The sequence below is a fragment of the Acomys russatus genome, chromosome 7 (genome assembly GCF_903995435.1).
Source record: "Acomys russatus chromosome 7, mAcoRus1.1, whole genome shotgun sequence".
Lineage (NCBI taxonomy): Eukaryota > Metazoa > Chordata > Mammalia > Rodentia > Muridae > Acomys > Acomys russatus.
Window position 1 is genome coordinate 39,881,858 of NC_067143.1, and position 288,358 is coordinate 40,170,215.

Sequence of the window (288,358 nt, forward strand, 5' to 3'; positions counted from 1 at the left end):
GGAGCAGTCACCTGTAGCGTTGCCTCAACTAGGTGCATAACAACAACACCAAAACAAAACAAAACAAAACAAAACTCATTTAAATTCAACTTCCTTAGAGGCTATGCTATGGATTTTTCTTCCTTATCTCATTGAGTTCATAATGGAAAAGATTATTTTATAACCTCCATTTTCTGAGTTGTAAAAACTTAGAAAATTCGTACTGTATCAGACATTCAGAGACTTTTAGAATTTTTTCCCTTAAGAACCTACCATTGTGAGTGAGTGATAGCAATATTCAAGGAACAGTGTTGTAACTTGAAAACAAGGTGCACATCAAAGGACGGCACCTAAATAATTGCCATACCTCAGTTGTGAGATGTACGATTTTGAAACTCAAAAGGAGGAAGGTTTATCACAAGATGAAATGTATTTGGAAAGCTTCACTAAAATGAGGGATCATGAGGGAGTTTTGAAATAAGCAACTACAATAACAATATTTTTTGAAGTAAGGAATCATATAGGACAGATAACATGTGATGTTGGCAGGAGGAACTCTCAGGAATATTGATGTGGAGGGTCAAATTATCAAGGCAATTTTCAGTAGCTACTTAGAGCATGAATGACTAAAAATCATGAAAGGACTCATAATGGGCTAGTAACTTCTAGCATAATGATGGTAAGAGGAATAATTTGTGTCCACCCTATTTTTCCATCCATGAGCATCTTGGCATGGGTTCATTATAGCAGAATTAGTTGGTATTTGCATAGGAAATATGAATCACATCATAAAGCAGAATTAATATGCAAGAATGGCCTGGAAGCATAGAAACACTAAGGAAATATGAATTTTTTTTTTTTTTTTTGCTCTAAGTTTCCTTTTTTGGCTTTTAGAGGGGTAACAAACTAGCAACATGCTGAATCATGTAAGAAAAGAGAATAAAATGGATGTAGAAAGTAGGGAAATTTTGATTTTTTTAAGTATCTGAGTGAGAGATGGGGCCAAAGTGCTTGTAAGTTAATAGATTTTTTTTAAACTTAATCTGTTACTCCAAATTACAAGGAGGTTTAGGGAAATTTAATACTTGGGCCAAAGTCATATAGTTATTCAATTATCAAGATTTACTTACAAATAAGTGTCATTAACTTCTAAGTCCCTGCTTTCTTATCAAATAAAATTTGTAAAGTAAATAAACAAAAATAATTTATTATGATAAGACAATCATAGGAAATTAAATAAATAATATACTCTGTTAATTATTAATATTTTAGTTTGTATTGTCTTATAGCATATAATCCTGACATTAATTGACTTAAAATAACTTTTAGTTATCTTTCTCTTTCATGATATTAGATTCACTGGAAGCAGTTATGTGGCTTTTTTGCTATATTGGATCATATGTTGGATAGTCATGTGGTCATCTATCTGGAAGATCTTTGGGTCTATACCATTCAAAAATGTTTTCTCACATGACTATAATTGAGTCTACCTACTGCTGACATCTCAGAAAGAGCTGCTGAACAAAATAAACTGCTTTTCTTCTATTGACCACGTCATGTGACTTGGGATTCCAACAATCTAGTAGCTGGATTCCAAGACAGAAACTTCAAATGGAATTGGAACAAACTTTCTTAGCAATTAAGACAAGGTAGATCAACATTTCTAGAAAATTTCATCCTTAGGAGTAGGGTACAGGAGTAGGAGTAGGTTAATTTACTCTATTGTTGATGGATTTAATTTATGTTTTGGTTGTGGTTGGAAGATAACCTGAAATGGTTTGGCGGAAACACACTTGATATTTCTAACACTACTGAGTGGTCATTTATTTATTACTTTACCAAAACGCCTGATATTGGATAATTCTAAAGAACAAAACTCTAGTTGGACTTTAGTTATAGAGGCAAGAAAGTAGGATAGTTTGGTGACAGCCTCTGTTCAGTTTGGGAAGAACTCCTTATTACATTATGTCTCGGTAAAGGCACCATATCACAAGTTATAGTAAGCATGCTACAGGGCTCTCATATAAAGCCATCAATGTCAACACAAGTCCCCATATAAGATCATAACTCTTTTGCTCTCCTCTATCCCTAATCAATTCCCAATGACTCCATCTTCAAATACCACAAGAGTTAAGTATTTAAATTTCTAACCCATCAACTTTTGGGGGTACATATTTAAGGCATATCAAGGCTCCTTTAGAACTATGTACTTCTTAGTCAGCATCATGTATATATTCTGTGACTCACAATACAATGTTTATCATGTGAGAAAAAGCTACATTTTCCACAGCACTATACTTATTCCTTGTGCTCAGAAAATGTTGATGTGGCCATAAGTTGCACTTATCCAGAAGGTTGTAAAATAAATGGTGCTCATAAGAGGTCTCCCAAATTCCTATGTGGCATCATAATTAAAACAAGACATGATAAAATCAGCTGACAAGAATCATTTTTATTTTAAAACCATTACTGTGCAGTAATTTCAAGTAATAATGTTTTAGTTAATTCCCCTCTAAAGAAACCTGCATCCTACAGAGGGTGAAAAGTTCTATCTCACATTGACCTGTCTCAGGGATGAGTGCAGTTGCTGAAGAAGCAAGTTCACACTATTAATTAGTTATTCATTATTGCATGATTGCAAAGAAGCCTTATGACCCGTCCAGACTTAAAATGGGCACAATCATCAGTATTTCCATCTTTTCAGAATAGGAAACATTTTTAGTCTAAAGTACATGATTTCTGGACTGTAATCCAGGATGCAGCTTTTCTGTTATAATCTTTTTGAAAGACACGTTAAAAAAAATAGCCTAAAATGTTTATTTTCCTCTATATTGACAATCATGTGGTATTTATTACAAAATTTACATTTTTCTTCTTTTATGTGATTATACATTTATTTATATCAAAAAATAAAGTCAGAAAAGCTTAAACTTACTGTAGAAAAGGAGAAAATTTTCAAACAGGAAATTTCATTTTCAGCGAAGTAAAGTAAATGTTAATATTTCATCATTACTGAGATAATAGTTGTAATTGTGTAGATTCTTAGCATGGGAATAGAAGCACAATAGAAGTATATCCGAAACTCTAAAGAAAAGAGATTGTTTCATAAGCCTAAGGGCTTGTACTGCAATGAGAAAAGACAAAGCTGCTAGTGGTTGTATTTCAGTAGCAAATACCACCATAAAGAACACTGGAAATGTGGCCATCTATTCTGCAGTGTCTTCAGACTCTCAAAACAATACAACCCTGCTCAAACTTTCTAAAATTAGAAAGATGAAAATGATTATTTGTGATACACAAATAGATATTTATATGCAATATTGATTACATGAACCTAGTTTTATTTATTTGACAAAGACCAGTAATTGATCTCCTTCTTCATTCCAGTAAAGTTATTTTTAAGCCACTAATGCAGCAGTTTTATTGTCTCATACTCTATTTTAAATGTTTTGTTCCATTCTTTCTCAATATGTTTGTTTTCTTGGCTTTGGTGACATCTCTGAGCCCTGATTGTTTTCTTCCACTTAGGCCATTATATGAAGCTTTGAAGTGCTGCACTTGATTCCTGGTTTCATTTGTTCACAGTGCCAGTCTTTTTCTTGTTGTTTGACTATATCGAAGCTCAATAATGTAAGCCAAAGGACACCTCAATGCTATTTACCCACTGTTTCTCTTCTGTGAGGCCCTTGATATTTTTCCTCCCTGATAAATTGCAATATTCCATTAATATCCAGATACAGTATTGCTTTATTTAATATGGCAATTTTTTGTTCTTTGCTAGGCTATATTACCTTATATAATTTTTCATTGCATTCCTTTAGTTGTTTGAAGATGCCAAAAATAAACACCACTACAATTGTCCTTGAATAATCAATGGCATTCTGTTTCGTGATGTATGTTGGGGCGTGACAAGTCTACATTCTCTCTGCAATGTTGTGGTAGGGGATGCTAGACTCTTAAGGGCTTCTATATGCCAGCTCATTCCCAAATAATCGAGACTGAGACTTCTTGGATTTATAAAAGCTTTAATGCACAATAATTGGGCAGGTATCAACCCTCTAAGCTTTTTCATTATTTCCCATGTTACTTGCCTTAATCATTTCTGTCTGGGCTGCTTCTGCTCTATGAGGACAGCCCTCATGGCCACATGTTCATGGTCCATACTGCCCCATGATGACGTTCTTCTTTCTGGTTTTCTCTCCTGCTACATCTTCTGCTTCCTCTCTCTCCTCACTCTGTCTCATCATCTCTTTCAGACCTCAAGCCCAGGATCCTAAACTCCACTTACCTCTCTTCTGCCCAGCACAGGCTTCAGAAATGTTATTAGTCAGTCAGCTTTCAATTATTTAGAGCAAGCTTTACAAACAAAGGCAGGTGTATATAAAAATGTGCTCATTTGAGCAGCAGCCAGATCTTGGGGACAAGTAATTAACATTAGAATACATAGCATCCAGACAATATGTAGCACACACCTGTAATCCCAGCACTCAGGGAGTTAGAGACAGGCAGATCTCCATGAGTTCAAGGCCAGCCTAGTCTACAAAGTGAGTCCAGAAAAGCAAAAGCTACACAGAGAAACCATCTTATAAAACAAACAAACAAATAAATAAATAACTTTTAGAATACATAGCACCCACCAACCTCTAACTGCAAATTTAAGTATTCCTCACAATCATATCTCCTTATCTGAAGAGGATGTTATGTTCCATGTAGGATTGTTTTAATCATGAACATTAAAATATATATTTGGATTAGGATAATTCCTGGCACTAAATACTCAATATAGTCTATCTACTTATATTGTATAGATTAAGCTGAATAGGAAAAGAAGTAGATAACAAAAAAGCATAGTGTTCTGGGGGAAAATGAAGCCAAGGAAATAAAACCTTAACTAGAGTCAATAGAAATTTTGCTAAGACAAAGGAATGTGAGAATTGTGAAAAGGGGCCTGTAATGGGAAACTGGAATTCTGTTTATAGACTGTGGTCTGCTCTATGAGGTGCTGGAGAGTCCTGCAGCCTGGTGAACATATCCAAGTTATGAACACACCAAGTGAGGTAGGTAGAGAAAATGGATTGCAAGTAAATATAATGAAAACTGATGTTAATAAGAAATTATTAAATAGGATGATATAGAGTTGTTGCAGTCAGACTTTAGACAGTTGTCATGGACATTTCAGACATCAAATAAGCCTAAGAGATTCTTCAAAATGTGCTCAGAAATTACCAATGCGTTGGGTAAGTGTAGTGGGTTAATGTAAGATGAAATGTAGGTTGTACACAAGAATTGAGGAGTAGTTAAGTGGAAAGTTACATAGTTTCTGACTCAACATTTTGCTTTTATGAAAAGAAAAGCCTCGTAGAGAAAGCACTTTCTACTCTAGAACAGGGTATGGAAAACACAGCTCTGAAGTCTTCGCTATGGCCATGTTTGTCACTGAAGCTTTACAATTGAAACACATCTAGAATTACTCATTAGTATTATATCTATGCCTTCCTATGTACTTCATTGGCAAGGTGATTAATTGCAACAGACACTGCATGACCTACAGAGGATAAGGTATAAACTGTGTGGCCCTCTTCAGAGAACACTTGTTTTCCATGCCTTCTAGCTTAGAGTGTTTTTCTAATGTATTCTCCCATTCAGTCAATGCCAAGAACCAGATATCTGTTTGATGTTAGGAGAGACTATAGGGTGAATATTACTTACCATGGATAATGGGTTCAAGGAAGAAAGAACATCGAGTATAAGAAAGCAGGGAAAATAAAACTGGCCAAGAAATAAAAGTTTACCAAAAGGTACTGAAGGGAGGAAGCTTATCTTGGGGAAATAATTTATAAACATTCCAAAAGAGAGTCAACAGGCTTTATGGCTTCAAGCTACATGAGCAAGCCCTTCATGTCAGATTCTGTCATAGCACATGTACCTGAAGCCTCAGATAATGACAGAGATGTGAAAACGCACTATTCTGCTTGACAGCAATGACGAATCTCTAATTAGAAAGGGAAGTTCCAGGTCCTCAAGGAGCAGACAGGGGTTATTCAACCAGAAAGGCCTTGACAACTTCTAGACTGTGTCACAAGGATTAGTACAGCACAAACCAAAATGAGTATGTATGGAAACACATTGAATATGAACAGGCTTCAACTTCCTTTCCCAGTACAATATTCTCCGTAGATAAATGGAATACACATTTATCTCTTTACATTAATGCAAAGACTAACACACACACACACACACACACACACACACACACACACACACACACACTTTATTTTAATGTGTATTTTTGAGAGTAGAATATTTTATTGGACATTTTAAACATAGAATCTTATATTACACATTGCTACTTAAAATTACTTAGAAACTATATACATATATATACATACATGTCTCTACCATTTAAGGTATGAAGTAAGTAATTTTGAGATGGTTACAAGGTTATGAGGCCTGGCTGCTCTTCCAGAGAACCTGAGTTCAATTCCCAGCAACCACATGGTGGCTCACAACTGTTCCAGGTGGGGCAACCCAGTTCCCTCTTCTGGAGGCCTCATGCACAGGATAAATACATGGCAAGTACATACATTCAGGCAAATGTATACCCTAACACACAATTTTAGAAATTATTAATATATATATATATAATATTCATTTCTTCACAATAAATGGTTCCCATAGCCTGCTTACAACTTTTTTTTTGCTGATGACATTCAAAGGATATAGACTTCTTGTGAATTACACTGTCAAAACTAAGCACTATATTTATTATCTTTACTACACACATATTTTCTTATTTACCACAGTTCAGATATCTGTCACTATATTTTAATCATACTTACTAATGTGCTAAAATAAAATCCAAAGTCAGTCAATTGAATTATGACCTGAAATAACAACCCATCAAATTTTTATATGAACAACCTAGAATGTTTCAAGAAAAAAATTCAAACATAGACGTAAAAATCCTTCAAGTGCCTTATAACGATGCATAATGATGCCTACTTAATTTTTTCTTGGGGTATAGAGAATTCTAGAAGAGAAAACAGCATTACAATGTGAAGACACATGATTAGAAGAGTTAAAATAAAATGATGCTGAAGGGACCCAAAGATCACACAAAGAATACAAATTTCTCCTTTTAAGAACAAGTTGGTGATCACCACCCAACAGGAGAAACGGTATTTCATTTGCCTCACTCTTAGCATAATGATACAATGAAGTGCATGAGAAGATGAAAGGTCACTTTTCAAGCGTCACTATGTTTCGACAGTTATTCAGACTAGGTGTAGACTGAGGTGCATGCTGAGAAAACAATTTTCTACATATCTTATTCATTCGTTTCTTTATTTTAAGATGCTGCTGTGTGCAAATCAGCATAGTATGTTCTCATAAGCAAAGACACAGTGCTCAGGATATTCCTCAGGGTTAGAGACATATAATAGAGGCACCAAGAACTGGAGAAGAAAGCAACAGCAGAGACAACGTAGGGACACCGGTAATAAAGAGGTATCAGTATTGCCCAGTGGGAAAGTCTTCTCCAGGGAAAGAATGTGGGCATTTGGTTACTAGCTTCATAACAATGAAAAATGTAAAATCAATAAAAGTGGTGTTTAATGGAGATGTAGGCCAGCATTAGAGTGCTTGCCTATTCTGTATGAGGATCTAGATCTGACCTCTAAGACTCAAACGAAAGAGACAATATTCACAATAAAAATTTAAAAATAGTCAATTAAGAAATTAAGATAAATAATTTATAATAATTAATTGGTAATTATAAGACTGTCAAGAAGTTAACTCAAAGAAATAGAAGCAGTAAGGATCTCAGTATATTACAGAATACTTCAGTGAAGAAGAGGAATTAGCTTAGGTAATGTTTTAATTTTTTGAAGGTTGAGATTGCTGTCTTTATTTCATTCAGAAAGGAACCTGATGCTGACCTCAGAGCCTCTTCCAACACAGTCAGTCTGTTAGTTAATAACCACTGGGGATATTAAAAAGAAACAACACTGAGTTTCACTAGAGCTTATACAGCACCAAGGGCAAGAATTTTTCAAACATCAGCCTGAATACACCAGAAACCTTTTAAGACAACCATATGTTTAAAATTAACTTGATTCACAAACATTTTTTGATAATTTTGTCAAACTTGTTAAAAGAACAATCACATTGCTAAGGCCATCCAGTCAGTAAAAAGAAAAAATAACTATTATTTTGTTTAAAAGAATGATTTTTGAATTTAAAAGATGTAGGATGTTTGAATGCTATATTCAGTAATATGTTTGTAGCTTCTTGTATCTGGCTATTGTTTGCAGTCTTCTGGGAACGAACATCAAGCAAAACCCTTCCCACATATAAGAAACCAGTTCTTAGTGTGTAATCTGCCAGGTGCTGAGAAAAATGCTAGTTCAAAGCACCAGCTGCAGTGCCCAGGGAACTGTCCTGTCTGTGGGGCTGGGGATCATATGGCAGCAAATTCTAAAGGTAGAAGCATTGAGATGTCCAGGTCACACACTTAAGAGGCACACCCATTGCTGGTTACCAGCCAGAGTCCATGCACTTGTTGAATTTCCTGGTTGAACTTTAATTCCAAACATCAAACTTAGAGGAAAACAAGCCACAGTTTCAGAGGAGCTTGGCAGGCACATGGCATGGAAACAAATGCTGTAGAGGAACAAGAAACACTCCAGGGATCCAGTTGTCACATAGTAATAATATAGGGAGGACAGGAAATTAAAAAATAATAATTTAAAGTTAATAATGTTAATAAGAATGTGAAGGACAGAAACACCCATGCACACTGTAGTGGAAGTGGACATTACTATAGTCACTGTGGAGACAGTACTGGGATTCGTCAAAGCCTTGGAAGATATGATTACCAGTTGATCCAGAAATCTCACTTCAGTCTAACTGACCATCACTAGTGAATAAAGAAAATGTGCTGTAGGAGACCCAATGTAATATTAACAACATGGCTGAAATGAGAAGACATGGTGCTAAGAAAAATAATCCGGACACGAAAGGACAAAGACTTCATGATCCCACCTTTGTGCTTTAATTGTTGTTTGGTTTAGTTTGGTTTGGTTATTGTTTTGCTTTGTTTTGTTTTGAGGTTTCAGTTTGGGCTTTTGTTTTTGTTTGAGGTCGTTTTGTTTTTTGATCTAAACTATCTCAAGCTGACCACTGACTCAGCATATAGCCACGCCTAGCTTTGAACTACTAAGGATTCTTATGTCCCTACATTGTCTCCATGCAACCACTGAGTTCTGCATTGTATCCTAAGACTGTAGTAACAAAGCTCTGTAGATTGAGTGTCTTTGTTTGTTTGATTGTTTGTTTGTTTTGACGATGGTTGGGCATGATAAAGTCAAATAATAAGCCTCCAATATCATCTAAGAAAATATTTTTTGTATTTAATTTATTTGAGACAGGGTCTCACTATGACTCAAATCATTGTCTTAAATTCCTGGGCTAGAGTGGCCTCCTGCCTCCTCTACCCAAATAGCTGAGACTGCAAGGCATATATCACATTTGGCTTTATAAATTTACTTTCTGTTGCATTTCTGTAAATTACAATCACATGGAAATAGACTTGATAAATATACTTCTTTAAAGTTTCTATTCAAAAAAAGATCAAAAATAAAAATATGACAGTATCAGGGTTTTTCATTTTATGTTTTAGTGAAGATGGGCTCTTTTCTCACACAATAAGTCTTGATTAGTTTGCCCTCCTCTGTTCCTCCCAGCTCGTCTTCACTTCTGCTCCAGATTCACTCCCTTTTTGTCTCTCATTAGAAAAGAGCAGGCATCTAAGAGGTAACAGCAAAACATAACAAAATAAAATAAAGTAAAATAACATAAGATGAAGAAAAATTACCATATTGAAGTTGGACACAGCAACCTAGCAGTAGAAAAAGAGTTCCAAGAGCAGGCAAATGAGTCAGAAACACACTCATTTTCAAGTCGGGAGTCCATAAAAACACTAAGCTTACACCTATAATATATATGCAGAAGACCTGTTACTGACTCATGTAGACCCTGTGCTTGCTGCTTCAGTCTTTGTGAGCTCATACACACCTTGCTTAGTTGATTCTGGTGGTCTTGTTATCCTGGTATCCTCCATTTCCTCTGCTTTTTACAATCTTTCTGCCTCATCTTCCTTGGGATTCTCTGAGCTCTAAGGGGAGGGATTTTTACGGAGACCCCCCATTTAGACTCCTTCTTTGAATAACAATCTAGTTGTGGGCCTCTGCATCTGTTTCCATATGCTGCTGGAGGAAACCTCTCTAATGATGACTGGATAGGGAACTAATCTAGACAGTGTAGCACAGTATCATTAGAAGATATTTTACTGATACTATTTTCTAGACCAGTAGTGATTGGTTTACCCTTGGTCTCAAAGCTATCTAGTCTCTGGTTGTTGGTTACCAATATAGTGTTAGGTATTAACCCCTCTTGTGGAATGGGTCTTATGTTGGGCAGCTACTCCCACAAGTTCTGTGCCACCAGTCTCCTAGCATAATTTGCAGGCAATGAAGGTTGTAGGTAAAATGTTTTGTGACTGGGCTGGTGTTCACATTTCTCTTTAAGCAGCCTGCAGAATACCTTCTCACATCAAAAAGACTAGAATATAAGGGTGAAAACTCCATGTAGGCACCAGCTCAACTTTTCTGTGTTCAAAGATATATCTGTGTGTTGTCCTTGGAAATCTAGGCCTGCAGTTGGGGTTCAGGGAGCAATCTTTTAAGTTAAAACATCCTATGTTGTTTGAGAATTCCTGTGAAACCCTTTGGTCCAACAACTCAATTGAATGCAATCCTGTCCCACCACTGGAAGCCTTGCATGGTGACAAGAGATGGCCAATTGAGCTTCTGTATCCCTAGTTACTAGGAGTGCTCCTTAGGAAAACCTTCAAACATTCTAGGAAGATTCCAATGCGCTAGGATTCCACACCACCACCAAAGCTTTCTAATTCCGCCATATCCTTCCCTCAATGTCATACCCTCTACCTGATCACCACACCTTCATCCACACCTGCACCCAGTCTGCCTGTGAAATCTATTCTATTTCCCCCTTTCAGGAAGATCTATGTGTCACCTCAGACATCTCCTTTTTTTAACCTAACGTCTTAGTCTATGAATTATAGCTTGGTTATCATTTACTCAAAGGCTAATATCCACCTAGAAGTGAATACATAACCACTTTTTTTCTCGTGTCTGTGTTACCTCACTCATGATTTTTTTTCTAGTACCATACATTTGCCTACAAATTTCATGAAGTTGTTTTTATTTTTATATAGCTGAGTAATAATCAATCATGTAAATGTACCACATTTTCTTTAACTATTCTTCTGTTGAGGGACATCTAGGTTGTTTCCAGTTCTGGTTATTATGATTAAAACCAAAATCAACATGGCTGAGTAAATGTCTTTGTGGTAGGATGGAACACTCTTTGTGTACATGCCTAAGAGTGGTAGAGTTGGATCTTGAGGTAGATCAATCCCCAACTTTCTGAGGAACCACTATACTGATGTCTATGGTAGTTGTACAGTTTTGCACTCCTGCCAGCAATGGAGGAATGTTCCCCTAGCTCCATGTCTTCCCAGCATGCACTGTCACTTGCTTTCTTGATATTATCCATTCTGACAGGTATAAGATGGAATCCTTCAGTAGTTTTGATTTGCATTTCTCCAATGGGTAAGGATCGTGTACGTTTCACTAAGTGTTTCTCAGCTACCTGAGAAAAAGTTCTGCAAGCAACCTACCTAGTTTTCTGGCAGGCATGGCCTGTAGGTTAGCAAGGTGTGCCTGTTGGAGTTGGGATCTAGGATAAAGCTACAGAGTTGGGGAAATGAAGTTAAGAGAAGATGGATTATATGAGATATAGGAGATGTGGGCATGGGGGAAATAAGACTTCATCTGGTTTTCTGTTGAGGTCCTGGAGATAAGACTTGGGGCCTGGATTTGGAGGGGTGGTGGGAGGAATGAGGGTCTTTAGATAGTTTCTCTATCTAGTTTCTTTCCCTGTTCTGCTTAGATAGCATATTCCCAATGACTGCCTGCTTGTGTTGGAGGCTAGGATAATGGGATAATGGATATTTTAATTACAACATTCCTCTCTTCCCTCAAAAATATCCCATATACTCCTCTGCTCTCTTTGAAAAACATATATATATATATGCCCAAATAGAAAACTGTTGAGTCAATATAATGTTATTTGTATATTTGTTTTCTGGAGTAACCATTTGACAATGGAAACCTATTGTTGCTTTATAGTATTAGGGGCCAGAAGGTCCAATTTCTCCATTATCTACTCAAACATTTCCAACTGAATGAAGGCTGTTTCACCTTATTTTGTCTAGTCACAATAGTACTAACCCTTATCCTTTATTTCCAAAAGATTTCTCTCCTGTTGTGTACTCAAATTTTTTGGGTTCTCAGATGTTTAACAAACTGTCAAACAATTCAAAATTTCCATCTCGGCATATATAATTCCTTTTATCTAAACATGTGTATTTAAAAAAATCTTGGTCATCAAATCCATTGAAACCTATCCCTAATTTTAAAAAAAACCCAATTTCATCTTTTTAGAACCACATAATAAATTTAATATTTCAAACCTATTCTTTGAAAACACTGCACGTATAATAGATTTATACTCAAATTATATCCATTCAACCTTTGCTTTTGAATCTTCACCTGTCAGGCATTCAGAGAAGAAATAAGATGTCTTAGCTTATAGTGTGCCTACATTAAGGACCAGTGCAAAGTAGGAAGTAAAAAAAAATAATACTACCATAAATGTCTCAATATAACATATTATCACAAAGAAAGTAAGTCACCATGCTCCCATTGAAGATTTTATACAGTTATTTTGCCTTAAGTATCATGCATTTACTTATCAGTTAAATATACTACAATAATTACTTGCTATGCTAATTTTAATTAGTCATCTTTGCATATTTAAATCATATATTTTTGTCAAGTAGTAAAGTAAAGAAAAATAGTGTATTTTCCTTGTTGTAAGCATGAAAACATGTGCTCAAATTCTTATGTGAAAATCCATAAGGTCATGTTCTTTGCCAGAGTTCACATTTATAAGCATTGCTAATATTTTCTAAGCTGTGTCAACTTTACTACAATCTAAATGAATTTTGAATACATAATTCTTTGGGAATTTTACTTCAAACAGTACAGCTCATTTGCATATCTTTTGAGAAGTCATTTAACCTGATTTGTAAATATTTATTCACAGTATCAGCGACAAAAAACAGTTGATAAGCCTTCTAATTAATAGTTTCATTTTTATGTTGGTTTTATATTTTCATATACATAAACCAGACTTGCCATATGTCCTCTTGTTTTTTCCAGGTTTTCCTTTTATTAACATTTAGTTTTATTGTAGTACGTGTGAATTCATAATGCAATATTACTATGGTATTGTTATTAACATTTGTAGCTTATATTTGTCTTCTTTTTGTTTTTTTCTAAAACACAACTTTACTTTTAGAGCATTTTTCTATACAAAACAAAACTGAAATAAACAGCATATACAGACTTCCCATAAACCCATGACTTCTAGATCATTACAAATCGAATCAACTTGACCATGAAGATTAACAATTAAAAGTGTATCCCTTTTTAACTTAATACCTATATACATTGTTTTTAACCATAACATTCATGGTCTTCAAAGGCTAATGTCTAGGTCATAATGCAAAGTTCATGTAGTTTTTTATGTAAGAATCCACCAAATGCTAAGAATTATATTTTTCAAAGACTCTTCTGAGACTCAAGATAAAATTCTAACTTCGTAGATGTGCTGTGTTGGCACAGAACTTCAATCCCATCACTCGGGAAGCACAGGCAGGCAGATTTCTGTGAGTTTGAAGCCAGCCTGGTATACAAAACTAGTTTCAGAATAGGCAGGGCTACACAGAAAAACCTTGTCTAAAAACCTACCAAATTTTTTTAACTTTGATCCTCCAAAAAAGGAAACAAATAAAAATAGTTAAACAACTCCAATACACAGTGGTATGAAATAAATGTTCCCATTTCAAAGGGGAGTAATGAGGGATAGAAGGGACAGATGAGGCTAAAGCAAGACTGAATCCCAGCAGGAAAAACACGAAACCCTGTAGCTAGTCTGGCCTCTGCAGAGAGTTGGCATTATCCTTTGGACTCAAATAACCTTGTTGACTCTTGCAGTTCTGATGCCTGTAGTACATGTAGGCCCTCTCTCAAGCTGGTTCCACTCCTTGCCTACAGCCTTCCTCTACAGATATCTCAAAGTCCTGGCATTACATCTGAATAGCATTCCAATGAAATATAGACCTCACCTTCACAGCTTCACACAATGGCTTCTTAGAATATTCTTTCAAAGGTTACAATCATGTCATATATTGCTTGTCTTTGCCATCTTCCTAGAACCTAGGTAGAAACCTCCATGACCTTATAACTCTTACATTTTGCATGCATGTGAAAATAGCATTATGCCAACACTCCTTCCAACTTGATAATTCAGTCACCACTTGCCACTATAGTGATCTTCATGTCCTTGGCAGTTGGCAGACTAAACCTAGAAATAATTCCTCAAGATGTTGTTTTCCAAAAAGAAACTCCTTCAGTGGCACTTTCAGTTCAGCTCTCATGTTTTTAATAAATTTGTACAAGTTGAAACTGTTAAAGGGTGGGATTTAACTGTCAATATACTGTTTATGGTCCCAGTAGAAAGAGTGAGGTTTCTATTTAATGCCTCTAATCTCATTAGCAGTTCTTTCCCTTATACTTACCCTTTATTCAGTTTTAAAGTTACATGTCTGTCCCTGACAAACTACATAGTCTGTGTAACACACACACACACACACACACACACACACACACACATACACACACATGCACACACACTTCCTCTCACTGTAAATATGTCTCAGAGCAATGAGCCTTAACCATAAGAATTTTTCTGTTTTCTTATTGCTCAACAAACTGACAGAGAAAAACACATAAAGAACAATTTATGTTGCTTTGCAGTTTGAGAGAATAATGTTCATCTTAGCCTGGAGGTAATAAAGTTAGGAACATGAGATGATGACTCACATTGTATTCCCAGTCCAATGACAGAGAGAGACAGAGAGAGAGAGAGAGAGAGAGAGAGAGAGAGAGAGAGAGAGAGAGAGAGAGAGAGAGAGAGAGAGAGAGAGAGAGAGAATGGTCATTTGGCATCTTCCTCTCTTTTATTCTTTCTGGACTACAATCCATGTGATGGTGCTCCCTCCATTGTTCAGGTGGGTTGTATTTTCTGCTCAGTTAAAGCCCGCCAGCAATGCCCTCACAGACATGCACTGAAAGATGTCCCCTTGGTTATCCTCAGATCAGTCAAGTGGACCAAGTATATTGACCATTAAAGGACCTATCTGTAAAATTGTTGAAGATTTGGGAGCTTTACCATAGAATCAGAAGTTTGAGTCTTAGCTGATTTGCTATTTCCAAATAATATGGACTCATGTAACATAAAATTCCTGTTGGATACTGGATTTTAGACAAATAGTACAGGACAAACATACTAAAATGCACAGAACCAAGAAAAAAATTAGTAACTAAGAGGACTGTGGAGGAACGCCTTGAGTGGATGTAGCAGTTGTCAATAAAGTGCTGTTTGGCCAATCAGCTGGGCAGACGGACAGGAAGTGGAAGGCGGAGCTTCCTGGAAGGGGTTGAAAGCCTGGTAGATGGGCAGTTGAGAGTTGGACAAGAAGCTATCCCAGGAGGCATCATATTGGCAAGGGGTGTGTGTGTGTGTGTGTGTGTGTGTGTGTGTGTGTGTGTGTGTGTGTGTGTGTGTGTGTGTGTGTGTTGAGGCCATAGGATTAGAATAGTTTAGATTCTGCCCAGCATAGTGGTTGCAGCTTTAAAATACACTATATTCTCACTGTGTTGGTTATTTTTGCCCTACGCCATACTGAAAAGTTATTTGCAACAGAGGACCTAATGAAGGATGTTTAAATCTCACTCAGAGGTGAAATAAAATAGACACCAGTAATGGTTGGAGAGAGGGATAGGAGAAGAAGCACAGAGAGAAATGAGGGTAGAGATCAGACCTGGGGAGACTGCGGGTGGGAGGACAGAGGACCTGCAGACAAAACAAAATCTGTGAGTGGGACATCTCTGTGACAAGCTGGAGACCTAAGACAGGGTAGATTTCTGGAAGGATATGAGTAGGACCCTAGCTGAGACTCCTAGTAGCAGGGGCCATGAAGACTGAAGAGGGCACCCTCTAACTAGACAGGAATCCCAATGGAGGGAGGGGAACACCAAACCACCCACAAAATCTTCCACCCCAAATTTACCCTGCCTACAAGATGTGCATGGATAAAGATTGAACAAATAGAGCAGCAGAGATTGAGGGAATGTCCAACCAATGCCTTGCCCTGCCCAAGAACCACCTCAAAGAAGAGAGACAACTACTGACACTATTAAAGGATATTCTACTATACTTGCAGACAGGAACTTAGCAGAGTTGTTCTCTGAAAGGTTCCACCGAACAGTGGATCTAAACAGATGCTGAGACTCACAACATTGGGCGATGTGTAGGGAATCTTGTGGAAAAGTGGGGAGGGGGATGAGAAAAGGAACTGGAGGAGACAGAAGCTCCACAAGAAGACCAGCAAGGCCAACTAACCAGTGTCCAAAGTTCTTGTGGAGGCTGAAGTAGCAACCAAGGGCAACGTATGGACTCCATCTTAGAACTCTACACAAATGTAGCCAGTGGGCAACTCAGGCATCATGTGGGTCCTCTAGTAAAAGGAGCAGGAGCTCTCTCTGTCATGGACTCTGTTGCCTGCTTTTTGATCACTACCCCTGGTGGGTAGGGGTGGCTTCCCTTTTCTGAGGAGTAGGGGAGGGGGAAAGAGAGAGGGAGGATGGAATGGGAAGGAGAGGAGAGAGGGGGGCTGAATAAATAAATAAATTTAAAACATTCCTGTCTGGCAGCTTATCTATTTCAGTATTGTTGAAAGTATTAATGGCAGTCAATTGTAGGTATATCTATTAATAATTATTCAAACAATTAGAAAATAAAAAATGAGTCACACATAAAGAAGGGTTATTAGGGCATCCAGCTCTGAAACTTACACATAATGTAAATATCTCAGCACTAATTGTCTCAAGAAAATATGCTATAAAATGAAGATATTAAAATCTTACCAGGAAAAGCTATATAACTTGATATATATTCATTAAAATTATATTTTAAGCCATTTGTGTCAGAAATAGGAAATTCAGTGATTATAAAATTGCTGGGTGTGGTGGTACGTGCCTTTAATCCCAGCACTCAGGAGGCAGAGGCAGGCGGATCTCTGTGAGTTTGAAGGCAGCCTGGTCTACACAAAGTGAGTCCACAGCAGCCAAAGCTACACAGAGAAACCCTGTCTTGCAAAACCAAAACCAAAACCAAAAAAAAAAAAACATCTTTTCTTAGCTAATTATATAATCCTTAGTAAAGTAAGAGTTTCAGCATCTGTTTTTAAGCATTTTATTAATAATTAAATTCATGTGTATTTTAGTTAATTCATGAATAATTTCATTTCAGTCTCCAAAAAGAGATTATAAGCTAATTAGAGAGAATTGGGCAAATATAGTGACATCTGGAGAAGCAATTTTGTGCTTCAGAATGAAAAAAAAAAATCATCTTTGTAGTTGTAATAAGCTAAATCTGAATTCAGGATGATTAACTAATTATACAAATTTTGCAATTGATTCAATCATTCTAACTCTCAATTTTCTTCAATTTAAAAGTAAGATAATAATTATTATCTTTATAGGTTGTGTTATGAACTGTGAGTGATACTTTCAAAGTTCTCTATTTATAACAAAAGATCTTTAATGGATACTCTTCCGTGAATTCTTTAATTTAAAACTTTGTCTAAGCCCTTTCCAAACAGACAGGTTCTTTTCAGAAAAATATGTGAGTGGCTTTAGGAAATTGGTTCATATCTTACATTTTTAAATCAAATTTCCCTGGATAATCTATGACTTAATCTTCTATATTTAAATATACCTTATATATCATTCCTGAAAAATACAATAAAAGAAGATTGCCAAACTAAAAAATTACATTGATATTATTGAAATTTGAAATATTTCATGAAATAATGTTGCATAGAATTAGTGACAAATTTATGTCATACTTTACTGTTGCCTAAGCTCTTTTATGGAAAGCTTCTCAAGCAGATAAGGGTATATTAATAACATATTACACATTTTTAAAAATTGACACAAATCATGTTATGAAAAACCAGGAAGATGAAACGCATTTCAGAGAAGTTAATCATTGGTTTAGCTTTCCCAAAATTGAACAGTTTGTCAGAAAGAAAGGGTCATATATAAACATAGGCAATTCATAGGCTTAAAGGTTCGAGCTGCAAAAGCTAGGAGGTCCAGTAATTCTAATTTCTTATGGACTGCTTTTCTAGAATCACCAATTGTGACAAAGAGCTGTCAGTGGGTTGCAATAGAGATTCAGTATTTCGTAATATTTGAAGGCTGAAAGTGACAATGAGTATTGATGAAAGTAACAGGAGAAAAGAAACCAAGGGATCGAAGAAAAGGAGGAAGAAAACTTAAAACAGAAAGAAAGGAAGAGGGAAGGGAGCAGAAAGGGGGTGAGAGGATGGAAAGAAGGACAGTACAGACTGGAAAAGAGGAAAGGGTAGGTCAGGAAAGACAGCTGCATCCTCTGTCATCTGACTCTTAGATTCAGAGATTTTATTACTGTGTACTGGAAAAGCAATTCGTTGAGTGGTAGTATGTTGGAGTAGAAACCTATGTTTGCTGCCCGGCGGTGGTGGTGCATGCCTTTAATCTCAGCACTTAGGAGGCAGAGGTGGGCAGATCTCTGTGAGTTTGAAACCAGCCGAATCTATAGAGTGAGTTCCAGGATAGCCAAGGCTAGACAGAGAAACACTGTCTCAAAAACAAAACAAAGCAAAACACAGAGGAGGAGGAGGAAGCACAGGGAGAGAGAGAGAGAGAGAGAGAGAGAGAGAGAGAGAGAGAGAGAGGAGGGAGAGAGCAGAGGTGGCGCGGGAGGAGAGAGAGAGAGAGAGAGAGACAGGACAGAGAGAGAGAGAGAGAGAGAGAGAGAGAGACAGAGAGAGACAGAGAGAGACAGAGAGAGAGAGACAGAGAGAGACAGAGAGACAGAGACAGAGAGAGACAAAGACAGAGAGACAGAGACAGAGACAGAGACAGAGGCAGAGACAGAGACAGAGACAGAGACAGAGACAGAGACAGAGACAGAGACAGATTAATAGGAGGCCCAGCATAGGAAGACTGCAAACCTCTTTGAAGGAAGAAACCTGTTTCTAGTTCAGCCGTCCTCTCTATGAAAACACCTCTATGGATGTTAGTGTTACCATGCAAACTGGTAAATTATAATATTGAGTATGTTGATTAAGTTTTCTAAGTTTCCTTCAGCTAAAGTTTACTTCACATAAAGATTGATAAAATAAGAAATTGATAAAACCTCAATTTATTAACTAGTCCTTACATTTTTAAAAATAACTCATTCAACATATTTTAGTGATACAATTTGTATAACAGAACAAAATAAAACTTCAAATCAACATGGCATTTTCCATGGGTGAAACAATTCCCTTTCTAGGAACTGATGGTCTTCAATGTATCTTCATAGCCAGGAGTCCCAGCTGCAATCTTCAAGCCTGTTGTAGAGTCGACCAAGATTATCTCAGGTCTTAGGCTGACAGTGTAGATGTGTTGCATTTTGGTCATACACTAATTTTTGAAATGATCTCTCTGTTTCTCTCTCATAATCTCTATTATACACTTTATGTAATATTATCCTAATATTTTTATGTGCATATAGTTCTTCATTTTATCTTGATGACCATTTTTTCAGGAACTTTTAATAATGCACCACTGTAGAGTTTCTAGAAGATACTGTCAGTGGTATAATTGTCGTTAATTTCCTCAACCGGAGTTTAGGAGTGCCTCCTCACCTGTGCTTGTGTGGTTTAGCGTTAGCACTCATTCTGAGCCATTCCTTGGATTGTCCTAAATTATTTTCTCTGATTTATATTAAGATTTCATGTTAAGACTCAACTTTCTTCCAGGAACCATGTAGGGTGATGATTGAATGTTGAAAACAGAGTATTTGAGCCTCTTTTGAAAGGACATGATATGGTTGTAGGGAGAAAGTCATAAAACAATAAATAAAAAATGAAAGTTAGGATGAGAGGTGTAGTCTGTTCTGTTAACAGGTATAAGGAAAGGCTTCAGAAAAAATCTTAGACCTGGTTCTTAAGTAAAAACAAATATGATGAACTGTATAAGCTATATTAATCATCTTAGTTTGTGGTACATGGCATAAATCAAGAGTCAAAAAATGCAAGTAAACATAGGCAGATTTCAGTGGGTAGACAGATAAGAAGAGACCCAGACGATACTGAAAACTGGTTAGTATAAAGGAAATAATTTGCAAATTCTATAGTTTAGAACTTGGTCAAAAAAAAAAAAAAAGTAGCACTGATTTAGCTTCTCTGAAAACCATCCTCCACATGGAGTTTTCTTTATCCACTGTTACTCCTATTCATATAAGTTTCTCTCCACTATAAGTTTTTAGCAAGCAGATAAAATGCTTTCTAATGGCTTCATTTTCTGGAATCTATATAATTTACAATTTCCAAACAATGTTTACTAAATATTAAACAATGGACTGTTAATCCAACATACTGCTGGCACTCTGAATCGTATTCTAATCTATGGGCTGAACTTGGAGGTCTTTATTACTATGAAAATACTAAAAGAAACAAAATACTCTCTAGCTGAGTTTCTTTTCCCTGAGTGTCCCATATGCTTCCATATCATTTCATCATTCTTGTGCACAGGTTATGGATATCTATGACAGAGTAGACAGCAGTAGAAACAGGGAGTTGGGAGAAAGGAAATTATAAACGAGGTTATTTTCATAATTCATACATACTTACATACTTACATAGTATCTGAACTGGGCTAGGGATAGTGGCATGAAATACAGAATGTGGAAGAAGAGGAGATGGGGAAAGGCAAAGGGAGAAAAGAAGAGAAAAATAAAAGATGGGAGCTAAGTCTGGGGTTACTGACCCAAATACCACCTACTTGAGCAGTTGAGTAAGGATCACAATCCAAGATCCCCCTGCGTTAGAGAGTGAGCAAGACTTGGTTAATATAAAAGATTGTCTCAAAACAGAAAGTAAAAAAGAGGGCCAGGGTATGGTTCATTGCTAGAATGTTTGCCTAGTAGGTGTCAGGTTCTGATATCAATTCCTAGAATTGGAAAAAAAATGAAGGAGAGATGGTATCAAGAGTAATGGAGGGTAGAAAGAAGGAAGAATGGGGAGAAAGGAAAGTGGTGGTAGAAAGGGACAAGAAAGACATCATTATAATTTACGGAAATAATGCATTCTTCTGTAAGTGATGTATAGGAGAGACAGAGAGACTGCCAGCTGTACTTACACTAATAACTTGATTGCATCATTGAGAGTCAGCGTTAAGTCTTCTCCATTGGTTAACATAACTTCATATTTTACTTCATCTATAAACATTGTGCAATTAGGCACAGGCTAAATGTCTGTAGGATTTTAGCCTTTCTTTGACTCGTCCTGATGAACTTCTATTTCAATTCTGCTTTCTTGTCTTCAAATTGTTTTTCTCAGAGGCTCTTAATTAGAATTGTTTTTCTTTTATTCCATTTTTTTAAAGCTAACTGTTCAGTTAATCTATAGTAAACCATATTCAGTGTTCAGCAAATGATTGCAAAAGCATCTTTGCTAATGCTGTGGCTGTGAATTAGGTCATCCTAATACTTGGATAGTATTTTGCAATAACTCATCTCAAACACTCAAAGTGTCATTTTGTCAAATGAAACAGCTGTTATTAAGCCTAGAATATTTGGAGTAGTGCCCTCCGCCAGAAGTCATCTTCCTTTCAGATATCTATGTGATCCCTCCTTTCTGCCCTCTGAACTACCTGCCTTGCTCCTGACCACCCTGTGCAAATTGCCAAAAAGCCTTGCCAACCCTCCTGCCCCTCACACCCTGCTCTGCATTTCTCTATGGCATTTATTGCTGTCTGTTATACAATGTGTCTGCTTGTGTATGATCAGTATATTCCATAAAGGTGCAAGCCGCTTTATCTTTTTAAATGGACTTTATCTTTGTTACTGTGTGCCTCCAGAACCCATGACAATGGAAGGTACAGCATGCCAGCTAAGGAGCTACTTAGTGAGAGGATGAATGAGCAATTTTACTCTCAAGTATGTAATAAAGAACTCTATGTCTTTTAAACTAAACTGTAGTGAAATTATTATGCTCAATATATTTTGAGTAACAACAATATGCTTTAAGGAATATTATAATAATTATTGTCACAATCATTACTTTTGGTTCTATTGTTATAAGCAAAGGATTTGGCATATAGGCTTTTTCTAGTTCTCAATGTTAACAATGAGTTTCCCGGACAGTTACATATATTGATCATGATTAGCTAGTTAACAGGTAGAGGAATACGTTCTGACAAAAAAAATAATAGCAACAACAATAATAATAATAGCATTAGAATAATGTCAGATACTCTTGGAGTTGCACTCAATTTGCCATGTTGCTTTCTTTAATCCTTTATAAAATAAAGCATTCTTTTATTCTTATGAATATGTGAAGATTATCATTATAAATTGTATACCAGCAATGTATAATCCTTTTCAAAAATGCCATAAGGGAAATTATAGACTAAAAAAATTATAAGGATGGTGGTGTGAGCTTCCTAGAGTTACTGTGTTAAGGATGGACGGAGGGAAGAAAGGATAAGGAAATGAAACGACAGGGAGAGAGAGGATCAAAAATAGAGAGATATTTTCTTTAACCTTATAAGCCATATTAGTTCCTCACTTGTCTCTCAGTGCCATAAGATCACTGAAAGTGAGTCTTCTCCACTTAGTCCACTGAATCACACATGAACCACCCCTAGGTCTTTGTTTAAATTTTCCCTTTGCTATGAGGATGTCAGTCATTGGATTGGTGCTCATCCTAGTCCCTAACTGATCTCTTAGGATTTAGGTCTTCTTCTGCTGAGGAAGAGAATGGTGCCTGTAACAGACAGAGAACTGCATGGTGGGACTGCTGATAATGTTTTAATAGAACGAGCCCATTGTCAATTCAGAAGCTCCTCATGTATCATCTGCCTTGAGTAGCATTCTGCTAGCTCTACTCACTTACCTGTGATATCCCAGAGAACCAGACCACACTAATGCATGAGAGTCGGTTTACAATTTTTCAGACCTAGCTGCTAAATACAATTATTTTAAAATTAATGTTTTCACAAATTTTTCATTGATTAAATTTAACATAGAGGACATAAATTCACAAGCCTTATTTTGTCATTCCCTGCTCACTATGTTATTTTTTCTTGTTATTTGAAAAACAAGGAAGAAACAAAATAAAGCATATTTATGAAATTCCCTAAATCCAAGCGTACTGACATCACTTTAGCATCTTGAAATAGAACACAGCAGAAGTATTTATAACACACATCAGCTACCATTAAAAAAACAGGCAAATTTTTGCCTACAGGAAACCAGCTGTTAAATAAGTACCAGAGAGCAGTGTTTACCTCCTGAACTTCATTTAGGCCTCATATTATTTCTTAAGGGCAGGTTTCCACAGTGAGCCCATTATTCCTTTGTCTAATTTTATTTTGTTCCTTGAAGGTCTGGTACTGTGACTGTGTAGTTATTTATTTAAATTTTAATTATTTTTATTTTTTGAGATTATGATGTAATTATTCCGTTTCCATCTTCTCTTTTCTCCCTCTAAGCCCTCTCATATGCCCCTCATGCACTCTTTCAAATTCATGGACACTTTTTTCATTGTTAGTGTGTGTGTGTGTGTGTGTGTGTGTGTGTGTGTGTGTGTGTGTGTGTCTGCTGTCTGGATGTATGTATGATAACACCTCCTTAGTCTGCGTATTACTGGTATGTGTGCTTTTAGGACTGGACACTAGGTATTGGATAGTCAGTTGGTGCGCTCTTCCCTGTGGCAGGCTATTTCTTCCATACTCAGCATTTCTGAGTTACCTGTAATTCTTTGTGTATAGTCAAGGCCTCCTGGGCTTCCCCCCACTCGCCTTAGTGTGTCTATTATAGATGTCCTTGTCTAGCTCATGGTGCTGGTTAGACTTCATGCATGTAGATGCTGACATTACTAGAAGACACAATCTCACTGCAAACCGCCAGATCCTTTGACTCTTAATATTTTTCAACCACTGCAGTGTTTCCTGAGCTTTAGTGGCGGAGTTTTAATAGATGCTTCCATTGGGACTGGGTGCCACAAATCAACATCATCTTGTTGTTGTTCTGGTTTTCTGCCTGCTGCAAAAAGTTTTCCTTGATGAGGGTGAAGTCTACATTCATTGATAATTACTAAACTTTATTAGAGTGAATGTACTTATCAGTCTGTATGCTTATTATCTTATTGACATATGCTTTGTATGGTATCTATTTTTATAGTTTAGCATACAAGATAATGAGTTTCATCATTGTTTGTGTAGTTTGTTTTCACGTATTCTCCTCCCTTTCTTCCTTCCCCCATAACCTCCTTGCAATTGTTCCCCTTTTTCCCCATCCTCCATTTAACTTTGTTTTCTTATTACATATTTATCATTACCCAATTTATGTATCTTAATACCTCTTTGACCTGTATCTCCTTTACAGTTTTGTGGCCTAAAATTATACACATAGGCACACACACACACACACACACACACACACACACACACAAACACACAGACATAGACAAACACTGTCATATATCTGCAAATATATTTTATTTTTTAAATATATTATATTAATTTATTCATATTACATCTCAATTGTTATCCCATCCCTTGTATCCTCCCATTCCTCCCTCCCTCCCATTTTCCCCTTACTCCCCTCCCCTATGACTGTGATTGACGGGGAACCTCCTCATAGGCTATCAAGTCTCTTCTTGGTAGCCTGCTATCCTTCCTCTGAGTGCCACCAGGCGTCCCCATCCAGGGGACATGGTCAAATATGGGGCACCAGAGTTCATGTGAAAGTCAGTGCAAATATATTTTAAATCTAGGTTTTCGATAATAGAAAAAATGTACAGGTGCAATCAGAAATATCAAGTATTTTCCAAAAACTTCAGAATTCTCTGACCCTGCAGAACTGAAAAACAGATCGGTGACTCCAAAATTTCTTCCACTGCTCCTCAGGTTCAGACATAAGAAACTCAACAATTATTCTCAGTTGATGAGAGAAGCCTTGAAGGTGATGTTATCTCTCTCATGCACTTCCCAGCCTGAGCCATTCTTGGGATCCCCAGTGTCCAGACTTCCTGCTTTCCACAACTCCATTTCTAGGCCTTCTTTTACTCAGGGGCTGTGGCAAGTCAAATTTAGACTTCTCAGCAGTGGATGTTCTCCAATTCCAGGCCCCCAGGATAGTTCAATTTCTAACAATAGATTTCTCAAGATGGCACCTTACAGCTGAACCCACCCATCCACCCACCACCATCAATGCAAGAATGTCACTTCTATGGCAAGTTAAGGACAACAGTACTAATTACAGTGAAGGGGAAAAGTTAAAGAATAATCACAGGCACAGTTTCATATTATCTTCTGACTTGTTTGCTTGAATTTGGCTGAACACTGACATATAATCCCAGGGCAAACTATTTTTGCGGCTCTTGCACTATTTACAGTAGTTAAAAAAAAACCATCACTCTATCAGGTTCATGAAATTAGTAAATAGAGAGATTCCTTCTATATACCTAGTGAGAGGCTCCTGGAATGTAGCAATTTAATTCTAAGCTGAGAGGTTGACAGTCAAAGAAAGGAATGTAATATAGTATATGCCATCAATCTTTGTATACATAATGTCTGAGATAATTCTTTGGAAACAGTTATATAAAGAGCTGTATGGGGTGAATGTGGGTTCAGTATAGACATTAAAATAATAAATTCCTTCTCAAAATAGTACCCTGACTTGATCTAAAGTACAATGAAAACTATTTGTTGCTATGGCATAGAAGTAGTAGTCATTATTGATGGTTTCCAAGCTACCGAGAATTATCAACATTTGTGCAGTATCACTTGTAGTATACAATTTTTTCCAATTTCACATTCAGTTATGAAAGATTCAGTCTTATAATGGATAGTGCAATTGAGAGAGAAGGGCGAAGTCTTGAAAAAAGACATAATGAGATATGGCAATTAACCACAAACTAATGAACTAGGCTTCACCGGGTATCCAAACTCTCCATAGTTTTGGTTTTCCTATCTCATATAACTGAGCATAAGTATAAAACTTATTAGGTTGTAGAGCTGTCAGTAATCTTTAAGGAAGGTTTCTTAATGATTTTAAAAATTATTATACAAAGTTATGCAAGGCCGTTTTACATAGCAAATACATAGCACAGAGTATACTTTGAATGTGTTTCCCAGCCTCTTTCTTCTTCTCTCTCCCACTTGGTTCCCTAGAGAGTTTCACTTCTACCTTCAAGTCATCTACACATAGATGATTTTATGTATCGATAAACTTAAGGCCTTTCAAATGACAGAAAACATGATATTTCCATTCTGTGATTGACTTGATTTGCTTACTATTATATTCTTACACAGGGGAAGCTTTGTCAGTTAGTAATGTCCACTCATTCCTAGACAAAGTGGGTCATTGTAAAAAAGGAACAACTTGAGAAAAAATGAAAAAAAAGTTTAAATTTAGAGAAAGAAGAGTTGTCTCTTATGGTGATATTCAGGCTGCAAGATTGTTTTCTTCTAGGAGCTGGAGAGATGACTCAGTCATGGGGACCAGGTTTGATCCCCAGCACAGACTGTCTGTAACTCCCATTCCAGCGCATTAGACACTCTCTCCTGGCCTCCCCAGACACTAGGCACAAAAATGGTGCTCAGACAGGCATAGAGGCAAAAGGGCCATATTTATTACATGAGGTGAACAGTCATAGGGGAGGGGAATAATGGGAAAATGGGGGGGGAGGGAAGAAAGGGAGGATACAAGGGATGGGATAAACATTGAGATGTAACAAGAATAAATTAATAAAAAATTTTTTAAAAAGGGGGGGGGGTCAAGGTGCATGACTAGTTTGGACTTGCTCCCAGGAAAAAGAATAAATAGAACTTACATTGAGACCTTGAACCCTTTCTGAAACAGAAGATATCACACATTTCCATTTCAGAACTTAAAACTCTACTTTCTTTTTGGCTTTCCCATATCATTCCCAGGCCATGTAAAGTAGAATTTTCTTGAATTTAGAGAGAGTAAGATCATCCATTTGTTCCTTAAGTCTCTTTGCTTCCAGTCCTATATTAGACAATTGAGATCATATATACCCTGCTCTCATTGCCTAATCCCCCATGAAAGGCTCCTCTTAATCCCATGGGGCAAGAATAAGACCAATACCACAATTTTGAGCCAAAATTGAAGAAAGCTTTACTTAAATACTGGCCAGGATAATATACTCTGGCTAGGTCCATGCTGGGATCGCAGATGTGTCACATTTTGCAGAGCCTTATAAAAGCAAACCCATACATGTTTCCCACTAGGTCCAATTAGAGAGAATATATATCCTGACATCCTTCCAGCCTGAGCACCTCTTGCCTACATCCAATCAGGGGCAAGCATACATCCTGATGTATTTTCTGCCTATGTACCTCTCACCTACATGTAATCAAGCATATGTGGTACAGTTGGGTCAAATAAACTTAAGGGAGAAAAAACATAGACTTTGTTATCTTATATGAATAATAATAACCTTCAGCTTCTCAAGAAGGAGCTTAGAGGTTAGATGCATTTTTGTTTTATGGATCTCTTAAGCACTGTAGTTAAAATGCAAACCAACACGTTGGCTCTCACACTCCCAGCACAGAGATGGAGCTTCCATTCAGCATCTTTAGTGGATACTGAGAAAGAGTTTGACAGTCCAAAATCCCACTACAATCTTTATGTGCCAGTCAGTCTAGTCAGACTGAGATATTTAAGAGAGATAGAAAGAAGGGAAAGAGGGGGGAGTTCCTTGTAACCTTTAAATTATGTCAGGACCTGGCAATTGCTTATGTGGACTTGACAGAAAGAAGACAAAAGATCAGAGAACGTGATAAGTGTTTGTTGGATGTGATTTATTTCTTAGTAACATGCCAGTGATGTGGCAGAAATTGAAAATAAGAAGTCTTCCAGGAGAGAAGGGCTTTTTTTTTTTTAAGATCTGTTTAATTGACCTGGCTTACATTTCTTCTTCCCCAGAGAAGCAGTTGTCAGCTAAGAGCTTTCAGCACAGCCCTGGCTGTGATTATTATTCAAGTTCATGCTGCAAAGTCATCTTCACTTAAGAATGTTACCATTCACGACCAAAAACATTCATGGGCAAGACTTTCCTAGACTCACATATCTTGGGATTTAGTCTCAGAATTAAGAAGCAAATGTAGCTGGCAATTATTTGGGATGTTATTTTCAGAAATAAATTTCCTCCTTTAGTCATATTTGGCTTAGGGATCTTTTCCAATTTAATCTTTGTTAATGTCCTGAAAAGCTGTTATGTCAAATGTTCAGGCATAAGCAAGTCATTATTCCATAGTGAACTATAGAGAGCTCCAGGTTGTCATGGTAACGTGGCGGCACATATGAAGTCAGTATTGTGGACATCACATTTCCATTAAAATATCATGTACATTTGCGTGAATCTTGCCCAGACCATTTTTGCTGGGTTTGCTCTCCTCTGCCACATACCACAGCCATGCCAAGTGATTTCATAGTCTGAGCAGAGTTTGTCAGAGTTCACTGCATCTATTAGTGTGATCCATCACAGGTGGAAGTGGAACTGCATTCAAAGGGTAGTTAACCTTGCCAATTACTTTCAAACTGAACTTTCCCACATCTTCTCATAATTGATTTTATTTATTTTCTTTATCTTTATAATTTCCTATCTTAGTATATTCCTTAAAATATCTCCCCCTAGATTTCTGATGTTTCATTGCTCTTGAAGATTCTGGGTTTTGCGAACTAGGAACATTTCCTGGAGAGTGCTTGCTGCACACACGTGAGGGCCTGAGCTTATATAAACATTACCCACATTAAAGTCATGTATGATGATGTACACCTGTAATCTAAGTCCTGAGGTGGAAGACATAGGTCCTCATTTCCATCCTGTCCAGCCAATCAGCCATATCCAGGTTTGATGACAGATCCTGTCTCAAAACGTTCACTGGACGATGAAGATGCTCACTTCCGACTTCTATTCACACTTCCACACAGACATTCACACACAATAACATGTATACACAAGACAAAGGGCTTTTTTCTCACTTCTTATTCTCAGGATAGCCTTTGTTCCTTTTAACTTAACACTATGATTATTTTAATTGATCTATTTGATTTTTTTTTTGAATCAGTTTATAAAAATATATGTAACTAAGCTTGGCAGCACAGACTGGCACACCTAGCTCTCATAAGGCAGAGTCATAAATTTAGAGAATTGCCAAAATAAAGACGTGGATATGTAGCAGGACTTTCAATATTTTCCATTATGAATTTACCATGCAATTGAATGAATACTGGATTTTAGGTACTCAGGGGCAATAATTCATTGGTTAAAATGTATATGTCAGTTCTGATTGGCTATCTTGTTCTTGATCAAATGACGTGAGGTATCTGTACAAATATTTGTAACATTTGTTATTTGTTGATTCTTCCATATTAGTAAATTTTGTGAGCTTATTTTTGTTTCCATATCATTATATGGATATTCTTACATTGATGTAAAAACTTAAATAAGTAAATCAATCATTAGGAACTCTCAGCTTTTAACATGTAAGTTATAATGCTATGAAATGTGGCAAAATACATAGGAGTTTTTGATGACTAAAAAACATACAAGCATATTATGATCAAGCACACACATATGTACATGCACATAATATTCCCTCCCACAGAGAGAGAGAGAGAGGGGAAGAGAGAGAGAGAAAGAGAATCAACCACTAATTTGGAGTTATATTTGCAGAATCATATAAAGATTCTATATAGTGCCTCATTGTATGTCTACATATGGTTCTGATGCTCACCTTTAGTCGTGGTGTGTCTTTTCCATCACATATTACATCTGAACATCTATAGGATGCATGTCTTTCTAAAGTCCATCCAAGTACACTTCTTTTGTGAAATACTGTATACAAGTAATAGAAAATACAATGATAAAAACATTAAATGTAATATTTATACAAGTCTGGAAGTAAATTCCAACAAAAATAGTAGACAATGGAATTAAATACGTCTTTGGAAAAGTCTCAAGTTACTCCAACAAAAAGTTAGTTGGACTGGAAATCATAGTAGTTTCCTACTATAGTCCAAATACTATATATTAAATGTTTATGTATACTTCTTTAAATATATATTAAAGATGATTTTAACATACTAAATGTCTACATGAAAATGATATAAACTATTCTGTAACATTTTCCTTCATTTTAGTTGATCCTAAATTTTACTTTTTTTTTTTTCATTAAATTGGAATGGCAAGAAAAACAAGTTAAAATCCTAAATAAATAAAACCCTGATTATATATTGATAGATGCTGTTATTCATATATACATAGATTTGATTTCAATCTCTTTATAAAATCAGATTGTTGGCATATATTCTTGTGGGCTGTGTACAGTTTACCCTTGCAAATACGAATGTTGATTTCTCTACCCCACTCTCTGGATCAATCCAGACATTGCATTGTGCATCTCTGGTTTCAAGTTTGTGTAAACATCTCACCATTTGTTCTCTGTGTTCTCAACAAAGACAAACTAGCCAATGCTGAACAAAAACAGAGAATAGGGCGGGACATCCTGGTCAAGTGAGGGGAAGAGAAAGAGAAAGAAGGAGAGGATTAAGCCAGGAGGAGAGACAGAGAAACATCAAGTGAAATAAACTGGGCCTAGGAGATGACTTAAAAGCAAGTATAATGTGGGAAATTTGAATGGGAAGAAACTATACTAGCATGGAGGTTTAGGATGGGGTAATTATTATGCAGCATTGTGCAATAGGTTAATTAAATAGATCCTGGTCCATCCGTGTGGTTATTTGGGTATAAAGCTGTTCAAGGAGTAACTGCTGTCATTGCTAAAATAGTAATTCAACATTCAGTATTAATAATCTTTTAACATCAGTTCATTCTTAAAAGCAATTTTGTAGAATTTTTATGTGATTTTAATTGAATGCCAATGTATACTATGTATTTCTTTCTTTCTTTTTTTTTTTTTTTTTTTTTTTTTTTTTTCTGTTTCAAAGAGCTTTATTTTTACTTGGTCCAAGATTGAGAGGGGCTGCAGGATAGTTACAGAACTGCTTGGTGGCTTGAGAGGTTCATTCCGGTGGAGGCCTTAAGGCTGGCTGGTGCAAAGCAGAGGAGGGAGCTCCTTGGAAGCCTATGAAGCCTCCTAGTCATGCTTGAGAGTGAGTCAATCAAAGAAATACTCCCCCAGAGATGCCTGTGACATGCCAGTCTGTGCTGGCTGTGTCCTGGCCAGCCTACAGATGTTGGTCAGATGGTTGCCAGTCTTCTTGATGAGCTTCACCTCCTCATCCAGGAAGTGGTTTTCCAAGAAATCACAGAGATTGGGTCTAAGTGAGGAGAACCCAGGGACTGAAGATCCAAAAGGGCCTGGCTCTAGTTCTTCTCCAGAGCCAAGGCAGCCTCTATGGCCTCATGGGTTTTACTCCACTCATCTTGAGGTGGCATCTGCACATCATGGAATAGTGTGCAACCTCACCATCATTGTGCACCTTAAGGAGACACTCAGCGCCCTTGTGCTTCTTCCTTGGCCAATTTGCAGAAAAAGTAGCCTACACCCTCCCAATTTGCATAGCATCCCAGAGAGAGTGAGTGTAGGAGGCCCACAGGTGCAAGTTGACCAGGGGGTTAGTAGAGCTTACGCTTTGATGGAATAATTCTGACTAGCCTGGGAGATCATGGCTAATAGGCAGTGTGGAGCAAACCACAGTAGAGGCAGTGCTGGCTGGTCCGAGGAGATGGTCCTGGAGGAAAGGCTGTGACTGGAGAGGCTGTAAGGCGGCTGGAATCTAATAAAGAGGGAGTCCCCTGATCTGTTCAGTCCAAACACTGTTGAAGAAAGATACAGAACCATGTGACTTCCAAGTCACTGCCTATGTATTTCTTTTATTTTTAAGAATTTATTTATATATTATAATTCACTTTACATCCTGGTCATAGCCCCTTCACCCCTCTCCTCCCAGTCCCACCCTTCCTTCCTCTCCTCTTCTCCCCTCCCCTATCCTTCATAAAAAGGGAGCGCCGCCCCCCCTTCCTATCCACTCCTGCTCATCAAGTCACATCAGGACTGTGCCTGTCCTCTTCCCCTGTGGCCTGGCAAGGCAGTTCAACCAGGGGGAGGTGATCAAAAGCATATCAGAGACAGCCTCCACTCCCCTTAATAGAGGACCCACATGAAGCCTGAGCTGCCCATTGGCTACAACTGTGTATTGGTCTAAGTCCAGTGAATGTATGGTGTTTCAGTTTAATCCAACCCCTCTGGGCCCTGGCTAGATGGCTATGTTAGTCTTGTGGAGCTTGTGTTACCTCCAGGTCCTTTCATCCTTCCACCCCCGACACACACACACACACACACACACACACACACACACACACACACACACACACATACACACACACACTTTTCCATAAGACTCCCTATTCATCTCTCAATGTTTGGCTATGACTCTCAGCATTGATTTCAGTCCATTGCTAGGTGGAGCCTCTCAGAAGACAACTCTACTAGGCTCCTGTCTGCAAGCATAGCAGAGAATCCTTAATAGTCTCAGCGGTTGGCTCTCTCCCACTGGATGGGTCTTGGGTCTGGCCAGGAATTGGTTGGACATTTTCTCAGTCTCTGTTCTGTATTTATTCCTGAAACACTTGTAGGCAGAGTAAATTTTGGTTTGAAGTTTTTATGGGTGGGTTAGTGTTCCCCTCCCTCTACGAGGAGTCTTGTCTAGTTAAAGGGTGTCCTCTTCAGTCTCTATGGCCTCTGCTATGAGGAGTCTCTGCCAGAGTCCCCCTCATATTCTCCCAGGACACTATACTGAATTATGTCTCCAACTTATCACAGAGATGTCCCCACACACAGTTTCTCTTTTCTCTACAAGCAGGCCTTCTGCCCTCCAACCCCCACTCTCCCCAGGTCAGATTTCTGAAGTCATATCTCTCTGTGCTCATCTCCTACCATTTTTGCCCTTTTCAATCTCTACCTGTGTCTACCTTATTTCACTTTGTGAGTGATATTTGTGCGTCCTGCCTTGGATCCTCCTCCTTACTTATCTTCTTTGGGTCTGTGCCTTGCAGTATGTTTATCCTGTACTCTATGGCTAAAATCCAATTGAGTACATACCATATGAGTCTTTCTATGTCTGAGTTATCTTGTTCAGGATAATCTTTTCTAGTACTATCCATTTGCCTGCAAATTTCATGATTTCTTATTTTTAATGGCTGAGTAGTATTCCATTGCATTGATGTACCACCATTTCTTTTATCTGTTCTTCCATTGAGGGATATCTAGGTTGTTTCAAGATTCTGGCTATTGTAAATAAGGCTGCTTTGAACATAATTAAGCAAGTGTCTTTTTTGTATGGTGGGGTATCTTTTGGGTATATACCCAGGAGTAGTATAGCTGGTTTTAAGGTAGAGCTATTCCTAATTATTTCAGAAAGTGCCAGATTGATTTCCAAAGTAGTTGTACAGGTCTACACTCCAAAGAGCATTGGAAAATTGTTCCCCCTTTCTCCACATTCTTGCCAGCATGTGCTGTCACTTGAGTTTTTGATTTTAGCCATTCTGAGATGTATAAGATGGAATCTCAAATTCATTTTGATTTGCACTTCCCTGATAACTAAGGAGTCCTTCTCAGTCTTTGAGATTCCACTGTTGAGAATTATTTGTTTAGCTCTGTGCCCCATTTTTTAATTGGGTTATTTTATATGTTTGGTTTAGTGATTTGAGTTCTTTATATATTTTGAATATTAGCCCTTTGTCAGATATAGGATTGGTGAAGATCTTTTCCCAGTCAATGACTACAGTTTAATTCTATTGACAGTGTTCTTTGCCTTAAAGAAGCTTTTCAGTTTCAAGAGGTCCTCTTTATTAATCGTTGATCTTAGAGTCTGAGCTGTTGGTATCCTGTTCAGGAAGTTGTCTTCTGTTCCAATGAGATTTAGTGTATCTGATGTTATTTTGAAGTATTTGTTCCACTTGGACTTTAGTTTTGTGCAGTGTGATACTTATGGATATATTTTCATTTTCCTACATTTAGACATCCATTTAGACCAGTACCATTTGTTGAAGATGCTCTTTTTTTTCATTGTATGGTCTTGTCTTTGTCAAAAATCAGTAATCCAGAGGTGTGTGGATCTGTTTCTGGGTCTTTGATTTAATTCCATTAATAAACCAGTCTATTTCTATGCCAGTACCATTATATATATGGAGATTCTTTCAGAAGTTCTTTTATTGTATAAGCTTGCTTTTCTGGGTTTTTTGGTTTTTCCATATGAAGTTGAGAATTGTTCTTTCAAGATCTGTAAAGAATTGTGTTGGCATTTTGATAGGAATTTTATTCACTCTGTAGATTACTTTTGGTAAGATGGCTCTTTTTACTATGTTATCCTACCAAACTTCAAGCATGGAATATCTCTCTGTCTTCTGATATCTTCATTTTCTTTCTTAAGAGACTTAAAGTTGTTGTCATACAGCTCTTTGACTTGCTTGATTAGAGTTACACCAAGATACTTTATACTATTTTGGCTCTTGTGAAGAGTGCAGTTTTTCTTATTTTTTTCTCAGTCCATTTGTCATTTGTATACAGGAAGGCTTCTTATTGTTTTTTAATTTTTTAGTTTTAATATTTATTAAATATTTGACATATATTTATATTATTATACATAAATACAATAAACTACCTACAGCAATAATAACTGAAAACAATCAGGAATTTTAAATACACACACACACACACACACACACACACACACACACACACACACACACATATATATATATATAGTTTTGGCTATTTGTATTTGGCAGGCCTTGAAGAAAACTTCTTTCCTATCTTGGTGAGTCTAAAATTCTAAATGTAAATCACTATCATCTCTCATCATTATCAACTTACAACACCTATCTAACCTATTAAACTAATCTTGTATCCAGCCACTATGCTTAAGCTGCTCATTAGCTGTAGTAGTTTTCTGGTGGAATTTTTGGGGTCATTTATGTATACTATCATATCGTGTGAATTGCAATATTTGACTCCTTCCTTTCCACCTTGTATCCCCTTGATCTCCTTTAGTTTGAGAAGTATTGGTATCTTGTAGAATGTTGTCCTAACTCCATCTGGCACTGGGCTTTTTGATTAGGAGAATTTTGATGGCTGCTTCTATATCCTTCGGGGTTATCGGAGTGTTTAAACATTTTACCTCATCTTGACTCAACTTTGGTAAATGGTAACTATTAAGAAATATATCTATTTAATTTAGAATTTCCAATTGTGTGAAATACAGGCTTTTGAAGGAAGACCTAATAATTTTTGGGATTTCCTCATTTATTATGTCCCCCTTTTTATTTCTGATTGTGTTTATTTGGATATTAACCCTCTGCCTTTTGGTTAGTTTGACTAAGGATTTGTCTATCTTGTTGATTTTCTCAAAGAACCAGCCCTTGGTTTTGTTGATTCTTTATATTGTTCTCTTTGTTTCTAATTAACTGGTTTCAGTTCTAAGATTGATGCTTTCCTGTTGTCTATTCCTCTTTTGTGTGTTTGCTTCTTATTGTTCTACAGTTTTCAGGTATGTTATTAAGCTGATAGCATGGGATCTCTCCAATTTTTTCTAAGCACTTAGTGCTATGAATTTTCCTCTTAGTGGGGCTTTCATTATGTTCTACAGGTCTGCGTATGTTGTGCCTTCATTTTCATTGAAATCTAGAAAGTCTTTAATTTCTTTATTTTAATCCTGAATTGTTCAGTTTTCATGGGTTTGTAGGCATTCTATAGTTTCTGTTGTTGTTGAGTTCCAGCTTTAATCCATGGTGGCCTGATATGATACAAAGAATGATTTCATTCTCCTTGTATCTGTTAAGGATTGCTTTGTGACTGCGACTATGATCTATTATTGAGAAGGTTCCATGGTGTGCTGAGAAGAAGGTATATTCTTTAGTGTTTTGGTTAAATTTTCTGTAGATATCTGTTAGGTCCATTGGGTTTATGATGTCTGTTAGTTCCCTTGTTTGTCTGTATAGTTTCTTTCTTGATGATCCTCCCATTGGTGAGAGTAGGGTGGGATTTGAGGTGCAGTTTTAGCTTAACAAATGTGCGTGTCCTTGTATTTGTAGCAAAGATATTCAGAATTGAGATGTCCTCTTGGTGGATTTTTTTCCTTTGATGAGTATGATATGTCCTTTCCCATCTCATAATTAATTTTGGTTGAAAGTCTATTTTATTAGGTATTTGAATTGTTACTTCAGCTTGCTTCTTGTGTCTGTTTGCTTGGAATAGCTTTTCCAGCCCTTTACTCTCAGATAATGTCTATTTTTGTTACTGAGGTGTTTTCCTTGTATGCAGCAGAATGATGGTTTCTGTTTTCACATCCACTCTTTTAGTTTCTGTCTTTTTATTGGGGAACTGAATTCCTTGATGTAGGGAAATATTAATGACCAATAATTGTTGATTCCTTTAATTTGAATGATAGTGGTGGTGGTGGTGGTGGTGGTGTGTGTGTGTGTGTGTGTGTGTGTGTGTGTGTGTTTGTGTGTGTGTGTTCCTTCTTTTAGTTTTGCTTGTGTGAATTTATTCCCTGTTTTTTCTTGGGTGTCATTAACCTTGTGTTGGAGTTTTCCTTCTAGTATCCTCTTTAGGGATGAATTTGTAGAAAAATATTGTTTAAATTTTGTTGTTGTAGTGGTGGTCATTGTTGTTATGGAATATCTTGTTTTCTCTATTTATGGTGATTAAAATTTTTGCTGGATATAGTAGTCTGGGTTGGCATCTGTGATCTCTCAGGGTCTGTATGATATCTACCTAGGCCTTCTGGCTTTTATTCTCTCTGTTTATAAGTCTGTTGTAATTCTAGTAGGTCTACCTCTATTTGTTCCTTGTCCCTTGTGCCTTTTAATGTTCTTTCCTTTTCTTCCCCCCCTTTTTTTTATTAATTTATTCTTGTTACATCTCAATGTTTATCCCATCCCTTGTATCCTCCCATTCCTTCCCCCCCCCCCATTTTCCCATTATTCCCCTCCCCTATGACTGTTCCTGAGGGGGATTATGTCCCCCTATATATTCTCATACGGTATCAAGTCTCTTCTTGGCTACTTGCTGTCCTTCCTGAGTGCCACCAGGTCTCCCCCTCCAGGGGACATGGTCAAATGTGAGGCACCAGAGTATGTGAGAAAGTCGTATCATACTCTCCACTCAACTGTGGAGAATATTCTGACCATTGGCTAGATCTGGGAAGGGGTTTAAAGTTTACCTCCTGTGTTGTCCTTGGCTGGTGCCTTAGTTTGAGCGGGACCCCTGGGCCCAAATCTGCCTATCATATTGTTCTACTTGTAGATTTCTAGGACCCTCTGGATCCTTTTATTTTGCTGTTCTCCCATGCGTCTCTCATTTAGAGTCCCTGGCAAGAGGATTTTCTTTTTTGTTCCAATCTAGTTGGTGCTCTGTAAGCTCCTTATATTTTTATAGGCATCTATTTTTTAGGTTAGGGAAATTTTCTTCTATACTTTTGTTGAAAATATTTTCTAGGCCTTTGATCTGGGAATCTTCTCCTTCTATTTCTATTAGTCTTAGGTTTGGTCTTCTCATAGTGTTCCAAATTTCCTGAACATATTGTGTTAGAAACTTTTTAGATTTAGCATTTGACTGATGTGTCAATGTCTTCTATCATATCTTCTCTGCCTGAGATTCTCTTTTCCATCTCTTGTATTCTTTTGGTGATACTTGTGACTCTAGTGCCTGTTTTTTCCCCCCAGGTTTTCTATATCCAGGATTCCCTCAATTTTTTTTATTGCTTCTGATTCCATTTTCAGATGTTGAACAGTTTTATTCATTTCCTTCTCCAGTTTCTTTGTATTTTCCCTGTATTTCTTTAATGAGTTTATTCATTTATTTCTTTTACCTGTTCAATTGTATTTTCCTGTATTTTTGAGAGATTTGTTAATATCCTTTTTTAAAATCATCTATCATCTTCATAAGATTAGATTTAAGGGACGTTTCTTGCTCTTCAGCTGGTTTAGGATATCCAGGGCTTGTTGTAGTAGGATAGCTGGGTTCTAGTAGTGCCACATTGACTTGGGTTTTGTTGAGTACATTTTGCTGGCCTTTATTCATCTTGTTGTCCCTGATGTTCACAGTAGGCCTATAGGATTTCAGAGAAAGCTTGTAGGTCCTGATGACTGTAGGCCTCTGATGATCCCTGCTGCCTACCAGCTTCTGATTGTCCCTGACCATTGCTTGTTTCTGGGACTTCAGGTAGAGCTGGGGCCTGTCCGATGGTGTGAGCATGTGGAAGGCTGAGACAGGCTTCACTGCTGCTTGGTTTGCCAAGAGGAAAGCAGCAAGATGGTTCTATATATGTTTAATATATTTTTGAATATAATTTAACATTACAGTCTTTGTATTCTCTCTCTCTCTCTCTCTCTCTCTCTCTCTCTCTCTCTCTCTCTCTCTCAGATCTGTAATTGGTTCTCCCCTTCTAGGTGGGTTCAATATAAAGTGAGCATTAGGTGTGCATAGCAAGCACTTTTGTCTGCTGAGCATCTTGCCAGCCCAGTTATCCTTCACATGAGAATATTGACTTGTTTTAAAATAAAGAGTCAATATATCTAGGTGTTTTATTCCTAGTTTCTTTGTAATGGTTCTACAGTTAGATCTAGGAGAGAACCAAGCTTTCTTACTATTAATGATACTCTGCTATGGTTTCAGACAGGAACCTACTATAACTGTCTTCTGAAAAGCTTCATTCAACTGCAGATGAAAACAGACACAGAAACCTATGGTCAAACAATTGGCCTAGCTCAGAGACGTCTGTGGATGAGGGGAAGGAAGGTTATATGGAACCAGAGGAGTCAAGTATGCCACAAGAAGACCTGCAGAGTAAACTAACCTGGGCTCATGGGAGCTCACCAAAGAGCAAGCATGAACTATACCCAGATCTCCTAAACATATGTAGTAGATGTGATAAAGGTCATTATGAGGGTACCCTACAATGGGAGTAGGGGCTGTCTTAGACACTGTTGCCTACTACTGAATCCCTTCCCCCTAGCTGGGTTCCCTTGTCAAGACCCTGTGGGAGAGGATGTTCTTAGTCTTGCTGAGATTCGAGGTATCTCAGTGTGTGGGAAGGATTGTAGGCATTATCCCAGGTGAAGGCACTTGGAAACACCATGGATACCCAATTAAGATAGACTGAGTGGAGCCATCCTGGCTCTGAAATTCAGGAAATGAAGCAGGGGAGGAGACTCTGGCTGGGCTATTGTTTCTCTAATCGAACATCAATGGGAGGAGGGATCCTGAGAGGAGACCTCTATTGTGGGCTAGAGAGAGATGCAGGCAGAGAGGAGAGGAGAGGCTGCAGGTTTGGAGCAGGTGTGCCAGTGGATGGGGAGATGACCAGCGTACAGACCAGCCACGAATGTATAGTAACACCCTGTCTCAAACAAACAAAAGATCCAAAAGAATGCTTTCCTACTTAACAACAAAAATAAAATGGCTTTCTTTTTTCTTTTTCTTTGAGAGAGAAAGAGAGAGGGGGGGAGGGAGGGAGGGAGAGTCTTACTGAGTATAGATATCTGGGCTGACATCTGTGGTCTTTTAGAGTCTGCAATATCTACCCAAGCTCTTCTGGCTTTGAGAGTCTATTGTGAATTCTCTTGTAATTCTGATAAGTCTGCCTTTATATGTTACTTCACCTTTCTCTCTTGCCACTTTTAATATCTGTCTTTGTTCTATATATTTGGTGTTTTGATTATTATATGGTGAGAAGATTCTTATTTCTGGTCCAATCTAGTTGTTGTTCTATGAGCTTCTTGTATGTTTGTATGCATGTATCTCATTAGGTCAGAGAAGTTTTCTTCTATGGTTTTGTTGAAAATGTTTTCTGGGCCTTGGAGCTGGGAGTCTTCTTGTTCTCCTGTTACTATTGTTCTTAGGTTAGGTCTTCTCATAGTGTCCCAGATTTCTTGGATGTTTTGTATCAAGACCTTTTTAGACTTAACGTTTCCTTCATTAATATATATATTTCTTGAATTATACCTAACACATCTGAGATCCTATCTTCCATCCTTGAATTCTGTTGGTGATGCTTGTGTCTGTGGTTCCTGTTCTCTTCCCTGGGATTTCCATCTCCAGGATTGCTTCAGATTGTATTTTCTTTATTGCTTTTAATTCCATCTTTAGGTCTTGAGCAGTTATATTCATTTCTTTTTCTCCTTCTGATTGCATTTTTCTACATTTCTTTAAGGGAATTATCCAATTCCTTCATCTACTTGAATGTATTTTCCTGTATGTCTTTGAGGGATTTATTTTCTTCCTGAAGACATCTATCATTTCATAACCTCAGATTTATGCTTGTTTTCTTGTATTTCAGATGTTATATCTTCAGGCTTTGCTGTCGTGGAATAGCTGGTTTCTAATAGTGTCATAATGCCCTGGGTTTTGTTGCTTTTGTTCTTATGCTGACCTTTAGCCCTCTGGTTGTCTCTGGTGTTACCAGGCCTGGTGGTTCCTCTGTTGACCTTGTCCCATATGAGTCTTTGCTGACTCTGCTGGCTCTCTGCTTTCTGTGTCCCAGCTGGATCAGGCAGAAGGAGTCAGCAGCAGAGAGGGCTCTAAGCTGAATGTTGTTCAGGCCAGACACAGGCCTCCTGGGGATGGAGGACAATAGATGTTGAGAAACTCCCCCCATCCCCCACCCCCACAGACACACACACACAGACACATATACACACATAGCTCACCTCTACTGGCTCCTCTCTCCCTCTGATGTCTGTGTTAGATGGAGTCAGCAGTCCATGTATTTCTTAGAAGCAATAATAATAAGTGAAAATGGTCTTGGTATATTTAGTGGTAGACTGATTAAGCAAGGTCTTGGATCCAGTTTTCATCATTGCAGGGAAGGAAGGAGGGAGGAATGGAGGGGATGAAGGAGCAAAGGTGGAAGGACAGAAGAAAGAAAGGAAGAAAGAAAAGATGAAGAAGGGAAGGAAAGAAGAAAAGGAAGAAAGGAAACACAAGTATAAATATATGAGCCATAGGTTAGAAAGATAAGACATGGAGGTACTAAAAACGATCACTTTTGCAATCTTTTTTAAATGATTATTAAATCTTAAGGATGGGGAACTTTTTGAATTTAGTTGATACATTTAAATGAAATGTATAAAATTTAATAACTGAGAATATCCATGAGTTTTTAGTAAAAGAAAGGTATTGAGAAGGGGTAGGAATATCATATATGAAAGAGAGTCTACAACTTTAATAATTTTTGAAAATACATATGCTTTAGTAATGAATAGGAAATCAGCAGACACAGAACTGGCTTAGGAAATTACTAGCACATATGCACATAAAAATAATGCTGTATGCCAAAATTTCAAATTATTGCAAAAAGAGATGGGTTTTGTTTTTAATTTTATTTACAGCATTTTTTATATAATATATTTTTATCATATGGTCATCACAAAACAGATTCCTTGTCTTTGGTTTCAATAGTACTAAAAGTAGAGATACATAGCCACTGGAAAAATCGATGAAACCTGTTCAATGCCTGATGAAAAGTAAGCTGTTTCTCCTCAAATATTACTGTAGAGATTGTTTTTTCATGTTAACATCAAAGAACCAGTTGTAAGGACAGGTGGAAAGAGAGAAAGAATTTTGTTGAAAATGATTCCTTTAGTCCACTTCTTCTTACAATATTTACTTTAGAGTACTTTCAGTTAAAAACACTGCATTTTGACTTTACTTTGAAAAGTATATACATTCCATATATAGCTAGTTATATCTTTTGATAACCTTCCAAAGCCCTGAAAGTTAGCATTTTGAAATGTAAACCTTTTTTTAAATGTAGTTTATATTTCCTGGTTTCTTTAGAGAATAGGTCCTTAAGTTAAGACAGCTTGTTCTACGTTGCAAAACTACCTCCAATTTAAAAAAATATGAAAACTTTGTTTTTCATCTCAATAAAGCCAATTATGGAAAAAGAGTGATCATCCCAATTATCAGATGAACTCAGAAGGCCACTGTCATGTCTTCTAGTTTTAGGACTAATTCCTATTTATCTTGAAAACATATGTATATAATGGGTAATAACTATTTAGTTATGCCAAATGAGAGAATTTTTATTTTCTATCTTCACAATCTCCTACAGATGTGTCCAATTTGTAGGCCTGTATGCTTCCAGGGATAGTTATCAATGCATTCCAATGTACTTGTTTGATTGCAAGATCAAGCTGTGATGTATAAGGTTGGACAGCTCTGTTTGAAGGATTTCCTGCCTTACATATTATCTTCTATATTGATTTCTGTTGATTGCAAAACTTAGATTGCAAAAGTTAGATTATTTTATATTCAGTATTTCCCAGCTATTACTGATGTAATTATCCTTTTAGAAATAGTCTAGTTCATGCATTTATTCTCTTACTCAGTTTGAAAATGTAGGTGTATACCACTGTGTTGGGTAGACCACTGCGGAATAGAAGTCACAGGCTGATGACATGCTTTGCTTTCAGGTTAATGGGTAATAGTCTAATCAACTGAGATGAAAACAAGCAAGATGAATTTTAAATTAAATTAAAAAGATTCTAATGTTGGTGATATAGGACATTATTTTGTACATTCTATGCTGACTGATTCAATAGTGAAATCAGTAAAATAAATATGTAAGTCTTGATAATTTCACTACATTAGTGATGAAGATTCAGCAGTAAATACTTGATAGAAATATTGTACTCCAAGCTGAAAGTCCTCTCTGTTGGCATAATTGTTACTGTTTGGTCATTATGGGACTCCTTTCAGGCTACTCCAAGCAAGTTTGATGACACAATTGGATTTTCTGCATTTCTAATGAAGATAAAATTGAATCAAATGAACTCAAGGGAAATACCTTTGAGTGGTTTCTAAATACTCTAGGTTTGCTCTTGTAGCAGAGAGAACACATATAGATATAAATAGGGGATTGTGCTTTCTCTTTAACCTAGTTGGTAATTCAAATGGTGTACCAGTGGGAACGGGCATACCTTAAAGAAAGAATAGTTAAGACATCACGGGCTAACAAATAAAAATGTCCAAAGCTAGAAGCTGTTTACATTGGTGAATAAAACACAAGCCTAGCCATAGAACATGGGGAAATCAATCTACTACTCCCCCGGAAAATCATATCTACAGCCTCAATTTTCAGAGTGCATATGCTATGCACACTACCAGAGAAAAGGACACACAAATTTTACCTACCTATAAACCCTATGACCTACAGTAACGACTGATCTGGCATGACACACCAACTGGTGAGATAGTGGCATGAATGTCAAGAAAGTAACCAACCACTTTTTTTTTTATTATAGTTAAGGCCTACTTCACAAGATGAAACTCATATCTGGCACCTTTATGGAACTGAGAATTTGTGACTATACAGACCCTAGGTCCTAGACAAATACTTATTACTATTATTCTGATAAATAGGCATAGTAAGAAACCCAGTTCTAATGGGGTTGAAGAGATGGCTTACCCGTTAAAAGACTTTATTCTAACAGAGAACCCAGGTCTGGTTACCAGCACCTATATAGTGGCTCACAATCATTTGTAACTCTAGTTTCATGGGATATGAACACCTTTTCTAACTTCAGGGGGCATCAAATATGCATGTGGTACATATACATACATACATACATACATACATACATACATACATACATACAATCAAAACATTCATACACATAAAATAAATATCAATTTTTTAAAATTTATACTTACTATCTCAGCATTACAGCCATAAAATAGTGCATCTCCTAGTTTTCATCATAAAAGCTTCTTTTTGCAGCAGATGGTTTAACACAGAGAATCACAGTAGGCCAAGATGCTAAGAGACTGAAGAATGCTCAGACCTAAAGGGGGCATCTAATTCAGTCCCCCTCCTCCCACAGCCCAAGGATCATTGTGGAAGATGAAACAGAAAGATTGCAAAAGGCAGAGGCAATGAACAAATGCAAAGAAACGGCTTTCTGAACACAAACAACAGGGTAGCTTTATATACAAACTCACAGTAATTGTGACAGTATTCATGAGCCTGTAACAGCTTAGGTCTGATGGAATTCACCGTGGAGAATGAGAAGGGGCATAAAATAATAGCCTTAGCTGAGAAGCTATTGGCAACCAAAGCTGCCTGGAAAAGAAAAGCCAATTTTCTTTAAGGGTGTGACCTATGATAAGTAGACTCACAATCCAAAGGATGGCCACACAGCCATTGGATGATTACACATCTACACAAATTAGAGTTGTTGTGTTTAAAATTACAAACAAGGGCACACAGTTGGCTGGGCAGGAAACAAGGTGACGTCTAGGGGTTTAGGGACAGGAAACTGTGATAAAAATCCTTTGTAGAAAATCCTCAATGAGCTAATACAAATGACCTGTGGATGTCTGAATGTGAAACAATAAGGTCGTCATCAAGGACATTGAAAATTATAAAGTTAAGCTGCAGAACAACCCACAGGAAACTGGTAATGGTTTCTGCAAATGTTAAATCAAAATGAAATGCTAATGACCACTGATTGACACCAGGTAGGATGGTGAATGAGGACAAGTCAGGCATGATGAATATGCTGGAGACTCAGCAGGCAGTGCCGGAAGTGTTGCCAGCATCTTAGTGTGGCCCTCACCCGGACATCACAGGAAGAGCTCGTCTTTTAATCAAAATCAAGAATGTGAAACCCAACATCACGTCTCAGATCCTGCATTTAAAATTTGCCTGCTTCCTCTCAGTTTCAGTTTTTTTTTTTTCTCGTGCTTAAAATGAAACTATAGCATTTTCTTCAAATACACATACTATGGTCAGTGTTTCATGAACTCTGGGCTGTAACTTGTTCATTATAAAATTATGAACAGCTAGCATCTGTATTTTTATTATGTTTGCCTGGGTGTGTATATATGTTCCAGAGCACATCTGTGCATGTCAGAGAACCTCGTACAGGAGTCAATTCTCTCCTTCCATCATACGGGTCCCAGAGATCGAGCTCAGGTTTTCAGTCTCAGTGGCAAACACCTTTAACAGCTAGGCCATCTCAGTGACCCATTATCCAGTATTTTTATAAGAATGATGTGGAAGAAAAATGTAGACAATACCACACATGAAAGAATGGTAATTGTCATATAAAGTAGCTTGTGCCAATGATAGCGTATGAGTGTGTTTTTGTATGAGCAAAGCACAAGCGACCACATAAAATACATTTGCTATGGATTATATTAAAATATGTAAGTGCAGCATTGTTTAATAATACATGCAAGTGTTTCACATGTGTCTATCACAAAGGAAAAGAACAATACTCATCTCCGACTCAAGGCAAGACGGTATGAAGGAAGAGCAGATTAATGCTGAGAAGAACACGAAGTCTGAGGGAGTGTACAAATCATTAACTTGTAAAAAAGTCAAAGGTGACTCACAAAGCATAGATTTAGTACAGTGTTATTTACATTTGTATAAATAATAATACCACGTTAGTATTATTCATAGCAATATAGTAGTATTCCTTTATAATGCTTTGTTATTAATGCATATCACAAAACTAATCCTAAAAAGAAGTACAGAAAATAATTTCTTAGTAGAAATTGCAATCAAAAATTAAAAAGTAGCTTTAGTTCTTTCCCACCTCTGCAGAAGGTAAAATAAATACATTTACATATTATTATCCTTATTTTTTCCTAATTAAAATATTACTAACAGGGATGAGAGTTTCCTCCATAAAAAGTAATTTAGATACATTTATATTTAGTACGGTCATCTTTTTTCTAATTGGAAGACTGCTAACAGTGTTGGAGCACATGAAAATTCAAGGAGACCATTTCCCCTTTTGCGTAGGAAAAGGCTCTTTGATTTAGCTGACAGGGTAAGTCTGAGGATGCGCTTTATGGCTTCCCCGGCTGCTGTCTGCAGCTTGCAACCACAGCAGTGACTTCCAACCTGCAGTTCAAAGTGACAAATTCCATTCCACCCACTTTCACATCAAACATCAGATTTTAGTGAAGAGTCTTAAAGCTTTTCAAATAACTGTCCCAAGTATCTAGTGGGGATGCATAGAAAAAGAAAGAAGGGTAGATCTGGGCAGGTAGACAAAAAAATCTAATGTCTCCTCCTCTTAATCCTGAGAGGAAAGGCCTACTTTTTATACTTTACATCAGTATAGACTGTGTGGCTTATAAACAATAGAAGTTTATTCTTCACTGTTCCTGGAACAGTGCTGGCAAGAGAGTAAGAACTGCCTCGGAATGCCAGCACCTAATGTCTCTTTGTGTTCTCAAATGTCCTGAACACATAGCTAGCTTCTAAGCCTTTTCTTATGAGAACATCAATCCCTCTCATGGAGGCCCAAACCTTACTGTTTAATTACCACTACAGCTCTCTACTTCCAAATGCCATCAGATTGGGATTAGAGTTTCAGTATTTCAATTTGGGGGTAAATATAAACTTTCAGTATATTTTTCCATTTTCCTTATTTTCTCTGTAATGTTTCATCTTTCCTACAGAAGTTAAACATACTAATTCTTCCTCCATTTTTCAATTTCTAAGATTTTTTGTCTCCATAATAATATTGTTGCTCTGCAGTGGAAGCCATGCCTCTGTCTTCAAGTGTATCTAGTATGGAAGAAATCTAATAAGAGTGTGCCACAGGTTCTTCATCCTACAGATGAAGGTGTGTGGAGAAATACTGAACAGCTTCTGTACATACTCTACACTATAGTTCTCATGATCCTAAACCATAGCTGTGCATTAGAATCACGTGGGGAAATTTGCATACTGTATAAAGCCATCTCAGTTATTAGTTGACCCAGAAATATGCTCATGGGTCCTCTGTAATGTTTGTTTGTTTGTTTGTTTGTTTTGTTTTGTTTTAAGTTGGTCAACTGATCCATGTCTGTGGTCAAATCTGGCAACCACGATCATAGACAACATGCTTTCTTGTCATGTAAAATGCATGTTAATCATTGAAAACCATATTCTTTTTTCTCATCAATTTATTTATGTATTCACTTTACATCTCATCCCAATTGGCAACTTTCTTCCTCATCTCCTGGCTCCATCTTCCCATCCTCTCCCCCACCCAACCACCTACACACCTTTCTCTTCTTTTCTGAATAGGGGAGCTGCCCACTTTCCTCTAGCCAACCCACCCTAACACATCAAGTCACATCTGCTTCCACTGAGGCCAGGCAAGACAACCCAGCAAAGGGAAAGTGATCCAAAAGGAGGCAACTGTATCAATGTCAGAGACATCTGACACCCTAACGGCTAGGGGAATGTCATGAGGACCAATCTGCTCATCAGCTACATATGTGTAGGGGCCTAGGTCCAGTCCATGCATTCTCTTTGGTTAGGGTGAAGATCTTATTTTTGTGCTACTCTAACAAATACCTGAATGGTCCTATCTAGGGACCACATTTCAAATAAAACAAGATCTTAGAGTATTGAACATTAATTTGATCGGCAGATCGTCTAATCTATTGTCCTATGCAAAGGAGTACTGTCTAGTCAAGCCAAATCCAGAGGACACTATTGTCACATGAGCATATATTGAAAGAGAAAGAACGTATGTGTTAGGAGATTTACTTCTTCTCATTAATACAAAATATAAGCAGCTAAATGAATAGTATCCACTGATTCACTGTGGTTCTTTGACATTGTTGTTTTGCACATTTTCTATGAAGACAAACGAGATGACATTAAAAGATTTCTGAACTAAGAAACTAAAAATACAGGTTCTGATCATAGATCTTGAATCATCCCAGACTATGCTTTCTAGTATTTCCCTCATTTGACATCATCAGGAATTACAGGAAGGACTCAAAACTCATTCTAACATGTCTTAAAGATGATTAAGAGACACCTGACAACACAGGATAAAAATCACATGTAAAGGTAAAAAGACAGGAGAACTGAGGTACTGTAAGTCTGGCCACTAATTGAGTATGATCAATTTTTAAAAATTTATTTATTTTTATTCTGTGTGAATTGGTGTTTTGACTGTATGAATGTCTGTCTATGGGTGCTGCGAATTGAACCTGGGTTCTCTGGAAGAGCAATCAGTGTTCTTAACTGCTGAGCTATCTCTCCAGCCCAATTGTGATCAATTTTAGTGGACACTTAGGCAAAGACTGAGGGATGACACTGTAGGATGGAGACCATAAACATTAATAATGATTAACATATATTACATAATTTGCTCCATTGTATTATTTAGTCATCATGCCAATTCCTAAACATACAGGTACTGATATGAGTTGTGAATGAGCTAGTTCAGAAACGATGAGGAGATGAAAGGGTAGCAGTGTGACCCAGTTCCCAGACTTATTATATAATAGAGGCAGGCCTCCATCTTTGTGCAGAATCTTTTGTCGTCTCCAGGACACAAGCCTGAGTAAAGAGTCAAAGACAGCTTTAAGAAAAATGATACCAGGAACACAAAGAATATCAAGCATGGCAGAATTGAACGTCTGGCACAGCCTAGTACTCTCGGTCTGAATCACTGTAACTTCATAGACTTGCCAAAATCATTTGCAAACTGGGAGTGTGTCGCTGTTACATTTAACAACACTTCAGAAGTAGTAAACTTGGGCTTTTACCAAATTAGCCTTCAAGTGACGTGCAGGTAATATGAAAATCATATGGTAAGTGTTTGATAGATCTTATCATGAAGACCAGAGACTGTGATGTTAATCTATAAATTTTAACTCAGAAGACTGGTTTTATAAAGCTCTTGAAAAAGTAGAGATGTAGTGTTGGCAAAATCTAAACCCAGTGTTTATCATGACAGTGGAATACTAAAAAGAAACTTTAGGTGATAAAAAACCTTTAAAAATGTTTTACTATACAAGTCTGTGCCTTGATTAAACTGTTTCAAGTTGAAGAGACATAGTGATAACATAGCTGCAGATTTACTGTGAAATTAATTTCTCTATTATTGCCCATTTTTCCCCAATTCCTAGGGCTTAAACACAGACCTTACACAGACCACACCTCTGAATTATATCCCCAGCCTCAAGTCTTTCTATTATGACTATTTGAAGTTGTTAAAACCTTAATATAAACAATTTATTAAAAATCACAGACCTCATTTCTTAAATCATGTGTTCAACATATATTAATCTGCAGCAACTTAGAAATATTTCCAGGTTTTCTTTCTTTATGTTTGTTTGAGTGAGCTATTCCTATTTTGCCCAAATTAGCCTTTAATTCCCACAATTAAGAAAAAAGACCTTGAATTGTTTGAATTATAGACATTTACTATTTCATTTTTCCCAGAAATATTACTTTAATGTTTCTGAAATTATATTTGCCAAGGTTTCTTACTCAAGTAAAAAAAATGAAATATTTCACAAATTAAAATGTGAAAAAGTAATTTTTAGTAGTTTCACATAGGTATTGACTAATTTAGAATCAGAATATGATCTTTCAAAGGTTTCTACTGGACAGAAGCAGTCTCATTTCCATAACCATCATCTAAGCAGGGATGCATTTGCAGAAGTAAATGCCTTTCATCTGATGAGATGACCTTTTGCTGAAAAATCATTAGAAGTAGCACTTCTTCTTTGGTGACTGTCAAGCTATACACAGAGAGGAATGGAACAAAACTAAAGCTTGTTTTAGCTGCATTCTATCTCAGTTACAGATCAAAAGAGCAAGAGCAAAGCTTGTCAGCCAATTTAACTATAAAAATACAGAGACTTTGCCAACTAAATCTCCTTCCTCAACAGATACTGCACATTTAAACTGTGAAATGCTTCAGTTTTCAGATGCATTCAGTAGGTAAGTGCTCTGGATATTTTTTTATACAACTTGACACAAACTTAAGTCAGCAAAATCTTTCTGAACTCACAATGACCAAAAACTAACTCAAAAATCAAACAATGCCAGGTAATTTCTGGCAGTGCTCAGCTTTGGCACAACAGTAGTTTTCTGTAATGGTTCTTCTACGCTGTGTATGCCTAGATGGTTCATGGTACCATCTGCTAATTCCTAAAACATCTCCGATCACATTTTCCACTGTTGTATGTCATAAGTTACAGTGATTTTACTGCACTGGCACTTTTGTGCTCTCATAGAAACAAAAGTGTTTATTACAGAACATAAAGACATTCAATGTATTACTGATTTCCAACCATTTTTTCTCATCATCTATCAAGTTATTATATATTTAAATTATACTTTTTGATTTTTAAAAAGATTTCTTTTTACTTGTGTGGATATGTGTGTTATGCAAATGTATGTCACTTGTGTCCAAGTACCAGCAAAGGTCAGAATAGGACCCACTGGAGCTGCAGGTACAGGTAGCTATGAGACAAAATCAAATGAATTTTTAAAACTCAAAATTCAGAGACCCACAGAATATGGCATTTAAAGATGTTTTTATTACTCTAAAGATTCTTTGACAACAAGACAAGTTAATGCCTGACAACACCCAGCCGACCTCAAAGAAGACGATGAGCATCAAAGAACATCCTTATGGAGCTGGCTTCAAATGTGGCAAACAAGGCACTAGACAAAATGTCCTCATTTCTGCCACAGACAGAATTCTGCCTAAAAACAGGCGAGCTTTGATGCAGGCAGAGTCTACTGCTGAACTCTGCTGAACTCTGCCAAGACAGGGTAAACAAGCCCTCGATAGTTCCTGCCTTGCGAATAAACCTGGTAGAGAAATTGGGCTACAAGACCAAAGAAGAGGCTCCAACATTATAGAGAGTGTTGAGTGACTGTTCAGGCAGTAAACTGTCTCAGTAATTTTTTCATTTCGGAAACTGCCAGTCTGCACTCAGACATTTAAGTTTTATTCCTTCTCAAGTCTCTTACGGGGGGTTGAAGACCAGATAAGCTTGTGTTACAATCAAATTTAGTTGGTTAGGGGGTAAGATCTTTTTATATCAAGATAAAGAACTTACGTTAATAGAGATGAGATATGATAGATATTGAGTTCCATTCAGAAATTTAGACCCAACAAGACAGGAAAGATGTTTATTTCAAATTTGACAAACACAAATAGCCAAATCCTTACGAATGTAACATTCATATAACTCATGATTATCTCATGGTTCTCCCTGCTGTATGTAGTTTGTTTTATTCATGTGTAATAAAATAAGTGTCTATGTTTAATAAATAAATAAATAAAATATTTTTTTGATTTCTATTGAGTGTTTAAGAGAATTAATTACTCTTAAGAAGGACCCAGTTCAGCTCTCAGCGCCCACAGGGCCACCCAAAGCCACCAGTAATTCCAGTTACAGAGAAGTCAGGGTCTCTTTTAGTACTCATTCAAAATCCTCTATGCATATGGTTCAGATAAACTCACATAGCCACACACACACACTCATAAATAAGTGGATAAATTCATCTTCAAACATTGCTATTGATTTACTGACTTTAGTTTCATTAAAAATAAAGAGAGCAGGGGGTGCTATGGGACAGTCCAAAGGTAGAATAGGAAAAGGAGAAATGTAATTATATCTCAAAAACAATGTATTAAAAAGGAAAACTATTAAATGAATTTTGACTTGAGTTTTGGAATTTCCAACAATTTTGGAAAAGACCTCAAACATATTTCTGCCATTTTATACTCCATGTATATTTATGCAAAGTGTTGTACTTTAAAATTTCAGTAGAGACCCAGTCTTCCCTTCAGCTATGATGGCTTTATCCTAGGGTTAGATGGCAACAGCATCACTCCAGGTACTGAGGAAAGATGGAAAGAATGAACAGAGTGCAAGCAAAGCTGTCCTGTGACACTTTATCACAGGCTACATGGAAAGATTTTTCACTCGCAGCCATGGCCAACTCTAAGGCAAGTATGGGATAGGCTTTCTATTCTGCACAGTTCCTGCCTGCCTAAGTATTTTATTGCCTTGTGAGAGAAGAATACATCTTGGCTCACATTGACAGTCACTGTTGGAGTATTAATTAATAAGCCAACAATAAATCACTAGCCTAACTCCTGACTTTAAATATGGTAAGTTATAAATAATTTTTTCAAAATAAATTAGTTCAGAGGCATGCCTCTGGGTATTTAAATGATTGAACAATCTTATAGGACTCTGGGCTACAAGCCACATAAATATTAAATGATATCTTTTGAAAATAATTATTTCTATTTTAGAGCTAGTTTTGAATAATCTTTGGTCAATAGTTAGAAAGCATAATCAATTTCCTGTTGTGCATAAACTCAGTGTGTTACAAAGACATTATGTCTGCAGAAGAAAGATAGCTATTCACACATCTTTTTACAGACAGGAAACATATCAAATATATAAAGGGTAGTTTAAATACTGCTGATGCAGTGAAATTTTGTCAGTTATCAAGTAGTCCAAATCTCCTCCTCCTCCTTCTCCTCCTCCTCCTCCTCCTCCTCCTCTTCTTCTTTTTCTTCTTCTTCTTCTTCTTCTTCTTCTTCTTCTTCTTCTTCTTCTATATTTTGGATTGGAATATAAGGTTTGAAACAAATACCTTTGCTATTGCAGGAATTAAAATATATTTTACATAAGCGTAATAAGAAACTAAATATTAATTTCTATTTTCTAAAAAAGCTTATGATAAATCTTTAACTAAAGCAAAGGATGTGCACTCAGCCTCCAGTTGGGAAAAGGTACTGATACTGAAAGCCACACATAAAGTTTAGATGAGTGGTTACTTTTTTTTGCCTTTTTATTTTTTTTTAAATTTTTTTTAATTAATTTATTTTTGTTACATCTCAATGGTTATCCCATCCCTTGTATTCTCCCATTCTTCTCTCCCTCCCATTTTCCCCTTATTCCCCTCCCCTATGACTGTTCCTGACTGGGACAGAGGGGAGGACATCCTATTGGAACTCTAGATGAGAGAAGCATGGGAGAATAGCAAAGTAGAAGGATCCAGAGGGTCCTAGAAACCTACAAGTAGAACATTATGATAGACAGATTTTGGCCCAGGGGTCCCGCTCAAACTAAGGCACCAGCCAAGGACAATACAGGCGGTAAACTTTAAACCCTGACCCAGATCTAGCCAATGGTCAGAACATTCTCCACAGTTGAGTGGAGAGTGGGATATGACTTTCTCACATACTCTGATGCCTCACATTTGACCATGTCCCCTGGAGGGGGAGACCCGGTGGCACTCAGAGGAAGGACAGCAGGTTACCAAGTAGAGATTTGATACCCTATAAGCATATACAGGGGGAGGTAATCTCCCTCATGAGTGGTTACTTTTTAAAAGACTCTAGTAATTGGTAGTAGGATATTGTTATAATTAAAGTCCTAAGCTGTGAGCTGGAAGCAAGAACCTTGAAAAAAGGGTGGGAAAACTTGAAGGAAATGCTTATTGTACTAGTCAGAAGAACCCAATTGATTCCCAGCATGATTGTAAAAAGCAGGACATCACAGTACTGGCCACACAGAGACAGGTAGATCTCTGGGCCTCACTTTTTATATTCCCTTACCCTCTACTGTTCTTTCCTCGCCCTCTATTATAGACCTATTTCTATTTTTGTGTATGTATGTATGTGTGTGTGTGTGTGTGTGTGTGTGTGTGTGTGTGTGTGAGAGAGAGAGAGAGAGAGAGAGAGAGAGAGAGAGAGAGAGAGAGAGAGAGAGAAACAAAATTATATGTTTAAACTACAATCATCCATATGAAAGTATGATATTTCTCTTTCTGGGTCTAGCTTTATTTTCTCAACATAATGATCTCTAATTCCATCCATCTTTCCACAAGTGTCAAAATTTCACTGTTCTCTAGAAGTGAAATATGTTCCATTATGGATACATGCCATACTTTTTTTTTTTAACCTATCTGTCTTGCTTTGTTGATGAACAGAAAGCCACTAAAGGTAGGTCTACTTTCCTCAAAAACTTTGTCTGAGAATAGCCTCTTAATATTTTTAAACTTAATACATTTTTTAAAGATTTATTTATACAGTGTTCTGCCCGAATGCATTTCTGCCCACCACAAGAAGGCAGCAGAGCTCATTACAGATGGTTGTGAGCTCCCATGTGGTTGCTGGGAATAGAACTTGAGACATTTGGAAGAGCAGGTGGTGCTCTTAACCTCTGGGCCATCTCTCCACCCCACCCCCCAAGAGCCTCTTATTAATTTGGGCATTTTAGTTTATCGGTTTCTTCCTAGTACTCCAGTATTCACACGTGTCTGTTATGGCTGCTGTTCACCTTAAGCAGTATCAGGATATATTTAGGCTTCCTGGCTTGTGGTTTTCTTCCATTTTGCAGGAAACCCCAGTTAGCTCAATTTTTAAAAATAGCGCCTCCTCAACATGGCTACCATGTACAGTCCTCATACAGAGTGATGAAATGGGATTCTTCTCCAATCAATACCCATCCCAAGGAAGAACCTGTCATATCTCACTAAAACACGCATGTGAATTTGAGACTTGTGAGGGCTCTAAGCTTGTCCTGGGGGTGAGACTGACAGAATCTTGTCACTTCAGCAGCCCAGATTAGCTTTTGCATGAGGCTCCTGTTTCTAGTTTGACCTAGAAGCCATGTGGGTAAAGCTGTCTTAGCCTTGTGTCTTTCTTTTTGTCTCCCATCACTTTTTCAGGTGGTTAGGGATGCCTTTGTAACTCTCTGAAGCTCTCTCTTTCCTTATTTTTTTTTTCTTTCGAGGATTTAGTCTTTTTTATTTTTTTTTTTAGTCCTCTTTAGCCTGTCACAGGGAGAGTCTTGTCAATCATCTTGCCTTGAAATCCTTTCTTACTTTTGAAGCCAAGTACTACTTTATTGAATTACATTCCTAGTCCTCAAATGCTTCCAATTTCTCAGGATATTAAAGGAGAAATAGATGAACTTTTAAAACTATTGCTTTACCAACACAGTTTAAGATAATTTATAGCATGTCAACATATTCTCCCAGTGTGGAGGATATGAGGTAGGATGTCTAGTGGACAAAAGTTGTTTTAAATAAAATGAGGCCTTCCAATTAAAGTAAAATTCAGGATTATACAATACATTATTAAATTCTCAGAATGACTCATAATATTGTTTTATCAATGCTTCAAATAAAAGATCCTATTAGTATCTCTGTAGTTTGACTTTGGGAATTTAAATTGCTAAGTGATAGAACTCATCTCTAGGTACCTGATATAAATATCTAGCTAGGACAAATCCTGGTGGCACACAGCACCTTAGATATTGAGATAGCAGAAACATGAGTCCTAGGTCAATAGGGGCTATATAGTGAGATCTAGTCTAGCATTTATCAAACAAAACTGTAAGAACAAGGAGGGAGAGAGGGAGAAAGGAGAAGAGAGGGAAGGGAAGGAAATTGTGGGTAGGGGCACAATAGAGGAAGGGAAGAAATACACTACGAATGTAACTTAGTTGCAAATATAAGTAATGCAAACACCCAAAGAATATGAACAATTCCTCATATGGAAAAACTGAGAGCTATAAAGATATCATTCCCAGGATACAAAACCACCTTGAAGCAGGAATGGACCTATGCTCACACTAGATTTCAGAAATATAATATACTAAGCATTTCTATCCAGCTTGTTTTACACTCATAGATGGGAGTGACTATTATGACCCTGCTTTGGCTTACTTCATTTCATTTACATTTACAGGGGCAGATATACCTCATCCTTTTAATTGAAAATTTTTCATGAGATTCCCCACATCTGAAGAGTCAGATATGCACATGAACTAGATTTATATAATGAAATCACGAGCTTCAAGTTTGAGATCAGACCCATGACTTGTTACAGTCTAGAGAGGGATGGGGAACATGAGGCTGGATAATGAGAGAGAAGATGCAAATAGCTGGGAAGACTTTGATGTTCTTCCCATTGGAGAATGACACATAATCACTCCGCTCTTCACGGGCAGAATATGGGCCAGCAGAACACAGTGCAAATGATGGCTGTGCTACTGAGGTCTCAAGCCTTAGGAATCTGCTGGCTTCTACGCCGTGTCTTATGAAACACTCCCTGTTTCTTGAAGCTCTGAGTCACCTTGTAAAAATTCAGGCTTCCATCTTCTCAGATGGGAAGAAAATGAGGGAGGAAAAAGAGAGGGAGAGAGTGGACAAGAAGAAATCAAAAGAGAGGAATAAAAGAGAACAAGGGATAAGAAAAAAGATAACATTCAGTCCACAACACCAGGCTCCCAGAGAGCAAGTACACAAATAAGTTACCCTGTTGTTCTTTGCACCTAACTCCTAATTAAGGAAACTGAGAAATTAAAACAAAGGAAAAACATCAGATGGTTGTTACAATCTCTAAGCACTGAGATGTAGAGCATTGTTTTACAGTAATATATAAATAAATTCAATAGACAGTACAAAGGGGGCATTTGTCTGTCATTCTGCAAAACAACCTTTTTCGTTTAAAGCAAATGAATCTTCTAAATTAGTTAAGTTAACTTTTAACTTCGGAATTTTATGGGCATACAGAAGTTGAGAGTGAATGGTAAACAGACTTATTCAATTTTCAGAAGCAAAATTTCACACCTATATGTTTGTTTCATTAGATGCTTTACATGGATAATCATTAAGGTAATCCAAGCAGTGATTTGAAGTGTTGATGAATACTTTCAGAAATTTGATAGGAACAACGCAAAATTAAAGCTAATGCATAGGAGATTCTTTTTCAAGGCCTTAAAGGTAAGATGAACCAATATGGAACTGGAACTTACTTCACATGGGCCTAGAGAAGAAAACCAATTACCAATATTTCCCAGCTATAAACCCTGTGACCTATAACCATGAACTGCTTGCAAAATATGCCAGAATAATAATGTCACAAATCTTATGGAATTAACCAACCACATTTTTTTCATGTGATAAAAATGTAATTTTCTTACTCAGAAATTATTCTAGGTTCTAATTTGGATCAACCACATTTTTTAATTCCATGAGATGCTAAGATCTGACTAGATAATTTATGAGCTTAAGGGAAAAAATCGTATATATTTCTGGTAAGGGAACATAGAAATAAAATGACTCCTAAGGAATACTACTGTTTCAGTCTTCATCAGAGAAGATTCTTCTTGCAATAGATGGAAAATAACGCAGAGACCCACAACTGACAATATGCAGAAAATGATAGTCTTATTCTTTGGAGGACTCAGTCCTAAATGGGATCTTTTCGTGAAAGTTTTTCCCCTAAGGCTCAGGGAACTAGGTGGAAAAGGAGGCAGAAAGACTGTAAAAGCCAGAGGTGATAGATGACTCAAAGGAAACAGCATCTTCCAGACAGAAGAGAAATCATGTGCATATGAACTCACTTATTTCTAAACAGAATGTTTTCAACAAAACCCTTCCCTCAAGGCTCAGGGATCTAGGCAGAAGAGGAAGCAGAAAGACTGCAAGAACCAGACATGAAGGATGTCTCCAAGGAAACAGTATCTTCCAAACACAACAGAATTCATGCTTACATGAACTCATAGAAACTATAGCAGGACTTACAAGTCCTGCACTGGCTCAAACCAGACAGTTCCAGCACTGAGATGGGGAATGAACACAGGCTTGATCAAGAAGCTATGTGCCACCTATGGCAACTAAAAGTAAAGTCCCTCTAATGAAGTTGCTCTGCATGTATTACGTTCTTTAGGACAGGCCTCGTGTCCATTTGTGAGCATTTCTTTCATTTTGTTTTGTTTGGACTTTTTTTTTTTTTTTTTTTTTTTTTTTTAGTCGTACTGGTCTATGAATCTTTATTTTGATTTCTGCTTGGTTTTTTTTTTTTACTGTATATGTGTATCCTGTGTTTGTTTGTTTATTGTTTTGTTTTTATTTTTGATATTTGTTTTAAAGAGAGATAAATAAATGTTTAGTAGATAGAGAGGAAAGGAGCATCTGTGAGAAACTGAGAGAGGGGAATCAAGCACATATAGTATATGAAAAATTGTTTTCAATAAAAAAGTAACATAAGAAAGCATCTGTACTGGTTAACTTTTTGTCAGCTTGACATGAGATACAATCATTAGAAGAGGAAGCCTCAATTTAGTAAATGTTTTTGTTAGATCCAAACTTTTCTTAATTAGTGATTTAAGGAGGAGGGCCCAGCCCGTTGTGGGTGGTGTCAACCCTGGGTTGGTGGTCCTGGGTCCTATAAGAAAGCAAGCTGAGGAAGCCATGGGGAGCAAGCCAGTAAGCAGCACTCCACCAAGGCCTCTGAATCAGCTCCTTCCTTCTGGTTCCTGCCCTGCTTGAGTTCCTACCTGACTTCCTTTGATAATGAGCTGTAACAGGGACATGTAAGCTGAATAAACTCTTCTCAAGTTGCTTTGCTCATGGTATTTCATCACAGCAATAAAAGCTTAACAGAGTCTCTCAATTAAAAAAAAAAAAGATGCAGATGAAGTAATGTTATAAATGCTGAAGAAAACAGATACATGTGTTTAAAAAAAAAACTACTTCCGGATTCATGAAAACCACAGGGAGAAAACAAATGTGACAGACTTGGGAGCATGTTTTTGCAGGCTTTGGGGAACTGAGAGTGGGTTGTTTTTGAGTTTGTGGTGTTTAGCTGGAAGACAGACTGATTCCATGCCAAGCTACATGGTAAACTTGTAAATAAAGCCAGCAAAGGGGCTGGAGGAATAGAACAAAAGCATGCCAAGTGTTGCTCCAGCTAGACTCTGGTTTTAAGTAGGATGAGAAAAGTAAAACAGATGTTGTCAAAGCACACGGTTTGTTCAGAGACTCACGCACAAGGAGATTGTTTTAGTAGAGATTTAGGACAGAGGGAGTGATAAAAACCATACATGCAACAGGTTCTTCAGGTCACATGTACTCAGGTCTGAAAGCCAGTTTTAGGATCATGAAGCAAGTCTAGCAGAGAAAAGAACAAATTTGTACAGACTCAGCTCCAGGATGGAGAGTCACAATTAAAATACTTGAGTAAGTGTGTGTATGTGACACTCTTGTCAACTTCTCTATAATGTAGATAAACATCAGGTGGGTAACAGGACTATATCTTAAAATAATTCAATTTAACCTTTGAAGGTATTAGTAGTAGTTTGGTTCTAGAAAGGTATTAAGCATTTCTTGTTGCTGTGATAAATTACCTGACAAAAGAAACTTAGAAAACTTAGAGTGTTGTCTGACTTACAGGAAAAATGTACAGTCTATCATGTCTGGAAAGGCATGTGCTAAGAGTTGCTCTCCCTGTGCTCCTGAGAATATGATGTATGTAGTCACAGTCCAACCAGTCTGGAAGCACACAGAAAAGGAAGTTACTGCTCAACGTGAGGGACTCAGGCTATTGTACAAATGTAACGCCATCTTGTGGGTAGGCCAGAGTTTCTTCTGTCTTTCAGGGTTTTGTAAACAAATTCCTGGAAAAGCCATAGCCCTAGGGCAACCAGTCAGGGATGGCTAGGACACCTGGACTGAGAACGATAAGGTTGCTTAGCTACCAGTTTGCAAAGCCCCTACCTCCTGACCAGAGTCACATAGCCTCAGAGACACCTACTAGTTTGGGCCAGTTTGAACCAGTTTGGAGAGCCCCTAGCCCAAGAGCAGAGCCCTAACCAATCCCAGATGTACTTGTACCCCTGTTCCCAATCTGTGCCAATAGAAGTAAAGATTACTTAACCCACTTTGAAACTTCCCTTTGTTACCGATACAAAAGACTGCATGCTCAAATTGTCTTTCACTATCTTGCTTTGTATAGGTGAGGGCCTCAGTGCACTGGATCTCTGTAGAATAAAGCTCTTTGCCTCTCTCATCTAGAGTCCCAATAGGATGTCCTCCCCTCTGTCCCAGTTTCCTGGTAAGTGACGCCTTTCGTGGGACATGCCCCTTGGGCTAGTATGCAGATATAAGTGAGTATATACCATTTGAGTCTTTCTGCTTCTGGGTTAACTCACTCATTATGATCATTTCTAGCTCGAGTGGAGAGTGGGGTATGACTTTCACACGAACTCTGGTGCCTCATATTTGCCCATGTCCCCTGGAGGGGGAGACCTGGTGGCACTTTGAGGAAGGATAACAGGCTACCAAGAAGAGACTTGATACCCTATGAGCATATACAGGTGGAGGAAATCCCCCTCAGGAACAGTCATAGGGGAGGGGAGTAAGGGGAAAATGGGAGGGAGGGAAGAATGGGAGGATACAAGAGATGGGATAACCATTGAGATGTAACAAGAATAAATTAATAAAAAAATTTTTTAAAAAAAAAAAAAAGCTCTTTGCTTTTGTATACAACTTCAGATCCCTGGTGGTTTGGGGGGGGGTCTCGTGATCTGAGTATAACAAGCTGACTAACTCTTTTTTCTTCTTCATTCAGTTCAGGACCTCAGCCAGAGAGATGGTGCCACCCACTTTCAGGGTGTCTGCTCCCCACAGTTAATTCTTTCTGGAAACAGCCCCTCCGATTTGCCAGATGTGTGTCTCCTAGTTTATTCAAAATTCAGTCAAGCCTACAATGAGATTATCTATTACAAGTCCATCTCTTGCCAACTTGGCATAAAACTATCATGTTCGAGCCATGTAAGTTAGAATAGAGGGGTAGCTTTGCTTTACTTTTTCTTAAACATCTTAAAATGCAAAATTGAAGCATTTTGTTATAACCTGGAAGATGGAGTGTATCTGTTTTACTATAACTTCTTATACATAGGAGGTTTACAAACAGTATATAACTGTGTGTGCAAACAGAGGACACGAGGATATTCTTTTTTATAGACATGAATTGCTACTATAACTAAAAGTCCCTATTACACTTCTTTTAGAGTCTCACTACATAGTTCCTGCTAGCCCAGACTCACTATGTAGACCATGCTGGCCTCAGACTCACCAGGATCCACCTGTTTCTGCCTCTCAGATGCTGGGGCTAAAAGGATGTACCACCATTCCCTTACCTATTGTGGATATTGACCTTACAAATTTTAATAACTAAGGTAAAATACAAATTAATGAAAGCAACTGGTCAAACTATTTGACTATCACATTTGTTGAGCATTATAAAAATAAAATCGGTTTCAGTTTTGACTAAGGACATTGAGTGAAATTTTACCTCCAACATGTGATATGCTGTCACTATAATTTTAAACACAGTCAAAAAATTAAACTATGAAGAGCCACATCACTCTTGTTGGAACTGGATTTGCCATGTTTTGGGAGTTTTTCATCAAGTATATCATGTTAGTATATAGTACTGAGATTATTTTTGTACATAATGTGCATACTTCTATTTATATAGTTGCAATATGTAACTCTGGGGCTAAGAATGTAACTGATTGGTAGATCAATTGCCTAGCGTGTAATATGCACTGTGTTCTATCTCCAATTAAATTTCCCCCCTCTCTCTCCATGAAATAAACAATTTGCATCAGATTATCATTATTTGAATTTTGGCTTCATAATTTTTCAATTCAGCAATTGGCACAACCTATCCAAGTCTTAATTATTTGAGCTAATAAAATCTGGATGTCAATACATAATCCTTATTAGCCACACTACCTGGTTATATTCATTGCCATCATCTTAGTAGTAAATATTAGGAAAAGAGAGTAACTACTGTGTTAGGGACCTATTGCTGTAACAGGGCAAGTAACACTGGAAGTCATATTACTAGTATAGATAGGAAGATAGGAACAAGTATTGCCTTTCTCTAAGGTATGAGGTATTTTTGTTTTGTTTGTTTGTTTGTTTGTTTGTTTGAGAAAGGGTTTCCCTGTGTAGCCTTGGCTGTCCTGGTCTCATTTGTCAACCAGGTTAACCTGGAACTCACAAAGGTCTCCCTGCCTCTGTCACCCAGATTAATGGCATTATGGGTGTGCACCACCACACCCAGCATGAATGAGGTATTTTTTTTTTAAAGGCAAGTTGTCTAGCTAATTTAATCTTTGCTGAAATCCTGTAGGTTCTTTAGGGAAGTAAAATATGATTTGGAAAAAGTGGCATGTGGACAACCTATTACCATGGAACTACAGAGGTAGGAAAAGTCCACATCAAAATAGACTTCTGAGGATACTGACTTCACTGAATTCGTAAGAGAAATTTGACAAGGGATTAAATGGAGGAGTAATGAAGTCAGAAAGATAAGCCAAAAGCAGGCTGAATGGAAGTTCATGGAAGTTTCCCAGATAGGAGAAGCCTGGGATGAAGCTAAGAGAGATTTTAATTAAGTTTTTCTATTTTTAGAAAGTTACCTTTCTCCACAACTAAAATAAATGTTCTTTTGCTTTATTTTGCCATTTTAATACTGTTTAAGAAAAATTTATAATAAACTGCATCATAGCATGCCTATAGTTAATATTTTTACATTGCTACCATCTTTGTTAATAACTTCTAAATTGTACAATTTACCATCCTAAACAGCCTGCAATAGCACTTTAAAAAATTGGAGGTAAACCTTGTATTCTACTTGAATTCTATGGGGGCAATACCTCACATTAAAGTTGAAATATATATAATGTGTGTGAAGAATAATCTTACATTCGAACTCTATACCAATGTATCAAAATTAAACTTATTTTGCATCAATATACAAAATTCTATACCGATGAATTGAAAAAATAACCTTGTGAACAATAATTTAGTCCTTAAATTGAGGAGTAGACTCAATAGTCTACTTTTTGTCCTATCAACCCTATATATTTCTGTATTCCCCCTTCTTTCTTTTCAACCCCTATCTCCAATTCTAAGAAAGAAAGATAAAGGAAAAGAGAGACTTCCCTGAGTCCAATCTTGTTTTCTCCCTGAAGAAGACCAATAAGAACTTATGACCAACTCCCAATGATAATAAACATCTATAGCCCTAGAAAGCAGCCATAACACTACCCAAACCCCGTTAAGGGAAATGGGGTGTCATTCTCTTAAGGTTCCTTCTGATTGATATGGGGCAAATAATACCTTAGTAGGGGCCCAAATACAATTGTGGAAAATGATTAAGTAAGCTAGGAATAGCATTTTTGGTTCCATTTCTAAATGTTGAAAAAATTCCAGGCTTAATAGAGTCCTGTGTGTGAAAGTCTGAAATGCTGGACCAATTAGGATTGGAAGCTTTCTTTGAATCTCTCCTGGGAGCTGTCCTGTCCTGATGAGGAACAGTAATTTTTACAAGTTAATTGTTAGTTAATCAAAACATGGTCATGTCAATTACTAGTCTTTTTTATCACAAGAATATACATCCTAGGTGAAACAGATTGATCGTATTCTATAGAAAGATAAGGTAAAATAGATAACGCCTTCAAAAACCTCCTACATAATATGGTATTTAAAGATATTTTTATTGTTTTAAGGATTCTTTGACAATAAGACAGGTTAACTCCTCGTAACCTACCTTAAAGAAGATTATAAACATCAAAGAACCTTCTTATGGAGATGTCTTCAAATGTGACAAACGAGCCACTGGGCAAAATGTCCTTGTTTCAGTCACAAACAGAATTCTGCCTAAAAATGGGCAAACTTGGATGTAGGCAGAGTCAATGGCCAAACTCTGCCAAGACAGGGGAAACAAGTCCTCAATAGTTCCTGCCTCACAAATATGCCTGTCAGATATACTGATCCAACATTACAGAGAGTTTTGGGTGACTGTACAGGTAGCAAATTGCCACTGTAATTCTTTTTCTTTAGAAGTTGCACTTCCTGTTTACTCAGGTAATTAATTTTATTCCTTCTCAAGTCTCTGATGAGGTTGAAGACCAGATAGTTTAGTTCTACAATTAAGCTTAGTTGTTTAGGGGTTAAGATATATTTAGGACTAGATAGATAGATGTTTTAAGCTGATAAAGATAAGATATGGTAGATATTGATTTACATTCAGAAATTTAGCCTCACCAAGGCAGGAAAGATGTTTTCTTCAAGGTTTCCAAATTCAAATAGACAAAATACTATGAGTGTAACATATATATAGTTCCTGATTGTTTTGTGGTTCTTCTTGCTGTAGGTAGTTTATTTGTATACACGTGAGAAAGCTCAATGGGTAAAGGTGCTTGCCAAACTGAGTTCCATATCCAGGACCTAAATTGTAGAAGCACATATCTGAATCCTATAAGCTGTTCTTTGTTCTCCACATGCCCACACACAAAATAAGTAAATACAATACAATTTTAAGAAACAATTTAATTTAAGAAATAAATTATAATAATTTAAGAAAATTGTGTATTTATATTAATTTGATGAAAATATAAGAACAGATTTTTAAAATTTATTCCAAATGTATTTGTTGACATAGAAGCAGCCTGCTCCCAGGTTGCTTAGCAACCTCTGATGTCATCACCTGCCACCTCCATCAGGGGCACAGGATAAAAAGGACAAACCTGTCCCCTTCTTAGTGTCTCCCTCTTTCTTCCTCTTACTCTCTTGTTCTGAGTTTTATTCTGTGTGTGTTTCTCTCTCTCTCTCTCTGTGTCCCTACTGGGGTGTTCCTCCCTTCATTTTCTTCCTATAAATTTTATACCATGTACATTATGAGGTGTATATTTAACACTAATAAGATAAGATAAGAAAGTCTTGTTATTAGTTCTATTTTAAGTCACAATTTGATTTACAAGACTACATTCCAAATTCACTATGTTCAAACTGGAAAAGAATGATAGCCCAGTCTTACTTAATGATTGAAGTCATCCTATATATAAACACTTATCTTGTAATCAGGCTTATAGCTAAATTATAGAAACTTGAGAATAAAACAGAAGTGGTAGAAAAGGCTATCAGGAAAAATCAGGACAGCCAAGCTTTCTAAACCTCAACATCAACCTAGCTCGAGCTCCAAAAAAATTCCAGGCAGCCCCAAGCAGTGAGAGTATACAAAGAAGGGGAATCTAGGAGATCTCAGACACTCCAAGATGATTTCTGTAGGAACCAGGCCCAACTGGGCTGCCTGCCTGTCTTGCCGTTTCATGTCCTGTTTCTAGCAGCTTCCATGTCTGTGTTTATCTTGGTTAGCTAGTCATGTTTACTGCTCTGAGAACGCGCCCCTTTCTTCCTTGAGACTTGTCCTCCTGTGTGCAATCACCTCTTGAGGGATTTCACCTGGGAGGAGGATTCCTGTTTTGCTGCCTCTAAGAAGGCTCTTTGGAACTCTGGGAGAGGGAAGAATAAACCGCTGCTGTGGCTGCTGCACTGCTGCTCTCTTAGCACAAAGGACCCGCTGTGTTATTGTGTGTGTGTGTGCACGTGTGTGTGCATGAGTTAAATCCACAGTCCCTCGACTCGGTACCGGAGTGGTGCTGGAGCCACAATTTCCATTTCGAACAAGATTCTGACTAGCTCAAGAAGTTCCATTGAGTCACAGAGATAAGGGCCTGGTAAGAGATCTTCAGAGAATCCAGATTTTGGCCACCACAATGGAATACAATAAAAGACACGGTCTAAGAGGGTTGAGGGTGGAATTTGGCTGTTATGAAGATGAACCACATTACATATGATGTTTGTGATAGGAAGAGATTGGGTGTAAGATGAAAGGCAGGGAAGGTGAAGGAGGAAATGAGGAGAAAGAGAAAGGCTGTGAATAATGAGACTATAAGTAGAGAGGAGAAATTCAAGAAAGTCTGTAGTCACTCAGCCGTCATCATTAATATAGAAAATACTGTCTCTAGTCTTTCAGAATGTATCAATGACATGTAAGATTTTAAGTCTGTAGTCATTTGGAATTCATTGCTAATATACAAGATATTATGTCTCCAGCTGAAAGAACTTCTATTTTCCTCAACTCAAAATTCCATCCACTGCTCAGCTCTCCACACTGATGGATAATAGTACCTAGACAATGCGAACACAGGCCACTCTTCTTCAGTACTCTCATCTCCCAATGGCAACATCTAAGGGGCACCTGGACACAAGCTTGCAGCCCAAACTTCTGCAGTCACCTTCTAGCCTTTGACCCTGACAGGTAAGGGAAGTAAGAATTCTGAGCCTACAGCCTACACCCTACACTTCCACAAATCCCATAGCCCCTGATACCTACAGATAAGCAGACCATCAACCCTTGACTCTCACTTCTACTCAACCAATGTCAACTGTGTAAGTCCAATGCCAGAAGTATTTGCACAACACAAAAAAAATCCAAGACACTATACTTTTCCAAAAATCAATCACATGATAATGGACTCCAACTAGAATTACTTGGAAGAATATTCAGATTCAAAAAAAAAAAAATCAAAGGAATGATTATAACTATGTTTAAACAACTTAAAAAAGACATGAATATACTACGGGAGACCAAAACCAAAGAGATGAAATAAGGAAGTCAACAGAAAATATAAAAAGAGGAATCAATAAAGAAATAGAATTATGAAAGAAAGGCCAAACTGAAATGATACTGAAAATTAAAAACTCGATAAACCAAATAGAAACTTTTAGTGGAGGCTTTTAGTGGAAATAGAGGCTTTTAGTGGAAAGGCTCACCAGTAGAATGTACTGTGTGAAAAATAGTATAAGGTAGGCTAAGGGAGAGGAAATGAAACACTCACTAGAGGCCGTGGCTCAATTCAGAAAAATCCCTAGATGGAACATATAATAGCTTTGTGATATCTAAATAGGTCATGTATATTAACCACCCCTGTATCCACCAACGTTCAGAGAACATCACTGGAGAGGAAGCAGAAGTAATTCAAGAGCTGTAGGGTAGACCAGAACACTGTAAAATACTGCCTTCTGGACATGATGTTACTATAGCTCACATGAATTCACAACATCTGTGGTTATCTGCATATGATCTGCACAATATCAAGCCAGCCAAGATGCCAGCCTACATGGGATAGGGGTTCTCCAGGCCTCACCCACTACTGCGGAGTTATTGGCAGCGGATGGTTGGTGAGGAAATGAGAATTCTTCCTGCTGAGGATGTAACTGCTGGTGGGTTTCATGCTCCAGTGGATGGCCCCACATGCATGCACATACGGGAAGCTTTAAACTAGAAACTCATTTGGGGTCATGTGGAGGAAATTCACCATGAAAATGCAAACAAGATCATATTTCATCATATATGTATGAAATTCTCACAACAAAAAATATCAAAAGGAAAGAATTTTATTTAAATTGCATCAAGATATCAAGACTACAGGTAGAAATCGGTGGCGCCTGCGCCACCGCGGTACCAAGTCAAGGGCGAGGGACTGGGGATTTAACACACAATAAGCAGAGAGTAGAGGCCTTTATTCAGCATCCAAAGGGCCTTTTTATAGGCAGCACAGCAGGAATGCCACTCGCAGGTGAAATCCCTCAAGAGGTGATTGCGCATAGGAGGAAAAGTCCCAAGGAAGGGAGGGGTGCGTTCTCAGAGCGGTAACCATGACTAGGTAACCAACATAAGCACAGACACGGAAGCTGCTAGAAACAGGACATGCAACAGCAAGACAGGCAGGCAGCCCAGCAGGGCCTGATTCCCACAGGTCTGGCTAAAAGTTTTCCCTCTTGCATCAGTTGAAGCTAGATTGTAAATTTTAGGCATAGCACATTAAAACTAACGTCAAAGAATTAGGAAACACTAGGCAAAACCAGGCCTAGGCTAACAAGAGGGCTCAGGGTGCAAGGAAGCTTGCTGTACAAGCATAAGGACATGAATTGAAATATCTAGGGTCCATGTGAAAACTCAGACACCTTTGTACCGATACATCCATAAATGATGGAGACATGAGGATCATTGAGGATCGTTGACTGCAAGGCTAGCTGAAATTTCTTTTAGAGATGATTTTGCTGGAAATGAGTAAGGAAGAGATTGGTAGTGTTGGATACCTAGCATCTTCCTCTGGTCCTTGTATGTATGCATGATCTCTCTCTCTCTCTCTCTCTCTCTCTCTCTCTCTCTCTCTCTCTCTCTCTCTCTCTCTCTCTTCTCTCTCTCTCTCTCTCTCTCTCTCTCTCTCACACACACACACACACACACACACACACACACACACACACACCTAAAAAAGAAAGAACAAGGCCTGTGAACGTATCTGCAACAAAAGCTATACTTCATAATATACTGAAAAGGTCTTAATCTTTAATGTAACACAGAAACATGCCGTAGTGGATGAGAATGCCTTATGAATCACTGGAGAAGTGCAAAAGTATTCAAACAGAAATGCAAGGCTTAAGATAAGGAATAGGGACAAATTAGAGTTAGCCTTTTAGTTATGAGGACTTTCTTCTCACTGACTTCCTAATACAGTCTGGAAACTGGAGAAGATACAGGTATCCTGAGGTAACATGAACGTGTGTGCTGGGGAAAGAATATACACAGCGGAGAGGCTAGACCAGAACAGATTGAATAGGAGTCAGGATGATTCAGATAGATTCATCAGTCTGTATACTGAACACTAGGCAAGTGTTTATGTGATATGTTACATATATGTTACAAGATAGTGTGTCTGTAGCTAAGAAAGTTTTATTTAAAGTATACCCAAAGTGGACCTTAGTTTATTGTAGGCAGCTGTAGAGACAAGACTCTAGCTCAAGTTAGGTCAAATAATCCACATTTGCTGTTATCTCTAAGGATATCTCTCAAATCTTAACAGCATAACCTAGCTCACTCACAATGGGTCTCAGAGAGATCTAATAGTTATCTAGTTATCTGAGCAGATTATTCCAAATAGTAGTTTGTGAACTGTGATCTTTCGAAATTATTTTAAAATTATAGTCCAAGTTAATCTTTCTTAAGATTTATTTATTTATTATTATCACATATACAGTAAGCTGTCTGCATGTACACCTGTATGTAAGTAAAGGGCAATTAGATCACATTACAGATGGTTGTAAGGCACCATGTGGTTGCTGGGATTTGAACTCATGACCTTTGGAAGAGCATACAGTGCTCTTAACCTTTGAGCCATTAGAACTTAGAGTTTGGTCAGGCATGGTGGTATACCCCTTTAATCCTAGCACTTGGAAGGCAGAGCCAGGCAGTTCCCTGGTTTCCTGTCTGGTCTGGTCTTCAGAGTGCATTCCAGTGCAGCTATGTCTACACATACACACAAACACACACACACACACAAACAGACACACATACACAGACACACAGACACACACACACACTCTTATGCACACACATGCACCTTTCTCTCAAACAACAACAAATAAACAAAAATTTCATTCAACTTTTCATGTAGCCTGATTTATGAACTATCGTGAGATTTCTTTCAACAAAACACAAATTCTTCTCAAAGCGAACAACTCTAGTTTATGCTTAAGGTGCTCAAAATACTTGATCAGGAAGAAAACTGTTTGGAAAAGAAAAAAGAGAGAGAAAGGAAGGAGAGGAAACCTTTATATGGAAAACTAAAGAATAAAATATGTAACACTGACACTTATTTGCAATAAAACGGTGAGATTTAAGCTGTGGCAAGAATTTACACTGTAATTTGTTGTCTATGTGTCAGATTGTACTCAAGATAAACAACTGTAAGTAGGGACTCCTCCATCTAGAAGGAAAGGAGGAGTGAAAAGAGGTGGATAAGAAGGAGAAAAGTTGTTATAAGTAACTAACCAAGGTCACCCGAGCAGCTACCTTTTAAGATTTGAATTGGTGTCAGTTTGACTCAAATCTTCTGTGGCTTTTGATATACGTTCTTACCTGAGATGCAATGTTTGGCATCTTAAAATCACTGTTGCCTAGAAAGGAAGTCTTGAATGTATGGGTGAACTTGAATGTATGGGTGAAGACTGTATACATTTAAAGTTTTCACCAAGAGTAAATCTGAGTTAGAAGTCTACATTTATAACAAAAGATGTAATTCTCTTGGAATCAACTATTCTTTGAGGTCAGTGAAATTTTGTCTGCTTATCCTTTTGATGAATATCAACTCTGGCATCCTTGCTGGAAGGATCCTTGTGTTGCACATAGAGAAAGCCAGCTGGATATAACTGAAGCAACGCAGGACAGCATCATATAAAGGAACAAGAAAATACCATGAGTTCAATAAAGAGAATGGGGTTGAGTCCTTGGAAGACTGAAGGTAGTTTCTGAGACTAGAAGTTGTGACAGTGTAGACAGAAAACTTCTTTTCCTCTATTTCCCAACCCACAATACCACATAAAAGTCTCTTGATTGTGTTTGTTTGTTTGTTTTTCCAAATAGCCAGAGAAGTGACTGCAGTAGGCTCAAGTCTGTGATGTACCTGCCTTTCTACCAATCAATGGCAAGTAAAGAAAGAAATGGTACAATGTAGTTAATAAAGTAAAATTTGGTCTGGATACAGAATAAATTTAAGGTCCTCTAGCTGTTACAGTTATATGATACACTCACATGTTCTTCTCATATCTTTTAGATAATGAACTAGTTCATGTTGTGTCACACGTTAATATTTCAGCTAAGGTCTTTTAATATGAAGGAAACTTAATTACAAATATTTATTCTGTGGAAAAGAAATCAACCAAACAAAGCTCAAAGCTTCAGACTTGCAGAGGAACCCATGCTGATCAGCTAAAAGTGTAGATATTGTGTAGGAATATCTTGTTAAAGTTGATTCTTAGGTCTGTATGAACTAAGGGAGTCTGCACAGTACCCACTATACTGACAATACCTGAAGCTAAAAGTGGCCTGAGATTTGAGGTTAACCTGTTCAGATATGGTCTCATCAACCCATGTGGCTTTGTTGAGATTTTTTTCTCCTGAATGTGAAATTGTCAGATTCATTATTGCTATTTGTAGCATTATGGGACCTCACAGTAGCATTCACAGCCAGTGTATTATGCATGGCACGTACTGGTATCTGCAATTCTTGCTTTTCCTATGTTTTTGGTTTTTTTTGTGCTTTCTCAGGGTATATAAAGAGCCACGAACAATGTGGTATTAAGTAACTTCAAAAGCCTGTTTACCAAGAGCTATTAAACACTGACATTTCTTCGCCAAGACCAATTTTTGTATATTGTGTCCAGCTTGATAAACATCTCTGATTTATTTACTAAGAAAAAAAGTTTCCTAGTGTGTCATTGAACAAACAAGAGCATTAGTCTTTCTGGAATCAGAATTTTTTAATTTATGTATTTCTTTTGGCCATGTGTTATCTTATTTTTTAAATGACTAGGGGTTGATATTCTCTCTCATGCCCTTTTGATAAACTTCTTCAAGAATGTTAAGTTTATGAACATTTCAGGATACAGACTGAAGTTAAAATCAAATAAAAGATTCAAATATCATATTTGTTGCTTCTAGTGATGTTCTGGCATTTAGAAGCTACTTTCAGGTTTTCACTTCCTTACATGTCAACTGCATAGCTGATTGTTGGGCATAGCATAATTGGACAAATGCTTCTTTCACCACGTCCTCATCTACGCATTCTCTTGTACCTACACTTTCATTTTGGATAACTTTTTTACTACTGCAAATGGAATGCTTTCTAACTCCCGTGTGTCTGTCTCAAGTATGTCTCATTATGATCACATTAAAAAATAAAAAAATACATTTTAAAATAGAAAAAAAAAGGCCTTGACAATAACATTATGAGACAGAGTCCCTTCAAAGATGCCACTGAGTTCATTTTCTGTTGATCATCTACTGCTGAACATTCGGACTATCCTTAAGAGTAGTTTGTTTCCCCTTGGAGAAAGGTAAATTTTCATTTTCATGGGCTTATCAATTAGAGATAGCTTCCATGTTAGGGATGAGGGCATGTAACTACTTCTTTCAGCTCTAAGAACCCATCTGGCATAGACCTGTATAGGCCCTGTGTATGCTGCCTCAATCTCTTTAAGTTCATAAGTGTCTGTTCGGTTGTGTTTAAAGGATCTTGTTTCCTTGGTGTCCTCCATCCCCTTTGGTTCTTACACAAATTTTTCCTCCTTTTTCTCAGGGCTCCCTGAGCCACGAGGGGAGACATTTAATTGAAACATTCCTTTGAAGTCCAAGTTTAGCAAATCTCCCATTCTCTGCATATTGTCTGACTTTGGCCACTGTATTTGTTCCCATCTGCTGCAGGGTGAAGCTTCTCTGATGATGGCTGCATAAGGCATCGGAAGTCATTTTATTGCTACAGTTCTTTAGTGGAACAGTAGTATTTGGTTATACCCTAGGTCTCTGAGTTACTTAGTCCAAAGCTCTAGGTCTAACTGGTCAGTGTCAGGTCTATTTCCCGTCTCACAGAGTCAGCTTTAAGTCAAGTTATTTATTGGCTCGTTACATTCACAAGCTTTCTGCCACCATTGTACTAGTGAATACTGAAGTCAGAACTCCTTGGTAGACTGAAGGGTTTGTAGCTGGGTTGGTGTTTACTTTTAATCTTTGCTGGCATGAAGAATACCTCATAGCATATATTTAGGTAGGCAAAATTTTGTTCAGTTCTTAGGAAATTTACAGAACTTATGAAGCTGTATATCTACATCTATCTATATAGCTATAGTTCATTTTGCTTTTAAAAATCTTATCATAAAACAATTTGAACTCTATTTTCTCCACATGATACCCTAATTTGGACAGAAATTTTACTCTACATTCTTAAATCTACTAACACATCAGTATGTAATCACCCAGAATATAAACAGCACTTTTTAATTTTAAGGTCTTTTAGGAGCTGGGTTTTTTTTTCTTCTTCCACTGACCATTTTGTTTATATTTGGAAAAATTTGAATCATAAACAAATTCTTGATTTCTAGAATATGTCGTTATAAATTCCTCCTGGGTTGTTGTTTAACAAAACTTTTCCTGGTGGAGACACAAACACACACATCTATTCACCCCAGCTAGGGAACCCACAATAGAACAAAGCACAACTTGGTGAGCTAATGAGTTCCATTGGGGTTACTTAGAGAAATATGGGTAAGAGGTTACTTATAGGATCAGAAATGACTCAAAGGCAGCTCCATCTCCAAAGACCACCCCACCATGTGTGACTGCTCACAAAGCTAGGAAGCCAGAGCACACTGAACAGCCTGCAGGCATCTTAACATAGTACACAGTGTCTTTTCCAGGTGGACCAGTCGGTCCAAACCTCTCCCAGTCAGCTTGGATGTTTAAGCTTCTTGTAGGCAGCTGGACTGGTATCAGGGTCTTTATTTATTTATTTATTTATTTATTTATTTATTTATTTATTTCAGTTTAGACTGTCTTTGCAGCTCAGCTTCCTTAGATGTGAAGGGATCTCTAAGCTTTTATTATTTAATTTGACAGGGAGGGAGCTAATGCAGCTGGTCATTTTGAGGGACATCCTGAAGCTATTTTGAGTTGTTTACCTTCCTCCTTAAGGAGCTTTCTGAGACTACAATGTGTCACTCTTGGAGGAAGCTTTTCCACACATGGCTAGAGCTTTGTGTTATTTTGGATATTTTAAATGAAAATTGAAACCAAGCTTCCCATGGTATATAGGAAGTTAAGATGATTCACAGTTGAAATTCTTTCGGTCATCATAGAAACATACAGAGTTGCAAATAATCTTTCAAAGACTATTAAATATACCCCCAAAGTTTCCAGTTGGATATCTTACTTATTCAGCACATTTTCAATCCTGAGTATATCCTCAACTTTTTGTTAGATGCTGTTCATACGTGGTATACATCTTAGGATAAAGCCCTCCTCTGCTGGTGCTTCTATACCTCCATTACTGTACACAGGACCAGTAATTGCTATGTTTAGTGGGAAGAAATGTCAGAATTATTTAGATAGATATGAGGGTTAAATTGCTACCAAAGTGATTTTAGGTGGAGATTTAGATTCAATGAAACATTATTCAGAATAACCAAGATTCATATTGGTGTGTTTGTGTGTGTGTGTGTTTGTTTGTGTGTGTGTGCGTGCGTGTGTGTGTGCCTGTGTTTTAAGTATAACTAATGGAAACTTAACCATTACAACAATAGGAGGTTTTTTTTTTCCATTTTGAAACCAGGATAAACATGGAGGACACTGTGCTGAATTTAAAAAGCACAGAAATACAAATATTCTCTTAATATACTCATTATGAGGCATCTAAAATACTTGTCTTCGTTAGAGTTTCTATTGACACACTGACATGCCGTGACTAAAGATCACGTTGTAGAGGAAAGAGTTCATTTGACTTCTGCTTCCACATCATTGTTCATCATTGAAGGCAGTCAGGACCAGAACTTAAGGCAGGAACCTGCAGGTTGGATCTGATGCAGAGGCCTTGGAGTGGCGCTGTTTAATGGATTACTCAGCTTGCTTTCTTACAGAACCCAGGACCAACAGCCCAAGGATTTAGATTGTCCACAATGGGGTGGGCCCCTCCCTCCCTAAGTAATCACCAATTAATGAAATGCTTTACAGTTGCATTCTCCGGGGTTATTTTCTCAATTGAGGTTTCTTCCTTTCAGATGACTCTAGCTTGTGTCAAGTTGACATAAAACTGACTAGCATAACAGTTAAATTTAGAGAATGATGATTGCCAGGAATGTAAAGTGTGAGGCGGGAAAAATTGTAATCTACTGATAAATTGGTATGAAGCTTCAGTTATGCAAAAGGAATAAGTCACAGAAATGCACTGCACAATGTAATGTTAAATATTACAGCATGGTCTTAAGTGTTTTTTAAAAAAAAAACAAAGTAAAAAGACAGGAGGAAACTTGGATATGATGGATAACTATACTTAATTTTAGTATTTTATGAGTTACACATGTGTGAAATTCACCAAATTGTATATATTAAACATATCTAGTTTGTTTGTTTGTTTATTGATTTTGTCTTTTTTTAAGACAGGGTTTCTCTGTGTTAGCCTTGGATATCCTGGACTCACATTGTAGAACAGGCTGGCCTTGAACTCTCAGAGAGCTGTCTGCCTCTGCCCCTCAGAGTGTTAGGATTACAGGCATGCACCGCCATGCCCGACAAATGTGTAGTTTTATGCATCAGCAATACACCAATAAGTGTGTTTAAAGACTGAAGTGTTGATTTATTCAAAGGAATATGATAGAATGTAACACCTACATTATATGAAACAAAAATTAACTTTAAGTTCCTCTGTTGAGCTCAGTGTTGGCTTTAGCAATGTAAACACTATAAAAATACTGATTATATTTGTAAAATCCAAACAGAGGAGACTGACAGTCTTGATGAGAAGTGTGTTGCTCTAACAGGTTTATGATTTAGAAAATTGTTCTGGTCTTTAGAACACTTGGGCTTGTTTGAAAACAACCATGAGCTTTGTGTGTGGACCACATGGAAAATCTGAAGTGTTTCTTCCCTTTATCTTTATTTCATTTAGATGAAAACAACTTGTGATTATATCTTATCATTGCCCCTGGAATATTTGTTATCAATTAGCTAGTCAGGAAAAGGCCAGCTTTCAATAACAGCTCTGGCTAATAAAATTTCTATCAGAAAAATGTTTTCCAATACTCTCCACAAATGGGTACAATCTATGAAAGTTGATCTTAACAGACTTGGTGGTGCATATGGTGCAGGCTTGTAGTCTCAGCCTTCTTGCAGCTGAGACAGAAGGATGAAGAATTTGAAATCAGCCTCCGTTCTCCCTCCATCTTAAAAGTCTATCTCATTAAAAACGGAAAGTAGGAAAGTGGCTGGCAGAGCAGAGGATGATGGTGAACGAAATGGTGGAGAAAGAACAGAAGATCAATGAAGGGATACCAGGTTTCAGCTAGACTGGATCTCACTCTGCATGATAATCACAGTTAGTAATATCACCTTGATGGCTTCAAATTGTTAAAAGAGCTAATCTGTGTGTATGTATGTGTATGTGTGTGTGTGCATTAGGGCCTCACATACATAGATAATTAACTTGACCCTTAAACTTTTACTCCCAGCCCCATGATAGATTTTTAATTTTCCTCCCCTCAAAAGTATGACAATTTAATGAGGTGATGGGTATGTTATTAAGCTTGATGCAATCTTGTTGAAAAACATCACAAGCATAGAATAAACATGAAGTTACTATTAAAAACTACAAGATAAGCAAAGGAATAACAGCAGCAGAGCTGTATACAGCATGACACAATTATTTACAGTTTTAAGTGGTATGGTATAACAAATATCAGAAAATGCTTACAACTGGTGAAGCCGTAGCAGAAGAGCTTTGATAAAATTAGGAAGATGTAGCCCGCAGTTTTCACAGACAGAGAGAAGCCCCCCTGTTAACTCTGGAAATGATAAAAGTTCAATCCTGGAATAGACTCTTACAAATTGGCAATTTCTGGATCCAAGCCAGTGTTTCTCAAGTAATATTCATATGATGAAAGCAAGCCGGGACACATTGCAGTTAAAATTGAAAAATAATCTTTTTAAGAAAAAAATTAAGTCTATTAAATTGGTAGAAAAATCTGTTGCCTTTTCATTTTCTTAGAACTTTTTAAAAATATTGGTGTTCTTTTGAAAATATAATCACTGTAGACAAAGGTGTCATCTAATTCATTACCAAATTATGTGCACTTGCTAGGCATTGCCTTGCAAAACATTGCCTTTCAGCAGGATGTACTATCACATTGTTGATACAAGATCTCAGGAGGCTTAAACAGGAAAATCATGCATGAATTTGAGGCTAGTTTGAGCTCCTGAATGAAGCCATTCTCTCTCTCTCCTGTGTGTGTGTATGTGTGTGTGTGTGTGTGTGTGTGTGTGTGTGTGTGTGTTCCCTGTTCTTTGATAGATGCACTGTATCTTTGGGTCACTATCATTATCTGTGAGATTTGTAAGAAGCTTTCTTGTCAATAACAAGGTTAGATTTTTTTAATATTCTGTGACCCTTGAGTGAGGAGTATACCTCCTATAGTAAGCTTGGGACAGAGAGAACTTTGGAAGCCCAGACTAATCTTTCTAGCCTAGACAGCCAAGAGTGGAATCACGTGCTACCCTTCCCATGACTTTTCATTGCACTAAGATATAATTTCTTCAAAACACTCCACAGATTCCAAGGCGACAAGCTCGAAGTTATTTCTTGATTAAAGCCTCTCAACATTCACATGATCTCCATTATGAAGGTTATGTATAGTTGTCCTGCCAACTACTCCAAGGTCATCTCCAACTTGTAAATTCTGGTAGTGTCTAGACAGTGATATCTCATAGACATTATTCATCATCGTGTAGAGTGACGTCAGAACAGTTCACTTGGGTACAGCTAGAGACACTGACATATTATGTTTTATCTTTCTTCCAGAGTTTAATGGCTGTGTGACTTTAGGCAGAGTATTGAATTGCATTGACTGTAAAATATCCCATCCCCCATCATCTCAGTAGCTTCTCTCTGTTTCTATTCTTTTGAGGCTGACTGATCAGTCTTACTGCTGATATATTGTCTTTTAAGATGTGGTACAAGAGATAACTTAGGTTCCATAGAAAATACTTCTAGAGGTCGTTTTGGAGCCTTGAAAAGGTCTTGCATACCTTCCTTTCATGTTTGTTTTACAACTGTTACTTATTTCCACAGTGTGTGGTTATTGGAGGATCCTGAAGTTGATTTCCAGCTCATGCAAAGCCAACATGATAAAGAAGGATTTTTCATTGCTCTCATACCAGACATTTGTTGCCCCTCATGTACATTATAAATGTTCTTGGAGATGGGCAAGCTAGGAGACCCAGACTGACTTCTGACAGTGTTTGATATTGCCCTTTTGTTCCTATGAAGACAACTTTCATTCCAGATGAAGGCAGTTTGTAATTAACTGTCCTAATGTCTTAGAGACACTATCTGCCAGGTTGGTAATCAAGATATGTTGTTTCCTTTGTGCTTCCATTATCTTCCATCCATGGAATTTTGTTCGAACAAAAAGTAATTAGATTTGTTAAGAATGATTTGTTCTTTACAAATGTACTCTGCTTATTGTGTCTGATTCCACTTTTTTTTTTAAAGGAAAAAAACACCACATGGCATCATCATTTAAAATAAAATGAAGAGAGCATACTAGCCACCTTTCCATAAAGTCCTCAGTGACACGGATCACACTTAGAGCTGATTATATCTTTTTCGAATAATGTACAATTTTCATTTTTAATTATTTCTTTTAGTTTATATTATAATATAATTATACATTTTCCTTCTCTTTTTAACTCCATAAATCCTCTCATATACCCTCTTTTACTCTTTTTCAAATTCATGGCCTCTTCTATGGCCTCCAACCTCTTCCATGTCCCCTTTCCCTTCCCAGCCAAGTACCGTAACTCAATCTCAAATTGATCTGTTTCACCTTCTTCTTTAGTCTTTCTGTCTGGTATGCTGTGGTCTAGAAACCTTCTGCCATTTTATAAAGTGGTCCTAGTGGCAATCTGCTATTCAGTTGTTTTAGGAGCTTGGCAAGTGAATCGATCTCTGAATCTCAGTTTTTCACTATTTGAAATGAGGTTAATAATTACTACTTTAAAAGCCCTGTGAACACCCACATACCCTCCAGTGGCTCCAGTTTCTGGCCAACAATTCTGCCTGGTTTCCTGGGGTCCATGCAAGCAACAGGGTCCCCAGAAAGGAGCCCAGTATAACCTTCATCAAAGAGGTTTCACCCAGAAACTGATAGAAACAGATACAGAGACCCACAGCCAGAAATTAGGCAGAGTTTAGAGGAATCCTGTGGAAGAGGAGGAGGAAGGATTTTAGGAGTCAGAGGGTCAAGGATACCACAAGAAAACCTACAGAATCAGCTAACCTGGGACTATAGCAGTTTAAGGACACCGAACCACCAACCAGGGAACATGGACTGACCTGGGCTCTCTGCACATATGTAACAGTTGTGCTGTTTGGTATTCATGTGGATCTCCTAACAGCTGGAGGAGAGGCTGTCTCTGACTCTGTTGCCTTCCTTTGAGACCCTTTCCCTTTATTGGGCTTCCTCATATAGCCTCAATAGAAGAAGATGAACCTAGTCTTACCACAGCTGATATGTCAAGGCTGGTTGATGTCTATGAGAGGCTCCCCTCTTCTGATGAGAAAGGGAGAAAGAGTGGATGGGTGGGGTAGGACATGGAGGACAGGAGGGAAAGGGAACTGGCATCAGGATGTTAATTAATTAATTAGTTAATTCATTAAAAAGCCCTGTGAACATTAGACATGCAGTTTCCTTAACTGCTATGTCATGGTACACAAAAGAAGAAACTTCTACCCTTTCTCTAAGACTTTCTTCTCAAAGAAATGGCCCCAGGTCATCAGTCATTCAATTTTGTCTTATCTCAGTGACTCCATTCTGGCCTGATCTTGAGACTATTTCAATCTCCAGAGTTGGCTAGTTGAATATTTATCTTTCTCTGTATGAGGAATCTTAGGGAAGCTAAGAAAAAAATTTCAGAGATGCTGATGATTAGAATTCCCATCAAATACATTAGCAAAATCTACTTTGAACTGAATGTTCACTTCCGACCTCTGTCATCTGTCCATGAGTTGGCTGGAAAGCAATACTTTTCACCGAGCTACTACTCACTCACAGGACTGGTCATATCTCTTCTACAGACATGCCCTTGTGAGACCTTTGACAGGTCATTTCTGAGTATGTTTGTTCTACATGACCGCATTTAGGTTAGATAGCCTATAAAACAGCATGATATTAAAGTTCCTTCAAATAAAGCATCATGAGGGTCAGGGAAATGTCAATGTGCATAACAATAGTTTTTGCAATATGCTATTTTTGCATCAATTTGAGCTCCCAGAATGAATATAGTCTAAAAAATTGAGTGCTTAGTATGAAAATAAATCTCTCTACATGAACTATAAAGACAGAAACAAAGTTTGACTTTGTTTATCTGAGAATGATTAAACATTTATACTTTGCTTCCTATTTGTTTTGATGTTATGACCTTTGAATTAAACTGTGATTTTTCTAAAAATCTCATTTTTCCTTAAAGTTGCATCATTGCTCTCCTTGAGAATAAAACCGTGCCCCAAGAAGCACCTCTACCAAATGAGAGGTAATATTTTCTGTGCAAATGATAGTGCCGAAGTTTTGAAAACTTCAAGTGAATGAAAATGGCTGTAATCAAATAGAATATAAAACTAGAAACATTTCAAGTGGCATAATCTCATTTATTTTTGCATATTTAATTGCAGAGACAGATAGACTTGAGGACTTCTTTTAGCAAAGTCAATCATATTTCTGCATAAAAATTTAGTTTTATATGTACTAAATTAAAGAACTAAATGTAAATGTTATTTTTAGTTCCTCAGATATGGAGATGATATATGCCATACCTAAACTTTAAGAACACATAGCTTGGGCTGAGCTCAGACTGTTTCTATATAACCATCCCGAGGCCTAGGCCTGAAAGCTCCTAGCCTCCATACAGTCTCCTCCATGCTTGAACCTTGACAGCTTCAGCTTCCAGCTTCCATCTGCTAACCTAGAACCTAGAATGTTTTCAGCCTCCAAGACTTATGGCTGACTAAGCTCATCCTTTTTAGTTCTTTCTGGACTCTAACTGGCTGGTTCAATTCAGTTGTTCTGGCTCAAAACTCCTTTCAAACTGGCTTCCCTCTGCTTCTCACTGAATTGCTCTGCTTGGAAAAATTGCCTCTGAACTTTACAGATTTCAACTGCACTCAGGCAATCAGTTGAACTGCACTGAACTAACTGCCTGTAGTCCCAAGTTCAACTGTACTGTCCCCAGGAACTCCCCTATTCATTCACCCCTCCCCCCACCCCCTGACTCATTCTGTCGAATCTTCCTGTGACTAGCTACTTTGGCTCTCCTTCAATTAGACATCATTGCTCGGGCTTAAAGGTGTGTACTAAAGGTATAGATGTATTCCAGCCAGAAGGAATAAAGGCTGTCTTTATTCTAACCAGAGGGATTAAGAGAGTGTATACCAGCCAGAGGGATTAAAGGTGTATACTAAGGGCATGTCCATATTCTACCTGGATCATACAGACTTAGGTCTATGGATGTGATCCTTTGCTAGAGTAGCCATGTTGCTGGCTTTAAATTCCTCTACAACTAAGATATATATATATATATATATATATATATATATATATATATATATATATATATATATGACTTGGTATATATTTATCATAATATAATATGTATGTTATATGCTTGACATATATAGACATACATATATCTACTGAGTTATAGTTGATGCAAAATAATAAATTATATTTGTCTTAAAATCTGATTTGATAAGCTTTGGTGTAAAAACACACCTGAAACTATTATCAAGTTAGGATCATGAATATACCCACCCTTATCAAAGGATTCTTTCATCTCTTTTAAAATCCCTCCTTGGCCCCTTGTTTTCTAATCCCATTCCATCTAGAGGACATTATTGACATACTTTCTGTACAGAGTTTTTATTTTGTAATAACTAAAGCAATAGAATGCATGCACACATTCTTTTTTGTCTAACGTTTTCACTGAGGACATTTTAAAATTCATGTGTGTGGGTGTCAAGAGTTTATTCCTTTATGTGACTAAATAATACCTTACTGTGTAAATGCACTACAGTTTCTTCAATACCAATTGTTTTTTCTTCAAGACCATGTGGAGTCTTTTAACTCTGATCTATTCTTATAGTGGGCAGTAGTCTTTCAATATAATTTTAATTTACTTTTTAATATTTTATGGTAATTTCCAATTTTTGCTTATTGTTCATCTTCTTCACTAAAACATTTGTGTCTTTGTGCATTATTTTTTCTTTATGACTAACTATTCCTCTCTCCCCCCCTTTTTTTTTGAGACAGTGTTTCTCTGTGTAGCCTTGACTGTCCTAGAACTCACTCTGTAGACCAGGCTGGCCTTAAACTCACAGAGATCTGACTGCCTCTGCCTCCCTGGAGTTCTGGGATTAAAAACTTAAAGGCATGTGCCATCATTGCCCAGCTAACTATTTCTTTTTGAGTGAGTGAGGGTTGTACACTGCATATTTTCTAGACGTCTATAACTTCTGCTTTTATTCCCTTAGTATATAGTTTGGAGAACTGAAGTTTTATGTTTTTTAAATTTAATAATAATTGTATAATCCTTATCATTTGTGCAAGCATACATGTGTTTGTATAAGCATGTATTCTGTATGCATGAACATGGATGTGCACATGCTGTGGCATGAACATGGAAGTCAGAAGATAACTTTAGGGAGTATGTTCTTCTCTTCCACTGTGCGTTCTAGGGGCTGATCCCAGGTCATCAGGCTTCCAAGGAAAGCCATTTCACCTTCTGAAACATTTCACTCGGTAAAGCGTACATTTTAATACATTTTAATGTATCATTTCTCCTTCTAGATCATGGCTTTGTTTTCATATTTAAAAGGTTTTTTGCTTGATCTAGAAGGTTATGGTTTCCCTCTATATTTAGCTGTAGAAGTTTTCTAGTTGAAGGTTTTACATTTAGTTCTGTGATCCGATTTTGATTTCTCATTCACATATTGTACAAGATAAGAACGGAAATATCATGTCTTCACTACAACTCTCTACATGTGTTAAAGTTAAACTTTAAAACTTTACTCTCTCTAGACTTTTCATTCTCCATTGTAACAGTTTGCATGTACATGTGGCTTTATTTCTGAAATGTGCTCCATTCTATTCCTTGTTTATCTCTACTGAGGCTCACATCTTTAATGTGGATGCTTTCTCAGCCTAGGCGTCATCACAAAGCAGTGACTTATCCAACTGCAGAATTCTTTCTACTTATTTTCCAATTTTCACAGATCCTTGTCCTTTATTATATCTTGTTAAATATCTTCAACATCATTTTTATTTATTTATTTATTTATTTATTTATTTATTTATTTATTCATTGTACATCTTGGTCAAAGCCCCTTCCCTCCTCTCCATCCATCCCCACCTTTCCTACCCTCCTACCCACCCAGCCCAACTCATCAAGTCACATCAAGACTGAGTTCATCCTCTTTGCCTGTGGCCTGCCAAGACAATTACATCAGGGGGAAGTGATTAAAAAGCAGGCAACAAAGTCAGAGTCAGAGACGGCCTGTGCTCCACTTACTAGTGGACGCACAGGAAGCCTGAGCTGACCCTTGCCTACATCAAGTCCATGCATTGTCCTTGGTTGGTGCTTCAGACTCCACGGGCCCCTCTGTGAATCATTTCAAAAGTTAATTCAAGAGGACTGTTACCTACATCCATAGTTTTAAAGTCATAAAACCATGGCTTTATCATGCTTTATCATATACCTGGTATCCATTAGAATTTGTACAAGGATTACCAACAGTGTGCCTGCTACATAGTGCTCCTATTGACTGTTCTTGTTCTTCTTCTTATTTTATTATTCTTGTTCTTGTTCTTCTTGTACTTGTTGGTCTTGTTCTTGTTCTTCTTGTTCTTGTTCTTCTTCTTCTTCTTGTTCTTGTTCTTGTTGGTCTTGTTCTTCTTCTTGTTCTTGTTCTTCTTCTTGTTCTTGTTCTTCTTCTTCTTCTTGTTCTTGTTCTTCTTCTTGTTCTTCTTGTTCTTCTTCTTGTTCTTCTTCTTCTTCTTCTTCTTCTTGTTCTTGTTCTTCTTGTTCTTCTTCTTCTTCTTCTTTTTCTCCTTTTTCTTCTTCCTCCTCCTCATATTCTTGTTCGTCTCCCCACGCCCCCATCCTCTTCCTCCTCTGGCTTGGTTTATTGTTGTTGTTTTATTTTGTCTTTTGAGACAGGGTTTCTCTGTATAGCCTTGGCTATCCTGGACTCACTCTGTAGACCACACTGGCCTTGAACTCACAGAGATCTGACTCCCTGAGTACTGAGATTACAGGTCTGCAACCCCATGCCCAGATGACCATGCTTTTTTGCATTTAGGAATCAGGAATCAGGATCTGCATGACACTTTCCAAGCATTATACCACCACTCAGTGACAAACTTCTTTAGCTGTCTTCACTGAGCCCATCTCTTCTTGATGGCTCATGGCCTTCATTCTATCCACACCAAAAAGTCTGCTCTTCAGAACCCTCTCCAACATTGCCCTCCATTCTAGAATAACCCTAGCCTAATTCCTCATCTGAAAAGCTCAATGGCTGAGTGTCTGCATCTTCATTAGGGTTCTTAGAGAAGCTTTTTCTAATCCAGGTATTCTCAGAAAAGTTATATCCTTCTGATATATGTCTTTGAAGAATTTTCTTAGTGTAATATCTATTTTTTGAATTTTATATTTATTTGTTTATTTGTCTTAAAAGGCATAACTTCTGTGGTTTTGTTTATTTTTAGCTTTCATAGACCATGAGAATCCCTGTACATTGTGTCTAGCAAAGAAGGCAGACATTAATGATTTCAAAACTATGAAGAGTTATGAAGGAGAAAAATGAAAGTGACAGGAGAGTTTTACAATAAGGAGCTTTAATCCCATGCGAACCTTCTGGAGAAGGCAGTATTTAATCTGGGACCTGGAAGACAATTAACAGTGTCAAAGAATGTTAAGTACTGGATGCTTAACCTGGAGAGAAGCCCAATGCAAGGTGGGGATAGAAGAAAGATACACCCTCGAACTGTTGACTCCAAATGAAATTATCATTATTTTTATTACATTGAGGTTCAGAGGTAATATGAGGAAATTAAGACAGTTATTAAAGCCAGGAGTAGTCATGTAATTAACAGAAAATCTTTCAAACATACAGAATTATCTGAAAGCCAAATGGCCTTCATTTTTCAAATCTAGTGAAATATACTTGAGCATTCCTTTAAAATGTCAGATTCTGTTTATAGTTATCTTAGCATACATCTCCTGAAAAGCATTACACTACTGCATGTATAGAAAACCATCCTTGGAACCTCATTTCTTTAAAACCAATATCCAGGATAATTGCCATTTTGTTAGATTCTAGTTTCTAAACTCATATCAAAACTTATGCCATCACTTCTCTACTTTCAATGTTTTCATCTTTTCTTTCCTTTTTTTAAAAAAAATTATTAATTTATTCTTGTTACATCTCAATGGTTATCCCATCCTTTGTATCGTCCCATTCTTCCTTCCTTCCCATTTTCCTCTTATTCTCTTCCCCTATGACTGTTCCTGAGGGGGATTTCCTCCCCCTGTATATGCTCATAGGGTATCAAGTCTCTTCTTGGTAGCCTGCTATCCTTCCTCTGAGTGCCACCAGGTCTCCCCCTCCAGGGGACATGGTCAAATGTGAGGCACCAGAGTTCGTGTGAAAGTCATACCTCACTCTCCACTCAACTGTGGAGAATGTTCTGTCCATTGGCTAGATCTGGGTAGGGGTTTAAAGTTTACTGCCTGTATTGTCCTTGGCTGGTGCCTTAGTTTGAGAGGGACCCCTGGCTAAGTCATCTTTTCTATATTATGTCCTTGGACAGAGTCAAAATACACATTGTACTTTAAGTGTCCCGGCCCTTTCCAGTTTCATTGTGCATCACATTTCCTCTTAGTATGCATGTTCTATAAACATTTGTTTTCTTTTGCAACCATCATAGTTACCTTCAGCTGTCAAGTTCACACAAACTTAAAATCACATGAGAAGAGCGACTTGTTTCCAGAAAATTGCCTATGGCACTTCTGTGTGTGGGGTGGCATTTTTCTCAATTGCTAATGAATATAGGAGAGGCCACACAGACCAGTGAGGGTAGTACCATCCCTAGACAGATGGGCCTGGCTATATAAGGAAGGTAGCTGAATGTGAGCCCATAAGTGAGCCAACAAGCAGCTTTTCTCCATGGTTTCTGCTTAGTTTTTAACTTGAGTCCTTGTTCCAGCTTTCTTCTTTGATGGTTTTCAACCTGCATGCCAAATAAACACTTTCCTTCCCTAAGTTGCATTTGCCAGTGTTTAATCAAAGCAACAGGTAAGCTAACTAAGAGGAAATTTGATTGAGCCATGACCTTTCTTTCCATACAGAATATTTGTGTGTATTATTTCCTTATCCTGGACATGCTTTGTGCCACCATTCTTCTGTGCCAGACTATTGTCCTTAAGGTTTTCATGTAAGCATTGATTCTTTATTAACAACCCATGTAGTAGTAGATTTGGGTACTTGACTATTTACAACATTGTCCACCCTGCATGGCAACACTGCCTATAAAAGTAATTCATTATTTAGAGTTAGTTATTAGAATGGCCAGTTGATTGTCTAGTAATTTAGGTAATCATATATATGGTGTCCATTTATGTCAGCTTTCATCTAGCATAGTGGCTAACACAAATCAGGTTATTTAATATATTTTAAGATAGGTAGTAATGTTTTGATCTACAAAACTTTTGAACCAGAAAATACCATTAAAAGCACCTCTCTAATCTGTGTCTGTGGTGGTGGGTGGGTAGGGGAAAAGGGAGGTTGTTGTTTTGTTTTTGACAGCATCTCATACATTCCAGGATGGCCTCGAGTTCACCGTGAACCCAAGGTTGGCCTTGAACTCCTGATCTTCCTGTACTTGCCTCCTGAATCTGAGTGCTGAGATATACATGAGCATTGGCATTTGTTGTTGGCTTGTTGTTGTTGTTGTTATTGCTGTTGTTGAGATAATGGTCTCAATCTATAGTCCAGACTGGCCTGGAACTCAACTTATAGAGCAGGCTGGCCTCAGACTTGTGGTAATCATCCTGCTCCTAGAGTACTGAGATTACATTTATAAACCATAATGTCTGTCTCTCATGTACACACAGAAGTTTAACAATGAAAAAAAAATTACATTTTCTGTCCAAAGTAAATAGAAAATGTAGTTACAGAACAAGAATTTGGTGAAATCCAAGCCTCCCAACTCCTAGTGTAGAGTTCAGTCTCATATATCAATACTGTCAACTACATGTCTGTTTTTATATTGAATTTCCAACTTGATGCAGAAAACCATTGTATAGTCAGTATTAGTGATATAGAAAGAAATTTAATTTAGTGATCAATAAAAAATGTAATGACAGATTTTTTTTTTGCTATGAATATTGTGACTATTATATTAATCCAATACTTTTACTGTGTATCCTGAGCTCATGTTCCTTTAGTGAAATGACTAATGAATATCAGCAATCAGAAAATTATCATGAAGAGAGCTATAATTTTTCTTGTTTAAATTAAGCTTGTGTGGGAAGGACAGTTGGAGTATTCATTAGTATGACCTTATAATATATGGAAGAATTTCATTTATTCTCTCTCTCTTCCTCTCTCCCCACTCCCTGTGTCTGTACACACACACACACACACACACACACACACACACACACACACACACACACACACACACGATACATCTATTCTGGGATAGTTATAGTCCAAGGATGACCTGGAGGGCCTGGTTATACTATCTTACCACCCAAATTCTGAGCATGCTATCATTTTGAAACCATTTGCTAGCTAACAAATATCCACTTTTGACAAAGACTTAATCTACTAATTTTAATGTTAAAATAAATGACTGAAATTCCTAGGGCAAATAAATGCAAATTAATTTAATTTTGAATTTAGATAGGATAGAATGAATAATACTCAATTGAAAACTCAATGAGAGGCTCTACAGCAATAAATATATAGCAATACAAGAGGAGGCAGAATTCAAATTAACTGAAAAAAAATAATGAATCTTACAACCATCATTACTTTATCATTGTTATCATGCAATTAATAAAAAATATATATAGATCGGAATACCAGAAAACCAGATAAATGCTAGAAATATAAAAATTTAGACACATCAGTAACCTACATTTAAATGGTAATATTAGAAGATTAATGTGGTTGTTTGTCTCTATTTTGTGATATAACCTTTGAAATATAGAGTAAGTTATTGTAACGGTAAAAATTTCCCATAAATACAGTTTTAATACATCAAAGTGATAGCTTGTCTCCTTATGTTGGAGATCATTATCCCTGTCTAAGACTTGGCTGTAAGTAGTCAGCCATTTGGGGATCTATTTTTCACTGTCTTCTCACTCTTTGCAAATGAGCAGCCCTTTCCTAACTTGATGCTCTGTCTCTTGTAACGACATTTTATTAAAAATTCTAAATAGCAGACAGCATAACCAAATACATCACATTTAAACTATTTCAAATATGCTTTCAGTATCACCAAATATCATTCTTTAGCTTACACCTAGAATGCTGAGTTATCAGTATAAGACATGCGGTACTCCTATGGACATACCTGAATCCTAGATTTACAGGCATGCACAGCCACGGTCAGGTTAATACCAAGCCTTTCTGCTGATCATTGTCTAAGTGCCCTATTTTTAGGATCAAATTTATATTATTTTCCAACTTTACACTCTTCCACTTTAATATCTCATGGGTTCTATTGCCTTTCTCATTCTTTTGCTTTCTTAAAGCCTCTTTTTTTCTTGTACCGTACCCCTGTTGTAATTCTCTTGTCTTTACTAATATATATTACTGCCTAGATATACATACTTTACAATTCAAAGCTGAGGTACTCATATAACGGAGAGAATATAGTATTTGTCTTTCAGAGCCCAGATAACTTCACTTAACATAATGTTGTCTAGTTCCATATATTTTTCTGCAAATTTCATGATGTTGCTTTTCTTTTTTTCAGAATAAAATCATTTTGTGTATATGTGCTGCATTTTTATTATCTATTGATGGACATCTAGGCTGATTTTAGGATCCTATATTTATAAGAATGTTAGGAGTATAAAGCCACAGGCTTAAATACAATACCTTGTGTAAAGCAGAATTGTATAAAGCAGTGTTTCTTTCTCTCACAAGAGAGAAAAGACGAACATATAGTTAGGGTAGGTATGACTCAATGACAACAAAACTTACACTTTTTAAATTTTTTGTTTATTTTAAATTTATTCACTTTATATCATGGTTGTAGCCACTGCCTCATCTCTTGATGGTCCCACCCTCCCTCTGGCTTCTCTATTCCCCACTCCCCTAGTCATCAGAAAGAAGGAGCCCTCCTCCCCTTACTATCTGACTCTGGGCTATCAAGTCTCATCTGAACTGCCTATACCTCCTCCTCTGTGGCCTGGCAAGGCTGCCCTGGAGAGAAGTGATCAATGAGTGGGCACCAGAGTCCAAGTCAGAGGCAGACCTTATTCTCCATATTATGGGGCTCACATGGAGACTGTACTGCCTATTGACTATGTCTGATTAAGAGGTCTAGGTCCTCTCCATGCACGGTTCTTGATTGGCACATCAGTCTCTTCAGGTCCCACAGGGCTGATACTTGGTGGCTCTGCTGTTCTCCTTGTGGAGCTGCTCTCCACTTCAGGTCCTTCTGTCTCCCAACTCTTCCGTAAGTCTCCCTGCAATTGTTTCACCATCTGCTTCAATCCTCTGCTGGGTGGAGTCTTTCACAGGATCTCAATCTCAATGGTAAGAGATTCCCTCTCTTCAAGCACTTCTGATATCTATTCTATTTGCCCTTGTCAATGAGAAGTAAGCATCCTCCCTAGGGTCCTTTTTATTATTTAGCTTCTTTAGGTCTCTGGATCGTGGTGTGCTTATCCTATATTATATGGTTGATATCCACTTATAAATTAGTATATACCATGCATGCCTTTCTGGGTCTAGATTACCTCACTCAAGATGATATAGTCTAATTTCATCCATTTGTCTGCAAATTTCAAGATTTCTTTGTTTTTAATAGCTGAGTTGTATTCCATTGTGTAAATATACCAAGGATTCTTTGTCCATTCCTCTTGAGTGTGTCTGCTTCTTTTTTTCCTAGGGCTTTCAGTGTGTTTCTTTAAGTTGCTTGTATGAGATGTCTCTAACTTCTTTATGAAGGCATTTAGTGTTATGACCTTTCCTCTTAGCATTGCTTTCATTGTGTACTATAGGTTTGGGTATGTTTGTGCCTTGATTTTCATTGAATTCTAGGAGGTCTTTAATTTCTTCCTTTATTTCTTCCCTGACGCAGTTGTTTTTGAGAAGAAGATTGTTCAGTTTCTATGTATATGTAGGTTTTTTTGTTATTTCTATTGTTAGTAAAGTTCAGCTTTAATCCATGATAGTCTGATGAGATACAAGGGATTATTTCAGTTTTCTTGTATCTGTTGAGGCTTGCTTTGTGACTGATTATGTGAGACTTTATGAGCAATTTTGGAGAAGGTTCTATGATGTGCTGAGAAGAAAGTATATTCTTTTGTGTTTGGGTAAAAAGTTTTATAGATATCTGTTAGGTTCATTTGATTCATGACAGCTGTTAGTTTCATTATTTCTCTGTTTAGTTTCTGACTCAATGATCTGTCCATTGGTGAGAGTGGTGTATTAGAGTCTCCCATTATTGATGTGTGGGGTTCAATGTGTAATTTAAGCTTTAGCGATGTTTTTTGTTTGTTTGTTTGTTTGTTTGTTTTACAAATGTGGGTATTGGGATCTTAGATATTCACAATTCAGATGTCGTCTTGTTGGAATTTTCCTTTGATGAGTATGACGTGTTCTTTCTGATCTCTTTTGATTAATTTTAGTTGAAAGTCTATTTTATTAGATATCAGAATGGCTGTTCCAGCTTGCATCTCGAGTTCCTTTACTTGGAAAACCTTTATCTAGGCCTTTACTCCCAGGTAATGTCTATCTTTGTGGCTGAGGTGTATTTCTTCTATGCAATAGAATATTGGATCTTGTTTAAGTATCCATTCTGTTAGTCTATGTCTTTTTTATTGGAGAGTTGAGTTCATTGATATTGAGAGATACTAATGACCAATGACTGTTATAAATCCTTTATTTTGGTGTTGGTTGTCAAACTGTGCTTATCTTCTTTTTGGTTCTAACTTTTGTCTAGAAAGTTCTAAGCTAAATTCTTTGACATACTCTGAGCAACTAAAGGGCAATTCAATGAGTGAGGAATTTGCATTTAGGAAACAACCTACCTTTTTTTTATGTACAAAGTCGGTGCACATTTGTTCACACACTTATTTTGCTCATTTATATGCACCAGGCTATCAGTAAAGAAGAAAAATAATTCTTTCTCTCAAAATATTTACACCTAGAAAATACATCAAGAAACACAGCATGCCTAACTGCTCAGAGACACAGCATCACAGCAGACATGGGCTCAAGAGCCTACTGAGTAGAGTCCCTGAAGGCTTTTATGAGGAAAGGATACTTATTCATAGTTTAAAAACTCAATAAACATCAACAAATCCATATATCATGAAGCAAGAATAGCATGTAGACATGGATAGAGATATGAGAAAAAGGGGTATGTTTGTAGGATAGAAGGAACTAAAGAAGCAGTATGGACAGACATACATATCATTGTGAAAGAATTATTGAAAGGTAATATTGGTAAGTTAGACTTTTTCTGGCTCTCATTTCTTTCACCCCAAACCGTTGTGAAGTTCTTCACTTCTATCTACAGCTATGAGCTAGACTCTGGAGGAAGGAGAAAAGAATATAATAAATAGACATAGCACTTTCCTTTGGAGAGTATATATCTTAGGAAATGGATATTAATGTATTGGAGTGGTATATGCATCAAGAAGTATACTAATATATGCCACCAGGCTATGTAAAGGCCCAAGGACATGAGGAGGCTTGGTGACTTGAAGGAGTGTCAGTTTTCCTTATAAATCCAATGGAAGCTATGATGCCAAGGCGGCTTCACATTCTGAGTTATTATTTGTTGTTGGAGGTAGCATCTCTATACAAATATAGACCATGTTGGCCTCAAACTTGTGATCTTCCTGCCTCAAGCTACTGATATGATAAGTACATATCAAAAACCTGGGCAAGTTTTGATATTTTATGTTTCTAAAAATCTTATCATTTAAGTGAGCTCTAATAATTTTGGCTTCATAATTTCTTTCTTTCTTTTTTTTTTTTTTTAAGATAGAGATTTTCTGTGTAGCCTTGGCTGTCCTGGACTCATTTTACTGTTGTTTTTGTTTTCTGTTTTTCCTGTGTCTGTCTTTTTAAACATTCTTTATTTTTAGTTTATTCACTTTACATACCCATTGTAGCCCCTCCCTCATCTCCTCTGGGTCCCACCCTCCTTCCTTCTTACCCCCTCCCCTAGTCCAAAGAAAGAGGGAGCCCTCCTCCCCTATCATCTGATCTCAGCCTATCAAATTTCATCTGGACTGCCTGCACCTGGACTAATCCTGTAGAACAGGCTGCTCTCGAACTCAGAGAGATCTGCCTGCCTCTGTCTCACAGTGTTGAGATTGCAGGTGTGTGCCACCATGCTGGCTTTGGGTTCACTTTCTAAAAAATATCATGAAAATATGACTCCAAAGCCATAATACTTTTTTTAGAAAGTGACACTTTGGAAGTAAAATGATACCATATAATCCTTCTTATCTTGTCAACAAGCCAAAGTTGTGTAAGTATGTGGAATTAGGATTAGGTATTCCAGAAGTGTGGAATTAAGTTATATGATTCTTTTGGCTTTTTGGGAAATTCCTATTTAGAACATAATAAATAAATAAATAAATAAATAAATAAATAAATAAATAAATAAATACAATTCTGCAAGCATTCTGGAATTATCCCGTGAATGGATGTGTTTAGGAAACACCACACACCATAGGGACAAATGTATCATAAACAATGGGCCCAGATGTCTTCTGAGAATATGTATTGCGTTGGCAATATGAAAGCCAGCTGGTACATCTTTATACATCTGGGACGATGGTGGAGGCTGCCAACCACAGTCATATTTGTGGTCTAAAGCAAAAGAGCCCAGAGCATGTGGACTCCTGGTTCAGTAATGATGAAATGATGTAGAGGAAGCAGCAGTATTATTTGCCTCTGGAAATCTACTACTTAGTGCTGTGACATCACGGAAATTTGTTACTTTCCATGTGCCTCAGTTTGCTCATGTGCTTAATGAAGGTGGAGGAAGTCCCTACCCGTTCCCTAGTGATTTTTTTTTTTTTTTTTTTTTTTTTTTGGTGAACTGTCATTAAATTCCCCTGTCCTATACCACTCCAATATGTTTAAACATTTTATAAATTATGATGTGGCTTATTATGTCCACATATATTTCCTTCTTTCCTTTACTTATTTTTGTTTTTGTGTAATTCTAGGAAGGCAGTTAAGATATTGAAAGTACCTTACAATTTAAAAAATGAAGGATGCTTAAAGTTGAAATGATAAAAGATCAGAAATCTATTGTAAAATGATAGAAAGAAAAAGAAAGCTTAGTTTCTACTAAAGTTGAAAATGGTAGCTATTTTGTATATGGTATGTTTGTTATTAAATTTTAAAAGTTGCTCTAATTGCAGAAATGTTTGTCTATTCTACACTGGTGTTATTCATTTACTTATTTTGTAACAACTCAATGGGTATATTATTGAGAAACAAATATGGATGTATCTTATATATACACAAATTGATGTTTATATATGAATTTTAAAACAATTATCTTTTTGTTAATCCTATTGGTCTATGAATTCCAGAAGTCTGGACAAGTCTTTTGTGAAAGGCAATTCTAAACGAAAATGTATTATTCAGTTTTAGTCACGAAATTTTGATTGACTAATTTTTTTTTTCCTGGAATTCTTAACTTGCCTTCACATTGGAAGACTTGTTTGCCAGCATAGCATCTGGTCCTCTAGGGCATGAGAACCTATCCAACATCTCTGCTTCCTTCAGGAGCTGCCCTAGCCATGTGAGTGCACAGGAGACATTCCTGAGAGACTGAGTCATATGGTGGTCTGCACTTGTTTTTGTATAGAAATGACAATGAGTCACTGTCTGGAACTCGTCCCCATTCTTCAAATGTGAAGCCTCTAGGGCACTTTTCACTGGATTTCTGATGGTTTTTCTTTGTTGCCAAGGGCCTTGGGGATAAGGTACAGTTTCCTTCCCCTTCATCCTGTTAGTGGCTCAAAGGTCATGGATTTTCTATCAGTTACATAATACCTGGGATGGACCTTTCCTTGAGTCCTCCTTTTTGTTTTCTGGAGAAACACAGAGACCATTTTCCTCTTGAGTTCTAATACTACTGTGTCTTGGCAATTAGACATTTGATAACAAAAGCAGTAAACTTGAGAGTTCTTGTTTACTCTGTCAATCATATTTCTAATATGTAATTTATGTTTCTACAAGAAATGCTATGTAGAAGTGCTGCACTTTTATCCCTTAAAGTGAACATTTTCAAAAATCAAAACCTAAGGCTGACATGCTCAGAACACACACACACACACACACACACACACACACACACACACACACACACGAAAGAAAGTGAAAAAGAAGAGAAAGGAAGAGAAAACTAATATTCATTACAATAGTAAACTGACTAATGGCCATTCTTAAAAAACTGTTATCAATCCTTGGAGCCTGTAAATGTTATTTTCTTAAAGAAATACTTTTGTAGGTATGATTAAATTAAGGATTTTGACATGACTTGAGTCCTAGACACAATTGCATTATGACTTTTTGGCAGAGAATAAAGGCAACTGAAAGAAAGGAGAGTAAAGGTGATCATGGGGGCAGACAAGGGCCAGGCACATACAAGTCAAAGGTTACTGTTGGCTACCAGAAGTGGGAGTGACAGGTAGCAAATTTTATCTGAGCATGTCAGCTGATGGTCCTGTTCTTGGTCTTGACTAGGTAATGCTGACTTCAGACCTCTGGCCTTCAGAAGTGTGAGGAAAAATAGTTTGTTTGACATGGAGCATTTAGCAGTGATTTGTAACAGCAGGAAGTGAATACAAGTGTTTACTTGTCACAGATGCCTCATTTAGCTTGTGCAATAGGTGACAACTACCTGGAGGTACATTTTCCTGTTCATCTTTGTGTGACCATTGCTTATCAAGATGAACAGAAACTTTTCTTACTTTACTAGAAAGTTGAGCTCGAGAAAATGGAGTTTAAGAAAGACACATGGCAGAATACAGTCTGAATATCAAGAGTCATTTGTTCATCGAATTGCATCATTTATTGAATAAACATTTCATAAGTCCATTTAGCATCTCAAGATCTGGGCAAAGACCTGTTTTAAAAACTGAACAAGACAGGATGTTTGTTTTTATGAAGCCTGGTTTATTAGGAGAGATAAACACACGCATGCATACAACTAACTATGTGGAAAATGCAGTAATGGTCTTGCACAGAAGGTGTTGTGAATATGCCAAAGGTCACACCTCTAGATGAGTCTGTGTGTTTCTGGAGAGAATGCTGTTTAGTGAATGTTTCCTGCCTCTCTGCCTAGACAGAAAGCAGTATTGTGTCACTGGATAAGTAAACTAAACAAATTTTGCCCATGCATTTCCCACTGACAGCATTACACAAGGGCTTCTGTCTTAATCAAGTAGGATATAATAAATCAGGAACATTTACAAGCCAGGTTTGCTCTGTTACACCTGTAACCTCAACACTCAGGAAGCTAAAGCAGGAAGATTGCAGCAAATTAGAGACCTGCAGGGCAACATACTAAGACAGTATTTAAAAAGTGAAAGCAGAAAAAAACCAAAAACCAAAAACCAAACACAACACATGTGTGCATGTGTGTGCATATGTGTGTATATTTCTGAATGTTTGTGAAGATGGCCATCTTGTGAGGTTGCCATCTTTCTTGATTCTTCTCTCCCACATTTATTTTCAAAGTTAAACTTTATTAAACACTTTTCACAAATGATCACGGCTTTTCGTGCAAGGAATGGTCAGAGAATTAGTAACAGTAATTCGGCACTTTCAAACTCCCTTCTTGGGTGAACTATCAGAATCAGAAAGATACTATAAAATCCAGTGGGTTCTATAATTGATGCCCTGAACAGTTCAGAATGAAGGCAGGCATTGTTAGGATTCTGCGACAGTCATTCTACCTGTGATGTCACTGCTTACCTGCCACGGGGGCATGGCCCTGCCCAGGGCCATATAAAAGAACAGACCGTCCACCACGTGGTGCTCTCTCTCTGTCTCTGACTCTCTCTCTGTCTCTGTCTGTCTGTCTGTCTCTCTCTCTCTCTGCCTCTCTACCTCTCCTTTCTCTCTGGGGTACCCCTACCCCCTTTCCTTCTCTCCCCATGCTCATCCAATAAACTCTGTATAACATAACATCTCCATGGTACCTTGTATTCTATTATCTGCTTTAATTCTTAATTTTTATATATAACAGACATTTCAGGTAAGCCTGTTGTTCTGAAACATTTTACAAGCCGCTCTTGACTTTCAGAGGATGTAGAAGAATTATCAACCTGAAAACACATGAACTTTTAGAAAAGGAACTGCTGCCCTTCAAGGAACATCATCTCAGTAATGTCCCCGAAAAACTCAGTAACTTAGCACACTAGCAAAAACAATTTTAGGGGGTCAGTTTCAAACAAGCATTTTATTTTAAAAAGAGTTAAATCTCTTAAGGATGGATGGTAAGGAGGATATGAAAATAAGTTTTGAGTTTCCCTATACCACAATACACCTCATGCAAAGGCAGCTAAAAATGTCAGCATCAGAGAAGCCTTTCCTTGGAGACAGCACAGATCGATCAAAGCAAGGAGAGTAAGGTGTCCTCAACCGCGACTCCCCCAAACCCCTCCATCAATCCAGCGTGGTAGACATTTTGTTAGTAACACGTGTTCCCCACCCTGCAAACAATGAGGTGTGTTCTGTGTGCTAACAACATTGCTTAAAATAAATAGGCAAAACAAAATGCTGCATTTTTGTAAAACTTGATAACAAAAATACTTCAAACTCGACAGTCAGTAGAAGCACAATTACCAAAAACTCAAGAGTTCTCCAGTGTTGTTCCCTTCCTTGCCAGTAGGGGAACCTCCTAGCTCTTTTTTTTTTTTTTTTTTTAATCTTTCTATTTTTTATTGGACACATACACACATGCAAGTCTTGCAAATATCAGATTACATGAGTGGCTTTTAAAACGAAAATGGTTTCACAGATTACTTTTCTATCAACAGAAGATAATGAACACCACAGGCAACTGGCACTTTATTTCATACATTATGCTCAGAAAAATATTTAGAGATACCCACTGTGAACTCTGTTCCTTGGTTCATACTACTAGAGTCAAAATTAAAAGCATGTACTGGATATATTTTCCTTAGAAATGTTAAGTCTGGCACTGTCTGTGTGGTCATGCATTGATCTTCGTACGCAACTGCAAATCAGCCAGTGCCAGCCACTGTTGTCAACATTTGCTCTTTCTTCCACATTAGAAATGACAGAATAGTTAGAGCAGGATCCCTGGGCCCAAATCTGCCTATCATAATGTTCTTCTTGTAGGTTTCTAGGACCCTCTGTATCCTTCTACTTTGCCATTCTCAAACTATGGCACCAGCCTCTTTTTCAGCCTTCGCCTGAGTTTTGAGGAACAACCTTAACAGATAACCTCTCAGATGCAGATCTTCTTTGAGGCTCAGCTTTCACTTGGGAGCCTTGTCCTCTCCTGCAGTCCCCACGGTGGCCTCTAGTTTGGACACACAACTCTACTTGGGGAAGCATTCTTGATTCACACACCCTTGACACAGGTTACACATTAATATGGGGTGACAGAAATGTGTATGGAGGTCATCTAGGGCTTGATATAGATTTATACCAATTTTTCAGACTGAAGGTTGAAATTATTATACAGTTTCTCAGGATAACTCAGATAAGGACATTGCATGAAGTAAGGCCAACGTGATTTTATTCAATTTTAGTTTCAACTATATTCCGTGGCCAGGGGGATAAAATGCATTTCATTTTAAAAGAAAAATCTTGGATTGTCACCAGATTAGGTTAACCATGTCAAATGATTTTCTGTCTCCTGTTAAGTACGTTAATAAAGTCATTGAATATCGATTACACTACGGACATCATTTCATGCGATTAAGTGTTTAATGAATTGACCATGCCCATCGCACGCCTCTCAGACTTCCGTAGACTTCTGGTACAAGTTTGAGAGGTTTGCTTTTGACCTAATTGACTTGGCCTTTAGGCAGCATAAAGCATGCTTTCCTTGAGGGAATTTCAGCTTCCCTAACACTCCTGAAAATGATATCCGTGTTAACTCTTTGCCTGTCTGGTTTTATGCACCAAGATCTAGAAAGTTTTATCTCAAGATAGGATGGGGTGTGACAGCTGATAGAGAAGAGAGTATCAGAGGTAGACTTGGGCTTCTGGCTCTGAGGTGCCATTTGTTTGTAGGTAGAGGCAACTCACAGAGGGCTGGCGGAATAGAGGACGCTAATACACAAAGGCTACTTCCGGCTCAACTTTCCTTACCAAGTTTCTTTCTTTCGGCTGAACTTTTTTTTTTTTTTTTTAGGTGGGGGTGGGTGGAGTGGGGGAGGTATAGCTACTCTAAAGGAAGTAGGTGTGTGTGTGCGCCGCGAAGCTGAGAGCGTCCCTACATTTCCGATTCCCACTCTCACATCTGGGGGAGGGGGTTGTCTGCAGCTGAGCAGGCCGGGCTGGAGGCTGCCGGGGACGCCTACACCTTCCCACCCGGGACATCCTGAGCCGCCGCTACAACAACAGGCTCGCGCGAGACAAAGAGGCGGGCGCTCGGGGCTAGGGGGCGCGGGGAGGCAAGGGTGCGGCGCTGGTGGGAACCGGGGCGGAGACCTGCCCGGCCTCCGGCCTCGGTCCAGCCTTTGACCCTAGATCCCCCGCCGCCCCCTGCAGGCGGCGCCCCGGGAACCGCTGCCCTGGCCTCAGCTCCCTCCTTTCGGCCCTAAGCACCGAGCGGAGCGCAGCAAACCCGCGCCGGCGGCATGGCGGTGTCCTGGAGGAGCTGGCTAGCCAACGAAGGGGTTAAACACCTCTGCCTGGTAGGATGGCGGGCCAAGCTGGCCTGGCGGTCTGTCTGTCCTGCATTGAGTTTGATTCATTCTCGGAATGTGCGCGGGTGGGATGAGACAAGTGGAGGTTTGGAGCTTTTGTTTCGGACTTTCTCACCTAAGCACAATTTTATGCATTACTGGAGATAACTTCTTCCTGTTCAAAGGGGAACTTTGCTACAATTTGCTGGCGAACCTATGGGAAAAAAGGGAGAAACTAACACAACTTTTCAAACACTCACCTCCTTTGCTCTTCCAGTTGCTTCTATTGGGCATCCCATGGTGATGCATCTAATTTCTTAGTCTCAGTTAGCACTGGGGTTGGGGAAGTAAGGCAGGTGATTTAGTGATGTATTCCCCACTAACCTTTATTGCAGGTATAGGGTCTGGGTAAGGGCAGATGAGTGTCCTAGGAGTGGCTTTTCTACTTTCTGATTGAGCATGCTTTCTATAAACGCTGAGATGGCATGTGTGGAGCTGAGTCCAGTGAATGACCATAATGTTTCTTTTTAATTTTTTTTTTTTTTTTCCTATTTCTTTGGCTGGTCTAGCTCATTTGGTTGTCCCTAAATGTCCTGCTTTTCTGGAAAACCTTCCTGCTGTACAATCAAGGGCCAGAATACTACTACATTCACCAGATGTTGGGCGTAAGTGAAAATGGGGTGACTTGGTGGAGTGGGTTTAAGGCAAGAGACTGCTTCAGAATTTTGTCAGTCTGTCGTCCATTTATCAGAGTAATGTTTGCTGCAAACTGAAGAAACATGTATTTCTCTCAGAAGTGGTCAAGCTTCTTGATTTTTCATCTGGTTCTTTAAGGGTCAAGGGTGATATCTGTTGGAGAGTAGTGGATGAACCTGTTGGACCAGGCTATTAGTGCCTGAAAAAAGTTGCTGCTCTTTGGGAAACTGCAGCAGCAGAGAGCCCTGAAGGGTTTTCTTCTCCAGGAGGACCAGCTGTTGACAGGCTGTTAGTCTGCACTTATCAAGGCTTTCCGCCTGCCCACAGTTCTGTCCAGAGGACTTCAGCACTGTTTTCTTTTACTGACAGTTCTCACAAAGTGAGCTCTTACTAGTTTCTGGGTATCTCTTGGCTGGTTGCCATAGGTTTTTGGCTAGGGATGGTTCTGGTCTGAGGAGAATATCATACAAAACTCTGCTCTGCTTTATTTCATGTTGGTATCTCTCTTTGTTCTGTTTCTCATCTCATTTTCTAATTCTGATTCCACTTTATTAGACACTGTATACATGGCAGGGTCCCCAAGAACATTTTACTGTGTATAAGGGGGCTGAATTCTTGTAAGCAACAACAAAAACTGTAAAATGTGTCATAAAATCACAGGACACCTGAGCAGGCAGATTTATCATCCTCACTAGAGAGGAAACCGCATTCTAAAGGAGAGACTTATTGCTTTGCTTTTCATAAATTTGTCACTATTTAAAACCTTCAGATTAAGTCAGTGCAAGTAGCCTCCCTTTCCTGGTTGGCACACGCACATACTTATCCTTTAGCCTTAGTGCTTTGAACAGTGATTAGCACATATTAAGCTGAAGATTATTTAATTGATTTTTTTTTTTGACCCAGAGTGCTGTATTTAAGCTATAGGTTGTGGCTTCTTTTTAACATTTCATACCACTAGTTTTAACTAATGGGTTCAGGGAAAGAGTTTCAAAAGAAAAAGAAAAGAAAAAAGAAAAAGATTCGGAAGCTAACGTGTTTGCCTTTCTTTCGTCATCTAAGTGCAATCTACTACTTATTCAGAACTGTTCTTCAAATTGCTTCCTAAGTGGACACAGAGAATAAAATCTCTACCATTTTCAAGTGCTTTACATTATAGTGCAAAACAACAATAAAACCAGAGAAGCAATAAAAACACCAATCAAATAACAGTGGTTTAATAAATAAAACAAACTTTTCTCCGATGAATTCCAAAGGACTCCTAGCTTTTCATCCCTCCTTCTTGAAAACTCACTACTCAAAGCAAATGAACAGGCCAGAAGTTTTTCAATGTGAGGTGTATTTTACTCAGTACATAACTTGGTGAACAACTTGTCAACACGCTTGAGAATTACACAGGCTAAATGTGTCCTGGATGAGGGTACATCCAAATGCACTATACAAATCTAAGAATTGGAAAAGCCATAATTCAGCTTTGGAATTTTACTCTAACGTAACAGACACATTTGTTTCTAAAGCAAACTAATTATGTGAGAATCGAACCAGGTAGTTTGTCAGTGTCTATGTCCTGGATGCTGTGTAATTCAACTTCAAGTTTATGTTGGTAGGAGATCAGATAACACTAAGATGGTTTGCACATGCACAGACACACAGCAACAGGCATAGTCCAGCGCGTTTTTAAGACATTTAAAAATGCGACCCACTTTTCTACCTTCATTCTCTATTAGTGCTTTTGAGCAAATAATGGACAAAACAGAGAAATCCAAGATCTTTGGGTGCAGGGAAGGCACTGGATACAGGAGTGGGAGGTGCCACTGGGGGATGTGCAGAAAAAGAACAAAAAGCAGGCTGATGAGGACAGCCATCCTACCTTAGTTATCTTGGAAACTTGGAACTAATGGCAGTGGGTAGACCAATGTTTCAACAGGACTCTTTGCAGAAAGAAATGGCCAGTTATGAATTTTGTAGTATTAAATTACCTAAACTATTTGGAGTAGATATTTTAATTTACAGATTGGTTTTTAATGAACAAGGACTTCCATGGTTTTACTATTTGCTTTGTTAAGGAAGGATTTAATATGGTCTCTGTTGATAGTCACCATGGGCTTATCTCTTTGGTCTTATAATGATTGTGGTATGATTTCGCAAGGAAAGAATGTAGCTTGTTCTCCATTGCAAAAACAATGCAACATAAGATATAATTAAATTTAAAATACACGTTTTGGTCTCCATGTTTTATATCTTTTGCATATAACTTGTTTAATAACTTAAAGCTGTACATGTGAAACAGTTCTGCCATGATAAGAATGCGGAAGTACTGCGGATTCCACAGATAATGTAATGTTTTTAGTCACCTTTAGGTAAACTTTAGGTTGAAAAACAAGCAAGCAAACATGGCAGTATTTTTAGAAATCAATTTACAGTACTTTAAAACACAAATGGGGTCGGACAACGGCACGTGATGCACAAGCATGGAGACCCTGCGTTCAAATGTCCAGCATCCAGCAGGCACATAAAAGATGGGGAGTGACCACAAGTTCCTATAATCTCATTGCTGTGGGCGGCAGAGACAGTAGGGCCACTGGGGCTGGCTGCTGCTAGCCTAGCTCCAGGTCAGTGAGAGACCCTGACTCAGGGCAATAAAAGCAATAGAGCAAGACATTAGGTGTCTTCTGGTGTCTACATACATACATTGACTCAGGCACTCAAACACAGAGGAGTACATACACCACACTCACTCAGACACACACATGCACACATACACCAAAAAGAAAAACAGTACAAACAGAAATAGTAAATTCTTTCTGCAAACATTTTGATAGCAGCATCAAGTGCACAAGTTGTCATTTCTCTGTAAAATGTTTTCCTGGTATCCTAAGCTAGGGGGAGCCACTGAATGTGTCTCATTCCCGGGAAGCTACAGCTATCCAGAGGGGTTAGTTTTTATCAATTGTTTGAAACCTATACTTTATATTGAAGTCAGCAACCCTATTAAAGTTCATTTATACATACAGTATGCTGGGCACTTTACAAGATACTTGTTTTAGCTAGGAAGCTACCCTTAACTACTTTATGTATGAAGAAATATATACCAATGAAGCAGTGCAGCTTGCCCAGGTATCTTTGGTGGTGATGAGGTCAATGTTCCAGTATTTTCTGGCTCCTTAGCTTTTCGCTCATTCCCTAAAGCTCTGCCCAGTTTAGGTACTTATACTGTTGATTAATATCCCTCCTTATGAGTGTTGTCCAATGGAAATATGATGCAAGACAAAGCAAAAAGCTACATGAATTAATTGAAAAATGCCTTCTGCCAAATGTCATTCTTTTGACTTGTAGTCATGATTTAAAAAAAAAAAAAATCAAAGTTTGAGAGTTTGTCCCACCAAGTATTTGTAACAGAGCATGAATTCTGTACTCATTCACATTGAAAACATTATATTCACTCACTAAAGTGTTATTATAAATAGTAGACTAGTATTTAGATTTTACAAAAGTTACGGTTAGAAAGGAGAGTCACATACCTAAATGCTCTGCAGATACATAAAGTTTGTCTGGTAACACAACTGAGTATCAACTTTTAAATTTAAATGATGAGCCAGATGTCTCTGGGATGTGCCGATAATGCCTGCTGTCTTGGCTGCTTTAGAAACTATCTTGTGGATTGCTTGAACCCTACTAGCACGGGGGTAAGAAAATGTCTCAAGAATAAAAAATAAATAAAATTAATAAGCAACCCCCCGAAAATCAGTCCCATGGTAATCCTAGGCACAGTTTATACATCAAATCACCAGGTGTGGCAAGTGGTATGTTTTGAGCATTCCCAGGAAAAGGCCTTGGAGATAGAACATTCTTGCCTTGATAACCAGGTACTATCATCACCATACCTCTTAAAGCAGATAGCTAATCAACCAACAAGCTCAGTTATATATGCCTCTGGGACCAATGAAACGGTTCAGCAGGGAAGGAGGTAATGGTACATGTTGCCAAAGCTCATGAATTGAGTTGATTCCCAGGACTCACATGGTGGAAGGAGTGAACTAGCTTACCCAAGTTACCCTCTAATCTGCACACACGCGCTTTTATGTGCGCGCCCACGCATACACACACCCACACACCATAAATGTAAACAAAACAAAAAGAACAAAACAAAACTAAACAAAAAGCCAACTAGATCTGATTTTTGGTGGCTTTCTATTTTCTTCTCTACTGAACAGAATGACAGTCAATGGCTAGGTGTGGGATGTAATTATTAATCTGGATTAAAAAAAAAAACAACAACAACTCAGAGTTCTGCTTCATAATATGAACTTCTTGGTGGGAGCTTGTTAGAGTCTTGGGAAAACTAATTTTCAAACCAGAGCGTTTGCTTTTATTTCCATATGACTTTTCTTAGAACAAATTTAAAGGTTGAGGAACTTTTGACAACAGAGAAAATTAGATCTGAAGCACTGGGAGATTAAGTGAAGGTGAGATTAATATTTTTTTTGTAGGACTTCTTGTGATTATTCATTCCCAGACCTGTCTGATACAGCAGAGAGGCAACATCGTCACGGCTGGTTTATGCTCAAGTTAATGTGCTAATCAGATGGTGCTCTTCTCAGGAGATGTTTAGTTGTGGCATGCTGTCTATGTTGGAATCTTAACATGGGTCAAGAGAAAAACAAAAGCATGAGTGAAATCCAAGATAAACATTCAGACAAACAAATAAATAAAATCAACTTATAGCTTCATCTCATTTCCCCCATAGCAACTTTTTAAGTAAAGGATTCTTTTCAATATTTAAGATGAACTCCGTTTCCATTCATTAGTTTTAAAGAATGTAAAACGTGGTTACTCTTTCCCCACATTAATGAATACCAATGTGTTGTGTGGCACCCTGAGAAAATTAGTCTTTTACTTTTTTTATTGGTATAAAGTCATTGGTTGTAATGTTAGATTTCACACAGTTTCTTTCCAATGTTTCCTGTATTTTTTTTTTTTAAAGCAAAACAAAGCAGGGGTTGGGCATGTAGCTCCAATGTAGGCTTTCCCTAATATGTACGATGCCCTTGGTTCAATCATATGCAAAGGGTGCTATTTAATTGGTATACATATTTTAAGGTGAGGCAGGCATAAGGTAATTTTTGTGTAAAATATTCATTATCTCTGATATTTTTTCTCTTGGTATTATGAGGATAATTTCTTTCCTCCCTTTTCCCCAACAAATATATATATTTTTAGATCTACTGCAGTGATGGTGTTTTTCTGTTATGTTGGAAAGTCTTAACTGAGATGTCCATGTTGTTGGAAGAAAGTTGTGACTGTTCTGCATCTTTTAAAATGTCTAGTGACATAGAAAGATGACATTTCTAAAGACAGTTCCCGGCTCTTGGTTTCAAGGGCTGTACCATAGCATGTTAGGAAGCAGGCATCTGTCTGCTCCTCATGGAGTCTGCAATATTCCTGGGATTTCCAGTCATTGATTCTGCTGAGGAAGAAAATATATGTTCTTTGAATTTCAAGGAGGACTTATTCATTAACTTTTCCTTTTTTTATTGTACAAAATATAAAAGTCCCTGTCTAGACTTAGCCACGCATGGATTGAGCTTTCAATTCAGAGATGTTTTCAGGCAAGGGTTCTTGGCTGATGTTGAAGTGGGAGAACCTGGTTACTGACAAGCGAGGTTATAAAATAGATCCTATATTATGTTGCCTTGAAGACAATCACATTCTTTATCTGTTCATACCAGACAGCAAGGCATACAGTTTTGGCATTGGGAGTTTTGGTATTTTGTTCTGTGACTGAATGACTTCAGAGTCACTGTGTAGCATAGACAGAGAGACTGGTTATGACCTACTGATCCTTTCTCTGAAGACTGTGATCACAGCTACCTGCAGTGGTCCAATGTGAGAGTGCACTCCTTAGGTAGATTTCCTTTGTTGTTGTTGTTGTTTTTTAATTTTCCAAAATAGAAAACTAAGGTTGAAGTGGTTTGTTTACTATTGTCCACTGAATCAATGGCCTGATCACTATTTAGTTGACTGATGCCCCTTGGAATAAATGGCTGTGTATTAATCGGATTGTCCAGATGGCTAAGCAGATAAGGGTGTCTGTTGTATGAACCAGGTAACTTGAGTTAGATCCCTGGGTCTTATGCAAAGTTGAATCTCTGACTCCACATCCCACTCCAAAACACACACATTTCACACACGCACACACACACACACACACACACACACACACACGCACACGCACACGCACACGCACACACGCATACACACTTACATATACAATAATCAAAGATGAAGTTAAAAAAGAACACATTAATCTCCACATTGTATGGGTAAGTAGACTTTCATTTTATATGAAATGATAATTGAAAACATTTGACGGTGTTAGAAGTTAAGGATGCTTAGCGGTGACTTGCCTTCAAGGCAAAATATATTTTCATCATCATGGTTGTTTTTGAGTCCTTTTAAAATGTTACAGAAGAGTAGGGTACTTTACTTATATTGCTTATAATCCCACGTATTAGAGATTTAGGGCTCACCATTGAGCTCCTTTGTTTCGTATATACTGCATCATTCCCTTTTCTAAATACACAAAACAGCACTAAGGTGGAGGCTCAGATGCCTCTTCGACGTTTTCAAATTTGCTTTCTTCATTTTGCTATGAAAAAAGTATCGGTAACATTGCATCATTGAAGACTGGTAGAATCTATACCATAACTACATCATGGCTTTGCTTTGCTTGATAGATTGATTCAATTTTTAAATTAAACCCTAGATTAGAGGTTTTCTGTCTTTTTGTTTTGAAGCTGAGGATCTGAATTACAGAGACTCCTTGACTTGCTAGTCATGCTGCCGGACTGTAGACCAGTGTTCCTAGCTGTTGAGTTTCTGTTCTTTTGTTTTGTTTTGTTTTGAATTAGCTGAGAAATATAAACTGAATATATTTATTTCTCCAACGTGTTGTTTTGAAATATATGTAAATGTTGAGTAGCTCAGTGAGCCCGTTAACATAAACATCACTGTGTCATTTTGCGGGCAGAGCAGAAGCTTTAGCTGTGTTAAGGAATATGATGGGTCCTTGCTGTAGTCACCATAATGTCCAATAATGCTTGGACTTCTTAACCGCTTCAGTTACTTCTCAAATAACTGAAACTCTGTGTGTGTGTGTGTGTGTGTGTGTGTGTGTGTGTGTGTGTGTGTGTGTGTTTTGATCCTAACTTTACCTAACTGATTCTATCCTGGGGATCAGCATTTTGTTCTTTGCTTTTGTGAATTTAGCTCTTCCAGATTCTGTGTGTAAGTGAGATTATGTGGTATTTGTCCTCCTGGGCCTGATTTGCATCACTTAACACAATAATTTCCAGGGCATGGAAGTGACAAGATTTGCTACTTATTTTGTGTACACACAGAATACTGTTTCACGGTGTATGTTCCATGCTTTATTTATCACTTTATCCACTGACAGAACTTGTGTTCTGAGTTTTTGTGCTCATCTGCCTCTGTGCAGTGCAGTATCAGGGTAGACCATATGGAACCGCCATTCTTGTGAGTCAGGAACAGTCAGATATCAGCCATCTTGTAGAGTTCAACCTGTTACAAATGCTACAATTTATTGAGCGTACACAATGTTCCAATTACGGTTCTTGGTTCATTTGTCTTTAGACTAATTTAATCCTTATATTTAATTCAACCAATATAAAAAAATCATGGGAGATAGGAATTTTCAACATAAGAAAATTGGAGAACTTAGGTTCACAGTAGCTAGATAATGTTCTACAGATCACCAAACCTAGCAAATGTCAAAGTCCAACCTGAGCCCTCATTAGTGTGACAGTGAAAACCCGTGTTCTGCTCACTCATTCTACTACGCAGGTCTCTCAGACTGTGCTACAACATGGAATTTTCTCATATTTTTGTGTGTGCAATCTGTGTGTGTGTGTGTGTGTGTGTGTGTGTGTGTGTGTGTGTGGTGTCGGGGCAGTGCACACATACTGTGGTACATGGGTGGGTGGCCATTTGCAGGAGTGGTTTCTTTCTTGCTCTCATGCGCATGCCTCTGAGGGATAGAACTGATGCCGCCAGGCTTGGCAGTGAGCGTCTGTATCTAATGAGCTCTCTTGTAGGCCTACATTCTCTGTTCTTAGCTGAGGCTCATATGCATCCTCTCCCAGTGGTCTTGAATAAGATTGTTTGGATGTGTTTATATGCTTATCATTATACATTTATGTTTGTCAATAAGTACTTGATCAAAAGCAAAGAATATTATATTATTCTGAAAAAAATTTAGATTTATTTATTTTATTTTGTGTATGAGTGATTTGCCTGTGTGACTGTCTCTGCACCACTTACATGCCTGGTGTCTGCCAAGGTCAGAAGATAGCATTGAAATTGAAATTGTAGAAAGTTGTGAACCATGTTTTTCTAAGAAGCAAGCCTGGTTCTGGAGGAACAGCAAGTGCTCTTAACCACTGATGCATCTCTCCAGTCCTCACTGCGACTGTTATTTTGGATAATGTTCTTATTTCATCCTTGTATTCTCCATGTCCTTGAAGAAAATCAAATAAATGAACACTCTATGAGCGGTCATATCACTATTTCATTTTGATAGATTAAATGCCGTTGAATATGGCTTTAGAGAAGTGACTTTGTGAATTCTCAGGGACTGTTTCGATTTGCATGTGGCAGAGGCCAGTAATGGTAAGTAGTGGTTGTGAATGGGAGCCCTTTGATGCTTTCCTTTGAGAGTTAGTCAGCCTGGGAAAACGGGAGGGAATCTAGCAGTACTGTGATATGTTAGAGAGATGAAAAGGATTTCTGTGGTCTGTTGATTTCATCCGATGGATAAACTTAGCACCTGTGTAGTCTGAGCAAAGCTGAAGGTGGGCAGCCCATCTTCTAACTTCTGTTCCATTTTCCTTCGTATTCATCATGCTAACCACTGAGTTTGTCATAGAAATAACTTAAAATTGCAGGACTAACTCTTAAGGGGAAAATCACATTGTAATTTCTTATTGTGCAGACCACAAGATTCAGAATTCTGTGGAGGTGGGTTTGAATCATTGTCTAGATATTGCTATGAATTGAGGGTTTGGGTAAACTGATACTCTGAGACAAACTCTAATCTTTGTAATGAGATTTAAGTCTTGAAGGCAGGTAGAGGAAAGGCAGGTAGAATGCTTAGTATCTGGTACATAAGCTTTTAGAAAATAAATATTGCTATAAATACTATAGAGTATTTAGTACTGTTGGTACTGGGGTTATCGATATTGTGGATTATTTATGTTTATGACTACACATGTTTTGGCTGTGATAAATTTAAATAGTGTGACAGAATGTTTCTTATGAGAGTTTTTTTTCCCCAGTACTGGCAATGGAAACAATGGAAGAGTAGATGGAGTAAAAAGAATATGGATTTCAATAAAACTTGTTTGTATGCATTTTTAGAAACTAGAAAGCTGAATTTGACAATGGTTACTGCTTATGATAAGCTGTATGGTCAAAGCCATTTCTATGGACTTAGAAATTCTTAAAAGTTTGCAGAGGCAGGCATATATTAAGATTATTAGATGTCACATCTAGTAAAGGCAAAATCAAATATACTATGTCTTCTGAGTAAATCATTTCATGTACCTGAGATTAAAAATAGATTTTAAAATTAAGATTTATTTAAGAAATTATCTGAGATGATAACTTTTTGACAATATTCCCTTTCTTAGTGATAGGATTTTCAATTTCATGACTTAAAATTACAAGGAACCACATTTAATGACATTTGGAAAGCTTATTTATGTTGAAGGGAAACTGCCTGGCAGCTGCTCAAGCAAGTCTCATTTTTCCCATGCTGTGCCTTTGTGTCTCCTCATCTACTTACCTCCTCAGTATGATTTGCCTATGTGCCCTCTTCTCACCACACCATCCCAGATTTCAAGGGGGAATGATGGTTTCCTAAGGAGAGAGGAAATATGAAAGTAAGAGGTAGCAATTGTGGGTACACATGAGTTAGGGCGATGAGGCTACTTCTGCCTACTGCTCATATCCTTAGTCATGGTGCTTTGCCAGATGTTCTGGTTTTGAGACACATTAGTTTCAGGTTCTATTTTCAAAGTATATTGAATTCGACAAAGCGAATAATATCTTATCTTTTTTCCCCATAGTTTATAATATCTAAGGGGAACACCTGGTGAGCATTATTAATGGTCTATATTAGTAGATTTTAACTGATGAGAAATGACTCTCCTTAAGTCACAAGAAAGTAGGATTCCAATAGGAAGGTTCACTGTCTATTGGAGAGATGGTGTTTGCAGTTAGGAGTTGTCTGTATTCCACTTGTGACATCTCACTCTGCATTTCCATAGGGCTGAAGACAGGCTTGGACTGTAGAACCTTTCTCTGGAATAACTGTTCAGATATTTTATATTTTATTTGTTGAACCAGACTATAAGCCCTGTTGAGAATTTATGTCCCCCACCTCTCTCTTTCTTCACTTTACATCCCTATCACAGACCCCTCACTCCCACCCTCTTCCCTTTCAGTCCTGCACATCTTTTTAAATGTGAGAGAATGGAATTCTTTGAAGAGTTCATTTTCTGCTTCAGACTGGATCCACTTTTTCAAAAAGGTAGTTGAATATGCCAAATAAGGATCAAATGCATTATAAATAGAAGATTTTAGATATATAAAATTTAATTTGTTAAAGCTTTTTGACATCCATTCTGGTTTCTACTGAAACCAAGTATTGACCATCAACCTTTTCTTCACATAATATACCTCTTCGTTCAAGTGTCAAATATGGAAATAGCTAAAAGAAAAATAATAGGAGTATCAATAGGAATGGTGTGATATTTTATAAAGAACATGATTTTATGGATAATTGAACAAGTTGTAACCTTTAAATTATATTTTAGATAATTTGTTAAAATTACAGGGTGTGGCCCTCAATTTCAAGTTGAAAACACAGGTATCTACTTTAGCTTTTAATTTTAGAAAGAATGTAGGAAAAAATTTTTAAAGTTTAATGAAGAGGGATGAGGCAAGGTTTGGTATGGCTGTTTTGGATGAGGAGTAACTGGAAGGTCAACATGTATGCAGTGACGGTAGTCAACTGTGCTATCTGTGCTGTATGGGAAAATGTAGGTCTAGCTTAGCTTTCAACTCACCTGTGCTTGGCAAGGTGAGTTGTACTCCCCCTTGCCGTTCCAAGTGCACAGATCATGTCTGTCAAAGGAAGAACATGTAGCAGCTTTATGTAACCAAAGTCTTTACCTCTTGAAGCTATGTTGTCATACAAAGTAATAAAGCTTTAGGGATGGGCATGAACACCAACAACAAAGAAATAAAAAGAGATGACTCACTTCAGTAATGTCTTTGACCCAAAAAAGTGAAGCCACTTTATGGATATGCTGTAGGCATTTTTATTCCTTGAAGCAAAGTGAAGGCAAATTTTAATGCCTTTAAATTCTTCAGTTCGAGGTTCTAGAAGACAGTGAGCTCAACCGAGGCCGCAGGTGTTATTGATGTACACATTTTATGACTTTGAGTCTGAGGATCTCTTCTTTTATCAACACTGTCTGTGGAAATTCATGGGTATGCTTATATGCAACCTTGAATTCCATTCATGGTGAACATTAACTTTCCCAGACAGACACAGTCTAGAAATGAATCTGTTTCCCTAGGGCATTTGGTTCATGAAAGACAATATAGACACCACCTGACCCACATACCTAGTTCTGGTTTTGTTTTCTTTTCTATAACAAAAGAAGCTAAGATAGCACCAGATAGATTTCCAAAGTGGCTGTACTAGTTTGCATTCCCACCAGCAATGAAGAAGTGTTCCTCTCTCCCCACATCCTCGCCAGCATGTGGTGTCACTTGAATTTTTGATCTTAGCCATTCTGATGGGTGTAAGATGGAATCTCAGAGTTGTTTTGATCCAGCTATTCCACTCCTTGGAATATACCCAGAAGATGCTCCAGCACACAACAAGAAAATTTGCTCAACCATGTTCATAGCAGCCTTATTCATAATAGCCAGAACATGGAAACAGCCTAAGTGTCCCTCAGTAGAAGAGTGGATAAAGAAACTGTGGTACATATACACTATGGAATACTACTCAGCTATTAAAAACAAGGAATTCCCGAAATTTGTGGATAAATGGATTGAGCTAGAAATGATCATAATGAGTGAGTTAACCCAGAAGCAGAAAGAATCAAATGGTATATACTCACTTATATCTGCATACTAGCCCAAGGGGCATGTCCCACGAAAGCCTTCACTTACCAGGAAACTGGGACAGAGGGGAAGGCATCCTATTGGGACTCTAAATGAGAGACGCATGGGAGAACAGCAAAATAAAAGGATCCAGAGGGTCCTAGAAATCTACAAGTAGAACAATATGATAGGCAGATTTGGGCCCAGGGGTCCCGCTCAAACTAAGGCACCAGCCAAGGACAATACAGGAGGTAAACTTTAAACCCCTTCCCAGATCTAGCCAATGGTCAGAATATTCTCCACAGTTGAGTGGAGAGTGTGATACGACTTTCTCACATACTCTGGTGCCTCACATTTGACCATGTCCCCTGGAGGGGGAGACCTGGTGGCACTCAGAGGAAGGACAGCAAGTAGCCAAGAAGAGACTTGATACCCTATGAGAATATATAGGGGGACGTAATCCCCCTCAGGAACAGTCATAGTGGAGGGGAATAATGGGAAAATGGGGGGGGGGAGGAATGGGAGGATACAAGGGATGGGATAAACATTGAGATGTAACAAGAATAAATTAATAAAAAAAAAAAAAAAAAAAAAAAAAAAAAAAAAGAAAAAAAAAAAAAAAAAAAAAAAAAAAAAAAAAAAAAAAACAAAAGAAGCTATATGATATTAGATAATAGCTACATGTTCCACTGGCTTGTGTGAGCCTTTTATAGGAAAGAGCCACGTTTGCATTGAAAAGGAAAGAATCTTCATTTTTAGAAAGGATGGAAAGAAACACAGTGGCATGTAACAGAGGATAGATTTATGTCGGCAGTAAGGAAGTCCAGATACAGAGTAGGGTAGGCTCTAACGTTTCGGTTATATATTCATTTTTATGAGAAAACAAAGGTAAAGATTTAGGAATGGGCATAAACATTAACAGCAAAGAGGTAAAAAGGGATGATTCATTCCAGCAATGTCTTCCAGTAATGTCTTCCAACCAGGTGGATGCTGCCTATAATCCTAGCACTCAGGGAGGCAGAGGCAGGTGTGTCTGTGAGTTTGAGGCCAGCTTGGTCTACAAAGTGAGTCCAGGACAGCCAAGGCTACACAGAGAAACCCCATCTCAAAAATCAAAACACAATTCATTGACCAAAAGTCATTTATTTAGTGTGCATGCCTGAATAGTTCAGTTGTGAGTGTGCCTGTGTGTGAACATAGGTGTACATGGATAGAAGCCAGAAACTGAAATAAAAGTGTGTCTTCCTCTATTTCTCTATTGCCACTTAACACCATACCTTTTGAGATACAATCGCTGACTAAACCTGCAGCTCAGCTAGTGAATGAATGACCAGCAAGCTCTGGGGTCTGCCCATCTTTTCATCCCAGTCAGTACTAGGGTTATGGACAGGAAACACTACACCCAGCTTTTACCAAGACCCTAGGCAAGGAACTTAGGCCTTTAGTTTGTGTGACATGTGCTTATCTGACTGATACCTTTGCCAAGATGCTCCATCTGCTTTTCCTTTGGATGTGATCACTTCATTTGGAAACTTCCTTTTTCCCTGGATGCTGTTTAAACTGAGGAGAAGCGTCAACTGTAGTAAAAAATATTACAGTATGGTTAGAAGTTCTAGGACAGATTATGGATGGAATCCGATTAGAATTATTTGGACTCAGTTATAATTGTTGCTGGGCGTGGCACACGCCTTTAATCCTAGCACATGGGAGACAGAGACAGGCAGATCGCTGTGAGTTTGAAGATAACCAAGGCTACATAGAGAGACTCTGTCTCAAAAAACCAGAGAGAGAGAGAGAGAGAGAGAGAGAGAGAGAGAGAGAGAGAGAGAGAGAGAGAGAGAGAGAGACAGACACGGGGGGGGGGGGAGGGGAGAGAAATTATAATTTATAACCACCTAAGGTATTTCCACTACCTTTCATTTGTATTATAAGAAATGATGAATGGAGAATATACATTTTTAAATGATTGGTTACTATGATGTAGTTTATAGTTGGTCATAGCATTGCCAATTATTACTGACTAGATCAATCCTTACTGAAAGTGCTATTGTTTGATGTGCTTTTTTAAGTATCCCTTAGCTTAAATTCCATTTTTACTTTCTCCTTTTCCCCTTCTCTTTTTCCCTTCTCTCCCTTCCCTGTCTTCCTCCTCTTCATCTCTCTTCTCCCTTTCTTCACCCTCTTCTCCTTTTCATTCATTTTTAATTATGCTGGAATCAAACATATAGACTCACACATATTAAGTAAATACAGCCAAGTTTTATTTTGTTTTTGGTGTGTGTGTGTCATACATGTTGTCAATATCCATGCTCACGTGTTCCTGTATGGGAGCTACAGGGAAATACTGAATGTCTTCTATATCACCCTTTACTCTTTTTTTTTTTCTTTTTTTGAGACAGGATTTCTCACTGAACCTGTAGCATACCCATTGGGTTGACTGGCTGGCCAGGGGACCTCTGGGATTCACCTGTCTCTTTCTAGTGTTGGAATCACAGGCATACACTGCAGTAACAATTTTTAAAGGGCCCTGGGGATCTAAACTCAGTCACTTTACTCATGGAACAAGAATTTTACTGACTGAACCGTGTCCCAACCCTCTACTAGCACATTTTCTTCTCGAATGAAGTCTTGCCGGCATGGAATATTCATTGTGTTACACACATGTCCTTATAATGATTTATTCATTATACAAACTAAATGGTGAACCATTCACATTAGGAATAAAGAATTGACTTACAAGCATAAGAATCATAGTGTCACAGACATTTTAGACTATGAAAAAGGAAACAACAAATACCTACCAGATTTTGGAGCATTGTGTAACAATCTTCTTCATGACTACCTCTGTTATTGCAGTTCATTGCTCAAAACATGTTTTGCCCGATAGTACTTATTTTTAAATGAATGTCTTTATTAATTTCTATGCAATTCGAGTCACCAGGAGTAAGAGGCAGCTTGGCCTTTGGCATTTTACCTCTGGCAGCTGGTAACTTAGGGAGATGTGAAGGATTAAAGATAAAATACTGTGACATAGTGTTAAATGCTCTTTGAGGTAAAAATGAATCACTGGAAAATGCTCCAGGCCTGTCAGTACCTGAAAACAGGAGAAAAGATATAGAGGGTGGAGTGAGGTGTTCGCTTTAATGTACCCTCTAGGAAAAGTAAGCCTTGAGATGGAGTTAGAAGCCTGTTACAGTTTATTTGTCATGGAGGCAGCATAAGGTCATCTTGTACCTCACATGGGGTAGAAACTGTGTGAGATGTGGAGAGGGAACTGGAATTTGTAGTGATAATGTGGACTAATTTAAGGAATGCATCTGGGAGCTAATCTGAGCCACATATGAAAATATAGCCACATGGCCTTATGGTATCATCAGTGTGGCCTGTCTGAAGCCACTTGTAATATAAATTGAGACAAAAATGGCTTGGACCTCTCACTGACTCACTGAATGACCTTTTTATACCCACAAACAGAGTCCTAATTGCTTTCAGAGGTTTCTTCAAACTGAGCTTTGCTCAGTTCCAGACTAAATCTGAGTTGCTGGAAATTGGAGAATAGGAAAGTACTGTCTACACTTGTCTGCTAAGATAGAGCAATCCTTAATTCTAACCCTAGATTTGAACTAGGTTTCTTGGATAATCATTTTTATACCCTCTCTTTTCCTAATGGAAGACTTTATTCACCATCTAATACTTAATCAGAATTTCCATTGAATTCATTAGATGTAGATTAGTAAAATATAGCGCACCATCATAACTGTGATGAGGACCCCACCCTACAGAGCTGAAGATGGGGATAAAGAGGGAATGGACACTCAAGAAACTGGTTCATGCTTGTGGTGGGCTAGCAACACCTGTCGTTAAGGACCGCCCTACTAAGTTCTATATCATTCACTTAATACTATATGTTCCTTTGTGATATATAAGCACTATTATCTCTTTATTTTTCAATTTCCATGTGAGAAAAATGAGATTGAGACTAAGTTCACACAGTAAAGGGACTTCAAACTTAAACTTACCTGACTTCAGAATGCACCTTAAACAGAGACAGCACACTTAACTGTGTATCTTAAAAGACCCACCACAGAGTTGGTTTTGCTGTTTTGTATTTGACTCTGTGCGTGTGTGCATGTGTGCGTGCGCGTGAGCATGTGCGTGTGTATGTGTCTGTATACATGTGGGCATGTATGTTCATATAGTACAATGCAAATGTAAAGGACAGAGGACAGTGTGAGGTGTTTCTGTCAACCTTACTTTCTTGACACAGATTTCTCATTGTACCTGGACCTGGGCTGTCACCAGTTAGGAGCTCATTCTTCTAGTTTGTCCCTATAGAACTGGGCTTGCAGACACATGCCCGTTTCTGCCTTTTTTATGTGGGTTTTGGGACTCTGAACTCAGCAAACACTCTTACCCACTGATTGACCTTTCTAGACTGCCACACATCATAAGATAAAAAACAAAACAAAAAAACTCCCTCTAATTGTAGAAAGTCAAGTTACACTTATTTTAAAGTAGCCCACCACTCATCAAGGGATTTTCATCCACACTCAGATTTTGGAAACTCTTATAAAGACTTACATGTAATGATAGGAAAATATGAGTTGAGTGAAAAAAAAAAAAAAGAATAGATGAATGAGTGTGGAGGAATGCTAAGTGAAAGCATCAACCATCAATAAAGCGCTGTTTAGCCAATCAGCTGGGCAGGACAGGAAGTGGAAGGCGGGACTTCCTGGAAGAGAGGAGAAAAGTTTGACAAGGGACTAAGGTTTTTTGATGGTTGCAGGAGGACGATGGGAACTAGACGCAGACGGCCCAGGGGTCATAGAGGCAAGTGTTTGGAATATATGTATGTTATAAGGCTTAGAGTAGTTTGTTTAATTTACGAGTAATTAGAATCAGTTCAGACTCTGCCCGGCGAAGTGCTGGCAGCTTTAAAGTACATTTCAGTCTCCCTATGTCAGTTATTTGCTTTGTAGGCTAAACGGATACAAAATACTGTAACAAATGAGTAAGGAGATACTGTGCCTGGCAGAGTACTAAACAAGATGTCTTGATTCACGTTCTTCTCTCTGGTGTGACACATAGTTAAGAAGGGGGCTTGCATCGGGTGGGATTTAGCTTCCCATCCTTATTTCTTTATAAAAAGTTAATGTAGTTTACTTAAAAAAAAAAAAAAGCCAGGAAGATGAGCTGATGACTTGCCAGTCTATGAAAAAGCTAGAGGTCTGTGGCTTTAAAATGTGTAAGAATTAGGCATTGTATAGTCGTTACTTCATTTAATTAAAATACATCTCTGGGAAAGAAGACTCAATTAAAATTAACCTAAAAGGGTAAAAAATATACACATAGTTTGACAAATATAAATAGCAAATCACAAGAAAATATGCCTTATGAAACTCTGAGATATTTTTAATTTTATTGTTTCTGAAAATGGCTAATTATTGATTCACCGAGAGAAAGCTACAAAAGAGACCAGTCACACAAGCCTACTATTAATACCCATAGGCCTTTTCAAATCCCTTTGAACAACAGATTTGCATAGGCTTTTGTTTGTTGAATGTCATATTTCTCCAGATTGTGGCAAAAATTCCTAGTTGAAAGACAAATGTTCATTTGAAAATTAATTTAACAGAGAAGGTAGCTAGTGTGTTCGGGAGTCAGCTAATTCACAGAACTTTATTTGTTAAATCCTCTATTAGGTTGCCAAGAATTTGTATGAAGAAGCAAAACACATAAATGTAAAGCTTTTAATTTCAGCAAAGTTAAGAGGGAAAATGTTGGACTCACACTCAATATAATTTAGTGAGCTGCAGCAAGAGCAAATTCTGTATCTGCTCTCTCTTCCTCATTATTATTTTTTTCTTTCTACTGTATTAAAGAAGGGTTATTAGAGGAAGGTGGATCTCTGTCAGTTTGAGGACAGCCTGGTCTACAAAAGCACAGCCAGGACTAGAAAAGAAACCCTGTCTCAAAAAAAAAAAAAAAAAAGACTTATTTCTTCATAGTGACTTAAGATAATATATCGTGAATTTGAGGACAACCATTCTTGTGTGTAATTGTCCTATAAATTGAGGCCTTATGCTGACAAACGGCAGCAGAATAAGGACTGTGGTAAGCTCCAGTGCTGTCCTGTGTGTCTGTTGAGGACCTGTTTAACAAAAGTGCTTTGAGAAACGTCTTAGACGATGAACAAGCTTTAAAATTATTTCAAGAGTTATGGAGGCCCCTAACTATGTACAAGACCAGGCCAGGAAATCATAGTCTTTTTCAGACTGCCTTATCTTCTGTTTTAGATCTCAATTTCAGGAAATTGTTCTCCAGTGCAGCTCTGAGGGTGGAAGTTACCAGGAAACAGATTTCATCTCCTCACAAGAAAATAAAATGGTTTGACTGTGGACAGACTGCTGTCTCTGGAGGAATCCAAACAGGATGTTTCCTTTTGGTTGGAGCCTCTCAGGAGGAGAGACAGACCGTAGGTTGTGTGGAAGGAGATGAGGCCCTTTAGATGTGCTGGTTCAAAACAATTGTATGTTAAACAAATAAATGATGATGGTGCTTCAGCGGTGGGGAAAAGACCCCTGTACAGTTCTGATGGGAATAAAAACTAGCATAGCCTCTGTGTATATTACCATGCAGGATTCTCAGAACAACAACAAACAAATCTCGAAAAAACAGCTACCATATAATCTAGATGTATCCTCCCTCAGGCTAGCCCTGAAGGAATCTGACCTAGCAAACAGCAAAGCTACCCGCACAGCCACGTATAGGTGCTCTCGTCGCAATAATGAACAGCAGCAGATGACAGGATCATGTGGTATGTAGTCACGTATTTATTCAGTTTATTTATTTATAAAAATAAAATCATGCCATCTGCAGCAAAGTGGGTGGTACTAGAGATCCTTCTGTTAAGCAAAGTCATTATTTTTTTTTTTAAGTACAGAAATGTATAACAAGGGCAATTAGGGAAGAGGTATTGGGTCAATGTAGATATAGGGGAGATATGACAGTAAGGGGCGACACTATGAAGGCACGTTATATGCATGCAGTCAAGTGTTACCATGAAACCCTTTTCTTGTGTAAGCAGTACATGCTAATGATAACAGTAGAGCATAGGAGGAAGCTGTAGAGTCATAAGTACAGATTGCCAGGGCAGCATAAGCTCATGGAAAAGACCAGAGCAAGAATAAATCACTAAAAAGGCAGTGTGTTAATAGGTGGACCCCATCATCAGCTAGTGTGGTGATCTCTCTTTAATAGCTTTGCCATCCATAATCAGTTGCAAGAAATCTGTCCTAAAAAATGATATAGGGAATGTTTAGATGTGAGATGCTTGTATTAGGCATTTTAATCTGGTCAGCATTAGATACATTACATACCCAATGGTATGTAAATGCTTGAAGGAATGTAGATAGGTCATTATCGTATACACAAATAATGGGGTGTCATAGTAAGTAAAATTAATATAATTGAGGAATATTTAATATTATGGGTAAAATATATTTAAGAAGGACACTTGTTTAGCTAAATGCAGCCACTTGAAATTAAAATATAATTAAAGATTTACTTTGACATTTTAGTATAATTGCATCATTTTCATCTCCCATTTCCTGCATCCATTTTTAAGAAATTAGGATTACCTTTCTTTCTTCTAATTGAGTAAAAGGAATCAAGACTGACAACACAAAAGATTGTATACTAAAGATACACAACTCAACTTGTTATGTGTGTATATTGTAAAATAATCACTTAAGTCAAGCTAATTAAAATTACTGACAACTCAATAAAAAGGGTTATAATTTTAGTAAAGTCAGTAGCAAAATGAATTCATTCGTAATTCCTAGCTAGCACTGATTCCCCTCTGTATAACTCAGACATGACCAGCTTACAAGACTGTCCTTGTTGCTAACAAAATTCCATTTCTGTTATTAACTATATGAAGTAACAAAGGCGCTAAGCTCCCTCCTAGTTCCTTTTAGTCTATTTCTTAAGTATAGTAATTATTAAACACTAGTCCTTTTAATGTCCACTTCACTGCATAAAATGCATTTTCTCTGTACTCTGGTCTGGATGTATGAACCCTCTCTCCTTTCACCACTACAGTGACGGTTTTAAGAGGTGAGGATGTTGGTTGATGAGGTGAATAGGCCATGAGGGTAGAGTCTGTGAGACCGAGACTAGTTTACACCAGGAGACAGGAGGCGTGGCGATAAGGAAGTCATTCTTACCTGACACCACATCTGCCTTAATCATGGACTTTTATACTCTAAGAATCTTAAGATTAAAATGTTTGTTTGCTTGTTGTTCATAGAGTGTTTAGTTTATATCCGTTATGCAGCATCGACAATGGACTAACTCACTCTGAACGGACCTTGGGATGAAAGCAAATTCTAACGCAGCCGTGGTAATGCATGATGAGATCATTTCACTCAGGAGGTTGAGGTGATAGGAAGTTGAATTAAAAGGTTAGGCTGTAATACACAGTTCTCGGCAAGCCTGGGATGTATAGACACTGTACTCCAAGACAACAAAGCAAATGAGAGAGAGAGAGAGAGAGAAAGAGAGGGAGAGAGAAAGAGAGAGGGGGGAGGGGAGGGAGGGAGAGCGCCGTTCTGCATTCTTAAATAATTTGGATAGTCCAACATGATTTTTCCCCCATCTGCTTCTCAAGATTCATTATTGTCCAGCCCACTTTGTAATTGAAATCAAAATTATGTATATGTGTATATGGGCACGTGGGTTCATGTAACTACAGAAGTCAGAAGGGGATGTTGGATCCTTTGGAACTGAAGTTATGTGAGGCCGTGAAACACCATGTGGGTGGTGGTTCTCAACAAGAGGAGTGCTTACTCTTAAGCACTGAGCCAACTCTCCAGACTCAGTGCAGCCAGCTTTTGTTCATCTGATACACACTGTGCTGCCATTTGCTGTGCGCCATTATATATACTGTTCTTGCATGTAATATCTGTTTAATCAAGCTTTGTTTAATCAAGGGAAGTGGAGTGATCTACCGTTTAGATCTAATTTTCTGTCACACATGCACATATTCTGTATTTCTCATTTATGGCATTTGTTTACTGGAAAACTACACTTTTGCTTGTCTGACAATTTTACTAATATCAGCTTTGTTCACCAAAATTTAAGGACCCTAAAAGCAAAAGTATTTTTCATTTTTGTTTACTCCTTGTGCCTTGTAGTGTGTATCGCAGAAATATGTGGTGAATGAATAATGCAAGTGGAACAGAAAGACATGGAGAAAAGAACGGTTAGAGAAATAATGTGATACAGTGGCCCGGAGGCACAGTTAATTTTATATCCTTCCTGCATTTTTAATTATTTTTCATGTTTCACAAAAGCCCTAAAATCTAGTCTTATTCTATTACCACGTTATAATTTTATATTATTTATATTATATTTATATAATTTTATTTCATATAGCTAATGTTCCATAATATTATGGTAGATTAGCTTCGTAGGCAGTTAGCTAGTGACAGGTTAAAAGGTAGCAGATTTAAGCTGTGAAGCCCTGTGTTTGACAATTCAGGAGCTTGTCCCCAGATAGTATATTGTGCTGTTTTATCATTGGGCAGTTTTAATTTTGGGCTTGTTTAAGAGCACACTATAAAGAGGGCAACGTAAAAACAAGATAGTGGTTTCTCGTCACTCTTGAATCTGGGAAATCCGGGAACAAGTATGTCCTGGGGTGAGGTTGGGGCGTAGGATCTTCATGCTGTGCACTTGGATGTTTTCAGGTGTGTTTCGACATCATGGCGAAAGCCAATAGATATAAACAGACGCACAGACGGATACGGAACTTGACCTAGTCTCTCCTTCTCTAGAGGCTCTAATTCTTTCCTGGGTGTCTTGATTCCTTTAAATCATTATTTTTCAATATGCTGAAGAATTTCGCCTTGAGAAATAATTCTTCAAGAAATGAACTGAGGGGGGGCAGAGAAAGGAGTTTGTTGGCTATTCATTTAGAGTGCATTTGTAATCTTAAAATTACATCTCATGAGGAATTCTGTTAATTATGTGTCCCAGGAACCTTGGGACAAACCATGAGCTATGAAAATCATACTGCCCTCTAGTGACAGTTAGCTTTCTGAGATGTGGAAACTCTAGAGTGCGTGTTTCAGGATGTGGACTCTTGCGGGGTCTATGGCAGAATAGTGGCTAAATAAAAACAAATAGACTTAGCAAATATACCGGTGTAGACTTTACTCAGGAAGTAAGCAGATGCAATGTTTTCCTATAATGCAATTTTAAAAGGATTTGTCTCCGTTTTTCTCACTCCACTGTTTCTGAATGTATGAGTGTGGACTCTGTGGACTTATGGGAAAATTTTGGTTTTAGTTTTTTGTTTTGTTTTGTTTTAAGTGTAGTCAGGAAGCATATGTGAGGAGGTGAATCACTGGTAAAATTTCCGGTTGGATTTTGCATCATAGAAAGGAAAAGAATTCCAAAATAAACTCTGTCCTTCCCAAAGGGACATTTAAAGTCGCTTTGACTTGAATTACCGTATGACTTAACGTAAACACAATAATTAAACACTTCCAGACATGCATGAATTAGTAATGAAGTATTATACCATTTTTAAAGTAAAGTATTGAACCCCAAAGGAAATAAATATAATTTATTTGTATTTTTAAGTCCTGAACTTTCATGTTAAATTAGATCTTAGTTTACATCTATCAAGGGCTGCTACTGTCTTGGTATATTAATGTTGCAGGTAAAATAGCTAGCTAGTGTTCCTTGGGTTAAAATTTTCTTATCACATGCTGATCCAGATTTAAAAAAAAAAAAAAAAAAACAAGACATTCATTTGAAGGCCTAGATAAGCAAAAAACTCAATATTCTGAAATAATAATGACTTTTTTGATTGAGGAGAGAAAACTGTATTTAACGCCTTCACTAGACAGTCCAGAGAAGATGATGTGTATGTATCCACTTGAGTATATTCACTGAGTTGCATCCTTAAGGAATTCTAATGCCTGCCGTGGAATAGTCTGGTGGACATATTAATTACTTTTTATCTTTCCAGAGAAATTATTGCCCTTTTAAACAAACACTACTTGGTATTTCATCTAGCCTTTGGGAACAATATTTTATATATTGACAACAACTCTGGCTTAACAGAGTCAATTTTTGCTAAGCATTATTTCTGGGATTCTTGGGACATTAGACACATTCAAAACACAAAACACGTCTGTGTTATATGTATTTTCTTAGTATTCTTTAAGGAGGTTCATTTGGTGCCTACTTCCGGAAAAATGTACATTTGGGACCCCATCTATATTCTTGTGGGTAGTACTGTATCAAAGGAGTGATGGTCTTGCCAGAGTATGAATTAAACCAGTATCTGAAAACTATTTCATCAATACCAAACAGTACCGGGTTCCCAAAGTGTGTCTTATGCAATGTTATTGTGATTAACTTGTGTGAATGAGACAAGTTTATCAGTGATAGAAACCCATTAGTGATACACACAACTCGACTCTTGAAAACTCACTCTTTGTTTGTGATATTTAATTTCCTAACCACTTAACAAACTATAATTATTGTAATTCAAGAAATAGAGATATACTCTCACATTTTCAGTATTTTTCAATATGTATAACAAATTTTTCTTTTCATCAAACATGCTCTTCTTTAGCTATTAATCACACACACAACTCATACCAGATGCCATAGATCGGTACATTTGTATTTGCATCTCTGCTTTGTGTCTTTGGTGATTATCTTGTCCACAAAATAACACTCAATACATTACTGTTTCTTTGTAGTAATTCACTTTATATAGGTCAAATTCTTTCTCTGTTAGGTTTTTTTCTTGTTTTTACCTATTGTGAATTAACTTGGTGCACAAATTTTTAAGTTAGTTTTCATTAAAAAAAAAAAAATTGGTTCTGACCAGTACTTCATTGAGTACATAAATCAACTTGTAAAAGATTGGCATCTACATTTACCTTCGTATTACAATGAAGAACACCTTCTTTTACATCTTATTATTTGCTCATATATGCATTTTTACACATATTTTGCTAAGTTCGTTCCATAGTAATTAAAAATTATTGGTTATATAAAATAAAATATTAAAATTTAAAGATCCTTATTGCTTACCCCAAAATACTTATGCTGTCCTATAGCAAAGCTACTACCTTTTAAAAATACTAAATGACCGGCTGGCCTTTGAGGTTTACTTGATTGTATTTTATATTAATTAGTTATGGTGCTTTCTCGTTGTAACTATTTTTGTGTTCTAAATATTTATTTATTTTTATTTTATCTATGCGTTTAGCCTACATGTATATGTATTTACTGTTTGTATCCTGGATGCCCACAAAGTCCAGAAGAAAACTACAGGTTCCTGATAGCTGGGAACCGAACCTAGGTCTGAGTCCTCTAAAAGAGCAGCAGTGCTCTTAACTGCTGAGCTATATCTCTAGTCTCTATTTTCTCTTTTATTTGGCAGAATCTTAGTGTTATACTTGTCTATTTTTAAAAAAGAAATATTTTTGACAATTCCATATAATTTCCACTCTTCCTCTTCCCTCTTCAATGTCTTCTGTGCCCCATCTCCTTCTAAAATTTACTCTCTCTTCCATGATTATTGTCTTTTATGCACATAGACATCCTAGTGTCCATTTACTGTTCTTTGTATGCACATATGTTAGGGCTGGCCACTTGGGATTGGATAAGCTCTTGTGGGAACTTCCCTGAAGAAGAATGATTCTTCCTCTTAGTTCCTATAGTTCCTCATCTAGGAGTGGGGCCTTGTGAATTTCCCCATCTGTGTTGGCATGTCAGCTTGTGTGGTCATTATTCAGGTCTTCTTGGGGCTTCTGTATTATTGAGATTTCACTGGTGCTGCGTCCTTTTCATCTTGGCCCTATGTCACATCAGCAATCCCAGTACTTTGGCTTATGCAAATTCTATGATGTTCCTGGAATGCTAGATATGGTGCAGATGTCCCATTTGTAGCTGGACACTCCATAGTCATGTACTCTCTGCATTTTGACCTTTATAGATTTCTGTAAACAACTTCACCTTCTGCACAAATAAGCTTCTTTGATAAGGGGTGAGGGTTACTTGTATTGTTTTGATTCTTTTAAGCTTAGAATTTTAGCTCAATAATTCTTTTAACTATACACATACTAGTTTTAAGATTAATTTAAATTGTTTAGGTAATAGATTTAAATGGTTTTGTTGCTAAGTCCTATGTTAGTTATAGTGTTGATAAAATGAACATTAGGTTATCTGTAGTTTAAAATGTATACTAGTTTCATATCCCATTCATTGGAGTTATTTATAATTTGGTGATGTCCATTTAATAAGCAATTTCATTAGGTATCATGTGGAAGCCTGTATCCAGTATTTTCATCATGAACTATTTTATCCTAATAATAAGGTGACTTTCAAATCATGGTTTATTTGTGGACTTGATTAAATTTTGCTTTCACAAAAGTACTGCCATTATGTTAAGGCTGAGGATAAAATTCTATCAATATCAAACCTTGCTTCTGAGAAACAACATGGGTGTGAAGAAATAGACAAAAACAAGTCACTAGCTGTAATCCTGGGATAGAGAGCCAGGTATGGGAGCTTTTAGTTACTGTACAGATACTCTGTCTCTCTATGAATGCCTTTTTGAGAGTCAAGGGAATGCAGAGAAACTTCAAGTTTGATGCCCAATCAGACACATGTACATTTATGAGTAGACTAACTGGAGAGGAGGTGGTGCTGGCAAGGACTGCAGTGGTAACTCATAACCCAAGAATGCAGTGAAGCACACAAAGCTGATGGGAGATGAAACTCAAGATCTTGCCTTGGCTAGTGAGTTGTACTGGCAACTAAGACATGATGTATGTGGCTCATGGGAACTATTGGAGCTAGCTTATTCCATTTCAAGATTTTCCTCCCATATCCTTTGATGCCATTTTTTAAAACCATGTTTTAAATATGAGATGAAAAGACATAGTCTGGGTAAGGAATTTACCTTCTACAATTTCTGTGGCTTTGGGCAAGCTCTTTCACTTCTTCAGATTCCCGAAAGAATCATCTTTAAAATGTGTGGAATAGTTTCCTACAAAGGTTTGAAAACATCTTTTATCCACTGAAGTACATATTATGTACTTCAGATGATCAGGCAGTGGTCTCAACTGCTGTTCTACATAGTGTGTCAGCTTTAAAGAGGCAAGGTTGTTGTCACTTCTTGGTTTATGTGTATTTGGGTTTTTTTTTCCTTTTTAAAAAATTTTTTATTTTTATTTTTTAAATTTTTTTATTAATTTATTCTTGTTACATCTCAATGGTTATCCCATCCCTTGTATCCTCCTATTCTTCCCTCCCTCCCATTTTCCCCTTATTCCCCTCCCCTATGACTGTTCCTGAGGGGGATTTCCTCCCCCTGTATATGCTCATAGGGTATCAAGTTTCTTCTTCGTAACCTGCTGTCCTTCCTCTGGTTTATGTGTATTTGGAATGATTGCTTTTATATTTCTTATGAAGATTTAGTTTTGAAGTTAAATTTGATCAATTGGAGATACACAATTGCATTTACTTATTATAATTTAATGTTTCACACATTGTAAACAGCACATCTTAGATAAGTAGCTGAAGATTGTGGTCTTCAGCCCAAGTATCATGTTAGAATCATCTGGAAGGATTGTAGAAATAGTTTCCAGGTACTACCCCTAGCCAGTGAACTGAAAATTCCTCTTCTTTTCCAACAGCTCATCATCTATAGGATGGCAGCACCTGCCTTATAGAGTTGATCTGAGGATCATCATAAAAACCTGGTCCAAAGCAGATGATCCAAAATGATCTTGAAGCATTTTTGAACACTGTGCTGTTGGACAGATCAGCATGTACTAAGAGAAGGAAGAGAAAGCAAATCAAGTCAGAGGCAACAACATGCTGCAAATCTCATCTTCACTGCAGCATTTAGAAAATTGTTGTGTTGGAATCGAGAACTGGGTTGGAAATCCCATCTCCATCACACCATTTAGAGCATTCTTAATGTGTCCCCACGGCTTTCTCTACTACTTCTACTAGAATTCCTCACATCTCAGGCTTCTCTAGTGCTTAAGGAAAGAGACAAGAACTGTCTTAGCGATGGAAAGACCTGTTAGGAGGGAAGACGTGTCTAGGGTAGTTGTCTAAAACCACGTTCTTCTGATCTTCCTTGAGCAGTCATCAAAGTAGTTATTGACCTGCTCTTTGCCTCTGTCCTGTGTTTAAAGCCAAGTTTAGGAGGTAGCATATGCAGTGGTTATTAGAACTGGTCCTTGAGCCAGAGACCGTAGGTTGGCGTTTTGGTTCTGTAATTTCCAGGTTGTTTGTTGTGGTTGATGTCAATGGGTAGAATCTTAATATCATAATAACACATTGTTCTTCCGTATGGAAGAGATAGTATTAAAAATAATTACCTCATAAGGTTTCAGCGGATGGTTAATGTTAATAAATATAAAGTGCATGACAAGCAAAGTTAGACAAATGTGTTTGCTAATGTCTATAGAATCTAGTCTACATAACATTTTATTTATTCAAGAATTAAAAAACTAACAGTGATCAAGTGGAAATGGTTTTCCTCAAAAAGCTAGAGCACAGACATGCAAGGAATTCCCGAAATTTGTAGACAAATGGATTGATCTAGAAATTATCATAATGAGTGAGTTCACCCAGAAACAAAAAGAGACAAATGGTATATACTCACTTATATCAAAACACTAGTCCAAGGGATACATACCATGAAAAACTTTACTTACCAAGAAAGTGGGTCAGAGGAGAGGACATCCTATTGAGACTTTAAGTGAGAGTAGCATGGAAGAATGGGGAAATAGTAGGATCCACAGGGTCCTGGAAACCTACAAGAAGAACTTTATGACAGGCAGATCTGGGTCCTGGGGTCCTCCTCAAACTAAGGCACCAGCCTAGTAGAATATAGGCAATAAACTTCGAACCCCTACCAAGACCTAGCCGATGAACAGGATATTCTCCACCGTTGAGTGGAGAGTGAGATCTGACTCTCACACGGACTCTGGTGCCCCTTTTCTGACCATGTCCCCTGGATGGGGAGGCCTGGCGTCACTCAGAGGAAGGATAGCAAGTTACCAAGAAGAGACTCGATATTCTAAGAGCATATATAGGGGGAGGAGGTCTCCCTCAATCACAGACATAGGGGAGGGGAGAAGGGGAGAAGTGGGAAGGAGGGAGGAATGGGAGGAAATGGGAAGAGCTAACAATCGAGATGTAATATGAATAAATTAATTAAAAAAAAAAAGAACTTTCCTGAGCTTATCAGTGGATGCAGACTCCTGTGTTCCCTGATTGTGGAGGTGTAGACCACACCATGATGAGACCACAGGCTTCATAAACCTCAGATAGTATTAAGAAATTGACCCTGAGATGAAAAAATATATATTAACACGATTTTATCACTAGAAAAAATGAGAAAGTCATAAGGCCACCGAGAACAGAAATAATTTATTTTGGAGCTTTAGTAAGACAAAGGGAACTCTTCATGATTTGCCAAGGAATTGATATTTGTCATAGTTCTGACAAAGCAGAGTGAGACCTGCAACTGCAGGGCAAGGCTGTTTTCATTTGTACTTGACTCTGTTTTGACCCCTGCCTTGTTTGTTCAGCTAGGATTGTGTCTAAGCAGAGCCTCTGCATCTGTCCTCAACCTCAACTGCAGCCTTATCCTGTTACCCATGTGCCGGACCCTCCTGGCTTATCTTCGAGGATCACAGAAGGTATGAAAAAATAAAATAAAACCCTTCATGGAGAGATCAAGTGGGATAACTACATGTTAGTTGTGCCATATTTATGAACTGGTTTTACTTAGAATATTTTTTCTCAGTGGTAGTAAGGGACACATTACCTGTAAAAGTGGTCAGAAAACTATTCTGCCAACCAGAGCAGGGAAGAGGATTGTAACCATATCACCCTTCACACTTTCTGTTACTGTGTTCAATACTTCACAACCATCATGACTCCTAACAACAACTCAACAGTCAGATATTGCTGGTTCAGGTTAAGCTTGAGAACCTGAGGTGCAGGGAGAATGGCTTGACCAAGATCAGAAATGAGTGACTAACAGCTAAAGTTTATTAGTTCTGCACTCTTCTGTTGAGATCTGTATTTTACTTAGAAAATCCAGATAAGCAAACCAGAGTCCTGTGTCCCTTGAGCGTTGCACAGATTGCTAATGTTTGCAATTTCTCTGTCTGTGTCTGTGCGCCTGTGTGTCTGTCTATCTGTCTGTCTGTCTGTCTGTTTGTGTGCTTGTTTTTGTTTTTGTTTTTATTTATTTATTTATTTTTTGTCCTTGACTCACTTTGTAGACTAGGCTGGTCTCAAACTCACACCTGTATCTACCTCCCTGACTGCTGCAATTAGAAGTCTGAGCCACTGTGCCTGGCTTCAACAAAAATTTTGTCTTTGATTAGTCCTTTGTATACGTGTGCCCATTCACATGTTTGCATGCCTGTCTTGATTTTTTTACTAAGATAATCAGGAATGCATGAATAGATAATTAGTTATTTTTAGGGGTTGTTTCTGTCATCTTTGAAGTATGTAATGCTGATGTACTCTAGCAAAAGTTAAAGGTTGTTTTTTTTTTTTTCTGGTAATTATATATGGAAGTTCTTTATCTTGCAGTCAGTTTCTTGAAATAACATTCCGTAGGTTGCCTACTGTTGTTAAATACTAGGATTTGATCCCTCTGATTGGCCATTGGCTTTGTGTGTAGAGAAGGAATATAAATGCCAGGAAGTGAAGAGTTCTGTCCTAGGTTTCTCAGTAGACAAGAGGTCAGAAAGAGTTATTGCCCAGTATGAGGCACAGATATTCAAAATTCTTGGCATTTATTTTTCTATAAGATCAAGCAGGTGTTTAGAACCACAGATGGAGATGGTCTGATTTAAAAATATTTTATTTTTATAACACAAATGAAACCTTATATTTTATCAAATTTAAAATAAAGAAAAAATAAGCCAGTCTATCAGAAAGTTTCTTCTGACTGTGTTCTGACAGAACATCTGCTGATGACAGTTGGGGACAAATGTCAGCACAGACATTTATGTATAGTGACATTTGATTTGAACAACATAGGGTCACAATTGATAATTAAAAACTATATGAATAAAATATGAGTTAAATATCTTAACAGTTATCTCACAAAAGTAGATGTGTAAATGATAAATAAATGTATAGAAATGTTTCACACTTTTTATCATGATATTCAATAATGTAATTTACATACCTGAAAAATGGCTAAAATCCAGAACACAGCAAACGAGGCGCTGACAATGGAGATGAAAAATGGGACCTCTTCTCATCTACCAGTAGGTCTGTCAATTTTTCAATCAATAACATATCTTCTCACATTCATTTGAATTGCTTCAGTGAGCAGTTATTCCATGATTCTCTCAGTTTTGACTTATAGGCTGGTGTTGTGTGTCCTAATTTTTGATAATATGAGTGATACTGTAGTGAAAATTTTTATACATAGTTTGAGGGGTTGTATTAATCTTATCATATTAATTCATTTTTTTTTTTTTTAGGTTCCAAGCAGGAGAACAAGAAGATTATTAGACAAAAGCAAGACGTTCCACATAACCTGTGGCATAACTATCTGTATTTTCTCAGGTGAGAAAGCTGAAAAGCATGATTTTTATTATAATTGTGCATTTTATCAGTGTAGAAATATTTGATATTAGTGTTCTATATGTTTTCACCTACACTGACGTTATTTGGTTATTTTTTTAGTTATATAGCTTATTTACTCTTCTGTGTGTTAGAGAGCCTTGTGAGGGGAAGTATAAAACGTGGGTGTTTCTTTTTTTTTCTTTTCTTTTTTTTTTTTTTTTTTTTTTTTGGTAGTCAACAGCAGTCCTCTTTTATTTTTTTAATTAATTTTATTAATTTATTCGTATTACATCTCGATTGTTAGCCCTTCCCCTGTTTCCTCCCATTCTTCCCGCCCTCCCACTTCTTCCCCTTCTCCCCTCCCCTATGTCTGTGATTGAGGGAGACCTCCTCCCCCTATATATGCTCTTAGAATATCGACTCTCTTCTTGGTAGCTTGCTATCCTTCCTCTGAGTGCCACCAGGTCTCCCCATCCAGGGGACGTGGTCAGAAAAGGGGCACCAGAGTTCGTGTGAGAGTCAGCATGGGTGTTTCTTATGGCGTGCTGCATTATGGTGTCCAAATGTTGGACCCAAGCTCACAGTGACTTTCTTATAATAGCAAAAAACTTCATTTGTAGTTTAAGATAAGATTAAACATTTCTAAGCTTCAAAGTAATATTTTATGACATATGAATGAAAATTAGAAATGTGAAGTGTCATATGTTTTTTGTGGATTTTATATTTTTAAGTACTTTGAGTAAGTGTGGGAGGAAGATAAGTTAAGTTCTGCCTTCCAAAGAGGCAAAGAGCAAAATATGCTATTTTTCCATATCCTTGTCAGTGTCTGGAATGCTGTGCTCTGGATAAACATTTCTAAGCTTCAAAGTAATATTGTATGACATATGAATGAAAATTAGAAATGTGAAGTGTCATATGTTTTTTGTGGATTTTATATTTTTAAGTACTTTGAGTAAGTGTGGGAGGAAGATAAGTTAAGTTCTGCCTTCCAAAGAGGCAAAGAGCAAAATATGCTATTTTTCCATATCCTTGTCAGTGTCTGGAATGCTGTGCTCTGGATTTCAGCCATTTTTTTTAAAGATATATAAACTACATTATTGAATTTCATGATAGAGCTTTTGAAATATTTTCATATATTTATTTATCATTCACATATCTTCTGTTGTGAGATACTGTTAAGCTATTTGACTGGTATTTTAATCACATAGTTTTTAATTATTATTTTTAGTATTGTTTGAATAGTTTTGAATAAGAGTCTCTCATCAAGACTTTAAGTCTTTTGAAAATGTTTTCTTCCAGTCTATGTCTTGTATTCTCAATCTTGGAATTTTTCCTCAAAGAGGGAATTTAAAATTTAATGATATCTCATTTATTATCTATTTATTTGAATGGGTTCAAGTATTAATCTCTAGATTCCATGTAATTTCCACAAAAATATTTCTGATATTCCTCACAGAACCAGAGACTATAACCCTAAAGATTACATGTAAGGTTATATATAATTTGAAAGCAAGAAGTGAGAAGGAAGCAATGCAGATTGAACAGCCAACACGGTATTGAACAAAAGGAACAAAGGTGGAGGCATTGTGCTTTCTAACTTCAATTTTGATTCAATTTATTATAAAAGTATAATAATCAAAGAACATAATGCAGAGCTAGAGAGATAACTTAATGGTTAAAAGTACTACTGCTCCTCTAGAGGACCAAAGTTGGGTTCCCAATACCCATGTTGGGTATGTCACAACTGCTTATAACTCTAGCTCCCAGGAATCCAACACCCTTTTCTGGTCTCTGCAGTCACATACACACATGTGATTTATGTAAAGCACAGGCATGTATATGGAGCATAATATTGCCATACAAAAAATAGGATCATAGCTTTGACTCAGTGGGTAAAACACTTCCCACACAGGCCTCTTAAACTTGGTTTGAGCTCCAGAAGCCACACAAAGAGCCAGAAGCCCTGGACTCTTGTACCAAGATCAGAGACAGGAGAATGGCTGGAAGTTCACTAGGCTAGCTGGCTAGCTAACCTAGATTATGCTGTGCAGTAGAAAGAAAAGAGACCTTACCTTAGCAATGTGAAAGGTTAAAAACTGACTCATGAAAGTTGTCCTTGGTCCTGAATGTATGTGCTGTGGCATGCATGTACATGCAAACCAGAATTTTTGTTACTTAATTTTTTATAAAGGCACACAGGCGACTGAGACAGAATAGTGTGTCCAGGAATAATCCCATGGAGTTGTGGTCAAGTGATTCTCTACATAGGTGCCAAAATCATAGTAGATAAACAGGAGCCTTGAGATCTGAGCATGGGAGCATGCCTTTAATCCCAACATCCCAGAGAGGCAAAGGCAGGCCAGCCTGGTCTATGAAGAGAGTCCAGAACAGCCAAGGCTACATAGAGAAACACTGTCTTGAAAAACAAAACAAAACAACAACAACAACAACAACAAAACAAAAACCAGGAACCTTGAGAGCAGAGCATGATGGCGCACACCTTTAAACCCAGCACTGGAGAGGCAAAGACAGGCCAGCCTATTCTACAAAGCTAGTCCAGGACAGCCAATGCTACACAGAGAAACCCTATCTTGAAACAAAACAAAACAAAAACCAAGAACCTTGCCATGAAATTGTGGCCAGCAAATTATGTCTTCACATTCAGGAAATTCTAACTCTCACTTCAAATAAAAGTAAACTGAAAAGTAGATGAAAGACTTATCTGCTAGATGAAAAGGTATGGGAATTATAGAGATAGCCCAGGATTTAAGAGTGCAGCTCAGCTGTGAGGCCTGCAGTTCCAATCCACATCTGGTAGGTCACAAAAGACAGGAACACCGGTTCAAAGGGATCCAGAGCCATACTTTAGCCTCCAGGGGCACCTGCTCACATACACAGTTGCATATACACTCATGCAGACACACACATAAAATAAGAATAAATAAATTAAAATCTTTAATAAGAAATATAACCCTAATACTAAAAGAAGAGAAGAGGGGAAACACTGAAGGCATCATTCTCTGTGTTGATTTTTTTGTGGGCTTAATATTCAGCTTTTACTAAACCATTTGTTGGAGCATTACATTTTTCTTTCATTTGTGTTGTTTCTCTGCTCTTTGTAGAAACATAAGTAGATTATAATCACTTGTATAGATTTCTGGATTCTCTATTTCATTGATGTGTCTGTCAGTACCATACTCTCTTGAGTACTGTAACTTTATGGTAATTCTTGAATCTTTAATGTTCCTCATACAACCTTTTTTGATGCCCAACTTCAATGCCTGGCTCATAAATCATAAAGAAAACATTTTAAGTGAGTTGGCATTCTGAGCCTCTCTTGCCCTTACTGTTCTTTGTGGGTGAATCGTAATACTTGGGGTTTCTGTGCTTTATAGTCTACATTTCACGAATTGTAACCCTTTCTAGTTTTCGGACCATGTTTCCTTTGAACCAGTATACTTCATATATTTTTTTTAAACCTGTAATAGTTTGTTAGCAATTACAGGGCATTTACATCTTTCCTCACTGTCTCCATCATTTTGCAGATAAATTGAAGACTAGCAGGCAGGTAATAGGGCTAAGGCTACAGGTGTTTCTTTTATCAATAAGTTATAACAGAATGTTAAGTTATATTTCACTTAACCTAAAAAAACAGATCGGGTAAGGAGGATGTGTGGCTGCCTAGTTGAACGGATCATTTGCTCCCTGCTTGCCTGTCTTGGGATAGTTTTCTTTTCTGGATGTGACAAAATGCGTTCTCTTAAACCTCTAGTAATCTCTGACACATTGATCTTATATACGAGCTCAGGGTCAGAGGAGTACTGTATTGACACTGCCATTATAGGTGGGTGATTTGTCAAGCGGTGATCACTATTTTCCCCAGTTTTTCCTCTGTGAAGTGCCTCTCAACATTTTACTGTTGAGCACAGAGAACTATCTATTGATTGTGGAAATTTTCAGTGGGTTAAAAGCCATTCAGTAGGCTTAGATTTGTGGATAGTTGACAGTGAAGTATGTAAGATAGTTGGTTGGAGCTATGGGAAAGATGAAGGATGTGGAATACAAGGATGCGCAGAAACCAATAACCAGTTTGCTTGTGTTGATAGACACAGAATGTAAGTGTGTGTGTGTGTGTGTGTGTGTGTGTAGGTGTAGGTGTAGAGGGAGACATTGAGTGTGACTCTTCTCTAGATCTTGACCTGAATTACTACAGTTATTTTACCCACCTTTGAAAAGTGCAAAAACTATCTACAATCGGGTGGTCTTTATTTTGTGTTTCAGGATGATTTTTAAGCCAATATTTTATCCCTCATATAACTATCAGAACTTGGTCCTTAAATCCGTAATTGTTTATGGGGAAGCAATGACTTATTCAAAGAGCTTTTGTTGAAACCCTGCTGACTTACCCCTGGTGTGGTTCTGTAGGTGTGCATGTGGCTGCCCATTTGGTGAATGCCCTCAACTTCTCGGTGAACTACAGTGAGAATTTCCTTGAACTGAATGCAGCAAGGTACCAGAATGAGGTGGGTGGCCTCTGCCTTTCCATTTTCCTTTCACTTGTCATTAGATAACTAGTGAGGGTCTGTGATTTTTACAGAAAATTTGTACTTTGCTGCTCCTTTGAGTGCTTTTAAAGTGCAGTTGTCAAGTTGAGCTTTATTCCCTTTCAATAGAAATTGCAGGTAATTACTATTCTATAGTTTCTCCTGCTGGAAATGGGTGTTTGCAGTGTCTGCCTTTTATATTCTGCAATATGCAGAAGGTTGCCACTCAGATCTACTTTCTGACTTCCAACCACTTTTGTCTAATTTCTCTCATTTAGCTGAGAGTGTCGACAGTGCCAATCTCAGGTAAAAATACTTTAGTAACTCACTTACTGTGCTTGGGGGGAAAAGGGCACAGCTGTAGGTTGATTACTTGTCGATACTACACAGTGAATTTGTTTGATGAAAATGTTAGTGTGCTTTCATGATTCCTTTGTTTCCCTGAAATAGAGGAACCTTGAACTGAATTTAACAGCATGTGGTATCTAACTTAGGGTTGATGTTCTTCCACGTAATCTTTTATGTGTTCATCAGATGAACTTATATGTGCTGAGCAGGGTCAGGTGCAGAGCACGTGTACAGCCCTGGTTAAGTCTCTCTGTGGCTCAGTACTTTCACACTGTCATCAGGTAGTCAGTGCTTCCTAAGGCTATGGCGGAATCGAAGCCGAACTGCTCTGTCTCTCAGTCATTTTATGATAAATGACAGTGACTTAACCTGTCATTAAGTGTTCCCTTCATCCAGACTCCATCTTTTCTTCCACATACCATTAGGGCTTTCACAGGTAATACTGCTCTAATCATTTGTTTGACTGTCTCCCTAAAAGGAAACAAATGGCAAAACAAATTGTAAAACTGAATACCTCAAATCACTTTTGATAAGTCTCTTGTGTCTAGTATCATCTGTTAACATCAACGTGATTCAACTAGTTTGACTAAGGCGTGGGCCTTGGTATTTTGTAAAAGATGGCCGAGTGATTATACACAGTCCAATCACTGAGGTTCACTGAAGATTGTAGCTCCTTAACATCTCAGTGACAGCTCTCCACTTGTCATGATTTCAGATCGAGTCCTGTTTCATCTTGACTTCCTCTCCCTCTACTTCCAGCCTTTTAATCTCATATTATCAATGCTGACTTGTTTCCAGTCCCCACTACTACAGTTTCCTTTGCCTAGTGTTTCCTTTTACACTCCTCTTTCTGTCTTCCATGCTTCTTTAACATAAACCTATCGTGGCTTTTCTATTTTTTTATAATTCATGCTTCTTTAACACCTATCATAGCTTTCCTATTTTCTTACTATGTATTTGTGTTTAGTTGCCCAGTATTCCACTGTGTTGGTGGTTTTAGTCTTCAAATAACTTTGTCGTTGTTGCTGAGCATTGAACATAACGCACTTAAAAGCTATCTCGGTTGTAGAGACAGGATGAAAATGAATTTATAAGCTTTGAATCTGCTGGATAACATAATGAGCTGTATATACGTTATATATTCCACATTATATATTAGACATTTCATATTATATGTTATAAGCATATGTATGTCATATATACGTAATATTATTTATATATATTTAATTTTGCTTTACAACTTAAGCTATTGAGCCTCAAAATTTTTGATGATTAAACAGCATAAATGGTCAGGTCTGGTAATTTATTCAATGCTCTCCTTTTCTAGGGTGGGAAGACTTCTATGCTTTTGCCTTTTCTGATGCAAGAATGCATTATAATTAAGTCCTGTAACTCAATTTCATCTGCAGGCACACTGGAAGAGCAGTGCCCTAATTGCTAACATACAGCAACATAACTTGCAAATTTCTTATGAAGGTTTATGTCACTAGCATTTTATTTTCCAGTCAAATGCTTTATTTTTTTTCTTTTCTTAGGATCCTAGAAAGCTTCTTTTCACGACTGGTAAGTTGTTATTTATTGCTTTTCCTTTGGTTCACAAACAAAGGTCTTCGAAAATAATCATAGTGAGATTACATATCAATTGATCTATGCAAATTTACAATATTCTATAAATAATGTTAATAGTTTTGCTATGGTGCGACAATGCCAAATGAGGGAAAAAAATGCAAATAGTTTGGGGCTCCGATAAATAAATAATAAAGTATTCAGGCACATTGGTTTGCCATACATTCTTTGGCAAGTTCTTTCAATGAAAAGACTGTAACCTCATGCTTCTTGAGGGCCTGCTTTGAGCTGTAGCTGGTGTTGTGGAAGGTAATATACATGTCCTGAGTTCCCACGCTCAAAGTTTATAGGGAAAACACTGGGCTACTAATGTCATTGTTCCAATAATTGAGTCCTCTTCACCTGAATTGTTAGCTGTGAATGCACATCTGTACACCTAAAAATTATCCCTAATGCTAGAGAAAGTTGCAATATAAGGATGTTTTTAACACTTCTGTCAAGTATGAAGTGACTGGGTCAATGAGACAATCTGATAAGTTATTGGCTATAATAAACTAGTAAGAATTAAAAATGCACAAGACTGATGTGTATTGCCTATTACATGGTCGCCTTTATTTTGAGTTAGTTTTATTTTAAAAAGTAATACAATTTATATCATATCCTTCTTTGTCTTAGAGTCACAAAGTATTTTCTCTCTGGCCAAGAAATTGTTGTATTTACCCTGTTGTAGTATTTCACAGTTCTCTATTCAGGAACATAATCTAGTTTTGCTTAACATTTTGTTCATCAAAAAAAAAAAAAATGTTTTGATTTAAGTCTTACTAACTGGATGGAAAAAGAAAAGTGGGAGAAAAACCCAGCAAAACAAAACCTTATGTACAAATAAATGTATTTTGGGTTCACATGAACTATCTCAAGAGAAATAAACAGGAACTTTGTGTTAAGAATATTTTTACTGTAGGAAGTTTGAAGACAGCTTTGATGTTCTTAAAATTCTTAAAATATATAGGTTACAAAGACCATGTCCCCTGGAGGGGGAGACCTGGTGGCACTCAGAGGAAGGACAGCAGGTAGCCAAGAAGAGACTTGATACCCTATGAGAATATATAGGGGGAGGTGATCCCCCTCAGGAACAGTCATAGGGGAGGGGAATAATGGGAAAAGGGGGGGGGGGGAGGAATGGGAGGATACAAGGGATGGGATAAACATTGAGATGTAACAAGAATAAATTAATAAAAAAAATGAAAAACAAAACAAAACAAAACAAAAAGATATGAAGTATTTCATATGATTTATGTATTAAATCAGGACAACTTAGCATAATTAATGATTCTGAATAAGTAGGAGATCTTGACACCCAGAATAAAACCTTATCACTTTATGTTCTTTACTTCTGGTCCCCATAAGAACTGCTAGAGACTTGATTCATAGCCATCCTTTCATGTTCTCGGGAATAGTGGCTAGGCACATTTCTCGAGATAGGATTTACACATTATAGGTTTGTTCTAGTGTAGACAATATTATTATTGGTTATTTTCTTGTATTGTAGTATGTTTAATCATTTCCATTGTCTTCTTTCTTGGTGCTTAAATTATTTTCCAATATACTAAGAAATTATTTGGTAAAACTAAAGTCCATAAAACTGCAATATAGTAGTTAGACTTACTCTCAGGGAAATAATAAAAGTATTGAAATTAAGAACTTATAAAAATAAATGATTTATTTTTATATAAGATAAATATAAAATAAATACTTTATAAAGAATTTATAAAATAAATTTAGTAGCTTAGAGTTTTCAAGCATCCCTCTAAAAATACTTGTATACTAAAAATTTCCTAATCCAATAATCCATTCCATGATGAGAATAAAATACTTGACATTTAATTAGAATATGAAAAATGTGCATAAACAAACACAATTATGTTTTCAATTAAGTTAAAAAGAAGCAGAACAATGAGCAGAATATGGTGTGTTTCTCACTGCATTGTGTAAGAGGACAATGATCATTCAGGGTCATTCAGACAGGGCAGAATGGAGCAGTTATGTATTGTAACGGCTGCTAGTTAATTATTTTCATATGAGTACATATAAATAAGAAGACATGTACAAAATACAAATATATGTTTGGCTTTCTTATTTGAGGGAATCAAGCACTTTCACAAAAATAGGTGTAATTCATGAAGGCAAGTTTAACATTGCCCAGTGCAGCTAGATAGTGACTAATTTTAGTCTGTGTCTCCTGTGTCTTAGAATTTGTATCCATAAATGGCTAATGGATTAGAACATAGCTTACTTTCTAGCCAAGGGTACATTAAGGACCATTCAATGTTTCAGGAATGATCCAATATTTATCACTTAAGAGTCCCTTATGCTGTAATTGTCTGTATTGTTTAACCTGCCTTGGTCTACCATTGGATAAAGATTTCTCTTAGACCAGTTCATTTTATATCAAACATCTAATGATACACTTCAAATGTCTTCCAACAACCAATTGAACAAAAAGTTGGTTTAATTTGATGCGGAGATCTAGACAACATCCCACATACTAAGTTAGCCAATTTTTGTCAGTTTACTTGCACTAAGTAGGACTTGGAGTTTCCTTAAGGGATTCTCAACTCTTCTCTTTTCAGTAATCCTAATTACAACAGGTTTTGGTTATCTATACAAATTTTATATTTTTCTTCTTCTTCAGTCTTCTGGATGGAATAATCTACCTTATAAATTCTGAACAGTAGTTAGTTTTCTGGGACTAAACCCAGGTATTGAACATTTTAGCCAGACATTCTGTGACTGAGCTTCATACTCAGCCTGAACTATATGTACTCTTAATAATTTTGAAAGACAGATTCCTGTGTATCCATGTTTATTGCTAGATTATTCACAGTATCTAAGGAATTAAACTAGCCAAGGCGACTAGCTAAAGAAAATGTGATACATACACATAATTAAATTTTATTTATCCATGAAGAAAAATATAACCATTACATTCACAGAAAATATATGGAACTGAAATTTATGTTAAGCCAAATAGGCCAGAGCCAGAACGACATTGTGTTTTCTCCCACAGCCAATTAATTTCTCTCTCTCTCTCTCTCTCGTGGACAGAAATTTGGAACCCTAAAAAAGGGATAATACAAAGTGTGTGACATGAAAGCAGAACTGAGGGGTGTGTGAGGTTAAGGGACCTGAGGGAGGAGAGCAGGGAGAGGAGAACAGGGAGGAAATTCAACAGGAACAAAGTATGAGTGAAAATGTTATAATGAAGGCAGATATGCGGTATGCTTTGTTAAAAAGAAAAGTGAAGATAATTTGAGTATAGAAAAAAGGCAACAACAAATTTTAGATAAAATGAGAATTAGAAATCATTTTATTTATTCACTGTGGTTTGCAGATTAAGTCAACAACTGTTGGCTTTGCCAAATGAATTATTACAAGAACATACTATCAGACCATTTTGAACATTGGCTGGGTGTCGTTAAACTTCTCCTTCATCTTCCAATGACAGGAGTCAAACCTGCTGTTTATAGTAATATTAATTCTCCCCCCTTCAGGTTTTTCCTACGTATTTCCATGATCTCTTTATGTAAGAAATTCTCTAATGAATATGAGAAAATATTTGAGTTCAATGAATTTTTTATTATGGTTGCTCTAAGGTGCTTTATTCTACTAATATGACTTATGACTCTTCAAGGAATATTTACTACTTTAAGTAACAGAAGTGAATATCCCAAGGAAATGTTCAAGTAACACACTTTGAAACTGTGGCTGTATTCCAACCTTACTCATGTTTTAGACTTCTCTCCATTAAGACTGTTTGTACACAAACATTTAGTGAGCAATTGGGACAGGTCCAAAATCACACAGGAAACATTCACACCTAAAGACTTAAAAAAGGCACAATGAAATTATTGGGGAAGTCTATCTGATTACAAGTTTTACAGTATGTAGCAATCATGGATTCTAACACATGGTTTTTAATGTTCAAGTAAAATTTTTGTTGTTTGTTTTACAAATTTTTTCATACTTAACTAGTACTCACAAAATCACACATATATACAAAACATATTATTTTTTACCCAAAGTAAAACATTCAATATTTCCATTACCATGCTTCCAAATAGGCCTTTTAATAATTCTCCTTTTTCTGTGTCTTCCAGTGACTCAGCTGCTCTTATTTTTTTTCCAACATAATATTTTTTTAAATTTGAGGGTATTTCATATCATACACCCCATCACATTCACTTCCCAGTCCTTTCCTATCCCCAACAGCCAAAAACAAAAGTTCAATTCATGTTATACATACACACACTGGGATGTGGTCACGTTCATGGTGGCCTTTCCCTAAATAGAGTTGAATCCTTCCTCTCCCACATACCTGCTGGAAGCCATCTATTGCTAAAGGCAACTCCTCAGCATCCTATCACAGTATTTATTCATTCATTTGTTTATTTCTTCGCTTTGCCTTCTGATTGTAAAACCCTGCTTCCTCTCCTCCTAGTCCTACTCATCCTCCCTCTTCCCCCTATCCTCTTTTGCGAACTGCTCAGAAAATGGGAGCTCCACCACCACTAATCCACACCAGCTCATCAAGTTGAGTCAGGACTGAGTGCATCTTTGGCCCTTGTGGCCCAGTGAGACTAACTCTCCAGGAGAGAGTGAACAAAACACAGGCAACAGGGTCCATGTTAGAGGTTTCGCTTACTAGGGAACCCACATGAAACCTGAACTACGTCTGTGTGGAGGGCCTAGGTCTAGTCTATGCATGGTCCTTGGTTGGTGCTTCAATCTCTGCAAGCCTCTCTGGGCCCCAGTTATTTGGCTCTATTGGTCTTCTTGTAGAGCTCCTGTCCCCTCCACTTCCTTCTATCCTTTCCCCCACTTTTCCACAAGACTCCCTAAGCTTCGCCCAATGTTTGGCTGTGAGTCTCAGCATCTGTTTCTATCTGGAGCCTCCCAGAGGACAGCTATGCTAGTCTCCTATCTGCAGGCAAAGCAGAGCATTAATAGTATCAAGGGTTAACTGTCTCCCATTGCGTGGGTCTCAGTTTGGCCAAGCACTGATTAGTCTTTCTGTCAACATCTGCTCTGTCATTATCCCTGCACAACTTATAGGTAGCGTAAATTTTGGATCAAAGTTTTTATAAGTAGATTGATGTTTCATCTCTATCCACTAAGAGTCCTGTCTAGTTAGAGGGGGTCCTAATCAGTTTTTAAGAGTTTTCTTAGATAGCTTCCTGCTTAAAATATCAATATATTAGAGAGTGGAGGTAGGTTGTTATAGAAGTGCTCCATTTTCCTCTTTCTCAACTGTGTGTCTTAGTCATCAATATGACTGTAAATGTAGCTTATTTCTATTTTACAGTCTGTGGGGACATAAATCATGGATTTCCACATTGTTTTTGGCATTAGCACAGACTATGAACAGTGCTCCTCATTGCAGAAGGGCCACACACCATGATGAGGCTCTATAATGCAGCTGGGATCATGGGCATCAACACGGTTTCCTACCATATCATAAGAGGACATTTAGTGGCAACGTGGGCATAGACATCAAAACAGACCAGCATGGAGTAACCCCTTGGACAATGACACCATGCCCAGACATCACCCAAGTGGTAGCACAGGCCACTCACATCAATCTAGCCCCTGGCGGCAGCATTCTGTATAAAAATCAACATGGTTTTAGGTTGCAGGAATAGCCATGGACATCCATATGGCCTTAGGTGGTAGCATAGGCCAAATATATCAACACAGACCTGGCTACATTAAGACCATGGACTCAGACATGACCTTCTATGGCAGCACAGACCAGATATAACCATAGCCTCAGGTGCAATGCAGGCACTCATATCACTATGACCCCCAGAGGCAGCATGGCCCACAAACAGCAACATGGTTACAGGCATCAGAACACATCAGGGATCACTTCCAGTTGGCATTTGGTTCGGCCAAGGACATCAACTCAGACTACGGCTGTAGCAGGACCTTAGACACAGACTTGGTCCTCGGCAGCAGCCAGACCTGACCACAACTATGGTCTCAGGTGGCATCACAGGTCATGCACATTAGTATGGTCCCTGAGGGTAACACAGCCCATGAACATCAACATAGACTCAGGCCATGGCACAGGCCATGACCATCCTCATATCTTCATTTTAAAACATGGTCCTCAGCTGGCAACCCATACCATGCCACATCATGGCCACTGACCTTCACATGGCGCTTAGCAGCATCACGGGACATGGTGGTCCTTCGAGGAGGTCCAATCTAGAAAGTGGACCTTTTGTCATCTCAGCCCTACAACATTTCCCAGAGCTAATGTGATCCTGCTGCCAGAGAACTTGCTCAGAGGGTGAGTCTGCATCTGCTTCTGCTTAGGCACCGGGCTGCTGCACACCATCCTGCCCACGTCCTTGAGCCTCTCTCTCTCATACCAGTCACTGCTGTCACATCCGCAGTTCAGCCTTTCCCCACACTGAATCGCTCCACTCCTCCATCATCCCCATCTCTCCATCCCCCTTTTTGTTCTCAGAGGGGTGCTCTGGGGCCGGCATAGCAGATTGCACGTTCATAAGCAAGGGCTGTTTCTGTCCAGCCAGCCCCTGTCAGCTTCCCCCAGGGTGGGCTCACTGCATTTTATAACTAAAAAATAACGTGAAAATTCTAGACTTCCATGTGAAAGTTTATCAACACATTTCAACTTTTTAGTAGGTGAAACAACTTGTCTTCTTTTACTCGATCTAATAATTTGGAGGACTCGTCTATGTTGATGTTTAATATATAAATAATTCTTCTTTTATTGCTTATTAATTTCCCAGGTATATGTAACAATACAATTGTCTCTCTACATGCTTGTTGATGTTAATGTGAGTGTTTATATTCCATGACTAGTAAAAGCAGCTATGAATAGTCTCAAAAGAGTATTTGTGTTGCTATCTTCTTGTTTCTTTGAGAAACTACTCAGTAGCCAGGCCGTGCTGTAGAGATGCTACTTTTAAATAGTCAGTGGTCTGTCGTTCAGTGTGTGGTAGATTGATTCCTTCTCTTGTGGCTGGGAAGCAATTACTTACTTAGAGGAAGTGGAAAACATGCTGTGAAACGAATACTATGGAAAAAATTGCACAGAAAACATGGTTTGGATTAGGAGCATCAGGCAAGGGCATGATTGCTGATGGCACTAAGTCATGTATTTGGAAAGAGCCAAAGGTTAGTTCCCTTGTTTCTCATGTGGCTCGTTAAAGTGACATTTGTTTCTACCATTACAAGTGTTCTGATATCATTATATTGTCCGGTTGTTCTAAACACTTTGGAATCTGAATGATACATGCATGTACTGTCCTTACACTGTCCCAGGCTTGGCTGTTTCTTTACTGGTTACCTGTCAGTGAAAGCCTTTCTGTTCTACAGGTGATGCATGAACAAACAGGGAAGCGGGAAGTGTGTATACTTCTCCAGGTAGAATTGGTTGAGTGATTGTTCCTTCTGGCCAAATTTTAGAGTTCACCAGATGAGGACTTTAGGATTATTATTGCATGTGTGGGTTTATGAGTTAAAGAAATGTAGCAGAGCCAGACATGGTCATGCAAGCCTTTAATCCCAGCTCTCAGGATGCAGAGGCAGGCAGATCTCAGAATGGGCAGAATAATTAACTTTATAGTAGTAAAGTTATATTATAAGGGTCTATTTGTGTTTTAGTTTAGGTATTATATATCAGTCATTCATTCTAGATATGACATATGATCTAATGCCCGATTTGTAGCTATAAAAATTTTTAATTTTAACATTTCTGTAGGGTTTTTTATTTAAATGAATTTTATACTATATCAGAGCATTTGTTTTATATTTTGTAGATGTTATTTGTGTGTGTGTGTGTGTGTGTGTGTGTGTGTGTGTGTGTGTCACAGTGCTTGTGTTTGTGGGGTGTAGATTAGAGGACAACTTGCAGGAGTTGCTTTACTCCTTCCACCGTGTAAAATATGGGGATGAAATTCAAGGTCTCGGGGTTGGTGGCAGACACTTTTACCTGCTGAGCTGTCTCACATACTCTGCACTGCCTTTGATATGAAGAGAAATACAACTACAAGCTTTCTTCAGGTACCAGCACACTTATATCCTAAATGGAGAAGACTGATATATGAGCCAGAGGGCCAGAACATGTGGCTCAAGATAGTGTCCTTGATCTATAACAGGAAAACTGCACCGATGAAACCTCAGCAATATGAGTCCTTAAACAAGACCTACATAAAGACATACCAACATGGACGAAGAAAATACTACCTCCTAAAGAAGAGCCGCAGCCAATTAATGGCAGCTTTAATTAAACATTATTTTCTTTAAAATTATTCTCCTCCAAGACTTGGCGGTCGTCACAGAAGAGGGGGAAGAAAGACTGTAAGAGTGGGAAGAAGTGGACACCTACGAGGAAGCAGTGTCTTCTGGGTACAGCCAAGCAGCTGCACAGATGGACTCACAGCAGTTCTGACAGCATGGTCAAGACACGCACATGCCTAAACTAGGCCAAACCCCAGCATGCATCAGGGGGCTGGGCACAGCACCTACCTCCAGCTGAGCGGCTATTGGCAATTCTTAGCTGATGGGAAAAGAAGGATCAATTTTTCTCTAAAAGTATATATGAGTCCCTGATAAGTCAACCAGCTTCCAGTTCTAAGAATATTTGGGCAACAAATTAGCCTTGTTGGGAAAAAGAGGGGTGGATGCAAAGTTGGGTGGGAGACAGTGAACCTGGAGGAGTTAAGGCGGACAGTAAATATGATCAAAACACATTGTACAAAATTCTCAACAAACTAATAAAACATTTTTCCAGTAGTGAAGTCCAAAAAGTTAGTTGAAATTGACACAGAAGGGGCTGTTAGTTCCGTACAAGGACAGAACAGAGTGAAGGAGATGAGCATTGTGGTGCAAGTCTGAGAACTAACTGCTCTGGCATTAGTTAATCGCATTTGCTAGAGTATGTGTGTGTGTAGAAGTAAGTATGCCTTCACCATTATGAGTGGAGCACTTGGCAATGTGAGAAAAGACTCTTATTCCAGGAACCAAAGTCTGCCTTGTCTTAAAACCTGAATACCTGAGGCCCCGCTGATTTTCTTAAAATATTGTGTGAGGGGTATATACACAGAGAAATATAATTTGAATTTGCTTTCCACTGACTAGCCTACTATACTTTTGATTTTAAGGTAATAATTCTTGAGCCTGCCTCCCAGTACAGATTAAGTTAAAATGTCCTTGTAAATGTCCTTACAGTTCCAGGTCTGACGGGTGTATGCATGGTGGTGGTATTATTCCTCATGGTTACAGCTTCTACCTATGCAATCAGGTAAGGGTCTGAGGGGCTGTTTTGTTACTTACCTGTCCACGTTGTTCATATTTCCTTCCACTTATATTCATCTTTAAACAAATAAAAAACATCTTGGAATGACAAAAGTATTTAGGCAGTACAGTTAGTGGCTTATTCTCGGTTGCTACAGCTAAAATAGAGACATCTTCATTTCCATTTTTTGAAAATTGTGTTTTATTAGTCATAAGAAATAACATATGGAAATTTCTATTGACCACTAAGGTAAATGGAATTCTTCAGGATCTTCCATAGAAAACATAGTTGGATATGGGATTGAATTTGATTGAATACATGCAGACCATGAGAATTTCTAGGCATATGTGCATTATAAAATCTTTTATAGCTGATTACGTGATGACAGTTTTTGGTTTAGACTATAATATAAAATAGTGTTCTCAATAAAGCCTCAGAAGCGAAACTGACACATACTAACATATTTAGAGACTCACCTATCCATCTTGACTTTTCTAGTTAAAACATGTTGATGGGGCTTGGGAGATGACCCAGTTGGGAAAGTGCTTACCACACAAGCATGATGTTCTGAGTGCAAATGTGTAATAAGAATGTAAAAGTCAGGTATAGTGTGCATCCATAGTCCAGGCACTGGGGTGGAGATATCTGTAGACAGATGGGAAAGTGGGGCTTTCTAGACAGATGATGGATTGTCTAGGAAACTATGCTGACTCAAAAAAACAATAATAATAATAGAGAAAGATACAGAAAGATAATTGATTATAACCTGTAGATGTATGTGTTCATGTGCATGTACACACATAACCCCCACAAACCAATCAATTAATCAGTAAATAAATAAATGAATAAAGCTTGAATGGTTTCAGATATATATTGCCAATAGCATTTTTGTGTCTTTTTCTGGTGAACACATTCCATTTGAGACTATAAGTATCTCACATTTAAGATCACACTTTTTGCTGGAAGAAAGTAAAAATAAACAAACAAACAAAAATCCCTTAACATTTCTTATTTAAAAATCTTTATTTTATTGGCTGAGATAGGAAAATTAATAAACAAGTGCATATATGGTTTTAAGAAGAGTGTAAAATAATATTTTTAAATGATTTTATTTTTATGTTTTTATATATGTCTACTCATAATCACATATCTCCCAATCTTCAGAAAATATTAGTTCTGTAATTCTGTACTTGATTTTCATATAAAGCTTCTTCCTTTTGCTTACTATGTGCAATGCCACCAGCATTACTCTGTCTCACATAAATGTTTTTAAACGTTTCCATGTAAATGTATTTTATCCTTCTGTTTACTGATGACACAATCTATCACCAGACATGTGTATATTATTTTTCAAGGCCCACACATGTTGAGATTTTTGAGTTAACTTAAGGTTTTTGAATAATAGATTCTGAAACAAGATCTCTGTGTTTATATACATTTTCAAATATGTCTTAAGAACTAAGGACAAACTTTTAAATGTAATTGTCTCAAATAGTAAGTTCATTTAAAGCTTCTTATAGAAACAATAATTATAAAGTCTATGTTTGGAGAAATAGGCAATTCAACCCTATGGTTGGGTCTGAAAGTAAAATGTAATTTTTAGAGAACATTAGACAACATATCAATAGTATTAAGACTTATGTAGAATTTGACCTAAAATAAAATCAAATTATAGATGCACAAAATTCATATTATGAATATTTTGGTGACATCCTTTTGTAAATAAAAAGGAAATGCTATAAATTAAGTAGACTAAAAATTACTGTTAATCAAATGAGAGTTTTTAAAAGTTGTTAGGGTAAACACTACAGTCATTCAAAGAGTTCTTACAACTGTCTTCCCTCTACTTCTAATACTTAATAACTAAATATTTGCCCAAAATCCATGAAATAAAATAAATCTGTGTGCTTTTCACAAATATTTTAAAAGTAATGTTTATTATTTTATTTTCTGTCCTCCCCTAAAGCAGTAACACTATCTTAGTTAGAATTTCTGTTGCTATGAGGTAGCATCATGATTTAAAGCAACTTGAGGAGTTTGTTTCAGCTTATAATTCTCAGTTGTTACACTCTATCACTGAGGGAAGTTAGGACAGGGACTCAAGGAAAGAACTTGGAGGCAGGTATTGAAATAGCAGGTGTAGGGTAGTGCTACTTACTAGCTTGCTCCTCATTTTCTCAGCCTGCATTCTTATACAAGTTAGTACTAGTTGCTCAATCTTGACACTGATGAGGGTGAGCTGGGCTTCCCGGAATCAGTCATTATTAAAGAAAATGGCCTCACAGACTTACCTATAGGCAATGTGATGGAGACCTTTCTTCCATTAAGGTTCATTTTTTCCCCAGATAACTCTAGCTTGTATCAAGCTGAAAAAAACTAGCTAGGACAATTGATCTCTTTGTCAACTTGACACACCAATATATTACACAATATGTTACTTTCTTGTTTCTTCCCAAGATCTCATCTTAATATCACTATCTCAATATAAAACATGTTTTAACTTTTAAATGTCCTGGTATTTATAAATTCAGTCTCTTTACATATCTAAATTCCAAAGTCTCTCTCTCTAAATTCCAAAGCCTCTTGATTTGTGTTCTTTCATAAAATGAAAAAAATAAATTACATATTTCTTATTTAAAAAAAAGAATTTGGGCACACTTCAAATTATATCAAATCAAAACAAAAGTTCAACAGTATAAAGCTCTGTGTCAAACTTCTTAGACTCGTGATCTTCTGGGCTTCAAAAGGCCTAGGCAGATCTTCTCTGGTTCTGCCTGCCATGGTACATGCAGCTTGTGTTACAGGCTCAGGCTAGCCTCCACACCTGCTGCCGCTCCTGGTGGTCTTTGCATGCTATTAACATCAGAAAATGCTGGAATCTCTGCTGCAACTGGCCTGCACCTTGCTCCTTGACCACTATCCTTTCTTGGGCTCTAGTTAGGAACTTTGATGCTGCCACATGATTCTAAGCCTCAGCTTCTTTCCATGACTCCTAAAGTCCTGGAGTTTCTTCTGTAACCGAGGCTATTTTTCCACCAATGGCTTCTCCTGGCTTCTCACACTTCCAAGTCCTGTTTGCTCTCCTTCACCCCTTCATGCCTCCAAGAGGAGTACTGCCTGGGAAACTTACACAGTACCAAATTCAGCTGCCAGCCTCACGTTGGCCACTTCTGGACCACAGCTTCTAAGTTCTGACCTGTGGAAACATGTCTCCAGAAATTTCTTTTAAGTAATGCTGACCTCTTCTCAATCATGGCCCATTATTTACACCCAGCTGACCAGAACCACATAGTCTTAATCCAAAATATTGAATGTCCCAGAATCTTTAAGAAATCCCCAAATTTCCCCATGGGACTTCATAAGGCAGACCACCCTTATCTACACTGTCTTCAACGTTATCTTCTAGGTTCCCACAATAGCTCAGTACACTCTGAACAGTTTTTTTTCCCCTATCCCAAAGTTCCAAGTCCTTCCACACCCTTTCCCAAGACCATGCTCAGGTCTGTCACAGAAATACCTCATTTCTGATAAAAATTTCTGCTTTAGAAAGGCTTCTTGTTGCTGTGATGACACACCATGACCAAAAATGATTTGGAGAAAAAAGGACTTAGTTCAGCTTCCAATTCTATGTCACAGTCTATTGTCAAAGAAACTCAGGGAAGAAACTCAAGGCAGAAACCTGGAAGCAGTAACTGAAACAGAGGGTGGAATGTTGAAATGTCAATGATAATATAATTTCTTTGCATTTGAGTTTTTTTGAAAATTTTCAAAGCATCTTTGTTGTTGTTAATTTAACGGTATGGCCTAATAAATTGTTTGTTATTAGACTTATAGTTATTATGGTGGTATTATTTACCTGCTTTCACAATAAGTAAAGATACAGACACCTGATATATTTTGGAATCGCTTTATCACCTAGGGCATGGCAGATATTAACTCCTAAACCAGCTTCTATTACATCCCCGCCTTCCTTGCATGCCGTCTACTTCTTATACTTTCTGTTAGGCTACCTTCCATCCATAATGCCCAAATAGATGGTAATGAGTTTATCTGGGGCATTTCTTTCTTTGTGGAGTTTCAGAGTTCCTCCTCTTGGCCCACGGCTCTTTTCTATCTCACTTCCATCCTCTTCCTTCTCCTCCTCCCCTACATGTCTGCTTCTCTTTTCCAAGATCCTTCTCCTCCAAAGCATGTGAACCTTTGCCATGCTATCAGCTCTTTATTGGTCAAGAGGGAGACAAAATAGCAATATTTGGGGTATGTGAGAATGTGCTTCTCAGGGCAGCAACTAGATCCTCAGAGCCAGTGATTAGCATCAAAATACATAGAACTAGAGCAGCCTCCAGCAATCCTTTGAAATCAGAACATTCGTTTTGGAAATTACTTGACAATTTAAAATTTCATTATTAAAACAAACAAAAAAAACAAAAACAAATCTGGGGATTGTGGTGCTCACCTTTAATTCCAGCGCTCAAGAGGCAGAGACAGGTGGATCTCTGTGAGTTCAAGGCTAAGCTGGTCAGCATAGTGAGCTCCAGAGTTGCATAGAGAGAGTCTGTCTCAAATAATAAGCAAACAAAAAGAAAATGCTATTTAAAAGGACAGCAGAGTTCAGACTATTCCATGTTTTTTATTTAATTATATATATAATGTATATATGTCTATTATGCGTATGTATGTATGCATATGCTTTCAAATGATAAGTATTACTCATGAGTTTTGTTAATACATCTTGTGTAGTAAGTTAATATCCTCACATCAATAGATGAATGCTAGACAACTGACATCTCAGTGTTCTTCAAATATGATATGTGTTTTCAAACTGGATGTTCCTTTAATGTGATGAATAAAAAAAAACCACACTAAAACAAACCAAATTTTTTTCAGAGTTTCTAATTACGATATCTTCTGGTATACTCACAACCTCTTCTTTGTCTTCTACATGCTGTTGCTGTTGCATGTTTCGGGGTAAGTGAAACCATTTGTAACTGCGATCTATGTTCTCACCTCAAGTATAAAAGAAGGGACACATCCTGAGGAGGGTGAGTCTCTGCATGGGTCAGCATTTTGTTCCAGCCCAGGGCTCCACAAGGGAGGCCTTCAGTCCAGTCAGGTCCTCACCTACAAGAAGTCGATATCTGTATCTCAGGATCAAATTTTAGTTTAATCGCTGTCTCCTAGTCTAGATATCTTTCACCAATAATAAATAGTATTTGGTAGGTTTATAACTGGCAGGCTCCCGTTTGGCTCATCTCAAGTTCCCGCCCCCCCCCCCCCCCAGTAAAGAGAGTTTAGAGAAACAAACCCATTGTTCTTTCAATTGTTTTGTAAATTAATTGTCAAGGTATTAGGCAATTTATATAAATAATTTATTTATTTCAGGTTGCCTGTTCAAAAATATTTATTGCTTCCTCTCCTCAGTTTTGGAGAGCATTAAGAAGGACGAGCATAGTCAGTCGAGCAGGTTCTTTGATATACCAGTGAGAACGATAGAAAGAAAGGCACTGAGAAACATGACCACTCATAGTAGTCATGAGCCCTGGCTGGTCATTCCTGCTCAGAAGGAAGAGCGCTTTGAGAGGGGAAACTGAGAACTGTTCCTTTATTGTAGTGGAGGTTCATTCTGTGGAGCCTTAAGCTACAGCAAAAGCCCTGAGTGTGGTGAATTTGCTTTGCCTTTTCTTCCAAAAAGCAGCTGTGCTTATACCACCAACACACCTGGTGGTTTCTTCTTTAAATGATTAGTTTTCTAGTTCAGTACTGTGGTCATGAAGTACACACTGAATCATCAGGCTCCACTCAGGGCACCAGTAATTTAAAATACACTTATTCGTGGCTTACAACAGGCCATAGAGAAACTGATATAATTTCAAATATTTTCTGCCATGAAACTCTCAGAAATTTATGAAATTTGACTTCGTATTGTAATATCTTTAAAGTTGATCTGACTTTACTAAGGGCAGTGAATTATTTCTTATCATCTCGTCGTCATTTAGTTCCCTTTTTCCTCCCTTTCCTCCTATATTACTTTCTATTAGGAAAAAGAAAAATGTGATCATTTTCTGAAATAACAAATTATTCATATTTGCCCTTATGCTTTATTAAATCAAAATTCTGGAAAAAGAAGTTTCTTTCTAATTCAAAACAATTAGCCTTTTTTTTCTTTTAATGATTGAAGAGTTCAAAAAGTTGTTACTTTAAAGGAGGATTATATTAAGACATTCTTCCACTTTGTGTAAAAAAAAGATCGTTTAAAATAAGCTTTTCTTGTAGAACAAATATCATAGGCAAACGATAATTTTAATTTATATATAAATCTATATAAATAATATATATTTATATATTATATATATATTATGTATGGTTATTAAATATGTAATCAATTAAGACTTAAATAGAATCAATCTGTTTTATAACTGAATTATTAATAAAATGAAGGCAGTTATTGTAATACTAAAGTGTCATCAGATATATTCACAATACAATAAGCATTATGTATTTTTTCATTGAACTTCAATTTTTAACTAAAATATCATAGACTGTTTGCTGCAAGAAGAAAGTAACTACTAGTAAATTTTGCAACTTTTCAAAAAATTTTTAAATTAGTAGTGTACATATGTAAGAAAGTAATTTTAAATTGTCTTTTGTGCCATTATTAGGAATCCAAGCAAATGGGCTCCTATGCCTCTGCCCATCAATGTGTTGACCACTTAAGGGAAAGAGGAGCAATCTACTGTAGGGTCACAGTCTCCCAGAAGACTATTGATTTAAGATAAAAAGTCAATAGAGAGCCCCAGGCTATGCCTTCAAAATACAATCAACATTTATTTACAGAAATTCTAGCAATTCGGGGAATAGATGAATCCCTGTTGACTAGAAACCTTAGAAAAGATTTGGCTTCAAAGATGAGGTGATTACATATTTTTGGCTGCTTTTTCTGCTTACATAGATTTTACAGGAAAAGGGCTGATTACTTCATGTGATTTTGTAAGATTTTGTTTATCTGTAGAATTTTCAAATGTATTTTGAACTAGCTCTCTTTTCCTAATGTCAAATAGCTTTCCTATTTAAAAATTCACTTGATATTTAAATTACTGATAATGTTTTTTTCTCATTCATTTCTTACATGGTAGTCATTCAAAACACATCATAATTCTTAGCTTTTCTCATTGGACATGTTAGCAGATAATATGGACTGAATGCTCTGGTTTTACTCTCTCTCTCTGTTTCTCTCTGTCTCTTTGTCTTTGTCTGTCTGTATCTCTGACTCTGTCTCTGCCTCTCTGTTTGTGTCTGTGTCTGTGCCTCTGTCGTCTCTGTGTCTGTGTCTGTGTCTGTGTCTGTGTCTCTGTCTCTGTCTCTGTCTCTGTCTCTCTCTCTCTCTCTCTCTCTCTCTGTCTCTCTCTGTCTCTCTCTGTCTCTCTCTCTCTCTCTCTCTCTCTCTCTCTCTCTCTCTCTCTCTCTCTCTCTCTCTCTCTCTCAGTGTGTGTGTGTGTGTGTGTTTTGTTGGATTTTAACCCCAGGGCTTCACACATTTTCCATGGTAGGAGAGTACTCTGTCATGGAGCTATATCATGAGCCCACTGATGTTTATTTTATTGGGCTTTCCCAGCAAGCCTGCAGTTGCTTTTTCCTTTCAGTGCTTGTCATAGAAAATAGTGGCACAGCCCAGGGCCAGTGCATTGGCTCAATGTGTAAGGAAAGTTGTTGCCAAGTCTGATGTCCTGGGTTTGGTCTCCAGAATTCACATTGTGAAAGAAAAATACTGACTGCTGCCAGTTGTCCTCATGATATATGGAAGTGCATATATACGTGTGTGTGCGTGTGTGTGGACACACACACACACACACACACATACACACACAAAGAGAGAGAGAGAAAGAGAGAGACAGAGATCAGTTATAAAAAGAAAGAAAGAAAAATGCAAAACTCAGGAATTAGAATACAGTAAGATAAGAAACAATGAAATGTCATTGTGAAGAGTCTTTCGAGTGTTTCATGTGGTTGTGTTTACAGAAAGATTGAAAAGCAAGCAGCTTTAGGGCTTGAAGGGTATGTAAAAATTGGTTTTTGTTGCCTGTTATTTTCACTTATTATTCCTCCATGAACCATGAAGTCTGTTTTATCCAGATCAAATGTGATCCCTGTCTTTCCTTTAAGCCTGAAGATGTATAGCAAGAAGGTTTTTTTTGTTTTTGTTTTTTGTTTTTTTTACAGTGTTTATTGAAATGAAAATTTCTAACTTGATGCAATAATGCCTAACTGGTGTCATGCTTGTTCAAGTAAAAAAACATCCAGAAACTTGAGTGTGTTTTTTCCTACCTCACAAACATAGCATTTATTTGGAGAAGTAAATATTTCCCTTACTTCTTACTAAAGAATTTATTTAAAGTTAAGGACATTTTATTTCTTTTGAAATAGATCGCACATTGAATACTTTGTATGAAATGCTATTTAAGCCAAAAGAAAGGAAATTACTTTTCTTTACCCCTTCTATCTCCTGACTCAGTATCTTTTCCATCTTCTTGTTTTTATCCAATTTAACTTCAGTGGGTTGTTGAAGTATCAAACCAATTTAGACACTCACCCTCCTGGCTGCATCAGTCTTAACCAGACCCCATCTCAGGATATTTCCTTACAAGTCTACATCTCAGAAAATTTTCATGGATTTTCTCCTGAAAGACTTTCAAAACTAGAAGATCGTAACGCGAAAACACCTGTAAAGATGTGCCTGGAAGAGCCCAAGTTCCAAGCTCATTTTCCACAGGTAAGATTTATTCTGTGTTTGAGATCTGCTGAGTCTGGTTGCACATTAACTTTCTGACACTGCATTTATGTGTTTTCAGGTACTATAGAATATTTCAGGATATTCAGACAGCAAATTAGTATTTTTTGTGGCATGTGTTTAATACTTCAAGGCAAAAGGCATATATTTAGAATGTAGAAAATACATAATTATACAATTTTACTGCAATATTCCTCCTCTACTGTTTGCTTCCAGAGAGAAGCAAGTGCTATTAAGAGATACAGATTAAATTTAAAAACTGTACAAAAATAAATAAAATACAAAATGTCCTACCAATTCTTATCATATAGTATTATAACATCATAATTATAAATAATAAATAATGAATTTAATTTGTTGAATGTTTACTCTAATCTTGACACTGTACCGAATTGCTCTGTATGCATGCTTTCTTTTGGTATTACAATTAACTTTTGAAGCAATTCCTCAATCTCTGCTGAAGACATGAAGCTTAAACATGTATCCTGATCAAAGTTTATAAGCAAGTGGTAGAACAGGAAGTGTATGGATGTGAATTGTTAATTCAGATACTGCTCTTGGAAAGTTCTCCAACCACCTCTCAAATAATTCAGTAACATCCACCCTTATTCACGTTTGCCCTTGTCTGAGGGGGCTGCCAACATCTGAGGGCTGCCCGCTATTCTGCGTTTGAAATGGAGGAAGTGAGAAAATAGAGAAGTATCAAAGAAGAGTGAGTTTGTAGATGACTTTGGGGTCAGCTGGTCAGTTTTCTACATGTCATATAATGAGGAATATTATTTAAAGTAAATGTGGCGAATTCCATCTTACTGATATGGGACTTGGTCATCTCAGGGTGACTGGCCCAAAGGTTCACTGTCACTTCATAGCCGAGCTTATTCTGCCTCGCCTACTCTTCCGAGTGTCATGTTCACTGTGACAGTCTGCGGAGCATGAGCTAACTGCCTTCACTGAATGAGCAATGTCAGGACAACTATGTAAATAAGAAGTCTATAAAGGGCCCATTAAAATGAAACTGAAGATCATATGCGTTTTCGGACACCTCTAAGCTAGTAATCAAGAGGCTGAGGCAGTAGGAAAGCAAGCCCCAAAGCAGCTTGTATTAACACAATGAACTCTGCCTCAGATAAACAGCAAAACAAATATCTCTATAAATACATCGCAGTTCAGTCAAAAGTATTAAAGAGAAGGGGAGGCTATCGTGTGCCTTCGTGGAGGAAAGATTGTGCTCATGGGCATCAGCAGTTCCCCATTCCAAACTGCCAATTTTTTAGAGGTGTAATATTGGCCATATTATATTATATAAAAATTGTAATAGGAACATACCTGTGTGTCCTGTTTTAAAAATGAGAAATGTCCTTACATTTAACATTGTGTATATAATCCTGAAGCACATCTATACATCTATGTTATGTTCATTAAATGTTTAGCGCATCATGTTTTTACTAAACGTTAGAGTGATTTTGTTTTTCTAAATCATCCTCAGATAAATATGATGTGATAGCTTTTCTTTGCTATACAGAGAATTCTTGTATGTCCTCAACATAAACATCTGTATACAGATGATTGTGTGAAGAAATGCTCATATACTAATGGTAGTTAACACTAGGATGTAGGTTTGAGTTTAGAGGTTAGGGTTCTGTATTTACTACCACTACTACTATTGCTACTGCTGCTGTTCTTACTACTACTACTAATCCTCCTCCTCCTCCTCCTCCTCCTCCTCCTCCTTCTTCTTCTTCTTCTCCTTCTCCTCCTCCTCCTCCTTCCCCCTCCTTCCTCTTCCTCCTCTCTCTCTTCCTCCTCTTCTTCTTTTCTTCATTTATTTATTTTATCATTTCACAGCATGATCGTAGACCACTCTCTCTTGCTGAGAGCATCAGCTATGCTTCACTCCTTCTTACCAATACCTTACAGTTTAATTTATAAATTGAAATATCATTACTCGGTTGTTTATGCAGTCACGCATTTCTTGAAGCATGCTTTTGATATTTTCCCCTTAGACCTGGATTTGGATTTCTGGACCTTTGTGCTTATACTGTGCGGAAAGGCTTTACCGATGCATCCGGAGCAACAAACCTGTCACTATCATATCAGTAATCAATCATCCCTCAGATGTCATGGAACTCCGGATGATCAAAGAGAACTTTAAAGCAAGACCTGGCCAGGTGAGCCAGTGTTTAGTGGCTTTGCAACAATCCTTTATCCTTAGGCAATGTGTTAAAGTTAGTAGACAGGTGTATTTGGAATAGTTGTATTTCCCTGTGACCATTTAAAATGTTATCTGTTTGTTGCTTTTTTAGTATATTATTCTACATTGTCCCAGTGTGTCAGCATTAGAAAACCACCCATTTACTCTCACAATGGTAAGACATATTTCTTGAATTTTAAAAAAATTAGTTTACAAAGAATCTAATTATGCAAATGTATGTGTGTGTGTGCATATGGGCATATATATATGTTTGTGTTTCTGTGTGTATATATGACTGTGTACAGGCATATGTATGTCTGTCTGTACATACACACCTGTCTGGATATATACACATATTGTACGTCTACAGGAACCACATGGATGTATTGATGTGTGTACAGGTTTTACTTTATTCTAAAATTTATTTAGTAAGCTTTTTTATTTTTTTTTATGAAGAAATGTAGTTTTGTGATTCAGAACCTTTGTGACTATTTGTTCTTTGTTATTTTGTGATTCCCTACTATTCAGTATATATTACGCTTTTAAATTTTTTATTAAGTCTTATTGCTTTAAAGCACAGAAAATTATTCATAGTTTCACTCTTCCTGGTGTTAGCTAAAGGCTTGGGGATGTTCATAACCAGGTAGAGCACTTCCCTAGCATGCATAAAACACTGGCAGGTTGTATCCCTAGATCCCTGTACACTGTGCGTGCTGGTGCATGTCTGTGGTCCCAATACTCCAGAGGTGGAGGCAGGAGAACCCCGTATTTAAGGTCATCTATGGCAATATAGTGAGTTAAGGACAATGTAAAAGGTATGAGCTTCTGTCTTTTAAGAAAAAGGATATTGTGTTATTCCATGCACAAATTATGATGGGTATCTAATATGGTCAGTTTTCATAAGAGGGTGAGTATGAAGGGGGGATAGGACTGTGGGTGATGTGGAAGCATTAAAAATACAGGTAGTGGTAAGAGAAGTTGAAACAGTTTATCTGGTACCTCCATGTATGAGGAAGACAAAGTTGGAGAAACGAAATTGGATAAATAATGTAGATTTCCTAAATAATATTATCACAAATTCTGCTTAACTTGTATTAGTATAATCATAAAATATTTTAACCCAATGTATGGTAAAATTCAGATTATTTGCATTATAGAGAATTATCAACGATAAAAATGTCTTTTAGTCCAGTGTATCATGTATTTTGACCATGTGCATCTGAAATGCCCTCCTTTCTCAATCCTCTGTCTTCCTTCATGAAATCGTGTGTGTTATATATAGATCTTATGGTCTATGTAAAATCTAGGCTATAAAATTGAGAGAATCATCTAATATGCCTCTTCCTGCATCTGAGATATTTTGCTGAGTTTGATGGGTGGTCTCCAGGTGGTCACCTCACTGTGTAGTATAGATGGGAGCCAAGCTTGTGGTTTTGCTTGGCTCCCAGATCACAAGATGTATAGGCCTGAATCAACGTAGGTAATTTAAATTTCACATGATTTGACAGGATAAGACAAAGTAGAAGTATTTCTAATTTTTCATTTCTATACCCTTTTCTCTATAGTTTGACGTTGATATTTCTGGATATTTTGCCATCTCCTTCAGCATAGGCAAATGCCGGTCATTTGCTTGTTAGATCACGTGGTTCTGTTCCCAGCTCACTTCACTCAACACTATACCATGAACAATTTCACATTTTAATACTATGTTTGTATGTTTCCTAATCTTTTCAACACCTACATAATATTCCATTATGTTAGAAAACACAGTTTGTTTAATACTCTTATTAATGTCTGATGTGTTGTTTTAATTCATGTTTCTGATATAGGTAAGAATAAAGACTACAAATTAAATGTATATACAAAAAGTAAATTCTAACATATTAGGGAGACAGAAAAATTGATAATGTCAAATGCTTATGTTTAAGGTTGGAGTTTTGGAAGTAATGCTCTTATTTTAATTATTTTATTATGTTTCTTTTTAATATATACCTTTATATTATTACAGATGAATAAAATAAACTACATACAGCAGAAAGAACTATGAGACAATCATGTGTTATGTAAATGTTGCATTCATAGTGATTTGGCTACTTGTATTTGTCAAACTTTAAACATCTTTCCTATCTTGTTATGTCTAAATTTCTGAATGATAATCATTATCTATCATATGTCATCTCTATTAACTTAAATCATCTATTTTGATCTAAAAAGATCTTATCCCTTAACCAACTAAACTATCTGCTTTTCAACCCCCATCAGAGACTTGAGAAGGAATAAAACTTAAATGCCTGAGTGAACCAGCGACTCAATTGCTGTTACCCATCAGAATTGGAAATAACTCTTAAATTGCATGTATTATATTGAAAATATACAATGCGTGGGTGTGTTGTTTTACCTATTCTGATGGTTGGGTCTCAATGTATTGTTGTGGTTAAATCAGTTCTGAATAATAGATTTGGGGGGGTTAAGAGAGCTGCAAGTACAGCATAAAGAATAGTCATGGAAGTACAGAAAGTATCAGGCCTGTGTATAATACCATTGTAATTTTAATTTTAGTTTGAGTTTATGCCTTGAAATCACCTCCATAAACAGCTGTGCCAAGACATTCTATACTTAAAGAATAAAAGAAACAACAAGCATGTGTCAATTTGTTAGAATAAAATCAGGAGCCATATATTCAAAAGAAAAAAACTGATGCTTTTGCTTGAATTATTTCACATTTTGTATGCTGTCTATGTGAATGAAACTTTTTTCATAGTCAGCAAAGAAAAGTAGTTTGTCATCTAATGATATAGTGAGCGATGTTTAGTTCTATCAGAGTAGACGGCAGCACTGGCCCAGAACTATATGGATTTATAGTGTTTTATTCTGGACCGATGGTGAGTTATTCTGAATACTTTTTCATTTGCTGCTGTATGGGCTTTGACTACTGTGAAAGGGGAAGCATTTGTCACAAGGAATAGGGAAGATTAGCTACTGGCATGGAATATAAAATTGGACTTTTGGAGCCCTTAGGACACAGTTCTTATCAGAAACCAGTTTGCTGTGTCACACCCATTAGTCCTCTGGAGTTTTGCATGTTTTTACAAGGTCCCAGGAATGTATCTGATTAACAAATATTTGACTGTAAAGTTGCTTATAAATCATGTTTGCTTCTGACAGTTTTAAGACATATTTTCATCTCTCAGATTTCATACATCCATAAACATGAAGCTGTTATCAAAAAAAAAAGATGTAGAAGTTAAAAAGGGAGAAAACACACAACTAACTTTAGATGGCTTCGGATATGGGGCATACTGTTTATAGTCATTACATTCCTTGAGAAATTCTTTGTTGGTTTGAGAGTTTATTTTTAAATTTGTTTCATAAACATAGCATTAAACAGAGAACATAGGTTATTAAAAATGAAGGCATTTATTGAGTGCCAACTACAAAGATAGGAGTGTTCTTTTCATAAAAAGAAATATTTTCTAACATGATCCAAATGGACAAAATAGCATAACATGCCACTAAGGAGCAACTGGCTTCAACAAAAATATAGATGGTATCTCTCTGTTTAGAATTGATACTTTAAGTTAAATATTTTATGTTTTCTAAAAAATAAAAATATAAGTGTTTTCACCTGACATACAAAGAAGTGAGGCTTTTAGATAAAACATTTCGCTTCTCCAAGGCTCCTTTCTCAAGCCAAAATGAGAAACACACAAAAAAGCAGAGCTCATAAACCTGGAGAGCTTTTATCTTGCACATGACCTTCAGTGAGCTGCATTTGAAAATACAATACAGATCAGAACACTCCTGAGAGAAATCTCAGCATCATATATTTATTATATTGAAACAAATGCAGTTTTGAAATCTTTGCTTTTTAAACAGCTTTTCTCATTTCTATACTTTGGAATCTCAAGGCAAGAGACAGAATCTTCCATCTATATGACAGATTTTCATGTGTTTTGCCAAACTGTCAAATAGCCAAATGTCCCATTTTCAGTTTGAAAACTGCATACTCTTCTCCTATATATGATTATAAACAAAACAAAAACCACAACACAGACACCACTCCAGGCACAACATTAGATGAATAAGATAATCCAAATTAAAATCAGATATTTTTATTGTTTAGATGTAATTAAAGTAATAACATAGCTATAAAGTACTGACCTTGGCATTTTTGGAGAGACAGTTACCTGATGTGGTCCTTGTTATTTGAATAGCGTGTTATCTGGGGACATCTGTAGCGTTGTTCTGATAGATGCCAAGAGCACCTTCTAGAATGACTACCAATAAACCTAAGTCTGTCAAGTGGAACAGTTCTGCACTGCTGATAACCACAGGGCCAGATCAGCTCTTGGCTACTATAACCCGGATGCCCAAGGACTCCAGGGTGTTTCCTTGAGGTGACTGTCAGAAGACAGAACCTAGAATAAAGTAGAGAGCCCAGAGCGTGTGAGTATTCACAAGGATTCCTGGAATCCAGTCTCATGTCAGTGTGAGCTGCTCCCTCTCAGCTGATTTGCATTTGGAGACAGACAATATGCTCCTGTCAACATCAAAATGTAAAAATAGATTTTGCTTACTCTGCCTGAATTCTCTTTCACATGTTCCCAAATACAGTCTTGTAGTGTAGAGTTTTGAAAGGGGATTTGACTATTTTTCAAAACCAGAATTATCTTCTTCATGTTCACTGTCATCATTTCTCAGATAATAGTGTTTAGATTTGAATCAAAGGGAAGTTACTAAAATTGCCAAGTAAATGCCAGTTTTACATAGAGTTCAATTTATGTGAAAATCGTGGGTTTTTTTTTTTTTTTTTTTTCCTCTGAAATACCAACGCATGGCAGAAAATGTATGTTGTTGTTTGAGAAAAGCTCTTTGGTTTAGAAACTACTTTGGGAAACAATACATGCTTTTGTGTTGTGAGACAACAGTGACAGGACATTTCCTTAGCTCAGTGAAGCTCCACTATGAATACAGGGCCTCTGAGATTCATGACAAGGAGCTGTGGTCCTGGGCATTATTCAGTTCTTGTCTCAAAATGTCCTTACTCCTCCTCAGTTTAAATGGACATCATTGTTAGATATGTCAGTCTTCATTGGCAATTATTCAGTTTTAATGCGTGAAAAGATTCCCTGGTTTCTTGGCATTTAGAGTATCTGTTTTGAGGTCTGCTATCCTGATGTGTTTGCTTTTCTTTGTGTTATGGCTTTTCTCTTGCAGTTTCCATGTTTCTGTGTTTTGTGTTATTTTTCCTGCACTGACTGTGAGCATTCCTTCTCCTGTCATGCCTACCTGGTGTTCTTCATGCTGTCTGAGCTTATGTGTCCATCTGCACACCTAGGTTTTTATTCTATAGGACTTTTATTCTAATAATTTCATTGAGTAGATTTTCCGTGTCTTTAATTTTAGTCTTAGCACTATGAATGTTTATGTTTGGTTTTATGATAGAGCTCAGAATTCATGGAAATTGTGGTCATACCCTTTTATTATATTTCTTTATTAATGTTTGAATGTGCTAATTTCTTCCCCTTTCCCTTCATCTTCTCCATTCGTTCCTCTATTTGTTGAGTCTGTTGTGATGCTCTCATTATTGTTTTCCAGTTTTATTCATTTGCCTTTTTATTGCCAGAGCCTCTGTATTCCATCTTTTCCAAAAACTAATTTATTACCTACTTTCTCTGCCATATTGTTAATTTTCTCATACATATTGACAATTTTCTCATTTACTTTTCTGACCTTATATTCTCTGTTGATGGCTTTCTAGTCCGGATCTTCTATTGATTTTTTTACTTCTTGTCTCTGCTTGCTTCAGTTATTTTTGTGACTACTGAATCCTTTCAGGAGTAAACTTTTGCATTTTATACATTGTAATATCTTTGAATCCATAAGTGGGGAGGTATGATCTTTCATAGGAAGCATGTTGCCTTGTTCATGATATTTTGTGTTCCTGCTTTGTCTTTTGTGTATCGATTGTTTGGGTATCTCTTCCATTTTTTGGGAGGGGACTCTTCTTGCTGGTCAGCATATTTTTTTGTTTAAAGAAGATTAATGGGTGTGTGTGTGTATGTGTGTGTGTGTGTATGTGTGTGTGTATGTGTGTGTGTGTGTGTATGAATGTATTTGTAGAGGTACCTGCAAAGACCACATACATCAGATCCAATGAACCTGATGTTAGAAGTGATTTTTGAGCCACCTGACCTTGGTGCTGGGAACTGAACTTTGGTCTTCTGCCAAAATAGGAAGTACTCTTAAATAAAGAACCATCTCCCCAACATAGCAGCCAACTCTGGAGAGCTTGCTCCCAAGTGCCATTCAGAAAGGAAAGAAGAAAAAGCAGTTGTAACAGCAACTCAAAAGCAAACGATATGTGGAAACATACTTAAAATTAATTAAACCTTCCTAATCCATCACCAGTACCTGTGAAACAACAAACAAGTGGCAAAAATAATGTGCAGTATATAATCAAATTCAAAGAATTTAGGGTGAAGAGAAAACCGAACGGGCTGGGATAGAAGAAAATGTAGGAGAAACAAAGTTAAGTATTGAGGAGAAGATAAAGCATAAACTAGAACAATAATGAAAACAGTGGTAAAGAAATTTAGGTAAGTTTAAAAGCAAAGCAGAAAGATCGGAGGTTGGAGAGATGGCTCAGTGATTTAGAGCACTGGCTCCTCTTCCAGTTGTCCTTTGTTTAAATCCCAGCTCCCACGTGTTGCCTTACAAATATCTTTAATAAGATCTGATTTCCTCTCTGCTGTGCATGCAGACAAAGCCCTGATATACATAAAATAAATACATAAATTTTTTAAAGAAAATGGGCATGGTGGCGCACACCTCTAATCCCAGCACTCAGGAGGCCAACCTGGTCTACAAAGTGAGTCAAGGACACAGAGACCTTGAAAAAACAGAGAGAGAGGGGGGGGGAGAAGGAGGGAGGGAGGGAGGTTGGAAGGGAGGAGAGGAGAGGAGAGGAGAGAGAGGGAAAATAGAAGCATTAAGCTTCCAAAATTAGGACAAGAGAGATACTGCATGATGTTGGTTTGTTGGGAATTGTGCTCAGGGCAGCATCTGGTAAGGCTTGACAGACAAGAATGCAGCCAGGAGTTGAACAGTGTGGTAGGATAACAGAGGGGATCTCAAAATGGCTGGCAAGAGCTCTTCAGATGAAGTGTTATTTCAAAACTGTACTGTCTTGATGTCAGAGGCCCCAAGCTTCTTATCTCCCAGTTGGCCTGTCCATGAGTTTGAGATGCTTCGGGGCAAGGAACTTAGATTTTTATGAAGAAGAAATTTTGAGTGAATATTACTTACTATGAAAAGTCCCAGTAGAAAACCAGTAGCGGGGAGCCAACTCCACTGCTAGGAGATTCCTGAGTGCTTTGATTGTGACAGTTCAGAAGAATTGAAAGGAAGATGAAGGATCTGAACAGCACAATGTGACAATCACAAATTTCATCTCAAAACAATATTGTTTTTGCAAAATTACTTCCTTTTAGAACCTGAAATTAAACATATCTCATTTATTAATAGATTTAAGCTACAACATCTCCTGTTCAAGATACATTTAAAGGGCCAAAAATTTAAACTGTTGAATGGACTAGAGTCCTTAAGTGATGCAATTGATAACAAAAACTAGAACTGGAACCAAGTCGCATGATATTTTCCCCTTTAGAACTTTATTGACTTAATACCTACATAGAATTTTACACTTTGTTCCTCAAATACTCAATGAATGGGTTTCCCAGCTGTGTTCAATAATAATAAAATGTTTAGAATTATGGTTGATTTTTCTATTCTAATTTAAGAAACAAAATCAGAAATGAGTTTTTAAAAGCCAAGACTTGAAGCATAAGTTGTTAGGCTTACTACAAAATGCAGTATCTCTTCAGTGTTACCTGACATAGATGTCATGTTCCTTGATTTTTATATTAATTCTCAATTATAGAAATAATATACAATCTTTCTTTTTCAGTATTAATTGAAACATACTTGAATACCTCCATGTCCTTCTAGCATTATTTTTACTTAGAAATATACATGCTTTTCTGACAACTGTAGTTTAAGTTGTATGATTTGTTATTTTGAAGCTTGAATAGCCTGATTTGATATTTGTTTCTATGAGTCAGAATCTAGTTATTCTCTTGTTTTTGTCTGTGTTTTTACATTGTATGCCTGCTCTTCCATGGATTTTTATGTTTCATGTTTTAATTTCACAAATAGTTACTTTGGGGAGCTTGCCTTTTCATTTTTTAGATTAAAAAAATAAGAGAATTTTACAGTTGTTACTCTTTAAAATTTACATCATTAAATGCAACTAGTAAGTAAGTATATGTCAATTAATTTGATCTTTGGTCTTAATCATCTAACTAGCACTTAAAATGTGTTTTATTTTTGTGTTTCATCCATCTTTTGCTTTAGGAGAAGGTACACTGCCAGGCAGAGTGCATCATTATGTATTCTAGGCACAGTGGTAAAAGCCACAGACAGTGATTAGTATCCATGGAACCCAACAAAATGTTTGACTTTTTTTTTTTTTCCTGAGAATTAAACATCACCTAACTCCTGTACTTTGGCTGTCTTCCAGGAGAAAGAAAAATGTTTCCTCAGCGGCTAATGATAGCCTCTGTGATAAATGTGTGCTAAATAAGGCAGCATGTTTAGAACAAATAGGCTGGTTAATATTAATTTGATTTATTCAACCAATAGTTCTTATATCTCACTCACCTCCTGGTTTCAAGGAGAAAATGATGAAGACACTCGTTTCTTGACTTTTCACTTCTGGCAACTGCTGCAGCTCATCAGATTTTCCTATCTTTCTCTGTTACTTACCTTAATTTTCCATAGCAGTACTCCAGACGCAACATGCCTTCTTACTGCTAAATGCACTGAATTCCCTCTAGGATTTACTGGTCTTTACAGATCATCACCTTTTCATGTTGCTGTTCATTTTATTGAAACACTCAAAAATTTTTTTTCATTTTTTTCTAGAACGTCCATTTATCTGGATTTCTTCTTCATTTTTTGTAATACTTTGATTAAATCTTGTTTGTTTTATTTCCCTTGGCATTCCCATGAGTTCTGAATACCAAAGTGCACTATTATCGATTCCCTGAACCCCTATTACTTTATTGTTGCGCACATTTCTCTGGTGATCCATCTGTGTTTCTGGCTCTGAAAGTTCAGTTCACATCTCTAAATAGTCCCCAAGAGATATCAGGCCTTTTCTTTGACTAATCAAGCATACAGTGGAGAGTCAGACTAGAGAAACGGTGTAATATGGCTTACTTTTGGGCAGAATCTGGTTGGTACATTAAGAGGAGATGAAGGGCCAAGTGCAGGGATGAGGATGCCTTGGACCATGGTGGTGACATCGGAGGTGGTCAGCTTCTGAAATCATTTTGAAGTCTGAATGATCAGCCCTTGTTTTCCCACAGCTATTGGATTGTAAATGCGAAGAGTTCAAGCTTCACACTTAAGTCTCTGGTTCTATTAACTAAAATAGACAAGCCTGGATTGCAGTCCAGGTTGTGATGGGTATTTATAAACCTCAGTTTCAACCATGTTATTTGGACATGACTTGTAGTATGCTTGCATTTATTTATTCAACTAAGGAGTGGCAGCTTACTCTTTGCTTTCAATGGACCATAGCTCCTGACCTCTGTGCTTTGCCTCTGCTTGCCTTTGGGTTTGCGGATTGGTACTTGTCCTATTTTTTTGTCTCGCTGAGATAATTCTTGGCAGAGTTAAACTCATATACAAATATAAATAGTAAGTTTTAGACATTTTTGAACTCTAGCTATTGCTTCTTTCTGCCTCCAAGAGCAGAGCTCCTCCAGTGTTTTTTTAATGAAGATGGTTTTGCTTCTTGTGGTTCTCCTTCCTATACACAGGGGAATTTTAGTTTCAAATATTTTCCTCACTCATTTCCCAAACCGTCATATCACTACACTCTACCTTTCAAAAAATTTGTCCATTATTTTCTAATTGTGCATACTACTTGTTTTATTTTCAGCATTATCATTTGTATTTTTTGTAATCTTAAGATGATCATGTGGTTTCTTCTTACATTTGTTTATATTTATTTATTTTGTTTGATATGAGTGTTTTGCCTGCATGTATGTCACTACATGAGTGCTTTGTGCCCATGAAGATCAGAAGGGTGCCTCAGATTCCCTGAAACTGGAGTTACAGATAGTTGTGAGCTACTGTGTAGGTGCTGGGATTGTATCCACATTCTTTGAATGAGCAGCAAGTGTTTTAAACCATTGGGCCATATCTTTAGACTCTATATGTTACTGTAAGTGACATAATATAAAAGTATACTTTTAACCTATGTTATAAAAAATTCCATGCAGGTATTTTTCTAGGGATTTTATGTTTAATAGTGAATATAAATTTTCCAAAAATACAGTGACACACTGTTTGTGTTATTCTATTTATGTTCAAGTAGACAGTAACATTTTATATTTATAAAAATGTTCAGCATTGCCATGTTGCATTAATGTGAGAGGGGTCAGTGCTCATGACTCACTGTCCTTTCTCGGGTTGTTTTAATAGTCTTCATTTATGAAGTTACATGAGCTCTTACCACAGTATCTGGAATATGCTGGAACCTTAATAAATGTGCCTTTAGAATAAGTTGTGGAAGAAAGACATACTTTTGAAATCCATGTTTTTTCTCTCAGATCCATTCTCTAATATTTTATTTAAGCAGTACTTTGTTCAACTAATATTTGTTTTCACCTTCCATCCTGTATTTACAATATGCTATAGATTTAAATATATATAACAATAATTTTGAACATGTTCTTTATTTGTAGACATTTTTAGCCTATTCATGTTGACCAGGTATACAAACTAGCCCGCACTGTAACTAGGGGACACAAAAGCTGCCCAAGTACATTTAGAATCAGAAAAGTCAAAAATTTTTATTGACAAAGAAATTCAGGCTTTCTCGTGAACTGATGACTTTGAGATATGTCTCATAGTATTGCTGGAAGTCAACATCAGAATGCAGAATAATTTATTGTAAATAACCAGACTGTAGGTAAGTAGACTGGAGGGGTCAGTGTGTATTGATAGTTTGTTTTACTGAATTAAAATGTGTGTAACTTAATCATACAGAATAGTGATGGAAATAGTGGGACAACTATTTTTGGCCTTCCACCCTAAGAAAGAAAGAAGTTGGATGATAGTCAGCCTCTCCTCACTGTGACAGAATACCAAGGAATCCAACTTAAGAGAAGAGTTTGTTTTGGCTTCTCATCCCAGAGGTTTCAGCCAACTTGTCTGTGGTGGAGCTTCATGGCATAAGGACATTGGAGAGCGGAATGTTCGTTTTCCAGTGGCTAGGAAGCAGAGAAAGCATGAGAGGAAGGTCTGGAGACAGGGCGTACCGTTCGGCTTCAGGAAGGCCTCCAGTGCTCTGAGTTCTCCGAACTGGCCTGTCTAGCCATAGCCATCCAGCTGTGCACTCACCAGAGGATGAACCAATTGATTCGGTTACTTCCGTCTTTATTCAGTTACCTTAGTGGAACCATCAGCTCGAAATCAGGACTTCAACTGATAGCTAATGCTTTTCCACACAGCACAAATAATATCAGCCAATTTGAGATTGCTGTGATCAGACATTTTCCTTTGGAAACTTGTATGAGAGGGCTTGAAAGTTGATTGAATCCTGGTAGCAGCACTAATATGTGATATTATGGTGCTATTTGGTCTTTATTCTGGAAAGAATTTGGTGTCATGTACAGATATATGAGAATTGAAAGAATGTCATTTGAGAAATAAGGTAATAATTTCAGGTAAATTAAATTTAGAATGAACTGTCTAGAAGACAGTAAAAATGGGGGATAAGAGCTAGAAAAAAAAAAAAAAGAAGTCACAGAGACAGGTCACAAAATTGATTAAAAAACATCCTTGGGTTCATTGTGTGATGTATGATCATCTTGTATGAATTAACAAATGTGGTTGCACCTAAAATTTAGATATACAAAAATAAAGAAATAAAATAAAATAAAATTTAGATATACAATTTACATATGAATTTGAATCATTTTGTTTCAAGTCTTATGATTTTTAAACAAAATACATTATCTCTTAAGCTTTTGATGTTTCATACATGTATATAGTGAAATTATATGTCTAAAATGTATTTTAATATATTGTGCCAAGCTATATAACCATTAGTAAATCATTAATATTAAAAATCTAGTGCTTATCAAAAATATAAAGAAAAAACCCAATGCTGTTTCTCAAGGTAGAGATATAAATCTATTACTGAAGTCCAAATTGGAAATTCTGGCACTTTTTATTCTCATCCTTAATTTTATATAATGCATATTTGCTATTTATTTTATAATCAACAGGAGCAAAGCTCCAATCTTTGCATCTAGGAGAACTTTGTGATGCTACAATTTACTTAAAGTCTTGAAGTATTTTGAATTTATAATTAGGGGAGTTTGATTTATTTTTTTAAGGCGTGTATGCACTTACTACATGTTCTCATTGTTTCTTACATTTTACTGTCTAGGATTTTATATTACTAATCACCTGGTTTATATCTTCCTCAACACAGACAGGAAGATGTTATATATCTCAATAATTAATGTAACTTTTTTGTTTTATTATGAAGCAAACCACAAGTAAATTTCTGAAACATTTTAGTGGAAATTTTATTAAAATTTATTTTCTAAAGAAGATTATCCTTGTCAATTCTTCATTATTTCTTCCTTTTGTGATTAAAAACAAACAAACAAACAAACAAAACAAAACTAATTTTAAAAACCCAGGAGGACTCACTTAAGAATTAGCATATCCTCTCAGGCAATATTAACGACTCTGATATTTACTTTGTTGTTAATATAGTTGTTGTTATTGTTTGGGACAGGGTCTCTCTGTGTAGCCCTGGCTGACCTGGAACTCACTTTGTAGACCAGGCTGGCCTTGAACTCATAGAGATCTGCCTGCCTCTGCTTTCCAATGATGGGATTACATGCATGTGTTCTTCCCTGGGGAAGACTGTTTCTCCCAGTCTCAACAATGCTTAGTGGCCTGTAGTTCCTTGCATACAACCTGGCCCCAGTACCTAAAGCTCAGATAGCATTACTTGAGAGGGGATAGGAAGATTATAAAAGCCAGAGAAACAGGGAAATTCTTACAATGTTGTGTCTCTTAGACGTGTCGGAGAAGCTCACCCAATATGGCTGCCTAAACATGATCTGAACAAAGATGATACCAATAGGCATGCTAATGTGGAAAGGAGAAACCTAAAGATTCTTAAATGGCCACCAGGAATTCATCTGCACGTGAACTCCAAGGTCCCGAACGCCTCCAAGGGCATTGAGTAGCCCAGTCTCCAGTCTTGTGCTCTTTAGAGCTATTGCTGTTTCCCTTCCCTTCCACCAGTTTTCTCTTGCTTTATATTGTATGCAAAGTCTAATGATCTTTATCATGTGTGTTTTAACTACCCACTCTTTTGATTTTTATGTGATTTCCTTCTTTCTTTATCTTTGCTTTAATGAAGATGCTGGTTTGTCATAGTTAAGACTTGAGTCTAATACACCCAGTCCATATGTTCTCTTCTGTTTTTGTTTCTTGTGCGATCTTGGCAAGATGATATCTTTACTTTTCAATTCCTTGATTCCCTTATTTCTGAGAGACACTCTTCAAGGTTCTGAATTCTAGGAAGTAGAACTTAGCACAGACCTTGGTATTGATCCAAGCTGAGTAGTCAGAGATAATCTTCACCTGTCATCATTACCTTATATTTCAGATTCCTGAGATTTAGCAGGTATACATGCTGCGTATGTGAGTCTCTCCAAGAGGACATTTGTCAACACCCTGAAATCAATTGTGGGGATCGTTAGGATAATACTTCTGTATGAGTTTTCACACCCAAAACTTTATAGACTACACCCTGTCATAACTTCAGGCTACCTAACATTGCAAAATAGAGTGGGAGAAAAAAATACCCAGTATTCAAATCATTAAGTCTGGAGATTGTCAATAAGTGATTTGCAATGTGGAAAATAAGGGAATTATTTTCTCATGAAAGCCTGAAAGTATTTCATTCTGACTGCCTGTGTAATTTTTAGGTTATCTTAATACAGGACCAAATAATAATATTTTTAATTCCATTTTGAAATAATTTTTTTGATAATTAAAAGACTATATATATTAGGCATATTTTGACCAGGACGAATTGGACATGAAAAATTCACAACTTGATTTGTCAAAATGCAAAATACATAATGTCTATGAATAAGACACACAAAGATGATTATTCTTCAGTTCTTTTGTTTTTTCCTTCTGGCTCCTACAGCTTATCAAAAATTATTTTGACTGAATTTATAGCTACATGCAGTATTCTATTAACATTTATTTGCATATTTTTCCATTTTATATGCATATTTGTAGGTCTCTAGAGGAATTCAGATGTCGTAATGATCAGATGACATTGCTTTTTCTATGATATAAAATTTATCTTGTTCTTTCCCAATAGCTGTTCATCTGGAATTTTGCAATCAGAATAACGTTTTGATCACATAATATTCTTCTAATAAATAACAATTAATCTGAATTTATTCTAGTATTTATTTCTTTTCAGTGTCCTACTGAAACCAAAGCAACATTTGGTGTCCACTTTAAAGTAGTAGGAGACTGGACAGGTATGTACCACTTAAGAGCTTTAAATTATTTGAAAAAATGTAGCATAAGAAAATGTATCAACATTTGTATGGAAAGGTATATAGATATCGAGCAGTTAATTTTCTTTGTTTATTTAGTTTTAATGCCAGTTGTTTTTTTTTCTTATAAGATTTATTTATGGAATCAGAATAATATAAGTACCTGTAATTATTAATAATGCATTATTTATGGTATTTCAAATTATAGGCTTCTTCATGTCAGTTGTACTGGCAATACTGTGAATGCTGAAATCAATTTCTTGAAGCACACTTTAAAATTCATAGTGGGTTTGACCCTCAGTATAATCAACATTTAGGTAGGTGATATGGCAGAGAAAGTAAAGATGCTTTCTGTCAAGCTTGGGTACCCACGTTTGAGACTCAGAAAATACATCCTGGAAGGAGAGAATCAGTTTCCTCAAGTTGTCCTCTAAACTCCACAAACATCATAATTGGTACACACACACACACACACACACACACACACACACACACACACACACACACTTTTTTTTTAAGATAAAAATATTTTGTGTTAAGAACAAAAAACTCAATTTTGAGTGATCTTGATATATATCCATAACTTCATAACACTAGAAAAGAAGGTATTTTAATAGCAGGTCTTTTGATGTTAACATTGACATCTATTTAAGTACATCTTAATATTTGAGGGACAAATTATACTGAATCCTAAACAAATAAAATAAATATGATTTGTTATTATATTCCCTGGATCAAACACAATGGCTAATAAATGCATACCCAGTAAGTATTGGCTTGTTGGTTGTTTAGAGAGCTATCAAAGGAAAAGAATGCATAAGAAAGAACACGAACATACTAAAATACATTTACGATTAAATGATAAACAAGGATCTCTTTTAGAGTAGATTCAGTGTAGTCCTGAGCTAGAATAAGAAATTCCGTGGGGGACAAAGAATTTTTGAAATTTAGACATAAAGTAAATGTAAGAAGATGTAAGAAAAATGTAATATTTACAAGGGAATTTACCCAACATCAGTGAAGGTAATAATTAATCAAATTAGGAATAAATCAAACAAAACCAAGAAAACCTAATAAATCAAAACAAAAGAAAATTGTCAACAAAATGAAAGTAAATCATTTGTTCTCTTAAGCATTCATTTGGGTTCAGTTTAGCAAAGATTGAGTAAATTCACACTAACCTGCAGACATATGTGAATATTTAAAGGATGTGAACCTCTCTAATGAAAGTGGCGCTACTGAGTTGCTAGTGCAGTCTATGAGTATCAAATGAAGACTTGTATATTCTTGGAAACAGGAGAAGGAGTCAGAAGGTTATGAATTAAACCTGGAAAGATGGTTGTGAGCAAAAGCTAAGAAATTAGCATTGAAAAGAGAAAATAATTTTAAAAATCATGCAAAGATATGATTTTGGATACAAGGAACTATTCCAAGGTGCTGAGAAATGTCATTAATATATGGAGGTTATATAATATAGAAATGCATGATGTGAATAAAACTCTCCATGTTTAAAGGCAGTGATCATGGAAGTTAAGAGTTGGGAAAAAATGGAGAAAATACACAACACTGCAACATACAACTTAATGGGAAAAACCCAAATCAATTTAAAAAGGTTGATTTTAAAAAGACTGAGAAGTAATAACCTTCTTGGACTTACAAATAAAAGTTTCATTAGATAATGGTTATGCAGTGGCATCCAAAAGAGATCACAGCAGTCCATCTATAGAGAGAGATTCATATGTCACGGAAAGGTTAATTCCTACGATAGAGCAGAAGCACTTGAAGAAATGAATTGGCTTTGATGCTGTCTGGGAAATAACGAATGGGGGGAAGTGCTTTTCCAGTAAGAATCCTAATACAGCAGAAAGTAAGTTCAGCAATGAATGGCAGTTTCTAGAATTCTGCATCTAAAGGAAAGGAACAAAAATATAATTTGATTCACAGGGGTGAAGAAAAGCTTCATGATACTTTGTAACTAGCTATTGTGTCTTGAGTTTTTCTCAGAGTTATTTTGATCACTGATAGTTCATTAAAATAAATGATTACCTCAATGTTTATTTTAATTATCTTCATTGGGAGCAAAGAATATTGTTAATTTTATCCTTTTAAAATGTGCTTTAACATTGAGAGAGATGCAAGATCCATTTATTCAGAGTTAAGTTCTGTCTGAAGTAATGATATTTTTTGCATGGTAGAACCAAGCATGAATATAGAAAAGCCTTAAATAATTCTGTCACTCACTGACACAGTATTTCAAAAGGAGATGTAGCTGCCAGGAAACAGCAGACTTACAATTATTGAAGGAAAAATGAGAACATTCCCTTGAGATTTCCTCCAAATTCTAATTATGAACAGAGTACTATGTCTAGAAGTGCCAAAGAAGTTAGTATGAATTTGAACATTATGAACTTATTTCTTAAGTGTTACATTTTTTTTGTGTGTGTGTAGTTGCATGTATGTCATGGTATGTGTGTGAATGTCGAAAGGCAACTTGGGAGAGTAGGTCCTTACCTTCCACAAGTAGGTTAGAATCGAAGTCACTAGCTTTGAGATGCAATCACTTTTACCTGCTGAGCCCCATGTTGTGGATTTTTAACATTAACTTTGCTTTGAGGAAGTATGCTCTACCATGGGCAGGGAACAGGAAATAAAGAAAAGATTTACCCCTCTTTCATAATGATCTTTTCAAGAGTAACCGAAAACATACAGTGTACAAGATGTAAATGAATTGGCTTCGTTGTACTGGAGGAAGAGGCTGCTAGTTTCAGAACTGTCTGCATTTTCTTTAGGAATTGACCATCATGAATGCATGAGTGATACATTAAATTTACAAGAGTCTTAAAACCATGAGTGTGCAAGATGCGATAATTTCACTATTAGTATTTTACTGTTATTTCAATGGTTTAAATTGCAGATTAATTTACGGACTTTGAGTTTCACTACAGAAGTGTTATATAGACAATATCTATACATAATTAGTCTAAATTTTTGCTATGAGCAAATTCAATAACCAATTGTATAGGTTAACCATAGACATTAAAGGATCCATTATATGTCTCACATAATGGCTTTTATTAATTCTTGGTTATGAAGTTTTTATATTATCCAGTATAGGGTCAATTAATAATTATCTATGGAAAATGGGAACAGTGAAACACTGTGGATTTGCTTTGATAAAATAAAACCACACTAAGCACAGTGTAAGAAATGTTAAATGCTACTTTAATTAAAGACATCCACAAAGTACTTGATTATTTTATCTCTGTGTTTAGGCCACTCTATAGAGGATAAATGCTTCAGGTTCCATCCTCCTGATTTGTTATGAAGAAATTAAGATAGTATATATGCTACACATTATGAACTATTTTTTAAATTTGAACTTCTCCTTATAAGTTAGGCATAACACCACTAAATTACAGTAATTTATGGTTAAAACATGTTTAGGAAAATGATATAACTTACCATATACAAAAGCTGTCTTTGAATGCCTATTTTGCTTTTGATTCAAGTAGTTTTTAGTAATTTTACACAATTATGGTGCCACTAATAGTTTTTTTACTTATACTATTTAAAATTTCATACATTGAAAATGATACATTGTAGTTGTTTCACCTTACTTTCTTTTTTCACCCCATCTCTCCTACTAGAACAAGCCATCTTTCTACATTAAAGTCTTGTGTGTGTGTGTGTGTGTGTGTGTGTGTGTGAGAGAGAGAGAGAGAGAGAGAGAGAGAGAGAGAGAGAGAGAGAGAGAGAGAGACTCTTAAAGAGTCTAATCCCAGTTGTTTGTATGAGTGTGGTAGGGACTTATTTGAGCGTGAGCAACTCATCAGGGTGCTTACCACTGAAGAAAATGCTGTTACTTCCCCTAGCAGCCATTAACTGCTAGTACATCTTCAGGAAAGGACGGGCCTTTTTCCTTGCTGCAAAATTACAAACAAACCTTAATGCTACCACTGAATCCCAATGTAAAGGCCATGCAAAGGGGAGAGCTAAAACAAATTGCAGACTGAATTACTTGGACATCATAAATTGTATCTTGGTACAGAAATGTTGGGTGTTTATTTAAATCATCTACATACAGCATGGACATTATTTAGAGTTTATAATAAAAATTGTTATCTGCTACTTCCAGAAAGTAATGACTGGGAGAATATTTTCTATGGTTGTTGTTGCTATGGCCACTGAATTCCAATGGTGACTCATGAATGGAACACAGTTTTTAAGCAATTGGCTACTGTGGCTAATAAACATGTATCAAAATTAACTCTAGGATATAGGAACATAAGATTTTAGACTTTGAGCCAGGTCACAGGTATGGTTTTCCAGTCTGTCTGGATGAGTATTTATATGGTTGTTAGGTTTTACTTTTTAAAAGGAATGAGTTTAGGAGGAAGGAAAATGGCTGAGAATCTTGAGCATTATAGGAAAATGACAAAATTCTTTGGTAATTGCCCTAACACATAATTTCTGTGGTTCTTTGATGGTGGTTATCTGCTGCCATATGGTTGATTAATTCTGTTCTACTCAGTTACATCCTGTGTCCATCAGCCTCTGCAGCAGTTGCCAACTGAGCTTGCCAGGAGCCATCAAGGAAAATATCACTGTGTATGGCAGCTGTAGCTTTACAAAATGTGTTAGATAAACAACAGGACTTGATACAGAATTGAACTTGTGGCAGTTGTTTGTAAATCTCTGTCAGAGTTCTTGTGTCATTTGATATATTGCCAGTGAGCAGGAATGTCTTGGTAGGAATCTTGCAGTAGCATTTAACTGTATGCTTGAGTTACTCAGTGAGCCATGTTGTAATCACATGTAGCTTCATCTGGCTTGCTAGTCCATTTCCTTCACAGAGATGAAGTGCTTTAGTTTAACCCCATTGTTTTATTTTATATTTATTTATTATTTGTTTTCTGATTTATGTCATATACATATGTGTGTTAGCACATGTGCATTGGAGTATGTGTGGAGGTCAGAAGCCAATTTGCAAGAGTGAATTTTCTCCTTCTACCATGTGGGTTGCCTAAGGTTATCAGGGTTGATGGAAGTTCCTTGACACACTGACCCATCTTGCTACACTGCTTTAATATATTTTTCTTTCTTTTTTAACATTTACTTTGTTGTTTATTAATTTATTTATTTTATAATTTTATGCATGAATTCTATATCTACAACATTTCTAACCCCACAAGACCCTCCTCCAGGGTCTTGACTCCCTACCAAATTTATGACCTTATTTCCTTAATTATGTATGTATACTTATATATGTGTGAATGAATGTATAGATTATGTGTATACATGAATCTATATACACATGATTTTATATATACATATATAGATATATGTGTATATGTGCATAAATGTACTAATCTATATGTATGTCTACACAAGCACATCGATACAAATATACTCCTATGTATATATGGGGTTGTTACTTAATTATATACATTTAGAGTGGACCTTTAGGATTGGATAACTTTTGAGTATCTTGTCCCTGGAGAAGGCTGAGAATAAACATAATAGCTTTGAAACTTATGGTGTGTTTTTCCATAATGAAGTACATCTTTTTATTTAACTCTGGACACAGTTGAGAATAAAGTAGTCATAATGTTCGATATTTAATGTGCAAATTAAACTAATTCAAAACTTTTTATTTTATAATTATAAATGATTCTTCATTTTATATGAATGTTCAACAAAGCCAAAGGATTCTGAAAGGCAATCAATTATTGCATAGTATAGTGTTTTCCACAATATTGCTGACTATCCAAGGTTTCTGATCCCTCCCTTTTGATTTCAGTAAATTCTGATATCCATTTACAAAAAAATATTTTAATAATTGCTCAAAACTAACCCTAAGGAATGCCACTGCCTCACCTCTTAAAGCATTCATAGTTCAAGAAGAGCAGTACTGGAAAACTGAACTCTGAGACATTCCAACATGTTATATTCAGTAGCGGTGACGAAAACGCACTAGCCACTAGGTTAAAAGAGAATAAAGAGTATTTGATTTACATACCTCTGGAGCATGTTTACAAAGCATGATTGATCAGTTGTGACAGATGCTTCCAGGAAATCTGGTGAAGTGAAGATTGTAACTTCAGAAGGTAGGTTTTGACAGAGTGCTTGTAAAAAAAAAAAAAAAAGCTGCATTGAAGTACATTCATAAGACCATAATTTAAAAAGCAGATAGACATCCTGTAGGATGCTGGAGTTACCTCAGATCAGCTCAGTCTAGATGGCTTTTCTTCTCAGCTTTGCACTCAATGACGTCAGGTAGGGTGGTTTCCCAGCATTCACAGTGAAGTTGTTTATTCCACAGAAATTAACAAGTCCCGTCACAGTGACATGAGGCTTTCCCCAGAGTTCATGTGCTGACACTTAATTTCCAGTGTGACCTGAACAGTTGGTGGGCCTGTTATAAGGACTGTGGGGAGTTAAGTTTACCTGGTTTTGGTCTTTATTCATGGCATGGAACAGCATCAAGATAGCATTTTGGAAACAGACCAAGTACCAAGCATAGCAGTTTGATGTTCAAATTTCTGTAAGAAATAAGTTTGTGTTATCAATAGATTAGTCAATCTGAGACATTTAAAATACATATCTTAAGAGTGTATATATTGTTTATTTTTAGGCATGTCTCTTGAACATTTGCCAGAACTCTACAGTACTTATTTTAAATGGAGTTAAGAAATATCAGTAGGTGACAGAATGTTTATAAGAACAAGGAAGTAGCTACCTCAGGGCATATTAATATATTGTATAACTGCTTCCTACTTATGTATTTCTGGGAATGATGTGCATAACCAGAGTGACGTATAGAGGGTAAGATTTATATTGCTATAGAGACAGAAATTTACAGTTATAAAATCAAAGTACAGAAGTGCCTTCAAAGAGGTCCGATCCAAGGTGTATGTGGCCGACTTTAACTTTACTAAGGCAACATGTACACGTCTTGCTTTATAAAAGGTGGGAGGCACAGATGGGTGTAGAAGATGACTAGGGGTCGTCATTACATTTGCTTAAAAGAAGTAGTACTTTTGTTTTGGTTCTTACTGATTCCCAATGGAAATAAATGGTAGGGTTAACACTGAGCATGTGAATGAGGAGGAAGTTGTGCAGTAGTGTTGAGAAGGAAGATAGATACAATGGATCGTTTAGAATATTAAACTGATGAATGAAGCCTGGTGGCTCTTCTGAACTGTGCCACGTAGTCTTCTGAGATTTGCGTTCCTAAATTTTAAAAAGGAAAATTCAGAATAATTGAGATTTCTCTTTCAGTTATGCTTCACTATTGCAAATTAGCAGTTGAGCAGGTGGTAAATTGGATTTTAATTGACATCAGTCCACTTCTGAAAAAATGTGTTATATCTGCCACTTTGAATTCATTCTTGATAGAATAGTCTAGAAGCCTCAAAACATTGGTCAAATTATATTACTTTTCTTGCATAAAACTCTGTAATAACTTCCTGTTGCTCCTAGGGTGAGGGTGAGAGTATCTCTACTATGTCCTAGAATGACCTTGTTTTAGTGTCCTGTTGCTGGGAGAAGACACCATGACTAAGGCGGCTTATAAAAGAAAGCATTTAATTGAGGGTCTGCTTATAGTTCCAGATAATTACTTCATGATCATCATGGTGGGAGGCAGACACACATGGCATGGAGCAATAACTGAGAGCTCTACATTCTGATCCGAAGGCATTAACAATCACACTGGGTCGGGCATGAGCTTTTGAAACCTCAAAGCCCACTCCCAGTGACACACTTCCTGCAATTAGGCCATAATCTTCCAGCAAGGCCACATCTTATAATTTTCCAAAAAGTTCATCCATTGGGAACTAAATAGGCAAATATATGAGCCTACAGTTGCCAGGTTGTCATAGTCTTTCTTTCTTTCTTTCTTTCTTTCTTTCTTTCTTTCTTTCTTTCTTTCTTTCTATCTTTTTTCTTCTATCTATCTATCTTTTTTCTTTCTTTCATCTTTTTATTTTAATTCACTTGACATCCCCCACACTTCTCTCATCTCAGTCTTATCCTCCCTTGCTGTTTCCCCTAACCACCCTCCCTGACTCATCAGAGAAGGGGAGCCCTACCCCCACACCAGCTTATCAAGTTATGTCAGGACTGAAGTTATCCTCTTCCCCTGTGACCTGGCAAGGTAACCCCACCAAGATAAAAGTGATCAACCAGCAGGCAGCAGAGTCCATGTCAGAGTCAGCCCCCATTTTTCTCACTAGGGTACCCATATGAGGACTGAATAAGTTACATCTGTGTATGGGGCCTAGGTCCAGTCCATGCATTGTCCTTAGTTGCAGCTTCAGTCTCTACAAACCCCATGGGCCCTGGTTAATTTGCTCTGTTGGTCTTCTTGTGGAGTTCTTGTCCTCTCTGAGTCTTCTATTGCCCCCACCCTGCTCTTCCCCAAGACTCCCTGGTCTCCACCCAATGTTTACATCAGCTGGAACCACTCAGAGGGCAGCTATGTTAGATTTCCATCTGGAAGCATAGCTGAGTATCTTTAATATTGTCAGGTGTTGCCTGTCTCCCATAGGGTGTGTCTTAGGTTGGGCCAGGCATTAGTTGGACATTTTCTTAATCTTTGCTTTATTTTTGTCCCTGAACATCTTGTAGGCAGAGTAGGTTTTGGGTCAAAGATTATGTGCGTGGGTTGGTGTTTCCTTCCTTGCACTAGGAGTCCTGTCTAGTTAGAATCTCCATGACCCTGGCTGTTAGGAGTCTCAGCTAGAGACAACCTCATATCCTTCCTGAAGCCTACTCTGTAGGTCTCCAGCTTGAAACAGAGAAGCCCCAGCACAAGGTTTCTTTTCTCTGCAGGCCTTCTGTTCTCCCACCCCCTACTTTCCCCAGGTCTGATATCATCTCTAATTTCTTTCTGTGTTCCCTCTCTTACCATGTTCCCTCTCTTTAACCACTTCCTCTGTCTATTCTATTTCCATTTCTGAGTGAAATTTAAGCATCCTCCCATCGGTCTTTCTTTTTACTTATCTTCTATGGATCTGTGAATTGTAATATGGTTATCAGGTACTATATGGCTAAAATGTACTTATTACTGAGTACATACTATGTGTGTCTTTCTGGGTCTGGGTAACCTCACTCAGGATAATCTTTTCTATTTCCATTCATTTGACTGAAAATTGCGTAACTTCCCTGTTTTTAATGAGTATTTCATTATGAAATTGTACAACGGTTTCTTTATCCATTCTTCTGCTGAGGGACATCTGGGTTATTTCCAGTTTCTGGCTATTATGAATAAACCTGCTATGAACATAGTTGAGCAAATTTCCTTATTGTATGTTGGAGCATCTTTTGGTTATGTGCCAAGGAGTAGTACAGCTGGGTCTTGTGATAGAATTAGTCCCCATTTCATGAGAAAGCACCAGATTGCTTTGGAGAGTGGTTGTATAAGTTTGTATTCCCACTAACAATGGAGGAATAGTCTCCTTTCTCCACATCCTCATCAGCATGTGATGTCATTTGATCTTAGCCATTCTAATGGGTGTAAGATGAAATCTCAGAGTCATTTTGATTTGCATTTCCCTGATAACTATGGACATTGAGCATGTCTTTATGTGCTTCTTGGCCATTCAATATTCCTTTGTTGAGAATTCTGTTTAGCTCTATACCACATTTTTAGTGTGATTCTTTGGTTTATTGGTATTTACATTTTTAGTTCTTTATATACTTTGGATCTTATCCCTTTGTAAGATATAGAGTTGGTGAAGGTTGTTTCCCAATCTATAGGCTGTTGTTTTGTTCTGCTGATAGTATCCTTTGCATTACAGAAGCTTTTCAGTTTCATGAGGTCCCATCTATTGACTGTTGTCTTAGAGCCTGAGGTGTTCATGTTCTGCTCAGGAAATTGTCTCCTATATGAATGATATGTATGAGTTTAAGGCTATTCCACACTTTCTTTTCCATTAGATTTAGTGTATCAGGTTTTATGTTGTGGTCTTTGATCCACTTGGATTTGAGTTTTGTGAAGAGTGATAGATATTTATCTATCTACATTTTTCTACATGTAGACATCCAGTAAGACCAACACCATTTGTTGAAGATGCTTTCAGTTTTTCATTGTGTGGTTTTGGCTTCTTTGTCAAAAATCAAAAGCCCATGGGTGTGAAGATTCAATTTTGGGTCTTCAATTATATTTCATTGATCCACCAGTCTATTTCAATGCCAGTACCAAGTAGTATTTAATACTATTGATCCGCAGTATAGCTTGAAGCCTGGGATGGAGATATCTCTAGAATTTTTTATTTTATTTTATCTGAGTAGGATTGTTTTAGCTATTCTGGATTGTTTTGTTCTTCCATATGAAGTACAGAATTATTTTTTTCAAGGTATGTAAAGAACTGTGTTGGTATTTTGATGGGAATTGAATGAATGTGCAGATTGCTTTTGGTAAGATGGGCATGTTTACTATGTTAATACTACCAATCCATGAGCGTGGGATGTCTTTCCATCTTCTGATAACTTCAGTTTCTTTCTTCAGAGACTTGAAGTTTTTTTCATACAGGCCTTTGACTTCCTAGGTTGGAGTTACACCAAGATATTTTATATTATTTGTGACTACTGTGAAGGATGTTGTTTCTCTAATTTCTTTCTGAGCCTATCTATCTTTTGTATACAGGGGAGGCTATTAATTTTTTTTTTTTTTTTTTTTTTTTTTTTTTTTTTTTTTTTTTTTTTAGTTAATCTTGTTTCCAGCCATTTAGCCAAAGTTGTTTTTCAGCTGTAGAAATTCTTTGGTAGAATATTTGTGGTCATTTATGTATACTATCATACCATCTGTGAATAGCGATTCTTTGTCTTCTTCCTTTTCTATTTGTATCCCCTTGATCTCCTTTTGTTATCTTACTGTTCTCACTAGGGCTTCAAGTAGTGTATTGAAGAGATATGGACAAAGTGAACAGCCTTGCCTTATCCCTTATTTTAGTGGAATTGCTTTGAGTTTCTCTTCATTTAGTTAGTTGTTGACTATCAGCTTGCTCTATATAGCCTTTATTATGTTTATGTATGGGCCTTGTATCGCTGATCTCTCTAACCCTTTTATCATGTAGGAGTGTTGGATATTGTCAGAGGCTTTTTCTGTATCTAATGATATGATCATGGGATTTTTTTTTCTTTCAGTTTGTTTATATGGTAGATTACATTGATGGATTTTTGTATGTTGAACAATCCCTACATCCCTGGGATGAAGCCTACTTGATCATGGTGAATGATGTATTTGGTTTGTTCTTGGAATCAGTTTGAGAGTATTTTATTAAGTATTTTATCAATGTTCATAAAAGAGATTTGAATTTTTCTTTCTGAAATTTTTTCTGAAATTTTCTTTCTTTGTTGAGCTTAGGTGACTGTAGCTTTACAGAATTCATTTAATAATGTTCATTCTGTTTATATTTTGTGGAATAGTTTGAAAAGTATTGGTATTAACTCTTCTTCTAAATTTTGGTAGAATTCTGTGCTAAAACCATTTGGCCCTGTTTTTGTTTTTGTTTTTTTGTTTTTTTGTTTTTTTGGCTAGGAGATTTTGATGACTGTTTCTATTTCTTTAAGGTTAATAGGACTGTTTAAACAGTTCACTTGATCTTGATTTAACTTTGGTAGGTGCAATCAAGAAAGTTGTCCATTTTCTTTATTTTCCTATTATGTGGAATACTAGATCTTAATATAAGACCTACTGATTCTGTGGGTTTCCTAGATGTCTGTTGTTATGTTCTTCTCCTCTCTGATTTTGTTAATTTGGATCCTGTTTCTCTACCTTTTAGTTAGCTTGGCTAGGGGCTTGTCTATCTTGTTGGTTTTCACAAAGAACCATTTTTTTTTTGTTTCATTGATTCTTTGTATTGTTCTCTTTGTGTCTAAATTATTGATTTACACCCCGAGTTTGATGATTTCCTGCTGTCTACCCCTCTTGGGTGTATTTGCTTCTTTTTGTTCTAGTACTTTTAGGTGTGCTTTTAAGTTGAGAATATGAGAACTTTACTATTTCTTTATGAAGGCAGTTAGTGCTATGATCTTTCTCCTTAGTACTACTTTCACTGTGGGCCATAAATTTGAGTATGCTGTACTTCCATTTTCATTGAATTCTACAAAGTCTTTGGTTTCTCTCTTTATTTTTTTCTCCAACTCAGTGGTCATTGAATAGAAAATTATTCACTTTCCATGAGTTTGTAGGTTTTCTCTTGTTTCTGTTGTTGAAATTTAGCTTTAATCCATGGTGGTTTGATAAAATATAGGGGTTATTTTCAATTTTATTATTTTTTGTTGTTGTTGAAGCTTGTTTTGGGACCAAGCTGTGGTTCCATGAGGTGCTGAGAAGAATGTATATTCTTTTTGTGATGGGTGAAATGTTCTGTAGATATCCGTTAGGCCCATTTGATTCATGACATCTATTAGTTTCATTGTTTCTCTGTTTAGTTTCTGTCTTGATGACATTTCCTTGGGTGAGAGTGAGGTGTTGAAGTCCCCTATTATTAATGTGTGGGATTTAATGTGTAATTTAAGCTTCAGTAATGTATCTGTTACTAGTGTGGGAGCCCTTGCACTTGGGAAATAGAGATTCACAATTGAGATTCTGCTTGGTGGATTTTTCCTTTGATAAGTATGAAGTATCCTTTGATAATCTCTCCTGATTAATTTTGATTGAGACTCTATTTCATTAGATACTAGAATGGCTACTGCAGCTTGCCTCTTGCGTCTGTTTGCTTGGAAAACCATTTTTCAGCCCTTTACTCTGAGTTAAAGTTTATCTTTTTTTTTTTTTGAGGTGTATTTCTTATATGCTGCAAATTGATGAATCCTGTTTTCTCATCCATTCTGTTTGCCTGTGTCTTTTTTGGCGGGGAGTTGAGATCATTGATGTTGAAAGATTTTAATGAAGAATGATTTTAAAGTTCTGTTACTTTGATATTGGTGGTGGTAGAGTGTATGTGGGGTGTGTGTGTGTGTGTGTGTGTGTGTGTGTACACGTACGTGCATGCACTTCCCTTCTTTTGATTTTGCTGATGTTGGGTTTTTTCTTATGTTTTCTTAGGTTCAGTTAGCTTCCTTGTGTTGGGGTTTTCCTTCTAGTATCTTCTGTAAAGCTGGATTTGTGGATATTGTTTAAATTTGTTGTTGTCGTGGAGTACTGTGTGTTTCTCCATCTATGGTGATTAAAAGTTTTCCTGGGTAAAGTAGTCAGGGTTGACATCTGTGGTCTCTTAATGCTTATAAGACATCTGCCCAGACCCTTCTGGTTATAAGAGTCTCTGTTAAGAAGTCACGTGTAATTCTGCTAGGCCTGCTTTTGTATGTGACCTGATCTTTTTCCCTTGTTCCTTTTAATATTCTTTCTTTGTTCTGTACATTTCGTGTTCTAATTATTATGTTGTGGGAGGATTTTTTTTTTCCTGGCCCAATGTATTTGTTGTTCTGTAAGCTTCTTGTACATCTAGGCATCTCTTCTTTAGATGGGGAAGTTTTCTTTTATGATTTTGTTGAAAACATTTTTGGGGCCTTGGAGCTGGGAGTCTTCTCCTTCTTCTATCCCTATTATTCTTAGATTTGGTCTTTTTATAGTGTCCCAGATTTCTTGGATGTTTTGTGTTAGGAACTTTGTATATTTAACATTTTCTTTGACTGAGGCATCGATTTCTTCAATCCTATCGTCAATACCTGAGATTTTCTCTTCCATCTCCCGTATTCTGTTGGTGATCCTTGGGCCTGTAGTTCCTATTCTCCTCCCTAGGTTTTCCATCTCCAGGATTTCTTCTGGTTGTGTTTTCTATATTGCTTCTATTTTCATTTTCAGGTCTTGAAGAGTTTTATTCATTTCCTTCTCCCATTTGACTATAATTTCCTGTTTTCTTTAGGGAATTATTAGATTATTTAACTTGTTTGGTTTTATTTTCCTGTATTTCTTTGAGGGATTTATTTTCCTCTTTCCATACCTCTATCAATTTTATAATATCACATTAAAGATCATTGTATTGAGCTTCAGATGCATTAAGGTATCCTTGGCTTGGTGCAGTAGGATAGCTGGGCTCTGGAGGTTCCATACTGCCCTGGGTTTTGTTGTTTGTGTACTCATACTGACCTCTAACCTTCCTGTTGACCCTGTTGTTAGCAACTCTGTTGGTGCCTGATGGTAGTAGACCTCTAGGATAGCAGGTAGAGCTTGTGGTCCTGTTTGGTAGCAGTCCCCTGGTTTTACTGGATATTAGCAGGCCTCAGGGATACAAGAAGGATTGGTAGTTTCTGATGGCTGCTGGTCTCCAGGCTGACAGATGGGTATGGGGTCTCAGGAGATGGAGTGCCCTGGAAAGCTGGAGTGTGTAGCTCATTGCAGGAAAGGAACTTGGAGGTCTCTGCAGCTGAGCCCTGGTTGGCCAGGAGTTGAGGTTGTTCTCACCTGTTGTTTCTCTCAGATACTGGAGATGGAAGTGGGGCCCAGCAAATGGGGCGTGCCCAGGAGATGGAGAGTGGAGCATACTGGGCACCATTTTCATTTAGACCATCATTGATCCTCATGTCTTGACCCTCTTTTCCCTGATTTTAGTCCAATCTATTTTTTAAACATTTATTATAATGTATTCAGATTACATCCTGAATGTTATCCCCTCACTTGTATCTTACCATTTTCCATCCTCCCTTCCTATTCTGCCGTATTCCCCTCCCCCAGACCTCTGACAGAAGAGGACCTCCTCCCCCACCGTTATCACCACAGGCTATCCTGTGGTCTCATCCTGATAGCCTGCTTCCTCTTCCTCTGTGTGCTGCCTGGCCTCAATACTGCCTTTTATTCCTTTAATTTATCTTCATCTATCCCATGTTGTGTAGAGAACTTACCATCATCCTGCCTGCTCCATACCCTAACGAACATGTCTTTAGTGTCTTCAGATCATAGCTCATGATTCAAATCCCCTTAGAAATCTCTAGATGCCTGAGTATGTGCAATGCTTTTATGTGGGCTATTGTCATACATTCTGTGCACTTGTTTTCATTGGCGACAGCAGAGCACAAGTGTAGTCAGTCAGTCTACCAGTATGGATTCTTTACTATCCCATCAGGGATTCTTAATCATTTTTTACTTGTCACTGTACTTAGGAGTCTTATAGGCACCTTCCCACAGTACATGTAAATATTTCTTAAGGGAAATGAGAAAAGAAAAGAATGAAGTGTACATGGAAATTCACAAGAAAACAGACATGGGTGCAAATGCAAATGCAAAGAGGCATCGAATGAGTTCCATAACAGATGATGAGGACACTTTGCAGGAGACATGGGAGAGTTTCTGGGCCAAAGTTGCTTGTAAATATAAATACAACTCTCTTACAGTATTTTAGAGAGAGATTGCTTGAATGGCTCATAGAGTGCCAGAGAAATGCTCTGCTGCTGGACGCTCAGGGGAATTAGGGAAGAATTTAAGATTGGAATTGACAACTTTATATGAGTTACTTTTCTTTTTTTCTGCAGGATGGGAATGGGGGTAGGCAAGGTTAGAAACAAAACAACAAATTAAATATGCTACTATCGAGGAAGTAAAATAATTCAATCTCATGTTCTAAGAAGGGAGTAATCTAAAACAATGAGACTAAATTGCTGGCTAGCTTCATAAAAATCATGGTTTGGATTAGGAGGTAGGAGGGGATAGTAAACATTGCTGCTAACTAGATCATAAGTTAAGAGGAGTGAGCAAAGAGAATCGGTGCAGGAAAAGAGGAATGTGTTAATGTTCCCTTTTTCTGAATTCTTCCTTCTTCCAATTTTTGCCCAAACTCTGCAAGTGTTTGAATTTGTATTGATCTGGCCTGCGATTAGCAATGGGAAATGAGTAGAGGATACAGTGCAATTACATGTGTATGTTGAAGGAAGATATCTAGGTCAGGAAGAGATAAGCTAAGAGTATCTGTGATTCATGTTATAAAAAATGCTGTTTCCAGTATCACAGGAGTCTCAGTGGAATTTATTAAAGATGATTAATTAGTTCATTTAATGGAACATCACATATCTTCTCTGTTAACATATATGACAAACCATTTGATAAATACTTTCTGGGCCTAAAGTCCATATTTCATAATCCTAGAAACCACAAGATTTTTGTATCAGGAAAATGAGAAGCAGGCTATATGCATGTGCACGTGGGCACACACACACACACACACACACGATTTAAATATTTGTTTATAAGAGAGTATAAATTGCTTTCTTCTCCTTTTCTGTTTATGAACATGAAATCTATGCTATCTTTTCTTTTCCTCTTCTTAGTACGCAGGAGCTCATTTATAACAGCAGAAAATGTAAAGACTGCTTAGGAGATGGTTGAAATTCAACACTAGGAAGTTTTATCTGAATATATTCATTTTTCAAAGGTGAAAGCACAATTTTCTATTGTTTTATTTACTGAAAGGATGCTATTTTTATGGACCTAGAGGCAGCACTATGAAACTAGAGTAGTTTATATAGATTATTACATTTTTATTTTCAATTCTTCTATTGCTAAGAGAAGTTTATAGTTTGTGTTATTTAGTATTTCCACTTGATTTTATGTAATATAAAGGAAAACAGGAACATAAAGACTTTCCTTGGTAACATCATTTCTTAATCAATATCAAAACTGTGACCATAAATACTGAATGTGTAATAGTGAGCATGTGGCTTTACCAAGTCAATCTAGAGGTAACGTTCTAAACAAATTGAAGGGAGGCAAAAAAGCAAGGGATTTGTGCTCCTATAAAAATCATGGTTTGCATTCTGAGTATTCATTTCTTTTATACACTTGCTAAGTACTTCATAATGGGAGCCTAATAATAGAACTCTTATTCTCTAAAGAAATTATAGTTTTGAAACAAATTATGTATTTATGAATATACATTCATATATAATATAACGTGAATACATTCATAAATACATGCATATATAGATACATACATATACATATAAATATGTAACAACAATTAATGGAAAAAATCCATAATTTGAGAAAAAAACAAGGAGAGGCATTTGGTAGAGTTTGAAAGGAGGATAAGGAAGGGGACCATTATGGGATTATAATCTCAAAAAAGTAACCATTTATAGAAATTTGAAATAATTAAAAAACAAAATTAAAACAAGATGCCTGTAGTAATGCAGGTAAGAATATTTCCATTGCAAAAATAAAGCAATTATGGCATTAACTTCATTTGGTCTAGAGATGGTTCTGCACTTAATAGCACTTACTTTTTCCAGGGATCCAGTTTTAGTTACCAGCACCCACAAAGCAAGTCACAACCATCTGTAACCCCAGTTCTTTTTTTTTTTTTTTTTGTAACCCCAGTTCTAATTGATTCATTAAACACCCTTTCCATACCTGCACAGGCTACAGACATTCAGGTGGTGCACGGATATACATGTAGGCAAAACACACATACACTTAAAATAAAAACAATTATTTTTAAAAATTAAAGGAAAAAAACCAATCTTCTCTGGTTTCAAAACAAAATCAACTTTGGTCATCATAAACCTTTGGATGGACATAGACGCCTTTGCTTTATGCTACCAGTACATAAAAGGCTAAACAAAGTGAAAAAAAAAATACTCAGTAGCTCTCCTGGACGTATGTGCTAGGCCAGGGCCCCTCTCTCATATAAATCTGGATAGGAGAATGCAAGGCATACCTGACAGGTCCATATCAGCAGGACTTCATGGTCGCCATGTATGGGTAGAAGAATATGTTCTGTAATTGTTGAATAGCTAGAGACTCCAGATAGACAAGGCTGAGCCATAATCTCTCTCCTGTGTGCCCATGCCTTTATTGTCTGTGAGATTTGTAAAGTCTTCATAACAAATAGTAGAAGAAACTCTTAGATTTTTGGCAACGGACTGGAAAATGAAATGCTTTTAGAAGTACCACACATTCTTCTCCCTAGTAGCCTGCCTTCTGGAGAAACTATCTTACCAGTAATTAGCCTGGTGGCAATGGACTGAGCCTAACTTACCTGATAAGCATGAAGTTGAGCACTCCAGCCTCTTCCTTATGTTTATCCTTTTCAACCTAAGAGGGAAGAAAAGAAGTACTATTTAATTTCGCAGTGTCCAGACAAAGCTCACTGGAGCACCAAGAGCAAACCATTGTTGCACCTGCCTTACTAAAGAGATACAGACTGCAGCTCCTTGCACAGAGTGCATTGGTGCATCAGAGTTTGATTTTGCATAGATTACAAACCTTATATAAAATGAACAGCTTAAAATAATAGTCTAGACAGAGCTAGTATTCAAACTAGATTCAGATCACCAGCAATGTTAGAATGATATGAATAAGAATAAAGATTGAATAATATGCTAAGATTTTTAATGGAAAATGTCGACCCCTTGCCAAAGCAGTAATGCCTATAGTCAGAAACTTTAAAAAGAAGCAAGAAGAAATGACAAATGCGTGCTCATTAGACAGTGGTCTTGTATTAATTAGGCTGAATAGTTCCTTCATAGTGAGAAATGTTCAGGGGACGATCTGCAAAGATGCATAGCAAACCTTTCAGCTTTTTTGTAAATCTTTTAAAGCTAAGCCAAAGAAATTGGACTTTATTTTCTGATCTATGGCAGATAATCTCTACCTGACTCCTTAATCTCAGTGTGTATAATCTCTCACCAACAACTGTGAGCTCAGGGAGTTCTGTAAAAATATTTTTACTCTTTGGTGTGATCATTAAGGCCTTCTCAAAGAGTGAATGTCCTAGTTGACCCTTAAATCCTGGACAAGATTCGATGAGAGACCTGAGATGAAAGACAAGAGGTCCTGGCAGTAGGAAAGCAGATGAAGGAGGAAATCAGGGGTTCAAGGAAAACTGTTTAGTCGGCTGGAACAGCGCAGCATTATTTACTTGCTGCTCTTCCCTGACACATCGTTTTATATGCTTAGTCTTTGGCTACTATGTCCTCTATTTAAGAACACAGAAGACTCGCTGCTGGTTTGGTTTTGATAGATTTCAAAAGCCTGTGTGTTGCATGCTATTACTTTTCATAGCTCAGGTTTTAGGTGAGCATACTTTAAAAGCACACAATACACAAAACCTTGCATTTTCTTTGAGTGCTGAACGAAATTGCCTGTTCCTTTTTGAATATGAGCGGAGGTGGTATTAGAGTTTGTGTTGAAAGAAGAAACTGAATTAGTATCAAGCTGAGCCTTGATCACTTTGAGGTGTTTCTTTTGTTCAGTGCCAACACTGTTTAAAACTGCATTTGCTGTGACAATTGTTAAGTGTAGCATTTTCCTTAAAAGGTGGATTGTGTTGGAGAAAACTTAGCAGCAATAATTGTGTTTATCTAAGAGTGCCTTTGCTACTTGCTTTCACTTTGCTTAAATCTGTGTTTTCTTCCATCCTTAGTCAGTGTTTTTGTTGTTATAGCACAGCTTCCACAGCAATAAAAAAGAATTTATATTTTGGAGAAAGCCAGTTATAGACAGTGAATCATTGATGTGTTCGGAGGCCAAGAACTCTGTTGGTAGTTTCCAGAAGCCGATTTCACTTTTTTGAATGGTATGTTTAGCAAGTAGGAAGCAGAAGAATGGGTGTCAAGGGAATAGAATTTTATCACTGCTTCTTTAAAAGTTAAGGGCCTGTTGAAATAATTTTCTTTTTCTAACACAAGAGTCTCCCTCTGACATACAGTGCCTAAGTATAGCAGCTGTAGGGCCATGCAGATGGTATGTGTGGTTTTCTCTTACTCTGTAATCTTTAGACAAAAGGAAAAAGGAGGGGAAAAAGATAAGACAGCAGTGTGCTTTGCTCTAAAGAAAACAGTGGAAGCAAAAACAAAACAAAGCAACAAAAATCCCTGAACCAAGAGTTTTATTTTGCTTTGACTTTGTTTGGTTTTGTCTCTACCCCTTTGCTAGCCACCTGCCCTGTGGGTAGTCAGGTCTTGTCTGATTTTCAGTTTCCTCACCCACAACACACAGAATTGCGGAAATTATTTCTAATAATTTCTCTGTGGATATTGATGTTAAACTATAAATCTTTTCAGAAAATTAAAATCTAGGATAAATATCTAATTCTCTATAAAGGAGCAATGAAGTTAGATACATTTTCATATAGTTGAGAGAATCTAATAGGAACGTAGTGCAGGAGCTGTACCTGGGAAAGGGTGAGTGTTATGCGTCTGTCGAGGTTTATTGCTCTAACTCATGTATTAGCTCTGGTTAGACATGTACTGTGTTTGTGTTGTCTTCTAAAAAGTATGTATACGAGGCTGTTTTGTGTATAAGACAGAATAAGGCTTTGCTTTGTATTGTTCTCATGTTGGCCTTAATCTTTGTGGAAAGGAAGTTTAATTAAACCCAAACCGGCAGCTGACATTTTTCTTCTAAAATTATTGTCTATTTCCTTTTGAGTTCTGTTACAGAGGGTTTGGCTATGTAAGAAGATATTCTAGATTTCTTGATCTTTCCAAAGTAGCCTACTTTGGATGTCTTTAATGTTGTCTTGAAAACATTAATTTAAATAGAAGCCATTGTCATTCAAACTAGTTACCATGGTAATGAAGGACGTTATTTGATTTAAACAAACTTTCAGAAAAGGGAATTTATGCTCTATCTTTTTTTAGTTGATATGGCTGTCTCTAAGTCTGCCCTTTAATCACCATTGTTTGAAGTAATTTGTTTTGCTAAGATTAATGTGCATATTTATTTTCCAAGTAAAACAAACAGCATAATTTGAAAACCATTAGTTTTTGAATCACTAGGAGTAATGCTTTTTTTCTCTTTTTAAGTAATTGTTTAATTCCATTTAAAACCTTCTTAAGAAGCATCCATAAAGACTTTGCAATTATTTTCTTGTTTTGAGGATTTTTTTCAATAACAAGATCTGCATTGAGGAGAATTATTTATACATGTGACAAATAGCAACTACTCAATAAATGTTTGTTGAGCAAGAAAACACATGTATAAATTGAAGTAAAGCTCCAACTTCCCTACATATTGATCTCATATGCAATTCTAAGTTGCCTTCCATTAGAGATTGTTGGTCTTTATTAATGTGGAAGAAAGAAGAAAATGTTATCAAATGTTTTTGTTTGTCCTCCACTACCAGGAACAGGATTTCCTTTGTAGATTTGATAAAATGTCCTCCCTCCTTCTCTCTCCCTCTCTCTCTCTCTCTCTCTCTCTCTCTCTTCCTTGCTTACTTTTACTTTTTAAAATTACTAGCGTATTCAGCAATGTTTGCATTCCTGAGCTTACAGAATAGTAGAATATATAGTTGGCATGTACTTATAATATGGGTGTCTTTCTGTAATATCTGTGTCTTTTATACTTTACCTTTAGCTCACTGAGTACTAGACATGCTGTAACAGGGAAATCCAGGTCTTGTCTCAGGCTTCTTAGTCTGACCAATAAAGGAATTAAGAATGGACTCAAATACGGGGCACCAGAGTTCATGTGAAAGTCAGTCCCCACTCTCCACTCAATTGTGGAGAATGTCCTGACCATTGGCTAGATCTGGGTAGGGGTTTGATGTTTACTTCACGTATAGTCCTTGGCTGGTGCCATAGTTTGAGCAGGACCCCTAGGCCCAGATCTGCCCATCATAATGTTCTTCTTGTAGGTTTCTAGGACCCTCTGGATCCTTCTATTTCCCCATTCTCCCATGATGGGGAGGCCTGGTGGCACTCCTGGAGGAAAGATAGCAGGCTACCAAGAAGAAACTTGATACCCTATGAGCATATACAGGGGAGGAAGTCCCCCTCAGTCACAGTCATAGGGGAGGGGAGTGGGGGAAAATGGGAGGGAGGGAAGAATGGGAGGATACAAGGGATGGGATAAGTATTGAGATGTGATATGAGTGAATTAATAAAAAAATACAATTAAAAAAAAAGAATGGACTCATATGGATGTTCAAGGACTCTAGCGTAAGGCATAATTTGGATCATGTTATGAAAGTGTACAAAACTGCATTGTGCCAATTTTTAGAACATATCTGATAGTGGCACATGTCCCAAGAAGTCTATGTCTAAGAGGATTTTAAGAGTGAGCACCTACTTGTGCAATCCAGATGTGTACAAAACATCTGGTACATGTGAAACGGTTTATTCCTAAACTTGGTCTTAGTGGCATGCACATGTGTTTCACCTAGTATTGGCAAATTTCACAGAGAATCTCTCAGTACAAAGTGGAGACCTTCCAGTCTTATCTTTTGCAAGTTGTGTTTCAAAGAAGCTGGTGATTTTGTTTGTTTATTAGCTTGCTTGCTTGCTTGTTTTTTTAATGAAACATACCTATTAGGTGTCAGTACCTCCTTGCTGGGTAGAGTCCCTCAGAGAACATTTATGTTGTGTAAACATCCACTTATAAGTATGTTTATATCATGTATATCTTTCTGAATCTGGGTTACCTCATTCAGGATGATTATCTCTGGTTCCATCCATTTGCCTGAAATTTTCAAGCTTTCCTTGTTTTTCATAGCTGAGTAGATTTCCATTGTGTAAATATACCACAGTTTCTTTATCCATTCTTCAGTTGAAGGACATCTAGGTTGTTTCCAGATTATGGTTATTATGAATAGAGCTTCTGTCAACATAGTTGAGCAAATGTCCTTGTTGTATGGTACTGCATCTTTCAGGTATATGCCCAGGAGTGGTATGGCTGGGTCTTGAGGTAGAATTATTCCCAATTTTCTGAGACAGCACCAGATTGATTTCCAAAGTTGTTGTACAAATTTTGCATTCTCTTCAGCAATGGGGGAATGTTCTTCTTTCTCTACATCCTCACCAACATGTGTCTGGTAGGTGTAAGATGGAACCTCAGAGTTATTTTGACTTGTATCTATCTAATAACTAAGGATTTTGAGCATTTCTTTAGGTGTTTTTGGGCCATTCAATGTTCTTCTGTTGAGAATTCCTTGTTTAGCTCTGTACCTCATTGTGGGGGAGGGGGAGTTTATTTTGGATTCCAGTGCTCAGGTCATACTCTATCACTGAAGGAAGTTAGGACAGGCAACTGAAGGCGGCAACCGAAGCAGATACCATAAGAAAACAGTATTTAGTGTCTTGTTCCCCATGGCTGCTCAGGATGTTTTCTTATATAACTTGAGGACACTTCCCCACAGTTGGCACCATCTACAATGAGCTGTACCCTCATACACCAGTTATCAATCAAGAAAATACCTCACAGATGTGTGCCTTTCTTTCAATTGAGGTTCTTTTTTTTCTCAGTGACTCTACTATCGTTTTTGCGTGATTCTAGCTTCTTTGTACTTGCCCCCTTTTTCTTTTTTCCTTTTTTCTTTTTCTTTCTTCTTTTTCTTTCTTTTTCTTTTTTCCTTTTTCTTTTTCTTTCTTTCTTTCTTTCTTTCTTTTTCTTTCTTTCTTTCTTTTTTGTTTTGTTTTGTTTTGTTTTTTGTTTTTTGAGACAGCATTTCTCTATCTAGCCTTGGTTCTCATAGACTCACTTTGAAGACCAGGCTGGCCTCGAACTCACAGCAATCCACCTGCCTCTGCCTCCTAAGTGCTGGGATTAAAGGTGTATACCACCATGCCCAGCTCTGTACTCCATTTTTTAATTGGATGATTTGTATGAAAAAAATTTAGTTCTCTGAAGAAAGAAATTGATGAAGATTTCAGAAGATAGAAAGATCTTCCATGCTTGTAGATTGGGAGGATCAACATAGTAAAAATGGCCATCTTCCCAAAAGTAATCTACAGATTCAATGCAGTCCCTATCGAAATACCTACATAATTCTCTACAGACCTTGAAAGATCAATTCTCAACGTCATATGAAAAAACAAAACAAACAAACAAACAAAAAACCCTGAATAGTTAAAACAATCATGTACAATAAAAGATCTTCCAGAGGAATCTCCATCCCTGATCACAAGCTGTACTATAGAGCCATAATAATAAAAACAGTGTGGAACTGGCATAGAAAGAGACAGATGGATCAATGGAATTGAATCAAAGACCCAGAATAAACCATACACACCTATGGACACTTAATTTTTAACAAAGAAGCCAAATACATACAATGGAAAAAAGATAGCATCTTCAACAAATGGGTGGTCTAAGTGGATGTCTACATGTAAAAATGCAAATAGACCCATATTTACCACTCTGCACAAAAACAAAAGTCCAGGTGGATTAGAGACACCCATCTAAAACCAGACACTAAATCTACTAGAAGAAAAAGCAGGGAAGAGCCTTGAACTCATTGGTACAAGAGACAACTTCCTGAACCAAACACCAATAGCTCAGGCTCTTAGATCAACAGTTTAATGAATGGGACATCATGAAACTGAAAAGCTTCAGTAAGGCAAAGGACACTCTCAACCGAACTAAAAGATAGCGAACAGACTGGGAAAAGATCTTTATCATCCCTCTATCTGACAAAGGGCTAATATCCAAAATACATAAAGAACTCAAGAAATTCAATACCACCAAATCAGTATCTGTTGTAATTTGCTGCTAGGTGGAGCTTCTCAGAACATTTATGCTAGGCTCCTTGTCTTCAAGCAAAGCAGAGTATCATTAATAGAGTCAGGGATTGGCTGTCTTCCATGGGGTAGGTCTCAGGTTGTAAGCTCCTGGGAGGATAACAGGGTGAATCTAATTGAGACTTTTAGCTCTAGAGGACATAGAGACTGAGTGACCAGATTCCAGCTAGTCAGGAGCTTTAGTGGAGAGAGAGAAGCATCAACCCATCCACAAAATCTTCAGCCCAAAATTGTATCCTGCCTACAAGTAGTGCAGGGTTAAAGATGAAGCAGAGATTGAAAGAATGTCCAGCCAATGACTGGCCCAACACGTAGAGGAATTTTAATCCAGCAACATGGCTACTCTGGCAACAGATCTCATCCAGAGACGTAGGTCTGTGTGATCAGGCTGGAATACAGACATGCTTTAGTTCACATCTTTAATCTCAAACAATGACTTCTAAGTGAAGGGCAGACATCGTGACTAACAAAGGAAATTTTCATAGAATGAGTGAGAGATTACATACACCCAACTCTCACGAGAACAGACAGGAAAGGCAAGCTACTTAAACACAGAACAGAGAAAGTTCATGGAGACACTACAGTAGAGTGCGGGAGTACAGGCAGTTAGTTAACTTCAGAGGCAGTTTTTCCAAGCAGAGCAATCCAGTGAAGAGCTGAGAGAGTCCAGAATCTGCCAGCTTGAAAAAGACTTGATAACCTGCTATCCTTCCTCTGAGTGCCACCAGGTCTCCCTCTCCAGGGGACATGGTCAAATGTGAGGCACCAGAGTTTGTGTGAAAGTCATACCCCACTCTTCACTCAACTGTGGAGAATATTCTGTCCATTGGCTAGATCTGGGTAGGGGTTTGAAGTTTACCGCCTGTATTGTCCTTGGCTGGTCCCTTAGTTTGAGCGGGACCCCTGGGCCCAAATCTGCCTATCATAGGGGAGGGGAATAAGGGGAAGATGGGAGGGAGGGAAGAATGGGAGGATACAAGGGATGGGATAACCATTGAGATGTAACAAGAATAAATTAAAAAAAAGAAAAAAAAAGAATGCCACAATAAAAAAAAAAAAAAAAGAAAAAGACTTGATCTAGAGCATCTGAGTTGAACCAGCCAGTCGAAATTCAGGAAGAACTAGAAAGGGTGAGCTTATTCAGCAGTAAGTCTTGGAGGCTGAGATCATGCTAGGCTAGGTTAGCAGATGCAGACTGGAAGCTAAAGCCTTCACGTTCCGAGCTTGCAGAAGATTAGATTTTTCCAGAGGCTAGTTTAGGCCTAGGCCTAGGGATAGTTAGAGAGAAATGATCTGTGCTCAGCCCAAGCCATGTATTGGTAAAGCTTGGGTACAGCTCTCATCTCATCCCTTCATCTCAGAAAACAAAAACAGCATTTATATCCCCAGACTTCTTTTTCACCCAAGCTGTTGGCTTCTTGGAAGGTGTCACTAACATTTCACTCTCCAGCCAAGCATTCACCCAAAACCTTCTGGTTTTCAAGAGTGGATCCTCCCTGGAAATGGCCCCTGTGGCACACAGCAGTATATCAGGAATCCTAGATTTATCTCAGTGCAGTCCAGTTGAACCCAAAGACCCAATGTCCTGTATCTGTACTCACATAATACTTTCTATGTTATAAAATAAATGCAAAATCTCCTAACTACCATGATAGAATCATACTTACTATTTCATTTTATATTGTCTGGGCCTAGTGTCTGTTTCCTTTGCAACATAACTTCTTATACTACCTCCATTTGCTTTTCACTTTATTTTTATTTATTTTTTTTTTAATTTTTTATTTTTTAATATGGTGCTTTTATTGATGCCTAACAACTGACTTAGTGAAAAGGTTGTGATTCTAGAACAAGTCCCTTTCCTGACAGCAGACCAGAAGCCGTACCGTTCTCATACTGAATCCTGCAAGGCAAGCTGCTAGGACTCACTTAAGGAGCTGGAGGGCAGTGCTGAAGGGGGCCAGGTTCTCACAGGACTTAAGCCACCGCTGCACATTGGTGGGCGCTGCCCCGCTGCCACCGCCAGTCGGCTGGAGCACAGACCACAGCACCACGTCAGCCACAGTGAGCTCATTCCCAACCAGCCATGGGCTCTTTCCTAGAGCAGAGTTCATAGAGCGGAAGACAGCTGCTTTTTCTTTACTGCTCCCTTCCTTCAGCTGGAACATGGCAATATCCACCCAGCTGTTAATGAGGGTTAAGTTGACAGTGTTATGCTTCTGGCCAAACAGGGAGAACAGGAAACGTGCAATATTCCCTTCTCCTTCGATGGGGCACATTGTCTGTACACTGAACTTCATCTGTGTCTTGGGCACGTTTTTCCAAATCAGAGTGAAGCCTAGCTGATACTCGTGGCGGGACTGTTTTCTAGCCTGCTCCCCGAAGCACTTGAGAAGAGCCTCCGGTACATTCTTGACTGACGAATGCGTGTGCACGGTGGACAGGACCCTGTAGCGTTCACACAGCAGCCTGTGCAGCACAAGCAAGGAGAGGGGTGGGGAGGCTGGGTTTGCGTTGATCACGATGTCTTTCAGCGCCCCATAATCCTTTCCAAGTACGGAATCCAAGTCCAATGCATTTGTGGTTAAAGTAGTGGGCTCGTCAGCTTGCAGGATGTTGCTCACGTCCAAGTCTGCATCTGGGGTATGAATCATCTTTGACAGGCCATCGACTGCTGCCTTCAACTCATACAAGCGTTTTAAAATATCATCTTGCCGGGATTCAAGGGCTTGCAAAGATGGCTCAGGTGTTTCCTGCACGTGGCCCGCGTCGGTCGCGGGAGTGGTGGTCTTGCTGTGCACGTTGGGGAGCCGGTACATGCAGGTTGGGAGCTCTACACGCAGAGGTGCGCTGCCTCCATGATAGGGCTTTACCTGGTACATCGGCATGGTGGGAACCAAAGGAAGGAAGGAAGGTAGCGGGCGAGGGACACCAATGCTCTGGGGCCGCCTAAGGCCACCTCAGACCGCTTTTCACGTTTTAAAATTGCCTTTTGATTTTCATTTTCAAGATGGAATCTCACTGTTTACATATGGCTGGCTCTTATTTGCAATTTTCTTGCTTCAATCTCCCACGTATTATAGGCATGCACCATGCCTGCTTACTCCAGGTACCTTTATAACTAAGGTCAAATACGTCCTGGGAAACCTCCAAATCCTTTAAGGATTTGATTTGGGTGCTTTTTGAAACGAATAACTAAACTGACAAATTAGATGTAATAAAAAGATTAAAAGACAGAGGAGAAAAATTTATGTATTAATAAAAGACTAAGAAATGTGTCATTTTGTGGCAATGATGCCGCCCTTGAATGACTGTCTTTCCTTGTGTATATATTCGAAGTAAGTGAAGCATTCATTTTTATATCAGAGGTAATGGTGAGGCCGACAGGGAAAACAATGAGTACCTACAGAAACACAATGATTTGAAGTTCCTAAAATCTCTAGGATAGGGAGGGTCCCTCCAGGAAACAAGTTCCTCCCCCAGGATACTGCTAAGGAGACTAATTAAGTTCTATAATCAAAAGGCTCTTAGGTTATAAAGGAATAGCATTTGTGATTGTCAACTTTTCTCTTAAATAATTTCATTTTCATCCTTTTTTCGGGAGGGGGCAGTGATAAGAGGCTCTCATTCTCACAAGAGGAGTAGGTCCCCATGCTTTTTGTTGTCATAACACGAATTCCTGTTTTAGTTATTATGCTTCACATTGCTGATATTGGCAGACTCATCATTTCCCCCAAAGTTGACATGAAACTGGATCATAGCAAATGTACCAAAAGAAAATCATTCTAAATTGTGAAAAATACTTTTCTTATTTTGTTCATGAATCAATAGCTAGATTGTATCATAAATGATTGTCTATATGGCACACAGTAATGTAATTATGTGTAGGATTTCCTCTAGGTCTGTTTTGTTCATTGAGTTCGAGAAAAAGTGAAAGAAGGTGAAGGTTTATAAAAGCTTGTGTCAATTAAGGAATCCCCTACTGGTGGAAAATCACCTCCAGACATCTCTACTTCATTAGTCAGCTCATCACAGCAGCACTGCAGTGGGTCCCTTAGTTCTTGTCAGTAGCTTTAACATCTTCCTCTAAGATGCCCTGTGAAAGGCCTGAACACTAGCATTGGAAAATTGCTCTTTTCCAAGGAAATCACATGACAGCTGAGAAACCACATTCAGTTTTGGCCTTTCACTGCACAAGAAGTAGCGTTTTAATTTTCTTTCTCAGCAAATGAAAAATCAAATTATGTTTTCTTTAGAATCAGATGAAGAATGGGGATTGCAGCTGAAAAACTTAATGGCAGGAATCTGAGAGGCTGAGCATCATACATAATTTATCTTTACAATCAGTGAATACAGTACAATAGAAAAAATATAACTGATCACATTTAGGAATGTATTAATATAATAATAAAAACATTTAAAAAGACAAAGTTGCAAAAGACTGCATATTTATTGTGTGCCTCTGAACTTTTCTTAACAGTCATGCATAACAGCTGATGAAGATATCTGATAATGTTCATTCAGTGCTCTTTGCATTTACTATGCATATATATGTGGATATTATTTTTTATTTATATAATTGTATAATTAGAGACTTTTAAACATGGCTTTATAATCAGAAGGTTTTGAGATATACATAAAGAAAGGCAGTCCCATTACTGGAAAAATAATGTATCAAAGCAACTAATATATATTGAGAATTTACATTTTTGTCTGCTTTAAGCAAGTTTAGAAATCTTTCTCTGAATTTCAACATATACATTTAGTTACTAAGGATATCTACTATGCTTTTTTGATAAAACATTCTTTTACATGATACAGAAAGTTCTTGAATTCTTTGGGGCTTAATTTTATTTTCAGAATCTATTTTAGAAAAGGATTAAGTGTCTAAAATAATTGGAAGTAGGTAAACATTGCAAACTATTCATTTAAACTAAAAAGTAAGGAGATGTATCCTTAGAATATAGAAACCATTAATTTGAAAGAGAGCAAAGGGGTGTATATAGGAGGGTGTGGAGGGACGAAAGAGAAGGGGAGATTATGTAATTATAAACTTACATAATAAAAGAAATAATTTTAAAAGAAGCAAACATACAAATTTCAAAAATAATTGATAGTCATTTCACTGGAACAAATATTAACTTCATAGATTACAAATAACAATGTAACAAATGTTGGTATTAGTTAATTTTTCAAAAATGTAGATTCAAATTAAAGAGCAAATATACGTAGAGAAAATATGTGCTACAGCCTTGGAACTCTGCTCTTAAGAATTGAACCAGAAAAGCTGATAGCATACTCAGATCCTACTACTTTGTCCCCAGCTGTGTTCTAAGGACTAGGTGACAAAATCAAAATTAAAAGGGAAACCAGTGAGATGATTCTGATTCAATATGTGAAAATAAATTGTACGACCTCTTTTCAGTAATACTTTGCAGCCACTATTCTTTTTTTTTTTTATTAATTTATTCTTGTTACATCTCAATGTTTATCCCATCCCTTGTATCCTCCCATTCCTCCCCCCCCCCCCATTTTCCCATTATTCCCCTCCCCTATGACTGTTCCTGAGGGGGATTACGTCCCCCTATATATTCTCATAGGGTATCAAGTCTCTTCTTGGCTACTTGCTGTCCTTCCTCTGAGTGCCACCAGGTCTCCCCCTCCAGGGGACATGGTCAAATGTGAGGCACCAGAGTACGTGAGAAAGTCGTATCACACTCTCCACTCAACTGTGGAGAATCTTCTGACCATTGGCTAGATCTGGGAAGGGGTTTAAAGTTTACCTCCTGTATTGTCCTTGGCTGGTGCCTTAGTTTGAGCGGGACCCCTGGGCCCAAATCTTCCTATCATATTGTTCTACTTGTAGATTTCTAGGATCCTCTGTATCCTTTTATTTTGCTATTCTCCCATGCGTCTCTCATTTAGAGTCCCAATAGGATGCCTTCCCCTCTGTCCCAGTTTCCTGGTAAGTGAAGGCTTTTGTGGGACATGCCCCTTGGGCTAGTATGCAGATATAAGTGAGTATATACCATTTGATTCTTTCTGCTTCTGGGTTAACTTACTCATTATGATCATTTCTAGCTCAATCCATTTATCCACAAATTTCGGGAATTCCTTGTTTTTAATAGCTGAGTAGTATTCCATAGTGTATATGTACCACAGTTTCTTTATCCACTCTTCTACTGAGGGACACTTAGGCTGTTTCCATGTTCTGGCTATTATGAATAAGGCTGCTATGAACATGGTTGAGCAAATTTTCTTGTTGTGTGCTGGAGCATCTTCTGGGTATATTCCAAGGAGTGGAATAGCTGGGTCTTGAGGAAGCCCTATTCCCATTTTTCTGAGATAGCACCAGATAGATTTCCAAAGTGGCTGTACTAGTTTGCATTCCCACCAGCAATGAAGGAGTGTTCCTCTCTCTCCACATCCTCGCCAGCATGTGGTGTCGCTTGAATTTTTGATCTTAGCCATTCTGATGGGTGTAAGATGGAATCTCAGAGTTGTTTTGATTTGCATTTCCCTGATGACTAAGGAGGTTGAGCATTTCTTTAAGTGTTTCTCAGCCATTTGATACTCCTCTGTTGAGAATTCTCTGTTTAGTTCCAAGCCCCATTTCTCAATTGGGTTATTCGGTTTGGTGGTGTTTAATTTCTTGAGTTCTTTATATATTTTGGATATTAGACCTTTGTCAGATGTAGGGTTGGTGACGATTTTTTCCCAGTCTGTAGGCTGTCGCTTTGTTCTCTTGACAGTGTCTCCTGCCTTACAGAAGCTTCTCAGCCTCATGAGGTCCCATTTATTAATGGTTGACATTAGGGCCTGGGCCGTTGGTGTTCTGTTCAGGAAGTTGTCTCCTGTGCCAATATGTTCCAGGCTCTTTCCCACTTTTTCTTCTAAGGCAGCCACTATTCTTATAAGGGACTTTCCATCTAATATTAGTAACTTGGGAGATGTAATGTCATCCAATGTAGATTTTTAGTCAGTTATGGAGTGTTCACCCTCAGTGTTGATAGACTTAAAGCAACATAGGAATTTTAGCTTAGCATATTACTGCAGCTTGATTGTGTAGGTTGGTCAAAAATATTTATTCTCATGATTTTCTGGTTGATGTGTGACCAACTATTCTCTATTGAGTCGCGGTGATTTATCTTGTCTAGATTTCATTACAGTAACTGTCTTTGCAATGCATGCAGCTAGGGAGTTGTAGTGTTTCTAAGACAACATTGGACACCATTCATCCTTCCCTCCTCTCTCATATCTTCTTCTTCTTACCTTTGTTATTTTCCTTGATGTCTATTAATCTAAATTTAGTCCATGGCCTACTCTCCTCTTTTATTCCTCTAAACTCATTTATTTAGTCACTATGATAATATAATTATAACATTTGAAACATTAACAATTATTTGTTCAGTGATTCATCATAATATAATCAATGCATATGAAATGTCAACAATTATTCACAATGATATTTTTGTTTCCCTATTGCTCAATCCTTCCACCTCTTCATAAAGATTATATGAATATTTCCTGTTTTATTTGACTTGGTTGAGGATATATATATATATATATATATGAATCAGTACATTATTTCTTTGCTCTCTATCACAATAAAATGAAATTTTAAGAATTCTCCCAAAGAGTATATTCCTTCTTACAAGCCAGGCACTGTGGGCCATCCTTTAATCCCAGCACTTGGGAAGAAAGAGGCAGGTGGATCGCTGTGAATTTGAGGCCAGCCTGGTCTACAAAGCAAGTCCAGGACAGCCAAGGCTAACACAGAGAAACCCTGTCTCAAAAAAACAAGAAAAACAAACAAACAAATCCTTCTTACACCTATCAGAATGGCAAAAATCAAAAACTCAAGTGACAGTACATGCTGGTGAGGATGTGGAGAATGGGGAACATTTTTCCACTGCTGTTGGGAGTACAAACTTGTACAACCACTTTGGAAACAATGTGACACTTTTTCAGAAAATTTGGAATAGTGCTACCTAAAGACCCAGCTATATACCACTCCTGGGCATATATTCAAAAGATGCTTTACCACACAACAAGGACATTTGCTCAACTATGTTCATAGCAGCTTTATTTCTAATAGCCAGAATCTGGAAACAGCATAGATGTCCCTCAACAAAAGAATGGATAAAGAAACTGTGGTGCATTTACACAATGGAATTCTATTCAGCTATTAAAAACAAGGAAATCTTGAAATTTCCAGGCAAATGGATGGAACTAGAAAAGAACATCCTGAGTGAGATAACCCAAACTCAGAAAGACATGAATGATATATATATACATTTATAAGTCTTCTGAGAAACTCCAACCAGCAGGGGTTCAGGACAGATACTGGGACTTGCAGCCAGACCCTTGGCAGAGAGCTGAGTGTATGGAAAAGTGGGGGGTGGGGGTTGGGATGGATGGACCTGGATGTGTCAGGAGCTCCATAGGGAGACTATCAAGGCCAGCTGATCTGAACCCAGAGGCCATGCACTATCTGTTGCACCAACAAAGGACAATGCACGCAAAGAACCAAGACCCTCCTGTTCAGATAGTACCAATAGACAGCTCATTCTCTACAAAGGGCAGGACGAGGAGCGGGGATTACCTCTGACATGAACTCTGGTGCCCTGGATTTTATACTTCCCCTTGGCAGGGAGGTCCTGCAGGCACACAGAGGAAGGGGAAGAAGGTTATCAGGATGAGACCTGAAAGGCTGTGGTCAGCAAGTGGGTGAGGAGCACCCCTCTGTCAGAGGTCTAGGGGAGGGGAATAGAGTGGGAGAGGGAGAGAAGATGGGAACAGGAAGATAAGAGCAAAGGGTAATAATAATCAGGATGTAATGTGAATAAAAAATGCATAATAAAATATATTTTATGGGATTATGTTATTTAGTTTATAAAGTATATGCAGACAGGTAGGAAGAATACCCATTCTATTTTGACAGTACTCTCATGACTTTTTTTTTCACAGTTAATACTTATTTTTTGTTGTTGTTGTTGTTGATTTGACAGAACGATTCCGAGATTTACTACTGCCTCCATCTAGCCAAGACTCTGAAATTCTGCCCTTCATTCAATCTAGAAATTACCCCAAGTAAGTAGCATGAGTTTGGTGAAATGTAGTAATTCTTTGGGATTTTTTGAAGTCCTGAGTACCTAGCCTAACCAACTAGTATCTTACTTGAAACATATGTTCTTTGTGTCTTCATAAATCATCCAGAAGACTGAGCTCTGCTTCTAAGTACAATGATATTTGACTGGGGGAGTTGTTTCTCAGTGCTGGCAATGAGCCTCCCCTATAATAATCCTTTACTACCAAAGGTTGCTCCTCGTCTTATTCTCTATTTTCTGGTTTTTTTTAATTAAAGGAGTATTTACATAGAGATTATTCTCTTAGTATTCTTTCTCCTCCTCTTTCTTCTCCTCCTCTTCCTCTTCTTCCTCCTCCTTCTCATCCTCTTCCTCCTCCCCCTCCTCCTTCTCTTGATTCATTGGTATCAACTTTTTTAGCCATATAGTGCAGGATTAGCATATTACAATTCACAGACTCAAAGAAGATATGTAACAAGGAAGACCCAAGTGAGGATGATTAAATATCACTCAGAAGGGGAAACAGAATAGACAGTAGAGATGATTGAAAAGAGGGAACAAGGTAGGAGAGGGAATGCAGAGAGAAATGAGGCTGAAGATCAGACCTGGAGGGAGTGTAGGCTGGAGGACAGAGCACTTGCAGAGAGATGACAAACCATGGGCAGAGGCATCTCTGTGACAAGCTTAGGCTTCTGGATGCCTAAGGGGATGACTTTACCTGAGACTCGTGGTAGCAGGGGGTCATGGAGACTGAAGAGCATACCTTCCTAGTGAAAGGTGAGGAACACCAACCCACCCACAAAATCTTCTACCCAAAATTTACCCTGCCTACAAGATATGCGGGGATAAAAATAGGCCAGAGCTTGAGGGAATGCCCAACCAATGCCTGGCCCAAGCTGAGACCTACAACATGGGTGAGAGCCAACCCCTGACACTATTAACATTACTTTGCTATGCTCACAGGCAGGAGCCTAGTATAGCTACCCATTGAGAGGTTGTACCCAGTAGTGGATCCAAACAGATGCTGAGATCCATAGGCAAACATTGGGCAAAGTTTAGAGAGTCTTGTGGAAAGTGGGAGGGATTGACAGAAGGACATTGTGTGACAAGAGCTGCACAAGAAGATGAACAGAACCAACTCACCAAGGCCCAGAGGGGCTTGTGGAGACTTAAGCACCAACTAAGGACCATGCATAAACTGGACCCTGGTCCCCTACACAGATGTAGCAGATGGACAGCTCAGGCTTCATGTGGGTCCCCTAGTTAGGAGAGTGGGGGCTGTCTCTGACATGGATCACTGCCCCCTGGTTGGGTTGCCTCACCATTCCTGATGCTACTTGATGAGCTGGTATGGATGGATATGGATTGGGGCTTCTCATTTTCTTAGGAATAGGGGAGGGGAAGAGGAGGAAGAGGGAGGGGCTACAATTGGGAGGGGCTACAATTGGGAGGGGCTACAATTGGGAGATGTAAAGGGAATACATATATAAATTCATTTTTAAAATTAAAAACATATGTGTAATGCCCTGAAATATAAGATAAAAAGCAACTTGTCTACCACATATTGTATACAAAGAATAGTTCTTATGGAGCAGACAATACCAAGAATAAACTCACTATATTCTAACTAATGTATGCTGTGGGGTTTGGGATTTGGTGTGGACTCTGACTATGTTGCATGTTTTTTTCCTTTAATCTTTAGCGTTTTTCTGACCTAAAGAAATCTAACAAATAATAGAGAATATAAAAATGCATCCTTGAGGTGAAAAACACTTATTAAGTAGAAAAATATCTCATTAATGAAATCTGGTGGGTGTGGTTTGGATATTAAGCGAATGTCATTTGAAAAGCACTTCCTGATGATTCTGGGTTCATTGTTCTAAAATATAACAAAACTCATGAATCACATTCTTAAATTCTCAAACTCTCATTTGACCCATTGCCAAAACCAAGGACATCCATTCTTTCTTCAGATTTCAAGTGCAGACATTGTTCTGTGAAGTTCTCAGAGTCTGAATAGATGAGAAAAAAAAATGTCTTCAAAAAAAGAAAAGTACACTTACAGCAAAGTAAGGGTGGATTTATAGTTTAGAGGAAGTAACAGAAGTAACAAGTTTGATGGCTCAGTCCCTGCTCATGTCACCATCATGTCTGAAGAGATGTTGGTTTATGATATATCTGGAGGATGTTTATATTTCTATTCCTATCCTTATAAAAATAGCTCAGATGTAGAAAATGTTTGAGGACATTTGACATGATTTATACTGAACATCACATTGGACAATTAAGCCCCAAAATGTGATCCAGTAGCTCTGAAAGATTTAGTGTAGATATGTACAAAATATTGAGAAAGTAAAGGAAGAAATTACTTCCACCTTGTTTGCACAAGGATTAAGTCCCATGAGCAGTAGGACTTGTAAAGAGAAATATTATTTATGACAGAAGTCGGAATTGTTTGCCAAAGAACAGTCTTAATTGTTTGGACAGCGAAATCGGTGTCTCAACCACTCTCATTTCCAACTGGCTGCCTAAAAGTGGCGTCAAATGATGACCTTGTGTAATATCTCTAAAGTCCTCAGATGACCTCAGACTTCATCTCTTTGCTCAATGATCTACCTGTCTCTCCTCTGTATTTTGAGTTCTATTTCTAGAAATTATCGTTCCCTTTTCAGAATTTCTTGTTCATTTATGTGTAACATATTTGACCAAATTTCCTTTATCATTTATAATAATAAAGAAATAGTAGTAACATACAGAATATCTTCATATGTAGGAATGATAGTATGTTGGGTTTTTTTTCCTCTTCCTCTTCCTCTTCCTTCTCCTTTCTCCCCCTTCCTCCTCCTTCTTCCTCATTCTTCTCCTATGCCCTTTTCTTCCTCCTCCTTCCTCCAACCCCTTTCTCTTCCTCCTCCTACTTCTTTGAGACAGGGTTTCTCTGTGTAGTCCTGTCAGTGCTGGAACTCACTCTGTAGACCAAGCTGGCTTCGAACTCACAGAAGTCCACTTGTCTCTGGGATTAAAGGCATGCTCCACCACCACCTGGCAATATACTAAGTGTTTTAGGTGAATAATTCTATATAATCTTTATAACTTTCCTAGGATCTTCCAAATCCCATGGTGCCACTGCTTCTCAAACCCAGATCTGTTTGATCCAAAATTACAATTATGTTATACTGGCTCCTATTCATCTATCCAACCTTCTTTTATTCAAGCATTCATCAGACATGTGTTGAATACATACCCCCTGATCATAATTATCAATGTTATAAAAATGACGGGAGTATGTGTGTGTATTTGAAGACTCTAGAGTCCCCAGAGAGAAAAGGAGAGTCAGTTTAATGAATAAATCATAGCACTGTGTTGGCATATTTAGAGAAATATTTAATTATATTGGAGCAGGAAAAAGAAGGGCCGATCTAAATACATAAAGTTTAATTTTACCACTGAGTCAGATTGTCAAGATGAGAGGTTGTTTCAGCAAAACCAAGAATATACATCATATGAAGTCATTGAAATGCTAGAGCAATCAGCTCCAGCTACCTAGAAATTGGGTAGTACAACCACCTGTAGACAAACAATAGTAGTAAAAATGTAAAGAGACAAAAAGATGATTCAGTCTGGTCTCCCATCTTAAGGAACTTGGGCTTTGTTATTACAACAGTGGAGAGTCATGAGAATGCTTTAAGCAATGCAAATAAAAGTTAATCTATATTTTCATACACTAATCATGAGTCAAGTGCAAGACGTGATATATTGCCTGGGGTCAACATAATCTCTGTGCCAACATTTCACACTCAGATAACAATCCATGAGGTGCTGATGATATGAAACATTGCATGGCTACAATGGGATGTCAGAAGGCAAAATCTAAAGAATGTAGTGGTGCCTAAGTAGATGGGCGAACTGGAGAGAAAAGGAACAGTCTGAGTTTTGACAACTTCAGGCTATTTTAATACCCTCTTGATGGGAAATGAGTTTCTATGAGTATCTTTCTTTTTTTCCTATATTTTGATTGAAAAATAAAGAAGATGTTTCTCCTTTACACCGTTTTGAGGAAGGAACAGTGCCTGGCATAACTGTACCTTACACAGATTTATGACATTAAATAAAATGATGCAAAGCAACTGGTCTTTATGAAGAAATGAATTCTCATTGTATTCCTCATTTTCATGTATGTTCTATACTTTCTTGACTGTAAGCTTTGCCTTCGGGGGTAGCTTGAAAGCTCTGTGTGGTGTCTGCTTACTGCACTCCAGTCTTGACACTCTCAGAGGGATTACTGTTCTTCCCAACAAAGATGACATGGTGAAAGCATCTATTGGCAGGCTCAAGCCCTTTCCTGTTGTGTTCCTGCCTGTGTGATGTGGGTGCTACTTTAGAAGTTTCCACAGCTACAACTATTTATGATCTTCTTTACAATACATAGACTGTTCTAATATTGCCTCTCGTTAATGGGCCTGTAGGAATGGCTCAATGGTTAAGAGACTTGATGATCTTTCAGAAGCCCTGAGTTTGGTTCCCAGCATCCACATCACATGGCTCATAGCCTGTAAGCAATCTAGTGCCTCTGACTTCTACAAACACCTACAGTCACAACATGAGCCTATCTAGAAAACCAAAAATAAAACAAATCTATTTTAAAATGTAATAAACAAAAAAAATATTGTCTCCCGTCTTCTCATCCCTACACTGTGGACTTTTGTACTAGTGGGATTCTAATACCCACCTGAGACATTAAATAAAATGAGAACTAAAGATAGTAATTTTTTGAATTTTGAGTATTCCGGATACTATTGCTAATCTCAAAGCTAGAGAAGCAACATGTCAAAAGGAAGTTATCTCATAATATTAGCAGGTATTAACATTGAAGACCCCTGAGATTCAACTCAGAAATAAAAAAGACAGAGGAGTCTTTGGAACTTCAGAACATACAGACCACTAAAATCAAGTGATTTTAGAAAAATGGAAGCATTGCTTTAATGTAAAGATTTTGTTTAAGAGATAGGATAAGTCCAGAAGCTGGGAGGCAAACAAGAGGGCCCCTTAGTGAGTGACAGAGTAACTCAGTTAGTTGTAAGAACTGGTTCCAGAGGGCCCACGGGAATCAGCTGGCTGGAGGTTAGCCTAATTTCTCTAACACTCTGAGGATGTAGGTGCATTTAAAGAGATACACATGTGTGATTTGGCATTCAGTTCTTGAGAGACATACTCTGCTAGTTTGTCCCACCCTCTGTTACTATTACCTGCCAGACACCTTTCAGTCTCAGCAGACTTTATGAAGTCTTTGGTAGTTTTGGGACTTTTGTTTTGTTTCTGACTAGTAGATTGTGCTGAAATGCTTCCTTTGTGAAAAAGTATTAAAAATCTGGGCTGGATGTCTTTCAATGATAAAGTCATACCTTGCATGTGCAAAGCCCTGGCTTTTCCCCAACATGGAAAGAAGAAAACAAAAAACGTAAAAATCCCACGTTGCTGTTATTATTTTAACGTTATTATCACTCATCAAAAATATACTCAACTCTAGACAAACAGAAGTTATCAGATTTAGGCCACAATTTCACAAATATTGCTTAAGTGAATACTAAAAAGTAAGTTAAAAGCCATTCTTAAGTTAAACATGTCAACTCACAATGGATATAAGAATATAATTTCAAGACGATGCTCATTTTATGACAATTCCTATTCAGAATTCAATCATTTCATTCTAAAATAATGAATGGTTGTGGTGAAGGATTTCTAAGCATTTATAGGCTGGGCTTCCTTCCTTATGTGGCTATTGCAATTCAAATATCCTAACCAGGTCTTTGTTTGTTTTGTATCTTTATGATTCCAGAGGTGAAGATGACATGCCAGGCTTAGTGCCTTCTAGGAAGGCAGGTGTTTTACTGAAGTGTACCACTAAATTAGGTATACTGTCCCCTACATAGTTTTAATCCAAATGTTAAGAACTTCTGGGATTTCCTTTAATCGCTGTATGTAAAAGAACCAGCAGCAATAGTTCAGTTCTGCTGAGGCTGCCAGGATTACACAGGATACTGTTAGTTTCATGTCTTAGCCTTTATCCAGGCATACTGACTTTAAATAAAGAGTCTAGGGATAGGATTCCGATCTGTATGTTTTAATAAACCCTCCATGAAAGTCTGATGCACATGTTAGTTTGCAACCCATTAAAGTAAAAACAGGTTTTGAAGACCATTCAGGCTTTTAATGCTCCCTCACCACTTTGTATAGCTTTTACTGGTGTAATTATCTCCTGAGTGCTCTAAACTGCAATACCATCTTCTCCTGGAGAGTAGTTAATCATAATCATTTTTCTCCCAGATGAAGAAGAAATTGTTACCTGATGGATGGTCTAGGATTATATGCTCTTTATATCCCAAACCAAAATAAGTGGTGATTGACAGGCACGATTAATGTCTGGTCATTAAAGAAAGGAATACTGGAGATAGATTTGAACAGAGTTTAGGAATGATCTTTTCCTTAAATAGAAGTTGTGATCTTGGGAAAACTCACTTGATGTTTTGGGTTTAAATTCCCACTACAATAAAATGAAACTGTGTTTTACCTCCTTTACCTTATTCTATGACTCTAGAGTGAAGGTGTTTTTAGAATAATCAGTACAGCTCCTGGAACCGATTACATTTTGCATAAACAGCTTTAGGTTCTGCTTTTAAGCTCTGACATACACTTAAATTGTTTTTTCTTAATTAAAAACATTTTAGAAGGAAGGCCTCAAAAATTACCTGTAACTCCCAGTGCCAAGGAATCTCCTGTCCTCTTCTACTTTACAAGGGCACCTACACACACACACACACACACACACACACACACACACATACACGTGAATAATGCATGTTAAAAATGTAAATAAATTGTAAAGGCATGCATTTAAAGAAGCATGAAATGGTTGTATGCAAACCCTAAGTGTTTTTCATTTGTGAGAAAAATATGATGTTTTAAAGTATTTTCTGTGTCATATTTCCAGGTTAGAAGGTTTTTGGTACTTAAAGTAGAAATTTAGATTGAATGTGGCTTTCTCTCTCTTTCTCTCTTTCTTTATTCTCTTTGTTTGCTTGTTTACATCCCCAGTATCAGGAACTTTTTAAAGTGACACAAAACAGACTGAGAAATACCACGTTACTTAACTGAAGCATTCAATCATAGATCATCTGAAAAGGTGCACTCTTGCTTGTGGCCTTCAAAAGCGACAAGGTCTTAGATGCCAGTGGAGTGGTGGGAAGTAGATGATGATAGCTATAATGCCAGTTTTATCTTACAGGGTGAGTAGATTGCAAGGTGTCACGCCTAACAATTGTGGTGTGGTATAACATACACACAAATATTTTTATTTAACAAGTACCAAGATACATGGCCCCTGGGGCTGATACAGTGTCAGAAAATTACATCTAAGCTGTCCACAACTTTCTTTCTAACCCCTCTATTGACTTCAGTGTAGCTCCTCTGTGTCTGGGCTCATACCTTCTAGCCAGGAGAAAGAAACAGAACAGAGGCTGAGGAAGGAATATGGCTTCCCTTTCTAGGCAGTCCTCTGCAACCCACATACGTGCTTCTTGATCTAACCAACCTGATCTGAACCTACATAGAGTGGTACAGTCTGTCGTTTACATGGAGTAATCCCACATCCTATCACAAGGAGAAAGCAGTACTTAATTATCCTATGGATGAGGAGATAACTTCTTAATACAATTAAAGGTCATTTGCTGGAGGCTAGGATCTCCTCAGCATTGGGTGGGGGCATTTCCAGGAATTCCCTGTGAACAAGTTCCCTATTAGGAAAGGGTTGGGCCTGTAATCTTCTTTGGGGTTATGTGACCATCCTTACAAAATCTGGGTTTACCAGATTAGGTGGAGTGAGAACCCAGCTGAGAAAAGGGAATCCACCAACATAGACCTAAAAAAGTGGCTGTGTTGAAAAGTCAGACTTCAGCCTTATCCAGCTGAGTCCCACACATATCTTTAAAAGAAACTCAACTTTAGTTTGTTATAATATCAGTCTGATTCAGAAGGGCAATGGCCAGAGCCTGGCGAGAGTTTTGAGAACTATTGAATATCTTTATGTCTTTCATGTAATTGGATTAATTTACAATTGAAGAGTTTCTCCAATAAAAAACAAAACAAGAAAAAAAAAAAAAAACAAACAAACAAACAAAAAACCCTCAAATGACAGGGTAACCAACTTCATCTTAACAAATAAAGCAATTTAGAAAATAGAAATGGAAATTATTTTAAGGGAAAATATGTACACAAATATAAGTATGCTTGCATAGTTTGGGAGTGAGTCATGAAAAGAAATAGTGCTTTCACTTAGAACTTTTTATCACTTATCAACTGAAGTTTAAAAATATGTCCATGTCCCTATTGCAGTTTTATAGAAGTGAACACTTGTATTTAATCTCTATAATCTTGTCACATATATGATAATTGTAAAATTCAGGTACTAACAACTGTATTACTCAAAATTAAAAGCCAAGGAATTTTGTACATTATAAAGTTAAGGTGTGAAAATTATATTTAAGTTATGTTATTTTGTCTTTCTACCTGTCATAAAAAACGAGGTCTTGCCAACTAACCAGTCACGAATGATTTTGTTTTCATTCACCATAACAAAGTAAGCATTTGAGTTATATATGATCAAGCTAATTTAAATATTTCATAGTAAATTCAGGCTTCAAAATAATGGTTAAATGTGTCAATTTCTAACAAGTTATTAAAGGTATTTTGAATAAACAGCAGCTGAATCTCCGACATCTATCAGAGTAAATACAAGCCATCCCATGTTGTTTTGAGCTCTGTCTATGCTGTATCTAGTCTCTCTGATATTTTCTTACACTCTACAATTCTAACAGTTTTCCTCTGTATAATCACATCTTGTCTCTTTTTATAAGTGAAGTAAATGGAGTTTAAAGAGGTCAAGTAGCTGGTTGGTGATCTCAGTCCTAGTAAATGCCTGGAACTCCAAGTTCTAGTGATCTTATTCAAAGCTATTACAAAACACCAGAGAATAGCTATTTGGGGAGGGAGAACCATGTGTTGTTTTGGACAGAGACAATTATCAAAATGGTCTTTTTCATGATTCCTCTCACTTAGTGGTTAATGAAATAAAGTATTAAATATTATTGTTGAAGTTTGCAAAGAACATCTCTTCTTTTAAAACATCATTGCATTCAATTAATTTATTTGTTATTTATCTCATTTGATGATTCTTTCAGAGGAAGATAGAAAAGTTTATATGGTAGATATCAAGTCATTATTGGTCTTGAATCTAAAACAGCTTTATCATACAAATAATTCACACATAGTTCATGGTTGCTGACTAAAGGAAAGATATGAATTAGTAGACAGAATAAGAATTGTACATATGTCATTCTGTAATGTGTTTATTAGTAGGATGTCTGAAATGTTTGAAACACTACATTAGACATACTAACTTTGGTTGTTATTCCATTAGGTAAGAGGGTTATTTTTCTTCTTTATACTAGATATAGTATTTTTCTTTTTTTTTTTTTTTTTTTTTTTTTTTTTTGTTTTGTTTTTTTTTTTTTTTTTTTTTTTTTTTTTTACTATGAATGACACTTTATTCAGTCATTTTCTTTACAACTGAAACTCTGGGAATTCAAAGTTAACATCTTTGCCTGTGAGCTTCTTATACACACCAGAAAAGGTTTCCACCTTGTGCTCCACGTTGTTCTGCTGTGCTTTGTCTAAGTGAACTTTTATGAGCCGGCTGCCATCCAGTTTCACACGGATTCTCTTACCCACAATTTCACTCGGGAAGACCAAGTCCTCAAGGATGGCGTCGTGCACTGCTGTCAGGGTACGGCTTCTGGGGCGCTTCTGCTTATTTTTCGTGCGGCTTTTCCTGGTTGGCTTGGGCAGAATCCTCCTCTGAGCAATGAAAACCACGTGCTTCCCACTGAACTTTTTCTCCAATTCACGTACTAGCCGGACTTGGATTTTCTGAAAAGATTTCAGCTGAGGAACTGGTACAAAAATTATGATAGCTTTCCGACCACCACCAACTTCAATTTCCTTGGCCGCAGTGATGTTGAGTTCCCGGAGCTGCGCCTTGAGATCCGAGTTCATCTCCAGCTCGAGCAGCGCCTGGGAGATGCCAGACTCGAACTCGTCCGGCTTCTCGCCGTTGGGCTTCACAATCTTGGCGCTCGAGCTGAACATGGCTACGTCCTTACGGAGTGCCGGCTTAGAAAGAGCAGATATAGTATTTTTCAACAGCAACATTTGCAAGTTTTCTCTCTAGATAGCACACATGCATTACCTAAGATGGCCTGAGTTCTGCCAGTGTAAACAGTTAATCTTGAAACAGCACTGCAATGTGGTTTAGTGTGGTGAAACACTAAAGGAATTTGTTTTCTGCATATGCAGTGTCTTCTATGGGTGCAGTGAATTTCGAGGATGGCATCATTCAAGCAACAATGCAGAGATTCAATCTGTTTCTCTTTTCTGGGTCAACACATGGTTCTTGGTTACCATAGATAGGAAATGGCATTGCCTGTCATAAAAATGGCAAACTGCTTGTATTTAGAACCCAGTAAATAGAACAATCCATATGAACCAATGTAATCACATATTCCTGGAAAAGAAAGTCACATGTATGAAAGTAAAAAACAAATATAAGCAATGACAAAATACTGTGAAGCCCACAATTCAAAAAAATACTTATGAATGAATTTATTTTATCAGCTACCTAACCATTAATCTACATGTGTACAGTCCTACTGTCCTTCTGTTTTAGTGGCCTCCAAAGATAAATGACATGTAGACAATTTTTTAATATACATGTATACTGTTAGAAAAGATATAATGAAAAAATAGTTAAAAATCATAATGTCTCATAATACATCACGTCTATCCTATCAAAATGTCTAAAATGACACAAACTGTGTAAGTATGCTGATTCTACAGTAATCACTGATAACTAATTTGACCATAAAATGAACATTTTAGATATCAGGGATGCATAAAGAAAGGTGAAGTGAAAGTCACAGCATGCAAGTGAGATGGCTGCATGCATCTGCCAAAATAGCCACACAGTCAAAACAGATGAATGGAATCTGAGAAATGTGGTGTTTTGGCTAGACATTTGCTTTCGTGAGTAAAATTAATGTTCTGTTACTAAGAAAAGAAGGATGGATATTAAGTGGACATTTCATAATTTCTGTTTTCAGTTAAAGATGGTTGTATATTACACTTATACGCGTGCGCACGCACACACACACAGACACACAAGCACACACAAAGGGCAATTTATTTTGTGATTTCTTCAGTAGTTCCTATATTTACTAATTGAACTATATTTTAAAAAGTAACATTCAATGATTCTCCTCCTCCCTCCTTCTCCTCCTCTTCCTCCTCCTTCTCCTCTTCTTCCTCCTCCACCTCCTTCTGCGTTCTATGATTTTCTGTTCCCATAGTACATCTGTGAGTAGATATGTCTATTTTCTTCTGAAGGGTACACTAGTCAGTTTCAACGTAGTGACTTGACTAATACTTTCATTTTGTCTATTATCACAGTGAATATGATCAGAGCTTTAACATATTATTCTCTCTATGCTTTCCTAAACTTTTAGTAAATTTAAAGATGGAAGGAAATTCATTGCTTACTATCAATAGTTCTATACAATTTGCTTATTCCTTGACACTTATGGCAGTAAGAAATGAGATAAGGCCAAGGGAGGCTATCACAATGCATAGATTTTGAATTCAGCATGAATGGTACATGTTACAGAAAATTAACTTGTTTTTATTTTTTCAACATTTGTCTGTCTTCTCTATAGGTTGTACATTGATGGTCCATTTGGAAGCCCATTTGAGGAGTCACTGAACTATGAAGTTAGCCTCTGTGTGGCTGGAGGCATTGGGGTCACTCCATTTGCATCAATACTAAACACTCTGCTGTACGTCACTTGAAACAATTTTATCACTTCAAATAGAGAAATCCTCATATTCAAACACATCTAGTTTACACGTAAAATAGTTCCTTATGGAGTTTTCCCATGTACCGTTGGGGAAATTCCACTTCCTCCTTAAAGACGGGAATAATTCAGTAACTCTCAGTACATGCTCTGTAGCTCCCAGAATGCTCTTTGTAAAGAGAAACACCCTCTTTTCTTATTAACCATTGCTCACCTGCTTTCTTGACATTCTCACTGTTCATTTACTTGATGAACAAATATTTTGGTGTGCTCGTGTGCCAATTCATCTCTGAGTTACTGGGAATAAAATAATGAATGTAAAAAAAAAACAGACTCTATTCTTAGAAAGTTCAGATTCAATCAGGGCAACTTTTAAAAGTATTAAGAAATTTATAATATGGATTGTATCTGAAAATATCAAGCACAAAGAAAAGATCTCTAGAGATCAGAGAGATCAGAGAGTATTTTAGTAGAAGAGGAGGCAGAGAGGAAAGAGATTATAGAGAAAAGACTTGAATTGTCATCTTCTATGTGACACATAACCATTGCAACCATTGCCTCCTCTGGGCCTGCAGAGGAATGAGCATATCAGTAGTCAGGTATGACCGAGGAGCTCTGGTGTAACTTCCCTTCGTTGCCAAACTCTACGCTACTGATAGACCTAGGGATAGGGAGAGCCGTTGCCTTTGTTTTTGTGCTAGCTTATGACCCCACCATACTGATGATTAGCTCAATCCTGTGATCACAATGGCCCTGAGTAAATTAAATGAGTCACAAATCAAAACCAAAAGTCATGAATCTGGGAAAGGGACAAATTGGGAAGTAACAGGGTGGGCTTATAGTGATGAAAGGAGCAGAGACAGGATTGGGGAGGGGAGAATAATCAGAATATTAAAAAGGTGACTAGATTATAAAAGCATATGTCTGGAGTGATTGTAAGAACATGTTCAGGGAATGCTTTCATGAGAATATGATGGATACAGCGTCACCTCATTCTTCCATTTATTAGCAAATTTGTAACAGACTGAAGAAAAGAAATGTCAAAGTTGAGATTGCTCAAATGGGAAATATTCTCGATATCTTGATCCCAAGACTATAAACTTAAGTCAATTCATCACCATAAAACCACAAATAAAATGACAAAAAGAAGGTGCTTTCAGGTCGCTTCCATTCACTTTTCAAGTAGATCAAATTCACAGTAAAATGTTTGAAGGAATAGTTTAAAAAAGAGGAAGAAATAAAACACTCCTTTGGCATAGCTGGGAGGATCACAAGTTTCTGATAAACTTGGGCTACATAGCTAAGCCTTGTTAAAAAAAAAAAAAAACCAAATGAGTGATAATTTTGAATAATTTATTTCATTTTCGAATATTATACTAGATGTAATTTGGGGACATGTTGGAGACTCTTAGAAAAAATAAGCCTGTTTCAATCCAGAAATCATTTGTTTCTGACAACACATTACAAGTTATTTTGATACTTGGTGTTATTAAAAAAGGAACATTTTTAACCTCAAGCCTACCTCATGGTCATAAGTAGGCATCCAGACTTGGAACAGAGAGTGACTGGAATGTATTACACAGCCTGTGGTTGTGAAATCTTTCTTAAATGATTATTAAGAATGGGATAAACAACCAACTTTCTGGAATGGTTTTGCCTAAACGTGAAGGCAAGTCTGAGTGGCCTTTTGGGCCCTGCACAGCAATACAGTTCACTGAACAGAGGACCTGTTTTTCTGAGACTCATAAGACAATTTTTTCTGATCCAAGAGTTCAGTTTATGGTCTTGAAGTTGACATGTTTATAATACTGAGACATATAGCAGCCGGTGACGTCTTAGTCTATGTATTGTGGCCCATACCTATTTTAAAAAAATAGTAAATGCTGGCATGGAAGTGGCTGGGTGTGGGGCTTGTTTGGTTGCTTTTTTCTTCCTGGTTGCTTATGAACGAAAACAAATGTTCACAAATCAGTGGATTTTGTATTGTTTATCCAACTCCAGTCACAACTTCATTACATTGATTTTAAAGGGATGACTGGAAACCATACAAGCTAAGAAGACTGTACTTTATCTGGGTGTGCAGAGACATCCAGTCATTCCGGTGGTTTGCAGATCTGCTCTGTATGCTGCATAACAAGGTAATATCAAGATGGTTGGGTTTCTTTTTTAGGTTTATAACTTCTTAAATTATATTTATGTTTTTATTGTAGAAGCAAGAACTGCTTGCTATAGAATAAAAAGATCTCTTAAATCAAAAACCAGAGGTAACATCTAATAAAAACAGACGCACATCTTTTCAGCTGTGAATGTTTGTCAATAAAATGTTGATTCTGTGACACATTAGCCCTCATTTCTGCATTTTAAACATAAAATATTCAACATAGATGTTCATGCACATAACTAGAGGTGATGAGAGAAGAGAGAAAAGGGACATACATAGACATAGACAGTACAGCATCTTCTGAGCTCTGCTACGGTAAAATTGCCCCATATTATGGTTTTAATATTATAGACAGCAGGTTTCTTGATCTGCAATATTAAAAATCAAAAAGTTTCTTCCTCAGAAATGATAGTATGTATTCTTCACATTTCCTACCTGTAATTGTTTTTATTCATTTGTATCTATATTTATTAAAATTATATAAGTAAAGCTGATACAACTATTACACATATGAAATACTTGCCACAGATACTTCAAATAAAAGGAGTAACATTAAATCTCTGTATTTAACTTACCTACCACTCTATATCACTAGAATTATGAAAGTTCTAGCATATTATTTATATTTATTTCATTTTTTAAAACTTTATTGCTACATCTTAAATGCTGTTTTCTATGAGCGAGAATAGAATTGATTCCATGTCTATTAACAGAAGAGTCCTTTGCTCCCTGTATCTTACTTACTTACCAGTCCTTTAGCATTGACTACTTTGTAACTGTAAAAAGTGCTTCAGTGATTATTCACATGCTTGGATGCAACATTTTTTTCTTTATGTTACCATCAGTGAATATCATTGTCTACTATGAATTATTGCCTATTTTAGGATTTAAAGATATATTAGATAACAAAATAAAACCAAGTTATTCTTGTATTTGTAGTAGGATAGACAACTAAACCAGTATATATGCAGGATGTCTGATTCTTAGATTTCAATTTGGGACAAAAAAGTAAAGGCATATTAGCGTTGATGACAGAAGTTCTGTTTACATAAAGAGTGTCTGGGAATGTCCACCAAGCAAGGGCAGTTAAGATAGTCTTCTGTGGATTGACTAGTCACGTTTCTTGGGAGCAAATTCAATACAGTGAACCTATTTTCCAAGAAGTGCTCTGATGCAATCGTAAGTTAAGTGCAATATAAAAAAAAAAGGAGGGACGTCCGTAGTGTAATAAGAAAAGGGAGACTGTCAAGCATGTATACATATATAGGGGAGTGTGTGTGCATGTGTGTTGCACCCGTGTGTGTAGTGCTCTAGACAGATTGGAGAGGGCTTGGAGACTTTATATTAGGAAAGTAGACTTTTGAATATGTACTTAGTATTACTGAAAACATGGACTTGACGTGTACACAGATGTTCCTAGAAGAATTATTCACAACATCCCAAACATGCAAACACCACATATATGCCTGATGGAAAAACAAAATTAGTGTAGTGTATTTATATAATGAAATAATTTAGCTTGAAAAAGAATTATAACATGTTAAAACTTGGATGGACCTTATAAATGCTATGATACTTGAAGAGATGTAAGTAAGCCAAATATAGAGGGACAAATAGTTTCTGGCACCTTTACGTGAGGTACTTGGAATAGTTCACTTTGTAGTAAGTTAATGTAGAACAATAAGTTATGGTTGAAAGAGGGAAAGGAAAGCTATTTTCTAGATTACATTTTTCCTAGTGTATTTCTTGTCTCATATTTATATTTGAGGAAAATCAACAGTGAATGAGTTTAAAGCAAGGGGGCATGTCTATATTTTATGCCTTGAATTTACTTTCCAATCATGAAAATCCTAATCTTATTGTCTCTTTTTTAATGAAAAGTATATTTATTGATGAGATGGGTTCAAATTTAGGGCAACTTAGAGTATAAGTTAACAGATGTTTAGAAGAGACAGAGGAATAGTACAGTGCTTAGCATGATTTAATATGGACCTTTAGATGTAGATGAGTGTTTTCTCTGCTGTCATCATCTCTGTATCTCAGCAGTAGATCAGAGCAACTGATGAATGTAAGAACTTGTCTGTGTGTCGATTTATCCATCACTTATCACCTCCTTGCCTATGTTTATTTCATTATAAATATTTACTGTGATAAGTCAAATTATCTATTGTGTTATAGAATAACATATGCTAGGTAGACTCTGAGTATCTGTAAAGAATTTAAATGAGTCAATTCATTTTTATGTTCTCTCAGTTTTGGCAAGAAAACAGACCTGATTATGTGAACATCCAGCTGTACCTCAGTCAAACAGATGGGATACAGGTATGTGGCTGAGTGTTATTGTTAATTAAATGAGCCTCCAGATAATAGGAGATTTACTGTAAGAGCTGTGCTGCAAGAAAATTTCTGCAGGAGATTTTAACAAAAGTATCCAATGGAAAGCGTCTGCTGAGATATGTTGAGAAACCTTGTAGCTTGTCCTGGAAGTCAACCCTGTTGTGGCTTTCAGTTCTCCTCACAGCATGCTGAAGCAAACCTTGTGATTCCATCAATCCTCATTGGGGTTGTTTCAAGAGTTTTGTCTCTAGGGAGACATCAAGCAGTAAAGGGACAACATTGTGATCCTTTTCCAAAGAAGCAAGATTTTATATGATGAGAAAAGATACACATTAAACTTAGTCCATCACAGAGGAATCTAACACAGAAACAGTAAGAGTCATCTGCCTTGGTTACTATGACAGACTATGCTAACAATTTCATATATATATGTAATTTTGTGTAATCTAAGCTATTTTGAACAATGCCTGCTTATTAGCCTCTATGTTTTTATGTGAAGGAAAATAATTTTTAGAAATATATAATAGTTGCATAATGAAACGGTGCAAATATTTTTCTGGATTTTTAAAAATGTGTGTGTGTAAGTACGTGTGTGCACACATGCACGGGAGTGTGTGTGTGTGTGTGTGTGTGTGTGTGTGTGTGTGTGTGTGTGTGCAAGTGCATGTGACCATTTTCTACAGAGCTCAGATATAATCTTGGATATTAGCCATAAGAAAGTTGTCCAGTGCCTTTGAGACAGGGGCTTTAATCTGAAACCCAGCAATTAGGCCAGACTTACTGCCGGGCCAGTGATCCCCCCATACTTACAAGGCAAGTATTTTACTGAATATGCCCCTAGATTTCTTATACTCTCTTCTTTCATCCTGTTTAGTGTTCTTCATATAAAATATGAATGCTTCTTAGTTATCTCAAAATTATTCTAATCAGTTTTGGAAGGTTTTTATTGTTTTAATCTCATTTTACTGAAGTCTTAGTGGGTGGGTCAGTGTTCCTTTCCCTCCACTAGGAGTCCTGTCTAGTTAGAAGGTGTCCTCTTCAGTCTCTATGACCCCTGCTGCTAGGAGTCTCAACTAGTCACCCTTATTTCCACCTGGAAGCCTGTCCTTTCTTAGGTCTCCAGCTTGTCACCTAGATACCCTACTCATGCTTTCCCTTCTCTCTGTCCTCTCCCCTCCCTCCCCCCTGGCCAACCCCTCCCTCCTCTCTCCCTAGGCCTGGTCTCCATCCTCATTTCTCTCTGCACTCCCTCTCCTGCCTTGTTCCTTCTCTTCAACCACTTTTGCCATCTATTCTAGGTCCCCTTGCGAGTGAGATTTAAATATCCTCCCTCAGGTCCTCCTTGTTACTTATTTTCTTCGGATCTGTGCATTGTAGTATGTTTATCCTGTACTAAATGGCTAACATTCACTTATAAGTGGGTACATAGCATGTGTGTCTTTCTAGGCCTGTGTTACCTCACTCAGGATGATCTTTTCCAGTTCCATCCATTTGCCTGCAAATTTCTAAAACCATAAAACAAGAAAATGTAACATTTCTTCTTCCTGATACAATTGTAACTAGGGTGTAGATCAAATTGTATCTGGTCCTGAGTCTGCCCAACTGAAAGTTGAACACTTTCTCCTCTTCTCATTACCCTCTGGCTGTTTACTATTAAGAACCAGTGTTTAGAGCTGGATAGATCCTCAGAGGTTAAGGGCACTGACTGCTCTTCCAGTGATCCTGAGTTCAATTCCCAGCAACCACATGGTGGCTCATAATCATCTATAATGCGATGATGCCCTCTTCTGGCATGTAGGTGTACATGTAGGCAGAACACTGTATACATAATAATAAATAAATAAATCTTAAAGGGAAAAGAACCAGTATTTTCTCTTTGCAAGAATGAGCCCACTAACAATCACTGGTTGATGGGTAGATTTAGAACTCTGCTGTCTTGGGAAGTCTTGTCTAGAATTGTTCCCCTAAATTTGTGATAACAAATTGCCTTAATTTACTGATATAATGAGAGTAATGTAATATAACAAGTGTAAGTAGATACAAACATACATCAATAACATTTAATTTTGAGTCCACTTAATAGTATTGGGTGAACTGGAATGTGTGCTTTTTATCTTATGTTGAATTTATTTTTAAAACATGAAACAAATTACTAAACTCTAGATAAGTCAGCAATTTGTAAATATTATATTGAATTTTCAAGGAAAAGAAAATGAAAGTGACATTTGGAAATGGTTGTACTTGGTAGGTTTCCTTTTTTTCTTTATGTCACAGCAATTTGGAAGTAAGATGCTAGCCCAGGTGGATTCATGTAAGAGAAATGTATTATTTACCCAAAGCTGTGGATTATAAAACATGTCCTTCCTTTCTGACAGAAGATAATTGGAGAAAAATATCACACACTGAATTCTAGACTTTTTATTGGGCGTCCTCGGTGGAAGCTTTTATTTGATGAAATAGCCAAATGTAACAGAGGGTAAGTAATATAACTCACAAAACTGACATACACTTATGGCTGAAGATGAAATTAAAATAATTCTGGGTCATCCCATAAAATGTTTAAAGGTGACTTGCCAATATGCTTCTCACAAAGTCATTTGAACATTCAATTTCAATCAAAAGATGAAGTAGAATAGTTACCACTCTAAAATTAATTAATTAAATAATTAAAAATTGATTTAGAAATAATTAGGTATTTATGAATTAGCTCACCTACCTACTTTTAAAACTATGTACTCACTTTAGCCTGCATATTTTTTATTTATTTGTTTGTTTTTTTCAGCAAGGTGGAGGGGGGGGGTCAAGACAGGGTTTCTCTGTGTGGCCCTGGCTGTCATGGAACTCTGTAGACGAGTCTGGCCTCAAACTCAGAGATCCGTTTGGCTCTGCCTCCCAAGTGCTGGGATTAAAGATGTGCACCACCATTACCTAATTTAACATGGATACTTATTTTTATGGTGTATATCAGACAATCAGGGTAAAAGATTTTCAATGTCATTTGATAAATAGGGGAATGTCACCAAATGTCACCAATATATCTAGCAGTAGTTGCATTCAGAAATTACATTTTAAAATTTATTATCAGATAGAAGTTTTCAAAAAGCTTTTATTTTAACATTAGATATCCAAACAAGGGGGATTTTTAAATGCATTTTTTCCTTCTTAAAAACTATGGTTCTATCAAGAGCCTTAGCATAGAGAATGTAATGTATCAGTGATCTGAGAAATAATTGTGGAAGGAAAGAAATTTACTTTAGGACAGAAACTAACAAGTCATTTGTCATCACTCAAGGTAACAGAGTAACAAACAATAACTGTAAAATAGCTAAACAAAATATTGAAAGTCCCCACAGACAACTCTAGTTTATAATATGAGTCTAGTTTTTTGATGTTTATGAGTGGTACTGAAAATGCTGTATAGATGTGGACATTTTAAAATTAATTATTTTAAACATATACACTGGAATAGAAATGTATTAACTCTTTAGTTGTAAAAAATGGTGCTTGAAGAAGCTTTATTTTAGCAAGTGGACATTGTACTTGCTATCATTCCCCCTTAAACTTGAATTGCTATTCCACTAACCTATTGAATTCTCTCAGAATCCAATATATTTGTACACCTGAAAAAAAAATTATACTTTCATTTCTAAATTGATATCACTTCTTTGTCAAGCATGCACATAAGTTGTAATTTTGTTTTGAAATATCTTATGAGTAGCTTTTCATGGGCTTGTATTTTTCATATGACTTTGCAATTGTAATTAGTAATATGGTATAGACATATTTGAAGATATGTAGCATTGGTTCATCATTGTGAAAGCATCACATAGCACAGAGTTATATATTGTTATACATGGTTCACTTGCAGCCTATTTCTTTACATCCTCTTCACCCCAAATTCATGTGTTATGTCCTATGGTGATGTATTAATGACAGCTACGGCATCATTAAGTGAGAGGACTTCTAGTAGTTTTCATGATATGAGATGACAATCATATGAGTGATCAATATTTGAAATGTCATTATGTGGTGCATGAATGTTTTGAATAATTCATAATTTTAAAAACATTTTTTGATATATACAGAGGTTATTTACAAAGTAAACATGCCTACACATCTATCTATACATGTGTTCACTTAGACATAGAATACAGTCCAGTATTCCTATGCTATACTGAGTAAAGCAACATAAGATTATATTAAACTCAAGAGAAAATATTGCAGCCAAGAGTCATAATAAACTAGTCCTGTCTGAGGCTGCTGCTATTTTACAATAAATCTTCTCTTTTAAGTAAGTAGACAGAATACACTCTAAAACAAAAACATATGTAGTATAATAAATATATAAACCTACTAACAACATGGTCATTTATCATCAAGAATTATATATCATGTATAGTAATTTTTCACCACCAAGAATGTTTTAGTTTTTTTTTTCATGTTAATGGACCACAATCATAGGCACAATCAATCTTTGATTAAATTTTCATTATGTGCTGCATGAATATAGTTGAAAATTTTATAATTTTTAAAATACCCTTTTATATATGCAGTGGGTATTGATTCTAAATGCATAGGCCAGCTTGTAAGAGGGTGAATTTCAAAGCAAATCACCAAGCCATGAACTCATGGATGATAAAGTGCATGGAAAAGATCACTAACTCAATGTGGCCTCGAACTGCTCAGAGATTTTTATTTCAGAAGTTGTGAATTGAAGTCAGAGGGGCCAAACATAAAGCATTAAAGTTACCCATGTGGTTCACATTGAGGCATGTTGGAATTTACTTAAGTTGCCTTCTTCTTTCTTTGATAAAGTACTTTTCAAATGAAGAGAGAGTGATTGTTTATTATTTCAAAACAGAAATACTTTGTAATATTCAGTTTCCTAGTAAAGGTGAATAACAGAAAAAAAAAAATCTCAGTCCAGTCTTCTCATATTCCTTTGCCAGTTTGCTCTGGTGTCATCTGCATTAAGTATGATTATTATGTCCTACTTATCTGACCTTTAGCGTCAATACCACAGACACATTCATGACATATTCATGACTGCTATTCACTGAATTCTGGAATGTTCTGGGATGCCTTCTTTTTGTTTTCTATACCTCATTGCTGAAAACTTCATCAGTTTCCTCAGCACCAACCTAAATCCTCACCCCAATGAATTGGCTCCCTTACAATAAATCAGGCTGGGACTCATCAGTTCCTTTCATTTGTCATGAAGGTTATGTTGTTTATTTGTTCCTGTCTTATCAAGCAGGGAAACTGGTATAAGAAGAATGAGTGTGTGCACCATCTACTGTCGACACCGTGTACTGCTCCTTGCTGTGTGTGTTTACTCTGGGACGTCCTGGTGAAACTAATTATTTTAATGGGCTTTCTATCACACATTTGGGAAATAATGGGTTGATAACTTAAGAAGTTGCTAATAGGACGATGAGTACTACATGAATAGAAGGTTTCACTCAAGATAAAACATTGGATTAATCTCATGCATATAAATGGCTGAAACAACAAAATAAACATAGAGATGACAATCACGTACATTTAGCTTTTTAACACTGTGTGTTGAGCAAACATTTTTTTTCCGTTTTTAGAAAATGTTAATTTACTAAGCCAGTGACATACACTTAGTATATGATAAAGATAGCACATTTAGATTCTATGTCGTAGAGTAGGGAGCTGCTATTTTGTTGCTATGGATTCTTACAGAAACTTTGAGTTCCTGTGTGCTGATTAGCTTTTGTCATTTTAATACTAAGTAGAGTCTTCCTGAAAGGGGGAGCCTCAGTTGAAGAAAAACTTTAGCCTACATAATATTGGGTCATGATATTGAGCAAGTCTGAGGAAGCGTTTTCTTGACTAATAATTGATATACTCAGCCTCTGTGGGCGGAGCCACCCCTGAACAGATAGTTCTTTGGTGCACAAAAGGTAAGCTAGGCAAACCCTAAAGAGTAATCCAGTGAGCAGTGATCCTCTATGGGTTTTGCTTCAGTTTCTGCCTTGAGTTCCTGCTAATGATGGGCTAAAAACTGTAAGATGAAATAAATATTATCCTCCCTAAGTTGCTTTTGCTCACTATGTTTCTCATAGCAATAAGAAGTAAACTATGACAGTGTGTAAATTTATAGGTGTACAACCATAAAAACATAAGCTTTAATTTTTTTTAAATGAAAATATAGTTACTCTTAGCCAATGGACAGCACGTTCTCCACAGTGGTGTGGAGAGCAGGGACTGACTCAGACATGGACTATGGTGTCCCCTATTTGACCACTTCTCCTTGGTTGGGAGACCTTGGAGCACTCGGCAGAAGGGTAAGCAGGCCACCAGGATGAGACCTGATAGGCTGGACCATATAGTGGGAGAGGAGATCCCCTTCTGTGACAGGCCTAGGGGAAGGGAATAGGGTGAAAGATGTGGGGGGGGGGGGCAGGAAGATACAAGCGAGGGGATAACAATTGAGATGAAATCTGAATAAAAATTTTAAATAAAAAAACATTGTGACTCTATAGTAGATACATTTTTCTATCTTTTAAAAATATTTTTTAATTCTTCCATTTACTTTTAATGATACTTTTATGATCATGGACAATTTCCATGATATTAAACCTTGCACTGTTATACAATATTGATAATGTGACGATCTCTACCTTAATTGGGGCATTTAAGTCCCTCTAGATCTTTACTGTTAAAAATATTAAGGAAATTATCTTTCTCATATGGGAGTAAGACAGTCTTTTAGGAAAACATGATTAATAAACACTGACTTTCATACACTGCATCACAAAAAAAAAATCCACTTTCATCCTGTGGCCTTTTAAGATTCACAAAATGAACCATGCAATCAGAATATATGCTCATGAAAAAAAGGAAGACTATTTTGAAGTCACCTTATCTTCATTATTATTTTATCAATAACCTGTGACCCCCAAATACAATGACATTATTGAATGCTATAAAGGGTGAGTTGAAATCAGAAATGAATTGCTCTCTCCTGGTTAAGAGTTCAGTGTGCTTTTATAGTTTATTGCTTTCCTGAAAGAGAAAGATTAACAGTCTAACTTTGCAATTTGTCTCCTAAAGGGTGGGACTTGACAGTGGGTGTTGATAAAGACTCCCAGATCCAATATTTCAACTCTAACATGGTGAAGGCACCCATAACTCCTGTGCTATTTCTTTCTTTCTTGATTTGTTTGTTTGTGGGTTTTGTTTTTTGTTTTTTTGTTTTTTGTTTTTTGGGGGTTTTTTTGTTTTTGTTTTTGTTTTTTTTTTTGCGTGCTCGGGATAGAAACCAGACTTTCTATTTGGATGCTAAACAATAATTTTATTAATAGTAGTTTTTCAAAGCATTACAGGAGAGTCTAACAATTAGTTTTTAAATTTTATACACTTAATGACATGGAATGACTACACTACCTCTAATTCAGTTTTCTGTTGTTTATCATATAAATGCATGTTGTATTTTAAGCCATGTATCTAGTTATTTTACAAAGAGAAATAAGAATGTGTTAAAAATTAGTTAAATGTTTGAGACCAAGTTTTTATTTTGCTGCCTCATAGAATTTCCAAAGCTAAATAGCCTTGGTTTGGCATTCAGATTTGCTCCCAACATCCCGCATCAAGTCACTAAAAACTCCTGGACCTGGCATACAAATGCTATGTGAAATTAATGAGTTCTTAGTATTTGATGCTCACATCCATAATACACATAAAAAAGCAGAGTATATTAAGCATTTATGCACTGGCATATTAAGTGTTTATGGAATTTACTTCAATGTCTTCTTTTAGACAACAGTCCCTACCTAGCAGTTAACTCCATTTATCTCATCAGTTTTTGTAATTGCATCTGTAAATTTACTGTCAGGCTACAGAGAGCTATTACATTTTTTGTTTGTAGGATTGGTTTTTCGTTGTTATAGGTTTGGTTTGGTTTTATTTTATTTGTTTTGTGAGGTGAGTCAAAGCTCATGATTTTATTGTCTTCACAACAACATTGGCTTAGATCTGGATCACTTGGCCCTTTCTCTCTTCTTATCACTTTCCAGTTCAAATGTGTGCATCGCTTAATAGCCAACATCCTCTTAAATCTGCAGTTGCACTCAACACACTCATGTCTCAGCACAATCAATTTCCTTTGGCTTGTTGTTGTTTGGTTTTTTTTGTTTTGTTCTGTTTTTTGTTTTTCAAGACAGGGTTTCTCTGTGTAGTTCTGCCTGTCTTGGAACACTCTGAAGACCAGGCTGGCCTCGAACTTACACATTTCTACCTGCCTCTACCTCCCAAGTGGTGGGATTAATGGTGTGCCCTACAACCACCCAGCTCAATCTCCTTTGTAATTTTAGCCTTTTAGCAGAAAAGGTCCACCCACCATAGTCACTGTGTTTCCTCTCACCATGCCGCTTTCCCTAGGCATACAAGGAATCCATGCCCTTCTTGTACAGTGACACTTTGAGGGGTTGGTGCTTGCCATGCCCAGCGGGTCATAGGAACTCTCATGATGTTCACAGGAGCAATATCTGAATAGAAAGTATTTATGGACTGTAATGATTAATTTTAGATATTTAAAGTGCAATATTTTTACTAAGTTAGAGAAAATGACATTGAAGAGAAAACGTCTCCAATTGTAGGAATAAAGGAAACCACATGTACTCAAATATGTGTGAACAGCAAATAAAAAGTCCATGGCATGCGCATGCTTTAAAAAATAATAGCTCTACTATTAAGTAATTAAGAGGAGGCCTTGGGAAAGCAAACACTTGCAAAGGTAGCATGGTAAAATTTCCTGTCAAAGAATTGTGCAGTCTAAGGGAAAATACTTAAAGCCGTCCATTTATTCTTTCATTTTAACAAAAATCATCAGGCTTTCAATAGTAATCTAGGGTTTACTAAACATGGCATTCTTTATTTTCTCTTTTCTCCTTCTTTCAGGTTGCAGTTTAATTACTACATAGTTAGCTAGAATGTTAAGGTATAAACATAGTATAATCTTCAGAGCTTTCTTTTGTAAAGAGACTGTCTACTACTGTAAATTTCTCTATGATACACTTTGTGTCTCCCTTTTGTTGCATTTTCTATTGTTGTACAGATCTAAAACATGTTAATTTTCATGTAATGTTTTCTTTTGTTCTTTCAATGTTTAGAGTTATTTTGAGCAGCTTCCAAGTATGCAGATATTTTTCAATTATATTTTGGTTATTTATATAGATTTTTTTTTTGAAAAATCTTCTGATCAAGCTTTAAACGCATGGGCTGGAGAAAGGCAGACCCTGTCAAATATGTACATATAAAAAAAAATTACAAGCTAATTCTTTCTTTTACCTGAAACAGTTTTTTTCATACAATATATTTTCATTATGGTTTCTCTTCCTTCCATACCTCCAAGTTCTACCCCAATTACCTTCCCATCTGGATCTGTTCACCTTCTCTATGTCTCATTAGAAATCAAACAGGCTTCTAAGGGATAATAATTAATATAATATATGATGAAAAAACAGAAATAGATTAAGATAGGACAAAACAAGCAGAAGGATAAAAAGCCCATGAAAAGGTAATAGATGCAAAGACCCTGTTGCCCACACACTAGTGATTCCCATAAAAAATACTCAACTGGCAGCCATAAAATATATACAAAGGACTTATAAGGTAATTTTAAAAATTATTGATAATTTTTAAAAAGATAAAGTTAAACAGGAAAAGGTACTGATATGGCATTATGAAACAAGCTTCCTTCAAAGACACCATTGAGTTCAGTTTTTGTTGGCCATTTGTTGCACATGCAGGCTACCCTTATGATCAGTTTGTATGCCCAAGGAGACACTCTTGGAGGAAATTAAATTTTCATTGTCATGCAGTTATCAATTGTAGCTGGCTTCTAATGTAGTTACAGTGGCTTATATTCACTTCTTTCCGCAATCTCTGTATGCTGCCACAGTCACTGTGAGTTCATATGTGCATCAGTCTCATTGTGTTTAAAAGGCTGTATTTCCTTGCTGTCCTTCAACTTTACTGGCTTCTAAACTCTTTCTGCTTCCTCTTTCTCCAGATCCCCTGAGCTCAGAGGGGAGGGATTTGATAGGCACAGCTCATTTAGAGCTGAGCGATCCAGGGTCTCTCTCTGCATGTTGCCTTACTTTGGTCTCCATATTTGTTCCCATCTGCTGCACAAAGAAGCTTCTCTGATGATGGTTGAGCAAAGCATCCAATTTATAAATTTAACAGGATGTCATTTGGAGCCACTTTCTTGCTGCATTCTTTTAGCAGAACAGTAGTATTTGGTTTTACCCAATATTTCTGGACTATCTAGTCTCAGTTTCCTTCACCAGGCACCATCAGCTAACGGGTTCTATCTCATAGAATGGACTTTAAGTCAAATAAGGTATTGGTTGGTTACTCCTATAAGCTCTGTGCTACAATTGTCCTAACCTTTCTTGCAAACAGGACAGCATTGTAAATAAAGGGTTTTTGCTGGCTTAATGTTTACATTTCCCTTTTGGTAACATGCAAAGCACCTTGCTGTACTAAGCTCCACATAGCCAAGACTCTAGGTACGCATCAGCATGACCTCAGTCAGGTCTTACTCTTAGTTTGTGAAGAGAAGCCTTTAGGTTTGCCAACAGCCTGGGTTGTTTGGGGGTTCCCATGGGAACCCATTGGACAACAGCTAAATTCGGTATAACCCAATTTGCTACTGTAAGACTCATTTGGTGACAAGAGAAGTTGAGGTGTGGCTCTGCCTCCCATATTATTTGGTGATTTTATTTAGACCACCCTCATATATGTATATATGTTAGGAAGCTTCTACTGTATTAGATTTATATACTACCACTCAACCGCCCCTTATTTTTACCTGCCTCTCTCATATTTACTCCCTCACGCCCTTTTGCATATCAGTCCTTAGGTGTAGAGTTTGGAACCTTCATGAGATAGGTCAAGCATGAGGAAGTCTGGTCATGTAGGAACATTTTTAAGATGGTCAAGGAAAGTAAGAATGACAGATCCTGTCTGAATTCACTCAATAATGGAGTGATAAAACTTATTTTTACTTTGATTGTGCATTTGGATTGTCAACTTGACAGGATTTAAAATTATCATGGAAACAAATTTCTGAACATTTATGTAATGGATTATATAGAGATGTTTGCCTGCACTAGAAACAGCCACTGTGAAAGTATCACCACTCCATTGGCTGTTGTCTCCTCCGAATGATTGAAAAGGAGAAAGGAGGTCAGCAGCCACATTCATTGCTACCTGATCTTTTATTGTGGTGTGATGATGGTCACTATCTTACGCTCCTACAATCATGCCTTTCCTACCATAATGGACTACACCCACAACATTGGGGGAAAAATATTAGGTTGAAAAACTATATTTACTTCTTCAAACCTTTTGGGATCAGTTTCATTGCCCAGGATATGGTCTGCCAGGTGTGGCATACAGATTTGAAAATATTTTTTAATTTTTTTATTTAAGATTTTTTTATTTATCCAGCTGAATAATAAATGACAATAGTTTTGATTGATTAATTGTAATATTCAAGATTTTAGAACACTTATGGCCTTCCTGTCTGTTTTTCTTAGTCAAAATCAACTATAGTTTTGATTCTGAGTCCTTGAAATGCTATATATCTTTTATTTCATATATATCAAAACTTCTAATATGTTTATTTTGGATTCAGTAGAGATATGGTTGAGCCTAAATATTTCAGCTTAATCCTACCACTTTCATTTGATCAGCATTTTGTCATCTACATTTTTTGAATTGATTGGGTATTTTGATGACAACATTTTCTTCAGCATTGGCATATTTGTCATGCATTTTTGTTTATTTCTTTCTAAAATAACTGCTTTAGACAGTTGATACCCAAGATTTTTCTTCTCTGAGCATAAGTGGGTAACTGTTTAAAAAAAAAAAAGCAAACTCTTGAGCCCTTTCTCAAATTCCCGGTATTAAAGGTCTGGGATCTGTAGTGCTAAGAGCTGTGAAGGTCCTTTGCTGTTTGTGGTAGAGTCAGAGTAGGAAGAATGTTGTTCTAGATGCACAGTACACATCGCCAATTTTCATACTCTACTTTAAACCTCTTTTATCAATTTATGTATTTCTAACCCGTCTTCATTCATCTTTCTGTTGTTGTCACTCACCTTAATCTGGCCATAAACTTAATGCTTAGTATTTTTTGTTTGGGTTTTTGTTTCAAAAAAGTTAATGAAGTGTTAAAGAGATTAGAAATTTTATAAAAACATACTTTATATTTATCCCTATGTTTATATGGCCTCATCCATTGGAAATCAATTAGTATCAAGAAAATCTGCCAGGTTGGAGAGATGGCTCAGAGGTTAAGAGCACTGACTACTCTCCCAGAGTTCCTGAGTTCAATTCCCAGCAACCACATGGTGGCTCACAACCATCTATAATGTGATCTGATGCCCTCTTCTGGCCTGCAGGTGTACACGCAGGCAGAACACTGTATATATAATAATAAATAAATAAATCTTTAAAAGAAAAGAAAAGAAAAGAAAATCCGCCAAAGACATGACCACCAGTGTTCCATTAAGACAGTTCCTATACTGTGGCATTCCTTTCAGGTAACTCTTTGCCTGTCATGTTGACAATTACGACTAACCAGGACACCATCTGGTAACATTTTGCTGCTTTCCAAAGAATTTCCTTTAGCCTTCCTTGTAATGGTGGTTTTCTTTCAGTAAATTGAGGTTTTGTTAGAAAATTTTTATTCTCTTCTCATTTTCTAAGGTGTGTCTGTGTAGTATACAGTGTGTTTGTTATACAATAGTTGACGTTTTGCTTTTTCTTTTGGCACGTTAAGATGTCATTCTATTGCCTTTGCTGATGCTTATTTTGAGACAAATACCTACTGCCAAGCTTACATTTCATCTTTTGTTCATCATGCATAATATTTGAGTTTTTATCCCCTTTTAGGTACTTCTAAATGTTTCTCTTTGTTGTACTTTTTCAGCGTTTTCTTGAGACTTTTGAAATTCTTGGATTTATGGGTTTTGACATCAAGTTTGAGGGATACTTTGTAGCTAGCTCCTCAGATTTGTCTTATTCTGTCTTCTCTCCCACTGGGGTACCAGTTCCATAAGTTAAAATTATTTTGTTATCGCCAAACTGCTGTCAATATTTTTCTGTCTTTGTTCTTTTATAGAACTTGATTTGGATAGATTCTAATGTTATGTTTTCCAGTTTATTTCTCTTTGCTTTGCCAATGCCTGTTACTATATTATTAACCTAACAACTTAGAACTTGCAAATTAGAAAATTGTATTAAATCCTAGAAAATGTAAATATGCCTGTTAAAAACATCTTTCACTTCTTTTTTTCTTTTTTTTTTTTTTTTTTTTTTTTTTTTTTTTTTTTTTTGAGGAAACTGACTATTCCCATGTTGTGGAGTTGGCTGCCTCCTTCTGCTCCTTCACATGACCTTTCTTTTCTGTTCCCACACAATACTGGTGTTCACACTCCCTCTAGTTAAACTACTTACATTACGTTTGAGCCCATACTTTCCATTTAATTTTAACTTAGTCATCTTCTTAAATATCCTATGTTCAATAATAGTCACATTGTCAGGCACTGAAGTTAGGATATTAACATAGAATGGTGGGAAATAAATCAGTCTATAATACTCCTAGGTAAATACTGTCTTTCTTTTAGATTTCTGTTGGTTAGGAGGTGGGGGATGCATGCTAAATGCATGATTTAACATTCACCTACACACCCGGACCCTTCTGATAACATTTAAGGTGCCTGCACATCTTAACATTTGGGCAATTTAAAATTATTATTCTCAAATATATAGAGTTTGTTGTACCATAAAACTCCACTACTGTAGCTCAGTTTGTTCTTCAAACTAGTGGTGGTGGTGGCACACACCTTTAATCCCAGCACTTGCAAGGCAGAGGCAGGCAGATCTCTCTGAGTTTGCGGCCAGCCTGGTCTACAAAGCAAGTCCAGGACAGCCAAGGCTACAGAGAGAAACTCTGTCTCTTGGAAAGAAAAAAAAAAAAAAAAAAAAAGATTTGCTCTGTCATTTCATATTACTGAGTTGGATCAGCTTGAAGTCTATAGCTAATATTGACACTATCCCTGCTAACTACCCTTTGCAAATAAGGAGACACCTAGGAACATTAAGAGACCATGAAGCAAAGGTCTTTCCATTTTGGCTCGTTTTATAAATTCTTCACAGCCCTGTACAAACTTTGAGAAGTCTTTGGACTATTGACCTCTCGTAGTCCTCTGACCAATTTTATATGATTTCCTCTTGCATATAACCAGACCATTTTCTCAGCCAAGGACCTGATGCTTCTCTTTTCTAGAACTAGGGTGCTTCTTGCTGTAGGTCTCTCATCTCTTCTTTACTCTGTCACATGACTTATGGCTTCTTTGCCCTTCGTGAACAAAAACTCTGGTTTTCGTTTGCTTGTTTTTGTTTCTTTAACCCAGTGATACTTTAGAGTATGCTTTGGCATACAGATTGTTGCTAGGCAACAAGCAATGTTAAACGTAGGTTCAGTTTGTTTTCTTGATTTTTTTTTCCCCACAGTTCGTAGTTACGTGTTCAGTTTCTGAAACACACTAGCTTTACCCATTGTGAGTTGAGAGGTTTACGCATGTATAAAGTGTATTTTGATGGAATATACCTCCCACTCCTCCTATGCCATCTCAGATTCACCTTCCCCTCACGTCCTACCTTCACATTACCTTACAGCTACAACTCTTATTCCAGTTTGTATGGTCCTCATACAAATATGTATGAGCCTCCATGGGGAGTATGGCTGACCTACCAGGAGCCAGACCCTTAAGAAAAATGTCTCTCCCTCCCCAGAATCCATCAACTGGCAGTAACCCCTCAGCTCATGGGTGTGGTCCTGAACCCTACCTCCATGCTACAATGTTAGTTTTCCTCTTGTTGTGTGGGTCTTGTGCAGACAAACACAACTGCCATGAGCTCATGAGTGTAGCAGTCCTGCCATGTTCAGAGTTTCACCACAGTCTTCCTTATACTCTGGCTCCTAAAATCATTCCTTTCATTATGGTCCCGGAACCCTAGGGAGAAGATGTGTAGTATAGATAGCCCATTTGTGGAAGAGCGCTCACAGATGCTAATTCTCTGCACTTTGGCCAGCTGTAAGTTTCAACATTAAGTACTACCCATTGCACCGTTTTCTGCTGTGTTCTGAGATCCAAACTAACTTTTGAGCGCAAAGACATGAATTTAAGGCACAGATTGGTACAGAATAATAGTAGTGGTTTCATGCCTAGACCCTATGAGTTCTCCTGCCATAGCTTCTCGACAAGATGTACAGTACTAGGCATGCACTCCTCCTGTGAGGTGGGTCTTCAGTCTAATCAGAAAGCAGTCGCTTACTCATAATATTTTTTGCCACTAGCACCCGTGGGCATATTGTTCCTTATTATAGCTCTCAGTATTCACAGCTAGGTACAACTGTTGATAACATGTATGTCCAACAGCCCACCTAGAATCTTTTCGGATCATGAAAGCTATCTGTCAAGGAGAAAGCTTTGCGATCAATAGCAATTCAATTTCTTTATGTACTGTGACCAAAGTAATGTCTTCAGCAATAGCATGTTACCATCAAGTACTGATAGGGAGCCAAAAACAGTGACAAGCTACATTGTTTGGCCATCTCTGGGACAGCCCTTTACAACATCTCAGGAAAGGTTTCCCACACCTGGCACTAAGCTTCTTATTTGACAACCTGTGGCTGCTTGGAGCACTTAATCCCCTGTGTATAGTAACAACAATTAAAGTTTATATTAATGTATGTATGTATGTGAAGTTTATACAATAGTAGGTTTGTTATATTTGAATGGTAGGAGATCATGGTCAGGGCTTTACAGATGCTAGGAAACAACACAACACTCAGGTGTACCTAAAACCCCTTTTCTCATTTTTTAATGAGAGAGGATGTCTGTTTTACTATTATGACTACAAATAAATGTTCTGTTTCCACAGTTATTTATTTAATTTTCCAAGTCAAAAGTCTTAATAAAAATGTTTTTCTTTATTTTTATGAGTTTAAATAAGTGTGGTCTTTGCCTTCTGCTCCTGCTTGCAGAAAGATTGATTTTAAATATTTCTTTCTCTGAATTTATTTCTTCTCTTTGTTAAAGATACATGTTTACTAAAGAAAGTTTTGTGTTGAAGAATAATAAAACTCATTTGTCATTTCTCATGAATACAGCAGTGGATAAATAAAAAAGTATATATAGATGTCTGTGTTTTGTATCTTCAAATATATAAATCTCTCTCCAGCTTTGTCTGTCTGTCTGTCTGTCTGTCTGTCTGTCTGTCTCTCTCTCTCTCTCTCTCTCTCTCTCTCTCTCATTCTCTCTCTCTCTCTCTCTCTCTCTCTCTCTCTCTCTCTCTGTGTGTATGTGTGTGTGTGTATGTATGTGTATCTTTCTCTCTCCTCCTTCTGTCCCTCCATCCCTCCCTCCCTCCTTCCCTCCTTTTGCACAAAAAGCCCATTCAACTCCATGTGTAAATTTTAGATCAATATTTATAAAATGCCAATTAAAGAATTGGCAACTATTCACTCTCTCACTATGATTACCAGTGTTGTGTGATAAAAATATAAAACACACTGCATAATTTTCACTGGCCAATTTATGTTCATGGTTATATTTTTCTGAGTTCAATTATGAATATCACAGTTGAAAATTGTTTTAAAATGTGAAGCAGCACAAAATTAACTTTGCTAATACCTTAACCCATGTTCATACAGTACACTGCTTATTATGTTGTGTCGAATTCTGTACCTGATTTCCTTTTTTTTTTTTTTTTTTTCTTCTCTTTCCAGGAAAACAGTTGGAGTTTTCTGCTGTGGACCCAGTTCAATTTCTAAGACTCTTCATAATTTGAGTAACCAATACAATTCATATGGGACAAAATTTGAATACAATAAAGAATCCTTCAGCTGAAGTCTTAGGAGACTAATTTTTTGAGGACTCTGAAGAAAGAACAAGTGCAATTTCTATGACTCGGAAACTCAGCTGAATCGAGCAGCTGTGCTATGCCAAAGAATATCAAGCTTTTGTTATTTATGATTATTTAAAATGAGAATTCAGAGAATGACATGTTTAATCTGGAAGCCAAAGAGGCCTTGAGGAATATTTGATGTGGTAATTCACGTTTTGATGGGCAAATTAAAAGAATGCTGTTAGATGCACACCGTTGATTTTTATGGGAAATTCAAGAACTCTCTAGTGAAGAGCTGAACTCACTCTGAAGCTGATAGCCGCAGTCCTCTTTTAAATTGTTTTTGGTTGAACAAATTCAAGATTGAACAAAATTAAAAATTCATTGAAACTCAGACTCATTTTCTACGTTGTGCATAAGTGGAGTAGCTTTAAATTGGAAAAGCTCCAGGCCAACATTGGAGTTTGGAAATGCAGCACGAAACTTCTTATCAGTACGGGTACTTCTTGTCCGCTGCCTCACTACTGACTCTGATGCCTCCCTGTATTGTCTGTAGTCTACATGCTCACAAGTCTTCTTTCTGTCCATGTTGGTGTAGTATCTTTTTTATTTTTGCTTCTTATCCTTTGTCTAGGGAAATCTTCTCTCACTCAGCCCACCTTCAACACAGTGATTTAATAGAACGATTTTATGAACAATTTGCTCAATTAGCACTCTTGCATAGTAACCAACACTGTAAAGCATGGCCGCCTACAGTGCTTTGTTTAGATTTACGTCTAGACACCAAAGAGCCTTGTATCTTGCAGCGAACATGGAAGCACAAGACCGCTCTTCTTTCTTTCACTGTGGTTTGAGAGAGAGAAGATGAAGTGACCTTCCTGAAGAGGGACCTTCGCTTGGATTTCTAGAAAAATGAAACCACATAACTATTTACTTAAATTTAAGATTAGAATCACTAATTTTAATTTTGCAATGTTTCATGTCATGATGAGTTACTAGATTTACTTTCCCTATTTGTGTGAGCCAATCAGTGTGTGACCTCTCATTATTTAATATTCCTGTATCAGAAGGAAAATCTACTTTACTACCTTAAGTAAGATATTCATACAGCTTATCAGTTTAACTTGATAGATAGCTACCAATGCTATCACATATAACACATTGATGAAATCAGTCTTTTGCCTTATTCTTCTTCATCTTTTGTATATCACATACCAATGATACATGCTGTTAGTATATGGCTTTCGTATGATTCACCACTAACAAACATGCATACTAAAACATGTAGCACCAAATGACCATGTGTATGTTTACATACACATTTTTTTTCTTTTTATGGAACACTTTCTTATCCCTCTTATGGGCAATGTGCAATGTTCATGTAGATTGAGCTGTGGAGACACACACACACACACACACACACACACACACACACACACACAGTCTTTACATCTTGGCAATGCTGGCTAGATTAGGAAAGATTTTCACAAAACACTTATCAAAAAGAACTCATAAAAAGAACCTTGAGTTTTTCCAGGCTCAATGTGCAATACTGATTCCTTACTGATCATAACTTATTCGTGTGACTATGTGAATTCATCAGATTTCAATAATTCAGGTCAAAGAGTTTTTAGAAGAAAGATGATATTTCAAAGCTTGTCTGCTGTGTTGGATGAACCTCCTTGCCTAATCTAAATTCCAGTGCGTGTTCAAGCATCTATATGTTAAATATGGTTTATTTTGAGCAGGAATAAGTTAAAGCTTTATCACCCATCTATTTGTTTGGACAGATGATTCTTTCTATGGTGATGATTACTGCTATGTAAGCCTTTAATCACTAATTTTGATAGCAATAAATATTAAAATTGAAGTAGTGTCAATGAAATTTTTATTAGTTTACCTCTGCAACAGATAAATCAGCAGTTTGGGGGAAGAGATGTCTGTTCATTTGTGAAAAGATAAAAACAACTGAAGAAGTACAATCTAAGTACACACTAGCGTGATAACCTTAAGATCTTGGATAATGCAGCTATTAACACCATAGTCTAGTCATGTGACTGTGGCAAATTAACCTTCACATTAGGGTAAAGATTTTTCATTTGGGTTTGCTGAGTAATGAATAATAGCACTTATTTTTTATTCATTTTGAAACAAAGTCTCATGTAGAACAAACCCTCAAACATAACAATGTATGCAAACATAGCCTTGAACATCTTTTCCTCCTGTCTCTGCTTCTCCAGTGCTAGAAACAAGCATGCACTGCCATAGCCACACCTAGTCATTTTAGTTCATGTATCTTTTGAGAACATCATACAAGCCGTTTCATGATAACATGCTGGGTATAATTTGGGGACACAAACATTCGCAAACAGCAAGATGATATACTTAAGAACCTGTAGAAGACAGGATCTCCACTACAGAATTCTTCACCTGCGCATTCCTTTTGTTTCTTTATAAGGAACTATCAGTAATTTATAGGCTTATACTGACAAATATATTTTGTAGATAGAATTTTCCTTATATGCTGCTAAGCAAAGATTCCAGTGGCACTTTAAACTAGTTCTTAACTTGCAACTTACTTAGGTAAGAGGAAGAGGCTGGGATTTTATAACTAAGATGGAAAAGATGGAACTATTGTGTGGTTTATCTTGGAGGAAACTGCCACACAATAGTCACCATTTGGATATGAGTGTGGAACCATCCACTGGAGGATGGGTCAGCTATTAGGGATCACAGTTCTAAAGATATTTGACACAACCTCCACTAGAAGCCCTCAACTCTCAGGCCTTAATCATCTAGGCACAGGAGCTTATGGGACCTTCTTTCCCCCAGAATACAGTATTGACGGGCCTGATCTTGTGAAGATTTTGTATGACCAGCCATACCTGCTGTGAGTTCATCATATACCACGCCTGTCATGTCTGGAAGACAGTATTTTGACACCCCAAACTTCTACCGTTTAAGTCATTTCTAGTCTCACATTTCAGGGGAACTCCACAGATAATTATTTTTGGTACTTTGACCAGGAGTTAAAAGCACATTCTTTGGTAACTTCATATCTTAGTTCCATAAGTAGAACTTATATAGACACAAATCCCAGAACTCCTACACCAGGAAGGCATATATGTACAGCAGTATTGCCAGAACCTTGTAGAATGCCTAACCTGAAGTATCAGCACAAAAGATGTGATAACAAGACTGCTCCATTAGGGTAGGAGGTAAAAACTGACTCCCCAAAATTTTCCTCTGACATCCAAAACCATACACAAAATTCATGTGCCAATGTATCTCCACTTCCTCTCTCAAATAATAAATAAAGATAACCATTGCTATTTATGATAAAGTTTCTTTTTTTTCTACTGGTAGCTATGACATTTCCACATTTAGTTATGATAACAGGAATATAAAATGCTGAAGTAAGAACTCTTCTTTTGAACTTAAACGGATACACAAAGAGAGATGGTGACATATTTTAAGATATCCATTTATAGCAAATTTCAGTTTTCAGAAATCTACTGACAGGCTTTTTCCCCTTTTCTATGAAATATACATTTAGCTGAATATCTAGTATGTTATACTGAATATATTGAATCTCCCTACAAATACTCTTTCATTTGGAGTGGGGAATAGGTCCCATTACTTTCAGATGGACAAGGATGAAGTTCACATTTTCTGATTAAAAAAAAAAGGGAGGGGCTTTAGAGGGGATTTTGAAACAGGGTTTCTCTGTGTATGTAGCCTTCGCAGTCTAGACTCACTTTGTAAACCTTGATGGCCTCGAACTTACAGAGATCTGCTGGCTTTTGCCTCCCTGAGTGCTGGGATCACAGGTGTTCACCACCTCAACAACCTTGATTCAAGATTTATTATTTGTCTTTTTTTTTTTTTTTTTTTTTTTGCCAATTTCCAGATGCACTTTAATGTTGGAAAGTGCAAATTAAAATGTGTGAGAAATCTTAATATTTAATACTTTAGTTTTAAATGTAGGTTCATAGTTATAAGACATAACTTTGCCAGCTCTCTGATCTCCAGAAGAAAATTTGATATGAAAACACATGATTATTACCCTATCTTCCCATGCCCATAACTTGCTGCTTGTCCAGCAAGCCAGCCTTTGTAAACTCATGAGGAACAAAATACATGAAATAAAACATAATGTAATTCAACCATCACACGCCAGTGAGAATCATTGTTCTACTAAACCCGAACTTTTTTTTCATTTCTCCCAAATTTGCTCCATTGTGTGTTGTTTTCCATGGATACAAATTTTAAAAGCCATGAGACTAAGTTTCCAGAAGAAAAGCAGAAGAGTTCTAATAACTCTCAAAGAAGAGTCAATTAAAGTGGGAAAGCAGATGATGAATCTTTTCCAATTTAGCATAAATTAAATAAAATATTAGAGTAGATATTGTCATTTAAGTTCAGGATGCCGATTCAAATACATAGTAACTGATCAGGTCAAAATATTCTCATAAGAACAACGTTGTAAATAAAGGAAAAATTAGAAAAATATTTAAAACATCAAGATATTGTGTTTGTGCTTGTATCACAGAAGATGCGCATGTGTGTGGTAAAATTGAGTATCATTTTGACCTCTTTTGTTTATAATGAGGTCAACATTTTCACATTTTCATTGACATTAGTATTTAGCAGTCCTTTTGTCTCCTAACATAATTGTATCTGGCTTCTCTAAGAAAAAGCTCTATGATGAGTTGTTTGAACTGGAGATAGAACTGTGTATATTTTCTAATATAATAGTAATAAAGAAGGGAAGGGTGCTGTCCATTTCTTTAGTTAAAAAACATGCAATAAAATTGTGATTGCAAAAAAAAAAAAATGCGATTGCAACATCCTATCCCACAGCTCTTAGGAAATGCAAACTCAACAAATGTAGACACAGTCTTATTCTCTATTGTATTATAACTGTAAATCTGTTCACCTATACTGACACATTCATTTGAACCCTATCACAAGTTAATATGAGTAAGTGATTCATTTTAATAATAAAAAAATAATAAAAATATGATTTGGCAAAGGCATTAACTAAAAGAAAGCAGTTAATCTTTTTAAAGTCTTCAGCTGGGTCTTGAATGTAAAGAACCTTCCAGTACCTATGTAACGTGTGATAGAATCTTCCAGTACCTATGTAACGTGTGATAGAAGTATTATGGCGTATCTCGTTCAGTAGAGTACTAGCTCTTGAGTCCAACTGGCATCGTTAAAAACCTACCTGCTGTGTGCCTGGATACCATTACCCCTTTATTTAGCACTTAGGGTTATCTGCTTTGCAGATACTTATTTTCTTTTAGTTATAATTTGTTTTGAAACCAATTTGGATTTATTTAAGAAGTAAAAAATATTTTTGCTGCCCATATTCTCTTAGATGTATGGTTTTATAATACAGTATGTTCCAACCAGTGAGGGCCATACCTATAAATAAAACCAACATTCTCCAGGTAGCTCACCAGCTAGGGATGCCAAACATCACTCACCATTCCAGTATTTTTGGCTGGCTGTGTTTGCATAGGTCTTGTGCATGCTACCAACAGCTGCTGGGTGTTCATTTATGACACTGCCATGCTGTGTCTGGAAAACACTATTTCCTGTAGAGAAATTTGAATACAGAAACATGGCTGCTGTGGCAAGGGATCACATTCAAAGACCTAGGTCTATGTGGTCCAGCTGGAATAAACACATGCCACATAGCTTTTTTCCCTCTAGCTGGAATACAGACACACCCTTAGTACATATCTTTAATGCCAAACAATGAAGATGAAGTTAGTTGATAAAAGGAAGCACTTATGTTTGAAAGAAAAAGTCTAATTTAGGGGCAGACAATGATTATTAAGAGATAAACTAGACAGACTAAGAGCCAGCCAACTCTCACCAGAAGAGACAGGAAGAAAGAGAATGTGGAGGGAGAAAAGAAGGAGACGTTTTACCAGGACAGTTTTACAGAGACAGGTTAAAGAGAGAACAACTAGACACAGGTGAAAACAGAAAAAGAATGGGAAGAAAACAGACAATTAGAACATATTGCCAAAGTTAGTTTTGGGTGAAGCAGAGCAATGCAGCCAGAAGCTGAGAGAAGCCAATTTGAGTAGGTCAGCCTGGGAAGGAATTTTGAGCCAGACAGCTGAGTTGAACCAGCCAGCCAGAGTTTAGGAAAAACTAAAATGCATAAGCTTATTCAACAGTAAATCTCAGAGGCTGAAAACATTCTAGGCCTAGATTAGATTGTAAGGAGTCTAGAAGCTTCACAGGATTAACCCTACATTAGCAGACAGAAACAGTATGCCTCTGAGAGGACAATGAAATCTGGCAAATAAAAGTTACTAAGTTACTTTAATAATATCAGCGAGAGTGAGACTGGGAGATAAGGACTGATGGGGCTACAACCAGGATATAGAGTGAATAATAAATAAATACATAAATAAATAACAATCACAATATTGGCTACAAACTAGGGAGAACTGTGCATAGCTGGTACAATAAGCATATAATACAGCTCAGATATTTCAGTCCTGATTATATATCCAAGAAAAAATTTAAAATATAAACATACAAAAACTTATACAAAACCTATGCAAAAATATTGTAACAGCATAAACCATAACAACCATTGCAACAAACCAATGATCTTTAATATGTGCTACGTACAGAGATGTAGTACATCTATCATATATATATATGTATGATATAATATATGACATATCATATATTTGTGTTATATATGATAAATATATAACATATATATATATTATAAAGCCATGAAAACACAAGGAGTTGATACATGCTACAGTACTTATCAACTTTAACAGCAGTATGCTGAGTGAAAGAAGCAAGCCACCAAGGACCACATTCTGTTAAACCCATTTGTATTCTGTACTAGGAACAAACACATCCAGGGAGACTAGGTGTGGATTTATGCTGGAAGGGTGGGAGTATTGGATGTGGTTGTTTGTGGAGGATTACTGAGTTTTTGGGATAATGGAAGTTTTCTGGGATTAAGTTGTAGTGGTAGTTACATAATGTTGTCAATTTAATGGTATTTTAATTACAACTCTAATATTTAAAAAGATATTTATGTTATATATCTGTTTAAAGGACAAGGAGATTACCATTTCTTTTTATTTAAAATATAAACACTAGCACTTTATTCCAAGCAGATATCTGAATCTTTGGGGAAACAGAGGAAGTTTAGGAAAGCCTCACAGGGCCTACCTAATATTGATTTTTAATTAATTGTTCAAACCAAACATTTACATTTTTAATAAAGTATACATTTTAAATATCATTCCTTGGATTTAAACATATAAATATTTTATTTTACTTAAGAAAATAGTGTCAGAGGTTGGTTCTTTCCCAGGGCATGAGTCTCATAATGGGCCAGTCATTAGTCGGCCATTCCCTCAAGCCCTGTTTCATCTTTATCCTTACACTTCTTGTAGGCAAGACAAATTTTGGGTTGAAGGTTTTATGTGTGGGTTGGTGTCCCTTCTTTCCATATGGAAGTCCCACCTGACTATAACAGGTGGCAAGTCAGGCTCCATATCCCCTGATGCTACAAGTCTCAACTAGGGTCACCCTATAGACTCTCAGGAGCCTCTCCTATCCCAGAGGTGCTCCCCACAATTGATTTTTGTTTTCTATCCCTTAGCTGTCTTTTCTGGCCTCAGTGAGAGATGATGCACTTACTCCTGCCACCATTTGAGGTACCAGGGCAGTAATCCTTTGGGGGCCTCCCCTTCTCTGAGAAGAAGAAGAGTGGGGGAACGGGGGGAAGGGGCATGAGGGTGAGGGTACAACTGGGAGAAGAGGAGCTAGGATCAGGCTACTAAGTGATTAAGTAAATAATAAATGAAAAACTTAAAAATCACTTTTATATCCCAGTGTTCTAGGAAGATTTGAAATGTCTTTTTGACTTTGAGTTACTCTTTTATGGTAAATAAAAGATACTCTTACAATTCCGTTTATTCGTCATCTTCCTCTGACTCTTAAAATCTTGCCACCTCCTGTTCTGAGCATTAGGAGGAAGAAATGTGATAAAGTGGGTGTCTCTGAGATGTCTTATCAATATAAAGCCAAGTGCTTATAACTGAAATTCCTTCCACAACAGGGAATATGTGATCCATTATGGCTTTTTTTTTCCCAAGAAAGAACTAAAGTAAGTTTACAGGTCTTTGACTCTCAACATAGACATTTTCCTTTCTGTGTGAGAGGTAACTGGGAATTGTAGGACTCTGATCGCTATGCTTTATGTGCTGAGTCCAAGACTTTAGTTTTATTTATTTTGTGATAAGTTTATTTCATGTTGCTCAATTCTATTTGTTTCAAAAATGTAATACAAATTTTATGAAATTGTAATAAGTCAAGCCTAAGTAAATTTTAGGGCAAAAAAGCACAACATTGTGCAATATGTTCATTATGAAATCAGGATGAAATATTACATTTGATTATTGTCAGTTTTAGCTTACCTAAAAGTTGGCATAGCCCCATTTCACACTCCATTCATCACTCCAGATTCCACCTCACCAAAACCTCAATGTTTCAAATGTGTGCTTTATATAAAATAAAGAATAATAAAATAACTCCCAGGTTTGTTTGACATTTTGATAGTTGGGAAATAAGACATTTGCATCAGTTGTCTGAAAATTGACTTAGCTATCAGTAAGTTGAAGGCCAATATTTTCTCATGAATATCTTGGTTTGGTTTTCTATGTTGGCTTTGAATTTCAAAAGATGCCGTAATCCACAGTTAGCTGGATTAGTAAACATGCTTTAGTATTCATAGATATGGTGACCATTAGGTCTTAAGCTATACCTCATATTGTGCACAAAGTAGGGATGTGAAGATTCCTTTTTAAAGCAGAATGAAGACAGTTTTGCTCCAGAATAAAGGATTTTACATTATTCACATTCCTGAATAAAGCTCTTTATATTACAGAATTATTCTTTATTTTTTACTTTAAAAGCTACTCCTGAGTCAAATTAGAATCTGCTGTGTTCCAGTCTGCAGACCATATTTAATAGTGATGACTGGATTGCAGGGTTTAAGCAGGTTATTTCATTATATGGTACTAAATTTTTTTCTAAATCAATTCCTACCATGTGACAATCCTTCAAAACATTTAATTTCCAAGAACCTGCTTCCCTGAAATAATGTCTTGCCCTTCTTTTCACAAAGCTGTCATACAATCTGTAATGAGCATTTCAGTGGGTCGAGTTCAAATGCATTTAGAAGACAAGAGCATCAGTTATGTGCATGCATTCTTCATCCACATTTTATCTACTTTGTGTCGAAATGAGGTCATGCGTGCATCCATTAATAGCATTAGTGTTGTATAGTTGCCCAGTGGAAGAACACAAATGATGATTGGAAAAGTGGATTTGGGCTGCTGTGTGTGTGGAAATCAAGGAGCGTTTGTTGCAACTCTCAAGACCGAAGATTAAAAGTTTCTCAAAATGCCTTTTTCTGTTCACATTGATTATTGTGTTTACTGTAATATATTTACTAAAGCCTCAAAGTACAAAAATGTGATAAAAGTAGTTTCTTCAGGCTTTCATTAATGCACTAAAGCCAATATAAATTTAAGTTGCCTGTGTGCTTCTATGTGGCAGAGATCCTGGTGACAGCTTTCTGGTGAGCGTGTGATCCTTAGGAATGTGGAAACAGACAGCAAGGAAGGGAAGCAAACCACAAGTGGTGTATGAAAGCCAGGCTATTATGACAGATGCCAAAGGCATTTACTCTCATCTTGACAAAGCAATTTCTGAAATTAAAAATTCTGTTTATTCTGTCAAAGTTTAGGTGGGAAATGTAGAAACAAATTCATATATCAAGAAGCTTACTTCTCTGGGTGGGTTGGGTTTCTTTTATTATGCTATTAGTAGCTGATTCATTTAGCTCTTAATGAGATATTTGTTGGAGATTCAAAATATCTTAAAGAGATGTTGGGAGTGAGTGTGGCTTTGGTCTTCTAAGACAGGTTGAAGTAGGATATCTAGAAATAAATCACAACAACACAGGATTTGTTAAGACTTAGAATTTGAAGTCAAACAGTCCTAACCTATAAATTTCATTTACCAATAACAGGAAGATAATCAAAAGAGAGTGAAAGTATGAAAGTAGGCGGATCACTGTGAGTTCGAGGCCAGCTGGGTCTACAGCCAAGGCTACACAGAGAGACCTTGTTTTGGAAAAAAAAAAGTAACTTTTATTTGCCTCTTGTAATTGGAGGCTTACTGCTAAATAAGCTCACCCTTTCTAACTCTTTCTGAATTCTGGCTGGCTGCTTCAACTCAGCTGTTCTGCCTCAAACTGTTCTCTAAACTGACTGATTAAATCTGGCTTCTCCTGACTCTTCACTGACTCGTTCTGCTTGGCCTCAAACTAATTGTGGCAATTTGTTCTAATCTTCTGGATCCATCTTTTTTCTGGATTGCACTGTATCTGCAAGAATATACAAAGGAACTCAACTCCACTGCACTGCACACACTCAATTGAACTGCACTGAACTCTGTTCTCCTCAACTGATCTGACTGAATAGATCTGCCACAAACTGAACTGTCACTGCACTGCCTGTCCAACTGCCAACTGACTAACCTCAACTCACCTCACCTCACCTCACCTCAACTCACCTCAACTCAACTCAACTCAACTCAACTCAACTCAACTCAACTCAACTGCCTCTCCCTGAGCTCCCTTAAATCTTTTCTCTTTCTTGTGCTGTTCTCTGTGGGTATCTTATTCTGTCAAATCTTTCTCTTTCAGTTAGACATCATTATTTGGGATTAAAGGTGTGTGCTAAGGGCATGTCTGTAGTCCAGCCAAAGAGATTAAAAGTGTGTGCTGTGTCTGCATTCCCAGCTGGAAAACACAGACCTCGGTCTTTGGCTGTGATCTCTTGTCAGAATAGCCTTGTTGTTATATTAAAGTTCCTCTACATGTGACCAAATGAAGCTTCAGGAGCCACAGCCACAGCCTGGGATCTAGAATAGTTATTAAAAGTATACAGTGACATCTCTTTTCAGTCAGTGTCAACTTTCTTCTTTACATGTCCTCAGCTGTGATTTTTTTTCTAACCTATAAGACATCTTTTCTAGGATACCAGGCCATATGCCACACTTGATAAGTACTTGTAGGAACCAGGCCCGACTGGGCTGCCTGCTGGTCTTGCCGTTTCATGTCCTGTTTCTAGCAGCTTCCATGTCTGTGTTTATCTTGGTTAGCTAGTCATTTTTACTACTCTGAGAATGCGCCCCTCCCTTCCTCGAGACCTGTCCTCCTGTGTGCAATCACCTCTTGAGGGATTTCACCTGGGAGGAGGATTCCTGTTTTGCTGCCTATAAGAAGGCTCTTTGGAACTCTGGGAGAAAGAAGAATTAACTGCTGCCGTGGCTGCTGCTCTCTTAGCACGAAGGACCCGCTGTGTTATTGTGTGTGTGTGTGTGTGTGTGTGTGTGTGTGTGTGTGTGTGTGTGTGTGTGTGTGTGTGCGCGCGCGCATGAGTTAAATCCGCAGTTCCTCGCCCTCGACTCAGTACCACGGTGGAGCGGGCGCCACAAGTACTTGTTTATATTCTTGGGTATTGTATTACCCATTTGTATTTCAACTTGCCACATGGGTTGAGTTTCTTGTTGTCCATTCAGCACTCACTATCTTTCCAACACAGGGTCCCTCTGTACTCATAACTATTCCATCACCCCAAAGAGCAAAGAATGCCACAGATCCACCTCGATATGTGGGTGGATCCCACTGGGGTTATCTCCGCCAAAGAAACAAGCCAATCGAAGCCAGATTAATAGTATAAAAAGGGCAAGTCTCTTTAGGAACTGAGTGAGACTCCTTGGTGAGTTCACCAGCCTCAGGGAACAAGGCCAGAAGAAGTTTCACCATTACTCCCGTGGGTGGGTGGGGACTTTTAAGGATTGCAGTAGGAAGATGAGTAGGAAGATGGCACGCCTGCCACCTGCTGGGCTTAGAGAGCTGGTGGCTCCAGGTGAGGGGATTGGGGCAGTCCTCAAGAATGACAGGAATGTGGAGGCTTTCCTTAGAGGGGGCAGGGTTGGAAGGAGTGGGATTTACCAGACCCAGTGCCAGTGCAGGAGGAAAGGGCAACCAGAAATGTCAAAGAAACCAATATGAGGTAGAACTTAAGGGCATAAGAAATGCTGTTGGGGATTTCCTCCCCCTGTATATGCTCATAGGGTATCAAATCTCTTCTTGGTAACCTACTATCCTTCCTCTCAGTCATAGGGGAGGGGAGTAAGGGGAAAATGGAAGGGAGGGAAGAATGGGAGGATACAAGGGATGGGATAACCATTGAGATGTAACAAGAATAAATTAATAAAAATGAAAAATAAAAAAAAAGAAAAAAAAGGAAATGCTGTTGGGACAGACATGGTAGCTTTTGCTGTCTCAGCATTTTAAAGGCTGAGGCAGGAGATTTGCTGTGAATATAATGTCTACCTCGGCTACTGAGTTAGAATTTCATGGTTAAAAAAAGAAGAAAAGAAGTAAAGGAAAGAAAAGGAAAGGAAAGGAAAAAGAAACTGAAATGAAAGAAAGAAGTAAGGGAGGGTGGGAGGAAAGGAAGGGGGAAGGGAGGAGGGAAGAAAGGGGAAAGAAATGGTGTCCATTGTCAATTCTCATTCTTGGCAGTCTTGTTATATGAAGTTGCTCTATACACCCTGAATTAGTGGAACCTAAAGCACTGCTCCCAGCTATGTTCTTCTGAGCCTCTGATGGCATTTTCCTCAGCTTATGTGTGTATATAACCTTTGACATTTGTTTTTCTAGATAAAACACACATATGTCTGTTATGTACTTCATTTTAAGGCTGCAAAGATCACTCAGTGGCTAAGAGCACTGTGGCTATGTCTGACAACCTAAATTTAATACACAAGTCTGATAAGGTGAAAGGAAAGAATCAGTTCCTCCAAGTAGTGCTTTGACTGCCACATACAAATCATGTCATTGAATGTTGTGGTATATACAAGGTATATATACACACACAAATATAATTAATTTTTAAATATATAATTTAATTTTATAAATATTGATCTATTTGCCAACAGTACTATAAGTCGTACCTGAACAAAGGCTAGCTATTATTTCCCCCAAAGGCAAGATGACAGCTATTTATTTGTTTTGCTTTTATATTATTTATAGTTTCATTCATATATGTAATTAATTTTAATCTTTTCTACACTTTATCTTCCTCTCTCATTCCCTTCCCACTCTTGCTAAAGCCATTTTCTTCCCAACAAATTATCCTCTTATATCCGTGCCTCCCTTTTGTGTGTGACCCACTTAGTATAATTAGAGTTGCTTACATAAGCATGTGTGGGCGATGGAGCATGGGAAGCTTAGCAATGGCTATACCACTGAAGAAAATGACACTCCTCTCTCCAACCTTTAACTAGTCCCTGAGAGAGTCTCATAGGACAACCCATCCACCATAAAATGTCTACACACCCAGATTGGTGAAGATATTGTACATTGTAGTACACCCTTCTGTCTTCTGGCTCTTACATTTTCTACACTCTTTTCCACCAATCTTGCTTACGCATCAAAGGAAGAGGTATATGTCCCACTTAGCACTGAGCATTTTGCCATCGTATTGCTAGACTCAGGTAATCTGAGTTTATTCCTGGAAGCCCGATTGAGAGACAGAATCCAGAGTCGATGCAAAAGCAAAGGAATTTTATTTATTTTTATTTTTTAATATTTTATTAATTTATTCATATTACATCTCAATTGTTATCACATCTCTTCTATCCTCCCATTCCTCCCTCCCTCCCATTTTTTTTTACTCCCCTCCCCTATGACTGTGACTGAGGGGGACCTCCTCCCCCTGTATATGCTCATAGGGTATCAAGTCTCTTCTTGGTAGCCTGCTATCCTTCCTCTGAGTGCCACCAGGCCTCAACACCCCACTCTCACTGAAGGATAGGTCATTGAAACAGAAACTAAGCCGAGAAATAACATCATTAATCAATGCCATGAGTCAAATGGATCTAACAGATATCTTTCACCCAAGCAAAAAGGAATATACCTTCTTCTCTGCATCGCAAAGGAATTTTATTAAGGTGACGCACCAGGGTCCACCAAGCTCCGAGGAGATGGAAGACCCCATCTTACAAAACTTTAGGGTTTAAATATATGTTTTCAAATGTGAGGCACCAGAGTACGTGAGAAAGTCGTATCACACTCTCCACTCAACTGTGGAGAATATTCTGACCATTGGCTAGATCTGGGAAGGGGTTTAAAGTTTACCTCCTGTATTGTCCTTGGCTGGTGCCTTAGTTTGAGCGGGACCCCTGGGCCCAAATCTGCCTATCATATTGTTCTACTCTGGTGCCTCACATTTGACCATGTCCCCTGGAGGGGGAGACCTGGTGGCACTCAGAGGAAGGACAGCAAATAGCCAAGAAGAGACTTGATACCCTATGAGAATATATAGGGGGACGTAATCCCCCTCAGGAACAGTCATAGGGGAGGGGAATAATGGGAAAATGGGGGGGGGGAGGAATGGGAGGATACAAGGGATGGGATAAACAAAAAAATAAATAAATAAATAAATATATGTTTTCAGAAACAGAACTTAGTGACAATGGTTAGTTAAAGAGTGCTAGGCTATCAATGGGGGGAGGTGTCTAAGGTAGTAAATTATAAGTAGGGTGAGATAAGGGCAATAAATTCCAGGGCAGGGCAGAGATGGAGACTAGCGGACAATTTTTAACTTGCTCCTCTCAGTTAGCTGTTACTTTGTTTGCTCTCATTATTGGCCTGCAATTCTTAACTTGCTTGCTTGACTGACAACGCGATTGTCATGGTGGCTGAGTCCAGGCCACCTAAAATCTTATATTTCCTTACCTAATAAAACACCATTTCCTTAGCTAATAATGTCACTGCTGAGTTCAGACCACCTAGAATGTTACAATATATTCTTGGCACTTTTACTAGTTATGAGCGTCTTCATTATTAGCCACCAATGGTGGTAAGCATTATGCCTGGTATATAAACTGGGTATTTAGAGGAGCATTTAACACCAGGGGTTGTGGTAAATGTTGGCAATGGTGGTAAGGCTTACTGTTCCAAAAAATTGCTTCTTCCTTTAGTTGTATTACCATACCCTTCAGCTCATCTCACTCCATCTATTCCCCGATGCTTACCTTACCTCAGAGGGCTGGCTATCCTCAGAGGAAACAAAATGTATTGTGTCATCTATTAAATTACACTTGTGATAACTCCTAGTAACCAGTGCAGAAGAATCACCTAACCAAGGACAGTTTTATAACAACACATGACATGACAGTTTCGATGTGGCTGCTTATCCAGGAACTTTCAGATTACTGTCACCACAAAGCAGGATGATTTTTTTTTCTATCTGTAATTATGTCTTTCTTGAATTAGCATCTTTATAGATCTATAAAATTCCAGGATTTACTGTATAACGGTGTAGTTATTTTTACATGCTGAGACAAACTCTGAATTTAAAATTATACTAGCTAATGTAAAAATCTCTTTCTACCAATTTGAGCTATGGAAACTTGTACAATTAAATTATTTCCACTTGAGTTTTCTCCATCTCTGCCTGTCTCTGACTCTCTTTTTTTTTCTCTCTGTCTCCATCTCTGACTCTGGGTGTGTGTGGTAATGTGTGTGTGTGTGTGTGTGTGTGTGTGTGTGTGTGTGTGTGTGTACGTACATGCCAACGAAGAATTCCCAGTGTCCTTCTCTATCATTTTCTATGTTATTCACTGGAGACAGAGCTTTTCATTGAACCTGAAGCTACACAAATAGGCACAATCTCTACTGGTTTTATGTTTTGTCTTTATCACATTCCCCCCACAACACTAAAGTTACAGGTAAGTATGTGGCCATGCCAGCATCTGTACATAAATGCTAGAATCTAAATTCATGACTTCATGCTTGCACAGCAAGTGTTCTTATCCACTGAGCTTTGCAGCATTATTTGATCTCAGTGTAATCCACGACGCTGTGAAATGCAAAACTCTGTCCGGGAATTCCATTGTGATTCCTGAGCTTGAACTGTAAATCCCTATTTCTTGTGGCTAAACCCTAACACACCTTTAACTCAACAAATTTCTGTCTATTGTAAACAGGTGACTAAGGTGTGGTTCAGCCAGCCTTATACACGTTTACTCCAAGAGCTATCTGTATACAGGATTTAATAAAGTTAACCCTACATCAAGGGGTGGACCAAGAAACCAGCTGACATGGATTAAAGAGTAGGAGGGATTTTTACTTGACGGGTATTTAAGACAGCTGTAGAGGTAGAAGGGGTCTTTGGCACTTTAGTTCTTTAGCTTGGGATTTTAGCTTAGCTCTTTAGATGTTGAACTCATCAGCAACTTGGCCTTTGACTTTTTTGGGCCTTGGGGTTTTGGACTTTTCCCCCCGGGGCTGTCAGCTGAACTAGTGAGCCTTTTGGGCCTTCTCCACTGGGACCTGAGTGCATAGGAAGTTCAGATGTGTGCTTTCTCTGCCTCCACGAGCTAGGAGGTTTTCTCACCAGCATCTGGCCCCTGAGTCTAATGGCAAAGTAGAATGATCTGGGACTTTCAATTAAAACAACTGAGCTGTCTCCCAAGCTCAATACCTTCCTACCCATGGAATGATGGCATATGAGCAAACACATGTGAGATTTTTTGACACATAAAATAAATAAGCAGTATTCTTAGTAATGATGATAAGTATAGTAAAATAATAAAAAACATGTATGGAAATAATGGAAGCAATATGGATTCATGAGAGAAATAAGAACTAACGTCATTGAGGCATGAATTAAAAGTTGTGATAGAGCCATTTTAATGTTACTTTTCTTTTTTTTATTTTTAGAATCTCTTCGTTATTAAGCTTCTTCTCAAACTAAAATAAAATGATATATGAATGCCCAATGTTCATAGGACAAGCAGAAATTATATAAAGTAGTACTTTGGGGGTTGTCCAATACATAAATGATTAAAATTATTCTGTTATAATTGTTAAAGAAAAAATTAATCCAATCTAAAAAAGTCTTAGACTAGAGATAAATGTTTTTTTCCATCTTATGATCTTATTTGCTAAAATTTGTTTTAAAATATTGCCCTGAGGTCATTATATTTCCATCATAATTTCATAAGTAATTATCTATGTATTTCATAAGTAATTGCCTATGATCTCCATTGCATTTATTCATTTATGCCTTCGAAGTAGGATCTTATGATTCTTTGTATTTCTTTAGTGTCTGTTGTTATATCTCCCTTTTCATTTCTGATTTTGTTGATTTGGATACTGTCTCTCTGCCTTTTAGTTAGTTTGGCTAACGGTTTGTCTATCTTGTTGATATTCTCAAAGAAATAGCTCTTGGTTTTGTTGATTCTTTGGACTGTTTTTTAGTTTCTAATTTATTAATTTCAGCCCTGAGTTCGATTATTTCCGGTCATCTACTCCTCTTGAGTGTCTCTGCTTCTTTTTTTTTTTTTTCTAGGGCTTCCAGCTGTGTCGTTAAGTTGCTTATGTGAGATGTTTCCAATTTCTTTTTAAAGGCACTTAGTGCTTTGAATTTTCCTCTTAGCACTGCTTTCAGTGTATCTCACAAATTGAGTATGTTGTTTCTTCATTTTCATTGATCATTGAATAAATCTGAAGTACATAAAATTTAAATAGAACTTAAAAATATTTAAGTTGTTCCTATGTAGTTTTCAACAGCTAAATAATTTGAAAGCCTGGTGGTTTTAATAGCCCATTTTTAATTTACATGATATTATACAAAATGCCAAATGCTTTTGGAAATAAGCAATATAAACTTATAAAACTGCCTCCCTTTTAATTGCCTCTCAAGACCTCAGTCTAATTGAAGGAAAAGAACCTTATTCTACTGACATGCCCTCAAAATAGCACAGACTCACAATAGAGTGGCCAGAGAGACCTCTTTTTTTTCCTTACAAAGCAACTGTTCTCATAAAGGAAAGCTTATACAGATATTGAAAAACCATTGAACATCAATGGATGACCTATGCTCATTGTCAACCAGCTAAAGACACTGGTTAAAATGACTTGTATCCATCACAGATTCATTTCTACAGATAGAAAATTGTATGTTGGATTTGCTGGAAAAGATGATTTTTTTTAAAAACATAAACTCCAAAGAGGGAAAATGCCAGTTATTTTTTCTCTTTATAGCAAAATGATGTAGCAATAGCACAATTGATTATAGAAAATGAATCAGTTCATAAAGCCACACAATAAGTAAGGCTAAAATATACAGAGTTGATTAGAATTTAATGAAACTATAGATATCTTGAAATTTTGTTGCTGTAATGAGATTCAATATGGAATCAAAGAGGTGCTACCTTTTATCAAAGGTATGACTAGTATACAAATAGTTGCCTTGACCCTCTAGAAATGAAAAACAAAAAACAAACAAACAAACAAAAAACAATAATTTATGTTGGCATGCAATATCGAAGGAGGGAATTGTATTGTGATAAAGGAGAAAATTGAGTTCATAAAGATCCCTGTCAGTTGTTGGATAGATTTTTACATAAACACTTGGAGAAGTGTGTAAGAGAATACTGGCATAGTTGATGAAAGGCCCTGGGTTGATGTTTAGTACCACAAAGAAAAGCAAATAAGCTTTGTAAAAGGGATTAGAAAAGTCACTGAGGGCTAAGAATTTGCTTTCTGAGCAAACTTTAATGAGACATCCAAGAGCAACTGTCTCAAAGATGACCCATACCAATGTGCTGTGAGACTCACCTATACCAATATGGCCTGAGACTGATCTGTACCAATGTACCCTAAAACTGAATGCATCCCTGGCACTGTCTGATGCAAGTGGTTTTCCGCATTTCTGTTCCCATTTCTTTGGTCCTTGCTCTTGATCATTTCAGATTTCAGTCACACTGACAACAAGCTTCAGATGCTACTGTAACCATCCAATTTGATTTATTTTCTGGCTATGGGTAAAGTTCTAGTAAAAATCTCTAGTAATTGTCCATTCCTGCCTGAGGCCACCATTGTACTAGGGAGTACATGTCCATCTCTTGCCTGATTTTTTCCAACAAATACAGAATGTATATAAGATGGTATAATTACGACAACTAATGAAAGCTAGTGGATGATTATCTTCTATAACTGATTTAATAATTATTTCTAATTCTTCATCAGAAATAAGTAAGCCTTTCTATCTATCCCAGACTTTTAACATTGTCTGAATCAGATCACTCACACACACACACACACACACAGAGAGAGAGAGAGAGAGAGAGAGAGAGAGAGAGAGAGAGAGGAGAGGGACGAGACAGAGAGAGAGAGAGAGAAGGAGAGACAGAGAGAGAGACAGAGACAGAGAGAAACAGAGAGACAGAGACAGAGAGAAACAGAGAGACAGAGACAGAGACAGAGAGACAGAGATAGAATGACAGACGGGGGGGGGGCAGGAAAGGAAAGAAGAGAGGAAGAGAGAGAAGAGATTTTTATTTTCTTTGAAATTCAAAATGAGCTAAGGGAAAAGGAAAACAGTGTGCCTCAAGATCATAGGCATCAATTTATACAGTTACCATATATTTTTATTTTAAACAAGCAAGAGGCATTAATCAAACCAACCCAATTAGTTGTAAGATAAATTTTATTCAGAAACAAGTAATAGTTATATTTCTCTTTAGCAAATACCAGTCTTTTTTTGGAAACTAGGGCTTGGGTAAAATCATGGGTCTGAGCAAAAACAGTAAAACAAACAGTTAAGGTCTGTGTTTTTTATGAGATTAAAATTGCACAAACAATGGAAACAGGTAGAGTGAGGTCAGATCTTCGGCTCCTTCTCTGTTTCCATGTCTGCTTATAGATGGCTCTGATACAGCAAGCTGTGGTAGTCATCTTTGCCCATGAGGAGTGGCTGCCTTTCCTCCTGGGGCTGCTTCTTTTTCTGACACAGATGACTGCTGAGCTTGACCATAAGGGCGGCAACAATCGCTCCCACCAGTGCTGCCCCGAGGAGCCACGGCCAGATCCGAGTGGCTTGTTCCAAGTAGGGCTCAATATAGTTTCTATAAAAGCCTAGCTCTGAAATAGAAAGAGATCATGCTGACGTCATGGATGTCACCATCACCATTAGCAGCATTTTAGCATGCTACTTGGGGTGAGATACTTCAGTTTAAATGGCAGCTCTTTTGTTTACTAAATAGAAGAGCTTGGGAAAAGTTAACCTAAGCATTCTCATGCTGTTTCCTTCTTTGGAAGAAAGAAAAACAATTCTCTACTATTGGGATCTCTTGAAACTTCTATATAACCCTTGGTGTGTAGTGTTGTTAGGTATTACACTTAGAACTCCTTTTGGTGATAGTCTAACAGTTCTGCTGCTTTATGAAACACAGTTAAATTATTAAACGCAGGGGCATTTGTACAATCTATGCTTGCAGAGATCTCAGCTTTTAACTATTATGTGTGTATGTGTAGGCATGTGTGTGTGTGTGTGTGTGTGTGTGTGTGTGTGTGTGTGTACATGTATGTGGGAATATGTTTGCAGATGCTACCTAAGCCAGAAGAGGCTGTAAGAATCCCTCGAACTGAAGCTACAAGCAGTTGGTTATGAGCTGCCCATGTTGTGCTAGGATTTGAACTTGTAAAAAGAGCAGCCTCTCTTAACTGTTGAAACATCTCTCAAGCCCCACAATGTTTAGTCTACAAACAACAGATTTTAGCCAAGAGTATTTTTGAAATAATTTTGAGTAAAGAAACCTACAGGCCTTTTGATCGTCTATAGGTACTTCAAAATTCACAAGGAACTGGGTTGAGATTAGAAGAATTGTGACTTCTGCCACCCATAAATAATTTGCTACCTCTTGAATCATCGAGTTCAGATAATATAAAATACATATTTTGAAAGCAATGTGCTTGTTGGATTCCCCTGCACTTTTCCAAAAAAAATTTCTAAAAGTCAAATTGGCCCTTTAGTATCATGTTTTGTGTTGCTTTTTGTTTATTTATTTATTTTTTATTGCAGGTTTTTAAATTTTTTATTAATTTATTCTTGTAACATCTCAATGGTTATCCCATCCCTTGTATCCTCCCATTCTTCCCTCCCTCCCATTTTCCCCCTACTCCCCTCCCCTATGACTGTTCCTGAGGGGGGATTTCCTCCCTCTGTATATGCTCATAGGGTATCAAGTCTCTTCTTGGTAACCTGCTAGCCTTCCTCTGAATGCCACCAGGTCTCCCCCTCCAGGGGACATGGTCAACACTATGGAATACTATTCAGCTATTAAAAACAAGGAATTCCCAAAATTTGTGGACAAATGGATTGAGCTAGAAATGATCATAATGAGTGAGTTAACCCAGAAGCAGAAAGACTCAGATGGTATATACTCACTTATATCTGCATACTAGCCCAAGGGGCATGTCTCATGAAAGCCTTCATTTACCAGGAAACTGGGACAGAGGGGAGGACATCCTATTGTTTATTTTTTAAAGACAGAGTTTCTCTGTTCTGGAACTTGCTTTGTAGATAAGGCTGCCCTTGAACTCACATAGACCCACCTGCTTCTGCCTCCCAACTTTTGGGATTAAGGGCTTGTGCCACCACCACCTGGCAACATGTATTTCTTATTTTCTATATAGTCTAAGAAGCCCTAAACATTTAAATGTTACAGGTCTAGCACTTCTTCTACTATTACAAGACAACATTGTATTTCAGTTACTACTTATACATCTAAATTCTGTATTATACTGACTCCTTGAAGACCCAAACTATAAAATAATCCTGCAGTTTGGTAGAATGCTTAAAATTCATGACAGAATTAAATGTTTACTCAATGACTGAACGTAGTATTGGGTTAAAAACGGTAGGAAGTAAATATTAGTTTGATCTGGAGAGATATAAAAGAATATTAATAAAAGCAAATTATAAATTAGCCATTGTTTACTATATTTTGAGGTAAAATTTTTGATGTTTCATAGCTTAAAAGCTTCAAAAGAATACTATAATATCATTTTCCTTAACTCAATATATACTTTATTTGCCTATTTCCATGAGTTTTTTTCTTCAAAAATTAATGAAGAATAAACTGATTTAGGTAAGACACCTAGACAGTTCCCCAGTCATAAGATGCACACAATTTGTGCTACCTTCTATGAAATATCTCAGTCTTCTCAATGTCATTTTCTTAGTTCATGTTACACAACAGAAGGATAAAATATTTCAGAAATAGTAGTTGTCTTTACTTCTTTGCTCTTACTCTTTCATGTTAGAATATTTTCTCTCCCTTTATCATCTGCCTACCAATCCTTCAAACATTGTCAAAATTGAACTATGTACAAATCACTGCTTCCCTATTTATACTCTTGAAGGATTTTACTGTTGAGTCTTTGTGCTTCCTTGCACAATCTGTTAGATTTCTACATTGTATGTGGTTCTCACTGTGATTCAAGCTACATTAGTCATTTCAGTAGAACTAAAGTTGATCGTAAGAACTAGGAGGTAGTGAAGTTCACAGATTCGTCCCTTTTCCTTATCTATGAGCTTATTCATGCTTCCTTAATTATTAAAATGTATCAAAAATAATGATTCTTGACTATCTCCTAGACATAAGCCATTTGTAGTTTTACATTGTAGTTTTCTAGTCTCTATATTACAGTGAAAGGTCAATGTGTTAATCATAGGTTCAAAATCTGCTTTCTCCATGTATTGCTATTTATAATTTAAGACATTACTTCAATTCTTTAAGACTGATATTCTCATCTTGTATAGAAAATAATTAACTAGTGAATAATAAATTAAATGATGTGTGTAGCTACAGTTGAAATATAAAGGGCTCACCTCCCCCGACCCCCATACATACCCAAAGACTGATATATAAAGGACTTAGCTGGCTAATTGATGGACTCTAAATATGATGGCATAATTAGGAGGTGTTTAAAAGCAATAGGTGAGAGCTGAGTGGAGGAACTGAGTCAGGGGAAGTTTGCTGTTGAAGCATACATCATCGATGACTCCTTCTTTGTCCCTACTACACACTCCTGCTATGGTGATATTTAGATCTTGCCTTGGAATCAAAACAATAGAACCTGTTAATCATGGTGTGAAACCTCGGAAACCACAAGAAAAAATTATTTCTTTAAGTTTTCTTTCTCAGTCATTTGTCGTTGGAACCAACAGGTAGACTCCAATAGTACGTAGTTTCTGCATGGACTAGGCTTTCATTACTACCTGTCCCTTGTTTGTGAAGATGATATTAAGGTAGTCCTACATAGGAAGATGAAGGTGCTGAGATAATACAAGTCCTATGCCTTTACATTATGCTTTTAGCCAAAGGCATAATAATTAACACTACAGAAGTATTATGAAGCCCATTATTAAGTAGTATTGAAAGTTTCGCTTTTTGTACTGGTTTTCCAAGCCAACAGTCTCTCCCAGTGGTAGATCAAAATCTGTTTCCTCTGTATCATATTGCACACACTAAATTCTTTTAGCATGGTTCAGAGTAATTCAATGGGTTATTTCTGATCTAAATATATAACATGAATAAAATGTGATTCTAAGAATTGGAACATATTCCCTAGGTCATAAAATAGTTAGCTTATAGAATCCAAACCTATATCCTTTAATAATTTACCTATACAAAATGCCCTACAGTAAATGGAATAGATATAAATTATGAATCCTTGGAGTAGAGTTTATATGATTATAAATTATAATGATATAGACTCTTTAAAAGTTTTTTTAAATTGTATATACAAAAGACATTTTTTTACTAAAAGAGCTTGGCCATGTAAGATCCCACAGTTTATCTGAAGTCAACTGAGCCTTACCTGGCTCTTGTAGGTAGCTGTAGTCATAGCCCAGATCCTTGGAGGAAATGAAAAAATCACCATTTCTGTAGAGCGGTATGAAAGGAACCATGTAGGACTCCCTGTTATGGCCGATGGGTGCATTCGCTTCTGGGTAAATCTCTAGAAGAGGGTGGTGTCTTCGGAGCCATTGTTCAAAAATACTATAGAGGGAAGGGTTACTCCGACTAAGGAACATTTTAATTATAAGATGAAAAATTTAACTTTTAGGAAGACAATTATTGATATCACAAGACATGACAAATGTTGACTATCCTTAAACTCTAGCACATTACTATTTCATGTCCTGAAGAGGGTCACTCATCAGAAACATGGTAGGTATGAGGATAACTTCATGTTTATCCCTATGAAAGTAATTAACCTTCTAAAACTAGCCTAGAGCCTTCAGAATGCAACTTTGGATTGTGTGAAATTTGGTCATAGTCATAAATTAAATATAAGTTTTTTACAAATTCAAAGAGAGGCAAAAGAAAAAAAAGATAAAAGTAAAATGACAAAGCACTAAAACACTTTCACATTTTGTTTGTGGTATGTATCAGTTATTTCAACCTTTGTCTTTTGAGGCAGAGCCTACCTTCAATGATGCAGCTTCACCCAAAGCTCTTACATGACCACAAGGTCATTATACAGGAAATAAGACAGAACAATCCTAGGAATAGGAAATGGTGACACAAAGAAACAAGGACAATGGAAAGCCGTCTTAGAGTGAGCAAAGACAATCTTTGACACAGAATTGGGTTTGAATGGGCAGAAAATCCCACTGTTTTGTTCTCTAGCATGGATGCTCAGGAGTTCGTGGATGTTGCCCTTGTTATTATCTGCCCCTGAATTTATTTCACAACAGTTTTGTGAGCTATCTAAAATCCTTTTGGCAAATTTTCCTATGAAGATGAGCCAAATTTATTTCTTCTAGGCACAATTAGAAACTGATAATAATGCTGAAAAATTAAATGTATTAAAATATTTAGCAAAAATGAATTAGAAACTCAAGCAATAAGAGACTATATACAGAACCCTTAAAAGCATCACAAAGAAAATTGACTAGTGGGGCTGGAGAATGGCTCAGAGGTTAAGAGCACTGCCTGCTCTTCCAAAGGTCCTGAGTTCAATTCCCAGCAATCACATGGTGGCTTACAACCATCTACAATGAGATCTAATGTCATCTTCTGGTGTGCAGGCATGCAAGGTAGGCAGAATACTGTATACATAATAATAAATAAATCTTAAATAAATAAATAAATAAAATTGGTTTTGTGTCGCAAGACTGCTTTACAGGGGAAGAACAAGAGACCTCTAGTTGAGGAACTTGCCCGGGGGCACTGTCTTCAGGTTTAATCACTCATGACTAAAAAAATCTTTTTAAAAAATACTGAATTTACTGGAGATATGATCACCTCATGCTTACAATCCAACAGATCCAAAATCCAATGTTATGGAAGTATCAAATAAATGTTATTGCTAATTGTAAATTTTAAGTTAGTAAATCAAAAGGTAGTAGAGAGCAAGCTATATAAAAGGAGAATGATAATACTTGAGTAAACTAAAAACAAAACTTTTACAGTTTAAAATACCAAACAGAACAAGAAAGCTAAATAAAATAGCCTAAATAATTTTTCCTATAGTATAAGGCAATTCTGTTCACTTGAGATCTGGACTTCAGTCACTAGTCTGGTCAATCTTAGATTATACCTGTCCATTAGAAGGAACCAGAAGTCATCAGTAAACATAAAAACCTGGCCCATGAATACCAAAATGTCTCCAAGTTTGGTTTATAATTAAATATGTATTAAGCATCTATTGTAGTTTATCTTCTTCTTTTCTTCTTAAAAATGCAAATAACTTTTATGGCGTAAAGATACTATACAAATTAAAACAGCACCAGACACAGACAGAGGTGTTTGCCAAATGTTCGCAGCATTTTCACCATGGTCCTTGTTACCAGTCCTCTTTCTCATTCTTATCAATGCACTAGGAGAACTTTATAACTGTTGAGAGAAATAAAATGTGCTATGACCGAAATATGAAGGCCAATATTTTGGAGCAAGGTCAGTAATGATTGCAATTCTTCTGATAGGCAGAATTTGGAAAGAGGAAGCCTCTAAAAGATAAATTTGGGAGGGTTGGTGTCCCAGCTTTCTTAACTGAAAAAAAAAAAATAGAGCTTGCTTAAAAACACCAAATTCTATGTAAGCCTTATAATTTTATATATTTTTAATATTAGCTTGTAATTTAATCTTCAAAAAAGCCTTACTTGTTAATCACATGCAATTTAGGAAATAAAAACAAGCCAAAAGATGAAAAAAAAAAAATCACAGGTAATTGCAGTATATTTGGTTTTTGAGATGAGCACTTATAATATTCCATAAATACTTGACCCCAAATGAATATTATGCTATTAATCTATAAATATGATCTTTTATTTGTTTAAAGTGATATGTTTTCAACTAGTACATACACTTTATTCATATGGAGACTAGTTGACATTGCTCCTTTCTCAATGCCTTTTTCACTTGGATATAGGAGCAAGCTAATATGCAGTGAGTCACTAAGGAGAGACTGGAGGAAAACGTATCTGATGTCAATTGAGAAAAATTACTATTATAGTTTAATTTATAAATAATCTTGTTTCTACCAAGAAATAAAAAACAAAACTTTTTCCTAAGTAGGACAAGGGCATCAATCCTTAGCACCTGATTTAATGGATGAGACCATTAATTTGCTTACTACCTTATCAACCTGTGAAAATGAAGGCATTAGTCTTGATTAAGTTCGTTAGTGATAGTTCTCATCTTCAGCTAATTTCATCAAACTGTCTAGAACGGCTTTCATTGAAATACTAACAATAAACTGGATAATCATACTGACAGTTTGGGGGAAGAAAATCGCATCAAAAACTGGAAATGACTTTCAGTAGATTTCTGAAAGTCTCAGAGACAAGAAGATAGGTGTTGTAGAATTAGAAAAAAGTGAGAGTAGAAATATGAAGTGATATGTTTTAAAGATAAGCATAGCATAAAATATTTGGTTTCTAGTCTGATATAAAACCTTTGCTCACTATTGTCCATTCAATGATAAAAAGACAAAGAAGAAAATGAGCACCTTCTCTTGAATCCATAAGAAAACCCTGTTTCAGGACAAATTGCTGACTCTAAAGTTGTAGCTATACATGTTTACTGAAGAATATAGCTAAAATCCATGTTTGGTGGTGTGTACCTTTAATCCCAGCTCTCAGGGAGGCAGAGGCAGGTGAATCACTGTGAGTTTGAGGCCATCCTCATCTACAAAGTGAGTCCAGGATAGCCAAGTTTACACAAAGAAACCATGTCTCGAAAAATAACAACAACAACAACAACAGAATATGCTTAAAATTTAAAATGGATCCAATGCAGCTAGATCTATAAATGGTTGTAACACCCACATGTTGGGGGATGGTCTGATGTATTTTGATGCTAATTACTGCTTGCTGTGTCTGACTGACCTTTTGCTTAATAAAAAGCCATCTCACCTGGGCAGGGCAAAGGAGATAGGAGGGGCTAGGAGAGAGAGGAATTCTGGGAAGAAGAAAGACCGCCCCCGAGAAAAATGAAGAAGGAGACCTGAAGTGAAGAGAGGAAGGCCACCATGGATTAGATGGAGGAGAAGCACATGCCTGGCGTGGATGGAAAATCCGGCCCAGATAAAGAATATGAGCAGGTATGTGGGATTATGGATGGGAGGTAACTTGATAGAAGTTATTAGAAGCCGATGCCATGGGATTGAGGCAGGGATCCCATGCCTGCCCCACTATGGGAGGTAGATTAGAGGATTGATATCTGCCCTGCCCCAGGTTAACTAAGTCTATCTTAAAATGTAACAAGTGTCTGTGTCTTAATTGATTGCTGGCCGGGCCAACAGATAATACTGATAATACATGGTGACTAAGGGCATTAACAGAATATACATTCTGACAGAGTACACATATTCCTTGTGTACGATGGACTGATAGATGATGCTATGGTTTGCTTGTAACACCCTAATGTTATATTGAAATTATGACCGTCATTCTATAAGTATTGGACAACAAAACCCAATCCAGATCAGGTCACCATGGGTCTGCATTCATGAATGGATTAATGCTGTTGTCCTGGGTATGATTTAGTTCCTCTAGGACTGTGCTTGTTAGGAAAATGATTTTGTCTCTCTCTTGATTTCTTGTTTTCTAGTACTTCCTCACCGTTATATCTTTTCCCATTGTGTGTCAAAGCAAGACCTAAACCTACAGCCTCAAGCACAGTAAGAAACACATCTGCTATTTAATCACCTAGTCTCATGTATTCTGTTATTTAATAGCATCAATGAACTAAATCATATAATAAAAATTGATGGCTATATGTGGGCAAGGGATAAAATACATGCACTCACAGATACATATATACATATATATATATATACGCGTCATATATGTATAGAAGCAAGAAATCACAACTGATAGTGAGGTGCTACACAGACTATAGGCTTTATGGCTCATGCTTCTGGGCTAAACATTTTCACTCCCAATGAAATAAAACAATGGAAAAGCAGTATATGATTTGCAGGTGTTAATATCCGTTATGACATCTCCCTTTAAACTTAAAGAACTCTCTCTGTAAATGGGAAATTGAAGCAACGTTTAGTGTTGGCTATCATGTACTCGACTAGAATGTACTTAAATTACATGGGGTTTCGCATTAGGTTTCTGTAATGTATAGCTATACCTAAGTTTTGTATCCCATGTTTAACAGTTTTCTGGTAATATGCAAGAAATTGGTTAGCAACCAGGAATTAAAGCAGAAAGTTGAACAAAACATTAATGTTTTGCTGAAATGGCAGAAAACCTTTTTTTGTGTGTGCATGTGTGTGTAGTGGGTGTTAAAAGTCATAATATTTTCAGTCATTAATCCTTATATGAGAAATGAACTTTTTATCATAAAATAAATTCCAGATTGCAGAGAAGAGGTGAATTTGTAATTGTGAAATACTGACATTGAAAGTCTAAAGGTGTGTGTGTGTGTGTGTGTGTGTGTGTGTGTGTGTGTGTGTGACTGAAACTCAATTTTTCCCCTTGTACCATGTGGATCCAGAGTTCACTGCAGAGGAGAGGGTTGCAGAGCCACACACTGACATGGGATTTTCTGATGAGTAGCTTACCTTCCTTCTATAGGGAGGCTTGTGAGTATCTGTGAAGTGACTCCCACTGTGCTTAATGTTTTCTAGGCAGGGCTCACCTACAGCAGGTAGGTGTGAGTGGAAGGAGTTAAGGAAGACTATTACAATGTGTTTTGTGGAAAGAAGGAACGCCCTACAGGATGAGCCGATGAGAAGAAAATATGTGCTCTTTCTGGTTTGTGGGCAAGGAGAGACGCAGAAAATACACACACACACACACACACACACACACACACACACACAGAGAGAGAGAGAGAGAGAGAGAGAGAGAGAGAGAGAGAGAGAGAGAGAGAGGGAGAGAGAACAAATTATTTTTTCCCAGCTCCATTTTCCTTAGCTGTAAAATGGGGCTAATAAAAAAATGAAGAGGTTGTGAGATACCAGTGAGCTAGATGCTCAATGCACCATAGATAACCTCCTGGGCATCCAAACTGATTGGTCGGTCATGGCTGTTTTCTTTTACATAGCATAAACTACCCCTGTTTTACATGATGCAAGAGCCAATATTAATATTTTTGAAATGAATATTCTACATTTTGATTCTGGGGCTATATTTGATATATTTTAGATAAGATGGAGAATGAAAGGAATAATTTTGCAAGTGGTATTTTATTTTGTACCTTATTAATGATTACAAACACTTTAATACTTATATGTACATATAATGTGTTATATGGAAGAATCTACCTTCTATTCTCTCTCTTCCGATTCCTCCTCATCCTCCCCTCACTTTTCTTTTCCAATTTCCTGTTCCCTCTCTGTCTCTCTCTCTCTCTGTCTAATACCTACTGAGTCCATTTGGTACTATTTATATGTGCGTGAATGTGGAGCCACCTACTGGAGGGTGGGTAGACTTTCAGGGCCTCAGAAAATTAATTATTAGGCAACCTAAGAAATATTTTTTAAATAGAATAAAAATTGTACAGAGGATGGGGGATAATTCAGACAGCATAGTAGTTACTATGCAAAAATAATGGACTGAGTCAAGATACCCAGCAACCATTCAAAAGGAGAGTGCAATATAGATCATGTCAGTAAACTGTGTGTCATTTATGCTTATTAAAAAGAGAATCTGAGGGACATTTAGGTTGTTTCCAGGTTCAGGCTATTATGATTAAGGCTGCTATGAACATGGCTGAGCATATGTCCTTGCTGTGTGGTGGAGCATTTTCTGGGTATACCCAAGGAGTGGAATAGCTGGGTCTTGAGGAAGCCTTCTTGGTCTTACCCCTAGGGAAGGGGAATTGGGTGAAAGCGGGAGGGAGGGAGGAATGGGAGAATACAAGTAATGGGATAACAATTGAGTTCTAATCTGAATAAACTAATAAAATTAAAAATAAAAAAAGAGAATCTGGGAACAAGTTGGGTCCTTTATCTTAGATTTAAGTATATTTATCTTGTGTCCTCTGACACCCTTTCCTTGCTGCCCAGCAAGTCTTGCCAATTGGCATTTGCAGGTTTGCTGAGATTTGTGTCAGAAACTAAAAAGAGGGATAAAGGAACATGTCCTGTGTCAGCCTCTAACCTTCATATACAGGAGCACAGCATGAAAATACATACGCACTCGTGCACACACACACACACACACACACACACGCACGCACACACACATGCACACATACAAAATAAAAATTTGCAGGCAGAGCAGGAGAGGGTTATGAAGAATATCTGAAAGATTCTGAAGCTGAAAAATTAGGTTCAGAGTCTTGCAATAATAACTAGGAACACAAGACAGCTACTAAGCCTGTGCTGATGCTAGGTTCATTTTCAGTAAAGTAGATAGTATGACAGCATGGGATGAATCATTTCACCCACAAAACTTAAATGGTACCTTGGTGACTACATGTGGAAATGAGATCTTTAAGGAGATGATTGACTTAAAATGAAGTTATAAAACTAGCATGGTCTGATGAAGTCCTCAGGAGAAGATGCAATTAAGACACAGAAAGGTACAGAGGGAAACTCTATAAAGATATAAAAAGCAGATCTTTTGGTCACACACACACACACACCTTTGCTGTGTCTTTGATCTCAGACATCTAGCCTCCAGGATTGTAAGAAATCAGGAAGAATAATTCATAATATAAAAGATTACTGTTAATGAAATTAGTATGAGCATTATAATTTGATTTTGAGCTTTTCTTCCTCAGGGCTTTATAACGTATGTGTTTCTCTACTGTATCCTTTGCTCCTTCAAGGCTTCCGTCAAATACCACTTCTATGAGAACTTCAAAAGAATTATTTCTTTCTTCCTTTGATTAGGACATTGTTAACAATGTTTTGATATATGTTTCATACTAAAAATTTATTCACTATTACTTCTCAGCCTTTTGTCTGGTATCAAGCATACAGAATTCAAAAAAGCAATAAATCGCTTTACTAAATATTAAATACCAAGTATTTACCATAGTGTTTGCTCACAAACCAAAGACAGGCATTAGAATTATTCATACCCATAACTTTTAGAAGAAATTTATAGAAACTGTGCATTTTGTTGAAAAAAAAAACCCACAGTTTTAGCGAATTCCTAAAGTGAATATGAATTAATAATTTTGAGAATTACTAATTGATTATCTGAATTGAGCACAGAAAGAATCTGAGATATGCTAGTGATTTTAAACTTTTCCTGACTGCAGCATCCACTGATGTTCACCCGTTAGCACACTACCTGCAATGTGAACAGCATGATATCAGGTACTGGAGATACAAAGCCAAGTGGAAAACTGCCCTTGTCTCCCAAGAAGCCGAAGTTGAGCCCATAACTCAACACAGTGAATTATGAATACCACAGAATAGTCAGAACCTTTTATACCCTTAAGAGAACAGTGGAAGGACAGATAGATACTGCTTGGGTAGTGATGTATCCGATAAGGGGACCTTCGAGTGACATTTGAACATACTCTTGAGAAGCGATGGATAGAAGTCGTGCAATGTAATAAAAAGAGAAAAGATACTGTAAGGAGACTGCAGCTCAAGCATAAAGGAGCCCAGGTCTGTAAATAGCTCAGAACTAAAAGGAATGTATGTGTCAGTACATGTGCTATAACACAATTTTGGGTTTTGGACGGAAGTGACTGAATCTAAACAGTACTGTGAAACCCTGAGCGTTCACTGGAGGAGTTTAGGCAGTGTATTGACATTAATATTTAACTGATACAGAAGCTGATAAAAAATCAAGTTTGAGGGATTAAGAGAAGTGCTCTGGTACTACATACGGTGTATTTGAATGGAGACTACTGGGAGAACAGAGCCTCTGTCTGGGTGGGAGATAACAGTGTCTTTTTGGTCCTACTTTTCAATCTTCCTCACTAATGATGGAACCCACGGAGGGATATTCAGAAAGTATCCGTAAAACAACCTTTTGAAAAGAAACTAACATTTTAACAGGTTATATTTGCAGACATGAATAACTTTAAATGGAAAATCCGTAAAGAAACTATGAAGTTGATCAATTGACCATCATTTTAAGCACATATTTTAAAAATGTTTATTTTAGTCAAAGAAAGTAAAAACAATCCTTGAGGAATGGGAAGGAATTACGATGAGATAATAACCACTTAAGCTAATGAATAAGTTTGGAGAAACTTAGCATAAGAATTGAAGGAAGTAAGGGCAAAGGTCAAGAAAATAAAGACAGTGACTTTCTAATTTTCTTTTCCCATAGATGTTTAAGCATATATTTAGGTGGTAGGCACTGCAGTGTGGACTGTTTAAAGGGGAAGGTGATTATAATGTGGGACTAAGTTGAAAGATTTTGTAGGAGACAGAAACTAAATTCAAGCTAAATGAATCAGGCTATAGTCATGAAGCAGAGTTGTCAGGAGTCTTGAAGAGTAACATAAAGACTCTGCTGCACGCAGGTGGCTGACTGCTCTACATTTGTCTCTCTGTAGAAAGTGGTTTTTTTTAAAACCTCAATACTCCAACATGTGAAATCATAACAATAAAGTTTACCTTATCCCTCCCATTAAGGTCTTCACAAATTTTCAATTTTTCCATCGGGTATGCACTATATACCAAGCTCCAAGGGTAGTTATAATAGTCTGTAGTGGTACAGACTTCATTTTGTGGTGTGATAAAGACATGTGTGAAAATTCAAGCCATGTAAGTGATGCTCTTAGGGACCTATAGACAAAAAACTATGAGATTCCAACAGGAGTAAAGGTGAAAATAAAAGGTGTTTCTCAGAAGAAGAGTACTTAAATCAGTTGAAAAAATTGTGGAGAAGAAACTGACTGCATTCCAGTTACATCCTCACAGGAACTCGGGGAATAATAACTGGAAAGTAAAAGTAGTTAGGAATGGATGCAGTATTGAATAATTCAGGGTTGATGAGTAGTGAGCCTTGGAAGGGGAGACAGAGCCAAATTTTGAAAAGGCTTTTATGCATAAAGAGAAAGTGTAGATTGCGCTTGAGCGTTCATCTTCCATATAAGCACACCAAAGAAGTTGGGGTTGTTATTGGAACTGAAATTTCTAATTATGAATATATTGGCTATCTACATTGTATGTTATCATATAACATATATTTCTATGTTTAATTAGCTATTGTAGTGTATAGGGCCATAAACAAAAAGCAATGGGTCTATATGCAAAATATACATAATTAGATACTTTTATCCACAGGCCCATGTCTCTGGATTCAGAAACCTGAGGATTAGAAACATTACTTAATAATTTTTGCATATGTAGTAAGGATGCATAAACTTTTCCCTCTCTCCCTAAACAGAGGATAAGAACAACTTCCATTGTACTCACACTGCAAGATAAGAGTAATCTATGAATGATAAAACTTTGAGAGAATGTTTATAAATTGTGCCCAAGTAACACAGAACTGTGTGTGAGGTATCTCAGCATCTGTGGATCTGGGTATCCTTATAAAAATTCAAGACAACTGTTTTAATTTCCTAAACAATTATTCTGAAATTCTTCCATTAGTCGTCATTAATCATATTAACTAAATCACTTCAAAATATAGCTGCTAACCTACACTCCAGGTCCACTCAGGTATTTAAGTTTTATCTCTTCTCAAGTCTCTGATGGGTTTGAAGAATAGATAATTTAGTCTTTCAATTAAGCTTAGTAGGTTAGGGGTTAAGATGTTTTTAGATCAAGATAGATGTTTTAAGTTAATAGAGATGAGATATGATAGATATTAATCTCCATTCAGAAATTTAAACCCAACAATTTAGGAAAGATGTTTACTTCAAGTTTGCCAAATATAAAGGCCCAAATCACTATGAATATATAATAAGATATATTATTATATACTGTCTATATAATTCCTGATTGTCTCCTGATTCTTCCTGCCATATGTAGTTTATTTTACTCATATGTAATAATATACATTAAAAAAGAATGTATACATTAAAAAAGAAACATAATAAAGAATTTTCAAAAAGATCACTTCAAAATGTACTTAGTATAGGCACACTCTCGGCGTAACATTTCTACTAAGAGTGCCAGAAAATACCCTCTTAAACCTCATTCAGAGGTTTCAGTGCTACACCAATTTTTCTTCTTCCTTACTTCTTTCCTAATTGTGGTAGATTGTACTGAACCTCCATCCCACACCCAGTATTATAGAGAAGTTCATAATGATGAAGGGCTCCTTATTTGTACTGGTAACTATTCACTAAAGGCTACTGTACATATGACATTTCATATGTAAATTTTAACCTTGATAGTCTCAAAATTAAATAGAATGCCTTGTGGCAACCCAAAGAAATTACACACTCATCCCTCCGCCTAATAACCTAGTAAGGGACAGAGGATACTTTTCGTCACTGATGCATAAATGTTACAGTGCTATAGTCATTGGCCCTCCTACTGCATCCATTATCAACATGTTTGTTACTTTCCTCATAGTTTTAGATTTCTTGTCAATGAAGATTATCATAAATCTCATTTATCATCTTAGATCATTAACAAGATGGTCACTGGCAAGTTTATGCTCACTGTTATCTGATCTGCAATCCGAAATTTCCACCTCATAGTTGAAAAGTAAAATAAAACGAACACTTTCATTTTGTTCATTCAGATTAAAAATTAGAGCAGGAAATTGATGACATAAATTAAACAGCAAAAATCTATGAATATTTTCCAGAGGACTTTGAATTAATTTTGTATCCAGTGGGAAATGTAGTTAGCATTTGATCATGGGAATGGTATGAAAAAATAGAGTGCATGAACGATTTATTTGAGAACATTGTGCAGGAATTCTTTGAAGATTTGACCTAGAAGACCAATATATATGATGTGGTTAGGTAACAAAGGGCCTATATTAAGTGTAATAGTATTTAGAAGTAATGTTTGAAGTATTGACCTAAAAAAGTAAAGAAGGTCACATGTTTTAAACCAGAAATAACATTTATAAAGTGAAAGTTCACTATGAACTCAAATGTTTCCAGCTAACATCAAATGTTCTACGCACACCTCAGCACATTTATAGTGTATATTTATAGAAGTATATTGAGCATAGATATGCAAATAATTTATACAGTAAGGATACTAATCTCATTGTAACTTAAATGCAAAAATAATGTGCTTAATTTAGCTTAATGAAGAAAAAAGTTAATGTAAAGCATCTTTCAGGACATGAATTTATTTGTAGCTGACAGCCTGACATTTAAATCACAACAAATAGTACTTATCACTGGAAAGACAAACTCAAAAAAACACAGAATAAAGGGTGAAAACCACATTATTTTTTGTTTTGTTCTCCATATCGTCCCACCTGTCACTGCTATTTTTCTGTAGTGAGGATCTTCATCTATATATCCAAGACTCTTCCTTTTCCTAGTCATTTGATCTTTTCAATGGAGTAATTGAAAAATAAAGTTATTCCTTAGAAAGGTGTTGATCATCATTCAGGAGTTTAAAAAATGTAAATTGGCACATTGAGCCAAGGGAAAGCCTATTACTCTGTTTGAATTTTTATTATGGGAAGGAAATAATGAGAAAAGAATTTCTATTTACTGTGCCAAGGAATGATCTTTACTGAAGTGAAGATTAGTGAAAATAAATAATGAATCACAGCGGGTAGATTACCAAGAAAGTCAACATGGATCATGTAGAGAAGAGGCAGAGACTTGGGCCAAAGGGGATTTTGAAATCTCTATAAATGTCACAAGTTGCTATCAATTTTTGCCTATTTTCTTTCAAGTGTTACTAGCGAAATTTATGAAGCTTTAAGTGGCCGATTAAGTGGCATTAAGGAAAAAGGAACTATGGAAAAATATTTGCAACACAACCCAGGGTCTCTGAAAGGGAAATTTTGAAAGATAAAAGCAACGTGCCAGTAACTTGCAAATCCATTGAGTCCATCTGACAAGTTGTGTTTAAAAGTTATAGGCCTTATCTTCCCATCTGAAGTCTTTATTGTAGCTACTTATGTATTCTGCCATTTAGAAATAATAATTTCATTCATTCTCAATTCCCCTTAGCTTTATAACTTCTTTTTTTTTTTTTTAAAGAGGTGAGTTATGTCAATAAATATCCAACTCATTACTTTCTGTTTATACTTAAAATACTTGAGGCTTTCTCATTGTAAAGACAAGAATAGATCTACGAGCATTCAAGAATCATAAGAATATCTCTGGGATTTACTACATAATAGGTCTGAGCTTAAAACTGATATTAGATGAAAGAAACTTAAAAACAGCCAAACATGCATTTAGCACACTTAATGGGGGGGAGAAACTAATCCATCTTTCTTGAAGCAATAGAATGAAAATGACACTATCAAAAAGCAATTTTCTTCATAAGGAGAATTCTTACATGCGTAATATATTTTACATATCTCAGAATATTAGAGCTTGGGGGAGCCTTGTCATTTACTCAGAAGATGAAAAATATGTACCTTTGGTTCCACATGATTTCCAGGAATTTGCCATGCAAATAGGCAGTCAATCATAAAGAGAACAGTTTTGTTTACATATACATTATTATGCCATTGATAGGTGAATTGGAGCAAAATGTCCTTGAACCCTATTTCCGAAAATAGTAGAAGTCTATGGATGTGTTGCTCTGCAGAAAAAGTATAGCTAGGAAGAATTGTGGGATAAAACTGTCATTTACCCTTAGACATTGTCTAATGGCATTCTTAAAATTAAGAAACCATTATTCAAGAAAATCGTATCAACATTAAGAACACTGGGGAGTCAGTGACATGTAACCAGATTTTCTTACTTCTTATCATTTAATGGAGATAGTACAGAAAATAAATTATTTGTAGGACACTTTAATGGCAAGTGTCTTACAATCCCTGAGCAAAAAATATTTGCTTATTCCAGAGATTCATCAAATTTACTTCAACACTATTTCTGTAGTTTTCAGCATATATATATATATATCTTCTTTTTTGGGTTAAAATTATTCCTAACTGTTGTCCCAGCTGCTTTGAAGGCTGAGTCAGGAGAATTACAGATTCCTGGTGCTATTTCTAAATGACACCCAAGAGGAGTTGATTTAGTATGAGATCCAGTATTCAGGGTCAGATGGGTGGCTAAGATTGTAGTTTTAGGGAATCTGCCTGCATGGAATTTTTCCCCCTCAGAGAAAAAAGTTTACAGAGTATCAATCCTGTTAGGAATATATTGAGAATAAGTAGGCAAGACAGGACTAGTTTGATTCAAGTGTTCAGTACTAGAGGGCGCAACTGACTTATAACATCCATATGTTATTAAGCTTGCAAGACAAAAATATTTAGTTCTGTAGAAAATGAAGTCAAATCATGCTATAAGTCTAGGACTACTTACATTCCTCGAATTAATTCATGTGTGGGCTTTGTGGTTGTTTTCTAAGTTCCTAATTCTAGGCTTACCAATTGTGAGTATGAATATAGTTAAAATTCATTAAAGCACTATAGCACAGATGCCCAGCCTTCCACACAGGCCACTTCAGCATCGCCATGTGTGAGCTTACACATGATGTTTTTTTATTAATTTATCTATACAGCAAGGACTATGTGCTATTTTATCAATATATTACCAATTCTTTTGGATTTAATTTTAAAACAAGACAGAGATTTATAGAATACATTATCTATCTCAAGCTACACAATACTGTAGAAAGCACTGGATAACTAAGTAAGAGGAAAAAGCACTTTTATGTACTATAAAACCCATAAAATGAAATTGTGTTGTGGCACAAGTAAAGCCTCTAGAAATTGCCTTAATTAAATCACCATCACTTATTTTAAAATATTATTTACTTTATTTTTGAGATTATAATTACATCTTTTTTCCCTTCCCTTTCTTCCCGTTAAACCTTGTCTTATTTAAAATTCATGGCTTCTTTTTTCATTAATTTTTGTTAAACACACATACATACACATGCATACTCACATAAGCACACATACCCCTACATTTCTAAGAACAAACATGTAACTGATATGTTTGTATAATGTTGCTTGCATGTATGTTTCAATGGCTGACCATTTGGTATTGGATAAATAATCAGTGTGCTCTTCCTTAGAAAAGGCTATTTTTCCTGCTCTTGGCATTTATTAGTCACCTATAGTTCTGTGTGTACAGGTGAGGCCTCCTGTGCTGCCCCACACTGACCATCTACTCAAGAAGGCCAATTGTTGCTGTTCTCAGGGATGATTACAGAAGAAAGGGAAAAAGTTTACAACTCAGAAGATCAAAGATTCAGGATACTTACTGTATGTTTATGCTGTATGGTTACACCCATAATTTTCATAAGCATGACTACAGAAACATGAGCTGAACAAGGAGAGAGCATATTTTATATAGAAACGATTTAAATCTCAACAACCCAGTTAGACTGGGAGCTATAAAGTATTTAGAGTTCCTAAGAATGCAAGCCCCAGAAAGGCACACAACCATATACCAGTACTGTTCTGCAGACAATTACTGGTGGCCCATGAGAAAGTATGCAAGAAGTGGGATCATGTGCCTGTTGTCATGTGAAGAAGAATCAGGAGTGTCTGCAGAAGCCAGTATACTGTTGGCAGTACAGTGGGCAAGTAGTGAAGCATAGGGATGAGATTCACTCTTATTATGAGCCTTTCAGTGATAGAAAGCAAAGAACTCAGCTGCTGGAAAATGTGAGAAAGACCCCTACCTTTTTACTAGCAAAAAATAACCGTGTCTTTGTGAGAGGTTTGGGACTTGCCCACAGACTCCATGTTATCATGCTATAAGGTATAAGCATTTTTCCCCTCTCCAGAGATGCACAAATGCTCAATTCCAGAATCCTACGTTGGCATAAAGCTAAAGCTTTCTTCTGTAAGAGAAGAGGCAGAACACACACCAGCCAGTTTCAGTGCTGTGTATGAGAAGAACAGGACGACCATGAGACTTTTAGTTATTGTACAAAGTCGCAAAGACTATTACCAGTGGGACAGGTGTAGAAGTGCTGAGAGATCCAACCCCTGAGGTTGAAATGCACAAAAGCATCACAAAATCTATGCTAACACAAAATAGGAAATCTCGTTGGTCTCAAAAATAGCAGGGAAAATAGAGGGAAGAAAGGAGGGGAGGACAGACCAAGTAAAGGAGGGAGAGAAGGAGGATGAAAAGAGAGGGATGGAGGAAGTGGGAGGGAGAGATGGAAGGAAGGACTGAGAAGTATAGAGGGTAGCAAGGAAGGAGGAAGGTAAGTAAGTAAAGAAAGGATGAAGGGAACAGGGAAGGAAGAAGGCAGGGAGGGAAGGAGGAAGAGTGGGAGGGAAGGAGGGAGAGAGGGAGGGAAGGAGGGAGAGTGGGAGGGAAGGAGGGAGAGAGGGAGGGAAGGATGCAGAGTGGGAGGGAAGGAAGGAGGAATAATTAAAAATAAAAGAAAAGGTGTAAGAATGGGAGGAAGGAAGGAAGAGGAAGAAATAAAGAAAAATAGATGATGTACAAATCTAAGATTTCAAGCTTTTCAAAATATTTAATCACGTACCAGGTTTGGGAAACACACAACTTCATTATTTTATTAGATTTTGAGTTCACAGCACTCTCACTCACTTATGATGCAGATTTCCAGGAATCTCAGATTTATGAAGGAATTTAAGTCTTATCCATGAGCCCCAGCCCTTCATTTCTGTCAAAATCTAGCCATTAAGTTACAAAAACTAAAGTCCTAACAATCAAGGATAGGAACAGGCCTACTTTTAAATGTAATGCTATTTTAAATTTCTTTATCTACAATGTGCTTGAGCATAGTGTTTTGTGAGAAAGCTATACCTGTGCTTTAAATGTAAAATGTAAAATCATCTTTAGTGTTACATTTATTAAACTTTACCTGTTTATCTACAGAGAATTTTTACATTCCCTCAGATTACCATCATTTTAAATGTTATTTTCTTCTAATTTACTTTTATGTAGTTTTGTACACACTTCCTTTTAGTACTTTGATTCTATTCACTTTCTTTCCCCAACTCTGCCATGCTTCACTCCCTCTTTTATACCCACACAACTTTGTGTCACCCCTATCATTTTAAAAAGACATTCCAATCCAATGTCCCATTTCCAAAGATTCTTGGATTCATGGCCTTCCACTGGACCGTGGTCAACATACCAGGAGCTCCATCTTTATTAAAAAGGTACCTCCCTCTCCTAGCTATCAGTTGCCAGTATCTTCTGTATTAGAAGTGGAACTTCTGATAATTTAATATATTTCTAGAACAGAAGAACTTATCTACGTTATAATTATACAAACTGTAAATCTAAGATTATAAAGACCATTTTCTTAAAAGAGGTGAAACATCTTTTGTTCCTTATAGCACATAAAAGATGAGACATTGGGAATCAGAAAAATAACAGATAGAGAGGACATGCTAGGGGTAAGAAACTGGACAGCAGGTAGATCTTCAGGGATGCTCTGCTCTCTGCTGGGTCCCTGTACTCTGTATGTTACCGTACTATTCTTTGCTCCCAATTCAGTGGTGTGAGCAAGGGCTCTGATGACCTTATATTAAGAGACCTCACAGAAGACAGATCACTATGACTGAGGCTTAGTGTGTGATGTCCCTTCCCCAGAACATTTTACTCCTGGTTTGGTAAGTTCTCTTAACATAGAAATGCCAACCTTGAATTTTTTCTGTTGTTTGCCTTTCTGTCCAAGATTAAAGAAATTTTACTCTTTCTTTTCCTTGTGACAAAAATCACATTGAAACAAACCTTATTTTTTAAAAATAAAACTTATTCTTTTGATCAAAATACACATCTTTCTCCTAATAAATAAAGATGTGATTATGGAAAGCTGGCATTTCCCTCTTGCTTCTTGGCCACAGTAATATGTCTTTTCCCACATCCAAAAGCTCTGTACTCCCCTCGTTGTTCTAGATTATGTGGAAGTTTGTGCCTCACAGATGTATCTTGGCTTGCTTCTAGAATAGAAATAAGATTTCCATTATGCATACTCACTATCGTCTGTTTTGCCAAAATGACATGAAGAAATTTCATTTTGATAGTAACAGAAATACACGAGGCATCAAAATCACATTAATAACAAACTCATGGAAGTAAAAATATCAGAAATAAAATGGAAAATTAACATTTCCTGTGGATATTTCATACTTTGGTAATTAGTTGTTACTAATTTTTCATTTAAGAACAATATGGAAAATTTTCATTTTAAAAACAGCCTTCAAATTAAAGCCATGCAAATTTTCATGATTTGATTTTTAAAGCAGATCAATGTTCTTCATTCTAATGATTTTTTTCTACAGTTTCTTTGGCAAAATTCCCATAAATTGTAATCCCATTGACCTGATATTTATTATTAAACTAAAAATCTGGTCTAAAATTTATTTTCCTTATTACTCTTATAATCACATTATTAAAATCTTTACTCTAATTCAACATTTTCTATTCCTATTCCTTCTTCCTTTAACTACACCTGATTTTTATCCTTAAAACATCTTAAAAGACTAAGTGGGCCTCCATACCCAAATCAATATATTGATGTACTAATCCTTAGAACCTCATGATGTGATTGGAGTTAAGGACAGATCAGAGACTGACAAATAAGTTAAGTAAGTCATTAGTGGGAGCAGCAATCAAATGTGACCAGTATCTGTAAAAGAACTAGATACAAGACATAGATGTACACAAAGAGTATTCTGTATGCCGATACAGGGAAAGGATGGCCACGACCAAATCAAGGACAGAAATCTTCAGGGCAATTTAACTCTGTTATCATTGATTGGGGGAATTTATTCTTTGAACTATGTTAGTATAAATGTCCGCTCTTAATCCACTAGACTGTAGTATTATGGCAATAAAAAACAGAATTCACCTTTGGGAGGCTATATTTCTCATGTTATTATCCTTGAAGTCTGACCTGATATAATGGTAGACCCAGAAATTGATTCCAAATATACAGAGGTTAGCTCAAATCATGACAGTTAACTACTAGCTCGGAAATTTTGTATAAGTAGTTCAATTTTTCTGAGTGTGAATTTATAGACTTTTAATAACAATTATGTATACATATATAATACACACACACACACACACACACACACACACACATATGGAACTGTATCAAGCAGATTGTAAAAAATTGCACTATGTGGTAGAACTTTCTCATTGTTCCCACCAGAATTCTTTTTATATTCAACAATCAACTGATGAATTGAATTACATAAGGAAAGATATTTCCTTAAACCTTTCATAAATTATTGTTTTTCCTTCTTATCCTCCTAAGTAGCCATGATAACCTCTAGTCCCATTGAATGGAATAACAAATAAAAACAAAAAGTCTAAATAAAATAAATTCAAAATACCTCACCTTCACAATACTACAGTTATATACATCTTTGCACGTTTCTCTATCTTTTCTCTCTAAATGGCAAAAGTCAGACACACATCTCACCTACAAGAAGGTTTTACCTGCTCTTTGTCCCCAAATTTCAAACATTAATGTGAATGTTTGAATAAGAATGACTTCTCCCCCAGACTTAAATATATGAATGGTTAGTTATCAGGTAGTGGAACTATTTGGGAAGGATTAGGAGGCATGGCCTTGTTAGAAAAGATGGAACCTTGTTAACAGGATGAAAACCTTGATGGAGGAGGTGTATCACTGAGAAAACGCTTTGAAATTTCAAAAGTCTATGCCAAGTCCATGCCAGGCCCCATCCCCTGCTTTCTGTCTGCAGATCAAGATGTAGAGCCCTCTGCTGCTATTCCTGTGTCATGCCCATCTGTTTCCACCATGGTGATAATAAACTCTATTTTTCTCTGAAACCACAAGCCCCAGATTAAATGTTTTCTTTTGGAAGAGTTGCCTTGGTGTCCCTTCACAGCCATAGAACAGTAAGTAAGACAGTCTGCCAAAATGCTGAAGTGGTTTCTCCATTTTTCCACCATATTTCTTTTCTGTCCCACTTCTTCTTAGAAATATTCGTAAGAAATGTTCTAGAAATTTTCCATTTTGGTTTCCTGTATTCTGAGCAGTCTGAAGCTGATTCAGTCACTCCCAGGTCCAGTATCATCATTTTATTGCTCTTTTTTAGAGCAGTAGACATGTTTGTTGATTTTCTTTCTTGATATTTTTGTGCTGTTAGTTGGATTTTAGGACTTTATATTCTAGTTTTCCTCCTTTGTCCCCAGTCAATCCTACTCAAACTTACTTACCCCCAGTTTGTCTCTGTTCACCCTTTTTAAATAATGGTATGAGTTAAAATGCTTAAACCATTTTTTTTTCTATTGTAGTAAGTTCCTGGGTAATTTAAGGTGTTTCTATGTTCTTAAGCATTGTCTATATGCTAAATATTATCAAATATATGTTTTCAATTTTATTCTGACTTTTGAATAGGATAAGCCATGATCAGATTCAACAGTTGAAACTCTCTTTTGGGTGTTGCAATATCCCCAAATGACTCATATGTTGAAAAGAAAGCAATGGTTTATATTTTATTGTATTTATATGATATGTAGTCTACTTTATAGTGTTCTTTCTTTGTCTAGTGGTTCTAACCATGAGTATCCTTGGGATCTCCTTACTCTTTCAACTATTATTTCTCGTTATGTTGGTATCATCATCTGTTGCGTGGTAAATTCTGCTTTTTTTAATCTCTGAAATATACATGGGCTCTTTTCTTCCCAGCAAACCTCTTGTACCTTCTCTGGTTGAAAACATTATTTTCTCTCACTTTAATTAATGCCACAGAATTATCCCATTGTCACTGAAGTTTTCTTGCAACAATCTATTTGTGTTAGCAAGCAAGGTAACTTAAAAAAAGTTAAACCAACCATTTCAATTTTATCATTATCTTGGTGTTATTTGAGAAGTCCAATAATATTAAAGGATTGTTCTCCAGCCAAAGAATAAAGTCCTCATAGGAGGTTCTTAAGTCATAAATATATCTTTGAAGGGTATAATGAGACCCCAACACCTTTGTCTTCTTCATGATGGCTTCCCAGTCATGAGCTCCATGAGTTACCCATATCACACAATCCCACTATGATCTGCTGTCTCGTCACAGACTTAAATGCAATGTCCAATGATCACAAATTGGAACATATAAATGGCGTTAGGCGAAATAAACCTCCTTTTTTGTAAATGAAAAAACTGCCAGAGAATACAAAACATTAAGATCTTTGTATTACACTTGGACTTCAGTTGATCCCAATCTTAATTTTCACCAGATTTCTATACTGATCATCTGTAAGTTCCCTAATCTTCTTTCCCACCTTTGTGGAAAAACTCACCCCGGGCCTTTCGAATGTGTGATTTCTATTTCCTGAAACACAAACATCAGAGGATGATCTATAGCTGACTACTTTTTGTGATATTAATGTCAAGCAATAGCTCCCTTCATAAGAGAGTGCAGTTATTTGCCTGCATCTTCCTGCATTTGGTTATAAAATATATTAGAGAGAGAGAGAGAGAGAGAGAGAGAGAGAGAGAGAGAGAGAGAGAGAGAGAGAGAGAAAGAAAGAGAGAGAGCAGTTATATTACTGCACCCAGCCGGAACAGTCACCCAAGCGGTTCATTGTTAATTTAATTTTCTTTACCATATCATTATGCTTAACTGATTTATGTGGGGTGGGTGGGTGCTGCTTCAATTGAAAAAGTTGTGCCGTTAATATCAGAACCCAGGAGGCAGAGACAGAGGCAGGCAAATCTCTTTAAAATTGAGGCCACTAAGTTCCAGGATAGCTAGAGCTACATAGTGAGAAACTTGTCTCAAAAAAAATCAATAATAATAATATTATAATAAAAAACAAACAATAAATAAAGTAAACATCTTCCAAATATTCTTGTTTTGTAACAGTGATATTACTTATAAAAGCAATATATTGCCTCATAAATAAAGCAGTGGAATTGTACAAGACCATGGATTCCACCCACAAAAATCGCACACAAACACACAAAATAACTGAAAGCTCTAAGTTCATGCAGATACTAATATATAAACCATTTTCTGGCTTAGTGTTTGAAACATTAGATAATAACAAGTATCATAGTAAAGATCATTCAAATGGATGATTTGATGTCAGGCATGCTTAGCATCCTGTGATCTTAATTTTGTGATTTACAATCTTTAGGTATTCTGTTTTCTGGCCTTCTGATTCATTGAGTACCTCTTTGGATCTCCTGTTTGGTGTTATTACAGAAGTTATGATCTTTGCTCTCTAAGTAAGAAATATATATATAGTTATATATATAGTTATATATAGTCCCACTGATTCTACTTGCCTTGGCTGAATTTCCTATTTTCATATTAAATATTATCTATTAACTCCTGGAAATTGGCTGTTTGCTTATGTCCTTACACTTAGCATCAACTGTCTGTGGGAGGATTACCCTGCCTGTTCCCTTGAACAGTTTGGATGATGAGTTACTTTCAGAGGTAACAGTTAGGTAGTAACAATGAAGACCTATTTTTCTATCTACTGTAGTCTGTGAAATATTTAGGTTGACAATATTGTAATTCTCTAAGGTCTAAATCACATTGATCCTACAGAGTTGAGAGATTTTTTTTTTCATTTTGGGACATGTTTTAGGTTACTTGTAATAGCAACTGATTTCTTTATCACAAGATAAAGTACAATTCAATGTCTCTGGATGAATATTTTATCACACAACAAAATGTTATTGCTAATCCATAGTGGCTGACTGATCAAAATTATCAATTACATGACACTTTAGGAAGTCTTAGTGGATAGTTTCTAAGTGTCATGGACAGTGCCAGATGACAGAGGTGATCGATATATAGACCCTGCCAACAGAGAGCTCAAGATTTACTGGGAAAGACACACAAGAATCAATCTAACAAAGACTATTTTCAGAGTTAAATCTAACAGGAAAAGCAGCTCTAGGAATGTGGTAAAATATAATTATAATGGTACAACAGCAGTTTGTTATAGGAAATTAATTCTGATTCAGAGAAGAAAACAAGTAACCATTTTAAATCTGGTTATAGTCCAATAACAAGAAAAGAAACACACAGAGAGGTAGGTTGCCTTCTGACACCCCATCTGATGGCAAGAGAAGACTTAAAGATATTTCTCTGAAATCTGAGCTGACCTCCTTCTATATCCCTGATATTTCTGCCTTTCCGAGCTAGCTTCAGCCTCTAGTCATCAGTTGGGAAGCAATCTGCTGTTCATTCCTAATCCCAGGGACTGGTCTTGCTGCCACCCTTCTGTTAGGACTACTGAGCTGCCAATTTGGTACAGCATCTGATTTGAGGGCATATGGTTTGGGGCAGCCTTCTTAGAGAGTAGAGTGGAAGGAAAGCCTCTTTGGCACATATATCCAAGAAGTCACTGCAGGAGAGAGAATTATCTGTGGCTGATGATCAAGCCAGGTTCACTATTCCTAGAATACATTATTTCATGGTTGCACTTAGCCAAGATTCTCCTACAATTAAAAGGCAAGCTTCAGAGAATAGGTAAAGTAGTGTTACCAGTACTGGAGATCCTGAGAAAATAGCAAATAGAGACTATGTAGCCACTTTTAAATGTCCTCCTTACTCCTCATGAGAGTTAATATTTGTATACTGTGTTATACAGTATACAGTACAATATAGACATATTGTACTGAAGAAAGTGTTACATAAACATAATTTTGTATGTGAGGGTCCTTAGGCCCAGAAAAAGTTTACCAGCTTTTCCAGTCTCAGGTAAGAGTTTCTAAGCAGCACCAGAAGTTTCCTTTTTAACTCCTAAATGTCCTTGCCTATTATGTCACAATTACCACAGAAACTGCTTTTCCCTGTATGTTAGTTAATTTACATTTTTTAGGTTTGGGGGAACCATGTGGAGATGAGAAATATGAAGTGATTGCTACTTGCTCAAGTCTGGCATGGCATATATGGAATATACAAGCTACTTTTGTTTGCTGAATCTACAAGTAATTGAATGCATGTGTACAGAGGTGTGGTTGCTTTTGAACATATAAAGCCTTGAGTTGTTATGTGAACAGCAAATGATGTCTTCATAAATGCTTTTTCTGCTCCCAGATATTTATTTATAGTCTGTACTACCCACTGACGAGGCATTATTTTGTGGAAAGGTCATAATTTTCTCAAAGGTTGAAAATGGAAACATTTCTAACAAATTAAATCAGTAGCATGTGTAGGACGTTGATAGGTCCTTTTGCATGTACAGCCCTCACCATGTCAGGCTTTGCCGAAATGAGAAAGCATGCCAGAAGCCGAGGCTGGAGAGATAGCATGTACTATACACTAGTACTATGCTGCACTTCGAGTTGAACTTCCCAGTAGAAGTCTTCATTAAACCAAGCTATGAAAAGTAGGCTTCAAAATAAACATGTTACTAGTGATCACATTAATAAAAAGTAGTAGGAAAAAACCAGACATTTTCAGATTATTCAAATTGCTAGAGAATAAGAATATTATAGCTTACTGCTATAGGGTATCTTAGGTATTAGTTCTACCTCTCAGAATTGTGACCAAAGTGATATTATTAGAAAATTTAGACTATGTATGAACCCCAGAGGTTGTATAGATTTCAGCAAGTCAGCCATATTTTATCTGTGCTGATTACTGTTCACACATGCATGTTTAGTTAATTGTATAGTTTGTTTGCTTTTTATAACCTCTTCATTCTTCATAACGTCTCCTAAAGACCATAGTTAGAGATAAGGAAAATTCAGAATACCTCCACGATTTGTCTAACTTCTCAGTGATATTCTTTGGTGAGTTCTAAATATCAAAAATATTTTTCATCCAGTGATCCATGCTGGTAGTGACCATTACTAACACTGTGCGGTTTTGTGAAAATTCCAAAACATTAGATAACAGTATATATTACAGCTGATTCTTTAAGTAAGGTCTAAAAGACCACTTTGCCTAAGATCTCCAGCATTCACATATCTGTTTTAAGAATAATAAAGAGCCAAATGAGTTATAAACTATGTAAATTCCTGTGAAACAATAATGTGTTTTTAATCTCTTCTATGAAACCTGTCACTTTTTTGTCCTTCTGTACACAGTTGATTTCCTATGTTTATAATTTTACTCTTAACCACAAATGTCTACATGCTTTCAGTTCCTTGGCATTGAAACCACATAGCTATGAGGAATCAAGCTAGTACTTTGGAATGCTGTCTCTCCTATCTCGCCAACCTGCAGCTATTGACTGTTTAGTATTAGATTCAGAATTTATTTGGCTGTCCTAATATAATATCAAATAAAGGATACAACACTGTCCTTAGATATGGTTGACTCTGACACCTCAGCTGATATTGTAGCTTAACTTGCAGTTTTTTCCTTCCTTATCATGCTTTACCCTTTACTGGTGTTACTTTAATAAAGCATTTGAACTTTAGGCCTTAGTTTAGGTTCTCTCAAGATAAAAAAAAATCACCATCATTTTTAATGTTTGTTATGATAACTAAAATCCCATTTGATAGTCACATTGATAGTTCATTTAAGTACAATGACTATATAATTTATGAAGAGATGTCAACCAACCTGTCCACAAAGGCATGGTGAAGAAGAAAGATGGGATCATTGGCCGATCCCTGAACTTGGGACATCGTTCCATTCATGTAGATATGCAAAGCATTGTGCATGCTGCTCTGCGAAGGATCAGCTATCCCTGTGAGTGGACTGGCAAATCCTGGTGACACAGATGGAAAACTTAAAAATTAGTTTACCTAAATGACTGAAAGTCTAAATGATTATCTCACCCTGTCTGTAACTACAGAGGAAAACATAATTCTATACAAACAAAGTCAATAAGAAAAGCCATTTGATATTCGGATTCCAAATTTAGAAGTCTCTTCAGGACTGAAAGGTATTAGGTTAGGTACACTCTGTGATGTTTTAACTGGTGAGATAGGCTGGGCCAATGTGGATGCCCTCATGGTGTATTTTTGTTCAGTCCTTTGAATACTTCAAAGTCCAAGGAACCTTTGTAAAAATTAGTGTTCACTCATATTTACTGATAACAATATAAAATATATAAATAACATATTAAAAATAGCAACCCCACAGAGAAGTCCTTTGAAGTATGTTTGTATCCTCTTGTTTTCTGGTTCTAATTAATACTTTAATTCTGGATCCTGATTCTGGAAGAAGCATAAAATGTGTGATCAAACATTGTCATTCATAGGTGATTTTTCTAGGGACATCAGATCGTACTATGTTTGTTTTTATTTTTTGTAGAATATTCGTTTCACAGCTAATTGTAACTCATTCTATAAAACAAAATCAAGTCCTCATCTCTCCGTAAGGCCACTTTAGAAACATACAACACTCTCCACTGTACTTATTTTCTACAAATATTGCACATTTTTCA

At 37.0% G+C, this 288,358-nt stretch overlaps 4 protein-coding genes and 1 pseudogene across 5 annotated transcripts in view; 1 reads left to right on the forward strand and 4 right to left on the reverse strand.

Moving 5' to 3' along the window:
• Nucleotides 1-31,481: 31,481 nt before the first annotated feature.
• LOC127192132 (ferritin light chain 1-like) lies at nucleotides 31,482-32,015 on the reverse strand (annotated as a pseudogene).
• A 66,373-nt stretch (nucleotides 32,016-98,388) lies between these two features.
• On the forward strand, nucleotides 98,389-238,729 carry Nox4 (NADPH oxidase 4). Its single transcript, XM_051148878.1, has 18 exons — nucleotides 98,389-98,635; nucleotides 99,196-99,291; nucleotides 128,164-128,274; nucleotides 130,087-130,171; nucleotides 134,597-134,694; nucleotides 136,599-136,626; nucleotides 145,891-145,963; nucleotides 150,845-150,925; nucleotides 154,508-154,724; nucleotides 156,746-156,910; nucleotides 157,046-157,108; nucleotides 171,539-171,599; nucleotides 205,091-205,172; nucleotides 216,988-217,107; nucleotides 219,155-219,263; nucleotides 221,540-221,608; nucleotides 223,999-224,099; nucleotides 238,461-238,729. Exons 1-18 carry the CDS (start codon nucleotides 98,579-98,581, stop codon nucleotides 238,579-238,581), a joined length of 1,737 nt encoding a protein of 578 aa, XP_051004835.1. The 5' UTR covers nucleotides 98,389-98,578; the 3' UTR covers nucleotides 238,582-238,729.
• Nucleotides 197,892-199,039, reverse strand: LOC127191662 (aminoacyl tRNA synthase complex-interacting multifunctional protein 2-like). 2 transcript variants are annotated; one of them, XM_051148876.1, is made up of 2 exons: nucleotides 198,953-199,039; nucleotides 197,892-198,832 (listed from the first exon to the last, which is right to left on the reverse strand). In XM_051148876.1, exons 1-2 carry the CDS (start codon nucleotides 198,965-198,967, stop codon nucleotides 198,005-198,007), a joined length of 843 nt encoding a protein of 280 aa, XP_051004833.1. In that variant the 5' UTR covers nucleotides 198,968-199,039; the 3' UTR covers nucleotides 197,892-198,004. The 2 variants fall into 2 exon arrangements, with proteins under 2 accessions (XP_051004833.1, XP_051004832.1); XM_051148875.1 differs by having other exon boundaries at nucleotides 197,892-199,039.
• On the reverse strand, nucleotides 214,680-215,404 carry LOC127191663 (40S ribosomal protein S7). Its single transcript, XM_051148877.1, has one exon. It carries the CDS (start codon nucleotides 215,366-215,368, stop codon nucleotides 214,784-214,786), a length of 585 nt encoding a protein of 194 aa, XP_051004834.1. The 5' UTR covers nucleotides 215,369-215,404; the 3' UTR covers nucleotides 214,680-214,783.
• A 19,542-nt stretch (nucleotides 238,730-258,271) lies between the features above and the next one.
• The window catches only part of Tyr (tyrosinase), a 54,743-nt gene continuing 24,656 nt past the window's right edge, over nucleotides 258,272-288,358 (reverse strand). The window contains exons 3-5 of the mRNA XM_051149459.1: nucleotides 287,530-287,677; nucleotides 262,401-262,582; nucleotides 258,272-258,656 (exon numbers count right to left, since the gene is read on the reverse strand). Of these exons, the coding sequence (XP_051005416.1) occupies nucleotides 258,433-258,656; nucleotides 262,401-262,582; nucleotides 287,530-287,677 (554 nt within the window). The 3' untranslated portion in view covers nucleotides 258,272-258,432. The remainder of the gene's footprint in view (nucleotides 258,657-262,400; nucleotides 262,583-287,529; nucleotides 287,678-288,358) is intronic.

Coding starts and splice junctions, on each gene's coding strand:
- Nox4 (XM_051148878.1), top strand. CDS start 98,579: ATGGCGGTGTCCTGGAGGAGCTGGCTAGCCAACGAAGGGGTTAAACAC. Junction 205,173..216,987: donor CAATCTAGAAATTACCCCAA/GTAAGTAGCATG, acceptor TCTTCTCTATAG/GTTGTACATTGATGGTCCAT. Junction 221,609..223,998: donor GTCAAACAGATGGGATACAG/GTATGTGGCTGA, acceptor CCTTTCTGACAG/AAGATAATTGGAGAAAAATA.
- LOC127191662 (XM_051148875.1), bottom strand. CDS start 198,967: ATGCCGATGTACCAGGTAAAGCCCTATCATGGAGGCAGCGCACCTCTG.
- LOC127191663 (XM_051148877.1), bottom strand. CDS start 215,368: ATGTTCAGCTCGAGCGCCAAGATTGTGAAGCCCAACGGCGAGAAGCCG.